Here is a 277093-nt window from a genome sequence, read left to right on the forward strand (position 1 = left end):
CCAAGGGTCTGATTCAGTATAAGGCAGCTTCATGGGTTCATGTGAGACGTGGAGGTATCTGCATGTCTGAACCAACCCCCAGTTCACCTGACGCCTGGAGATCAGATGCCAGAGCTTGTAAAGGCCTCTTTGGCGAGGCGGCTTCGACTCGACCTGCTTCTTCCCACCTCCACCCCACGCAGCCAAGGGATGTGTCTGTGCAGAATTCTTTCACCTGCCGCGCCTCGTTCATATTCATGAGCTGGAATCTCGCCGTCTGTCGCCATCCCTGCCGTTGCCCTGGCAACAGACTGCCTGTGAACTGGGGGAAAGAGAGAGAAGGCAGACCCAGCACGGGGGTGAGGGGTGTCGCAGGTTGGGAAGAGGAGGCAGATTGAGGTTGTCAAAACAGACGCCTGGGGGAAACTCGGGAGGGGGGGAGGCAGGAGTGGGGCGCAGAAGCACGGCCTGTTTACAAACAGGACCAGCAGCTTCAGCACGTGACTTGCAAAAGCCAAGGGGTTTGGTTGCCAACCTCCAGGTACTAAAACAAGAAAAAGAGAGCACCTCCGTGCTAATACCGTTAGGTTTGGAAACTGGCACGGGAAGAAATCAGTACAATGATACAAAATATGTGTATTGTGTTTCAAAACATTTCAACAAGTACAATGGACTACAACTAGTGACAATAAACAATATTTACAAAATATACAAAACGTGTTTGATGCAGTCTATAAATAGTACAGTCTATAAATAGTACAATCGTCTTAGTATATAGAAAAGTAGTTTAAAAAGTCCATCAGGTACATGTATAAATGATCACAAAGTCTCCATTAAGCATGATGGGTGGGGGACAGCCGTTTCAAAAATATTTCTTCAGCCCCATTTCCAATCAAGTATCCAAGCTTAATTACATTCTATATATTATCATGAAGTCAATTCACCAGTTCCCGTAGGATACTCCCAAGTGTAGGCAGCAGCTTAGCTGACTTTCTCTATAGGGTTGCCAACCTCTAGGCATTAGCTGAAGATCTTCTCCTATTACCACTGAGCTCCAGCTGATAGAGATCAGTTCCCTTGGAGAAAATGGCCGCTTTGGCAATTGGGCTCTATGGCATTGGAAGTCCCTCCCTTCCCCAAACCCCACCCTCCTCAGGCTCCACCCCAAAAATATCCTGCCGGTGGCGAAGAGGAACCGAGCAACCCTACTAATTATACTCCAGTGAGGTCCCTCCCCTCCCCAAACCCTGCCCTCCCTCGTTTCACCTTCCCCAGATCTCCAGGAATTTCCAAACCCAGAATTGGCAACCCAAACTTGACTTTGAACCTAGAGGAATCAGGCAGGCCAAGAATAGAACTGAGGGAAGGAATTAAAAAAGAAAAGATCAGACCTGCCTTGAAGTTCTGAAATAAGCAGGCGATGATTTCCACGGTGTGGAGAGCCACACTTTGACTCAAGTCGCCGGCCTCTTTGCGATCTGAGCACTGGGTGGCTAAATTTGCAGGCCTGATTGCCCATCTGCATAGCAGGCTTCTCTTAACAGCTGCAGAGGCCATCCGAAAGGTTGGCAACCCTACGATCAGGCAGCCCCCGGTCAGGACAACCTGAGCGTTGTTTACTAGTATTTAACTCAAGGAGTGGTAGGTTGACAAGCCGGCATCGGGAGGTAAACATGGAGAATTGCTCTGTGAAATCCCACCTTTCCCTCCTCAGCTGATCTATGATTTGGGTTGCCAACCTCCAGGTAGTGGAAGAGATCCAAACAGCACTCACAAATATATAGAGACATTAATTTATAAAGTGCATAAGGTGCAACAAGTGAACATATATATATATACAAAATACAATCCTATACTATAAGATACACATACAAAATTCTCAATATCAGTCCAGCATAATACAATAAGGTTTATAAATATCCTGTAAGTCAGGTAAGTCAATGTGTATTGTCCGTAATGGACTTTTTAATGCTTATTAGCAGCTGGAGAAAAGGAGTCTGAGGCAAAAGCCACGACGAGAGAATATCAATCAGGACGTGTCATCTAGATCTGGATCACGTTTCGCGTTGGCTTCATCAGCTACATGTATCCAAGAAGTTCATGAAATAAACATAATTTCAAACGGGACCAAAAAGGGTTTCTGCTTAGGTCTCCAGGTAAGGTAGTGGCTGGAGATCTCCCGCTATTACAACTGATCTCCAGCCGACAGAGATCAGTTCACTTGGAGAAAATGGCCGCTTTGGCCATTGGACTCTATGGCATTGAAGCCCCTCCCCTCTCCAAACCCCGCCCTCCTCAGGCTCCACCTCCCAAATCCCCAGGTATTTCCCAACCTGGAGCTTGCAAATCTAGTTCCCCTTGAAAAAAATGATGCTTTTGAGAAGAAGACGAGTTGGTTTTTATAACCCACTTTTCTCTACCTTTAATCAGACTCAAAGCAGCTTACAATCACCTTCCTCTCCCCACAGCAGACACCTTGTGAGTTAGGTGGGGCTGAGAGAGTTCAGAGAGAACTGTGACTAGCCCAAGGTCACCCAGCAGGCTTCATGTAGAGGGGCGGGGAAACGAAATGGTTCTCCAGATTAGAGTCCACTGCTCTTAACCACTACACCACACTGGGGAGGGGCTGTGGCTCAATGGTAGAGCATCTGCTTGGCATGCCAAAGGTCCCAGGTTCAATCCCCGGGATCTCCACTTAGGGACTAGGCAAGTAGGTGATGGGAAAGGCCTCTGCCTGAGTCCCTGGAGAGCCATGGAGAGGGGCTGGGGCTCAGTGGCAGAGCATCTGCTTGGCATGCCGAAGGTCCCAGATTCAATCCCCAGCATCTCCAGTTAAAGGGACTAGGCAAGTAGGTGATGTGAAAGACCTCAGCCTGAGACCCTGGAGAGCTGCTGCCAGTCTGAGCAGACAATACTGACTTGGATGGACCAAGGGTCTGATTCAGCAGAAGGCAGCTTCATGTGTTCATGTGAGATATGCATTAGCGGGCACAGCAGAGCGGGGTGGGGTGGGGAGAATAAAATATCTCTCTCCCCTGGTGGCTCCAGCCCTTGAGAGTCTCAGCTGCCCAGGTCTGCAGAGACTCATATGCACTTCTGTCTCTGCTCAGCCTGCAACAGGCCACAGGTTCAAACACCAGCATCTCCAGTTAAAAGGACCAGGGAGGAAGTGATGGGAAAGAACTCCACCTCAGACTGAGGAGAGAGGCTGTCATTCTGAGTAGGCAGTACTGACCTTGATGGTCAGTGGTCTTATTCAGAATGAGGCAGCTCTCCCTCTCTCTCTTTCTGTGTGTTCAAGACCAAGCTTTTTGAGAGCCAGCATGGTGTAGTGGTTAAGAGCGGTGGTTTGGAGCGGTGGACTCTGATCTGGAGAACTGGGTTTGATTCCCCATTCCTCCACACGAAGCCAGCTGGGTGACCTTGGGCCAGTCACACTCTCTCAGCCCCACTTACCTCACAGGGTGTCGTCGTCGTCCTCCTCCTCATCCTCCTCCTCCTCCTCCTCCTCCTCCTCATCATCATCATCACATTGACAGAAATGTGAGTCTTTCAGATGCCACTAGAGTTTGGTTTGATTCTGGAGAGAGAGAGGCGCTGAGGAATCATCGCAGGTGATCTGAAGATGGGTGGGGGGGGGGGAAGGAGCCTCACTATTCTGTCCCTCGAGGGCCCTCCTGCTGAACATTCAGAGCACAGAGGGGTTGTGGGGAGCAGGCAGGGGAAGGGGGCTGCCCCACCCTAGCCCAATTTCTGAGGTGCCAAAGCAGGGTCTGACCTGGATGCCCCCAGGCTAGCCTGACCTCGCCAGACTTCAGAAGCTAAGCAGGGTCAGCCCTGGTTAGTACTTGGATGGGAGACCACCCAGGAAGTCCAGGGTGGCTAGGCAGAGGCAGGCAAGGGCAAAACACCTCTGAATGCCTCTTGCCTTGAAAACCCTACGGGGTCATCATCGCTTGGTGGGGTCTTGACACCATTTCCCACTAACAAATAGCCCAGACTAGCCCATGCCTATCAGAGTTTGGAAGCTAAGCAGGGTCGGCCCTGGTTAGTGAACACATGAAGCTGCCCTATAACTGAATCAGACCCTTGGTCCATCAGAGTCAGTATTGTCTACGCAGACCAGCAGCGGCTCTCCAGGGTCTCAGGCAGGGGTCTTTCACATCACCTACTTGCCTAGTCCCTTTAACTGGAGAAGTCGGGGATTGAACCTGGGACCAACTGCATGCCAAGCAGATGGATCTACCACTGAGCCACAGCCCCTCCCCACGGCTTGGAGGGGAGGCCACCGAGGAAGTCCAAAGGTCGCCACACAGAATCAGGCAACGGGAAACCACCTCTGTTCATCTCTCGTCTCGAAACCCCTGCAGGGTCCCCATAAGAGAGCTGTGAATTGACCGCATTTTCCACAACTGCCAAGGAAGCAGATCCGCCTGAATAAGTGACTTGCTCTCCGTCAGCTGGTCAACCACCTCAGTGGCTGCCGCCTCCCAGGAGGTGACGCCTTGACTCATCCCGATGCCTTTATATCTATTTCCTCCCACCACCACCACCATCCCTCCCCCCCTTCCCCTCCAGGCCTTCCCAACTGCATCCTCCCCTCCCCCTTTGCAAAACCAAAACAAAACGGTTGGCGCTTGGGAGATGCTCAACACCCAGGGATGCGGTCGCCTAGGCAACGGAGGTGCTAAAGCAGGAAGATAAAAGCAGCAGCGCCCGGGATGGAGAGTGTGAGGTTGCCATGGCAACCCAGAGACCGAGCATCCTTGCTCGAGGCAGAGTTTTTTTTTTAACTCTTTGGTGGCCGGGGAGGAGAAGCCCGTCACGTGCTGCGGCGCCAGAACAGAGAGGAGCAATATTAAGGGGAGCTTGGGGCTGCAAACTGGCCTGTGGTTAGGCAAAGGGGGAACTCAGGAATGAGATCCAAAGCATATGGGAAGCCTGGCTTGCTCCTACCTGCTCTGCCTTCCACCGAGAGAGCCCCCAGTGATGTCTTCGTGAAGCCGGGAATTGTGGGTTCCCCCCAAATCAACACCACCTAAGATCCGAGGACATCTCAGATCTGGGGGGGAAAGGGGAGGTGTCGTGGCTCAGAAGTACAGCATCTACTTGGCATGCAGAAGGTCCCAGGTTCAATCCCCAGCATCTCCTGTTAAAAGGATTAGGTAGCAGGTGCTGTGAAACAGGGGAGGGGCTGTGGCTCAGTGGTAGAGCATCTGCTTGGTTTGCAGAAGGTCTCAAGTTCAAATCCCGGCACCTCCAGTCTAAAGGATCAGGTAGCAGGTGATGTGAAAGAACCTCTGTGCGAGACCCTGGAGAGCTGCTGCCAGTCTGACTAGGCATTAGTGACCTTGATGGACCAAGGGTCAGATTCCGTTGACGGCAGCTGTATGAGGTCAGAAAAAATGGAACCGGGGAGGGAAAAGTTACATCCTCCTCCTCCCCTCTCCAAACTGGATGCCAACGGTGCAATTAGATAAGACAGGGAGCCAGCGTGGTGTAGTGGTTAAGAGCGGTGATTTGGAGTGGTGGAGTCTAATCTGGAGAACCGGATTCCCCACTCCTCCACATGAGCGGCGGAGGCTAATCTGGTGAACCGGGTTGGTTTCCCCACTCCTACACACAAAGCCAACGGGGTGACCTTGGGCTAGTCACAGTTCTATTAAGAGTTCTCTCAGCCCCACCTATCTCACAGGGTGTCTGTTGTGGGGAGGGGAAGGGAAGGTGATTGTGAGCTGGTTTGATTCTGCCTTAAGTGGTTGAGAAAGTCGGGATATAAAAACTTCTTCTTCTACTCTAGAACCAGTCTTATGGGATGGGCTTTAGATGGTACTTCAAATGTTCAAATATTAAGCTACAGCCTGTTTGCCTCCCTCCTCTACTAAGCCTGTAATTCAGGGCCCTGGGCTTCTGATCCAAAGCATCCCCTCCCCAGTTTATGCCTAGTCAAGACCCCCCCACCCCAGTCAAGTGACAACCAACGGTGACCCTCAAGGGAAGAGAAGTCCAGAACCGGTTCACCATTGCCTGCCTCCATGTCAAGACCCTGGTATTCCTGGCTGATCTCCCATCCAAATACTTGCCAGGGTCGGCCCTGCTTAGCTTCTGAGATCTGACGAGATCAGGCTAGCCTGGGCCATCCAGGTCAGGATATATATCGCTTGGGAGAGCCGTGCTCAGATCTCAATTATAATCGGGCTGTCTTGAACTAGGTGTGCGTACCAAACTTCAGGACTCTGCCTCATCAGGAAGTCCCTGACAAGAGTGACTCAGTTAGCAAATGAGTCAGTGAAGGCTGGCATGAACGCACACACAACATGAGTACAAAAATCGAGAGCAGCCATATTGATGCTGGGGGGTGGTGGCAAAATATCCCCAAACAACAGTGCTTGATCCTGCCAGCGTGATACAGTGTTTAAGAGCGGTGGCTTGGAGCAGTGGACTCTGATCGGGAGAGCCGCATTTGATTCCCCACTCCTCCACATGAGCGGAGGTCGCTAATCTGGTGAACTGGATTTGTTTCCCCACTCCTACACATGAAGCCAGCTGGGTGACCTTGGGCTAGTCGCAGCTCTCTTAGAGCTCTCTCAGCCCCACCTACATCACAGGGTGTCTGTTGTGGGGAGGGGAAGGGAAGGTGATTGTAAGCCGGTTTGATTCTTCCTTAAGTGGTAGAGAAAGTCGACATATAAAAACCAACTCTTCTTCTTCAATTGACCCAGCAAAATATCCCAAATTAAAGGAACCACAGCCCGGCTTACTGTTTTGTGATTTCCCCCCCCCCTTAATTTTTTAACAGGACAGCATGAGGAGAGGTTCATCCCGGCCAACAGTCTGCCAGGACTGCTACAAGCAGCTGAAAGGATTTTCCTCTTGTTTTCATTTCGCAGCAATTGATAGGAGGAAAGGTCTACAGGCATCCAACCACCTCTGCCCTGCCGGTGGCGAGCCGAGCCAGTCCTCTTGCGCTGCCTGATGGAGGCAGGCGGGATCGGCTCGGAAGTCGACCCTCCGCCGGCGCTCTCGATGCCATGCAAATGTTAAATTGGTCCCCATGAGGACGCACGCAAAGCCAGGCCAAGGTCGGAGCCCCCCCCCCCATGGAGAAGCAATAATCTCCTATTATTATGGATACTGTGGACTGCCAAAAAAACAAATCAGTGAGTTGTAGATCAAATCAAGCCTGGACTGACCCTAGAAGCTAAAATGACTGAACAGAGGCTATTGTATTTTGGTCGTATTATGAGAAGAGTCACTGGAAAAGACAGCCATGCTAGGAAAAGTTGAGGGCAGCAGGAAGACCCAACAAGAGATGGATTGACACTATCAAGGAAGCCACGGCCCTCAATTTGCAAGATCTGAACAAGGCTGTCAATCAGTCATCAATCATCACCTTTATTGGCATAAAAAGGAATAATCAGAATAGTCTAAATACATCCAGCACCAAGTTTAAAATTTTTACAGTTAAGATACAAGCTCCCTAATGCTTATTGAATATTGAATAGCGAAAGTGCCAAAGCAGGATGTGGCAAGAAATTTCCTCTCCCCTTTCCCTTAGTTCTTAGTGTAAATGGAATTCTCTGTCCGCCTACTCACCAAAGCTTAGCCCAGAGAAAATGGGGTAAGAAGGACAGACCTTTCACTTTCTTAGCACATCATTCTCCCACAGCACACTGGACATATATTGGTCAAACATGCAGGTTTATTAAGCTTACAAGCAAATATATAGAACAATTAAGGAAGAAAAGTAATAACTTGGTAAATGCACAAGACAGAAGGTAACAGGACAACATAAAACGGACACACTAACAAGAGTTATCAGAGCGCTCTGAGGTCATTCCACGGGAAGATAGAGGTAATCTCTCTTTCCTAGGAAGGACAAGGAACAGGGCTTTTGGGTCAGCCTTTTATAGGTTGGATCATGAGAAAGGGTCTCGAAAAGGGCCCCCTCCCTCCAAATTCTTCAGGATATGAGTCTCCACAAATCATGGCTATAAGTTGTTTAGAAGATCTCGTGTTCCATAATTCTTTCAGAGTCCGGGTCTGATAACTGATTGTCCTGTCCATCAGTCAATGTACCAAAACCATTGCCTCCCTTAAGTGGACAGATAATTTGTTGTTTGTTTTAATAACCTTGGTGTTATAAACATAAATTTGGGGCATCGGGTGAGCTGTGGGTGATTAACTGTTGGCCATGCAATTTCGTATGACCTTATAGGTTAGAGTCCTGGCTGTAGCTGGGGTCAACTAAAAGTCAGGTCTTCATATATGGTTTTTTAAGCTATAGGTTAGTATCAGCTACAGATTAATAAAATTGGTTTTTCTTAACCCAAACCTAATTTAATATAAACTGATATATTTAATATGAAGTAATATTCAATATATATTAAAAAAACCTCGCGACACAGGACTACAGCTGAACATCAGAAAACAAAAGTAATGACTACAGGAGAATTACACAACTTTAAGGTTGACAACGAGGAAATTGAAATTGTTCAAGACTTTCTATTCCTTGGTTCCACCATCAACCAAAAGGGAGACTGCAGCCAAGAAATCAGAAGGAGACTGAGACTGGGAAGAGCAGCCATGAAGGAGCTAGAAAATATTTTGAAGTGTAAGGATGTGTCACTGGCCACCAAGACTAGATTAATTCATGCCATCATATTCCCTATTACTGTGTATGGGTGGGAAAGCTGGACAGTGAAGAAAGCTGATAGGAAGAAAATAGATTCCTTTGAAATGTGGGGGTGGTATGAGTGTTACAGATACCGTGGACTGCCAAAAAAACAAATCAGTGGGTTACAGATCAAATCAAGCCTGAACTGACCCTAGAAGCTAAAATGACTAAACTGAGGCTGTCGTATTCTGGTCACATCATGAGACGACAAGAATCACTGGAAAAGACAGTCATGCTAGGAAAAGTTGAGGGCAGCAGGAAAAGAGGAAGACCCAACAAGAGATGGATTGACTCAATAAAGGAAGCCACAGCCTTCAATTTGCAAGATCTGAGCAAGGCTGTCAAAGATAGGACATTTTGGAGGACTTTCATTCATAGGGTCGCCATGAGTCGGAAGCGACTTGATGGCACTTATCACACACACACACACACAATGCTTATTGCACATTGTAGGAATTCTGCTACCCGATTGGTTAAGTCTGGGTTCTGGTTATTCAATAAAAACAATAATTTATATTTATCAGACGACTCCTTCTTTTTACTTAGCAAGAGTAATAAGAATTTGACCCGGTTCTTGTAGGTTATCCAGGCTGTGTGACCGTGGTCTTGGTATTTTCTTTCCTGACGTTTCGCCAGCAGCTGTGGCAGGCATCTTCAGAGGAGTAACACTGAAGGACAGTGTGTCTCAGTGTCAAGTGTGTAGGAAGAGTAATATATAGTCAGAAAGGGGGGGGGTTGAGCTGAATCATTGTCCTGCAAAAAGTATCAAAGGTAATGTGCTAATCAATGTCCTGTAAGTATCAAGATAATGTGCTAATGAGGGTGTGGTATGTTAATATGGAACCATTGTATCCTGAAGTGATCTGTTAATGTGTGAAATCCAAAGCTAATCTGCATGGTTATTGTGGACTGTAGTCTTTGTTAGTCAACACACACACACGTTATTTTAAAAAATAAGTCTGACAAAGATTTCATGTGTGCCATAAAGGTGGCCGGTTTTATTCTGCATATACGTTGCAAAAGGCACATGAAGATCTGCACGAAAATTGCACGTGAATCGTTCAGTGGCAGACGTCAACCTGCAGTTGGGTACCTATTTGCTCAAGACGTCGCCTCCAGTTTGACCGCCCGTTGAACCAGGAGCGCCTCGCTTTGTGTTATCGCTCAAACTTTCAGAACTCGGACGGACCTAACCTCCCACCACCTCCATGCTCCTGAGGGCAAACGCGCACAGTTGTGTGCTCGCAACCTGATACTGCATGCAAGGATGTGCGTAATCCCACCTTGACGTTAGAAAAGGATCTCCTTGCCCCCTCCTCTAAAGCAAAGAGCAGGGGAACTGCAGAAAAACAGCTTCTCTCCCAAAATCGCATCAGAGGGATAGCAGAGGGAGGGGTAAGTCATTCCCCCCCAAGCTAACATTGACTTCACAAAGGTCCTACCTGCAAAGAGAAGGCAGCCCCCCCCCAAATTCCCATCCTCCCCTGGCACTTCTCCCCCGTCCCCCCATTTTCAGTCTGTCTCTTGCAGAATATGCCCCCTTCCTCTCTAGTCCATCTTAAGCAGGTGCTTTGGAAAGAAAATCTCAACTTTTGCAAAGGGGAATCTTTTAGGCAAATTGCCTCACCTGGTTTTATCGGCGTGATACATTTCAGTCGTACTGGGGGGTGGTTAATACACACAACACATATCCGAGTGGACAAGGACTGCTGAGTCAGTGCTGCATTGGCTGGGGATTTTTTTCTCAGCACCAGCGGAGGCGGCAAGCTCACACCCTCCGGTCAGGTGAATCACAGATGCATGAAACGAAGGTCCATCCCTCCCCCACACATGCACATACAGTGTGAGCTTCAGCAGAAGCAATTCTCTATGATGGTGCTGGATCAACACCCCCCCCCCCCAACAGCCGATTTCTGAACCGCTGTCTTCAAGGGCCTGGATCAGGCCCACAGGTGAGTTCAGGTCCGAGGACGCTTCTTGCCAGGGAGATTTAAAAGGAAGGCCCTGGTGCAGAGGCTACCAAAGGGCTGCGGGTGGCAAGGGGAAATCCTCGGTGCTCCATAACACCAAGAGCTATTGTCAACTGGGAGGCGGGCCAGATGTCTCATTCCTCCAGGAAACCAAGGGGTAAGCAGCCCCTGAAATCGCAGCTGGGGATGACCAGGAACAGCAACCGAACTGGCATTTCCATGCCCTGTTTGGATGCTATCTGGCACAGGCAGGGTGCGGACTGTGCCTACCATCGGGCTTTCTCCCCTGCCACCGTGGCTCTCCCTCTGCCAGCCTAGTGCTGATGGTGGATCTCTTGGCCCCATTCCTCCTAGCCCGGCCACATGAAACCAGCCAATTCCTCCCATTCATGGGATGGTGGGGGGGGGGGAGTATCACCATAGGAGCAACCCCAGAGGAGAAAACTACCATCCTGCACCCCCAAGTAAACAGGACATAGAGCTTAGAGAACCATGTGCCCAGGAAGGGGAGGTTGATCTATTGTCAGCAGCATATACCTGATCAAGAGGGGCTCTTTGCCTGCAGGGGGCGCCCTGCAGCTCAGAGTCTCCAGGCGGGTGACTGTACTTCAGCTGCAGTGTTCAGCGCCTCTAACTGAAGTTTCATGGTGAGAATCGGGATTTGCCCGGCACAGGAGGAGCGCAGCGTAAAAGCCGAGAGATCTTTCCAGGGGCAATGTTTGACACCTCCTCTCTCCGAAAGCAACCTCCTGGCTGACGATATGGAGCCCCCCTCTTGATTCTCCCACGCATTCTTCCTTCCTTTCCACATCCATTATTGTGGGCGCTTCTGTTAAAGAGACAGACGGGCTCTGACAGGTTTATCCATTTATCGATAACGCCACATTTCCCGAGCGCATCTCGGTGGCGTGTTACGGAGTGCCCAGCTCATCCCAGAAGTAGGACACACGCAAAAAACAACAACAACAACACATGCCAATCCAACCTACCAGGAGGGTGAAGCTAAGAAAAATCAAGGAACTCTCTTTCCTGCCCAGGCAGAGCTCAATGACGCCAATAATTTCTAGGGCAGAAGGTGAAACGGGAGACCATTACTCGGCAGCAAATCAGAAGCCGACCATCCCGTACAACCCCTGGGTCTGTTCGCCCAAGACTTCATTGATTGTCTGTCTTGAAAGGAAAGGAAAAGTGTCCGAGATCGGCTGGGAACTGCTGGTGTACCTGCCAGAATGACTTAGAATTAAACATAGCGGACGGTTTAGTGACAGTCTGGCTCAAATAGAAAGTGATTGCCCTGAGCTCGCTTCGAGAGCAGAGGGTGTCAGACAGTGCCCACGAGAGGTTCAAGCTGGTGATGGGGGGTGGGGGGAATTGGCACACGTTGCCTAGAGCTGTCCGCGAGAGCGCACTGGCTTTCTGCGGATCCCCCATTGTCCTGGTCTCAAGCTGGCTGCTCCGGAAGGCTGATTTCAACTCCCCGGCCTCTGTCGAGGTGGCGAAAAGCAGCTTCCCACGGCAGGGGCTGCGCTTAAGGCCTCTGACCCTGTCGCCCGAGAAGCCCCCTAGCTGGAGCCTGCAGCGGTCTCGTTGCAGCTAAAAAAAGAGGTGTTACAAAAATAAAACTCGAATGTCTGGGACAACAGGAGTACAAAGTACCCCCCGCTGCTAGGAAGAAAGTTAAGGAGTGGGAGTTGTCAGCCCGGCTCCAGGAGATCAGCTCAGAACAGAACTTTGTCCTGAGTCCATGAGGTCACATGGCAAGGAAGTTAGAGTATGGCATAAAGATCTTCATCTCCCATCATCTTTAAGGTCACTCTGATTGCCGCAGAGTTCTGTTTTCTAAGTCCGCATGTGGATTCGAGCAGCTCTGGGGCTCTCTTGGCCCCCTCCCAGCAAAAAGCGCAACAGACATTAAAGCCCCCCTTGATCTTGCAGCTCTACCAGCTTCGAGGTCGCGCTGGGAATGGGCAGGAGCTTTATTGCAACAGCAGCTCTGGAAACACCGCCCAAGGACGAGAAAGGGGCGAGGCGGCATAGACCCTGGTCCGCAGGCTTATCCCTGTGGCGTGGAGAGGGTGCTCGGACCCTGGCCCGTCAGGCCTGATAGAGAGGGACCACGCGGTCGATGGGGCTCCGGCACATGGGGCAGGTGCGGCGGGGCAAGGCCTGGAAGCAGCGGAAGCAGCAACAGACGTGGCCGCAGGGCAGGAGGACGCACTGCCGGGGGTTGGCGAGGCAGATGACGCAGGTGCTGGCAGGTAGCTCTTCGTCGGCCTCCCGGGCCAGGCCCTTGTGGAGCTGGAGGTCTTCGAATGCCCGCCGCTCTTCTTCCTTCTCCTGCTTGAGCCGGTGGCGCTGGTAGGCTCGGCAGAGGGCGCGCAGGAGGGTGGCGGCGGCCGCCAAGCCACAGAGCAGGGTGGCCCACTTCCAGAAACTGCTGGCGGACTCCAACTCGGCCAGCAGCGTCTGCCAGTCACCCAGGCGCAGGAAGTAGCCGGCACCGTCAGCCGGGGGTTGGAGGTGGAGGGAGCCATCCGGGTGCAGGACAAGCTCCCCGATGCCGGTGAGGCTGCTGCCTACCAAGAGCATCTCTTCTGTCTCCAGGAAACCCTTGGGCTTCTCGCCACTCAGATAGTGGCCAAGCAGGTCCTTGAAGCCATGGGAGGTCTGCTGGAAGCGCTCGTACACTGTCTCCAAGGGCAGCTGGATGGCACGGAGGGGGGACTCCACTTTCACCTGTCCCACCGCCTTGCCACCGGGTGACGCCAGGACAAAGGGGGCTGTGTGCACCTGCTCCAGCACCACCCGCTCGCTGTCCGTCCTGCAAAGCAAGGAGAGCGGAATGCCGAGAACAGAAAGTCACAGCAGGGCAGCTGCCGAAGCAGTGGGAGAGTCACAAACCCAGCCTGAGGGGATTCGCTCCCGACCATAGATGGTCTGCACAGTCTTACCTTACAAACCCTACTTCTTAGATTGCCCCAAAGCTCAGAGTGGGTGACTGCCTACAGAAGGGCTATGGCTCAGCGGCAGAGCATCTGCTCGTCATGCGGAAGGTCCCAGGTTCAATTCCGGCCATCTCCAGTTGAAAAGACTGGGCAACGGGTGAAGTGAAAGACCTCTCCAGGATCAGAGGAGCATGCCTAATACATTAGGTGCTGTGGAACACAGGCAGGATAATGCTGTTGCAGTGGTCTTGTTTGTGGGCTGGCTGGGCACTGCACAAACAGACTGCAGGACAAGATGGGCCTCAGTCTGAATACAGCAGGGCTTTTCTTATGTTCTCTGCCTGAGACCCTGGAGAGCCACTGCCAGTAGCGTAAGGGTCACAAATCCAACCTGAGGGATTCGTGCATTCGTTTTGCTTTTGTCTTTAAGTGCCAGTATACACGTCCTGCCCTGTCCTGGATAGCCCAGGGCCATCCCAACCTCATCACATCTCAGAAGCTAAGCAGAATCAACCCTGGTGAGTACTTAGATGGGAGACCACCAAGGAAGTCCAGGGTTGCTACACAGAGGCAGACAATGGCAAACTACCTCTGTTCATCTTACACATGAAGCTGCCTCCTACCGAATCAGACCCTTGGTCCATCAAGGTCAGGATTGTCACTCAGACTGGCAGCTGCCCTCCAGAGTCTCAGGCTGACGTTTTTCACACCAATACTGCCTGGTCCTTAACTGGAGATGCCGACGATCAAACCTGGGATCTTCTGCAAACCAAGCAGATGTTCTGCCACGGACCCACAGCCCCTCCACCTCTTGTCTTGAAAAATCTACAGGATCGTCATAAGTCAGCTGTGACTTAAAGGCACTTTGTGCTATATATGTGGGCTGGTTTACAAGGGAAGCAGAACCCCTAGAACTGAGCGCGTTCGCCACTGCAAACCGATACAGACAGTAAAGGGTCGGCAAAAGGAGCTCCTGGCACCAGCTGTAGCAACCCATACCTGTCAGCTCCTCAGAACCATTTCCTAGAGCAGCCGCACCAAAGGGCCCCTGATGGAACCAATGGCAAGTTAAATAGTGAAACTCCCTGCCCCAGGATGTGGTGAAGGCTGCCAACTTGGGAGGCTTTAAGAGGGGAGTGGACATGTTCATGGAGGAGAGGGGTATTCATGGCTACTAATAAAGATGGATACTTTATTAGCACCTAAGATAATAGGCATGCCTATTCTCTCCAGGATCAGAGGAGCATGCCGAATACATTAGGTGCTGTGGAACACAGGCAGGATGGTGCTGCTGCAGTCATCTTGTTTGTGGGCTTCCTGGAGGCACCTGATTGGCCACTGTGTGAACAGACTGCTGGACTTGATGGACCTTGGTCTGATCCAGCATGGCTTTTCTTATATCCTTATGTTCTTATGGAGGGTGCTGGGAAAGTGGCCTGTCCCCAGAATCCCCAGTGCCCCCCTCCCGCCAAGCCAAAGTCCTGCTCACCAGCTCCGAGCCAAGCTGTTCCACACCAGCCGATGCTCCTTCAGCACCAATCTCTCAATCACCCCCTGCAATTCCTTGTGGTAGGGGCTGGTCAGCGCCGCCTCAGCCGGTTGGACTATACCTAAATGGTGCAAGGAGGAGGAAATGAAAGCACGGGCGCTGCCATGGATCCCTTCCTCTTCCCAGGGATCACCATCCAGTGGGAATCCAAAACCTAGCAAGCTGGGGACCTGACCTGGATGGGCCAGGCGAGCCCAATCTCATCAGATCTCAGAGGCTAAGCAGGATTGAGCCTGGTTCGTGCTTGGCTGGGAGACCACCGAGGAAGTCCGGGGCCGCTACGCAGAGACAGGCAATGGCAAACCACTCTCTTGCCCTGAAAACCCTACAGCAGGGGTGTCAAACCCAATTGTCATGAGGGCTGGACTTAACATTAATATCACTTGGTAGGGCTGGGCCATGCCTCGCCAGCCCAGATCGAAGCTAGGGGGGTTGTGGCTGCCTCGGCTGCCTCGCAGGCTGTATGTTTGAAACCCCTGCCCTACAGGGTCAGCCCTGGTTAGTGCTTGGGTGGGAGACCACCAAGGAAATCTAGGGTTGTCAAGCAGAGGCAGGCAGTGGCAAACCACCTCTGAAAGTCTCTTGCCTTGAACACCCTACAGGGTCAGCCCTGGTTAGTATTTAGCTGAGAGACCACCAAGGAAGTCCAGTGTTGCTACGCGGAGGCAGGCAATGGCAAACCACCTCTGAGCATCTCTTGCCCTGAAAACCCTACAGGGTCAGCCCTGGTTAGTGCTTGGGTGAGGGACCACCAAGGAAGACTGTTAAGCAGAGGCAAACCACCTCTGAACATCTCTTGCCTTGAAAACCCTATGGGGTGGCCAATAGGTTGGCTGCGACCTGATGGCCCTTTTCTCCACCACCAGCCACCTGTGGAGAGTTTTGTATGACAAACTGCATTCCTCGCATCACAGCACCCTGAAACGGCACTTTCGGCCACATCTGGGACACTGAGCAGCATGAGCTAGTGGCGTAGTGGTTAGCGTCAGACCAGGACCTGGAAAGACCCAGGTTCAAAACCCCACTCTGCCATGGAAGCTCGCTGGGTGACCTTGGGCCAGTCACAGACTCTCAGCCTACCCTACCTCAGAGGGGTGTTGTGAGGATAAAGTAGAGGAGAGGAGAATGATGGAAGAAAGGTGGGGTATAAATGAAACCAATCAATAAATATGGGGCGCAGAAGTCGTACCCTGCTTTGGATGAGTCCTATAGCAGAGAAGAGATCTCAAGAAAACATCCTGTAACAATCTGCAGGGAAGGTTATGAGAAGGGATGAAGAGTCAGGGATCGGGCTGAGTTGTTTTCTGTTGCCCCGGAAGGTTCGACCAGAACCAACGGTTTGAAATTAAATCAAAAGTCATTTTCGTCTAGACATTAGGAAGAATTTACTAACAGTTAGAGCGGTTCCTCAGTGGAACAGGCTTCCTCAGGAGGTGGTGAGCTCTCCTTCCCTGGAGGTTTTTAAGCAGAGGCTAGATGGCTGTCTGTCAGCAAGGCTGATTCTATGACCTTAGACAGATCATGAGAGGGAGGACATCTTGGCCATCTTCTGGGCATGGAGTAGGGGGTTGCTGGGGGTGGGGAGGTAGTTGTGAGTTTCCTGCATTGTGCAGGAGGTTGGACTAGATGACCCTGGTGGTCCCTTCCAACTCTATGATTCCCATTCCCTCTTACGACAGGCGTGCAAGCCTTTTACCTTCAATGGCAGCATAGCGCAGGCAGCCGCTACCCGTGGCGGAGAGGATGCTGGAGAGATCGTCGCCAACCTGCAGCTTTGGAGCTTCCTGCAAGAAAGAGTGCAAACAGAAGGGTTAGGGTGGAAGCTGGTGGGAACTGTGAAGTCCCCAGGCCAAGTCTGCCCAGAACCACAAATCCACTAGGCAGCCACAAGAAGAAGAGGTGGTTTTCATATGCCGACTTTCTCTACCTCTGAACATCTCTTGCCCTGAAAACCCTACAGGGTCAACCCAAGGTAGTGCTTGGATGGGAGATTGCCAAGGAAGTCCAGGGTGGCTCCCCAGAGGCAGGAACAGGCAAAATATCTCTGTTAGTCTTTTGCCTTGAAAACCCTATGGGGTTGCCATAAGAACATAAGAAAGGCCATGCTGGATCAGACCCAGGCCCATCAATTTCAGCAGGCTGTTCCCACAGCGGCCCAACCAGGTGCCTCCAGGAAGCCCACAAGCAAGACGACTGCCGCTTTGGGTCCCCACTGATGAGAGGTGGGGTATAAATGTAACACATAAATAAACAATTTCATAAGGCAAATCCTCTATGGCGTGAAGCCATGCTTCCTTTGGGCTGCCCTGAATTCACTGCCAATGAAAGCTCAAAGTAGGATAAAAACTAAAGATGTAGGTAATGACAAGCTGGGACTACTGAAGAATTTTAGGAAGAATTTTCTAACAGTTCGAGTGGTTCCTCAGTGGAAGAGGCTTCCTCGGGAGGTGGTGAGCTCTCCTTTCCTGGAGGTTTTTAAGCAGAGGCTAGATGGCCATCTGTCAGCCATGCTGATTCTATGACTTTAGGCAGTTCATGGCCATCTTCTGGGCATGGAGTAGGGGTCGCTGGGTGTGTTTGGAGGAGGTAGTTGTGAAATTCCTGCATTGTGCAGGGGGTTGGACTAGATGACCCTGGTGGTCCCTTGATTCTATGGGTCCTACTAGCGGATGATTCTGATGACTGTTTTATGTGTAAGAAAGAGTTTATAGTTAACTACCATCCTGTAATCTGTTTTATCTGATAAGTTTTTATATTTTATATGATATTTTGTTGTGTGTTGGCTATTACATACAATATGTAATTATTGGTCTTTGACCGCAAATAAATGTATTCATTCATTCAGTGCCAATCAATTTCATTGGCTGCGTCATGACAGGAGAGGAAATTGTGTCCTCTGTTCACTTACTCAGCTTCAGGACCTGCTCCCAAAATAAAGAAGTACAACTGGACTACCTTGCAGGATTATTGTAAGGACTTAGTACTTTGAACACTTCAGACCGGCTATATAAATGTTCGTTCTCCACAAGGGGGAAACAGAGGCCATTTTTGCATGGTAATTAGCAGTGTGTTCCAGGCTGAAGTGCCCCGCATCACATTACAAAAAAGCCCATTTAACGCGACCTTTGGTGTTTGCCACGAAGAATCCCCTCAAGGAACAATGCAAAACAACAGAGGCACGTTAGCTATGTATATGCTAATGACTATGCAAACAGGAATGAAGGAACAGGAGAGTGGGGGGAGTAGAACTTCTCCTTTTGCGTGGGGACTGTGAAAAGGCATGTTTAAAGTTGAATTTTTAAAAAGATCTTTGAGGGAGCATCAAAATTGACCATGCAAAAATGGCCAGAGAGAGTGAGAGAGAAGCTTCCTGAGGGCGTACCTGGATCTTGGCGGCCACCTTGGCTTTCCTTCTGTGCAGGTAGAAGAACAGGCCGGAGAAGGCCAGGCTGGAGCCCAAACACAGCAGCTCTCCTGGTGTGATGGGCAAAGCATCCATGGGCACCGCTTCCCTGCCACTGCAAGAGAAAGCACAAACAGCCGCCAGGCAGACATGCACCTGTCCACTCTCATGCAGAAAGGAACAGCAGAGGGTCGCACCGAACAAGACACAGCCTGAACAACCGGCTTGAGAAACAGGGTATTTTTCTCCTTCATGTTCTTTCATGTGCGCTCTGTTAAAACACCTTCAAGCTGGTCATCTAAAGGCCAAAGTAATAGAATCAAAGAGTTGGAAGGGACCACCAGGGTCATCTAGTCCAACCCCCTGCACAAAGCAGGAATTTCACAACTACCACCCCCACACACACCTAGCGACCCCTACTCCATGCCCAGAAGATGGCCAAGATGCCCTCCCTCTCACAATCTGTCTAAGGTCATAGAATCAGCATTGCTGACAGATGGCCATCTAGCCTCTGCTTAAAAACCTCCAGGGAAGTCCACTGGGAAGATGGGCCAGGCATTTTGAAGAGCCTGGGGCTCATGGGAGAGGGACACAAAACCCATCTCATAGAGTTGTCATGAAGATAAAACGGGGAAGGGAGAACGGAGGTTGCTGTTCTGAACTCCTTGGAGGAAACAAGGCAGGAAAATATACTATATAGATTGCGCCCTAGAAGACAGAAGAGAAATGCTAATTTAAAAAAGTAACTGCCACTCAGAAGATGGTTCACATTTGGTCTCTGTGTGGAAGAGGAGGCCTCTAGGCCCATCCGGAAGGGAACCAAGCATGCTTAAACCTCTAGGAAAGCCAGAACACCCCAAGGTTTGGTTAATTCCCAGCCAAGGGAAAGGCCTAGCAAGCGTGGATCACCAACTAGAGGCAGCTAGGCTGAATGCAACCCCTAGGACTCCCTGCACTCCTTTGGCAAATATGTGTTCACTTTACAAGTGAAACCAGGGACCAGTACTTGGATAAAAGCACAGTTTGAATCTAGGTTGCCAACCTCCAGGTGGGGGTCGGAATTATAACTGATCTCTGACTACAGAAGTAGAAAAGGGCAAGAGTCCAGTAGCACCTTACAGACTAACAAAAATATTTTTGGTAGGGTATGAGCTTTGAATTATCTGACTACAGAGATTGCTTATTTAGCTCGTAGAGAAAAAGGATGCTTTGGAAGGTGGACTATATGGCATTATAACATACCAAGTTCCTCCGTCCCTAAACCCCACCCTCATATCTCCAAGTATTACCAAACCCAGAGTTGGCAAGCCAAATTTAAATCACACATTCAGCTGTATGTGTGTTGAACGTAACACAAGAACCACATATAACTAAAAACCAAGCCCACACTGTACATAGGATAGCCAGCCTCCAGATGGTGGCTGGAGATCTGGGATGACAACTGATCTCCGGTTGACAGAGATCAGTTCACCTGGAGAAAATGGTTACTTTGGAAGGTGGGCTCTATGGCATTATACCCAGTTGAAGTCCCTCCCCAAACCCCGCCCTCAAAATACCCAGGTATTTCCCAACCTGGATCTGGCAATCCTAACTGTACATGGATTTTACCCTGTACATGAACATAAGAAAGGCCCTGCTGGATCAGACCAAGGCCCATCAAGTCCAGCAGTCTGTTCACACAGTGGCCAACCAGGTGCCTCTAGGAAGCCCACAAAATGGATTGAGGAGGGGCTGTGGCTCAGTGGTAGAGAATCTGCTTGGCATGCAAAAGGTCCCAGGTTCAATCCCCGGCATCTCCAGTTAAAGGGACTAGGCAAGTAGGTAGGGTTGCCAGGTCCCTCTTCACCACTGGCAGGAGGTTTTGGGGGTAGAGCCTGAGGAGGGCAGGGTTTGGGGAGGGACTTCAATGCCATAGAGTCTAATGGCCAAAGCAGCCATGTTCTCCAGGTGAATTGATCTCTATCAGCTGGAGATCAGTTGTAACAGCAGGAGATCTCCAGCTAGTATCTGGAAGTTGGCAATCCTACAAGTAGATGATGTGAAAGACCTCAGCCTGAGACCCTGGAGAGCAGCTGCTGGTCTGAGTAGACAACACTGACTTTGATGGACCTTGATGGTCTGATTCAGTGTAAGGCAGCTTCATGTGTTCATGTGTACCCGTGTTCAACATAACTTGTGAACAGGGCTTGCGCAATATGAGGCAGCTTCAAGTGGTGAATCGCCTGTCACTTGGCCCTTCAGCCCTTTTTTTAAAATATTTTTTTTATTTTTATAACATAAACACATAAAACAAAACAAACAAATACAATAATAAAGAGAAAATACAAAAGAATATCAATTATATAATCTACTTAATATGATCAAAACTACAGAATTCATAATATCCTTTTGATCCGCCACCCACCAAATATGTGACCCATCACCAGACTTCCGGAGAAGTGTCTAAACAAAATATTGTCGAAGGCTTTCACGGTCAGAGTTCATTGGTTCTCGTAGGTTATCCGGGCGGGATGACCGTGGTCTTGGTATTTTCTTTCCTGACGTTTCGCCAGCAGCTGTGGCCGGCATCTTCAGAGGAGTAACACTGAAGGACAGTGTCTCTCAGTGTCAAGTGTGTAGGAAGAGTAATATATAGTCAGAAAGGGGTTGGGTTTGAGCTGAATCATTGTCCTGCAAAAAGTAACAAAGGTAATGTGCTAACCATTGTCCTGTAAGTATCAAATATAATAAGGACAATGGTTAGCACATTACCTTTGTTACTTTTTGCAGGACAATGATTTCAGTTTGAAAATTACATTATTAACAGTAAAATAAAAAAAAAGTTAAACTTATTTCTATAACTCATGAACTAATATAGAGAAATCCATTTTTGCCAGTTTATCCCAATATGTGACGGCCTTCATCCATGTTTTTTTAAATTCTTCCATATCTTTTCCATGTAGGAATTCTGTTAATTTGGCCATCCTCATATAAATCCATAATTTCTCTCTCCAGTCACTGATTGAAGGTTTATTTACTTGCTTCCAAACTTTGGCTATTGTAATTCTTGCAGCAGCAAAACTATATTGGCAAACGACCCTATCCTTTTTATCCATTTTTTCCTTGAGGAATCCCCAATAAACAGAACGCAGGATTTCTTTTTTACTTTCATATTAATCAAATTATTTGTTTCTTTTATTACTTTTTTCCAAAAAATTTAAAATCTTTTTGCATATCCTTCAGCCCTTTTTTTTTTAACCCTCTGCCCCATTTCCACCACTTCACAAAGCTCCCCCCCCCCATGCCTCCCTTGGGGAAGCACAGAAGGGACACAGACAGAGCTGGCACCTTTAACAGCCCCATAGCTGTTACCTCTACAGCCCAGTCCCTGCGATACAAAGCGGCAGCACTCTGCACATGCCCAGAGTCCCCGCCACTCCATCCCTCAGATTCCAGGCCTTTCCGTTAAACTCACCTCCCTGGCAGGAACTGCAGCGTCGTCTCCCCGGACACCCTTCGGACCTTTAATGACAGAGCGCCCCTTGCCCTAGTCTGGCGGTCACATTCGCCTTTACCGGACGACGCGAGGGCTTGTGGGAAACAGAGTCCCAAGAACTTCCGCCTAACAGCGGGCCCCAACGGTGGTTGTTGACTTTTGGGACTACGTCTCCCGTCATGCCCCGCTCCCTTCCGCCCAGCGCGGGCCCCGTTTGCGCCTTGCTGAGCTCTTCCCAAGGCCGTGACGCGCCGCCGCTGAAAGTGGGGTACAAACTACAAGTCCCATGAGCCTCAGCGGCGAACCTGGCTATGATGATAAGAGCTGTGGCTCACGAAAGCTCATACCCTACCAGAAAATGTTTTTGTTAGTCTTTAAGGTGCTACTGGACTCTTGCTCTTTTCTACTACTGCAGATCTGAAGAAGAGAGCTGCGGCTCATGAAAGCTCATACCCTACCAGAAAATATTTTTGTTAGTCTTTAAGGTGCTACTGGACTCTTGCCCTTTTCTACTACTGCAGATCTGAAGAAGTGAGATTGCTCACGAAAGCTCATACCCTACCAGAAAATATTTTTGTTAGTCTTTAAGGTGCTACTGGACTCTGGCCCTTTTTGACTACTGCAAACAGACTAACACGGCGACCCACTGTGAAAGAGCTTTTTAGCAGCGTTGGATTTAAAAGCCCCTAACCCAAACAGGAAGCGTTTTGGGGGGCGTAGAAATGCTAATTTGTGCAACACTTAACTAGGGGGCAAGACCCGTGGAACACAAAGTCACTTACTACCGGTTTTGAATAAGTAACCTACTGTTGAATAAGCAGTGTGATGTGTGTTAAGTGCTGACAGATGAAGAAAATAGTGAAGAAAGCTGGAAGAAAATAGATTCCTTTGAAATGTGGTGTTGGAGGAAAGTGTTACGGATTCCGTGGACTGCCAAAAAAACAAATCAGTGGGTTCTAGATCAAATCAAGCCTGAACTGACCCTAGAAGCGAAAATGACTAAACTGAGGCTGTCACACTTTGGTCACATTATGGGAAGCCCGGAGTCACTGAAAAAGACAATCATGCTAGGAAAAGCTGAGGGCAGCAGGAAAAGAGGAAGACCCAACAAGAGATGGATTGACTCAATAAAGGAAGCCACGGCCCTCAACTTGCAAGATCTGAGCAAGCCTGTCAAAGACAGGACATTTTGGAGGACATTGATTCATAGGGTCACCATGAGTCGGAAGTGACTTGATGGCACTTAACACACACACAAGTTTAGTTTGTATGTAATTTAGATATTGTAGAGTGTGTTACCTTGTAGGAATGTTGCAGGAACTTTATAGCAATTTTTAGTGATGATGAATAAGAAATAATCGGCATAAGCAAATATCAGGTTGTTTAATTTAATTGTAAGCTCCTTAACAACCGAGGTTCCTATTTTTGTAGTGACCCCCCTGGAGGTTGGCAACCCTACTGGGAAAGGAGAAGCCTGGGGAGGGCAGGGAAAACAGCTTGGATGCAATGCCATAGAGGGGGGGGGTCCCCAACCTTTTGGAGCTTGCGGGCACCTCTGGAGTTCTGACCCAGCGTGGTGGGCACAGACACGAAATGGCTGCCACAGCTTACCTTCAGTCACGCAGTGAAGATCCTTGTGCTATGGTAGAAGCTGATGCCAAAGCAACTCTTTAAAAATCTGTATAGCCCTTGGCCCCAACCCATTTAAGACAACATTCAGTGGGCACCAGGAAAGGTGTCAGCCGGTGCCATGGAGCCCACGGGCACTGCATTGGAGACCCCTGCCATAGAGTCTGTACCCCGAAGCTTCCATTTGGTCTGGAGACCAAGATCCTATGAGGAAAGGTTGAAGGAGCTGGGTATGTTTAGCCTGGAGAGGAGACGACTGAGAGGGGATACGATAACCATCTTTAAGTACTTAAAGGGCTGTCATATAGAGGAGGGGGCTGAGTTGTTTTCTGTTGTCCCAGAAGGTCAGACCAGAAACAACGGGTTGAAATTAAATCAAAAGAGTTTCTGTCTAGACATCAGGAGGAATTTTCTAACAGTTAGAGCGGTTCCTCAGTGGAACAGGCTTCCTCGGGAGGTGGAAAGCTCTCCTTCCCTGGAGGTTATAAAGACTAGGTTAGATGGCCATCTGTCAGCAACGTTGATCCTATGACCTTAGGGAATCTTGGCCATCTTCTGGGCATGGAGTAGGGGGTCGCTGGGTGTGTGTGTGGGGAGGTAGTTGTGAATTTCCTGCATGGTGCAGGGGGTTGGACTAGATGGCCCTGGTGGTCCCTTCCAACCCTATGATTCTATATGGATATTCCCCCCCCCACATTTAGTCGATTTTATTTTCGCCGTGCACATTTGAAGACCACTCTGAAACAATCAGGCGGAAACAGCTTTTAATAATTCAGTACACAGACAGTGTCCCTCCCCCTCCCAAAACACACACACGCACACACACGCACACACACTAAATCCAAGGCACTAATCCCCACCAAGCTCAAGGGGACGGGAGCGCGTTTGGGATTTTTAAGCCAAGCTAGTCGGAAAGTGATCGTGAGCCCAGAAACGAAGGCTCGAGAGGGGTTTCTCTGAAGCTGAGCCAGGCCCTCCTCCCTCTTGGGGTCAGAGACTGCCATGAACAGCCAGCGGCCATGGGGTTCGTGTGCTTTTGGCAGGGCGCTCCGCACCTGCCCTGGGAACATCTGACGGCAAAGGTGGGGGGGGGGTTCTTGGTGAAGAAGGGCATGGAGTGGGATGCTTGGTGGGTGCAAGCCTAGCCGGAAGGAGGTTCCTCTCTCCACAGTGACTGGACGGGATTGTGTTTTACGCAGCACGACTCCCTTGGCTAGAGCTAAAACTATAAAAAGCGACACGCAGCGAGTGGGTTCTGTATCCCAGGGAAGCAGGCGGCGAAGAGTCCTGCTTCTCCTGGACCAAGAGTGGTGTTGCTTCTTTGGATACTTGTAACGTAGGGTGCAGGTACGGCATCCTAAATTTCCCTTGGTCAGGGGGGCGCTCTGGTATAAGCCAGCCCTATCTCCGCTACACTCCATCCACTGGGCTGCACAGGGAATCATGAGCGCCAGCAGGTTAGGTGGCTTTCCAAAAGGTCATGATGAATAAACGGAGGACAGGTCCATCGGTGGCTATTAGCGAAAGGGAACCTCTGAAAACCAGATGTGTGGTTGGGGAAACAGGCAAGGGTGATTGCCTTCAAGCTAAGGCTCCCTCCCCACAATTTATCTGTAGGGTTGCCAGGTCCCTTTTTGCCACTGGTGGTAGGTTTTTGGGGCAGAGCCTGAGGAAGGCAGGGTTTGGGGAGGGACTTCAATGCCATAGAGTCCAATGGCCGAAGCGGCCATTTTCTCCAGGCAATCTGATCTCTATCGGCTGGAGAGCAGTTGTAATAGCAGGAGATCTCCAGCTACTACCTGGAGGTGGCAACTCTACACCGGTGGGATGTGTTTCGGGTGGAGCCTGAGGAGGGCAGGGTTTGAGGAGGGGAGGGACTTCAATGCCACAGAGTCCAATTTCCGAAACGGCCATTTTGTCCAGGTGAACTGATCTCTATCGGTTGGGGAGCAGTTGTAATAGCGGGAGATCTCCAGCTATTTCCTGGAGGTTGGCAACCCTGCTTATCTAGCTGGCCCCCAGGTGCATCCAGGATGCAGGCCTAGAGAGATCTGGTCCAGCTCTAGCAGGGGTCTTCTGCATTCTTATACTCCCCAGGATGTGCCAGGTGTCAAAGGTTGTATTTTGCCACGCTGTGTCTTCCAAAGCTCTAGCCCCCCACACACATACACCAATAGCTTAAAGTTCCCCAAGTGATTCAGCTCTGCAGGCCTCCAAAACGCTGATAAATAGCGACGGGTGTTCTAGCTGACCTTGAGAACTGGGATGAACACAGTGAGAGAGTCCAAAGAGCCGGGCCTCCACAGGGGATCGGGGAGACGGGTCCCGGAGGAGAGAAAGGCAGGGAACTAAAGCCGAGGAAGCCGGACGTGAGATTTGTGGCAAGGCCCATGGAGGCAGCGAGCGATGCGCTTAGGCGACGAGAGAAGCTGTGCTTTTGGGGCTTCCCCCCAGGGAAAGGGACTTGGCGGAGGGTGCCGGAGAAGCCCACCTTTCTTCCGATGCCCAAAGGGAAAGAGCCCGAGGCCCGCGTTGTGCCAACCGAAGCTGCCATGGCAAGGTGGTTAACTGCTCCCCAAAGAGCGGGCACCGGGGCTCAGCTTAGCTCCCGTGTGCCGGGGTTGTGCAGGGGGCAACTGTAGGTATGTACAGACTCCTGCCGGGGGGCAGCCCCTCTTTCCAGCTCTACCACACTTCGCAGGGCTTGCCGGGGTTCATGAGGGAGCCCGCGGGGCACCCAAAGTGCTCGACAAAGTCCCGGGAGTTGCTGAGGGTGCCGATGACCCGGAACTTGTCTGGGCTGTGCGGGTCGGTCACCAGGCCCTCGTGGGAGCTCTCGGGGGTACGGACGGAGCACCACACCTGCGCCGGGGGAGAAGAATGAGGGGGTTAGGGCCCGGGGAGGCAGCTGGTCCTTCCAAAGAGAACGAAGAGTCTGTATACTACAGTGGTTAGTGTGTCGGACTAGGATCTGGGAGACCCAGGTTCGAATCTCCACTCTGCCATGGGAGCTTGCCGGGTGACCTTGGGCCAGTCACACACTCTCAGCCTTACCTACCTCACAGGGTTGTTGTGAGGATAGAGTGGAGGAGGGGACAGCTGTGTACCCTGAGCTCCTTGGAGGAAGGGTGGGGTAAAATACGCTAAATAGATAACAGATTTGAACCCAGGTCTCCTAGATCCTAGTCTCTCTAACCATTAAAGTACACTGCCCCGCTGCTGATCTGTTTATTCATTTAGTCCTTAAATAGAAGAAAAAGAACAAGAGCTGGGTTTTATATGCTGACTTTCTCCACCACTTAAGGAAGAATCAAACCGGCTTACAATTACTTTCCCTTCCCCTCCCCACAACAGACACCCTGTGAGGTAGGTGAGGCTGAGAGAGCTCAAAGAGAGCTGTGACTAGCCCAAGGTCACCCAGCTGGCTTCACGCGGAGAAGAGGGGAAACAAATCCAGTTCACCAGATTAGCCTCCGCTGCTCATGTGGAGGAGTGGGGAATCAAACTCGGTTCTCCAGATTAGAGTCCACCGCTCTAAACCACCACACCACGCTGGCTACCCTTTCTCAGCTAGACTCAAGGTGGATTACAAAATATAGAAAATATAGCATAAGATATTCAACAAACGATGCAATAGGACTAGAATTACAGACATTAGGAAATGATGCAAACAGACAGCTATCTAAGACATGGCATACTACACGCTGAGCATCCTTTATCCAGACTGCTTGGGACCAGAAGTGGTCCATATTTTGGATCTTTCCACACATGCGCAGAGCAAGAGATACATGGAAAGGGCTTACCTGCGCAAATCCGAGGAAGAAGAGCTGGTGGCTGGTGAGGTCCACGGAGGGCAGGCGCTTCTCCTCCCCGTTCTTCTTCAGCCAGGCTTTGTAAGCCTGCAAGGGATCAGGAGAGGAGTCTGGGCTTCCAAGCTTAACAGCCCCCCCCACCAGCCCCTCAAGGCAGCCGAGACAGGGAGGCAACCCAAAGGCCACCGCCCCTCCTCCCCGTAGGGTTGCCAACCTCCAGGTGGTGGCTGGAGATCTCCCGCTATTACAACTGATCTCCAGCCGATAGAGATCGGTTCCCCTGGAGAAAATGGCCGCTTGGGCCATTGGACTCTATGGCATTGAAGTTAGGCTCTGGGGTGGGGAATACCTGGAGATTCTGGGGGTGGAGCCTGAGGGCAGGGACTTCAATGCCATAGAGTCCAATGGCCAAAGCGGCCATTTTCTCCAGGGGAACCGATCTCTGTTGGCTGGAGATCAGTTGCAACAGCAGGAAATCTCCAGCCGCCACCACTTGTGAACGTATTTTGTATGTTGGAATTTTGTGCAATGTTAAAGTGTGTAGATTGATAGCTGATTAAAATACTGTTCTTTTAGAAATATCTACCTTAGATTAGAGCCATAATTGCTGTTTGCTTTTAACAGTCAACCACCCGGAGGCTGGCAACCCTAACTGAAGTCCCTCCCCAAACCCCACCCTCCTCAGGCTCAGCCCCCCAAACCCTCCTGCCGGTGGCGAAGAGGGACCTGGCAACCCTATCTCCCCGGCGTGCCTTACCCTGGGGATACCCAATGTCCCCGGGCCGCTGGCTTACGTTATAGGCTGCCTTCAGTCCCCCGTTGTCCGCAATGTTCTCGCCCAAGGTCTGCTTGCCGTTCACGTGTTCCCCGTTGACCAGGAACCTGCTGTACTGTTCCGTCATGCACTCGGTACGGTTCTTGAAGGCCTCCAGAGACGAGTTCTGCCACCAGGGGCGCAGGTTCCCTTCCTTGTCGTACTCCCGGCCTGGGACAAAGGGGCAAACGTTTTGTCCGGGGACTGCGGTGCAGGTTTGGCTGCCCCTGAACATGGAGGTTCTACACAGCAAGGGCATATGATCACTGGGGCATCAAGCAAAGGTTTTCCTGCGTTCCTCGGGATGCTTATAGCTTGAGAGGCCAAGGACCGAACAGGGGATCTTCTGCATATAGGGTTGCCAACCTCCAGGTACTCGCTGGAGATCTCCTGCTATTACAACTGATCTCCAGCCGATAGAGATCAGTTCACCTGGAGAAAATGGCCGCTTTGGCAATTGGACTCCATGGCATCGAAGTCCCTCCCGCTCCAAACCCCACCCTTCTCAGGCTCTGCCCCAGAAACCTCCCGCCGGTGACGAAGAGGGACCTGGCAACCCTATGTGCAGGTTTGGCTGCCCCTGAACATGGAGGTTCTACACAGCAAGGGGTTTGGTTAGTGCATGGATGGCTACGCCCAGCTGGTGCAACAGACCATCCTGTGCCACGAGGTGGGCGAGTGCGCCACTGGTTGGATGCCTGCCTGCTTGCCCGCACAGGGGGAGGGGGTCATCTGGGCGGCTGCCTGCTTGGGGCTTGGTCGGTACCCCCTCTCCCTTCTGGTTCTTTCCCCTCTGTCCTGCAAAAGACGCGTAGGGAGGGAAAGTGCCAGATCGGGGCGTTACTGGACTGGGCTCCTTCGCCTACAAGCCCCGAGCAGTTTGTCGCTCCCCCCGTCTTGTGTTTGCTGCCCTGCCTGAATCTCGTGGGCCCAGCTGGGAACGGCAGAACTCAAAAGCGATTTGCTCTGCGTGGCAGACACTAGGAGCCGTCTCTGGTCAGGCCTCTTGGCTAAATGTTTGACCAAATAAAGCCGGCTAATTTTTAAGTTGATAATTTTGTATGGCCCACGAATGATGTTATAAATATCCAAATGGCCCTTGGCGGAAAAAAGGTTCCCCACCCCTGGTCTAAAGCAACCCACAACTGTTCTTTAGGTTCCACACCGCCTACAGATGTTGGACACGGCCCTTCTTAAAGTGATGGGTTGCAGTGTGTAAAACAAGGAGGTGCCCAGCTCCGAAAGTATATAGGGGGTTGGGTAGGGTTGCCAGGTCCCTCTTTGCCACTGGCAAGAGGTTTTTGGGGTGGAGCCTGAGGAGGGTGGGGTTTGGGGAGGGGAGGGACTTCAATGCCATAGAGTCCAATTGCTAAAGTGGCCATTTTCTCCAGGGGAACTGATCTCTATGGGCTGGAGATCAGTTGTAATAGCAGGAGATCTCCAGCTATTACCTGGAGGTTGGCAACCCTAGAGTTGGGGGTTGATTCCAGGGGCCCTTAAGGAGCAAAGAGAGGAAGGGGGGGCAACTTCCCATCTGTGGCCCACTCATGCAGAGATCATGAATTCTCACCAAGCAGATGGAGCAGGAGCGAAAGCGGCACAAAGAAGCCGGGTGGGATGGCGGGAGGTGGCACCTGGGGAGACAGGAGGGTACAGATGTGGGGAAGCAGCGCCCACCCGAAAGGAGGGGGGATCTCAGTGGCTGGGGGCGTGGGGCGTGGATGAGGAAGTGTGCACGGGTAAGGCAAGAAGGTGCATGGGATGCCGTGGGAATGAGCGAGGGAACGGACGGTGCGTGCAGCTGCCAATGAACCCGAGGAGACCAGAACCAACGGGTTGAAATTAAATCAAATGTGTTTCTATCTAGAAATTAGGAAGAATTTTCTAACAGCGGTTTCTCAGCAAAACAGGCTTCCTCGGGAGGGGGTGAGCTCTCCTTCCTTGGAGGTTTTTAAGTAGAGGCTAGATGGCCATCTGTCAGCAATGCTGATTCTATGACCTTAGGCAGATCGTGAGAGGGAGGGCATCTTGGCCATCTTCTGGCCATGGAGTAGGGGGTCACTGGGAGTGTGTGGGAGGGAGGTAGTTGTGAATTTCCTGCATTGTGCAGGGGGTTTGACTAGATGACCCTGGTGGTCCCTTCCCACTCTATGATTCTATGAGAGAGAGGTGGGGCGTGTTTTGGACGGGGCCGGTTCAGCCAGGCAGGCAGTTTAGGAGCTATCGACGATGGCAGAATTCACCGTGGCACCTGGTGCACCAGCTCAGTTTGTGCACCGTCGGCAGAAATCTGATTCTGCATCTCCGAATCCTCTGCCACTTCAGGCCTGTTTCGCCTAGAGCAGCAGAGGCCTCAGGCTGGCTGGGCTTTCGGAAATGCCGGCTAAGGAAAGGGGTGTCGGGGACCTCTGTGGGAGAGAGTCCAAATGCAAAGGTCAGCCTGAAATCTGTGCGAGGGAGAGTGGAATGTGGCCCCCTGGCTTTGTGGCCGTGGGTTACAGCCCCCCTCTGATCCTCAGGCCCACAAAAGTCCACGTCACCGTAAGGGTTCCTCTCTGAGAAGGAACATAAGAAAGGCCATGCTGGGTCAGACCGAGGCCCATCAAGTCCAGCAGTCTGTTCACACAATGGCCCAACCAGGTGCCTCTAGGAAGCCCACAAACAAGATGGCTGCAGCAGCACCATCCTGCCTGCGTTCCACAGCATCTAATATAACAGGCCTGCTCCTCTGATCCTGGAGAGAATAGGTATGCATCATGACTAGCATCCATTTTGACTAGTAGTGATGGATAGCCCTCTCCTTCATGAACACATCCACTCCCCTCTTCAAGCCTTCCAAGTCGGCAGCCATCACCACATCCTGGGGCAGGGAGTTCCACCATTCAACTAAGGACACAGCAGGCAAGCGAGAGGGGAGAAGCCACGAGCACGAGTTGGAAGGGAGCCCGGGGGAGGGGGATTGCACCTACCTTGGTCGTCGAACGCATGGGTGAGCTCATGCCCCATCACCACTCCGATGCCTCCGAAGTTGAGGGCCCTCCGAGGGAAGACAAAGGAAAATACGAGATGTTACGATGTCGGTAAGCTGCCACGGGGACAGTGTGAAAAGGCAGAGAAACAACTGTTTTAAATAACACATGTACGGAGGTCGTGGCACTGAAACGGAGACAAATGGCCTGTGCTATAATTATTCCAAACATTTCTCTGGCTGCTTAAGAGCAGGCCGTGGAATATGGTCCTGGGATAGGATTGCCAGCCTTCAGGTGGGGCCCGGAGATCTTCCAGATTTACGACTGACTACAGAGATCAGTTCCCCTGGAGGAAATGGCTGCTTCAGACAGGGGACTATATGGCATTATGCTAGGGTTGCCAATAGAGTTGTCATCCTCCAGGTACTAGCTGGAGATCTGCTATTACAACTGATCTCCAGCCGATAGAGATCACTTCAGCTGGAGAAAACGGCCGCTTTGGCAATTGGGCTCTATGGCATTGAAGTCCCTCCCCTCCTCCAAACCCCGCCCTCCAAAACTCCAGGTATTTCCCAACCCGGAGCTGGCAACCCTAGTTGCCAACCTCCAGGTACTAGCTGGAGATCTCCTGCTATTACATCTGATCTCCAGCCGACAGAGATCAGTTCACCCGGAGAAAACGGTGACTTTGGCAATTGGACTCTATGGCATTGAAGTCCCTCCCCTCCTCAAACCCCGCCTTCCTCAGGCTCCACCCCAAAAACCTCCCGCTGATGGCGAAGAGGGACCTGGCCACCCTATATTATGCCCTGCTGAGGTCCCTCCCCAAGCCCCACCATCTCCACTCCCAAATCTCCAGGCATTTCCCAACCTGGAGTTGGCAACCCTATCTTGGGGTTCGCAGGCTGGACAGAACCACCCCTGTTAAGCTTGCAGGATCTGGTTTCGTTTTCTGAATAGTGATCCTGAAATGATCTTGGAGTCCCTGAATATCGAGCCTGGGCTAGGTCAGACCTAGGGGCCCATCCACAGCTCCTGCCTTGACTCTTCGAGGCTCCCTGGAGGGAATCCAAAATGTCCACCTCTGCAGCCTTTCCCTGCCTCTTTGTGGGAATCAAAGGCCTGTCCAAGCCCATCAGAAGGGGCCATGAGACCACCCGCCTGCTTCACTGTGTCTGAACTGCTTTCTGTCCCCCTAGATTCAAAGGTGGTGCATGTTTTCATAGAATCAGAGTTGGAAGGGACCCTCAGGGTCACCTAGTGCAGCCCCCTGCACAATGCAGGAAATGCACAGCTGCCTCACCCCCACACATACCCAGTGACCCTTACTCCATGCCCAAAAGATGGCCAAAAAAAATCCTTTAGGATTCCTGGCCGATTTGGCCTGGAGGAAAATTGCTTCCTGACCCCAAAGTGGCGATCGGCATTACACATCAGAAAGGACCACGAAAGCCAAACACTGATGCAAACCTTCCTGCCCTCCCTCTCATGAGCTGCCTAAGGTCATAGAATCAGCATTGCTGACAGATGGCCATCTAGCCTCTGCTTAAAAACCTCCAGGGAAGGAGAGCTCACCACCTCCCGAGGAAGCCTGTTCCACTGGGGAACCGCTCTAACTGTCAGGAAGTTCTTCCTAATGTTTAAACAAAAACTCTTTTGACCCCTTACCATCTTCATTGCCCTTCTCTGGACACGTTCCATCTTGTCTACATCCTTTTTAAATTGTGGTGCTTGGTCCGAGACTTCTCTGGTGCATGAACTGCTAGGAGAGGGAAAGCCTTGTGGATTTTTACCACCAAAACTATCGAGGATGAAAATATTGTCGAAGGCTTTCACGGTCAGAGTTCATTGGTTCTTGTAGGTTATCCGGGCTGTGTAACCGTGGTCTTGGAATTTTCTTTCCTGACGTTTCTTTCCTGACGTTCAGTTGAAGTCCTGTCCTTCAGTGTTACTACTCTGAAGATGCCTGCCACAGTTGCTGGCGAAACGTCAGGAAAGAAAATTCCAAGACCACGGTTATCGAGGATGAATCGAGAGTGTCTTTCTCCCAGAAGTCCGCATATCCCCTTTCTCTGGCCTCCTTCTGGCAACAGCCGAAGACACATCTACTCTCCTTTGAGTGTTTCTGCCTCTCCTCGAGGTTTTTTACTGTAATGACTGTTTCCTGCTGATGGATATAGTTTTTACGGATGCAGTTTTATTGTCTGGCTTTACTGCAAGCTGCCTCAAGCAAGTTGTTGGAGAGTCAGGATATAAATATTGCAAATAAGTTAATACAGATAACAGGAACGGAAACAGAGGCAGGGGGAAAGAACAGAGAGAGAAAAGGGAAGGGGGGAAGCCTTTAGGGAACTCCCTCCCCTCAAAAGAGAAAGTGCCAAAGCAGGACTTCAACTGAACATCAAGAAGACAAAAGTAATGACTACAGGAGAATTACACAACTTTAAGGTTGACAATGAGGAAATTGAAATTTTAGAAGACTTTCTCTTCCTTGGCTCCATCATCAACCAGAAGGGAGACTGCAGCCAAGAGATCAGAACGAGGTTGAGAGTGGGAAGGGCAGCCATGAAGGAGCTAGAAAAGATTCTGAAGTGTAAGGATGTGTCACTGGCCACCACGATCAAGATAATTCATGCCATTGTATTTCCTATTACTATTTATGGGTGTGAAAGCTGGACAATGAAGAAAGCTGATAGGAACTAATTTAAACTAAGATAGGAACTAATTCCACCTAAACATTAGGAAGAACTTTCTGACGGTGAGGGCTGTTCGATGGTGGAATGCGCTGCCTCGGAGGGTGGTGGAGTCCCCGTCTTTGGAGGTCTTTAAGCAGAGGCTGGATGGCCATATGTCAGGAGTGCTTTGATTGTGGGATCCTGCATGGCAGGGGGTTGGACTGGATGGCCCTTGTGGTCTCTTCCAACCTTGTGAACTTGTGGAAGAAAGTAGATTCCTTTGAAATGTGGTGTTGGAGGAGAGTGTCACGGATACCGCGGACTGCCAAAAAAAACAAATCAGTGGGTTATAGATCAAATCAAGCCTGAACTGACCCTAGAAGCTAAAATGACTAAACTGAGGCTATCGTATTTTGGTCACATTACGAGAAGACAAGAGTCACTGGAAAAGACAGTCATGCTAGGAAAAGTTGAAGGCAGCAGGAAAAAAGGAAGACCCGACAAGAGATGGATTGAGTCTATAAAGGAAGCCATGGCTTTCAGTTTGCAAGATCTGAGCAACCTCAATAGTGAGAACAGGGAGAATCAAAGCTGAGTGTGCAGGGATGGCAGGATCTGGGCCAGGAGCTCTCTGCCCGGGGATCCAGAGCCACTGGGGATTGCCACACAGAAGAAGGGCAGCGCTATTCTTCCCGGTCCCGGCATGGCTCCACTCATAGGCCAACCACTAACTAGGGTTGCCAGCTCTGTGTTGGGAAATACCTGGAGGTTCTTGGGGCACCCTGACACCTGGGTCGTTTGAGACCGGCTCTGAGCATGCCTGGTCCAGCAAGATCCATCCCCTACACCCTTCTGCTCCAAGCCTCTTCCTACCAAACTGCCAAAGGACCCTGACGCACTTGGGGTGGTTGCGAGCGTAGAAGGGAGCTTGCAGGATCCCCGCGGGGAAGACGATGCCATTCTTGGTCGGCAAGTAATACGCGTTGACAGTCTGCGGGGTCATACTCCACCTGGGGAAGGATACAAGAATGTCAGACAGGTGGGGGAAGTCGGTGGGTTTCATGCAGCATCATGGCTGGCAGAATTATTATGATTATTATTCTATTTGATCTATAACCCACTCTCTTCCTGGCCAAGCCCAGGCTCAGAGTGGCTAACAATCACAGGTCAAGTCAACATCCTTACATAAGATTTCAGTAAAAACATAACACAGTTAAAAATCAGTAAAACTTAACAATAACCCAATAAAACCTGTTTTCCCAACTAGCACATGTTAGAACATAAGATCAACCATACTAGATCAGACCAAGGCCCATCGAGTCCAGCAGTCTGTTCACACAGCAGCCAACCAGGCACCTCTAGGAAGCCCACAAACAAGACAAATGCAGCAGCATTTATCCTGCCTGTGTTCCACAGCACCTAATACAATAGGCCTGCTCCTCTGATCCTGGAGAGAATAGATATGCATCATGACTAGTATCCATTCTGACTAACACACTGGGTCATAGTGAGCCAAAGGCGGGTGGGGGGGAGCCAGCAATCATCCCCACCAGAATTTGATGGAATAAAGTAATCAGAAAAGAGGTGGGCAGGGAGGCCAGCTATGATGATAAACACTGTTGATGTCCTCAATAGGCCTGGTGGAACATCTCTGTCTTACAGGCCCTGTGGAACTGGATTAGGTCCCACAGGGTCCTGGTCTCATTTGACATAGAGTTCCACCGGGCCGGGGCCAGGACTGAAATGGCCCCGAGCCTAGTTGAGGGACAGTCAGACAAGTCTCCAGTCAGAAGGACCACATGCTGGAAAAGCCCATTGAACTAGACAGGTGCTGACTGAAAATGGGAGAAACAGGGCAAATTACTCTCTGAAGTTGCACAGTCTAGGAAGAGCCGGGCGGGAATGTGTTTCTGTACATTTGAACTGGCCCTCAACATAAATGTCCTGGCACCCCACCAAGTTATCGTCTGGTATTCAAAGCCAATATATAGGAAAAAAATAGATTCCTTTGAAATGTGGTGTTGGAGGAGAGGGTTACGGATTCCGTGGACTGCCAAAAAAACAAATCAGTGGGTTGGAGATTAAATTAAGCCTGAACTGACCCTAGAAGCTAAAATGACTAAACTGAGGCTATCGTATTTTGGTCACGTCATGAGACGACAAGAGTCACTGGAAAAGACAGTCATGCTAGGAAAAGTTGAGAGAAGCAGGAAAAGAGGAAGACCCAACAAGAGATGGATTGACTCAATAAAAGAAGCCACAGCCTTCAATTTGCAAGATCTGAGCACGGCTGTCAAAGATAGGACATTTTGGAGGACTTTCATTCATAGGGTCGCCATGAGTCGGAAGCGACTTGAGGGCACTTAACACACACACACACACACACACACACACACATCCTTCAATTAAAACCAAAGTAAAGTCAGCTAGGTTTGAGTCCAGTAGCACCTTAGAGACCAACAAGATTTTGGGGGTATAAACTTGCGAGATCAGGGCTGCCAGTTCTCTCTTTGCCACCAGCGGGAGGTTTTTGGAGCGGAGCCTCAGGAGGATAGGGTTTGGAGAGGGGGGGGACTTCAACGCCATAGAGTCCAATTGCCAAAGCGGCCATTTTCTCCAGGCGAACTGATCTCAGTCGGCTGGAGATCAGTTGTAATAGCAGGAGATCTCCAGCCACCACCTGGAGGTTGGCAACCCTATTCAAGAGCCAAAGCTCCCTTCATTGGACACAAGTTGCAATGGAGATCTCTGAGTCTTTATATCCCAGTCAGAAGGTGGGTGGGGTGTTTCAAAGAGGGGACTCAGGATGCAAAGGTACAAGGCACATTGTTATCAGCTTGATCAGAACAGAGGAGGAATGCTTGGGGGCAGAAAATTAGCACCTGTATGTAGTGAGATAACAAGCCATAATCAAGCCAGGTGGTGTTCTTATTCGCTTTCAATCCAGATCCCTCAGGTAGTTTCATGTTGCTTTTGTTTTGAGAGCCAGCATGGTGTAGCGTTTAGAGTGTTTGCCTATGTTATCAGGAAGTCCGGATAAGATTTATTTTAACACTGATCAAAAATTTCCCTGGCCGATCGGATTTATCCCTGGCCGAGCTGTTATTAAAAGACAAAAAAACCTCCAGACTGCTAAATTCTGCACCACAGCTATCAAAATACGGCGTACCCGGATAGGAAAATAAGTGGCTCAATGTACTATATAAAGGGGTCGTCGTTAAGCCTATGACGTTTTGTATTTTGAATGTTATCTTTTAGACCTGTAATTTGAAAACAGGTACAGGTTACTATGCTCTGAATGTGTATTTTCTGGTCACTGACTGTATTTATTAAAGATTTGCAATTTGCACTTAGAGTGTTGGACTAGAACCTGGGTTTTGGGGTTAATGTGTTGGACTACGGTCTGGGGAACTCGGGTTCGAATCCCCACTCTGCCATGGAAGCTCGCTGGGTGACCTGGGGCCACTCATACACTCAGCCTAACCTGCCTTGCAAGGTTGTTGTAAGGATGAAAGTGGGGGAGAGGAGAATGATGTAAGTCCCTTTAGGGAGAAAGGCAGGGTATAAAAGAAGTAAATAAGGAAATTAAAGGTCCAGATGCCAAGTTGGTTCTCTCCTTGGAGCAGTATGCATTTTCTAAAGTGGTGCCTCTGACAGAGAATCCATCCCCAGGTCATCTGAGCAGAGGTTTCCCTCTCTGAGACCCTCCCCCACTGCTCCGCCCAACTGATGACAGACACGCCCCACTCCCAATGATGAGGAAGATGGCAAATCCTTACTGGTCCCGGTTGGGTGGCTTCCGCAGCTGGTCGGCCATAAACCTGCCCGAGAAATTGTAGAAGTTCAGCATGTTCTGGAAGAAGGAGTCCTCCGAGACCTCATACTGGAGAAGAAGAACAAGAAGGAAATTTCACGGAGTGGGAAAACTGACCCTTGCCAGGGGCGAGCGGCCAGAACTCAGCAGCAGAACAGGAGTTCCCAGGTTCGGTCCCGAGTTTCCAGTTGGAAGGCTCTCCCATAGCAGGAGAGAACATAAGAACATAAGAAAAGCCATGCTGGATCAGACCATGGCCCATCAAGTCCAGCAATCTGTTCACACAGTGGCTAACCAGGTGCCTTTGGGAAGCCCACAAACTACACGACTGCAGCAACATTGTCCTGCCTGTGTTCCACAGCACCTAATATAATGGGCATGCTCCTCTGATCCTGGAGAGAATGGGTATGCATCATGACTAGTATCCATTTTTACTAGTAGCCATGAATAGCCGTCTCCTCCATGAACATGTCCATTCCCCTCTTAAAGCCTTAAGAACATAAGAAAAGCCATGTTCGGTCAGGCCACGGCCTATCAAGTCCAGCAGTCTGTCCATACAGTGGCCAACCAGGTGCCTCTAGGAAGCCCACAAACAAGACAACTGCAGCAGCATTTATCCTGCCTGTGTTCCACAGCACCTAATATAATAGGCATGCTCCTCTGATCCTGGAGAGAATAGGGATGCATCATGACTAGTAGCCATTTTGACTAGTAGCCACGAATATCCCTCTCTTTCATGAACATGTCCACTCCCCTCTTCAAGCCTTCCAAGTTGGCAGCCATCACCGCATCCTGGGGCAGGGAGTTCCACAATTTAACTATGCGTTGTGTGAAGAGTGGAAAAGACCTTCACCGCCCAGGTCATGCCAAGCACAGAAGGGGGCCTCTCTCCGGGCAGCCTATTCTGTGCTCCTGCCTCCCCCCTCCCCACACCTCATACCCCATCGTAGACATCATCCAGCTCTTTGTCCTCCAGGATGAACTCCGGGAACCCGATCATGTCGTAAATTGAGTCAGCCTGTGGGGAAGGAAGAGAGTGGAATCGGAGACTCACAGGTTGCAAAGTAGCACGAAAGAACAGAAGATGGTGGCAAGTTGTTTTCTGCTGCCCCTGAAGGTCGGACCAGAACCAACGGGTTAAAATTAAACCAGAAGAGTTTCCGTCTAGACATTAGGAAGAATTTTCGAACAGTTCGAGTGGTTCCTCAGCGGAACAGGCTTCCTCGGGAGGGGGTGAGCTCTCCTTCCCTGGAGGTTTTTAAGCAGAGGTTAGATGGCCATCTGTCAGCAATGCTGATTCTATGACCTTAGACAGATCATGACAGGGAGGGCATCTTGGTCATCTTCTGGGCATGGAGCAGGGGTCACTGGGTGTGTGTGGGGGGGAGGCAGTTGTGAATTTCCTGCATTGTGCAGGGGGTTGGACTAGATGGCCCTGGTGGTCCCTTTTAACTCTATAATTCTATAATTCTAAGACAAAAGTAGAGTCTGGAGTTAACATTTATAGTTGAATGATTGAATAGACTGATAATTTGCTTAAGATAATTAATATGAAAATGCTAATATTAAGAATTATGAAACATATAGAGGTGAAACAAGGAAATATAATACTATAATATGAATATCATATTATGAAAAGGAGAATTTATGAAGTGGTAAAGGGGGTACATGATGTAAGCAAAGCTATATAATTGAATCGAAATAATGTATGAGACATATCTAACAGTAGCTTCTTGTTATAGTAAATTTAAACACAGCTGCTGAAAGGTAGAACTGTTTAAAAAATATAATAGCAACATTATATTGTATTTTAAGTTTAAACTAATACAGTAACTGGTATAAAATGGTAGATTTATATTTTATTACTAAACAAAATTATAAATCTACCATTTTAGACCAGTTACTTTATCAGTAAAATTATTACTAATTTTTAACAATGATAGAAAATATCCAAGTAGTAAATATGGCAGGGATTCTTATAATACTGCTTCAGGTGGTTGTTTTACCTTGCTTATGTTTATGATTTTCTCTCTTCCTCCCAATAACCCTTTTTTAATTTTTGTATCCCACATTTAAAAAAATCAATATATATTTTTTAAGTAGAGTCCGATAAAAGCAGTTGGGAAACCCCTGGGGCTTGTATCCTTAAGCAGCTGTTGGTGATCGGTGGCTAGAAACTCCAAACCACTGCTCTTAACCACTACACCACGCTGGCTCTCCTTTTAAAGGCCTTTTATGCATGGCTGTTTCCTCGCGGTCACCCCACCGACTACTTTGGGGCTTATCTTTGATTATGCAGGCGTTTTCCAACATCAGAGGTCGCCTCACTCTCCCCCATGCATTACCGCGCATTTTGCCTGCATTTTCTGGATGCTGGCTAAACACGAATCCAGAAAATGTGGTGGGAAAAGCACATAAACCTGTGGGGAGAGTGAGGCGACCTCTGATGGTTGGAAAATGTGTGCATAATCAAAGAGAAGCCCCAAAGTAGTTGGCAGGGTGGCCGCAAGGAAACAGCCATGCATAAAAGGCCTTTAAAAGGAGAGCCAGCGTGGTATAGTGGTTATTAGCGGTGGTTTGGAGTGGTGGACTCTGATCTGGAGAACCGGGTTTGAGTCCCCACTCCTCCCCATGAGCTGCGGACTATCTGGTGAACTGGATTGGTTTCTCCACTCCTACACATGAAGCCAGCTGGGTGACCTTGGGCTAGTCACCTTTCTCAGCCCCACCTACCTCACAGGGTGTCTGTTGTGGGGAGGAGAAGGGAAGGTGATTGTAAGCCGGTTTGATTCTGCCTTAAGTGGTAGAGAAAGTCTGCATATAGAAACCAACTCCTCCTCCTCCTCTTCTTAAAAAAACCACAGAAGCCCAGATCCTCAGGAACCCAAATTCTCTAGCAAACACACACCTTGGGGGAAGGAGGGAATCTACCTTCTCTTTGGCCGCTTGCCTCGTCTTCGCATCCATCCAGTCGAGCTGGTCCAGAGATTCCTCGAAGGCTGTGCGTATCACAGCAATCATGTCCTCAGCCTGCGGGCAAGGGAAGCAGGGCAGGGTTGCCAGCTCTGGGTAGGGAAATACCTGGAGATTTGGGGGGTGGAGCCTGGGGAGGGTGGGGTTTGGGGAGGGGCCTCAGCAAGGTCCAAAGCCAAAGAGTCCACCCTCCAAAGCAGCCATTTTCTCCAAGCGACCTGATCTCTATTGTCTGGAGAGCAATTGTAACCGGGAGATCTCCAGGCCCCACTTGGAGTAGGGTTGCCAGGTCCCTCTTTGCCATCAGCAGGAGGTTTTTGGGGCTGAGCCTGAGGAGGGCAGAGTTTGGGGAGGGGAGGGACTTCAGTGCCATAGAACCCAATTACCAAATTGGTCATTTTCTCCAGGGGAACCGATCTCTATCGGCTGGAGGTCAGTTGCAATAGCAGGAGCTCTCCAGCTAGCCCCTGGAGGTTGGCAACCCTAACTTAGAGGATGGCAAGCCTAACATAGGGAGATGCAGGGAAGGACATCCATGCCTTCCTCCTGCTTCCGCACCCCATTCCCAATGCCATTACAGTGTGTTTTGCACCAACAAGTGTTTCAACTCTGCAAAACCCGTCTGAGTTTCGCCATCCCGGGTATTCCTCAGAATAGAACAGCGGGACAGAATTCTGCTCCATCTATGCAGCTCTTAAATAGGCACTGCGCTGGTTTTGCATTATTGATGCCAATTCTGCTCTCCCTGAAGAGCAGCGCCACGTGTTGTGCCAAGCGCCGGAGCGCCATCCTTACAACCACTGCTCAGCCTCCACCTGAGGACAGAACCGTGGTTAAGGGCAGTTCCTTGATGAATTTCTCCCACTGGCTTTCTTCCCTCCTTTCAAGTAGCTGCCAGGGGCTTCAAGGTAAACAGAGGACAAGGAGGGAGTCATGAGCTGGGACTGTTTAACCCTTCCCTTTCTTCTTTTTCATTCATATGGGGACCAGAGTGGACAGGTAGCTGGGAAGGAAAGGGTTAAATCCCCCCCCCCCGTTTCCAAGCCCCCACACCCCAGCTGGTGTCCAAGGCACAGCCCTAGTCCCAGCATCTGTGGAGTACTGCGTGGTTTAGTGTTTAGTGTTTCAGAGTAGGATACAGGAAGATCAGGGGACTGGAGCAACTGCCCTATGAGAAGCAGTTAAAATGCTTAGGGCTGTTTAGCTTGGAAAGAAGGCAGTCAAGGGGAGACATGAAAGAGGTCTGTAAAATTATGCATGTATGGAGAGAGTGGACAGGGAGAAGCTTTTCTCCCTCTCTCATAATACTAGAACCCAGGGTCATCTGCTGAAGCTGGAAGGTGGGAGATTCAAAACAGATAAAAGGAAGTATTTCTTCACACGACGCAGTGTTAAACTGTGGGACTCCCTGCCCCAGGATGTGGTGATGGCTGCCAACTTGGACGGCTTTAAGAAGGGAGTGGACATGTTCATGGAGGAGAGGGCTATCCATGGCTACTAGTCAAAATGGATACTAGTCATGAGGCATACCTATGCTCTCCAGGATCAGAGGAGCAGGCCTATTGTATTAGGTGCTGTGGAGCACAGGCAGGACAATGCTGCCGCAGTCATCTTGCTTGTGGCCTTCCTAGGGGCCCCTGGTTGGGCACTGTGTGAACAGACTGCTGGACTTGATGGGCCTTGGTCTAATCCAACATGGCCTTTCTTATGTTCTTAAAATCCAGGTTCAAATCCCTTCTCTGCCACGGAAGCTTGGTGGGTGATTTCGAGACAGTCGCTCTCTATCTCTCAGCCCAACCTACCTCACAGGGGTATTGTGAGAATAAAAGGGAAGAGCTGAGAACTATATTGCATGTCACTTTGGGCCCCCACTGGGGAGGAAAGTGGGGTATAAATCAGTAAATCAATCACTAAACCATGGATGTTTCAAAGCCTTGTCCGCCGGGCTTGGCGATTTTGAGCTGTGGGTGCCTGGCTGCGGATGAAGGCAGGCGCAGTGGTTGTCCGTTCCACTGTTGGTTCATATACGGGGTACCCAACTTTGCCTTAACCACAAAGGCACCTTTCCCATACCAGGATTCAAGCCAGCTTAACATACAACCATAAGAAAAACCATGCTGGGTCAGACCAAGGTCCATCAAGTCCAGCAGTCTGTTCACACAGTGGCCAACCAGGTGCCTCCAGGAAGCCCATAAGCAAGACGACTGCAGCAACATTGTCCTGCCTATGTTACAAAGCACCTAATACAATAGGCATGCTCCTCTGATCCTGGAGAGAATAGGTACGCATCATGACTAGTAGCCATTTTTACTAGTAGCCACGAATACCCCCCTCCTCCATGAACATGTCCTCTCCCCTCTTAAAGCCGTCCAAGTTGGCAGCCATCACCACATCCTGGGGCAGGGAGTTCCACAATTTAACTATGTGTTGTGTGAAAAAATACTTCATTTTATCTGGAGGGCTTGCAAGCAGGAAAAGAATGGATGGGCGGGAGGGGGCATGCAGGGGTGGGGGGTGGAAAGGGGGCATGTCCTGGTGGTGGGCAGATGGGCCTCCTGGGCATGGTTTGCCCAGCCCTCCCCCCCCCCCAAACTTGGAACCAGCCCTGCATGCTGGAGATACTCACAATCGCTTTGCTGTACCGATCGAAGGTGGCTTTCACGAACAAAGCGCCCAGGGCAAACCCCAAGGTGTCGTCGGTGTTGGAGATGCAGGTTTGCCAGCGAGGGGTGCAGGACTCCAGGGAAAGGGGGGGGGAGAGAGAGAGAGAGAGAGAGAGAGAGGAGACCTAAGGGGGAGGCACAGCCCTGAGCCCAATCTCGCAATCTGAGGGGGCATCCCTTCTCTCATGGTGTAGTGGTGAAGAGCAGTCGTTTGGAGCGGTGGACTCTGATCTGGAGAACCGGGTTTGATTCCCCGCTCCTCCACATGAGCGGCGGAGGCTAATCTGGTGAATTGAGTTGGTTTCCCCGCTCCTACACATGCAATCTGCTGGGTGACCTTGGGCTAGTCCCTGTTCTCTCTGAACTAACTCAGCCCCACCAACCTCACAAGGTGTCTGTTGTGGGGAGGGGAAGGTGATTGTAAGCTGGTTTGACTCTTCCTTAAGTGGTTGAGAAAGTTGGCCTATAAAAACCAGCTCCTCCTCCTCGTTCTTCTCTCGAGCCAGTGGTTTGCTAAGGAACAACACCAGCCAAAGCAGGCAGAGAACCCCAGCCAATATGGACCATGGCTTGTTTTTCAGGGCTTTACCAAAGAGGAGGGAGGGGGAGGGGCCATGGCTCAGTGGAAGAACCTTTGCTTTGCATGCAGAAGGTCCCAGGTTCAATCCCTGGCATCTCCGGTTAAAAAGGACCAGGCAGAAGGTGATGTGAAAGACCTCTGCCTGAGACCCTGGAGAGTTGCTGCCAGTCTGAGTAGAGAACACTGACTGTGACGGACCAGTGGTTCCAGGTTCAATCCCCGGCATCTCCAGTTAAAGGGACTAGGCAGGTAGGTGATGGGAAAGACCTCTGCCTGAGACCCTGGAGAGCCGCTGCTGGTCTGAGTAGACAACACTGACTTTGATGGACCGAGGGTCTGATTCAGTATAAGGCACCTTCATGTGGGGGAGGAAATCTTTAAGCCTTTCTTCCCTTCTATTTCTGGTGGGGGGACACACCACTTTGCTTATATACATTTTATTCTACTGGTCTATGCCCATAATAAATGATTGATTGATTGATTGATTGATTGATTGATTGATTGGGGGAGGAAACAGCCCTGAGCTATTTCTCTGGGGAAATGCATAGCTGTCCATGTTTTTTCCCCCCCTGGAGGGGGTAAAACCAATTTGGGAATGGCTTTTTTCAGCAGTCAGAAGGCAGAGAAGGAAGAAAAAGAAGAAGAGCTGGTTTTTATATGCCGACTTTCTCTACCACTTAAGGGAGACTCAAACTGGCTTACAATCATCATCACTTCCCCCTCCCCACAAGTGAGGTAGGTGAGGCTGAGAGAGCTGTGACTAGCCCAAGGTCACCCAGCTGGCTTCATGTGTAGGAGTGGGGAATCAAATCCAGTTCTCCAGATCAGACTCCAACGCTCCAAGCCACCGCTCTTAACCACTACACCACGCTGGCTCTCCAAAGGGTTAAACCCCCTCCCCCAGCCACTTTCCTGTTTGACAAAGCAACCCCAGCAGCTCGATTTGCAAAAGGAAAAAAAATCGTGTAAAATAAGCAGAGGAATAAAATCATCATAACGTGCGCTCGAGCCCCTAGATGACCCAACCAAGGAGCTTCAGGAGTAGCAGACCCCAAAGGCCCGCAGACTAAGGGCTGAATCCAAGGGGGTGATCCCACGGAGCCAGCTGCACATGCCCTCCCCCAAGGATTTGCCCGCCCTTAGCTGACCTCCCCCGTCCCAACCAGATGCTCACCTTCTTGGTCCCATAAAGGGTCTCCAACAGCTTCTCCTGGGCAGTTTCGAAGCGCCGGTCCAAACTCGAGGCGGTTTTCTGAACCAGATTCCAAATTAAATAATTGTTTAAGACGCTGCAAGAGAAAGGGCGGAACCACATTAAGAGTGAGATCCGGGAGAACACCATGTTCCCCACTTTTGATGGGGTAGATTAGAAGAAGAGGAGTTGGTTTTTTTATGCCGACTTTCTCTACCACTTAAGGAAGAATCAAACCGGCTTACGATCTCATAAGAACATAAGAAAGGCCCTGCTGGATCAGACCCAGGCCCATCAAGTCCAGCAGTCTGTTCATACAGTGGCCAACCTTCCCTTCCCCTCCCCACAACAGGCACCCTGTGAGGTAGGTGGGGCAGAGAGAGCTCTAAGATTGCTGTGACTAGCCCAAGGTCACCCAGCTCGCTTCACATGGAGGAGTAGGGAAACAAACCCGGTTCACCAGATTAGCCTCGCCACTCAGGTGGAGGAGCGGGGACTCAAACCCAGTTCTCCAGATTAGAGTCCACCGCTCCAAACCACTGCTCTTAACCACTACACCATGCTGAGTAAACTTATCTTTAGCTGACCTTTCAGAGTTCAGTGGTTTTCTTGGACCTGGCTTTATGGATGGAAGAAGAAGAGTTGGTTTTTATATGCCAAATTTTTTCTACCACTTAAGGCAGAATCAAACCGGCTTACAATCACCATCCTTTCCCCTCCCCGCAACAGACACCCTGAGAGGTAGGTGGGGCTGAGAAAGTGTGACTAGCCCAAGGTCACCAAGCTGGCTTCATGTGGAGGAGTGAGGAAACAAATCCAGTTCACCAGATCAGCCTCCGCTGCTCATGTGGAGGAGTGGGGAATCAAGGCTGGATTCTGCCTTGTCCAAGTACCACCGTGGCTCAAACCAATGTGCCCAGCCCTGTGCCGCAGTCTGATGGGGCTGGATCCCACGAATCTGTTCCACTAGCAGAGTAAAAGGTTTCCGGTAGTGGAATGGATCTGCAGGATCTTTCAAAAAGTTCTTTATATCGTTTGAAACTTCCATGGCAAAGCCACAAGAGCATTCCTGTCTGCCTAGGCCGGGCCAAGGGGGAACACAGAGAAAGAGCAAAAGCACAGTGCTTCCTTTTTTATTCATTGGAATAATGATTGGAAAGGAACTTTGTGTACGGGAGATGAATAAGCATAAAGTGCAGAATCCACCTGTATCTCCTCCCACACAGTAATAATAATAGTGTTGTCAAGTTCAACTGAGTCATGGCGACCCCAGAACCATGGAGTTTTCAAGGCAAGGGATGCACAGGGGTGGTTTGCCATTGCCTGCATCTATGTAGCAACCCTGGACTTCCTTGGTGGCCTCCAATCCAAGTTCTACCCATGGCTGATCTTGCTTAGCTTCCAAGCTCTGACAAGATCAGGCTGGCCGGGGCTACTCACAAAATCCACTTTTCAATTTGGCAGCCGCTGTGTGAAGACAGGAAGCAAAAATCGCATACAGTGAGGGAAAAAAGTATTTGATCCCCTGCTAAATTTGCCCGTTTGCCCTATGACGAAGAAATGATCAGTCCATAATTTTTATGGTAGGTTTATTGTAGCTGTGAGAGACAGAATAACAACAGTAAAAACCCCAGAAACCCAGAAGACAAAAGTCAGAGATTGATGTGCATTTTAATGAGTGAAATAAGTATCTGATCTCCTATCAACCAACCAGATTAGGGTTAGGGTTCTGCTGTCGACAGAAGCAATCAATCCATCAGATTCCAAACAAGCCACCATGACCAAGACCAAAGAGCTGTCCAAGGATGTCAGGGACAAGATTGTAGACCTGCACAAGGCTGGACTGGGCTACAAGACTATTGCCAAGCAGCTTGGTGAGAAGGTGACAACCCTAACCCTAACTGTCAACCTCCCTCGGTCTGGGGCTCCACGCAAGATCTTATCTCGTGGAGTTGCAATGATCATGAGAACGGTGATGAAGCAGCCCAGAACTACACGGGGGGGAACTTGTCAATGATCTCAGGGCAGCTGGGACCATAGTCACCATGAAAACAGTTGGTAACACACTACACCGTGAAGGACTGAGATCTTGCAGAGCCCGCAAGATCCCCTTGCTCAAGACAGCACATGTACAGGCCCGTCTGCAGTTTGCCAATGCACATCTGAATGACCCAGAGGAGAACTGGGTGAAAGTGTTGGGGTCAGATGAGACCAAAATCGAGCTCTTTGGCATCAACTCAACTCGCCGTGTTTGGAGGAGGAGGAATACTGCCTACGACCCCAAGAACACCATCCCCACCGTCAAACATGGAGGGGGACATATTATGCTTTGGGGGTGTTTTTTTGCTAAGGAGACAGGACACCTTCACCGCATCGAAGGGACGATGGACGGGACCCATGTATCGTCAAATCTTGGGTGAGCACCTCCTTCTCTCAGCCAGGGCATTGAAAATGAGTCGAGGATGGGTATTCCAACATGACAATGACCCAAAACACACGGCCAAGGCAACAAAGGAGTGGCTCAAGAAGAAGCACATTAAGGTCCTGGAGTGGCCTAGCCAGTCTCCAGACCTTAATCCCATCGAAAATCTGTGGAGGGAGATGAAGGTTCGAGTAGCTACACATCAGCCTCGAAATCTTACTGACTTGGAGAGGATCTGCAAAGAGGAGTGGGACAAAATACTTCCTGAAATGTGTGCAAACCTGGTGGCCACCTACAAGAAACGTCTGACCTCTGTAATTGCCAACAAAGGTTTTGCCACCAAGTACTAAGTCATCTTTTGCAAAGGGATCAAATATTTATTTCACTCATTATAATGCACATCAGTCTCTGACTTTTGTCTTCTGGGTTTCTGGGGGTTTTCCTGTTGTTATTCTGTCTCTCACAGCTACAATAAACCTACCATTAAAATTATGGACTGGTCATTTCTTCATCAGAGGGCAAACGGGCAAATTCAGCAGGGGATCAAATACTTTTTTCCCTCACTGTATGCTTCCTGTATAGGGTTGCCAACCTCTGGGTACTAGCTGGAAATCTCCTGCTATTACAAGTGATCTTCAGCAAATAGAGATCAGTTCACCTGGGGGAAATGGACACTTTGGCAACTGAACTCTGTGGCACTAAAGTCCCTCCCCTCACCAAACCCCTCCCTCCTCAGGCTCATCCCCAAAATCTCCTGCCAGTGGCGAAGAGGGACCTGGCAACCATATTTCTGTCCATCCTCCGCCCCACAAACAGGTATCATGCACTCAGTGAAACAGAACAGGGAATGGGTAGTCACTGGGAACTACAGCCGCAGGATATGAACTGACACCTATGCAGGGCACTAAAGCCAGTGTGGTGTAGTGATTAAGAGCAGTGGTTAGGAGCAGTGGAGTCTGATCTGGAGAACCGGGTTCGATTCCCCACTCCTCCACATGAGAGGCGCAGGCTAATCAGGGTGAACTGGATTTGTTTCCCCACTCCTCCACATGAAGCCAGCTGGGTGACCTTGGGCTAGTCACAGCGCTGTTAGAGCTCTCTCAGCCCCACCTACCTCACAGGGTGTCTGTTGTGGGGAGGGGAAGGGAAGGTGATTGTAAGCCGATTTGATTCTCCCTTAAGTAGTAGAGAAAATCGGCCTATAAAAACCAGCTCTTCTTCTTCTGACTTGTGGGCACATGGCGATCAGGTAAGCTTGACTAAAGGCAATCCACTAGACATCTTCTCCAGACCACCTTTAGTTTCTGAACCTTCAATAGGAACTGCTCGGCCTTCTCCATTCCCCCCCTCCCGCTGCAAACATCAGGATTAGACATTTTTCTACATTTAAATGGGACCTCTGGGGATGGGTTGCCAGCCTCCAGGTGGGCCTGGAGATCTCCCGCTATGACAACTGAACTCCAGACAATAGAGATCAGTTCCCCGGGAGAAAATGGGTACTTTGAAAGGTGGACTCTACAACATTGTACCTGCTGAGGTCCCTCCCCACCCCAAACCCTGCCCTCCCCAGGCTCCACCCCCAAAATCTCTAGGCATTTCCCAACCCAGAGCTGGCAACCCTATTTGGGGAACAGATCCTGTCGTCATAAGTTAATTGTGGCATAATGTTGCTGTTAGTTCTCTAGTACCTTATCTGCAAATCTAGAGATGAAACCCGCTTATCCGAGGGCCAAGGTAGACGTGCAGGTTTTTAAAGAGTTCCCTGCAGCCATTTAGCAGCTGCAGGGAATGGCTGTTAAACACAAAGGAGAGCCCGCTTGACCTTAGGATGCCACCACGCAGGGAGAAAACACCTGGGGGGTGGGTGGAGCCAGGCGCCCTTCCTCCCGTTGCGGCAGCATTCCAAGCCCAAACGGGTTCTCCTTTATTTTCAAAAGCCATTCCCTGAAGCTGCTGTGTGCGGCTGTGGAAAACTCAAGGTGGGACCGGGGAACCCGCAGGGAACCCGCGGCCAACTGTTTAAAAACTTGCACGTCTAGCTGGGAGCTGAAGGACCCTCTCTCCCTGTTTGAATCAATGTTCCAGCCACAGTGATCCAGGCCTTAGTTGTATCTAGTCTGACCTGTTGCCATGCGTTCTACTTAGGGCAACCCTTGAAGACTGCTCAGAAGCTGCAGCCAGTGCGGAATGCTGTGGCTAGACTGCATGGAACACGCACACACACGCACACGCACAGAATGCTAGGAGGCCACAGCAGGCAAGGCCCTGCTTGGTGTTTGTCCAATACCTTTTGTCAGTGGCACTGATGAGCTGGGACACCTGCTGCAAGTATTCCCGGCCATAAACCACTACGGGCTCAGCCTTCGTCAGCTCTAGCGGCGAGAGGAAGTAGGACATGAAGTCCAGCCAGTCAATGGCGGGAGCCAGGTCCTGTGGGAGAAAAGCGCAAGGCTAAAACCTGAACGTCTTCCAAAGAGAACAGCACTGGAGCTGGCTCCCGCAAGCTGCTTGCAAAGAAAGCCTTACACTCCCTTTACTCTTTGCCCTGGCGAAGAGCCGACAGCCTAATGCAAAAACCCCATTTGGGGGGGCATACGGTTGCCAACCTCCAGGTGGGGCCTGGAGCCCTCTGACAAGAGACCAGATCCACTGGAGAAAATGGCAGCTTTAGAGGGTGGACTGTATGGCATTATACCCCATTGAGCTCCCTCCCTTACTAGGGTTGTCAGGTCCCTCTTTGCCACCAGTGGGAGGTTTGGGGGGCAGAGCCTGAGGAGGGTGGGGTTTGGGGAGGGGAGGGACTTCAACGCCATAGAGTCCAATGGCCAAAGCGGCCATTTTCTCCAGAAGAACTGGTTCCTATTGGCTGGAGATCAGTTGTAACAGCAGGAGATCTCCAGCTACTACCTGGAGGTTGGCAACCCTATCCCTTACCCTGTTGTGCCGGAGTAATCACATTCAGACAAACAAGCTACACGCATAAGCCACTGACTCGCAAAAGCCATTAGCCATTATCATTCAGTTATTCTACTTATATTGATATTCTATTGTATGAGAGTCTGTAGTTAACTGAATGACATTTTGTATCAATCTTTTTTTTTTGCATAGAAAATGTTTTACAATATACAACTGAGCTTATTTTTCAATATGAATTGTTTTTATACTTATAACGTTGTATCCCTCCCTTTTTTTCTTCCTGTACCCCTTCAATTATATAAATAAAATTTACCAAAAAAAAAAGGAAAAAAAAAAGAAAATGTATCATTGTTGTATTGGAATGTCAAATGTCTATAAAACCTCTTGCATTTGCCCTCCCTCGGTGTGACAGGATCGCAGAGCTGTTTGTCTGGATCCTGACTCACCCGGTTTATGACTTCTTGGCCAATAAAGCAAGCCGTAAACTCACACCAGCCTCCTTGCCCTCATTGAACGGCTACCTGACATCTAGGTTTTTAAGGAACAGCGGGGTATCCTCGGGCTAGGGTTGCCAGGTAACTCTTCGCTACCGGCGGGAGGTTTTGGGGGCGGAGCCTGAGGAGGGCGGGGTTTGGGGAGGGGAGGGACTCCAATGCCATAGAGCCCAATGGCCAAAGTGGCCATTTTTCTCCAGGGGAACTGATCTGTATCAGCTGGAGATCAGTTGCAATATAGCTGGAGCTCAGTTGCAATATAGCGGGAGGTCTCCATCTACTACCTGGAAGTTGGCAACCCTATTTGAGAGGCCCTTCCAAACGGCACCCTCCCCAGGCCCCACCCCACCCCACCCCCCAGATCGCTAGGAATTTTGCAACCCAGAGCTGGCAACCCCCGGGTATCCTCCTCATTGGCATCCTAAAGACTGAGTCTAGCGCCCAGTCTGAGCCAGTCTGAAGTGTCCTTCCCTCAATGGGTTCCTTTGTCTCCTCGTTGCCACGGCGACCAGTTGCTCGGCAACCCGATGAGCGATGAAGGAAACTGGCTTTCCCTGTATGGCCAGGAGGCCGAGGATCAGGGATGAGGGCCGTGGGGAGGGAGGAAGAGGGAGAACAAGGGGGAGACAGAGAACCAGAAAGCAAAGCGGGGGGGAAGGGGGGTTAAAGAGGCCAGGAGTGGGGGAATTGCACGGGGAGAAGAGCTATGCTTGGGGGAAACGGGCGGCGGATGGAGGAGGCCAGCGGACTAAGGGTGGGTCGGCACAAAAACCAAGAGCTGACCTTCCGGGGGGATTTTTCACCAGCTGAACCGGTTCTGCAGCCGGTTCGATACGCATTCCCACATGCATGCAAGCAAGGAACGCCCGGCATCATTAACAGGGTTGCCAACCTCCGGGTGGCGGCTGGAGACCCCCTGCTATTACAACGGATCTCCAGCCGATAGAGATCAGTTCCCCTGGAGAAAATGGCCGCAGTTCAGACACAGTGAAACGGGTGGTGGTCTCACGGCCCCTTCTGATGGGCTTGGACAGGCCTTCGTTTCCGCACAAGTTCCTCCAGGCCAGATTGGTCTTCCTCTGGGCATACCACAGGGGTCCCTGGAAGAGTAGTTGTGAATCTCCTGCGTTGTGCAGAGGGCTGATGGCTAGATGACCCTTGAGGTCCCTTCCAGCTCTGTTTCTTACACTCTCTGGCTGGAGAGCCAGTGTGCTGTAGTGGTTAAGAGCGGTGGTTTGGAGCGGTGGACTCTTGATCTGGAGAACAGGGTTTCATTCCCACTCCTCCACGTGAGGCTAATCTGGTGAACCGGGTTGGTTTCCCCACTCCTACACACGAGGCCAGCTGGGTGACCTTGGACTAGTCACAGCTCTCTTCGAGCTCTCTCAGCCCCACCTACCTCCCAGGGTGTCTGTTGTGGGGAGGGGAAGGGAAGGGGATTGTAAGCCGGTTTGATTCTCCCTTAAGTGGTAGAGAAAGTTGGCATATAAAAACCCACTCCTCTTCCTCTTCTTCTTCTTCGAGTTTGTGGCCGAGGTGGGTTTACCAGATCAACCTCTCAGCTGCTGTTTGTACCCTCCAACCTCAAAAAGTGGGCAGACGCTTTGTGGGGTGCATGGCCAAGTGAAACTCACAAGCCATTCATGAGACTTGTTCCCTTCATGCCTCAGATCTGGTACACACATGAACACATGAAGCTGCCTTATACTGAATCATACCCTTAGTCCATTGAAGTCAGTATTGTCTAAGACCGGCAGCGGCTCTCCAGGATCTCAGGGTGAGGTCTTTCACGTCACCTACTTGCCTGGTCCCTTTAATTGGAGATGCTGGGGATTGAACCTGGGACTTTCTGCGTGCCAAGCAGATGCTCTACCACTGAGCCATGCCCCCTCCCCATAAGGGTAAGGGAAGTCTCCCCATGACGCTGGTCAGCATCCCATACTCGGACCTGCTATGCTGTTGGCGCAGCAGCCCACAGGAGAAGGGGAGTGGATTCAAGTACCCAACCCCCCTCTGCAAACTGATCTGCGTCTGAGGACTGGAGGGCTGGGCTTGCCTTGGCATTCTTGCTGCCGCTCTCACTCTCGTTGGGAAGCCATTCTGCCAGGTTCCTATGTTGCTGGCATTCGCCACAGCTGAGCGGCGATGCCTACTGCATCCTAATGATGGGGCGGGGGGGGGGGGGCTTTGTATCTCGGGTGATGCCGGGAAAGCAAAGAGAGTCCCAGCGACTGGATGGGGAGAAGCTGAAAGGTGCAAGAAGAAAACCGTGGATAACATAGAGAGGGAATGTTTAGTCTGGAGAAGAGGAGGTTGGTGGGGCATAATTGTTCTCTTGAAGTATTTGAAGGGCTGTCACTTAGAGGAGGGCAGGGAGCTGGTCCTGTTGGCAGCAGAAGACAGGAAAAAGAATAAGAAGAGCTGGTTTTTATATACCGACTTTCTCTACCACTTTAGGAAGAATCAAACCGGCTTACAATCACCTTCCCTTCCCCTTCTCGCAACAGACACCCTGTGTGGTAGTTGGGGCTGAGAGAGCTGTGACTAGCCCAAGGCCACCCAGCTGGCTTCATGTGGAGGAGTGGGGAAACCCACCCAGTTCACTGAGTCAACCTTGAGGCGGCTACCTTGAAACCGACTTCTGTCGGGATCAAACTCAAGTTGTGAGCAGAGCTTTGAGTGCAGTACTGTGGCTTACCACTCTGTGCCACAGGGCTTGCTTCTAGCACAGTAGGAGACCAATAAAGGAATAACAGGTTGAAAACCTGGGGAATACCTTATGGAGAGCTCTGGAGCATCCATGTAGTGTGGCACACAGGGAAGAGATTAAGAGCAATATTCCAGGGATCTTGAGGCAAGATCTCTCCCAACTCTCCTCTCTGGGACCTTTCCACGAGAGATCACACATACACATGAAGCTGCCTCATACCAGATCAGATCCTTAGTCCATTAGGCGGAGGCTAATCTGGTGAACGGGATTTGTTTCCCCACTCCTACACATGAAGCCAGCTGGGTGACCTTGGGCTAGTCACAGCTCTCTTAGAGCTCTCTCCACCCCACCTACCTCACAGGGTGTCTGTTGTAGGGAGGGGAAGGGAAGGTTGATTGTAAGCTGGTTTGATTCTCCCTTAAGTGGTAGAGAAAGTTGGCATATAAAAACCAACTCTTCTTCTTCTTTTCTTCTTCTTCTCCTCCTCCTCCCCATAATAATATCCAGGTAGGCTGAGCCGGTCCTAAATGCTACTCCTGGTTGTGAGCAATATATCATCCATTAGGATCATAGAGTTGGAAGGGGCCACCCAGGCCATCTAGTCCAACCCCCTGCTCAATGCAGGACCAGCCTAGAGCATCCCTGACCAGTGTTCTTCCAGTCACTGCTTAAAGACTGCCAGTGAGGGGGATTGCCACAATGCATCTTCCAGATCCTCTTCACGCACACTCCCCCATTCCCCACCCCGCCGTCCCCCCTTTCCCCATGGTCTCCCGCCCTTGCCCAGGCAGCCCCCACCTGCAGCTCGCCGATGCTCAGCTTGTGGTAAATTTTCTCGTCGTCCCGCCGCTCGTCCTGGGGGACTGTGAGGTTGGCCAGCTGAATCTCCAGCTCCAGCACCTGCCGCATCTGCTCTTCCGTCGAGGCTTTGGCCCCACCCAGCAGCGTCCCCAGCTCCACCATGTACTCCAGGTAGGCAGCCAGCACCTGCCGCGAGAGAGCAAAATGTCCAGGGGAACTCTGGGGCATTTGAGCCACTGCAGAGAGGTTTTTTAAAAAAAACATTCCTTTCTCTGCCCCTCGCCGGCAATCCAACCATTCTGCAAAGGGCAGGACAAACTGCTGACCCTTTTCTTTTCCCCCCTCCACCTGGAAGAAACAAGGACGGCTGCAGGTGGTAGGTGCTGGATTCGACACATAGTTAAACTGTGGAACTCCCTGCCCCAGGAGGTGTGATGGCTGCCAACTTGGAAGGCTTTAAGAGGGGAGTGGACATGTTCATGGAGGAGAAGGGTATCTATGGCTACTAGCCAAAATGAATACTAGTCATGATGCATACCTGTTCCTTCCAGGATGAGAGGAGCAGGCCTATTGTATTAGGTGCTTTGGAACACAGGCAGGATGGTGCTGCTGCAGTCGTCTTGTTTGTGGGCTTCCTGGAGGCACCTGGTTGGCCACTGTGCGAACAGACTGCTGGACTTGATGGGCCTTGGTCTGATCCAGCAGGGCCTTTCTTATTTTCTTATGACACCCCTTTTATGGTTTGCAGGTTCTGCTTGGCTCCCAGATGAAAGACCTGCAGGATTCCACCGAGGCTGCCATAGCCGGTAAGGGCATTTGGAATTCCCAGGCCATTCCTTGACATACTCTAGAGCAGGATTCCCCAACCTTTCTCAGCTTTGGAATTCTGACCCAGGGCTGTGGGCACCACCACAAAAATGGTGGCCATGCCACACATAAAGCCCCAAGGGCAGGCAAAAAGAGGGGCAATTTTAAAAATAGATTGGGGAAGAGGAGCGAGAATCAAACCAACACTGTGGTCTTACTCTGCCCAGCCAATCAGACACCCAGTGGCCAACCAGAGGCTCTGCTGGGCAAGAGCCCCACCCACTTGATAAAAACACTTGGCGGGCACCATACCTCCTGTGGGCAGCATGTAGGGGACCCCTGCTCTAGAGTACCTAGTGGTCTGCATGGGGAGAACATGAAGAAGAAGTGCCCACACATACGCTCCCTTCCAGTGATTGGCACTCTTTGGAAAACAGCACCACTCATTACAGGGAGGGGGCACAGAATTTTCTTTCACATCACCTGCCAGATCACATGAAGTTGCCTTCTACTGAATCAGACCCTTGGTATTGTCTACTCAGACCAGCAGCAGCTCTCCAGGGTCTCAGGCAGGGGTCTTTCACATCACCTAGTTGCCTAGTCCCTTTAACTGGAAATGCCGGGGATTGAACCTAGGACCTTCTGCATGCCAAGCAGAGGCTCGACCACTGAGCCAGAGCCCCTCTTCTTCTTCTTTAAAGAACTAACAACATTAGGGGGGAGTCACTTAGCAACTCCAAATCCAAAGCAGATCCCTGCATAGCTATGTGTGTGTGTGTAAAGTGCCGTCAAGTCGCAGCCGACTTATGGCGACCCCTTTTTTGGGGTTTCCATGGCAAGAGACTAACAGAGGTGGTTAGCCAGTGCCTTTCTCTGCATAGCAACCCTGGTATTTCTTGGTGGTCTCCCATCCAAATACTAACCAGGGCTGACCCTGCTTAGCTTCTGAGATCTGACGAGATCAGGCTAGCCTGGGCCATCCAGGTCAGGGCTGCATAGCTATAGTTCAGCTTAAAATGATGCATCTAGATCAATGGGGAGGGGGTTATTGCACCCTGGTTGCCTCTATTGTGCCTCCTCACCTTCTCATTGGCGGTCCTGTTTAGGTAGTAGTCACGGGAGGGCAAGAAAAGGCCTGACTGATCCACCTGCACAAACACAAAAATCCAGGAAACTCAACGAGTCCAGCTGCCACCATGTCCAGCCCTGATCCACCCCAACAGCTCCTTCTAGACTCCTACAGTGCGGGACAGGGGAACTATCACAACCTTCCACCTCCATTCTGCTGTTTGAAACTGGTCCTCCCCCCAACTCTGCTACATAAAGGATTCCTATTAAAACACACACTTCCCCCTCCTTAAGATACTGACAACAAAGGCTGGAGCTCTGTTTCGAATTACAAAAATGAGCTGAGGGTGAAGGGTTAAACCCCCTGTTCCCCCTTCACTCCACGGCCCTAAGGCAAATCGAGGCTGCATGAGCCTGAAATGTGCATTTTAAGGACCAAACGACACCTTGTCTCACGTGCATGAGTCCTCACCGTGGCTATGAGCTGGGCTATACCACTTCTGACCGCAAACGGGGCCTATCACGTGACTGAATACTCTGTTCTCCCCCCAAATCCTTCCACACTGAAAGCGAGAATGTCAGGGACACGGGTTCTAGCCTAGCCTTCTCCCCAACATGCTATTTCTATGTGCGAGAACGTTGTGCATGAACTTGCAGCCAACCACGGAAGATCCGACTTTGCTCAAGCAAGTCCCACTTTGTTCCACGCTACTTCCTCCAAGGTAAAGTGCTCAGGATTGCAGCCCGACTCCTTCTAATGTCTGAAGGCCAAAAGCAAAGATTCCATATAAGGAAAGGAAGATGACCTGGACGGTTAACCTTGTCACATCTCAGAAGCTAAGCAGGGTTGGCCCTGGTTAGTACTTGGATGGGATACAACCAAAGAAGTCCCGGGTTGCTATGCAGAGGCAGGCAATGGCAAATCACCTTTGAAAGTCTCTTGCCTTGAAAGCCTTGTGGGGTCGCCTTAAGTTAACTGTGATGGCCCTTTCCACCACCACCAAGATGCCCCTCACCCCTTCTACCTGTTTGCAATGTCATCTTGTTTGTGGGCTTCCTAGAGGCACCTGGTTGGCCACTGTGTGAACAGACTGCTGGACTTGATGGACCTTGGTCTGATCCAGTATGGCCTTTTCTTATGTTCTTAATGTGCCTTGATAGGTTTGGGCTGTCTCGTTGTGCCTTCTTTCCCTGGCTGAACCCTTTTCACTCCAACCACCCTCTTCCCATATCCTTCTCCTACTAGATGTCCCTCTTTGGTCCAGCAACCCTTTTGCCATTTGTTGGCCCCTCTCCAACTTCTTTTTAAAACCTTTGCCTGCAGCATAACCCATGGTGCTTCCTGACCCCCAGTCCCACTCTATAGCTCGCTATTACAGCCGCATGCTTCAAGGTGGGGGTGGAGGAAAGTGCCGTCAAGTCACAGCCAACTTATGGCGACCCCATAGGGTGTTCGAGGCAAGAGATGAGCAGAAGTGGTTTGCCATTGCCTGCCTCTGTGTAGCAACCCTAGACTTCCTTGGTGGTCTCCCAACCAAGAGCTAACCAGGGCTGACCCTGTAGAGTTTTCAAGGCAAGAGATATCCAGAAGTGGTTTGCTATTGCTTGCCTCTGCATAGCAACCCTGGGATTTCTCAGTGGTCTACCTTCCAAGTACTAACCAGGGCTGACCCTGCTTAGCTTCCAAGATCTGACAAGATCGGGCCAGCCTGGGCTATCCAGGTCAGGGCAGGTGGCGGACAGTGCCTTCAAGTGACAGCTGACTTATGGTGACGCCGCAGGGTTTTCAAGGCAAGAGACAAACAGAGGTAGTTTTGCCATTGCCTGCCTCTGCGTAGCTACCCTGGACTTCCATGGTGGTCTCCCATCCAAATACTAATCAAGGTAGACCCTGCTTAGCTTTTGAGATCTGATGAGATCAGGCTAGCCTGGGCCGTGCATGTCAGGGCTGCTTCAAGGTAGTTAGGGGGATTGTCTTTCTTCCCCAATAGGATATAGCCTGTCCGAAGAAAGCAATTTCTTTCTGGCAGCGGAAACCATCCTCCTTCAGATCCACATACGGAAATGCTGGCAAGGGGATTACCTGGATGACATTGCTGTTCGAGCTTTTGGAATCGGCCCCCACGAACATGGTAAAGAACGGAGACGCCCGGTAGGTCCCAGACACCAATTTCAGGGTGTCCATGAAGGTGGTCTGATTCCAGGAGCCAGTGATGTTCCAGCCTCCAATCTGGAGGGGGGGATCGTGGAAGCAAGAGGTTAGGAATCCCAAAACAGTAATGGCATTTCCTCAGCCGTTGTAATAAGGAACAAAGACTTATACCAGGCATGGTAGCCGGGACCTCCAGCTGCTGGAAATCCTGCTCACCCTCCCTGCTGGCTTTTGAAATTTCACTTGGGCTTTTGCAGATTCTGTTTTGGAGCCTTAAGGGCTAGATACTTTAAAAAAAATTAAAAAACGGGAACAGAAATTCTCATGACAATGAATCTTATAGCTCTCAAACTCTTTACTGGCAGATTACATACTATACAAAGTGAGGGTTTTACTACATTTCCATTTATGTCTAGGGTTGCCCACTCTGGGTTGGGAAATACCTGGAGATTTTAGGGGTGGAGCCTGAGGAGGGCGGGGTTTGTGGAGGGGAGGGATGTCAGCAGGGTATAATGCCATAGAGTCCACCCTCCAAAGCAGCCATTTTCTCCAGATGAACTAGGTCCCTCTTCGCCACCGGCATGAGGTTTTTGGGATGGAGCCTGAGGAGGGCGGGGTTTGGGGAGGGACTTCAATGCCATAGAGTCCAATTGCCAAAGGGTCCATTTTCTCCAGGTGAACTGATCTCTATCGGCTGGAGATCAGAATTCCAAAGGTGCCCACAGGCTCAAAAAGGTTGGAGACCGTTGGGTTAGCATGCTGGAGACCTGGAGATCTGCGAGACCCGGGTTCAAACCCTCACAGTGACGCGAAGTTCACAGGTGACCCTCAGACAATTTACTCTCCCTCAGACTAACCTACCTCACAAGATTGGAGATGGGAGAACTACATACGCTGTCCTGAGCTATTTAGCAGAAAGGCAGGATAAAAATGTACCAGATAGATCCCAAATTAATATCATAAATACAACATTAGCTCAATAAAAAGGTAACTGCAGTATTGCGGTTTGGCCATGATGTATTAAGGGCTATTTGCTTAGTTGTGTTTATTGGGGAAGGGGGGGGGAACGATGCGCACAAATACACAGAGGACACATCTACTCTTAGCTCTTAGCCACAATAGGTAAATGAAAACCCCATGTAGTCAGGCAGTATACCCCTAAATACCAATCAACAATATGGGATGATCATGCCCAGTCTGAGAGCTCCCAAAGGCATCTGGCTGGCTCCTGTGGGAAACGGAAGAGTTGGATCTTGGTCTGATCCAGCAAAGCTATTCCTACGTTGGAAAGAACTTTACTTTAATGATACTGTTCATATGGCCAATTCGGCCTTGAACAATGTCACACTGAGGCCAAAAAAAAAAAGGGGGGGAAGGATCTATCTAAATAGCCCATAAGGAAATTAGTTTTTTTTTAATCTTAATTGACCAGGAAAGAAATTTGGTGACTGCCAATGTAGTATTAAAATCCACCCCTGCTAAAAGAACCCTCAGATTATCCAGTTTAGAGGCAGATTCCTGAATAAAAGGCTTTATCCATCTGTCTCTAGCCTCGTTGAGCAAGTTGCAGCTAAACAAGGAATGCTGAAGAGTGTCTATTTAGCCAGAACCACCGTTGGAAAGAACTGTGATTCTCCTGAAACTGAGGAATAACATGTCTATTGGACTCACATCCGACACAGCTGGGAATCTCTAGGATGAAGGAGTTGGGAATTTCTATGCTAGAGAAGAGACACTTGTGAGATGATCTGATTGCCACCTTCCAATACCTAAAGGGATGTCATGAGGAGGATGGGGCAGATAGGTTTTTGGTAATGTTGGCTAACAGATCTCAGACTAATGGATATAAGAAGAAGAGTTGGTTTTTATATGCCAACTTTCTTTACCTTTTAAGGAGTCTCAAACCGGCTTACAATCGCCTTCCCTTCTCCTCCCAGCAACAGACAGCTTTGTGAGGAAGGTGGGGCTGAGAGAGTTCAGAGAGAACTGTGACTGGCCCAAGGTCACCCAGCTGGCTTCATGTCTAGGAGTGGGGAATCAAACCCGGCTCTCCAGATTAGAGTCCGCCGCTCTTAACCACTACACCACGCTGGCTCTACGGCAAAGGAGGTTTCCTCTAAATTTGAAGAACTTCCTGACGGTGAGGTGTATTAGACACTGGAACAGTCTCCCCTGTGAGGTGGGGGATTCTTCACCAGTGAAGGTTTTTAAGTATCGACTGGATACCAACTTGTCAAGGATATTATATTTGTAGTTCCTCTGTTGACAGGGGCTTGGACTAGATGACCCCGGTGGTACCTTCCAGCTCTGAGATACAATAAAATAAATGAACAGCTGTCTGAATAGCCTGACTCCCTGGACAGAGACCCTCCTGCCTCCTTCCAACTCTGAGAGAAAATAAAATAACTGCACAGCAGTCCGAATAGCCTGACTCTCTGGACAGAGACCCTTGTGCCCCCTCCCCACAGCCAGGCCCACCTTCTCAATGAGATCCATCAGCGGCTGGGACCCCAGCTCCTCAATCTTCTGTTCCTTCAGGCAAGACAGGTAATAGCGTTGGGTCTTCCTCTCCGCCTCGCTGGTGGAGTTGAAACTGGCGTTCTCTGGCAAGAGAAGCGCCCCAGCCCGTGAGCCCGCGGCAGAGGCTGAACAGCCCCAAGGATCCCAGCGTGGCAATTTAGCAGCCTGGCTCCCCGAGGCAATTATTTCCCATCCTATTTCCCATCGAAGAGGAAGCCAAGTCTGCCCTCCCTGGAAGAAACGGCAGCTTACCGAGCAGATGTTTCATGATGGCCTGGTTCTGGTCCCAAATGCTGTTGAAAGTGCTCCACTTGGAGCGGCCGTCGGGGAGCGGGTTCCGCTTGATCCACCCTCCGCAGGCGTACTGGTAGAAATCGTCACAGGGGTTGGTCTCTCGGTCCAGAGCCTCCAGGATCTTGCTGGCAACGATGACGCAGGCTTCGGTCAGGCAAGTGGTTTGGGCCGGATCTGGCAGGGAACACACATGAACACATGGAGCTGCCTTCTACTGAATCAGACCCTCGGTCCATCTAAAGTCAGTATGGTCTACTCAGACCAGCAGCAGCTCTCCAGGGTCACAGGCAAAGGTCTTTCACATCACCTGCTTGCCTAGTCCGTTTAACTGGAGATGGCAGGGATTGAACCTGGGACCTTCTGCATGACAATACCACTGAGCCACGGCCCCTCTCCATGGCTCTCCAGGGTCTCAGGCAGAGGTCCTTTCACATCACCTACCTGCCTAGTCCCTTTTAACTGGAGATGCCGGAGATTGAATCTGGGACCTTCTGCATGCCAAGCAGATGCTCTACCACTGAGCCATGGTCCCTCTCCATGGCTCTCCAGGGTCTCAGGCAGGGGTCTTTCACATCACCTACTTGCCCGGTCCCTTTAACTGGAGATGCCGGGGATTGAACCTGGGACCTTCTGCATGCCAAGCAGATGCTCTATTACTGAGCCACAGCCCCTCCCCAGGGAGATAGGCAAACACACACCATCAGGTTAGCCAGCGTGGTGTGGTGGCGAGCGTGTGAGCCTAGGACAGGAGTCTGTGGGCATCTTTGGAATTCTATGGGGTGGGGTGAGTGGTATCCCAAAATGGCCTCCACAGGATTGGAGTCAAAGTCAAAATGGCCACCGCAAGAGGAGTCAAAGCCAAAATGGCCACCACAGGAGAGGAGCCAAAGCCAAACTGGCCGTCACAGGAGAGGATCCAAACCCAAAATGGTTGCCACAGGAGTGGCTGACTGAATGGAATATCTCCCTCCTCACACCTCCTTGAGGGCCAGCGTGGTGTCGTGGTCAAGAGTGGTGGACTCTAATTTGGAGAACTGGGTTTGATTCCCCACTCCTCCACTTGAAGCCTGCTGGTGAGGCACAAATCCAAATTTCCTTGATGTGATGACCTACTTAAAACACCAGATGCACTGATCGACAGGGAGAGTCTTGGAGTCACTCCGCAAGGGAGAGTCTTGGAGAGCCAGCGTGTTGTCGTGGTTAAGAGCGGTGATTTGGAGCGGTGGACTCTGATCTGGAGAACCGGGTTGGATTCCCCACTCCTCCACATGAGCGGCGGAGGCTAATCTGGTGAACCGGGTTGGTTTCACCACTCCTCCACATGAAGCCAGCGGGGTGAGCTTGGGCTAGCCACAGCTCTCCTAGAACTCTCTCAGCCTCACCTCCCTCACAGGGGAGGGGAAGGGAAGGTGACTGTAAGCCGGTTTGATTCTCCCTTAAGTAGTAGAGAAAGTCAGCATATACAAACCAACCCTTCTCCTTTTCCTTCTCCCCCCGTTCTTTGTCCTTATGGATAAGGCTGACTTCTCTTTCAGAGACAGGTGGTCTCGACTCTTATGGAGCACAAAGGCTGGGTGGGTAGGGAGGGGAACCCTCTTCCCCCGGCTCTGCTCACTTACCTCTGTTGTACTGGATGCCCATGGCGATGACTGAACCCAGCAGCAGCAGGACCACGAAGAGGGAGACGGCGCAAAGTGCTAGCTTGAGCTGGGTTCGGGAGCCCAGGTGACTGAGCAGGGGCCCGTTGCCCTTCCTGAAGCCCACCTTGAAAGCAAAAGTGGAGAAAAAAAAACAGAAGGGAAGAGGTGAGGTGCTGGATTTGACCCCTGGGCTGCCCTGACCTGGTTGGCCCAGGCTAGCCTGAACTCATCAGACCTCGGAAGCTGAGCGGGGTGGGCCCTGTTTAATACTTGGATGGGAGACCACCGAGGAAGTCCAGGGTTGCTCCGCAGAGGCAGGCAATGGCAACACACCTCTGTTCCTCTCTTGCATTGATCTTGATGGCACAGGCTGGCCTGATCTCGTCAGATCTCGGAAGCTAAGCAGGGTTGGCCTTGGTTAGTGCTTGGATGGGAGACCACCGAGGAAGTCCAGGGTTGCTCCGCAGAGGCAGGCAATGGCAAACCACCTCTGTTCCTCTCTTGCCTTGAAAACCTGACAGAGCCGCCATAACTGCGACTCAGTGGCATTTTCCACCTTCCAAAGAGCCCCAGCAACCTTGTCTTTTGTGATGAGAAAAGGGCAAAGGAAGAAGGGTGAAGATAGAAACACTAATGGGGGATGGAAGAGGTAGTGGTGGTAGGCAGTGATTTCGGGTCTGGGAGAACCAGGTTCGAATCCCCAGTCTTCAGGCCATGGAAGCTCATAGGGGGGCCTCAGGCTCACCACTCTCTCTCATCCTCACCCACCTCACAGGGTTATTGTGAGGGTAAACATGGAGGAGGTGAGAAGGATGGAGTAAGCCCTTTCAGATCCCCTTTGGGGAGGAAAGCAGGGCGCCAATCCCTAGTTAAAAGAAGTATCTAGATAAACAATTACGAACAACACGGTACTCTGTATTCATATTGATCTTCTAAGTGTTCAAAGTGCTGCATGTGCAGGATTTTGTCATTCTTACCACAGCCCTGCAAGGTAGGCCTCTACGTTATCTCTGTATTTCGGATGGGAGGGGAACTGAGGCAGAGAGAGAGAGAGACGGAAAGAGACGGGGCTTGTCTCAGACTACCTACTGAGTTAGGGTTGCCAGGTCCCTCTTCGCCACTGGTGAGGAGGAGCCTGAGGAGGGTGAGGTTTGGGGAGGGACGTCAAAGCCATAGAGTCCGAAGTGGCCATTTTCTCCAGGGGAACTGATCTCTATCGGCTGGAGATCAATTGTAATAGCAGGAGACGCCTATCATCCAGCAGAAGCCACAAAGAAGATCATCCCGACTGAAGAAACCTCAGTGGTGAAATGGGTTTATTACCGGAAGCCCGTCTCGTGGAACCTTGTGGCATTTCTTTGCATAATTTTGCGGTTGATATTGCTCCAACAGGAGTATGGACAATTGTTCTACATATTAGGACTTAGCAAATTGGTTCATCTTGGTATTTATTCCAGTTATCGACCTGATATGATTTGTGCATTGTTTGTTAATAACTATACTTGGAGACAAGAGTTCACTGTGAAATAGTGCCTGGAGGTTGTTGTACACATTTGTAATAATTTATACATACAATTTTTATTAGTTATTTACCTGTTGTGTTTAGCCATCAGTGCTGTTTTTGCTTTATCACCTGGAGGCTGGCAACCCTACCTGTGAGGCTGGTGGGGCTGAGAGAGTTCAGAGAGAGCTGTGACTAGCCCAAGGTCACCCAGCTGGCTTCACGTGTAGGAGTGGGGAAACAAATCCAGTTCACCAGATTAACCTCCACCACTCGTGTGGAGGAGTGGGGAATCAAACCCGGTTCTCCAGATGAGAGTCCACCGCTCCAAACCACCGTTCTTAACCACTACACCACGCTGCCTCTCAAAAGCTCAGAGAGATTCCTGCCCACAGCAGGAGAGGGTCAGGCCGTCCCTCGTATTAATCCCTCTTCCTGTGCGGTGTTTGCTCATCCATCTTGTCTCCCCTGGCAATGGGCTCCCCCCGCCCTGCTGTTCGGCAGATTTATCAGCTGACAACGTCTGCTGGGAGACGTTCGGAACAGCTCTGCTCGCCCTTGAGGGGAAACGTGCCATCCCTGCGCCATGGTGACTTCCCAGCAGCCTCCAGTTGCGGCTGTTCGGGATGGAAGTCTACAGAGCGCAAGCTCCTTCCTATGTTCCTGGCTCAGAGTTTTAGTGCCCAACTAGAAATGATGGAAGCAGGACTAAAAATCAAAACACTGGCCCAGTTTACATAAATGATAGATCAATGGGCCAATAGGGGAAGGGCTGTGGCTCAGTGGTAGAGCACCTGCTTGGCATGCAGAAGGTCCCAGGATCAATCCCCGACATCTCCAGTTAAAGGGACTAGGCAAGGAGGTGATGTGAAAGACCCCTGCCTGAGACCCTGGAGAGCTGCTGCCGGTCTAAGTAGACAATACTGACATTGATGGACCAAGGGTCTGATTCAGTATAAGGCAGCTTCATGTGTTCCTGGACTGTACCACTTCATATTTAGGATTGCCAACTTGCAGGTGGTGGCTGGAGATCTGCTATTACAACGGATCTCCAGCCGCTTGAGATCAGTTCCCCTGGAGAACATGGCTGCTTTGGCCATTGGACTCTATGGCATTGAAGTCCCTCTCCTCCCCCAAACCCCACCCTCCTCACCCCCAAAATCTCCTATGGGAAGACCACATCACCCATTCATACAGCAGTTTGAGGATCAGGTGCACTTAAACAGACACACATGAAGCCTGCAGGAAAAATAAGAGTGCTTCAGTTCCAGAGTTCAGATCTAGATAGGGTTGCCAACCTCCAGGTGGTGGCAGGAGATCTCCTGCTATTACAACTGATCTCCAGCTGACAGATCAGTTCACCTGATGGCTGCTTTGGCAATTGGACTCTATGGCACTGAAGTCCCTCCCCTCTTCAAACTCCGCTTCAAAAACCTCCCGCTGGTGGTGAAGAGGGACCTGGCAACCCTAGATTTAGAACATGTGAAGAAAGGAGGGCATGCAAGGAGGTATCGATTCCCTTGCTGGAGCCTTCCAAAGATCTGCCTCACCCAAGACTCTGGCTTCAGCATCAACTGGACCCATGACCCTAAATCAAGTCTGACAGAAGCAGCTGTCTTTGGACCCAGAGATATACTACCCTGGAATATAGAGGTTCTCTTTAGCTACCCTTTCCACAGATTTATCCTCAGCGCATTTGTCTAATCTGTAACTTTTCAGCCACAGAACAAATTACCCTTGTTCCTTGAACACCCTGACATTTCAAGAAGGGTAATTTGGCGGACAAAAACAAATCAGTGGGTTATAGATCAAATCAAGCCTGAACTGGTCCTAGAAGCTAAAATGACTAAACTGAGGCTATCGTACTTTGGTCACATTATGAGAAGACAATAGTCACTGGGAAAGATAATTGTGCTAGGAAAAGTGGAGGACAGCAGGAAAAGAGGAAGACCCAACAAAAGATGGATTGACTCTATCAAGAAAGCCATGGGCCTCAGTTTGCAAGACCTGAGCAAGGCTGTTAAGGATAGGATGTTTTGGAGGAAATTGATTCATAGGATCACCATGAGCCGGGAGCAACTTGAGGGCACTTAACACACACAATTTGGCAGATATTTCCCTACAAATTGCTTCCCTAAACATGGCTCGCATTTAAGCTCAGGTGCTAGAGTGTCAAGAGGGGTCTTCTGTATCATCTTCCCCGGGTGTCTCTTTAAAAGTTTGCCTTTTCAGGGGCTCCTCTATTCTTTTGTCAGATGCCTAATCTGAACAGAGGTCTTCCTGTTTTCGCTTTGAATGATTTCACAGCGAAGCACTGCATCATCCAAAAATAAGGCCTTTGTGCCTGAGACTAGTCAATTGGTCCCCATAAACAAATCTCCCTGGCTTCCCCTGAGGATTAAAGTAAGAATCATCATCAATCACGGGTGCTAGGGGGGCCCTTGGAGGGCAGCGAGGGAGCCTGGCGGAGCATTTTTCCCTGTCCTCTTATGCAGGCTCTTTAGAACCCCCTTCCCGTCCTGCCGGATCCAGCTTGTTTGTTCATCCCTCTCTCTCCATTCAGCCTCTGCAACCAGCATCGGCAAAGCAATTATGCGAGCGCCGGAGCCAGCGCCTTTATGATTAATTTAATATCATAATCCAGTTGCCAGGCAGCCGCCGGGAAGACTCCTGGGGGAAGCGGCGCGGATTCTCAGAGCATCCCATCCACGAACGCTGCGCAAACCGACGGCACCGTGCGCCATCCCTGGGAGGACCGATCCTTCCTACCTCCACACCGTCTGGAGAGGTGCTCCCGTCCGCGGCAGCGTCCGGCGCCTCTTCGTCCTGGAACATCGCCCGCTTATACTCCGCCATCTGAAGGGAGGGGAAAAAAGGCAGAGAAAAGGCTAGTCAAGGATCTCAGCCTCTGTCTTAAGCCCCATCTTCCTCTAACCCTATTAGGCGACTTCAACATCAGTGGAATAGCCAAGAGTCTTTTCCCTGAAGGCACCCTGGGAATTGTAGTTTGTAAAGGGGCTCCGGGGAAAGGAACCCCGAGGTACATGTCACAGAGCGATTTCAGTCTCGTTTGCTTTTCGATTCAGAGCTGGACCCTGACAATCGGGGTTTTTTTTTCTCGCCTGGCACATGAACCATCCTTTTTTCAGACCGCGGCCATATTGCCCGTGAGAAAAAGCTGGCGCTGTTCAAAATGCACAGGCCCATCAGTATCGCGGGCTAAAACACATCTGCTTTTGCATTCAGTTATTCCCCGTTTGAGGGGTTTGGCTCATTTGCAGAAATGGTAAAAAAATGATCCGAGCACCTGAAACGGAGGGTACGGGGAGGGAAGAATCGGGATCGCGGAAGGAAAGGACTGTCGGTGCTAGAAAACATAGGGCTGATGGGTTTTCACTGGGGCTGCCAACCTCCAGGTGGGGCCTGGAGATCTCCTGGAATTACAACTGGTCTCCACGTTTCAGAGATCTGTTTCCCGGGAGAAAATGGCTGCTTTAGAAAGCTGAGTCTACGGCATTATGCCCCATACAGGTGTCTCCCCCACCCACCCTCCACCCCCCAAGTCTCCAGGAATTTCCCAGCCCAGAGCTAGCAACCCTAGTTTTCATCTGACAGAGGTTTTGGGTTTTAAAACAAAACAAATCTGTTTTTCATTTTTGGGGGCCTGGGCAACACTTGTTATTTGTATCACTGTAAAGGCGAAGTAGAAAGATCTTACAATTAAATGTTTGACACCACACTAACCTGTCGTTGTTTTTTAATCAAACAGGATATTTTCTATCATAAACATGTTCCTTTCTGTTTTTTAAAGCACAGATTTGAATTCTAGAGGTTCTCTATAAGCTTTTGCTGAAACTACAAATAGTTAAAACGGAAGCCATTTTTCTAAAAGACCTTATTTACTTGAAAGGAAGACGGCACTGAATGCAATGCAGCCCCCCTCTTAAAAATGTGATACACAGAAAAATGTTTATTATGGGGCTAGAGCTGCCAACCACCAGGTGGTAAGCAAATCAAAAACAAAGGGCACGTCCGTGCCTTTACCAACAAGGTTTGGAAATTAGCACGGGAATTTGGTACAAAAATGCACATAAACAGGTTGCAAAATATCAAGTGTATAATAAGTGATAAAGCTAGAAAAGACAAGTGTACAACATGAAAACTTAACAACTAAGTAGCTAAATATATACAATATATATGGCCATACTTGTATCCCATTGGGAACCTGTTGACATCACTGCTGCAGAATGTTGAACTGAAAAAGACTATTTTTCTATGTAATTGATTTACTACAAAATGGATGATATACTATGGGGCTAAAGAAACTCATGTGAAACGGCCGTCCCCCATTTTCTTGGATTTATACCTATGCTGGATATCCTGTGGAACTGACTATCATTGAAATTCAGAAGAGGACTTTTACCTCCAGATATATACCACAAGACTTTTCCATACTTACCTGTAAATTTGTATATATTTAGCTACTTAGTTGTTAAGTTTTCATGTTGTACACTTGTCTTGTCTTTTCTAGCTTTATCACTTATTATACACTTGCTATTTTGCAACCTGCTTATGTGCATTTTTGTACCAAATTCCCGTGCTAATTTCCAAACCACCAGGTGGTAGCTGGAGATCTCCTGGGATTACGACTGATCTTCAGGCCACGGAGATCACCTAGAGGGGAAAAAGCTGTTTTGGAGAGTGGACTTATGACATTATCCCCCATTGAAGTCCCTCCCCTCCCCAAACCCCGCCCTCCTCAGGCTCCGTCCTCAAAATCTCCCGGTATTTCCCAACTCGGAGCTGGCAACCCTATATGGGACACAACTGTAACTTGTATGTGACTGTAAGATGACCCTTTCTTTTTTTTGATGGCATATATGGGGGGCGGGGAAACTAGCCTTGAGTCAATGCAGTACAGGTTTAAGATTATCCATTCCTTTACTGGTTGCCATGATTTTATCATAACAGATGGAGATGTGGGTAAACTCCCCACTCCCAATTTTCATGTTATTTCAAACACAGCTGCTGCCTGCAACAAGATAAGGAGTTCCTTTCTGATCAGGGGAAGAGTTTTATTATTTAAGGACTCCAAATGCACTGCTCCCACTTGGAAAGGTATGGAATAACCCCATAACCTTTTAAAATGCAGATACCGGTTAGTGTCCAATAACGTTCGGTTTTGATGCCCAACCCCCTCCTATGAGACTGTGTGCTGTTCACAGCCACGCAGCAGGCAGAAGTTCAACAGATCATGCCTTTCCTAGCATGAAGAGGCAGCACTGGAGGAAGGGGCAGCTCTGAATGGCTTGTATCGCACAGCTCTTACGGGCATACAGCTGCTGTCCAAACAAGGGTTGCCAACACCAGGTTCAGGAATTCCTGGTGGTTTGGGGGTGGAGCTAGAGAGGGCAGAGTTTGAGAAGGGGAAGGATTTCAGTGGGATATAATGGCAGACTCCACCCTCCTAAGCACCCATTTGTCCAGGGTAAGTGATCCCTGTAATCTAGAGATCCGTTGTAATTATGAGAGATCTCCAGGCCTCACCTGGAGGGTGGCAAGACCCTTTTCCTGGTTCCCTCCCCTATCCCAAATCCCCTGGGAATGGTTTACACGCTGCTTTAAGAATGGATTAGCTCACAAAATGTTCTCTCTGTCTCTCTGGGTGAACTTTCAAAGGTAATTCTGTCCTATTTTCAGATGGTGCTTTCCTTCCCAACCTCTGACCATATTCCTTGTTAAGGCAGCCTATAGCAAACTGAATTAAAAAGCTCCCCCCAAAAGACAGTTGGTATTTACATGCCGACTTTCTCTACCACTTAAGGAAGAATCAAACCGGCTTATATATGAACACATGAAGCTGCCTAATACTGAATCAGACCCTTGGTCCATCAAAGTCAGTACTGTCTACTCAGACTGGCAGCAACTCTCCAGGGGAGACTCTATGGCATTGAAGCCCCTACCCTCCCCAAACCCTGCCCCCTCCAAAACCTCCCACCAGTGGCGAAGAGGGACCTGGCCCCCTACCCCCCCAATCATAGCCCAACAAGCAGTGAGCAGGCACACCGGATATTGGAGAGCTGAGGAAGAGGAACCAAGGTGGCAGACGAAATTGGTCAGCTTATATTACTTATTATCATCCAGCGTATATTACTGTGTGGTGTTGTGGTTAAGACTGGTGGTTTGGAGCAGTGGACTCTGATCTGGAGAACCAGGTTTGATTCCCCACTCTTCCACTTGAGCGGCGGAGGCTAATACGGTGAACTGGATTTGCTTCTCCACTCCAGCGCACAAAGCCAGCTGGGTGACCTTGGGCTAGACACAGCTCTCTTAGAGCACTCTCAGCCCCGCCTACCTCACAGGGTGTCTGTTGTGGGGAAGGGAAGGGGATTGTAAGTCGGTTTGATTCTCCCTTAAGTGGTAGAGAAAGTCAGGAAATAAAAACCAACTCTTTTTCTTCTTGTTGTTATCCTGCAACAAGAGACTAGAGTCGGAGAATGTAAGGATACATTCCCCAACTCAAATGTATGTCTTTATTTTATTTACTTCATTTATACCTTGCCTTTCTCCCCAACAGGAACCCAATGAATTTTACACCATTCTCTGCTCTTCCTCCATTTTATCCCCACAACAACCCTTTGAGGTAGGACACCCAGAGCTTATTCCCCACACTCTAACCACTACAACATGCTCTCCCATACAGAACAGGGAAGGAGAGGCAAAAAAGCCTCTTCGAGTATTTGAAGAGCCGTCATATAGAGGATGGAGCGGAATTGTTTTCTGCTGCCCAAGAAGGTCAGACCAGACCCAAAGGATTAAAATTAAATCAAAAGAGTTTCTGGCTAAACATTAGGAAGAATATCCTGAAAAAATAGTGGAACAGGCTTCCTCGGGAGGTGGTGGGCTCTCCTTCTTTGGAGCTTTTGAAGCAGAGGCTAGATGGCCATCTGTCAGCAAGGCTAGTTCTGTGAACTTAGGCAGATCATGAGAGGGAGGGGAGGAAGGGCTGCGTCAGTGTTTGGCTCTCATGGCCCTTCCTTACATGCCCAGGGTAATCCTGATCACCACTTTGGGGTCAGGAAGCAATTTTCCTCCAGGCCAGATTGGCCAGGGAACCTGGAGGTGTTTTGCCTCCCTATGGACATAGAGCAGGGGTCCCTGGGGGAGTGGAGGAGTGGGGATGTAGTTGTGAATTTTCTGCGTTGTACAGGGGGTTGGACTAGATGACCCTTGAGGCCCCTTCCCAGCTCTATGTTTCTGCACTGTGCTGCTCAGGGCCAGGGCTAGATGAGCAGCATCTTGCCCACCTACTGCTGTGTCGTACTTGTCAAGGAAACCAGGCTGCAGCACTTGGTGCCTGTGAGTCAGGGCGAGGTGGGCAGGAATCTATTAACCTAGCCTTAGAGCTCCGCAACTTTGCACTCTTGCGCTGTGGGGGAAGGAATTTCCTAATCATATATTACTTATCATAAGAACATAAGAAAGGCCACGCTGGATCAGACCCAGGCCCATCAGGTCCAACAGTCTGTTCACACAGTGGCCAGCCAGGAAGCCCACAAACAAGACCACTGCAGCAGCATCCTGCCTGGGTTCCACAGCACCTAATATAATGGGACATGTTCCTCTGATCCTGGAGAGAATAGGTCTGCATCATGACTAGCATCCGTTTGGACTAGTAGCCATGAATACCCCTCTCCTCCATGAACATGTCCACTCCCCTCTTCAAGCCTTCCAAGTTGGCAGCCATCACCACATCCTGGGGCAGGGAGTTCCACAATTTAACTATGCGTGGTGTGAAGAAATACTTCCTTTTATCTGTTTTGAATCTCTCCCCCTCCCGCTTCAGCAGATGACCCCCCGTTCTGGTATTGTGAGAGAGGGTGAAAAGCTTCTCCCTGCCCACTCTCTCCATACCATGCATACTTTTATAGACCTTTATCATGTCTCCCCTTAACTGTCTTCTTTCCAAGCTAACCACAGTTCCTGACAAGCCCCCTCCACCCCCCCCCCGGTTAAGGCCCTAATAATAGCAACCTGGGTGGCCCCATGCCGATGAGAACGATAGCAAAATCAACGTAAGAAGAGCCCTGCTGGATCAGACCAGTGGTCCATCTAGTTCAGCATCCTGTTGCACACAATGGCCAACCAGCGGCCTTGGAGGTCCAAATACACAGGGCACAGAGGCCGACGCCCTCCCCCTCTGCTTCCTCCCAGCACAAGAATTCAGAAATTCGCTGCCTCTGTAGATGCCAGGAGGTTGCCAACCTCCAGGTGGGGCCTGAAGATCTCCCAGAATGACAACAGATCCTCAGATGACAGAGCTCAGTTCTCTATGACATAATACCCTGCCAAGGTCTTGCCCCCCCAGGGTTGCCAGGTCCCTCTTCGCAACCAGAGGGAGGTTTTTGGGGCAGAGCCTGAGGAGGGTGGGGGTTGGGGAGGGGAGGGACTTCAGTGCCATAGAGTTGCCAAAGTGGCCATTTTCTCCGGGTGAACTGATCTCTATTGGCGGGAGATGTTCTTATGTTCTTATGAGATCACTTGTAATAGCAGGAGATCTCCAGCTAGTACCTGGAGGTTGGCAACCCTACGCCCCTTCCTCCCCAAACTCTGCTCTCCCCAGGTTCCACCCCCAAATCTCCAGGAATTTTCGAGTCTGGAGTTGGCAACCCTAGTAGATGAAGGTTTCCTTCAGTCATCATGGCTAGTATTCATTGATGGAACCATCCTCCATCAATCTGTCCAACCCTTTTCTAAAGCCACCAATGCCCGTGGCCATACTACGTCCACTTGCAGTGAATTCCACAGCCTCATTACTGGTTCAGGAAAGAAGTATTACCTTTGGTCTGTCCTGTAGCTATTGCCCAACAGCTTCATTTGGGGACTCCCAAGTTCTAGTATTTCCTTTTTATTAAAAAATACGGCTAACAGCCCAACATATACAGAAGCTTATACAAAAAACGATTTCCAACAGCCCAAACAAATAAAAATGCAATAAAACAAGAGTGATCCTACAACAATGCTAAAAACCAAGCTTTTTTATTAAAAGGACCACTCGCAAAAAAGGGAGGGCATTTCTACAAAGCCAGGGGAAATCACAGGCATGCAAAAAATATGGGTTCCATTTATCCGTTCCCTAAAAGCGGTCGGGGGGGGGGGGGATAGGAGAGTTGGATTAGGGCTGTGGCACTGGGCAAGAGGGTTTTTCTCCTCACATATGCCATTTCTGTTGACTGGAAACACACACATCTTTAAACCCCAGTATAGACTGTACCTGCCTTTTCCCTAGGGTTGCCAATCCCCAGGTGGTGGCTGGAGATCTCCTGGGATTACAACTGATCTCCAGGCGACAGAGATGAACCCATGAAGCTGCTTATACTGAATCAGACCCTTGGTCCATCACAGTCAGTATCGTCTACTCAGACCAGCAGCGGCTCTCCAGGGTCTCAGGCAGGGGTCTTTCACATCACCTACTTGCCTAGTCCCTTTAACTGGAGATGCCGGGGATTGAACCTGGGACCTTCTGCATGCCAAGCAGATGCTCTACCACTGAGCCACAGCCCCTCCCCTATTCAGTTCACCTGGAGAAAATGGCCAATTTGGAAGGTGGACTCTATGGCATTATGCCCCATTGAAGTCCCTCCCCTCCCCAAACTCCGCCCTCCTTTGGGTCCACCCCCAAAATATCCAGGTATTTCCCATCCTGGAGATGGCAACCCTACTTTTTCCCTGTTGGGACTTAAAGCAGCTTGGGTGGAGTTCTGATTAGGGAAACGGCAAGTGGGGGGGGATGACAGCCCCCTCCTCAGTATTACAACCCCAACTCAAATCCCACCACCACCACCATTACCATTTGACGGTTTCTTCAGACCAAATTATCAGATTGGGGTGATAGAAGACCACCATCACAAACAGCTGGGCCTTAATCTGATACTGGCCTCCAGATTTCCCGTTCTTTCTCCATAAACATGAGGGCTGGGAAACTGGCAGCAAGAAAAACAGGCACGCTCGGGAGATCAAATTACAGATCAACGCAGTCTCAAAGGGAGGACTGCAGATCCGAGAATCTAGTATTCACAATTACCCTCGGACTGAACCGTCGGGGTGGGGGGGGGGTCTGCCTTCCTGAGCAGAAGGTCAAAAGATCACAGGGACGGGGCAGTGGGAGGGGAAGGGAGATAAAACTTCTCCGGCTTCCTTTCCAGGATTGCCACCCTCCGGGTGACACCTGGAGATAGGGTTGCCAACCTCCAGGTGCTAGCTGGAGATCTCCTGCTATTTCAACTGATCTCCAGCCGATAGAGATCTGTTTGGCTGGAGAAAATGGCCGCTTTGGCAATTGAACCCCCTCCCCTGCCCAAACCCTGCCAGGCATATGGTTGAGGACAGCGACGGGTTTCCATCCCGCTGGCCTCCCCTTCCTTTCCCGCCTCTGCCATTCCCGCAAATGGAAAAAGTGTTAATGTGCTTGGGTTATTGTTATATGTTATTGTTTTACGGATGTACTGTTTGCTGCTATAGCTAAGGGCGCCCGGTTTTAATGCTGTTCCATGCTGTTTATAGTTGTATTTCACTGCTGTTATCTATGGGTTGCTTTAAATTGTTTTAATAAGGTGGCCAGGAAAGGGCAGCCTATAAATCCAATAAACCGAATCAATCAATCAAATCCCCATCCTCGGGCGAATCTGGCTTGGGTTAGCTGTGGGTCAATCTCTCTCTCTCTCTCTCTCTCTCTCTCTCTCTCTCTCTCTCTCTCTCTCTCTCTCTCTCAGGGTGAGCTACATCACAGGGGCATGGTGAGCATCCGTGGGAGGATTGGAAAACTTTGGAAGAAGAGCGGGACAAAAAGATGCCAATCGGCTAGAAAACGATAGGCAATTCAGTCCCGTATCTACAACTCTTAACACACCATTTGGCCCTGCGGATTAGTGAGAACAGAGACCATGGAAAGACTGGTCCATTCTGGAGAGTAAAAAGGATCCTGCCTACGGGAGGGGAACTAAACCTTTTCAGGGGTTAGAGGTGCTTGGCACAAAAGGCTTGGAGACCCTTTTGTTAAGGTATAGTTTAGATGCCCTGACCTGGATGGCCCAGACTAACCCGATCTCATCAGATCTCAGAAGTAAGCAGGGCCGGTCCTGGCTGGGACTTGGATGGGAGACCACAGAGGAAGTCCAGGGTTGCTACGCAGAGGCAGGCAATGGCAAACCCTCCTCTGTTCCTCTCTTGCATTGATCTTGACGGCACAAGCTGGCCTGATCTCATCAGATCTCGGAAGCTAAGCAGGGTCGGCCTTGGTTAGTGCTTGGATGGGAGACCACAGAGGAAGTCCAGGGTTGCTACGCAGAGGCAGGCAATGACGAACCCCCTCTGTTCTTCTCTTGCCTTGAAAACCCTAAAGGGTCACCATAAATCGGCCGTGACTTGATGGCACTTCCCACCACCAGACTATGGCCAAGAGCACTGAGGGCCATAAAAGGGCATGGGTGTGCAGAGTTTGGAAGTAACGCTGCAATAATCTGCCAAGTGCCGTTTCCGACACAAATATTGTTGTTCCATTAGCGTGGGCAATTATCCCAAAGCTTCTTTGCGGTCAAGTCTCTCCAGTTTACTTTCAGGGTGGGGGGAGAATCAGGGGCTAAATGTGCAAGGCCTTGAAGAAGAAGAGTTGGTTTTTATATGCCGACTTTCTTTACCACTTAAGGGAGACTCAAACTGACTTACAATCACCTTCCCTCCCCCTCCCAACAGACACCCTGTGAGGTAGGTGGGGCTGAGAGAGCTCTAAGAGAGCTGTGACTAGCCCAAGGTCACCCAGCTGGTTTCGTGTGTAGGAGTGGGGAAACAAATCCACCAGATTAGCCGCCGCAGCTCATGTGGAGGAGCGGGGAATCAAACCTCAGGGAAACCAAGATCGTTTATGCATGGGTACTTTCACTCACGTTCGCCCTCCGTCTGTCTCGGTTGTTCCTTGGAGTTATGCATGAGTTTTCCCTCCATTAGAGGTGACCTCGCTGCCAGCCCTCACAAATCCCGGGACTTCCGGTTCCTCTGTTAACCCAATTCTTCCCTCTCCCCTGAGCTCAGCCCAGGTAAAATCCCCATGCATAAGGCAAAGTGTGGGACATGCAAGCTTGGTTTCTCTCACAGCCAATCATAAAGCATTACGTAAAGAGGCGAGGATTCAAATGCTTCCTGCTTCCTGGGCGCTTTCTGGGTAGAAGAAAAGTTTTTAAAACCGAGGCTTGGATTTCTTCCCCCCCCCCCCCGCCCGCCCGCCCCTTTCCTTTAGCTTTATCCCTTAGAACAGGGGTGGGGAACGTCAGGCCCGGGGGCCATTTAAGGCCCGTGAAATCATTTGTTCTGGCCCTCCATGGGTCCTGGCAGATCTCTAGCTCAGAAGGATCTAAGACTGGCGATCCGCCCCCTCCCGCGGACAGGAATAGCCTCTGTTCAAGGCGGATGTGAGTTTGTTTTGCCGAGAAAAGGAACCTTTCCCCCCCCCCTTGAAGAAGAGTCGTTAGCTATGGAGCTTCTAGGACTGCCCAAGAATATAGCAGGCTAATTTTTAAGTTGATTATTTTGTATGGCCCGTGAATGATATTATAAATATCCAAATGGCCTTTGGCAGAAAAAAGGTTCCCCGCCCCTGCCTTAGAAGCTCCTTGATCCATTGATCTTGAGCAGCATATATCTAATGTATGAGGGATATAAGGACTGAAACAAATCTTGCCACTGACAATGCAGCCTTGAGATCCCTGACACTTAGTAAAAAAGGCATTATGTCAGACACAGAGGCATTAGATTTATATGTTAAAAGGGGAGAGATATGTAATTGCAGTTCCTTGTAAAAGCGGCATTCATCCCCCCCTTTCAGATTGCTCCTTTTTTGTTTTTTTGTTCTTAAAATGCTTTTTTATGCAGCAATTGGGGGGGGATTTTCTCTCACAATAAACTCTACAAAGCAAGCCAGTTACACAGCAGCATTTAAAGGGGTGGGGACTTGATTTGAGCTTGGAAACTGTTGGTGCAGAGATGCCCGACAGGAAAGTGAGGGTCCAGCGAGCAACGAACCTCAGGTAAAACTCCCATGAATAAATGTCCCAGGGCTGCTTTTTTTCCCTTAGCACTATACTCTTCAAAGTCAAGATTTTTTAAAAAGAGAGAGATGCAGCTTCTTGCCCTTGCTCCCGTGGCGAGAAGGAAGTCAAGGTGGCCGAGAGACAAGGCCTGCCAAACGTGTCACCTTCGCCTCCTGCCCCCAATTTGCAAATCAACAAAACACCTTTGCTGAATCAGGGGACACGCTGGGTTTTGTGATGAGCAAACGTTTGGCAGGGAAAGGGAAACCAAGTTGCTGAAGATGGTACTGAGAACCCGCTGGCATCTGTGAATATGCCTCACCAACATGCAGGGAAAACTGGGGTGCCCCGGCCGCCCACCCACTCATACAACCAGTTTGAGAGATGCCCAGAAGCTAAAATTATCCACTCCCGGCTTCGGTACACACGGTGCTTTCTGTCTCCCTACCCACACCTTCCTCTCCCTCTCTTACAGTTCCTTCCCACCCAGACAATAAAGGGTCAATGAAACGGAAAGCTAAGCATTGTGGTTCGAGTGTTGTGCTAGGGTCTGGGAGACTGCGTGTTCAAATCTCCCCTCTGCCACAGAAGCTCGCTGGGTGACCTTGGTCCAGTCGCTCTCTCTTTCTCTCTCAGCCTACCCTACCCTACCATGCAGGGTTGTCGTCAGGGAAGGGACAACCATACTGAACCCATGAACACATGAAGCTGCCTTATACCGAATCAGACCCTTGGTCCCTCAACGTCAGTATTGTCTACGCAGACCGGCAGCGGCTCTCCAGGGTCTCAGGCAGGGGTCTTTTCCATCACCTATTTGCCTGGTCCCTTTAACTGGAGATGCCGGGGATTGAACCTGGGACCTTCTGCATGCCAAGCAGAGGCTCTACAGACTGAGCCACAGCCCCTCCCTTTTCAGACACAAGTATTCATGACCCTGAGCTCCATGAAGGAAGGAGGACCACTGATATTTGGAACAATATCACAGAAGGGTCTGGGCTGAAGGGACATGCCATTGTTGGAGAGAAGGGAAAGGGCTCAGTCTCCAAAGGAGTTCCCCACCTGTTACTCCTCCAGAGCAAGGAAGTCCTACTACCAACCAGGTCATTCTAGCCCCTGCCAGAGCAGCAGGTGGGCAAACTCCCCTTCTGGTTTGTTGATTCAGAGTTCAGTGCTCTGGGGCGGAGGCGTAGCTTAGTGGCAGAGCATCTGCTTTGCATGCAGAAGGTCCCGGGTTCAATCCCCAGGACCTCCAGTTAAGGATCAGGCAGTACGTGATGTGAAGACCTCTGCCTGAGACCCTGGAGAGCTGCTGCCGGTCTCAGCAGACGAGACTGACTTTGACTTTGATGGACCAATGCTCTGATTCAGTATAAGGTAGCTTCATATGGTAGACTGCAGGAAAGACAAATAAGTGGGTTCTAGATCAAGTCAAGCCTGAACTCTCCCCTACAAGCTAAAACCACTAAATTGAAGCTATCATACTTTGGTCACACTTTGAGAAGACAAGAGTTGCTGGAAAAGACAATCATGCTAGGAAAAGTTGCAGGCAGCAGGAAAAGAGGAAGACCCAACATGAGATGGACTGACTCTATAAAGGAAGCCACGGCCCTCTGTTTGCAAGACCTGAGCAAGACAGTTAACGAGAGGACATTTCGGAGGACACTGATTCATAGGGTCACCGTGAGTCAGAAACAACTTGATCACACTTAAAGCACAAACAGCATTCTTTGGTTCAGCCGCAGGCAAAGCAGGTAAACCTAACTTACAGCAAGAGAGTTTCTCATGCAAAGCACAAAAATGTGCAACGCCACCATTAGATTCCAGAGAGTTCATCGCTCATTTAAGACTTCCCTTGACACTCTTGTAGTTTATCAATAGTGCACAGGAGTGAATGTTTTAAAAAACCCAAAAATACATGGTCATATGAGCACTGATGTGAGCACTCGTGTGCACGTTGTTGTTGTTGTTTTAACAGCAAGAGTGTGTGCATGGGGCAAATCTCAGTGGGCCTCTGTCAATTATGGCAGCCAGCAGCCCTAATCAGAGATGATGATGAAGAATGAGGAGTTGGTTTTTATATGCCGACTTCCTCCACCACTTAAGGAAGACTCAAACCGACTTACAATCACCTTCCCTTCCCCTCCCCACAACAGACACCCTGTGAGGTGGGTGGGGCTGAAAGAGTGTGACTTCCTGTGTAGGAGTAGGGGAAACAAATCCACCAGATTAGCCTCCGCTGTTCATGTGGAGGAGTGGGGAAACCAACCCGGTTCACCAGATTAGCATCTGCCACTCGTGGAGGAGCGGAGAATCAAATCTGGTTCTCCAGATCATACTCCACCGCTCGTAACCACTACACCATGAGGGGGGGGAGCCAGACAAGGGGGTGGGCTGGGGGAGGTAGCCCTGTGGAAGGGAAGGGCTTCCAAGTGCTCCCTTCCACGGCAGATTTCCCTCCTGTTGCTCCAGGAGCTCCAGCATAGCCCTGGACGGAAACCCAACGTTTCCAAAGCTGCGGCTTCTCTAGGCACTATGCTGTGCTTCAGACTGTAGCCAACCTGTGATAACACGTTTCCTTGGAAGCAATTCCCATTGAATTCAATGGACTCCCTGATAAGAGCCCATAAACCCCCCGAACTGCTCAACGCGAGCAGAGGAGAGAAGGAGCAATCTGTTTTCCTGGTGACGGAGCTGGATTCAGAAGCGGCAGTCAGTCGCTACCCTCCTCCTCCTCCTCCCATACTCCTCTTCACTTAATGGCTGCAGACTTATGGTGACCCCGTAGGGTTTTCAAGGCAAGAGGTGCTTGGAGGTGGTTCGCCATTGCCTGCCTCCGTGTCAGGACCCTGGACTTCCTTGAGAGCCAGCGTGGTGTGGTAGTTAAGAGCGGTGGTCTGGAGCGGTGGCGTCTGAACTGGAGAACCGGGTCTGATTCCCCACTCCTGCGCATGAGCGGCGGAGGCTGATCTGGTGAGCTGGATTTGTTTCCCCACTCCTACACACGAAGCCAGCTGGGTGACCTTGGGCTAGTCACACTCTCTCAGCCCCACCTACCTCACAGGGTGTCTGTTGTGGGGAGGGGAAGGGAAGGTGATTGTAAGCCGGTTTGAGTCTTCCTTAAGTGGTAGAGAAAGTCGGCATATAAAAACCCACTCCTCTTCCTCTTCTTCTTGGTGGTGGTCTCCCTTCCAAATACTAGCCAGGGCCGACCCTGCTTAGCTTCCGAGATCTGGACGTTGCAGTGGCCCGCCTGGGCTATCCAGGTCAGGGCGACTAACTGGTGCTAAATGGGTTTCAGGAAGGTCCTCCCAATGCCCTCCAAGCCCTACAGCCTCCTGGTCCAGCCTCAACACCAGTCCCTTCCCATGGTCCTTCTGCCACCTTAGGGCACAAGGCTGCCAGCACAGAGTTGCCAACTGCGGACTGGAAAATTCCTGGAGATTTGGGGGTGGAGCCTAGGGAAGGCAGGGTTTGGGGAGGGACCTCAGCAGGGTATAACGCCATAGAGTCTACCTTCCAAAGCTGCCTTTTTCTACAGAGGAACTGATCTCTGTCGCCTGGAGCTCAGTTCCCGTGCTGGGAGGTTGGGAACCCTGGAATGCCTTCAAGGAATCGACAGTTAATAATAAGGGTTGGTTTTTATATGCCGACTTTCTCGACCACTTAAGGAAGAATCAAAGTGGCTTACAATCACCTTCCCTTCCCCACAACAGGCACCCTGGGAGGTAGGTGGGGCTGAGAGAGACCTTTTCCTCCTAAGGTTAGGGTTTCAAGCCTACATCCCCAGCGACCTGGGAGAAAATCCCACGGGCAGGGACTTACTTCCCAGTAAAGGTGCATAGATGGGAGGGACGGTTTAAAAAGTTACCCCCCCCCAAAAAAAAAACACACACACCCTCCTTCTCCCCCCTCCCCTGAAAGGGTGTGTGTGAGTCCTTGGATCTTAAGGGAGGTTTTTTTTTCCTTGGGGGGCAGGAGTCAAAGAGCTGCTTCCCAAGAAGTTGAGGGTGTTCCCTCTCCCTTCCCCGTCCCTCCCCCTCCGCGCTCCGCGCTTACTTGCATCTTTGGACTGGGGGGGGGGGCGCAGGTGGAGGGCAGCGCCCCCTCCCTCCCCCCCCCCGCTACTGAAAGGGGGCGTGCGAGTCCCTGGATCTTAAGGGAGGCTTTTTTCTCTTGGGGGTAGGAGGTGACACCCCCCCGGAGAAGTTGAGGGTGTTTCCTCTCCATCGCCTCCCCGTCCACCCCCGCTTACTTGCATCTTTGGACTGGGGGGGGCGCAGGTGGAGGGGGGCGCAGGTGGAGGGCAGCGCCCCCTCCCGCCCCCCCTACTGAGGCTTTTTTCTCTTGGGGGTAAGAGGTGACACCACCCCCCGGAGAAGTTGAGGGTGTTTCCTCTCCATCGCCCCCCTCGTACCCCCCCCCCGCTTACTTGCATCTTTGGACTGGGGGGGGCGCAGGTGGAGGGGGGCGCAGGTGGAGGGCAGCGCCCCCTCCCGCCCCCCCTACTGAGGCTTTTTTCTCTTGGGGGTAGGAGGTGACCCCCCCCCCGGAGAAGTTGAGGGTGTTTCCTCTCCATCGCCCCCCTCGTACCCCCCCCCCGCTTACTTGCATCTTTGGGCGGGGGAGCAGGTGGAGGGGCGGGGGGGCAGGTGGAGGGGCAGCGCCCCCTCCCTCCCCCCTACTGAAAGGGGGCGTGTGAGTCCCTGGATCTTAAGGGAGGCTTTCTTCTCTTGGGGGTAGGAGGTGACCCCCCCCCCGGAGAAGTTGAGGGTGTTTCCTCTCCATCGCCTCCCCGTCCCCCCCGCTTACTTGCATCTTTGGACTGGGGGGGGGGCGCCGGTGGAGGGCAGCGCCCCCTCCCTCCCCCCTACTGGAAGGGGGTGTGTGAGTCCCTGGATCTTAAGGGAGGCTTTCTTCTCTTGGGGGTAGGAGGTGACACCCCCCCCGGAGAAGTTGAGGGTGTTTCCTCTCCATCGGCCCCCCCCGTCCCCCCTCCCGCTTACTTGCATCTTTGGGCGGGGGGGCAGGTGGAGGCAGGTGGAGGGGCAGCGTCCCCCCCCCGACCACGCGTGGGATCTGGGGCCGGACGCCCCCGCTCCAACCCCGATCGCCCCCCCCGGCTCCTTTCCCCGAAAGCAGCCCCCCCCCCCCAACAAGACGGCCGGACTCACGTTGCTGCCCAGATCCTGGAGCGCCACGTTCATGCTGGCGAGCTGGAGCGGGGCGGGGGGCTAGCGGCCGGGGGCGCGCCGGGCGGCCGGGGCCATGCCGCGCCGCCCCGCCTCGCCCTGCCCTCCGCGCGCCCGGGGGTGGGGTGGGGTGGGGATGGGGGGCGATGGCCGAGCGGCGAGAGGCGCGCACCGAGCCGGCCGCCGAGGTCGCGGGGCCCGGGCGGCGCCTCCGCAACGCCGAGCCGGTCGCGCCGGTCCCGCCAGCGCAGCCGGGCGGCGGATTCGCCCATTGCGCAACGCTGCCCGCCGCTCTGCGCCTGCCGGGGACCTGGATCGCCCGGCTTGGGGTGGCTTTTGGAATCACAAGTCCTCGTGAGAGCAGAGATTGTTATGATTATTTGGATTATTATTCACGATGGGTCAACCTAATTCACAGTGGGTGGCCGTGTTAGTCGGTCTGCAGGAGTAGAAAAGGGCCAGAGTCCGGTAGCACCTTAAAGACTAACAAGAATATTTTCCGGCAGGGTGTGAGCTTTCGTGAGCCACAGCTCGCTTCTTCAGATACAGCTAGGATGTGAATCCATCTGTCTTTAAGTAGAGGAGAGTGAATTCAGACAAGCATTAGTATGTCAATGTGAACGGTATGTCAATGTGAATAGCAGGCGTGATGGGATGAGGTGTGGGATGCAGAAGAGTCTGTGATGTCCAGGGGAGAGATGGGTGTGGAGAAATCAGCATTGGTTATGAGCCATGAATGCAAGGTCTTTTCTTCAGATGCAGCTAGAATCTGATTCCTCCTCCTCCTCCTCCTCCTCCTCCTCCTTTATTTCTCAGCGTATTCTTTCTATTCTTTTTCCTGGATCAGCTCAGTTGCCAGTGGTTTGTAGTCCTACTCTCTATGTGTATTTTTATTCCTCCACATTTTATCTCTATTCTTACTGGATCAGTTAAGAACATAAGAAAGGGCATGCTGGATCAGATCGAGGTCCATCAAGTCCAGCAATCTGTTCACACAGTGGCCAACCAGGTGCCTCCAGGAAGCCCACAAGCAAGACGACTGCAGCAGCACCATCCTGCCTGTGTTCCACATCACCTAATATAATAGGCACACTCCTCTTATCCTGGAGAGAACAGGCATGCATCATTACCAGTATCCATTTTTACCAGTAGCCATGAATAGCCCTCTCCTCCGTGAACATGTCCACTCCCCTCTTAAAGCCTTAACATAAGAAACATAAGAAAGGCCCTGCTGGGTCAGACCAAGGCCCATCAAGTCCAGCGGTCTGTTCACCCAGTGGCCAACCAGGTACCTCTAGGAAGCCCCACAAACAAGACGACTGCAGCAGCATTCTCCTGCCGTTGTTCCCAATATAATAGGCCTGCTCCTCTGATCCTGGAGAAAATAGGTATGCATCATAACTAGTATCCATTTGGCTAGTAGCCATGGACAGCCCTATCCTCCATGAACATGTCCACTCCCCTCTTAAAGCCTTCCAAGTTGGCAGCCATCACCACCTCCTGAGGCAGGGAGTTCCACAATTTAACAACACGTTGTGTGAAGAAATACTTCCTTTTGTTTGTTTCGAATCTCTCACCCTCCAGCGTCAGCAGATGACCCTGCATTCTGGTATTATGAGAGAGGGAGAAAAGCTTCTCCCTGTCCACTCTCTCCATAACATGCATAATTTTATAAACCTCTACCATGTCTCCCCTTCAATTCCCAGTGGTTTGTAGTTCTATTGTCTTTATGTATTATATTTCTCAACATTTTATTTCTATCCTTCCTGGATCAGTTCAATTGCCAGCGGTTTGTAGTCCTGCTATCTATGTGTATTTCTGTAATGCATTTGGATGCTGCCCCTTCAGAGAGAAATGGTGGAGGCAGCTCATGACAAACCTCAGATAGAAGCGAGACAAGGAAAAAAGAAAAAGAAAGACTCAACCAATAATTAAGACAGCTAAACGGGTAAGGAATCCACCCATGTCAGTGATAAAAATGACCCAGCCAAGCAGGAATATAATAGCAAAATATCCATGCCAGCACTACAGTAAAATAAATAACTGCAGAAGACAGAAAAAGAAGAGCATAAACATCAGAAGAGCAGGCTAGGGGATAGATAACATATAAAATGGAGGATAAAATCTTAGGATGGCCAAACACAATGACTGAAGGTGGGGGGGGGGTCTCAGATGAAAGGGTGGGTGAATAAAAATGCCTTAATACAGTGCACAAAAGTCATAAGGGGTCGGTACCAGATGGACTTCCAGGGAGAAGGTGTTTACATCTGGCCTAGGAAAACTATGCCTTTGCCATTCCTCACATTCATTACAAAGAAATATTGGAAGTATGATATTGATGGCACTACTGCTTTTAATTAGGGGGAAAAAATCCACTTGCAACTTGTTTGGCTTCCTTTAAAAACTAGTGCCCTGAGAGCCAGCATGGTGTAGTGGTTAAGAGTGGTGGTTTGGAGCAGTGGACTCTAATCTGGAGGACCAGGTTTGATTCCCCGCTCTTCCATGTGGCAAACTGGATTTGTTCCCCCACATGAAGCCAGCTGGGTGACCTTGGGCTAATCACAGCTCTCTTGGGGCTCTCTCAGCCCCACCTACCTCACAGGGTGTCTGTTGTGGGGAGGGGAAGGTGATTGTAAGCCAGTTTGATTCTTCCTTAAGTGGTAGAGAAAGTAGGCATATAAAAACCAACCCTTCTTCTAGAGCCCGAGGCCACTGCCCTGTGCACCTATGTAGTTAGCCTGGCTCTGAGGCTGTTCCGCAGATAGAGGGCCACCACTGAAAAAGCCCTGTCTCTGGTTAACATTTTGTCATGTTCTCCTGGGGTCAGGTTTGAGTCCAGGGCTGTCTCACCCTCCAAGCCTAGGATGGCTTTTAGTCAGGCAAGCGCCCCAGGACAGAGCCGCAGAATACAGCAAGAAAAGGGGCCTTTCTTCACCCAATTTGCCCATTGTGCCCTGCCAGTTACCTCTTCCCACCTGCCAGGGCATGAGCCTATCATTTCTTCCCTGGTTGTTCCTGGGCACACCTTTTAAATGCTTCCCCGCGGGCAGGCCAACCCTGGGCTCAGCCAATCCCCCTCCCCAATCCAGTGACAGGCCCCTGGGCAAATTATACTTGCCTTGGAGTGGTGAGCTTACCGGCCCCTGGACTTCTTTAAATACCTGGGTGCCCCACCAAACCTCCTCTAAGAAGGTCAGTGCTGCCTGTTCTCCCTGCCCCTTTGACAAAGCTTCCCTGGGTCTTACTACCAGGGTCATATATGGCAGGAACTGGGATGGGTTGGTCTGTGCTGCTGAGCATGCCTCTGAGAGCCGGCTGACTCCTGAGTAGGCTCTTCCAAGGCCCTGCTGCAACCCGACAGGTAACCTCCCTAGCTTCGGGGCTTGTGCCTTTGGTAGGGCTGGCAGCTGCCTGGGGTATGTGAGGGGCGGAGGAGCCAGCATGCTGTTATTTTGTATAGCAACCTCCAGGTACTAGCTGGAGATCTCCTGCTATTACAACTGATCTCCAGCTGATAGAGATCAGTTCCCCTGGAAAATATGGCCGCTTTGGCAACTGGACTCTATGGCATTGAAGCCCTCCCCAAACCCCACCTTCCTCAGGCTCCACCCCAACAACCTCCTGCAGGTGGCGAAGAGGGACCTTGCAAACCCTAAGTACAGGGGGTAAATTAGGGGTCATGCTGGGTCTGGGATGGATGGGTACTTGGGCAATTGGGGCAAATGGCAGCTGCCCCATCTTTTTCGGTGCTTGCTGTGTGGTGCGGTAAAATAAAAAATCTGGAAATGCATTCTGGTCGAGCACCTTGGGGGACTGCTTAAATTGGGGGAGTGCATCAGGCAACTTTCTTGCTGCAGTGGGGTTCAACCTCCCCCCTCACGGCATGTGTAGGTCCTTTGAAGGAGATACCAGCAGCCACGCTCACTGACTTGGCTATCACCAGTAAGAAGTGGCTTTAAGATTCAGGGCAAGGTTTGAATGCAGAGCCTTGGGAACCAGCATAGAGACATTTATGCGTGCGCACTTGGACTCACGTTCGGCCCTGGTCTGACTCAGTTGTTCCTTGGAGCTCTGCATGAGTTCTCCGCCCATTTGAAATGACCTCGCTGCCAGCCCTCACAATGTACAGGTCTTCCCACTCCTCTGTTAACCTGACTTTTCCCTCTAACCTGAGCTCAGCCCGGCTGAAATCTCTGTGCAGATGGCAAAGCTGGGCCACAAAAAGGTTGGCTTCTCTCACAGCCATTCACAAAGCAGCGTATAAAGAGGCGGGGATTCAAATAGTCCCTGCTTCCTCGGAGCTCTTTCTGGGCAAAAGAAAGGCATTTTAAAATGGAGGTTTGGATTTCTCCTCCCTCCCCTTTCTTTCAGATTGCTCCGTTTGTTTGTTTATTGTTCTTAAAATGCTTTTTAGTGTGGCAATTAGGTTTTTTTGGGGGGTGATCTTCTCTCACAGTGAGCATTGCAATTGCAAAGCAGCTTTTAAAGGGGCGGGGACTTGATTTGAACTTGGAGACTGCTGGTGCAGAGATTCCCAACAAGAAAGTGTGGGTCCAGCTAGCAACAAACCTCAGGCAAAACTCCTATGCATAAATGACCTAAGAGTAACACCCCTGAGTTTCTAGTCTGAGTTGGCAAATCCGTGGATCTCTGCTGGAAGGAGGGGGCCATTTGGGGTGGCACAATGTGACAGATGGGTAGTGTCGACTGTCAGCTTGATAGCACAAAGACACTGTTGTGTGCCCTATTGCCTAAGTGAAGCGATATCTGACAGCAAGGCTGATTCTGTGAACTCAGGGAGATCATGAGAGGGGAGGGCAGGAAGGGTTGTGTCAGTGCTTGCCTCTCATGGCCCAGGGAAATGCCAGTCGATGCTTTGGGGTCAGGAAGCAATTTCCCTCCAGGCCAGATTGTCCAGGGATCCTGAAGGATTTTTTTTTTTTGGCCATCTTCTGGGTATGGAGTAGGGGTCACTGTGGGTGTGGGGCGGGAAGGTAGTTGTGAATTCTCTGCATTGTGCAGGGGGTTGGGCTAGATGACCCTCGATGTCCCTTCCAACTTTACGTTTCTATAATTCTTGTTTCACCGCATACCCAAAGAAAGGGAAATATTCAGACCTGGATTCATCCCAGTTACATTCGCCCCATCTAACCTCCTTCTTTGGAGGTTTTTAAGAAGAGGCCAGATGGCCATCTGTCAGCAATGCTGATTCTATGACCTTAAGCAGATCCTGAGAGGGAGGGCATCTCTACCATCTTCTGGGCATGGAGTAGGGGTCACTGGGTGTGTGTGTGGGGGAGGTAGTTGTGAATTTCCTGCATTGTGCAGGGGGTGGGACTAGATGACCCTGGTGGTCCCTTACAACTCTCTGATTCTATTATTAGGAAAAACTTCCTGACAGAGTTTCCGGCTAAACATCAAAAGAGCTTAGATGACTAGATAACCCTGGACTAGGGGTTGGACTAGATGACCCTGGTGGTCCCTTCCAATTCTATGATTCTATCTTAAAATAGTTGTGTGAATCAAGCAAAGGGGGGTGGGATTGCTGCGAAATTCCCTGGCTTGCGGAGAAGCTCGACAGGCGCCATCTAGTGGAGCAGAAGGGAAATGAAACCTCTTTCCAAAGGGTGAAGGGAGTAAGAATTGTTTGCGTAGCAGCTTTCCAGGATCCAAAAGGCCCTTTTGGACAGGCACCTAGAACAGCTGACCCAGGAACATGAGAAGCTCTTGTGCAGACGGACTCCAAGAACTATGTTGAACAGCTTGCAGTTTAACCGGCGGTTTCAGAGGCAATCTGCAAACCTCGGGGGAGTTCTAGAGGCATTTGGGATTTCAGGATGCTCCTTCTCCCAGTGGGCTTCTGACGGCCAGTGGGGGGTGGGTGGGTAGTTGTTTTCTATCCTTCCCCCTGACCTAAGGATAAAATCCCAAATTCTACATTTCTCTCCCAGGCCCTTAAAACAGAGGCAAACCTGGGGCAGGGAGTTCCACTATTTAACTATGCGTTGTGTGAAAAATCAATCATTGAACTTGAACTTGTGCATACTTGGTACTCTGCTGAGACCTTTGAAAGATTTTTTGCTCCTTTATTGTATATTTTGTACATACTATGTGTTGGTTTATAGCAGTGGTTCCCAACCTTTTTTTGACCAGGGACCACTGGGACTTTTTTGTTCGGTGCAGGGACCCCAAGGTTCAAAATAAAAATTCCGAGAATTTGAAAGGAAACTTTAATCATAACTGTTAGTTAAACATTAAACTTAGAATAATATTTGAATATATATTTTTATAATAGAGAACTTTTAATTGAAAATATTAATTTATTGTGGGTTTATAACTTTGTTTTGCGGACCTTAATTTAGTTCTCGCGGACCCCTGGTTGGGAAGCAGTGGTTTATAGTGTGGTTACTTGTATTTGCGCATTGTATGTTTATAGGACTCTCAGTAGCTTATATAAAAATTGCACCTTGTTTGTAAATGTTTTTCGCTCCTATACTGTTTTCCTAACTTTTGGTATTAGCATAGCGGTGCCTGTTTCTCCCCCACTCTACCCAGCAGTTGGCAACCCTAACGGCTACCCATCGTAATAAGGCATATATTGACACTAGGGACCAAACATGTTCCTTTTGCAACGCAATGCATCCCCACCGTCCTATTGTTCCCACCCACCCACGCTGCTTGTGCATTGACTTTAACGCCGTGACGTTTTGCCCACGTTTTCTTCCGCGAGCCGCCGGCCGCGTGTGAAAAAAGAACGCGCTCAGCCTCCAGCCCACGAGGACGGCGCGGCCACGCCCACCGCCCAGGCAGGGCTGAAGGGCCGCCTCCTCCCTCGCGCATTGGTCCCGCCCCATCCACTGAGCCCCGCCTCCCTTCTTTCTCCGCCCCGCGCGTGTCGCGTCACGCGGCGCGCGCGCGTGCGCACTCTTTCTCTCCGCCGATTGGCCCTCCGAAGCCCCGCCCCGCTGATCCGGGCGCGCAGGCGTAGTGCGTCGGGGAGCCTGTCTGAGGGAAGCGGGTCGCCATGGAGGAAGGCGGCGGCAGCTCTCAACGGCGGGTGCAGTCCGGAGGGGAGAATCCGGGCACCGGGGACGACAAGCTCTCGGGGCCCTGGAGCAAGGACAAGAAGGACCCCAACGCCTCCGCGGGGGACAAGGAGCAGGAGCTGGTGAGAGGCCGGCGGAGGAGGAGGAGGAGGAGCCGCGCTGAGTCACGGCCAGGCCCAGAGCCCGGAATCGGACCAGCAGGAGGGGCTCAGGGACGGGCCCCGCGCCCCTCCTGCTGGTTTTAATGGAGGGGGGGCGGTTGGCCCTTCCAGGTCTCCTTCCTCCCTTCGTCCTCTTTGGGCTGACAGGGGGCTGAACTGGAGGGATGCGAGTGTCTCTGGGCATGGGCAGAGTGCCGTGAAGGTTTTAGTGGAGGCGGACGATGGGACCTTCCAGCTCTCCTTCCTCCCTTCGTCCTCCTTGGGCTGACAGGAGGCTGAACTGGAGGGATACGAGTGCCTCTGGGCATGGGCAGAGTGCCGTGAAGGTTTTAGTGGAGGCGGACGATGGGACCTTCCAGCTCTCCTTCCTCCCTTCGTCCTCCTTGGGCTGACAGGAGGCTGAACTGGAGGGATGCGAGTGCCTCTGGGCATGGGCAGAGTGCCGTGAAGGTTTTAATGGAGGCGGACGATGGGACCTTCCAGCTCTCCTTCCTCCCTTCGTCCTCTTTGGGCTGACAGGAGGCTGAACTGGAGGGATGCGAGTGCCTCTGGGCATGGGCAGAGTGCCGTGAAGGTTTTAATGGAGGCGGACGATGGGACCTTCCAGGTCTCCTTCCTCCCTTCAGCCTCTTTGGGCTGACAGGAGGCTGAACTGGAGGGATGCAAGTGCCTCTGGGCATGGGCAGAGTGCCATGAAGGTTTTAATGGAGGCGGACGATGGGACCTTCCAGGTCTCCTTCCTCCCTTCAGCCTCTTTGGGCTGACAGGAGGCTGAACTGGAGGGATGCGAGTGCCTCTGGGCATGGGCAGAGTGCCGTGAAGGTTTTAATGGAGGCGGACGATTGCAACTTCCAGGTCTCCTTCCTCCCTTCGGCCTCTTTGGGCTGACAGGGGGCTGAACTGGAGGGATGCGAATGCCTCTGGGCATGAGCAGAGTGCCGTGAAGGTTTTAATGGAGGCGGACGATGGGACCTTCCAGGTCTCCTTCCTCCCTTCGTCCTCTTTGGGCTGAACTGGAGGGATGCGAGTGGCTCTGGGCATGAGCAGAGTGCCGTGAAGGTTTTAATGGAGGGGGACGATGGGACCTTCCAGGTCTCCTTCCTCCCTTCGGCCTCTTTGGGCTGAACTGGAGGGATGCGAGTGCCTCTGGGCATGAGCAGAGTGCCGTGAAGGTTTTAATGGAGGCAGACAATGGGACCTTCCACCTCTCCTTCCTCCCTTCGGCCTCTTTGGACTGACGGGGCTGAACTGGAGGGATGCGAGTGCCTCTGGGCATGAGCAGAGTGCCGTGAAGGTTTTAATGGAGACGGACGATGGGACCTTCCAGGTCTCCTTCCTCCCTTCGTCCTCTTTGGGCTGACAGGAGGCTGAACTGGAGGGATGCGAGTGCCTCTGGGCATGAGCAGAGTGCCGTGAAGGTTTTAATGGAGACAGACGATGGGCCCTTCCAGGTCTCCTTCCTCCCTTCGTCCTCTTTGGGCTGACAGGAGGCTGAACTGGAGGGATGCGAGTGCCTCTGGGCATGAGCAGAGTGCCGTGAAGGTTTTAATGGAGGTGGACGATGGGACCTTCCAGGTCTCCTTCCTCCCTTCGTCTTCTTTGGGCTGACAGGAGGCTTCACTGGAGGGATGTGAGTGCCTCTGGACATGAGCAGAGTGCCGTGAAGGGTTGAGGGCCACTGTGCGTGTGCTTCTAGAGAGAGGATTTCCTTTCATGCCACTATGGCTGGCTTCTGCACATTTGGGCTTAGCGGGCAGGGGCGCTCAGGTTGGAGGATGTGCATATGAACACGCGAAGCTGCCTTATACTGAATCAGACCCCCTTGGTCCATCAGAGTCGGTATTGTCTACTCAGACTGGCAGCAGCTCTCCGGGGTATCAGGCAGAAATCTTTCACATCACCTATTTGCCTAGTCCCTTTAACTGGAGATGCTGGGGATTGAACCTGGGACCTTCTGTATGCCAAGCAGATGCTCTACCACTGATCCACAGCCCCTCCTGCCAGGCTGGTGCTTGGACATATGCAAATAATTTGTGTTTTAAGAAATGTGTGTATGTGAGGACCAGTGTGGTGTAATGGTCTGAGAGTATCAAGTTAGGATTTATAGTATCAGGCCATCTAGTCCAACCCCCAGCTTACTCCAGGATCAGCCTAAAGCCTCCCTGACAAGCCTCCCTTGGGAGACCCAAATTCAGATCCTCCTCTCTCAGGCATAAGGCTCACTGGATGATCTTAGAATAATTGCTCTCTCTGCCTAGCCTACATTGCAGGATTGGTGTGAAATTAAAAATGGGGGGTAATGTATGCTGCTGTAGCTGCTTAGAAGGAGGATAGGATAAACATGTTCTAAATCAGGCTTGTCCAACCTGCGGCCCAGCGCGGCTATGAATGTGGCCCAACACAAGATCGTAAACTTACTTAAAACATTATGTTAGTGTATTTTATGTGTGGCCCAAGACAATTCTTCCAGTGTGTTCCGGGGAAGCCAAAAGATTGGACGCCCCGGTTAAATGGGCATCTTATTTTAGTCAGGGACCCATGGGACAGTGGTACCTGTACTGTCATTCTCTTAAGGTGCTTTGACACACGCTGACTTTCAATCCACTTTAGGGATTGTGTGCACATGGATTTTGCTGTATCATACATTAAACCCAGCTGCAAAATGCATTGAAAGAGGATTCAAGGTGCGTTATTTTAGCATGTGTGAAAGCACCCCTTGGTCTGTCAAATGAAGAATGTGGTCACTTAGAGATGTTTAGCAAACTTAAGCGTCAGAGACCGTGAAAAGTGGCCTTGCACTTTTGCCACTGAGAAAACAGGGAGTAGGAATCATGATCTTACTCTTGCTGCGTGGGACCAACCAGGTGGATCTTTACCAGCCTGCAGGAAGGCAATAGGTTGGTTCCTGACACAGACCCTTGTGTTAAAGGAATACTTTTATTTTTATTAATGTACATGTCCTGCTTTTCCTCATGGCTGAAGGGGCTGTCAATGACGATGCTTAAATTCTTGTATAACTCCAGCAAACCTCTCAGTAAGGTGGTGAAGCAGTTGACTTATTCCCATTTTGTGTGTGAAAGGCTGAGAGAGGTGTTTGCTCGTGGCAAGGTTGAAATTCCAACAGGTCTTTCTGACTTGTACTCCAGTCTCTTAGCTACTATGCTGCAGCTGGCAGATCAGCATCAAGACCTACTCCCTGTTTTGTTTTTTTCTTCTCGGTGTAAATTAATAACACCAATATGTTGTAACATCAATAAGTGACAAAATATATTCGCATCCGGAAACATAATTTTTTTTGCAGCAGACACTTGTGTGAGCAAATTACTTTGCTCAAAAACCTATGATTGGTGTTATTAAATAGGTATTATTAATTTACATCTAGCCACACGGGATATAAGGTTTTTTAATTTCTGGTATAATACCTTGTAAAGTGCATTTCTGGATGTGTTTTTAATAATCACGTTTTGTATAATTTGACCACTGAGGAAGGCCCAGGAGGCTGAAACACATATGGTCTATTGGTCATTTATATTTTGTACATCATGAACGGTGTTGATTATTTTTGTAACTGTTTATACTGGTGGTTTTATATGTAGCCTCTATTCCAGGCTCAGTGTTTTGATTCGTTTTACTGTGCGGACCTTAAAAATATATTACTTTATAAGTTTAATTTCCTACTCAACTCTTAGGTTTCCTGTACTTTTCTGGTTGAGTTCTTTGCCCCGTATTTTTGGTTGTCCGCTTGAATTTTCACACCTTTGCCTCTTTACAGTCTGAAGAAGACAAACAACTGCAGGATGAGCTGGAGATGCTCGTGGAGCGCCTGGGGGTAAGTTCCCTGCTTTTGACCATTAACCTGTGGAGACTGAATACTGAAGTGTGGTGCTTACAACCCAGCTGCCGTTGGAACATCCTAACAACAGTGAGAACTCTGGAGTCAAGAATTGCTGTGCATTAATTACTTGGTTGCTTCTTTGGAGGGCTGGTCTGGTACTTATGGCTGTGTGTGTTAAGTAGCGTCAAGTCGCTTCTGACTCATGGCGACCCTATGAATCAATGTCCTCCAAAGCATCCTGTCTTTGACAGCCTTGCTCAGGTCTTGCAAACCGAGGGCTGTGGCTTCCTTTATAGAGTCAATCCATCTCTGGCTGGGTCTTCCTCTTCTCCTGCCGCCTTCCACTTTTCCTAGCATGATTGTCTTTTCCAGTCACTCCTGTCTTCTCAGAATGTGACCAAAGTTCGACAGCCTCAGTTTAGTGTGTACTTATGGCTGTAGCCGTACTGAATTCCAGTTTGCAGTTATTAGTGCTGACGTCAGAACACATTTTTAGCTGATTGGTCTGTGAACGGATTCAAAAGCAGATGGTTGGCCTCCTCAATTAAATAAATGCGCATGTTGTTAAAACTTCAACCAAGTTTCCTTTCTGAGATTTTGGAAGCAACATGGAGGCTTGCAAAAGAAACAGAAACAACCATCGTTTTAGAGGGGTAGCTGTTGTTAATATTTTCTTTTTCATGTCTTATTGCAGGAACATCAAAGCAGAAACATGCTCCAGAGATAAACCCTACCTTTAAATTAAGATTGCTCATTAAGATTGGCTCTCACAGATTTGATGCTTAAGCTTTGCAATCTTAGTCTTAAATCAGTAATTGTCACAAACCTGAGAAAGGCACTGTACTGTTGGGCAGAAGAGGTGATCTCGCAGTTTTATAGGGGTGGGAGGAAGGCTGCTTTTGCCTAATATCAGCCGCTTGTCTTGTGCAGGAGCATGACACGTCCCTCTACCGGCCTGCCCTCGAGGAGCTGCGGAGGCAGATCCGTTCTTCCACAACTTCTATGACTTCTGTGCCTAAGCCCTTGAAGTTCTTGCGACCGCATTATGGCAAGCTGAAGGAAATCTATGAGAGCATGACTCCAGGGGAGAACAAGGTTGTATAAACTGAGGTGTTTGGTGTGGGTTTTGCCAGCACATATGGTAGTTGCTCTCTCATAGTCTTGAGAGCCAGCGTAGTGGTTTGGAGTGGTGGAGTCTGATCTGGAGAACCGGGTTTGATTCCCTACTCCTCCACGTGAGCAGCAGAGGCTAATCTGGTGAACCGGGTTGGTTTCCCCACTCCTCCCCATTAGCGGTGGACTCTAGTCTGCTTATGTGGGTTGGTTTCCTTGCTCCTCCACATGAAGCCACCTGGGTGACCTTGGGCTAGTCACAGCTCTCTCAGCCCCACCTACCTCCCAGGGTGTCTGTTATGTGTGTGGGGGAAGGGAAGATGATTGTAAGCCGGTTTCATTCTTCCTTAAGTGGTAGAAAAAGTCAGCATATAAAGACCAACTGTTGTTGTTCTTCTTTCATCTCTCTTGGCAGTGAGGATTCTAGGTGGGTTGAAGCTGAGGGAGCAGAATCCTCTCGGCACACATCTTTGTAGTGGGAAGGCTAAACAGTTAAGCAGGTTTGGTAGTGTTGCTTGAGAGAGGGTAAGAATCTCAACCAAGACTTATTTTGCAGTTCTGTTCACTTTAAAAAGCTACCAGCCTTTTAAGCTCACAAAGAAACTACTGCATAGGGAAACACAACCATGAAGCAGCTTAACCCAGATGAACATTCGGGTGGGGCGACCTGACCTGGCTATGGCAAACGAACATCTTTCTTCCTGCAGCGGTTCGCAGCTGATATAATATCTGTTCTGGCCATGACGATGAGTGGAGAGCGAGAGTGCCTGAAATATCGGCTGGTCGGGTCCCAGGAGCCTTTGGCTTCATGGGGGCATGAATATGTCAGGTAAGCAGTGAGTGGTGAAGTTGGATCAGTTGGAATCCTGGAACATGTCTCTTACTGTTTAGTGATTTACATTATGAGCACATTCCTGGGGAGGGGGAGCTCCATAGGCGCCAATGTGACCCCATGCTGGCATAAGTGCCCATTTAACCCAGGATAACAGGCCACCCTGGGTGGCACACACACCGATGCCGGAGCGCCACAGAGTGGCTCGGGCCTCTGCTGCCGCCGCATGAGGACCTAAATCCCGGAAGTGGCACAATGGGATGGCGTTGGAGGGGGGAGCGTTCCAAGGGGCGGAGCTGACATTAGTCAGCTTCCTAACCCCTTTCGCCCCGGGAATGCCCCCTTGAGCTGCAGCATGGCTGTACCACCTGGAGAGCCAGCTTGGTATCGTAGTTAAGAGTGGTGGTTTGGAGCTGTGGACTCTAATCTGGAGAACCGGCTTTGATTCCCCACACCTCCACATGAGCGGCAGAGTCTAATCTGGTGAACCGGGTTGGTTTCCCTACTCCTCCACATGAAGCCAGCTGGGTGACCTTAGGCTTGTCACACTCTCTCAGCCCCACCTCCCTCACAGTGTGTCTGTTATGGGGAGGAGAAGGAAAGGTGATTGTAAGCTGGTTTGATCCTTAAGAAAGTCGGCATATAAAAACCAACTTTTCTTCTTGGATAGCATCCCCTTCCCTTTTGGATACCTTGGATAGCATCTGCCCCAATTCCCATTCTGTATTTTTTTTCTCCTCTCCCCCAATGATACTTTGAAACCTTGGTTTTTGGAAGTGGAATATAGAACAAATACATACATGCTTTTATGATAAAAATCCATCTCCTTTGCTGTTGCTTCCCACCCTGCTTAATTTGTCGTATAGTTGTGGGCTTAACAAGATTCTCCTGTGATGGTCCGTACTTCCACAGACACCTTGCCGGTGAGGTGGCGAAGGAGTGGCAGGAGATTGATGAGGCAGACAAGACCCAGAAAGACACTCTTCTGACCTTGGTGAAGGAGATTGTGCCATACAACATGGCCCACAATGCGGAGCACGAGGCCTGTGACCTGCTCATGGAGATCGAGCAGATGGACATGCTGGAGAAATATATTGATGACAATGCCTACGCCAAAGTCTGTCTGTACCTGACCAGGTGAGAGAGCCGTGCTGAGATTGGGGTGTGTACATGGGAGATGGGAACTGCTGCTTGGTGCGTGGCTGGAGACTGGAGCTGAAGGAGCTGGGCTATTCAGCGTGAGAGCCAGTGTGGTGCAGTGGTTAAGAGCAGCGGATTCTAATCTGGAGAACCGGGTTTGATTCCCCGCTCTTCCACATGAGCTGTGCATCTAATCTGGAGAGCTGGGTTTGATTCCCCGCTTTTTCACATGAAGTCTGCTGGGTGACCTTGGGCCAGGCACAGTTCCCTCCGAACTCTCTCAGTCCCATCTACCTCACATGGTGCCTGTTGTGTGTGGGGGACGGGGGAAGGGAAAGCAATTGTAAGTCACTTTGAGACTCCTTACAGTAGAGAAAAGTGGGGTATAAAAAGCAACTCTTGTTCTCCTTCTCCTGTTGTTCCTGCTTCCTGGCTTGAAGAATGCTAATTCCTGAGTATAGTACAATGAAGTGTGTTTAAGTACCTTTAGTTGGCAAACTGGACCACAGTGTGGTGTAATCAGAGAAATTCTAAGCGGACCCTTTTGTACGTTCGAAGCATATTGAAGAGCTTCATATGGCTACAGCAGTCTGGTTGTGGCTGGGCAAAAGGGATTTATATTTTGCTGTAAGGTGAATGACTAGGGCAGAGAATGTGGCATCCTGATGAGAGGGGGAGATTGGGCATGGGAATGATGTGGCAGAATGTAAAGAGACAGAGGGCTGATAGGGGATGTAGAAACTAGAGGGAGTAAGGCAGGTAAGTGATGGAGAGCTTCAGCATTTGGCTTTGAAACCAACTTTTGCTTTCCAGTGTTCATGCTTCTGGCTCTCTTTCTGCAATAATTGGGTTGCTGCAGGCAGAGTGTTTTCAGTCAACTTGAGATTCCAAATGCCTAGCTGCTGCTTCTCTGCTACAGTGTGACACTGGAGGGGGGGTGACATGCAGAGGAAAAGTTGTGGGAGGGAGGGATGCTCAGCCTTTTCTCTGCCTGACTGCCCATCTCTTTTTTGGCAATTTTCTGTTCCTTAGTTGGAGTTCCCAGTCTGTTAGAAGAAGAAGAGTTGGTTTTTATATGCCAACGTTCTCTACCACTTAAGGGAGAATCAAACTGGCTTACAATCACCTTCCCTTCCCCTCCCCACAACAGACACCCTGTGAGGTAGGTGGGGCTGAGAGAGCTCTAAGAGAGCTGTGACTAGCCCAAGTTCACCCAGAGGCTTCATGTGTAGAAGTGGGGGAACAAATCCAATTCATCAGATTAGCCTCCGTGGCTCATGTGGAGGAGTGGGGAATCAAACCTTTTTCTCCAGATCAGAGTCCACCGCTCCAAACCACTGCTCTTACCCACTATACCACACTGTTAGCACAGGGGTGTGTGTGTATGTGGGTGGATGGAGTTCAGATACAAGGAGGGTTAGGGACCCCTCTTCCCACTCTGGATCACTTCTGTAATATTCCCCACCCCGAACACTGTTGCACAGTGGAGAATTGACAGGCATTTGGAAACGGCAGTGGCCCAGCGGCGTCTCAGTGGATGGAAGCCAGCAAATTGCTAGTGCTGAACTCTTGGATCTGGGCTGCAGAGCTGGAATGCTGAGCCGTGCCAGCAGAATCCACCTGACCTCTTCCTGTGGTGTGGTGTGAGAGTTTCTTGCTGTTGTCTGGAAGCAGCTGCCCCTCGTGTCATTGGGGCGGATCTGTTGGCTGCAGACAGATAGCTTGGATGGGATTGTTCTGCCTCCTTTGAATGCTGATGTCAAATGTTGGGCCTTGCATGCGGATTAGTGGCGCCTGAGCGCGTGGACTTGTTTGACTGCAGTTTGGGTCCTAACCAGACTTCATCCCTTTTTGTCTCTCTCGCCTGAAGCTGTGTCAGCTACGTCCCAGAGCCTGAAAACTCTGCCCTCCTCCGTTGCGCCCTCAGTATCTTCCGCAAGTTCAATCGCTACCCAGAAGCCCTGCGCCTGGCCCTCATGCTGAACGACATGGAGCTGGCAGAGAACATCTTCATCTCCTGCAAAGATGTGTACGTGGGGCCTTTATCTGGATGGGGGTGCTTCCGCTGAGGTCCAGGGGCTTCAGGGTGGTAGCAAACGGAAAGGGAAGTAAGCAGAAGAAAGTGTGAAGGCAGGGGCGGTCACCATGAGCCTGAATTCATGCAAGGACACAAATGATAGTCCGTAGATTGGGGGTCCCCAGCCTTTTTCAGCCTGCAGGTGCATTTTGGAATTCTGAGATGGCACGGTGGACCCAGCAACAAAATGGCTGCCACGAAATGGCTGCCCCAGGAGGCGGAGCCAGCCACAAAATGGTTGCCACAGCTTACCTTCAGTAACACAGAGTAGAACCTTGTGCCATGGTGGCAGCTGCTGCCAAAGCAACATTAAAAAAAAAATCTGCACAGCCAATTAGAACCCTTGCTGGGCAAAAGCCCTGCCTAGTCCCCCACTTCCAAAAACACTTGGTGGGTACCAAGTTGGGGACCCCTGCCATGGATTTTAATTTGATTTGCAAGTCAGAAAGGAAAACGAACTCATAATTACTAGAGTACAATCCTTACGCAGCCTACTCAGAAGTCTACTTGGGTCTTTTCAATGGGGCTTACTTCCAGAAAAGTGTTCTTAAGATTGGAGTGTGGGCCTTTCTATGCTTAGTTTAGTTTATTGTTGTTACGGTCATAGACCAGCACAACCCTTTCTATTCAGTCAACCTCTGTTGGCTCCTGGTTGACCTCTTAAGAAAGGTGTGTGTGTGGGGGGGGCACTAGAGACATGGGAAGTTGTTTTGGCATGTCAGTATCATAGTAGAACAGAGAGAGTTCTAATAGATAATAAATTATCTAATAGATAATGAGCGCACTTCTTGTTCTCATACCTCTTCCTTTTCCTGCCCAATTCAAGTATAGTAGACCAACAAGACTTTGGGGGTCTGAGCTTTTGAGAGTCAAAGCTCGAAAGTTCAGACCCCCCCAAATCTTTTTGGTCTCCAAGGGGCTACTGCACTCGAATCCAGTTCATGGAATCATAGAGCTGGAAGGGGCCACACAGGCCATCTAGCCCAACCCCCTGCTCAATGCAGGATCAGCCTAGAGCATCCCTGACAAGTGTTTGTCTAGCCTCTGCTTAAAGACTGACAGTGAGGGGGAGCTCACCACCTCCCCAGGTAGCCGTTTCCACTATCAAACAACTCTTACTGTAAAAAAAGATTATTCCTAATATCCAGCCAGTACCTTTCCGCCCGCAATTTAAACCCATTATTGCGAGCCCTATCCTCTGCTGCCAACAGAAACAGCTCCCTGCCAGTTCTTTGGCTGTAGACCAACACGGCTGTCCTCTGAAACTGTTCTGCTCCGTTTCACAGGGTTGTTCAAAAGCAAATGGCCTTCATGCTGGGGCGCCACGGAGTCTTCCTGGAGCTCAGCGAGGATGTGGAAGAATACGAGGATCTCACCGAAATCATGTCCAACGTCCAACTCAACAGTAACTTTCTGGCCCTGGCCAGGGAGGTAAGTCCCCCTTGGGCTGTTACGGTTGGTGAATGCTGCAGTTGGATTATGAATGGGCTCAGTAATATGTGCTGATTTCCAGAGGGCACATTTAGAGTGGGGGCATGGTTGAATGCTGATCAAAAAGCCAGGTTAGTTGTAGACACCTGAGAATGCTCTCTGAAGCCGTGTGATGGAACTCTGCTTGATATGAACACTCTAGAGCAAGGAAGCAACTGAAATTAAATGCTCTTTCATAGCAGCCAAGTGTCCCCATCTTAATGACAGGTGGGATATGTGTGTAGGCAGATGCCGTATTCGCTTACTGGATCTCTGTTGCTGCAAGCAGGGCCAGTTAGAATAAAGGGGAAGGGCAGGTTTTGCTCTTCCTGCAGATCCCAAAAAGTAATCCAGAGACTGACGTGTTCTGCGGAAGACAAAACCATTCAGCTGCCTCTGCAGACTTGCAAGCGTCTGGCTGGCCTGCAGCTTTAGCAGACGCCAGGTGTGAGTATTTCAACATGCATCAGGCAAAGCATCATTCATGTTATGGAACTCTGTAATAACTCCGAGAGATGTGATCATCATTTATTTACTGCTCAAAGACCAACAGGTCACAAGCAAAAAGAAAAATAGTGTAGAAATTAACAACTAAATAACTAAAATCATATGTAACGTTTCATTTCAAATTTCTCATTTTAACTATATGAGAATACAAGTTAAAAAAATTTTTTTTTAAAGGTAATACCATTTAATTCCATAGACAGGAATTTTGCAACCACCAAGGGCACATTTGGATCAACATCTGCCAGTAACTTACCTACAATCTCTTGCTTTGTATCGGGGCTCCATTTTTGAATATACCTATAGATCCATTTCTCGCAGGCCACTTTATATTTCTTACAAACAATGAAAAAGTGCCAAATGGTATCTGGGTCCCCTGAGTTACAATCACAGAATTGCCCTGAGAAGGGGATCCCTTGAAGTCTACCTGTTAGTTCCCCTAATGACAAAGCATTTAATCTTGCCCTGGAGAATAAAATTCTGTATTTGGGAACCGCTAGACACTTACAATAGGCAGGTAAAAACTTCGGGGTGGGGGGGGAGGGAGATGTGATGAAGCTCCCCTGGGAAAACATTTTGGGGGTTGGCATCACGTTTCCAGGTCTCTGAGATACAGCACTGTCAAGTCACGACAACCCCGGGACTGAGGGTTTTTCTTTTCCTTCTAGCTGGACATTATGGAGCCCAAGGTGCCAGACGATATTTATAAAACTCATCTAGAAAACAACCGTAAGTCCAAGCAGTGGGTGCGGCAAGTTCAGCTCTAGTGGGAGAACATCTGGGCTTGTTATGACCGGTTTGGCTTGCAAATCACATTTGCAGTGGAAACTGGCTCTGATTCTAGGCGCCCCGAATTCATATTCCTTGTGAACAGTGGCCATAGTCCCTTGAAGCGTCTTTTACAAATGCATGAGTTAAGCAGGCCTTTTCTTTCCCTTTGTTGGTGGTAGGGAATTCATTCTCTTCCAGAAATTACTTCCAAGTCGGTGGTCTTTGCATCAGGCTTCTGAAGCAGTTTGCAAGTGTGGTGAGGGAGAACAATTTAAATAAATCCGGGCATACTAGCGTGCTTCTGTTGCGTGAGACCAGAATGTTCAACATCTTTACTGGGTCTATAGCTGAAGTGCCTTTCAGCCACTTGCCTGGACGGGCAGGTATACGGCACTACAGTCAACAAAGCAACTTTGTCCACGGCTGTGCCTTTAAATTCTTCATGCTGTCACTGGCCGGCTGGTCACCAAATGGATTTTGCCGTATACCAGTTGTGGCCAATTGGTGCCCGTTTGCCAAATCAGCACCCTGGGCCAGTTTATCTGTCCCCGAGGGCCATACAAACTAAAGGGATTCACTCCTAAGGAAAAGTGATGCATCCTTAAGTTCGAAGAAACAGATTAGCGCGGAGAGTGGACATAACATTCAAAAGTGATATTCTAGTACTGCGATCTCCAATGTTTTTGATCCTGCAGGTACCTTTGAAATTCTGCCCCAGGGTGGTAGGGACAACCAAAAAATGCCTGCCGTAGGAAGTGAAGCCAAACACACAGAGGAAGCCTACGTGCAAGGGACAGGAGGAGTAATTTTTAAAAATAAACTAGGAAAGAGCATCAGAGAGAATATAACCAAAACTGGTGGCCGCTGCAGCGGAATCAATATTTTAATCTGCCCAGCCAATCAGAAGCCCTGCTTGACAGAATCCCTCCCTGGCCCCACCTACTTTCGGTCATTGCCCTGCAAAAAGGCTCTTCCTCCCTTGGCTGCTTCCGGGAGCTCTAGATCGAGAGAAGGGCGACTGCAGCTCTGAGGCAGGAAGTCTTGAATCGCTTGAGGCTGGGAGAAGATCGCCGGGGACACGTGCCAGCAGTGACCAGTCCCCCCTTGCGTTTTTCTGCCCCATCCAGGGTTTGGCGGCAGTGGCTCCCAGGTGGACTCGGCTCGCATGAACCTGGCCTCATCTTTCGTGAACGGTTTTGTGAATGCCGCTTTTGGGCAGGATAAGCTCCTGACGGATGACGGCAACAAATGGCTGTACAAGAACAAGGACCACGGTAAGGCGGGAGAGGGGGAGCTGACGCACTCCAAGGGGGTCTGGCAGGGAAAGTCAGTAGGGCTGGGATTCGTTTGGTGGGTGGCACTGTGGCTGGCAACCAGTGGTGGGTAAGACCAATACCCCTAAAAAAAGGTCATGTTAACCACAATGCTCATCTGTTGGGTTAGTCGTGGAGGTAACAATTGAACTGGGCTTTTTTGCTGGGCTTTAAATTATGGGCAGAAAGGTTCTGGCTGGACATTAGCACATTTCTTTTACAATTCAGCAGTGGAATCAGCTACCTAGGGAGGTGGCGAGCTCCCCCTCTCTGTCCGTCTTCAAGCAGCGACTGGACGAACACTTGTCAGGGATGCTTTAGGCTGGTCCTGCATTGAGCAGGGTTGAGAGCATAGAGTCAAAGTCAAATTTATGGTATAAGGACATTACAATCTAAAACAATATAACAGCAGATCTAAAACAATTTAACAGCAAATTAATGTATACAATATCGTTAAAAGGAATACAAAAGGTAAAAAATTGAAGTACGCCCATTCAGCTCTATCTAGTTTTTCCACCTTTTGTGATTTGCTTTGCCCTGATTTTCTTGGCTGCTAGACCATACAGAGCCATTTTTGAGAGATATAAGGATCTATATCTGATAACAAATAGATTAGCCTGTCAGCATCAGATGATAATTGTAATACAGAAAGAATATTTGCCAAAAACTTGTTCCGGGGGAGAGCATATAGCATAAGCCCCCACTGCGGCGACCCCGGGAACCAGCTACAACGGCAGGCACAGTGCAAGAAATATAACCTTTTAACTACAAATCTGTTTCAGACCATGTCTCTGGTAGTAAAGTAATATCAAACCTGTTCAAAAAGTTGAGAAAATCCTTGTCGGCTTTCCTTTTCCAACCAGCTATATTCCAAGAGACCGTGTTTAAAGCAGCGGCCTCATTAGTTTTGATTAGTCAGTTAGTGGCAGTTGGCTTTTCCAAGGACCCTCCCGTGCAGGAGTGTGTGTGTGGGGGTAACATTAGATCGCAAGAAAAACTCAATCTGAGATTAAAACCAATGGTTTCTGAATTAAAACAAGTAAGGCGCTTATTATCAGTAGCACAGGCAGCCCGGGGAGAGCAATCAGGGAAGATCTGATGGAAGAGACCACCATCTTGGGGCTGGTCAGATCCTCTGCCCAGCTGCAGATGGCTGTTTTTTTTAATTTATTTTATCGCCATTGAGGACATTATTGTCCTATTTATCAGATTTTATATGTTTTATTGCTTTTATTATATTGGATCGTGTCAGCTGCTCTGGGCCCGACCTTCGGGTTGGGGAGGGTGGGGCAAAAATGCAATTAAATAAATAAATAAGAGAGAGGCCAGCTATGATGGAAACTGTTTCTCCCCTCAACCATATCTCATAATGGCTTCAGAGTTTTTGGCAGTCCCTTTTGTACTGGATTGTCTTTGACTTATCCGATACCAGGGCACTACTTGGAGATTCTCCTCTTTCGATTTTTATTAATTTCTCCTCGTATCTTCTGTTCGAAAAAGAAAGGGGAAAGAGAGGCTTTTTCGGGCTTTTAATCTGCCACAGATGGCTAACGGGCATTTGTGGCTCTACGACCAGTTTCAAAATAAACCGGGCTGGTCGGCCTGGGCCATTTCTGAGGCTGGGCACAGCTCTGGTCCGCATCCTGGCTAAGGAACCTTTGCCTGTGTGCCGTAGGGATGCTGAGTGCTGCGGCTTCGCTAGGGATGATCCTGTTGTGGGACGTTGACGGGGGGCTCACACAGATTGACAAGTACTTGTATTCTTCAGAAGACTACATCAAGGTGAGTGGCCCTGATCTTAAGGTTCTGTACAACTGCATAAGATGCAGCTATTGTAGCTGTAGGATTGCTGTTGCCATGAGGATTGCTAGGGTCAGTTTGCACCCGCTAAGAACTGTGAGTGACTCAACTGTGCTAGAATTATTCGGGAGGGGCTGTGGCTCAGTGGCAGAGCATGTGCTTGGCATGCAGAAGGTCCCAAGTTCAATCCCCGGCATCTCCAGTTAAAGGGACTAGGCAAGTAGGTGATGTGAAAGACCCCTGCCTGAGACCCTAGAGAGCCGTTGCCAGTCTGAGTAGACAATACTGACCTTGATGGACCAAGGGTCTGATTCAGTATAAGGCAGCTTCGTGTGTTCATGTGATTATTAATGGGCATCTTCTGACCCCAGGGCAGTGTTGTTTAATAATAACACTGAAAACTCTGAACTCTTTGATAATGTGTCATCATAAAACATATTATAGCATGTTAATGGTTGCCAGAAGTATTTATATTTAAGCAAAAAAAAACCCATATTTTTTAAAAACATGTTGTAGCTGTAAACAGTTTTCATTATCCGATGCTATAGGCACGGTGTTGTACATAAAACGGCTTCTTCCTGAGGGATAGCCGTGTTATGTCTGTTTTAGCAAAATAAAGCAGAAGTTGATTGGCTCCTTTAAAAATAACATTTATTCCAGCATGACCTTTCGTGAGTCAGAGCGCACTTCTTCAGGAAAAAACACATTTTTCACCTGTTTTATGAGGGAAATTATGATGGGGGGAAGGGAGCAGTTGGGAGCAGAGAGAGGCTCGGTGTGAATCCTGTCGTAAATCTTTCAGGTGTGCTTCTTTGGGTGAGAGACTGGAACAGATTAGGTTGCCCCAGACAGTGGATGCTTGAGCTCCAGCCGTGTGGGGTGCAGATAAACAACACCTAAACGAGGAAGAAGCAGTTTGCAGCATAAGAAAACTGGCATCAGTAAGGGATTATGGCAGGGGTCCCCAACATGTTGCCCGTGGGTGCTGTGACCCCCGCTGACTCCTTTTCTGGTGCCTGCCCAGTGTTTTTTAGGAAGTGGGTGGGGCCAGGTAGGGCTTTTGCCCAGAAGGTTTTTGTTTGCACAGGCAATCAGATCTCCAATAGTCAGATCTAAAAAAAAATGTTGCATTGGCAGCAGCTGCCACCATTGCCCAAGGATCTACACTCTGTTACTGAAGTTAAGCTGTGGCGATCATTTTGTGGCTGGCTTCACCTCCTGAGAGAGCCAGCTTGGTGCAGTGGTTAACAGCGATGGGTTGGAGCAGTGGACTCTGATCTGGAGATTGGGTTTGATTTCCCACTCCTCCACGTGAGCGTTGGACGCTAATCTGGTGAACCGTATTTGCTTCCCTACTCCTACATATGAAGCCAGCTGGGTGACCTTGGGCTAGTCACACTCTCTCAGCCCCACATATCTCACAGGGTGTCTGTTATGTGTGTGGGGGAAGGGAAGGTGATTGTAAGCCGGTTTCATTCTTCCTTAAGTGGTAGAGAAAGTTGGCATATAAAAACCAACTCTTCTTCCTCTGTGGCAGCCATTTTGTGGCAGCCAGTTTGTTGCTGCGCCCACCATGCCATGTCAGAATTCCAAATGCGCCCACAGGGTGAAAAGGGTTGAGGACCCCTGGATATAGTATGTTGAGATCAGCCCTTTATAGTATCTTTGAAGTGGGTCCTGATGAGTTATTAGAAACTGTCATTCAGCCTCTTAGTTTGAAGCTCAGATCCTAGAGCTGGCGAGGTTCTCCTTTCCCCTCTTAATACAGAGGGGAGCTTTTGGTGTAGATAACTTCTTTGTCCCCCTTTTTGGTGAGAACACCTCAGTTTAGGACCCTTGCCAGTCCAGGATCCAGGGTCCAGGATCACAACCAGTTCTAAGATTGATACTGTTTTGTTTTTCGGTCCTTCAGTCAGGGGCACTCTTGGCTTGCGGCATCGTGAACTCCGGGGTACGGAATGAGTGTGACCCTGCTCTTGCGTTGCTCTCCGACTATGTCCTCCACAACAGCAACATCATGAGGATCGGAGCCATCTTTGGGTAAGGGCCCGCTAGGACTTCCTTTTCCTTCTGCCCGGGGATGCCGTACGTACTGCTCAAACTCCCTGGTGTTCTCTTGCAGGCTCGGGCTGGCCTACGCTGGCTCCAACCGAGAAGACGTCCTGACCTTGCTTCTGCCTGTAATGGGGGATTCCAAGTCCAGCATGGAGGTGAGGGATTCTTGCTCTCGGCTTAACTGCTTTGTGAGTGGCACTCTTGCATGGAATGTGGGAGAAGAAGCAAAAGCAGAGCCAGCGTGGTGTAGTGGTTAAGAGCGGTGGACTCTCACCTGGAGAACCGGGTTTGATGCCCCGCTCCTCCACATGAGTGGTGGAAGCTAATCTGGAGAACGGGGTTGGTTTCCCCACTCCTACACTTGAAGCCAGCTGGGTGACCTCGGGGTCGCCTAAGGGAAGGAGTTTCGCACATATAGCATCACTGAAATAATTTTATGTTTGGCAAGGGCTTCAACCTTGAACCTGGGACCTTGTGCATGCCAGGCAGATGCTCTACCACTGAGCCACGGCCCCTCTGTGCCATCTCTCCGCTCCTAGACTGGTGCCTGTTTCTGGAGAGGGCTTGTAAGAGTGTTGACAGAAAACACCCCCCCCCCCCCAGTATGGTGCGGTGGTTAAGAGCAGTGGTTTGGAGCGGTGGACTCTTATCTGGAGAACTGGGTTTGGTTCCCCACTCCTCCACATGAGCGGCGGAGGCTAATCTGGTGAACTGGATTTGTTTCCCCTCTCCTCAACATGAAGCCAGCTGGGTGACCTTGGGCTAGTCACAGCTCTGTTGTGTCTGTTGTGGGGAGGGGAAGGGAAGGTGATTGTAAGCTGGTTTGAGTCTTCCTTAAGTGGTGGAGAAAGTTGGCATACAAAAACCAACTCTTCTTCTTCCCTCCCCAGGTGGCAGGTGTGACAGCCCTGGCCTGCGGAATGATTGCTGTGGGCTCCTGCAATGGAGACGTCACCTCCACCATCCTCCAAACCATCATGGAGAAGTCGGAGACGGAGCTGAAGGATACGTACGCCAGGTGGCTGCCTCTCGGCCTAGGCCTTAACCATCTAGGTAAGCCCCAGGACTGGTTGGGAGCTGCCGAGTAGGCACTCCCATGGTGGTGGGGTGATATCCGGTTCCCAGCTGGATGCGTGTGCTCGGTTGGATCCTGCGCTTTGGGTGAGATGTATTGAGCAGGAGTGGCGTGGGCCTTTGGGGGGTCCTGCTTTGCATCACACTTGTGACTTTGGTGCCCCCTTTTTCCTATAGGGAAAGGTGAGGCCATCGAGGCGATCCTGGCAGCGCTGCAGGTTGTGTCCGAGCCCTTCCGTAGCTTTGCCAACACGCTCGTGGATGTCTGTGCCTATGCAGGTGGGTCTGGGCTCAAAACCGGCTTGGTGCACTTGAGGCAGGGTGGGGGGTGGAGTGTTGTAGGTAGGGTTGCCAGGTCCTTCCTTGTCAACGGCGGGAGCTTTCTGGGTCTGGGGCGATGCGACCCAGAAGTGACGCGGATGCTCTAGCAATCTCCTCCGAAAACTGTATAGTTTCCATAGTGTTTGGGGGGAGGGGTGCTAGAGTGTCTGCATAACTTGGGTAAACCTGGAAGTGATGGAGACACTCTAGCATTCTCCTCCAAACACTGTATAATTTCCATAGAGTTTGGGGGTAGGGGTGCTAGAGCATCTGCGTAATTTATGGGTATACCCGGAAGTGATGGAAACACTCGAGCAATCTCCTCCAAAAACTGTATAATTTCCACAAGAGTTTTGCGGGAGGGGTGCTAGAGCATCTGCATAACTTATGGGTAAACCCGGAAGTGATGGGGATGCCCTAGCAATCTCCTCTGAAACCCAGAAGTGATGATTGCTCCCCCCCTTCAGCTGGCCGTCTTTTGACCGCCAACCAGCTGAGGGTTAGAGGGAAGCCTGGTTAATTGGCCAGTACCAGGCGACTGGCAAGCTTAGTTGTAGGTGCCTCCCTTTTGACTTGTGGGTCTTCCTCCAGGCTCCGGCAATGTGTTGAAGGTCCAGCAGCTGCTCCACATCTGCAGCGAGCACTTTGATTCCAAGGAGAAAGAGGAGGAGAAAGAGAAGAAGGAGAAAAAGGACAAGGAGAAGAAGGAGAGCCCTGCCGACATGGGGGCCCATCAGGTAGGCTGAGAAACACTGATGAAGCTGCCTTATGCTGAATCAGACCATCAGGGTCAGTGGTGTCTACTCGGACTGGCAAAGGTTCTCCAACAGAGGTCTGTCATACCGCTTAGTATCTGATCCTTTTAAGTGGAAATGCCAGGGATTGAACCTGGGACCTTCTGCATGCCAAGCAGATGCTCTACCATTGAGCCACAATCCCTCCCCAACACAGTTGCAGCTGCCATACACTGAATCAGATCATTGGTCCATCAAGGTCAGTATTGTCTACGCCAGTGATGACGAACCTTTTAGAGACCGAGTGCCCAAACTGCAACCCCAAACCCACTTATTTATCGCCGAGTGCCAGTGCGGCAATTTAACCTGAATACTGAGGTTTTAGTTTAGAACAGGGGTGGGGAACCTTTTTTCTGCCAAGGGCCATTTGCATATTTATAACATCGTTCGGGGGCCATACCGGGCGTAGGTCTCCTGGTGTGTGTGTGCGGGGGAAGCTAGGGTTGCCAGGTCCTCTTCATCACTGGCGGGAGGTTTTTGGGGTGGAGCCTGAGGAGGGCGGGGTTTGGGGAGGAAGACTGCACAGCCATAGAGCCCAATGGCCAAAGTGGCCATTTTCTCCAGGGGAACTGATCTCTATTGGCTGGAGATCAGTTGTAAACAGGAGATCTCCAGCCACCACCTGGAGGTTGGCAACCCTAGGGGAGGCTATGCAGAGAAGGCTTGGAGGGTGTCTTCTCCCCCAGGTCTTCCTTCCCCCTCCTCACAGGTGGGAGGGCAGCCAGCGGTGGGCCCAGGCAACCGAGGTGCCAGGGGGATGCAGCTTGCAGCCTGCGGTTGATCTGCAGGGAAGTAAGGAAGGAAAGGAAGGAAGGAAGGAAGGAAAGAATGAAGGACAGAAAGAAGGAAGGAAGCAGGGAAAGAAGGAAAGAAAGAAGCAAGGAAAGAAGGAAGGAAGGACAGAAAGAAGGAAAGGGAAGAAGGAAGGAAAGAAAGAAGGAAGGAAGGAAACAGGGAAAGAAGGAAGGAAGCAGGAAAAGAAGCAAGGAAAGAAGGAAGGAAGGAATGAAGGACAGAAAGAAGGAAAGGGGGAAGGAAGGGAAGAAAGGATAGAAAGAAGGAAGGAAGGAAGGACAGAAAGAAGTAAGGAAAGAAGTAAGAAAGGAAGCAGGGAAAGAAGGAAAGAAAGAGAGAAAGAAAGAAAAAGAAAAGGAGAGAGAAAAAATAGAGAAAGAGGGGGGGAAGAGACAGAAAAAGAGGAGAGAAAGAATAGGAGAGAGAGTGACAGAAAAAGGAAGAAAAGAGAGAAAAGCCTTCACACACACACACAGCCGGCTCCCTGCGACCAGGCTTCAGCCTTCCCACCTCCCCCCCACCCCCAAGTCCACAAAAGTCCTCCACCTGATCGGCTCCCACGCGCATGCTCCGCCCCCAGGAGGGAGCGACTGGCTTTTTCCTCTTCTTCCCCCCTCCCTCCCTCCCTCCTCGCGGCGGGCGAGAGAGGTTTCAACTGCTGTGCCGCGTGGCGTTCAGGGACGCTTCGCCTTCCTGGCTTGGGGGAAGTGTCTCCCTCCCTCCCGCCTCCTCTTGCCGATGGTGAGAGGGGGTTTAAAGGGGCGCCTCGACCCCTTGCCTCCAGCCCTGGAAGGGAAGGGAAAGGAAGGCAAACAAACTTTCACAACATACAAACAGCCTAGAGAATAAAGGTGGTACAAGCCAATTTGGTAGGGTCCCTTTGAAGATAGGGCGATAGTTACCTGATCCTGAAGACCGCGTCCTGGGTTCCGTACGGCAGAGATGAGGGAGAGGGGATAGTTGGTTCCTGTAACTTGACCAGCAAGGCGGGCGCGATCTGCCGCTATTATCTCGGAGGTTTCCGATGAGCCATCTATCATGCAGATGGAGGGTGGGGCGGGCTGCCTGCGTGTCCGGTTGTTCCCTGCGAAATGGCTGCTGCTGGAGCCTCAACCTGGGCACAGAGAAAATGGATTCCCTCTGGTTCTCCATGATGGGCTTCTCTGCCCAAGCTTCCTTCTTGTCAGTTTCGCTCAATAGTGCGGGAGCATCTGGGCTTGGCACAGGTCTGGGATGGCTGTGACAAGTGTCCATTTGGTTACCATGCAACATAGTCCGGGAGATGGCAGCCATTTGGCTACAACTGCGTACAGTTCTGGTCACCACACCTCAAAAAGGATACTACAGAGCTTGAGAAGGTGCAGAAAAGAGCAACCAAAATGATCTGGGGACTAGAGAAACTGCCCCATGAGGAGCGGTTGAAACACTTGGGGCTGTTTAGCTTGGAAGGAAGGTGGTTAAGGGGAGACATGAGGTATATAAAATTATGCATGGTATGGAGAGAGTGGACAGGGAGAACCTTTTCTCCCTCTCTCATAATACCAGAAAGCAGGGTCATCTGCTGCAGCTGAAGGGTGACAGCCTCAAAACAGATAAAAGGAAGTATTTCTTCACACAAGGCATAGTTAATTTGTGGAACTCCCTGCCCCAGGATGTGGTGATGGCTGTCAACTTGGAAGGCTTGAAGAGGGGAGTGGACATGTTCATGGAGGAGAGGGCTATCCATGGCTACTCGTCAAAATGGATTCTAGTAATGATGCATTCCTATTCTGAACACACATGAAGCTGTCTTATACTGAACCAGACCCTTGGTCCATCAAAGTCAGTATTGTCTAAGACCGGCAGCGGCTCTCTAGGGTCTCAGGCAGGGGTCTTTCAAAGCACCCTACCTGCCTAGTCCCTTTAACTGGAGATGCTGGGGATTGAACCTGGGACCTTCTGCATGCCAAGGAGATGCTCTGCCACTGAGCCACAACCCCATTCCAGGATCAGAGGAACATGCCTATGATACTAGGTGCTGTGGAACACAGGCAGGATAATGCTGCTGCCGTCGTCTTGTTTGGAAGCTTCCTAGTGGCACCTGGTTGGCCATTGTGTGGACAGACTGCTGGGCTTGATGGGCCTTGGTCTGATCCAGCAGGGCCTTCCTTCTGTTCTTATGTGAGGGGCGTGTGCCAAATCTAGACCAGTCCTTTGCCTCCGCGTCGCAAGGTGCCTCGTAGTTTCAGATGTGCTTCTTTTCCCCCTTGCAGGGCGTGGCAGTGCTGGGGATTGCGCTCATTGCCATGGGGGAAGAGATCGGGGCTGAGATGGCTCTGCGCACCTTTGGTCACCTGGTGAGTTTGGCGCTTTCTCCATGGTGGTGGGGAAAGGATATTAGAGCAGATCTGCGTGGCTGTGTCAGCTGGCCATGGGCAGAGGGTTAAAACGCTGGTTCAGAATCTTTGCTTGGCAAAAGCCCTACCTGCCCCCACCCACTTCCTAAAAACAGTTGGTGGATGCCATAAAAGGGGTCAGCAGGCACCCACAGACACCACATTGGGGGATGCCAGCCAAGAGGGTATAACATCAGGTGTGAGGGTGACTCAAAGGAGGAAACATTGCTGTTGTTTCTTTGCTCCTTCACTGCTCTGCCAGCCAGATGCAAGTGTGTGCTGGGACCATAACCTGAAATTGCGGAGATGTTGGGAAGGAGGGGTACGGTATGAATATGAAGCGTTGGAGTTCAAAGCAGCTGTTTTGATTTGCTTCAATTTTAGCCTTTGATTCCCCCCCCTCCAATGAGCTGGGGGTTGCTTTCTGGATGAACAAGCCATCTGGATGAACTTTGTAATAAAAACATTCCAAGCTGCCTCCTAGAAGCCTGAATATTCTTTCCTGTTGCTTTGGCCATCCGAGGGGCTTACGGAATCTCTTTTTAAGCCTTTCCTTTGAGCTCTCCTAAAACCTGTAGAAGCTCTTGTTGAAAAGACAGCGATTACACTGGGAGCCAGTGTGGTGCAGTGGTTAAGAGCAGTGGTTTGGAGCTGCGGACTCTGATCTGGAGAACTGGCTTTGGTTCCTCACCCCTCCACACGAACGGCGGACACAAATCTGGTGAACTGGATTTGTTTCCCCACTCCCTCACATGAAGCCAGCTGGGTGACCTTGGGCTAGTCACAGCTCTCCTAGAGCTGTCTCAGCCCCACCTACCTCAGCGGGTGTCTGTTGTGGGGAGGGGAAAGGAAGTTGATGGTAAGCCGGTTTGATTCTTCCTTAAGTGGTAGAGAAAGTCGGCATATAAAAACCAACTCTCCTCCCCCCCCGGGGTGCAATAGTGGCGGGCGAGTTGAGTGGACGGGAGCACACCACGCCGCGTTCTGCAGCCTACCTGCAGTCAAAAGCAGTGTTGGCGGACTGCCAGGGAGTCTTAGCTTTTCCCTTCTCTCTCCCACAGCTGCGATACGGGGAGCCGACCCTTCGCCGAGCGGTGCCTCTGGCCTTGGCCCTCATCTCGGTCTCCAACCCCCGCCTTAACATCCTGGACACCCTCAGCAAGTTCTCCCACGATGCTGACCCCGAGGTGTCCTACAACTCCATCTTTGCCATGGGCATGGTGGGCAGCGGTAAGCTCTTCCAAAATCTTGGGTGCCCGTGGAGGCGAGCGTGGCATGGGTGAATAAGGGATGCCTGCTGGTGAACATAAGAGAGGCCAGGCTGGATCAGGCCCATAAAGTCCAGCAGTCTGTTCACGCAGTGGCCAGCCAGGTGCCTCTAGAAATCCCACAAACAAGGTGACTGTGGCAGCATTCTCCTGCCTGTGTTCCACAGTACCTAATATAATGGGCATGCTCCTCTGATCCTGTAGAGAATAGGCATGCATCATGACTAGTATTAAAAACATAAGAAAGGCCATGCTGGATCAGACCAAGGCCCGTCGAGTCCAGCAGTCTGTTCACACAGTGACCAACCAGGTGCCTTCAGGAAGCCCACAAGCACGACGACTGCAGCAGCATCGTCCTGCCTGTGTTCCACAGCACCTAAGATAATAGGCATGCTCCTCTGATCCTGGAGAGAATAGGTATGCAGCATCATGACTAGTATCCATTTTTACTAGTAGCCATGAATACCCCTCTCCTCTGTGAACATGTCCACTCGTTTCTTAAAGCCTTCCAAGTTGGCAGCCATCACCACATCCTGGGGCAGGGAGTTCCACCATTTGACTATGATGTGCCCTACAGTGCACTGCAGAACAATTGGAAACCAGACATGGACGCTGGGCATGATTGGCATTGACTGTCGGTGTGTGAGTGTGCAGGCAGTGGAGAGAATGCATATAAAATGAAGGCCAGAGTGTCTTCCGAGCGATGGGTTGCATTCTGCCACTCTGCTTCACTAATGGTGGTGTGCGCCACCAGCTCTGTAGGACAATGCACCGCTCTCAGCAGAGCAGGGTGTGTTAGAAAGCAACTGTCTCGTGTCAAACAGAACTGGAATTTGCACATTTAGAGCAGGACTAGGTGAGAGAAGGTGGGGGTCAAAGGTTGGGTTAGGTTAAAATCTGGGTCTTTTTGCATTGGAGATCGGCCATGGGCAGCACTTCAAAGCAGACGAGAGCAGATTCCAAAACGGATGGGAAGATCGATGCAGAAGGACTTCCCCTCACCTCTTAGGTAGGGTAGGGCCAGTATGGAGTAGTGGTTAAGAGCAGTGGACTCTGATCTGGAGAACCGGGTTTGATTCCCCACTCCTCCACATGAGTGGCGGACTCTAATCTGGAGAACCGAGTTGGTTTTCCCACTGCTCCACATGAAGCCGCCTGGCTGACCTTGGGCTAGTCACAGTTCTCTGCAAACTCTCTCTTACCTCACAAGGTGTCTGTTATGGGGAGAGGGGGGGAAGATTTTAAGCTGGTTTGATTCTCCTTAAAAGGGTAGAGAAAGTTAGCATATAAAAACCAACTTCTTTTCCTCCTCCTCCTCTTTAGAGAAAAGAGCTTCAGTGTTCATACAGCAGACTCACAGGATTTTAAGTGGACAAAAGTACTTGTGGAATAACAATCTCAAGTGGAATGTTTTATTATGCTCCCAGTTAAGAATGGATCCAAAGCCCATGGCTTTGAATGTACAGGATAGCATTGCATTTAGCTTCCCTTCTCCCTTAGCTCAGTCTGAAACACTGAAGTGACTGAACTGAGGGCGTCCGAAACTTCGTGCATTTTGAGATTCAAGGCTTCAATCTCAGCAGGCCCCCCCGTTTACCCGTACCCCAAGGGGTTACAGATGAGGAATGGGGGTTCCTCTTTTCATTGCTTAAAACAGCAGCCTGCTGCACTCTGCTTTTTGAAATATCCTTGAGGTTTAAGAGCAGTGCGCTTTGTCGTACAGGACCATTTCTTTGAGGGTGAAAAGCCCCACTGATGTCTGAATCTACCGCCAGCATTTCCAGGATACCAGCATGGAGCTGATTGGCTGGGACCTCACAGCAGAGAGGATGGGGACTGGGTGGAAGGAGAGCGTCAGTGGCTTGAAGTGGCTTTTTCCAGAAGCTGATGTGAGAGGCTAAGCATCTGGCCTTCTTGCTCCGCTTAGAATCATAGAATAATAGAATCCTAGAGTTGGAAGGGACCACCAGGATCATCTAGTCCAATCCCCTGCACAATGTAGGAAATTCACAACTACCTCCCCCCCACACCCCCAGTGACCCCTACTCCATGCCCAGAAGATGGCCAAGATGCCCCCCCTCATGATCTGCCTAAGGTCATAGAATCAGCATTGCTGGCAGATGGCCATCTAGCCTCTGCTTCAAAACCTCCAGGGAAGGAGCGCTCACCACCTCCTGAGGAAGCCTGTTCCACAGAGGAACCACTCTACCTGTTAGAAAATCCTTCCTAATGTCTAGATGGAAACTCTTCTGATTTAATTTTAACCCGTTGGTTCTGCTTGCCTGTTGACGCCCACTCTCTTGACTCCACAGGCACCAACAACGCCCGTCTGGCCGCGATGCTAAGGCAGTTGGCACAGTATCACGCCAAGGATCCCAATAACCTCTTCATGGTGCGGCTGGCTCAGGTAACGGCTTAGCTCAGACTCCGACTTCCAGCAAATGGGAGGCAGAGTTCGGATGGAGGGTGACGATGCTGCTTGAAAGCAGAGCGAGACCAACTGGGAGATAAAGTGATGCTGGACCAGAAAAACTGTATGGGGCAGGGGTGGGGAACCTTTTTTCTGCCAAGGGCCATTTGAATATTTATAACATCATTCGCAGGCCATACAAAATTATCAACTTAAAAATTAGCTGACCAAGCCCCAAGCAGGTAGCTGCCCCAGATGACACCCCCCCCCCCCGGGCACAGGCAAGCAGGCAGGCATCCAACCGGTGGCACTCTCTTGTAGTATGGAGGGAATACATTTCTCCACAGCCCAGGCGGGAAAGGGTTAATACAGTTTTTTGGGCGGTCCTAGCAGCTCCATAGCTAACGACTATGATATAAGAGCTGAATAATAGATGTTGTCAGAGTAGAGAGGTAAATATAATAACTTCATTAATGAATAGCTTTTTAAATAGAATATTAACGAATCAGTATTGGGGGGGAGGAAAAAAGCAAGCATAAAATTAGACGATAGCAACAGTTATATAGGGTTACTAGGATTGTAGCAAACCTTCTGTATAGTTTTTGTAATCAGGGTTGTATCAGTAATTGGACTGTGTTGTATGCTATGAAAGGTATAGGCACTTTTCAGAAGAGGGGAAAATTGCAGTATGGGTATTGTGTGCATATAAAGTTTGTGGCATTTAACAAATAAAATAAAATTGTAAAAACTGTGGGGCTGCCACTGAGGAGGCCATGAACACATGAAACTGCCCTATACTGAACCAGACCCTTGGTCCATCAAAGTCAGTATTGTCTACTCAGACTGGCAGCGGCTCTCCAGGGTCTCAGGCAGAGGTCTTTCACATCACCTACTTGCCTAGTCCCTTTAACTGGAGATGCCGGGGATTGAACCTGGGACCGTCTGCATGCCAAGCAGAAGGCCCTTTCTTAAATACCCACCAGATGAGCTTCTTTGGTTGATGGGACAGTCAAGAGGGCCTCTCCCTGGGAAGCTCCGTTCTTCCTTCTGCCAAGGGGGCACAGCGCTCTGCAGCGTGCGTGGCTCATGCCACGGGCTGCGTCTCGGCCAGATGCAGTGGCCCTGAAGACAGTGACAAGTTAGCATTTGCCTCCCGTCACCCTTACTTCACTGACTTGCTCTCCTTTTTCCTTGCAGGGCCTGACGCACCTCGGCAAAGGGACCCTCACCCTCTGTCCCTACCACAGTGACCGGCAGCTTATGAGCCAGGTGGCGGTGGCGGGCCTCCTGACCGTGCTGGTGTCCTTCTTGGACGTGCGCAATAGTAAGTACTGCCTGTACAGTTGGAGCTCCCTTAATGGACCCTGCTGTACCTCTGGGAAGTTGCTGCTTTTTCGGGAGATTCCTGAGTGCCGGCGTCCACATTTGAGGAAGGGAGCTTTGACTCTCGAAAACTTATTGGCTGCATTTTTGAGGGCGGTAATTAAATGTAAAAAGGATTAATTTGAGGGGGGGTTATATTAGTGTGATGCTGCTTGTGGCCTTTTGGCTGTTTAAGCAATATCATTTAAGTAAGTAAGGTACTTGGTGATCCCCATTCAGGGAGAATGAGGGGTGATCAAAGAGTTGCGTATATCTGTGTTGTTGCGTTTAAAAATGGCGGTTAACCTGTTTGAGCCAACACAGATAACGGTGATAAAAACCCTTTTCCGGTCATGTTGGCCACTCCTCTTCCTCTAAACAGCTTCACCATAGGTGATTTGACAGTACAACTCAGGCAGCATCAATTCAGTGTTGTGTCATGGTGAAGAGTGCTGGTTTGGAGCTGTGGACTCTGATCTGGAGAACCGGGTTCGATTCCCTGCTCCTCCACATAAGCGGCGGAGGCTAATCTGGTGGACTGGATTTGTTTCCCCACTCTTACACATGAAGCCAGCTGGGTGACCTTGGGCTAGTCACAGCTCTCTTAGAGCTCTCAGCCCCACCTACCTCACAGGGTGTCTGTTGTGGGGAGGGGAAGGGAAGGTGATTGTAAGCCAGTTTGATTCTCCCTTAAGTGGTAGAGAAAGTCAGCATATAGAAACCAACTCATCTTCTTCATCAGGCTTTGAAATGTTGACTTTTACTGGTCCAGTCTCCAGACCCTGAATCTTGTTTTCTGTTCTCTCTTAGTAATCCTGGGAAAGTCCCACTATGTGTTGTACGGCCTAGTAGCTGCCATGCAGCCACGCATGCTCGTGACCTTTGACGAGGAGCTGCGCCCCCTGCCGGTGTCTGTGAGAGTGGGGCAGGTAAGCAGGCTGGTAAAGGGGAACCAGATCAGGGGGGAAAATGGCCTGTTGTGCTTGGAGGTCCCACTGTACATTGGGCTGCTGCTTTTCAGAGGTCTGCAAGCCTGCTTTGGGTGGCCCTGATTTGTGAACGGGTATCTTTGCTTCTTTGAATCATAGAGTTGGAAGGGACCACCAGGGTCATCTAGTCCAATCCCCTGCTTAATGCAGGAAATTCACAACTACCTCCCCCCCACACCCCCAGTGACCCCTACTCAATGCCCAGAAGATGGCCAAGATGCCCTCCCTCTCATCATCTGCCTAAGGTCATAGAATCAGCATTGCTGACAGACGGCCATCCAGCCTCTGCTTAAAAACTTCCAGGGAAGGAGCTTACCACATCATTTTAAGCCCCGTTGATTCCACAGTCCCTCTTTTAATTGTCATAACCCAAACAATACAAAACACCTCCCCACCACAGTGACTTCTACTCCATGCCCAGAAAATGGCCAAAAAAGCAACAAACCCCCGCCAGGATCCCTGGCCAATATGGCCTGGAGCAAAATTTCTTTCTGACCCCGAAGTGGTGATGAACATTACCCTGGGCATGTAAGAAGGGGCCACGAGAGCCAAACATTGATGCAAACCTTCCTGCCCTCCCTTTCATAAGAACATCAGAAAGGCCATGCTGGATCAGACCAAGGACCATCAAGTCCAGCAGTCTGTTTCCACAGTGGCCAACCAGGTGCCTCTAGGGAGCCCACAAACAAGACGACTGCAGCAGCATTGTTCTGCCTGTGTTCCACAGCACCTGATATAATAGGCCTGCTCCTCTGATCCTGGAGAGATCATGATCTGCCTAAGTTCACAGAATCAGCACTGCTGACAGATGGCCATCTAACATCTGCTTCAAAACCTCCAAGGAAGGCAGCGAAGCCCAGGTCTTCAGCTGGGTAGGGACTACTGTGAATCACTCGGCCGGTCTGCTTACTCTAATTTATGACCTCCATTTCAGGCGGTAGATGTGGTGGGCCAGGCTGGCAAGCCAAAGACCATCACAGGCTTTCAGACTCACACGACGCCCGTTCTGTTGGCCCACGGCGAGCGGGCGGAGCTGGCCACGGAGGAGCACCTGCCCGTCACCCCCATCTTGGAGGGCTTTGTTATCCTGCGGAAGAATCCCAACTACGATGTCTGAGGTGGGGGTGGGGGCGGGGAGAGGGTGGGAGTGGGTTGTGAGGCCAGGAGGAGGGGGGAAGCTCTCCTCTGTCTCGTTTTGTTACAGAAGGCGTTCCTCTTAGGAAAATAAATTGACTTTGGAATGAGGCCTGGCTCCTGGTTTTCTTGCACTGAAAAGGGCTCGGATTACACATTCTTTTGCCTCGGCTCACAAGTGGGAGGATGCAGGTTGGAAGCTGGTTGTGCCTCAGAGCCTTGCAGGGGGTGTCGGTAGTCTCCGGATGTATGCAAAGTCTGGACAAAGTGGCTAAGAGGCTTAGAATCATAGAGTTGGAAGGGTCCATCAGGGTCACCAAGTCCAACCTGCTGCACAATGCAGGAAATTCACAACTACCTCCCCCCACACACCCCCAGTGACCCCTACTCCATGCCCAAAAGATGGTGGAAAAAACCCTCCAGGATACCCCTGGCCAATCTGGCTTAGAGGGGAATTCCTTCTTGACCCCAAAGTGGCAGTCAGCATTACCCTGGGCTTGTAAGAAAAGGGCCTTGAGCCAAGCACTGACGCGACCCTTCCTGCCCTCCCTCTCATGATCTGCCTAAGTTCACAGAATCAGCCTTGCTGACAGATGGCCATCTAGCCTCTGCTTAAAAACCTCCAGGCAAGGAGAGCCCACCACCTCCTGAGGAAGCCTGTTGCACTGAGGAACCGCTCTAACTGTTAGGAAGTTCTTCCTAATGTTTAACCAAAAACTTTTTTGATTAATTTCAACCCTTTAGTCAGGTCCGACCTTCTGGGGCAACAGAAAGCTGGTGCAAGTACCTCTTTTTCATTCCAATCTTTGGGTATCTTTACAGTTTTAAGAATATTGTTGGCAAAAGCTGGGGGAAGGCCTTTTTCGAGGACCTAGACTGAAAGGCTGTAGAATACTGAAAAGCCAGACAGGGAACAAAAGTCATGACTGCTGGAAGATGGTAGCCTGAAACTCCCCCTTGTTTCCATCTTCAGTTCCCACGGCATTCTTACTTTGTGGCATGGATTGATACGAGAGGGAACTGCTCTGTGATGGCTTCCAGGCTGCCTATGCATATTAAATGGAGTCCTCACTTTTGTAATCAGATTTGCTGGGTTCCTTCAGGTCAGAAAAGCAAGGCAGCTATTTTGGCGAAAGGTGCAGCAGCAGTACGGATTCCCCCCCTCCCCAGTCGCTTTCTGATGTGGATAATAGCATGAAAGAAGCAAGTCATGAAAAGAACATCTGGACTTCATTTCCATCTGCAGAGGAGTTAGAAGAATTGAAGAAGAGTTGGTTTTTATATGCCCCCTTTCTCTACCACTTAAGGAAGAATCAAACCGTTGCACCTGCAACCCTTTGGTAATACCCTGGGTTACCAGTGTGGTGTCGTTAAGAGAGGCGAACTCTAATCTGGAGAACCGGGTTCGATTCCCCACTCCTCCACATGAGTGGCGGAGGCAAATCTGGTGAACCGGGTTGGCTTCCCCACTTCTCCACAGGAAGCCTGCTGGGTGACCTTGGGCTAGTCCCAGTTCTCTTCGAACTCTCTCAGTTCCACCTACCTCACACGGTGTCTGTTGTGGGGAGGGGAAGGGAAGGCCATTGTAAGCCGCTCTGAGACTCTTTAAAGGCAGAGAAAAGCGGGGTATAAAACCAACTCTTTCAGGCATCTGCTCCCTAGCACGCACCAAGGTCCACTTTTCCACAGTTTATTTTTGTTTTATCTTGAGATACTGCTGCTAAATATTGGATCAGTGGAAAGTGAGCTGTTCTGTATATGGACTTCTCCCTCTTCCCTAGTGTGTGAAAATGTGTGCTTTCAAACAAAACTAGCGGTGGAGTCTGATCTGGAGAACTGGGTTTGATTCCCCACTCCTCCACATGAGCAGCGGAGGCTTATCTAGTGAACCGGGTTAGTTTCCCCACTCCCACACATGAAGCTAGCTGGGTGACTTTGGGCTAGTCACAGCTCTCTTAGAGCTCTCTCAGCCCCACCTACCTCACAGGGTGTTTGTTGTGGGGAAGGAAAGGGAAGGTGATTGTAAGCTGGTTTGATTCTTCCTTAAGTGGTAGAGAAAGTCGGCATATTTCAAAGGAATATCTATCAAGACGGCTAGCCTGCATAGTAGGACAGAGCATAAAATACTATCCTAAACTTTTACTTCTGAATAAAGCACCAGAAGCTATGAATGAGGACCAACAGGTTGTATTAAAATATTTGGCAACGGCGGCAAGAGTAGTTCTGGCATCACTCTGGAAAACAAACAAGATCCCAACATACCAAGCATGGTTAGATAAATCTCTAGAATATATTACCATGGCACAGCTAACATAATACATGAAAGACAATACACAAGAGCAGAATCATGAGAGATGGAGATCCTTTTATGAATTTATTAAAAATATCAGATAAAAGATCTAATTTAATAATTCAACTACTAGGAAAAAATATGTATATATATATATGGAAGACAGTATTATAAAGAGGGGTAGAGATTGTTAAATATCAACAAAGTGATATGTGTATGATATTATTTTCCCTTTCCCCACTTTTTTTTTACTTCTACTTATAAATAAAAAAAATAATTAAAAAAAAAAAAAAGACGGCTAGCCTGCAACTCTTCTTTGTGACGTGCTGGTTTTCTGCGCAAAACTTTTCGTTTGGCCCATGCTTTTTAACCCATGCTGTTCTTCCTGCAGTCTGAAGAGGCATCGTCCCAGAACAATTCCACCTTCGTAATTTAGTGTTTGTATGAACATCTGAGCCCGCTTACAGTATGGTGTAAATAGAGCTTTTAAAGAAGAAGAGTTGGTTTTTATACACCGACTTTCTCTACCACTTAAGGCAGAATTAAACCCGCTCACAATCACTTTCCCTTCGCCTCCCCACAACAGACACCCTGTGAGATAGGTGGGGCTGAAAGAGCTCTAAGAGAGCTGTGACTAGCCCAAGGTCATCCAGCTGGCTTCATGAGTAGGAGTGGGGAATTAAACCCAGTTCTTTAGATTAGCGTCCGCCGCTCATGTAGAGGAGTGGGGAATCAAACCCAGTTCTCCAGATCAGAGTCCACCGCTCTTAACCACCACACCACGCTGGCTCTCAGAATATCAAAATTTGGTCTCTTATCGAAGGTGATAGATACTGTAGCATTAACTGCAATGCTGGTCAAAGGTGTATGAAAAACGTAGCAAATTAATACCTGTTTTGGGTTCAGTGAGTCACTAGGGAAATATTGCTGTCCAGTGTAGCTGTGAGAAAAGTATTCAGCTTGCCATCACAAAGAATGCTACTTTGTGTAAACTATATCGACTAATGTGTGTGTTTGTAAAGTGCCGTCGAGTCGCAGCCGACTTATGGCAACCCCTTTTTGGGGTTTTCATGGCAAGAGACTAACAGAGGTGGTTTACCAGTGCCTTCCTCTGCACAGCATCCTTCCTTGGTGGTCTCCCATCCAAATACTAACCAGGGCTGACCCTGCTTAGCTTCTGAGATCTGACGAGATCAGGCTAGCCTGGGTCATCCAGGTCAGGGCATATTGACTAATAGTCCCCTTTAAAAAAGTGTATAGGCAGCCACATGTTCGCAGGGTGGAAACGCTTGGCATTCAGTAAAGATTTTTATTTCTAGTGTAAATTTTGTCAATGGCTGATGCCCTCATCCTCTTTTGTGGCTTTCTGACAGTCCTATTGTAACTTCTACACCAGTTGTTTATGTGTATTTAGTACTTTAAAAAAATCCCAGTGACAGGTGGAGGTCACAAGATGAGCAGCCAAAGTTAACCACACAGCCCCAAAGTGGTTTCTATACTTTCACCAAAGTTCTGAAGGAGTGATGTATGCCCATTTGCTTAGAATTACCTTGGGGTGTCTGAACCTCCTTCTCCAACATAAACCTAATGAGCTAAGCTTTCTTTTCTGCTAAACTTGACATATCTGCAAATGGCAGTTTGCTTGACGTGAAAAGAAAGCAACTGAGATATATTTTGAAAATGACCAACATACACAATCCATAACTGACTTCTAGGAACTTCCGACTCATGTCAACCCTATCAATGTCCTCCAAAACGTCCTATCGTTAACAGCCTTGCTCAGGTCTTGCAAACTGAGGGCCAAGCCTTCCTTTATAGTCTGTCCATCTCATGTTGAGTCTTCCTCTTTTCCTGCTGCTTCATCTTTTCCTATCATTATTATCTTTTCCAGGGACTCTTGTCTTCTCATGTGACCAAGGTATGATAGCCTTCGTTCAGTTGTTTTGGCTTCTAGGGACTGTTCAGGCTTGATTTGATCTAGCATCCACTTGTATCCGTAAATCTCTCCAAAACCACATTTCAAAGGAATCTACTTTCTTCCTGTCAGCTTTCTTCAAAGTCCAACTTTCACACCCACACATAGGAACAGGAAATACTATGGCGTGAATTAACTTGATCTTGGTTGCCAATGACACATCCATACACTTAATATTTTCTATCTCCTTCTGATTTCTTGGTTGCAGTTTCCCTTTTGGTTGATGATAGAGCCAAGGAACAGAAAATCTTGAACAATTTCAATTTCCTGAATAGGGTGGAGCATCATTTGCCTCTCAACCCTGCCCATGGGAAGTTTTGCCACTGCCCTATATGTGTTATCTAAAATATGGGCTGAGGCCAGTTGGCCTCTCAAAGGCATTTATTTACCTTCACAGTGACTAGGTTAGATATTTAACTAACTGGAGCATCAGCACTTGGGATCCTGCCCTAATTTTTCTCTTTGGTGTGCAAGCGTACAATTTGCCATAACTTCCCTGTGCCCACCTGAGGGCAGGACCAGAGACAGGGCCAAGCTTGAAGAATGTGTCAATGACACGTTAGAAGCAGGAGCTCTGTTGGGAAGAGTGGGAACAAGAACTGCAGTAGCCACTCCATAATAACCTGCAGCTGGACTGAATCATGTCTGCAGGAAATGACAAAAGGGTTTAGGGACCGGGAACAACTACAGGACCCAGCGGAAGAGGAGAAAAAGGAAAGGGCTTGGCTCTGTCCTTCCATGCGCCTGGAAGAATATTTACTAGATTTTGTTCCGGCAGGGTCAGGTAGCCCCACCTGCCCTGTGTTCAAACTGTGCCTACTAGGATTTAAGAGATGATGTTCAGTATTAGTATGTCTTCACGTTATTTATTGATGGGTGGGTTTTCATAATGGGATCCACCCATTATGGGAGGGGCTGTGGCTCAGTGGGAGAGCAACTGCTTGGCATGAAGAAGGTCCCAGGTTCAATCCCCGGCATCTTCAGTTAAAGGGGCTAGGCAAGTAGGTAATGGGAAAGACTGGCCAAAGAGCCGCTGCCGGTCTGAGCAGACTACTGACTGATGGACCAAGGGTCTGATTCAGTATAAGGCAGCTTCATGTGGTCTGAGCCTGGAGGTTCATGTAATCACAGAAACATAGAGCTGGAAGGGCCCCCACGGGTCATCTGATCCAATCCCCTGCATAATGCAGGGAATTCACAGCTACCTCCACTCCTCACTCCCTCAGTTACCCCTGCCCTGTGCCCTACATTGAAAAGCATATTACTGGCCCTCAGTTTTTTTTTAGAAGATTAAGGCCCAGGCTGGAGAAATGCACAAAGCATCAGGTAAGGGATTACAAGTCACGTACAGCCAAGCTGGGAAAACAGGATGGATGCCTTGCCTAAAGTCACCTGCTGAGCTATATGCCAAAGGTGTGGAGATGAAGTCATGCCTCCCCAGGCCTACTTCGGCACTCTCAACTACTGCAACCCACTGGTTTGCTTATAAATTTGAGGAAATTTATGTAGTGGCAAGAAAGGGTTGAGTATAAATAGTGACTGAGTACTGACTTAAGTTATTATAAGTAGTGAGTAAAGTACTTTTGGGCATGCTGCATTAAGCATTTGCTCTTCCCTATGAGCCTGGCTGCATCTCACTTTTTCAATCTTCTGCTTCTTACAGGCCACGTTCTGAGAGGGGTCATTCTTCATGTTACCTGCTTCACAGGGTTCAATTCCTGAGGGAATTGGGGTGGGGCATCCTGAGCTCTTTAGATGCAGAATAGGCTTAATACCTTCCTATCTGGATTCTCTGGTTAGTCCAAAGTTATGTAGAATTGTTATGCATTCAAGATTTAATAGCCTTTTTTTAATGGTTTTGCTGGGCTGTATGCTAAGGTTCCCTTTTTCAGGCGGGCTGTGTCCCTGCCCTCTTCAGTCAGTGGACTCCTTGGTACATATCCTTTTGCACTGTCCTTATGTGAACCTAGGCTAAAATGGATTATATACTATGTTTTAACAAATGGCCCGCATCTTCTCCAGCAACTTTGGAGCAAAAGGTTCAGTTCGTCTTCGAGGACTCTGACCCTCAGTATACTTATTTTGTTGCTCGTTTTTTTGGAGGCTGCAGAGAAGAGTCAAAGGGAGGTGTTTTTAGATATGGGTCTTAAAGTTGTATGGTTTTATTGTTAAAGAGCTCGGTCTAAGTGAATATGGATATTGTTTATGGCATTGAATTGGGGGGGGAGAAACTCAAGCTGAGGCAGGGAAGGATAGCTGAAGAGACTACAAAGGAGTAGCTATGTCAGTGTGCAGTAGGAAAATAAATCTGTGGCATTTATATGGGCTTTTGTGAGGCACAGCAGATTTTGTCCACTCATCTTGAAATAAACGTTGCTAGTCTTTAACAAGCCACTGGATTTCTGTTTTATTTTGCAATCTAGGGTTGAAATTTCTGGAGGTTTTGGGGGGTGAAGTCTGTGGAGGGAGCTCAGTGGGTAGAATGCCATAAGCTCCCATTTTCTCCAGGGGAACTGGTCCCTGTAATCTGAAGATCAATTGTCATCCTGGGAGATCGCCAGGCCCCACCTACAAGCCTTCCCCATGACAGATGTGATATTATTCACTGGCATTGGAGTCAAAACATTGTTTTGTCATGCCATCCCAAGCCTGATGGATAAAGCAACAGCGAAATAGGAACATACTGGAATCCTATCTTGGGTCATTATAAAACATTCAAAAGGAAATTTTCCTAAAGAAAGGGCAATTTAGCCCCATTTTTTGTTGTATTCTACTTTAGACCAAGTCTCAGCTTGGAATTCTTCGGCTACACACAGCCTGCATCGATTTGCAACTACTTTGCCTGCGGAACCTATCTCATCTGCGGCTCTTCACGCCGCTAGTGCCGCCTCAGTTGAACGGATCGGGAGAAGTTACCCAGCAGAATTTACATTCATTATGGGACTTTTTTTGCTTTCTGTTCTACTGTAGATTGTTTGGTTTATATGACTGAATTATTAGGATAAAAGTATTATTGGTGTTTCCAGTAGCCATCAGTGCTTGCTGTTTTTCTCCCACCTGCAGGTTGGCAACCCTAACAGCAACCCTGAGACGAAAACACCCAAAGGAAGCCAGCCCAAGACTTGCCACCTTTCTGCGGTAGTTCTACACACACCCCCTCCATGGCCTGCATTAATAAGAAAGGCCCTGCTGGATCAGAACAAGGCCCATCATTTCCAGCGTCTGTTTACACAGCAGCCAACCAGGTGTCTCTAGGAAGCCCACAAACAAGAAGGCTGCAGCAGCACTTATCCTGCCTGTGTTCCACGGCACCTAATATAATAGGCCTGCTCCTCTGATCCTGGAGAGAATAGGTCTGCATCATGGCTAGTATCCATTTTGACTAGGAGCCATGAATAGCCCTCTCCTCCATGAACACGTCCACTGCCCTCTTAATTCAGAGTGGGCAGCCGTTTTAGTCTGTCTGCAGTAGTAGAAAAGGGCAAGAGTCGAGTAGCACCTTAAAGACTAACAAAAATATTTTCTGGCAGGGGATGAGCTTTCGTGAGCCTGTGGCTCACGAAAGCTCATACCCTGCCAGAAAATATTTTTGTTAGTCTTTAAGGTGCTACTCGACTCTTGCCCTTTTCTACTCCTGCAGATCTGAAGAAGGGAGCTGTGGCTCACGGAAGCTCATACCCTGCCAGAAAATATTTCTGTTAGTCTTTAAGGTGCTACCGGACTCTGGCCCTTTTCTACTCCGGCCCTCTTAAATCCCTCCACGTTGGCAATCATCGCCACCTCCTGAGGCAGGGAGTTCCACAATCTAACTACTCAACGCTAGGCCGGCAGCGGCCTGAAAGGCAACCCGGCCGGCTCCGCTCCCACCACGTGTCGCCCCAGAGTTCCGCCGGCGGAGCGAGGGAAAAGGGAAGCGGAAGCGCCCTCCGCCCACGTGACCGGCCGCCTCGTGGAGGTTCCCACGGGCGGAGAGGAGCGAGCCCGGGCGGGAGGGGGGGGTGGAGGGTCAGTCACGTGACGCTCCTCCCGAAACCCCATTGCCCGGACGGGAGGTCACGTGAGGCGGGCCTGCCTCCTCTCCCCCCCCGCCCCCGCGCGGCCTCACGCCGGCCCCGCCCCTCCCTCTCCCCGTGACCGGCCCTGCCTCCCCCCCTCCCCTCGGCCCCGCCCCTCCCCTCGGAGCGGCTCCGGAAATGGTCGTGCTGCGCTGCGCTGCGGCTGCGTCGGGCCCCGCTCCCCGCACTGAAGGAGACTGAAGGTAACCGCGACGGGGGGGCCCGCCGGGGGGGGGGTCGGGGCCCGCGGGCGGGGCCGGGCCGCCGCCGCCTCCCCCCGGGGCCGCCTCCCCCCGCCCTCGCCCCTCGCCTCAGCGCGCCCTGCCCGGGCATCGGCCGCCATTGCGCTCCTCCCCCTCCCCCCCCCGCTCCCTCTGCCCGGGCCTCGCCTCGGCACCACGTGGGAGGGCGGCGGGCTAGGCCGCGTGGAGGGGTGGCGGGTGGGGGGTAGCGGAGCAGGCCCCAGGCCTACGCGCCCTCCCGGCCCCGCCCGACTCTGTCCTCGCCTGCCCTTCCGCGCACGTGCCGCGCCTCTGGGCATGTGCAGAAGGCGGCGCGCCTCCCCCCCCCCACCACCACCCGAAGGGCGAGCCGGCTCTTTTGTGCCTCCTCGGGCCGGCGTGGGGCTGGGGCGGCGGGACTAGGCCGCGGGGCCTGGCGCTCAGCGCCGCCCCCCCCCCCGGTCCCCCTTCGGGAAGATCCGCGCCGGCCGCCTCCGCCACGTTTTCCCCCCTGCCCTGCTCGGAGCCGCTGGATACGCCCTGGGCTTGATAGTAGGGAAAAGTTTTCTTTTGCAAATCTGTTATCCTTGCAAGGTTTCTCCTCCGGTTCCAGCGCAGCCTGGGCCCTAAAATCAGCATTTCCCCCCCCCCCTCTCCTTGAGATCATCTCCATAAGATCTTGGTCCAGTTGTTTCGCCTTTCAAGCATATTAAAGGGCAAAAGTCCAGTAGCACCTTAAAGACTAACAGAAATATTTTCTGGCGGGGTATGAGCTTTCGTGAGCCACAGCTCCCTTCTTCCGATCTGCAGGAGTAGAAAAGGGCAAGAGTCCGGTAGCACCTTAAAGACTAACAAAAATATTTTCTGGCAGGGTATGAGCTTTCGTGAGCCACAGCTCGCTTCTTCAGATCTGCAGGAGTAGAAAAGGGCAAGAGTCCGGTAGCACCTTAAAGACTAGCAAAAATATTTTCTGGCAGGGTATGAGCTTTCGTGAGCCACAGCTCCCTTCTTCAGATCTGCAGGAGTAGAAAAGGGCAAGAGTCCGGTAGCACCTTAAAGACTAGCAAAAATATTTTCTGGCGGGGTATGAGCTTTCGTGAGCCTGTGGCTCACGAAAGCTCATACCCTACCAGAAAATATTTTTCTTAGTCTTTAAGGTGCTACTGGACTCTTGCCCTTTTCTACTCCTGCAGACAGGCTAACACGGCTACCATATTAAACTTTTAAATAAATTCAATTCTGGGGTCGAATAGCCCTAGTGTTGCTTTCGGGAGGGGGGGGGTAAATGCCATAAACAGCTGCCCGAGCTGTAATCACACGATAATACTTTTTGCCACCAAGGTCTTTTCTGTACAAATTTCTGCATCGTGCTTAGGAGTGCAGAGTAGCCATCCCCTTTCCAAATAAAGGAAGAGAGAATTGGAAATCATGCTTACCCCAAAAGCGCCAGAAATATAATGAGTCAACCTACATATGGTACAGTACTACGCTACAGTTAGTCCCTCCCATACCAGTTGGGTCAAAATCCCCCTTCTCCCCCTGCATTGTGGCATTTCTAAAGCAGGAGGTCCAATTATCTGTACGCCAAAGTCTTGGTTTTTAGAGCCCCAGATACTATGCATCAAATGGAAGTTTTGTGTTTGAATTAATTTTGTTAGCCTTTAAGGTACCACCAGACTCCCATTTTGTTATGATAGTCCAGCTTTTGAAGTAGATCTTGTGATGAAGCGGCAGGTTCAACCCCCTCACCCTTGCCTCCAGTTAAAAAGATGAGATTGTAGATAGGGTTGCCAACTCTGAGATGGCAGGGTACTAGAGACTGGGCCGGTGGAACATGTAGAGGGTGGAGTTTGGGGAGGGACCTCAGCATGGTATAATGTCATAGTCCACTTCTAAAGCAGCCATTTTCTCCAGGGGAACTGATCTCTGTGGTGATCCAGAGATCAGTTGTAATTCTGGGAGATCTCCAGGCCCCACCTGGAAAATGCAGCAACTTGTAGGTGATGCAGAAGACCTGGCAAGGCTGTTGCCAGTTCAAGTAGATAATATGGATCTAATGGTCATAAAGTAGCATAGGGATGTGCATACATAGCCCTTTTCTTTGTGCCATAGTCTCCAATTCCTATATTGCTCCTTTACTACTTGTGGTCTTGTGCCTCTGAATAGCACTGGGGAGACCAAGCCAAATATCCAAAGTGCTTAAGGTTCAGCTGATAACCTTATCCCCAATCCAGCTTGTGTGGAGCGACAGCCCACCCCTGTTCCTACCTGCTGACATCAGAATTCTTAGATGCATTACTTCTCTGGCTCCTGTTTCCTCCCTTGTTATCTGTCAAGTTCAGAAGCGGCCATGGTATGAGGCCTCACCCCATTCTGGTGTGAAATGTACAAGATCTGTTAAAATGTTTGCATTGGGCCCAGACCTTATATCCTATGTAAGTAAGTAGAAAAGGTCCTGCAGCACCTACTTCCAGGTTAATTCCTCAGTCAGAGTGGATGGCGCCCAGAATCCCATATCTAAAGCCCATATTTTAAAAGGTTCTCACCTTTACTGCTATTTTTGTGACATTAAGAGCATTCTGAGAGCTGTGTATTACAGTTTATCACACATTACTTTTATGAAATGTGAGGCCAAGCCTCAAAGTTTCCCTTGTGGTTACTTTCTTTGCTTCCAGTGTACAAATCACATTGCTTGTGTTCCTTTACATTTGAGTCTTTTCGACCTGGAATCTTGAGCCCAGGTCCCCATCCTAGTATTATCCTTGAGGGTCAGGACCCAACCTGGACCCACTTCTCTTAGGGCCCAGTTTTGTGGGTTGGCACCTATGCTGTCCGGACTTTGGATCTACTGCCACCCACCTACTCTCATTTCTCCTCTACCCCCACTCTGTGAGATCATTAGGAGAAGGGGCTGGCCAACACAGAAACCTGGCATAAATGCCCCCTTTTCATTGCTGACTGCCTTGATATTTACTTCTCTGCTGCAAATACTAACCCCACAATAGCTGCAAATTGCGCACTTAAACCTCTACCCTCCTGGTTTTAGCAGTTTTAAGCTGGAATAACCACTAGCCCCTCCCTGTATTGCTTAAAACTAATTTAGGCCTACTGTGCACTCATGAATGAGTGGTTAAAAGCACACTTAAGATAACAGTGCTATATTACCTGATCCTGAGCAAGCATGCTAAGATCTGTTTGCAGGTCTCTTGTTTTCTCTAGTGTGGAGCTACAGGAAATCTATGCTGCTTGCTAGCTATATTGGTAGAGAGCCTCAGCTGCCTCTTATGTATCTTATAGGATTGAACCCTTGGAGCGCGCTTTCGTGCAACAGCAAATCCCCTTCTCTGCTCTGTGCCTGCCCCACATAAGGCCCAGATGTGTTCACAGCTGCATAAACAACATGTGTAGCAATTTCGTGCTCGCACATCCCATAGAACTCTGACTGACTTGGCGCAAATAAGCTTAGGGTTGTGTTGTAATTCTTGTAAGGACTGGATGTTCTACCCTGTGGCTTTACCTGGAATCTTTTAAGTCAGGACCTCCCTTTTAGAAAATGGAAGTGTGCTTTCTCAGATGTGGGGAAGATCGCAGGCTTAACCCTCTAGTACTGCAGCACATACCCGGCATTTTAATAGCCGCCGAGGCCCCAATTTGTAACACTTGCATACCTAATGAAGGGTGTAGGCATTTCTCCCCCCCCCCCAAGCCGATCCGGAGTGCTGTGCAAGCAGGGTTTCCCCCTCCCCGGTTTGCAATATAATTGGATCTTTGTATCTTCCGGCGCAGGGCTTTTCTTAGCCCGCATGCTCAGAGCGCACGTGTGAAACGGGGAAAGCATTGAAGCCCTCTCCGCGCGTATATATTGGGGGGGGGCTGCCGTGCCGCCCTAAATATGCAGCGTTTACAAGATCCCTGGCGTGGTTTATCCCTCCCCCCGAGAGGGGGGGGCTGCTCGCCCCACAAGGGCGCAACGGATGGGGGAAATATTTTCACGCAGCTGCCGGGTCCTTTTCTCGGGGCGGATCGGGGCCGGCGGCTTGCTGAAAGCCCGGCGAGCCTGCGGATCTTTGTGCTTGCCGGTCCGGCCTTCTCTTAGGCCCGAAGCGCGCCGCCGGGACTCCGCAGCCCCCACGTGTTCCCTCCCTCCTTCCTTCCTTCCTTCCTTCCTTCCTGCTCTGCTCTGCCTTGCCTCTGGCCCTAGGCCGGCTCCGCCGCGGCTCCTCCTCCTCCGGTGCCGCCGGCCCCGGCCTCCGCCTTTCCGGGAGGGCTGGCGGCGTCCGGGCTCCCCACGTGCCCTCGCCAAGGCCGGCCGCGATCTGCCGCATCGGGCGGCACCCCGCCTTCGGAGAGGGAGGGCTGCGCCGGTGGCGCAACCGGCCGCATGGGCCGCCCCTTCCCCCCGCCTCCCGCGGGCCGCCCCACTGGGACACGTGTCCTTGGAGCTGGCGGGCCGGGGCCTGCCTGACCGCTCGCTCGCTCCGCGCCCAGGCCGGCCGGGCTGGCTGGCTGGCTGCTGGTGGGAGAGAAGAGGCGGGGGGGGGACCCCCTTGGGCACGGCTGCTTGGTCCATGCGCTGCCCATGGAGGTGGGTTGGTTGGGGGAGCGGGGTGGGGGGGAAGGTAGGCTGGGGGCAGGGCCCCGCTTGCCCCAAAGGGGGTGTGGAAGGGGGGGGGAGTCCGGCTTCACTGTCGGAAAGGGGGGGCTGTTATCCCCTTTTTGTTCTTTTGTAATATTCAAGACCCCCCCCCACGTTGCTCTTTTTTGCTTTGTTTCTCACCCGTTGCTCCCTCCCTGGGCAACATCTGTTTGTTCCCTGTTACCCCCATAGGAAGATGGTTGTTTTTTTTTTTTTAAATTGGTGTTGCCAAAAAAATCCTAATTGCCCAACTTCTTCCTTTTTTAAACAGTAACCCAATTTCCACCGGGGCTTTGCCCTGCCCGACTGAACTTTGAGATCCTTTCCGCTTTTTATTTGCCCATTTAATGCTTGTTTATTGACTCAAGAAAGGAAGCCACAGCCTTCAGTTTGCAAGATCTGAGCAAGGCTGTCAAAGATAGGACATTTTGGAGGACTTTCATTCATAGGGTCGCCATGAGTCGGAAGCGACTTGAGGGCACTTAACACACGCACACACACAATGCTTGTTTAAATAGCGACCGGGGGTTGCCCGCCTAATGCCTGCTTTTCCTTTGCGCGTGGCCGCCAGTGGTCAAGGTGGGTTGGGCGGAGGCGTTAGGAAGGGGGCTTTGGCGGGGTGGAGCAACCCCCAGCTGTCTGGAGGATGCCGGAGGCGGTGGAGGAGGAGGACATTTTGAATCGGGTGGCATCCTGGCTGGGGTTTGCTCAGACGGGGGAGGGGAGGTTATAGGCATGTTGCTGGCAGCTGAGACTCTGGGGCCTTTCTCTCAGGTGGGCAGGGGAGCGTGGAGCTAGTTTTTCTGCCCTTTTGACCACGAGGGCTAGTACCAAGAGACGGGGGAAGTCGGGGTGCTTGTCTCCAAAGTCTTGCTGGTTTTTCCTGGAGGAATTGAGCGACGGAGAAAGGGGAGGGAGGGAAGATGGTAATATCGCTGCCTCTCTTTCATTCCACGGCAGGTAGGTATGTTTCCGTCTAGACATTAGGAAGAATTTTCTAACAGAGCCATTCCCCAGTAGAAAAGGCTTCCTCAGGAGGTGGTGAGCTCTCCTTCCCTGGAGGTTTTCAAGCAGAGGCTAGATGGCCATCTGTCAGCAATGCTGATTCTATGATCTTAGGCAATTCATGAGAGGGAGGGCATCTTGGCCATCTTCTGGGCATGGAGTAGGGGTCACTGTGTGTGTGTGGGGGGAGTTAGTTGTGAAATTCCTGCATTGTGCATGGGGTTGGACTAGATGACCCTGGTGGTCCCTTCCAACGCTATGATTCTCACAAGAGGGGCTGGGGTATTAAATGTTCAGTTTTGGGGCTTCAGCGGGGAAACCTTAAGAGCCAGGACAGAAAGTATGAAAGGCTGTAGGTCCCAGCTCGACGTATTTGGTCACCACTGATCTGTAGAAGCCTTGGAAGTATCTTCTGTCTCTCTCCACCTGAGTGTTGTAGCTTGGGAGAGTTAAGATCAGACTGTTGGGGTAGTTCCCCAAGCCTGCTCCTTGGCAAGCGCTTCCCCCTGTGTGCAAATTAGTAGGGACGCGCGTTGGGCTTTAAACGGCCTTTGCGATTTACAGCCTGCTTGTTTTTCCAGTGAATCCAGTGGCTGCCCTGGGCAAGTGCCCTGGTTAGTTGTTTTGCTCTTTTAAAAAGAGTTGGGAAACTTCCTGGTTTAAAAACTCACCGAAGGGTCTTAGGCAAGCCGCTGTCAGCCTTAGCCTCTCCTCTGAAATAGGGGAATGATACTGTACTTCATGACATGGCTGTTGTAGAGATGACTGAGAATAGCATATGGAACGTTTTGAGCAGCGTGAGAGCCAGCATGGTGCAGTGGTTAAGAGCGGTGGACTCTAATTTGGTGAACCGGGCTTGATTCCCCACTCCTCCACATGAAGCCAGCTGGGTGACCTTGGGCTAGTCACAATTCTCTCTGAACTCTCAGCCCCACCTACCTCACAAGGTGTGGTGGGGAGGGGAAGGTAAGGTGATTGTAAGCCGTTTTAATTCTTCCTTAAGGGGTAGAGAAAGTCGGCATGTAAAAACTCTTCTTCTTATTCAGTACATTTTTTATCTTGTCTTTCTTCCACGGATCTCAGGGCAGCGAACGTTGTTCTCCTGTTCTCCATTTTGTCCTCACGACAGCCTTATGAGGTAGGAAAGGCGAAGATTGTGACTGGCCTGAGGTCATTCAGTGCGCTTCATAGCAGAGTAGGGATTTGACACAACTTATTTTTATTTTATTGCATTTCTACCCTGCTCCCCCCAACCCGAAGGTCGGGCTCAGAGCGGCTTACCCAGTCTAAAATGTAATAAAAACAATTACACATTAAAATATAATTTAAAATACAATGTGAAATAGCCCAGTAATGCACTTCTATGGCGCTAAAAAACCCCAAATAGCAATCTGCAGGCGGCAGATGAATCTAACCACCCTCCAAGGTGGTATAGCAGGGGTGGTGCTCAGCAGCGGTGAAGGGGAGGGGGGAAGGACTAGGGAGGCCAGTAATTCTAACGTGAACCATCACTAGCCTCAACCATAAGCCCGGCGGAATAGCTTCGTCTTGCACTGAGTTCACGTCTCTTGAATTCCAAGCATATTCCCTCAGACTGCACGAGTTCTCCTTCACCCAAGATATAATTCATTACTGAGATCACCTTGGTGTAGGAAATTGTATATACCCCAGGCACCGGTGCCATGCAATTTGTACGCCCATCTTTGTATTTTATTGGGTAGGCAAGCCACCAAAAAACCCTGCGATGGTGGAGGTGGGCATGTGACAAAATACATGGGCGCTCCTGAAGCGTATGTACTTCCTTTCCAACATTAGTTGTCAAGCATCCCTACGAATGCAGAATGGCGGGTTTTGACCATAAGTTGTGAAGAAAACACATTCTGTGGCTTTTTAACACAGCTCTCTTTCCGACTTGCATGTGCCTTCACGTTTGTGGGTGTTCAGGCAAGCATGTTGTAACGTCCCGGCTGCCCAGTAAGGCCTCCTCTACCAGTTGCCATCCTTCAAGCTGGCACCTGTTGCAATCTGCTCCTGGTCGGTTCTGGATGTTGGGTGACAGGAAGCAAAGTCCCGCTTTCAAGGGCAGCAGGAGGAAGAGGTTAATGACAGGGTGGAGGAGAAAAAAATCCTTCCTCTTCTCTTTAGCAGCAGGAGAAAATCCTGCCTGTCTGGGGTTTTCCCTATCCGGATGCCTTCTGGGTACTGGACTGCTGGTCTCTGTCTAGTGGGGGTGCTCCAGGGAACTGCCACAGCAGATGGGGATAGGGTCTCTCCTTTGAAACTGTGGAGAGAGGGGGCCACGGTGTGGCTGGAGGTATGAGCTGGGAAAAGGGTCTGAGTTCAAAACTTCATGAACTCGGTGTATGGTCGTTGGCAACCCAGTTACGTTCTTAACCCGCTCTCAGGCTTCGCCTCCACAGTGTGGTGAAAAGTGCTGCCCGAGTCACAGAGGCTAGATGGCCATCTGTCAGCAATGCCGATTCTATGACCTTAAGCAGATGATGAGAGGGAGGGCACCTTGGCCATCTTCTGGGCATGAGGTAGGGGTCACTGGGTGTGTGTGTGGGGGGAGGTAGTTGTGAATTTCCTGCATTGTGCAGGGGGTTGGACTAGATGACCCTGGTGGTCCCTTCCAACTCCACGATTCTATGACTTAACGGAGACCCCATAGGGTTTTCAAGACAAGATGTTCAGAGGTGGTTGGCCATTGCCTGCCTCTGCGTAGCAACTCTGGACTTCCTTGGCGGTCTCCCATCCAAGTCCTAACCATGGCTGACCCTGCTTAGCTTCTGAGATCTGATGAGATCGGGCTAGCCTGGGCCATCCAGGTCAAGGCAATGTAGGAGGCAGTATTAGTGACCTATTTGTTGTTCACTATAGTGGTGACGTGACGCTCCTTGGAATGTGCTTTGATGCTCTTCAGATGCTGTTATTACTGCCAACTTCAGGTGCCAGAGCTTTCAATGGCTGGGAAGCTTAGAATCCTCCATTTGCCTGTAAGCATTCAATGAAAGGGAAGGAGGATATTTACTTCAGTTGGGAATGTGAGGAAGGCAATTGGTTACTCCTGAACATCTTCTGCTCCTCCTGCAGTGATCTGGAGCGCATGTTCCTGAATGGGGCAGGTCATCTCTCTTCTCCCTGGCAGTCTTTAAGCAGAGGCTGGACAAACACTTGTCAGGGATGCTCTAGGCCAGCGGTTCCCAAACCTTTTGAGTCATGGAGCCCTTTTCAGGGGAGAAATTCGGCATAGAGCACTAATTTTCACCTAGCGCCTATATACTAAACCAATGGTTCCTAAACATTTTGGGCCGCCCCCCCCCCTTGGTTCCACAAACTCAACCCCAGCGCCCCCTACCCTATTCAACAACACAGTTGAAGGGGCCCTCCTCTAGCACCCTCCTGCTGCCCCCTTGCCTCTTAGAGCCCCCCTAGGTAATCCCACCGCCCCCCAGGGGGTGTTACTGCTCACTTTGGGAGCCACTGTAAGTAAACCGAATGATAGTATTTTTTCTCTCCAATCTCTTCACAGAGCACTAGGAGATGTTTCGCAGAGCAGCAAGTGCTCCTTGGAGCACAGTTTGGGAACTTCTGCTCTAGGCTGATCCTGCATTAAGCAGGGGGTAGGACTAGATGGCCTATATGGCCTCTTCCAACTCTATGATTCTACCTTGGGACCCCCTCCCCCCCCTGTACCCTCTTTCCTGTTTGAAATAAGGCTGAGCCACATTGGGGCTGAAGACGCTTCGTTTTTCCCTTTGTTTTATTTTGAAGGTTTTGAGGCCGTGCTGGGAGCACGCAAGTCATGTTCGACTGAGTCAGGGGGAGGAGGGCCAGAAAATAGCCTCGCCTTACCTGGCAGGCCAAACTGGGGCCCTATGTGTACTTAACATGGCCTCTACTCGTGAGCTAAGGCCCTTTGGTTATCGTTTTGGTGGTGGAAGAGAGAGAGAGAGAGAGATTCTGATAATTCCAAGGACTTTTGATCGAGGTTGCTGGGCGAAGATCATTTTCTCTCTTTTCCCCCCCTGTGTCCATTTACATAGTATATATAATTTGCCAGCTGTGGCTGCTGTTTTATTCATCTGTTGAAGTGAGGCAGGAAAGTTTGTGCGATATTAAGTTTTTAAGCCGTTGCGGCTCCCTAGATCCTCTCGCCCGACTTGTACTTAAGCTGATTAAAGAGTGGCAAAGGGATCTCCCCCTTCACTGCAAGCTGGAGTAGAGCTAGGTTCCTAATTGCCATCAGTTCCTGTACGTACAGAGCCAGAGGTAGCAATTATTCCAGATTTACAGGTGTGCATAAAGGAGCTGTGGTTCTGCAAGACAAGGGCGGCGGGGACGTGGTTCAGTGGTAGAGCCTCCGCTTGGCACACAGAAGGTCCCATGTTCAGTCTCCAGCACCTGCAGTTAAAAGGGCCAGGTAATGTGTGATGTGGAAGACCTCTGCCTGACACCCTGGAGAGCCACCGCCAATCTGAGTAGACAATCCTGACTTCGATGGACCAAGGGTCTGAGTCGGTATTACGGCAGCTTCATCAGTTCACGTGTGTTCTATTGGAAGAAGAGATGGGTTCATGGCAGCGGTCACTGGGGGAGCTGGGTGGGGGAGGTGGTTGTGAGTTTCCTGCGTTGGGGGGGGGGTTGGACGAGGTGACCCTCGAGGAGCCTTCCAACTAATGTTTCTATGAGTCTGCATCACATGAACATATGAAGCTGCCTTATACTGAATCAGACCGGGTTTGATTCCCCACTCCTCCACATGAGCGGCAGTGGCTAATCTGGTGAACTGGATTTGTTTCCCCACTCCTACACATGAAGCCAGCTGGGTGACCTTAGGCTAGTCACAGTTCTCTTAGAGCTCTCTCAGCCCTACCTACCTCACAAGATGTCTGTTGTGGGGAGGGGAAGGGAAGGCGATTGTAAGCCAGTTTGATTCTCCCTTAAATGATAGAGAAAGTTGGCATATAAAAACCAGCTCTTCTTCTACTCAAAGTCAGTATTGTCTACTCATACCAGCAGTGGCTCTCCAGGGTCTCAGGCAGAGGTCTTTCACATCACCTACTTGCCTAGTCCCTTTAACTGGAGATGCCGGGGATTGAACCTGGGACCTTCTGCATGCCAAGCAGATGCTCTACCACTGAGCCACAGCCCCTCCCCTACCTCATTTTATTTATTACATTTTTATCCCATTCTTTCTCGTGGTTCTCCCGGCTCCCATTTTATCTGAATAATGCTGGATGATCATTTTGGCCGCGGGAGAATTGACTGGTTCAAGGTCACCCATTGAGTTTTATGTGGCCCATTTGGGACATGAAGTTAGGGTGGCCTAATCTCAGTTCAAGAAGAAGAAGAGTTGGTTTTTATATGCCACCTTTCTCTACCACTTAAAGAAGACTCAAACTGGCTTACAATCACCTTCCCTTCCCCTCCCCACAACAGATACCCTGTGAGGTAGGTGGGGCTGAGAGAGCTCTGACAGAGCTATAACTTGCCCAAGGTCATCCAGCTGGCTTCGTGTGGAGGAGTGGGGAAACCAATCCAGTTCACCAGATTAGCCTTTGCCACTCATGTGGAAGAGGGGGGGGGGAATCAAACCCGGTTCTCCAGATCAGAGTCCACCGTTCCAAACCACTGCTCTTATCCACTACACCATGCTGGTATACCTGTTGTTACTGATATTTCTATAGCGCTATCTCCGGCTGTTTACTGGTTAACTTAAGCAAAAAAAAAGAAAACCCAGTCCCTGCCCTGAGGAGCATACAATATAAATTTTGCTGGAGGGGGGAGACTATGAAAGGGAAGACGCAATAAACGGGGAACTGTTGGGTTTCTGAGGTCTGGGCAGATGCAGGAGAGAGGCTGGAACCAAATACCAAGTGGCAATAACTGCCTTGTCAGAGTTTATGATCTGGGACGTCTTGCCTTCTCTATTAACCATTCAGTATAATGCAAATGTCAGCATATCCGGATTGTGCTTGGGCAGATTGACCCACAAGCTTTCATCTCACAGTTACATTAAATTACACACCCAAGTTTCACTGAGTGAGGCGGGAGCTTAGTCACCTTTTCCCATTCTGTGAAATGGGCATCACAGTGAACTGTGCAATTAAGGCACAACAACCCCCCAAATCCCATTCAAACTAATGCACACGTGCTGTGAGCCGGGCAGGGCTGAATCTGGCACGTGGTGAGTTTTTAGCAGAGTCCAGGTGGGCTGGATGTGGGTCTCGCTGGCAAAAGCCAATGTGGTGTAGTGGTTAAGAGCGGTGGTTTGGAGCGGGTTTGATTCCCCAGTCCTCCACATGAGTGGCAGGCTCTAATCTGGTGAACTGGATTTGTTTCCCCACTCCTCCACATGAAGCCAGCTGGGTGACCTTGGGCCAGTCACACTCTCTTAGCCCCACCTACCTCACAGGGAGTCTGTTGTGCGGAGGGGGAGGGAAGGTGATTGTAAGCCGGTTTGATTTTTCCTTAAGTGGGAGAGAAAGTTGGCATATAAAAAACAACTCTTCTCCTTCGAAACTGGAGAGTCGGGTTTGATTCCCCACTCCTCCACAGGAGCAGCGGACACAAATCTGGAGAAACGGGTTGGTTTCCTCATACCTTCACATGAAGCCAGCTGGGTGACCTTGGGCTAGTCACAGCTCTCTTAGACCTCACTCAGCCCCACCTACCTCACAGCATGTCTGTTGTGGGGAAGGGAAGGGAAAGCAATGGTAAGCTGGTTTGATTCTTCCTTAAGTGGTAGAGAAAGTCGGCAAATAAAAACCAACTCCTCTTCTTCTTCAGTTCTGGCAAGAAGTCCTCCTTGCAATGCTGATGATCAGACAGATCCCGGGCGTGTAGCATCTGGATATTTTGCTTCCAAAAAAAATGTAGGCAGAAATACTGGAGGCGTTGTTTTTTTTTTCAGGGAAGAAGGAAAGTTGGGGGCTCTGTGGAAAAAATTAGAGTGAAGAAGAACATTGTGTCAGAACACAATGGGGAGAGTCACCTCTGGGACTGAAACTCCCCCTCTAGATCTGCCGATTGCTTGCTTGGGTTCTCAGTCATTGGTAAAACACTGTAGGGGTGAGAGTTAGTTCGCAGAGGATGTTCTGTGATTCACGCAGGTACTTCCTGTTCACCGCCACCCAAGCTCAGCCCACATATTCTTGTTTATTTTAGAAAATTTCTCTTCCATCTCTCTAGGAAACCTCCCCTCCCCTGTTGTGCTGCTTAATTGAAGTGTAGAAACATAAAGCTGTAAGGGACCTCAAGAGTCATCTAGTCCAACCCTCTGCACAACACAGGAGATTCACAGCTACTCCCCAAGGGACCCCTGTTTTATGCCCAGAGGAAGGCCAATCTGGCCTGGCGGAAAATTCCTTCCTGATGCCAAAGTGGCGATCGGCATTACCCTGGGCATGTAAGAAAGGGCTGGGAGAGCCAAGCACTGACTTGAGAGCCAGTGTGGTGTCGTGGTTCAGAGCGGTGGTTTGGAGTGGTGGACTCTAATCTGGAGAACTGGGTTTGATTCCCCACCCCTCTACATGAGCGACGGAGTCTAATGTGGTGAACTGGATTTGTTTCCTCGCCCCTACACAAAGCCAGCTGGGTGACCTTGGGCTAGTCACAGCTCTCTTGGAGCGCTCTCAGCCCCACCTACCTTACCAGGGGTCTGTTGTGGGGTGGGGAAGGTGATTGTAAGCCAGTTTGATTCTCCCTTAAATGGTAGAGAAAGTCGCCATATAAAAACCAACTCCTCGTCTTTGTCATCTTCTTCTTTCCTGCCCTCCCTCTCATGATCTGCCTAAGTCCACAGAACCAGCATTGCCGTCAGGTGGCCACCTAGCCATATGGCAGTCCTTTAACCTGTCGCAGACCGTGCCTCCTGACCATGCACAAACTGCACCCTCTGTTCAGTGACCAGAGGGGGGGTCACCATGCTCCTCCCCCAGGCAAGGGTTTGCTCATGTTTTTGAGGGGGCCGTTCGGGGTTGGTTGGATGTGTGAGTTTTTTCGCTGACTAGGGTCCTCCATATGTGTGTGTGTGGTGTGGAAGCAGAGGAATCTAGGCCTGCACAGTGCAAGAATAAGACGTGCCCTTTGGCACAGCCCCGCAGAAGCATTTCGCTCCGACTACGTCGTTTACGTGAGCAAGGAATGTGCATGTGTGTGGATGAGACAAGCACAGGTATTTAGGAACCTCTGTGCTGGCCAGAAAGGAATTTAATGCGCTGGTTGCTCGCAATCCCCATCTTGTACTCCTCGACGGCCGGAAGGAAAGTCCTCCGGCAGTTGCTGGGACTATGTGAGCTCAGCTGTAGAACGGGGTCTGTGTAAGAAGTCTCCAAATTCAAGTTAGGCAAGGGCGGAAGCGCCTGACCCCCCTCAAGCCAGGGTGGGTGTTGGCGTTGTTTACCTGTGAAGAAGCCGTCGCATTCCCTGCCCGGAGTGGCTTGCGTCGTAATGAAATCCTGACACTGACAAAGAGGCCAGCGCCCCGAGGTGGGGGAGCGCCTCTCCCCCTAAGTGTGGGTGTTGGGTCCTCCTGCCACTTCCCTGGGGATGGCCACCAGATCTTGGGTTGCTCCGGGAAGTCGCCCGCAAAGGGAGACCAGAGCCGCAGCGGCACCGTGGTTAGAGGGTCGGAATGGGCTTTGGAAGACCTGCCGTGAAGCTTGCTGGGTGGCCCCGTTTCAACCTGTCTTACCTCACAGGGTGGTTGGTGAAGGTACAGTGGAGGGCAGGCAAACCGCGTGCCCTGCTCTGTGCTTCTCGGAAGAAGGGCAGGAACAAACTGTGATAGAGTTGGGGAGTTGGTGTCTAATAATAGTGTTTATTAACTTTCTTATGTACTTCATTTGTACTCTGCCTTCCTGCCCAGCGAACACACGAAGCTGCCTTATACTGAATCAGACCCTTGGTCCATCAAAGTCAGTATTGTCTGCTCAGACTGCCAGCAGCTCTCCAGGGTCTCAGGCAGAGGTCCTTCAAACCACCTACTCGCCTGGTCCCTTTAACTGGGGATGCCAGGGATTGAACTTGGAACCTTCTGCATGCCAAGCAGAGGCTCTACCACTGGGCCACGGCCCCTCTCCGTGGCTCTCCAGGGTGTCAGGCAGAGGTCCTTCAAACCACCTATTCGCCTGGTCCCTTTAACTGGTGATGCCAAGGATTGAACTAGAGACTTTCTGCATGCCAAGCAGAGGCTCTACCACTGGGCCACGGCCCCTCTCCATGGCTTTCCAGGGTCTCAGGCAGAGGTCTTTCACATCACCTACTTGCCTAGTCCCTGAACTGAAGATGCTGGGCATTGAACCTGGGACCTTCTGCATGCCAAGCAGATGCTCTACCACTGAGCCATGGCCCCTCCAAAGACCCAAAGTGGCATACATCATTCTCCTCTCCTCCATTTCATCCTCCCAACAGCCTTGCAAGGTAGGTTAGGCTGAGAGTGTGACTGGCATGGGTGAACCTGGGTCTCCCAGGTGCCACAATCCTCGTAACCACTAAACCACAGGGTCTCCCAGTAACTGGGAGTTTCGCATTATTTCAGTAATCCTTACAGCAAATCATCTAAGATAGGGTAGCAGTTTGCCCTGAGTTTCAGATGGGGAGAGCCAGCGTTGTGTAGGGGTTAAGAGCAGTGGTTTAGAGTGATGGACTCTGATCTGGAGAACCGGGTTTGATTCCCCACTCCTACACACGAAGCCAGCTGGGTGACCTTGGACAAGTTACAGCTCTGTTAGAGCTCTCTCAGCCCCACCTACCTCACACAGTGTGTGTTCTGGGGAGGGGAAGGGGATTGTAAGCCGGTCAGCATATCAAAACCAACTCTTCTTCATCATCACCATAATTCACTGCTCAGTCTGTTGGCACAAGCTCTGGAAGGATTAGGGTTTTGGTGTATGAAAATGAAAGGGGGGGATCTGCTGGGTGGGACAAGTATAATAAATAATAATAATAAACTGGGTGAGGAGTTGCAGAGCGGTGAAGGCCCTTGGCATCTGGGCTGGATAATGAAACTTAAAAACGTAGAGCTAGAAGGGACATCAAAGGTCATCTAGGCCAACCTCCTGCACAACTACCCCCATGCCAGAGACCTGTGCTCAATGCCCAGAGGAAGGCAAAAGACCTGCAGGATCCCTAGTTAATCTGACCAGGAGGAAAATTCCTTCCTGACCCCAAAGTGGCAATTGCCACTACCCTGGGCATATAAAAAAGGGCTGTGAGAGCCAAGCACTGACTCATCCCTTCCTGCCCTCCCTCTCATGATCTGCCTAAGTTCACAGAATCAGCATTGCTGTCAGGTGGCCATCTCACTTCTGCTTCAAACCCTCCAAAGGAGAGCCCACCACCTCCCGAAGCCTGTTCCACTGCTCTGTCAGGAAGTTCTTCCTAATAATAGAGTCATAGAGTTGGAAGGGACCACCAGGGTCATCTAGTCTAACCCCCTGCACAATGCAGGAAATTTCCAACTACCTCCCCAACACGCACACCCAGTGACCCCTATTCCATGCCCAGAAGATGGCCAAGGTGCCCTCCCTCTCATCTGCTTAAGGTAATAGAATTAGCATTGCTGACAGATGGCCATCTAATCTCTTCCTAAAAACCTCCAGGGAAGGAGAGCTTACCACCTCCCGAGGGAGCCTGTTTCACTGAGGAACCGCTCTAACTGTTAGAAATTTTTTCCTGATGTTTAGCCGGAAACTCTTTTGATTTAATTTCAACCCATTGGTTCTGGTCCGGCCTTCTGGGGCAACGGAAAACAACTCCGCTTCAGATGGCTATCATATCACCTTTCTGTTTGCTATAAATCAGGTGTCCGAGCTGAGGAGCAGAGAGTGTTGTGTAGTGGTTAAGGTGTCGGACTAGGACCTGGGAAACCCAGGTTCAAATCCCCATTCGCGCCACAGATGCTTGCTGGCTAACCTCGGGCCAGTCACACACACTCAGCCCTGACCCTGGCTAGTGTTTGGATGGGAGACCTCCAAGGAATACCAGGATTGTGATGTGGAGGCAAGCAATGGCAAACCACCTCTGAACATCTCTGGCCTTGAAAACCCTGCGGGGTCGCCATAAGTCATCTGTGACTCGAAGGCCAAACAAAAGTGCTGAGGCATGACCAACCGAGATGGGTCAAGGGGCAGGATTGGTTGTGTAGCCTTCACTCTTGATGCCTCAGAACCAAACCTATGGACAGAGGCTCAAATATAAGTCTTCCCTGCAAACGTTACAAATTTAGGAACTGGCCCTGAACATTTCAGAGGGAAGGGATGTGTCCATGTTCTAGTGTCCCCCTCCCTTCCCCACTCTGACATATCCCAGGAAGAGACCTTCTGAGGTGGAAAAAGTTTATTGAATATTGACAGGGAAGAGGAAACCAAAGGGGATGAGCTAAACACTATTATAACAAAAAATCATTTAATTATATATTGTGCACAATTGTATTTAAAAACACAGTGCCTAAAATAAGGCTTCCTAAACAGCACAGAAATGTTTACAAATATTACCAACACATATACAGTTGATGTTAGTTGGAGTGGTGGACTCTGACCTGGAGAACCGGGTTTGATTCCCCACTCCTCCTCGTGAGCGGCGGAGGCTAATCTGGTGAACCGGGTTTGCTTCCCCACTCTTCCACATGAAGCCAGCTGGGCGACCTTGAATTAGTCACAGTTCCCTCAGCCCCACCTACCTCACAGGGTGACTGTTCTGGGGAGGGAAAGGGAAGGTGATTGTAAGCTGGTTTGATTATCCCTTAAGTGGTGGACAAAGTCGACATATAAAAACCAACTACTCTTCTTCCTCTTTGTCTTCTTGATTCCCCACTCTTCTTCTTCCTCTGTATTCTTAAATGCAGTTGTGCACATTATATAGTAAAATGTATTTTTTGTTATAATAGATAATGTTTAGCTCAGTGGTTCCCAAACTTTTCACGCTACCGCCCCCTTGGATCTGCAAACTCAACCGCAGCGCTCCCTACCCTATCAAAAGCAATATTCAAAATAGGGGTTTGCATGATGCACTAAAGAAGATAATAACAATAAAGTTTCACAACCGTAACAATTAATTGTACATCTATTCAAAATCAAATTAAAACTTTTTAGTTGAAATTTATTCAACAACACTGATCCAGTGGTATCAGCTCTTCAAAGTCTGGAAAAGAAATTCTGAAAGTTTTCACCAAATTTGCCAGTATGATGCCATCGCTTGATCTGTTGTACATTAGTGAACAACAGAGTAGAAGGGGCCCACCTCTAGCGCCCCCTGCTGCCCTCTTGCCTCTTAGTGCCCCCCTAGGTAATCCCACTGCCCCCCCCAGGGGGTGGTACTGCCCACTTTGGGCACCACTGGTTTAGCTCAACCCCTTTGGTTTCCTTTAACTTTTAGGTTGAGCTTCTCCCCTCCCCTTTTTTCTTCATATTGACAGGGCTGACAGAGGTGTGTTGCCTCCCTTGTTGGCCTTGTGCAAGGTCCCGTGCCGGTTTTGTCATTTCCTGGGCGATGCACGCGAGTTGAAGAGCCGGCATACAGCTCCGTCTGCAGGTTCAAATCTCTCCGCCTACCTGCTCTCACAGTCTTTACCCTTCCAGATGTTTGCTTAATGGGGCTGGCCTGGCTAATCAATACTGCGCCCGTAGACCTTGAATGGCTGAAGTCTTGGGTGTGTGTGTGTGTGTGATTTGGCCAGCAGCTGGTTTGGCCAGCTGTCCGGCAGCTGTTTGGGGTCCGGCGCCTTCTTCCTCCCTAGACAGCGGACTCCTTTTGGGAGACAGTATCGGGCTATGCTAGAAGAAGAAGAAGAGCTGGTTTTTATATGCCGACTTTCTCCACCACTCAAGGGAGAATCAAACTGGCTTTCAATCTCCTTCCCCTCCCCGCAATAGACACCCTGTGAGGTAGGTGGAGCTGAGAGAACTGTGACTGGCCCAGGGTCTCCCAGCAGGCTTCATGTGGAGGATTGGGGAATCATAGAATCATAGAGTTGGAAGGGACCACCAAGGTCATCTAGTCCAACCCCAACTCGGGATTGTGATCCCTACTTTGGAATACTCTGAACCAGTCGGACTAGGATCGAGGAGCCCCAGGTTCAAATGCCCACTCTGCCTTGGAAGCTCACTGGGTGTCCGTGAGCCAGTTGCATAGTTTCAGCCTCGCCTACCTCATAGGGTTGTTGTGAGGATAAAATGGAGGAGAGAAGAAGGATTTAAGCCCCTTTGGGTCCCTGTGAGGTAGAAAGTAAATAAATAACTATTTCCACCAGTTCATTTTTTTCTGTTTCTCTCTCCCCCCCCCCCAAGTCCAACAAAACTTGGCCTAACCAACAGGGAGAGAACTGCTCCTTGCTGTGATTGGCAAACCCTTATGTAGCAAGCATGGTGTAGTGGTTAAGACTCTGATCTGGAGAATGGGGTTTGATTCCCCGCTCCTCCACGTGAGCGGCAGACTCTGATCGGGTGAACCAGGTTTGTTTCTTCACTCCTACACATGAAGCCTGCTGGGCGACCTTGGGCCAGTCACAGTTCTCTCAGAGTTCTCTTAGCCCAACCTACCTCCCAAGGTGTCTGTTGTGGGGAGGGGAAGGGAAGGCGATTGTAAGCCGCTTAGAATCTCCTTAAAGGTAGAGAAAAGCAGGGTATAAAATCCAAGTCCTTTTTCAAAATCGGCTGGCTGTCTTGGGCCTTGCTTTATGGATGAGGATTTGGCCTTGTGCATGGAGCCAGGAGAGTCTGGCCCGTGAGCTTGCCGCCTTTTCTGCTAGAAAAAGCGCTCTCTCTGCAAAGCGCATTCGCCTCAAGTGGACGGTGGGCTGAGATGGCTGCACTACGAACGTGCCCCATTCTTGGAAATTGCGAGGAGGGGACCTTCTGTCAAAAGTGTTTGGACTTGGGCTAGCAGATGTGGTGACGCTCTTTAGCCGTGGGCAACTTTTCGGCAGCACTTTTTAAAGAAGGCGCTTGCATGGGCTCTCCTTGCTAGCCAGTGGGAGTGCTCTATATGGGGCAGTGAAGTTGCATCGCCCTCGTTGGCCTTCCTGCTTCGGGCAACCATTTCCTGGAGCCCTCACGAACTGCTTGCTAAGTTCCCATTGTCTCTGCGAATCTGCTTGTCTCAATTGCTGCCCTCTGGTGCTTCTGGCCCATTTATGCCACTTATTTCCCCTGAGGCCAGGAATGCTCAGAAGTGTGACTGCGTGCTGTTTTTTCTCCTCTTCGGAAAATTCCCTGGTGAAATTGGCATATTCTTGTGAGATTTGGAGGTGGTGGAAAGCGTCGTCAAGTCGCAGAAGACCAGTGGCGACCCTGTAGGGTTTTCAAGACAAAAGATCTTCAGAGGTGCTTTGCCTGCCTCTGCGTAGCTACTCCAGGCTTCCTGGGTGGTCTCCCATCCAAGCACTAACCGGGACCGACCTTGCTTAACTCCAAGAACTGATCACATCGGGGCTAGCCTGGGCCATACAGGTCAGGGCAAAATAAATAACGGCAGAATACTGAATTCCTTCTGCCCCTGCATCCTGTCCTCATAGTAGGCCTGAACTCCGCAGATTTTACTTGGGTATGGACCCCCACCGTTTTCCTACACTGGTAAATATCCTCGCCTCTTGCCTCGAAAACCCCAAGGCCCTGGGGTTGCTGTGAGTCAGTTGCGCCTCGACTCACGCAATGATTATTTAAATGTCCTCGTAGGGAAGTGTGGCAGGAGACCCCTAAGGAAAGGGATTTGCCCCACACGGTAAATGTCCTCTTAGGGAAGTGTGGCAGGAGATCCCTAAGGAAAGGGGTCTGTCCCACATGTGCTCAGTCCTTCAGGCCTGTTGAGCAGTGTTGTTGAGAGAAAGTTGAGAAATCGCAGTGGCTATTACTGGTGTCGCATTTATGGGGAGCGTGATAGCGATTGCGATTTTCTGCCTGGATCGCCCCTGTTCCCACTTTCCAGATAAGGGACTGCGGGTCAGCAGGTGCTGTGTGGTGTGTCTACAGCTGGGAAAGGGTTTGATACCAAGACTCACTGAATCCCCCACCCCTCATCCGGGGGGAGGGCCAGGATCCTGAATAATGTTTGTTATGCACGTTTGAACCTTCCCTCTCCTCCCTGCGTGGCGTAGTGGTTAAGAGTGGTGGTTTGGAGCTGTGGACTCTGATCTGGAAAACCGGGTTTGATTCCCCCCCTCCTTCCACATGAGTGGCGAAGGCTAATCTGGTGAACTGGATTGGTTTCCCCACTCCTCCACACGAAGCCAGCTGGATGACCTTGGGCAAGTTACAGCTCTGTCAGAGCTCTCTCAGCCCCACCTACCTCACAGGGTGTCTGTTGTGGGGAGGGGAAGGGAAGGTGATTGTAAGCCGGTTTGAGTCTCCCTTAAGTGGTAGAGAAAATCGGCATATAAAAACCAACTCTTCTTCTTCTGCTTGCCCTCCCCCTCCAAAAAGAAAGCGCCTTTGGACTTCGTTTTTCAAGTTGCCTCAGCTGCATTTTTCTCCCTTGAGAAATGCTGAAGCCTTAGCTGATTCCCCCCCTCCTCCCACAAACCTCCCTCCCCAGTTATTTTTTGCTCTTGTGGATTGTAGACAGCGCAGTTTGGGGTGGGGCAGGAGCCCCTTTGCTCAATTCCCCTCTTCTGCCTTTCGGGGCAGGGACGAGGCAGGGGCGGGCCGCCGGGCCGAGAAAGCCCCCCCCCCCGCCTCGGGGTCCGCGCTGCAAAACGGTGCCGCGACGGGGCTCCTGCCGACCTGTGCCTACCGGGTACTCGGGCTGCTGGGATTCTGGTTGCTGGGCCCCGCCTAGAGGGGAGAGGCCGGGAGCATGCCCGCCTGCCTGCCTCCTCCCTGCCTGGGCGACGTGAGTGACTCAGGCGCGTCGGCGTGGGGTTTTCTCCGACCGGTTTGGGCAGTACTTCGGGGCCGAACGGCTGCGAACGTGGGTGGGGTTTTGGGTGCTCCCTGGTTCTCTCTCCCGTCTCTCTCTGTCTCGGTGTCTCTGCAGTGCAGCAGATTCTGCGATCTGACACCACCGGCGGCTCCCGGCACTCATGTTCCTGGCCTTCTCCGGGTGGGGGTGGGGGGCCATCCCCTGCCTTGCCCATGTTTGGCAAGCCCGACCCTCCCTGCCTCGCGCCAGCAGGTTCGCTGGCTGATCTTCCGCGTCCCCCCCTTCCCCAAATCATTTTCTCAAAGTCCGTTGGATGAAAAGTCCCAGCTGCTTGCGAGGCAGGGCCTGGCCTTTTCCGACTTAGGGGTGAGTATCTTTCCTTTCTGTCTGTGTGCTCGGGAGGGCGGGCCGTGTCTCGGGGGGCGGGCGGGGATTGCAGCAAGGGGGTGCTCTTCCCCTTAAAGACCTGGGCTTGTCCTAATTGCGGTTGGGGGATTAGGGGGTGAATTCCAAAGTCCCCTTTCCTCCCCCTCCTTAGTTCTGTGCCAGGCAGATGGGGGTTGGCATTTGGCCTGCGGGGAAAAGACTGGGTCGGGGGGGGGCAGAGGGTTTGCCCAGCAGCGGGCCTGGAGGAAGAGCGAGCAGAGGCTTATTTTGGGCAGGAAGAACCGGACCCACCTCCCTGGGCCGCTGGTCGAGCTCCTTCATGCCCGCCGTCGGGAAGCGAAAGCAGAATCCCCGTAACGCCTTTCACGGAGGCCGACCCAAACGGGAAGCTGTTGGGTTAGTTCAGATGTTCATGGACCCCCACCCCTGCCGATCTTCCCCTTCACCTGGGCCTCCCGGCTCTATTTTTCTGAGGTGACCCCCCTGTAGTCCCCCCGCTAATAACTATCTTGCAGGTTTACATGAGTGTTCTCAGTTTTCGTGTCTGGCATTTCCAGGGCGGTTTTTTTTTTTTGGGGGGGGGGAGGCTTTCAGCAGCCTCGACCCCACAACACCCCGGGCCCTAAATGCTCTTTGTATTCCGTGGAGATGTTGTCCTGCGAAACGTGTGGCCTCATTGAGCTTCTCTGCGCGACGATTCCCTAAACCAGGGGTGTCGAACTCAATTGTTACGAGGGCCGGACATGATATAAATGCCACTCGGTTGGGCCGGGCCAGGCCTCGCCAGCCCAGATCAAGAGTGGGGTGGTGGTGGCTGGCTCGTGGGCCGGATAAGAGCTCTCAAGGGACTGGATCCAGCCCGTGGGTCCTATGTTTGACACCCCTGCCCTAAACCGTGGTCTGGGGGTTGTGGTATCGTGGTCGTGACAGTTTGCGGCCTGTCGAAAGGGGGCGGTATGGTGCCGGGATGGTGGTGGTGGTACGGTCTTGGAAGAACAGGGCTAACCGGGAAAGAGGAGAGCTTTTTTTGTGGACTTTCCCCCCATTTAACGGCATGGGGGTATCCTCTGCGGCTGGCCCCCTTCAGCCAGGGCCCCCTGCCCTGCGGTCTTGTGTGTTGAATCGGCCTTCTGCAGAAACTCCCTCACTTTTTGCACTACGCACTCTTCCTTCTCTCCCTAGTCTCCCTCGCCCGAAATGCTGACTGCAGCAGCCCTGGGGTCGGGTTACAGCAGGGCTCCAGGTCTCTTTGGGTACCGGGGCGAGGGGGGCTGCTTTCCCACCCACCCCTTGCCCTGCCGTGTGCCCCCCACCTCCTGTTCTGTTTTGCTTTGGGCTCCAGAGGGCCCAAAGGGTTCTTTTCCCTGAAGATCCCCCCCCCCCCGCCCGGTGGCTTGCATTGCTGTTTACTGCCCGGGCGGTGTCTTGGCAGCCATTCCCTGGCTCTGGCAGTCTGGCCTTTGCTCTGTATGGAGGGTGGGGGGTGGACTTCAGACGGCCGGCCCTTGCTAGACGGAGGCCTGCAAACTTTTAGGAGGTGCTCGCATTTCTTTCCTGCTGTCCAGAACCTGGGCTGTTATTATTTGCTATGATACTGTTATACATGTTGTATTATATATTGGTGTGCATTATAAGAAGAAGAGTTGGTTTTTATGTGCCGGCTTTCTCTACCACTCAAGGGAGAATCAAACCGGCTTACAATCGCCTTCCATTCCCCTCCCCACAACAGACACCCTGTGAGTAGGTGGGGCTGAGAGGGCTGTGACTAGCCCAAGGTTGCCCAGCTGGCTTCATGTGGAGGAGTGGGGAAACCAACCCAGTTCACCAGATTAGCCTCCACCGCTCATGTGGAGGAGTGGGGAATCGAACCCAGTTCTCCAGATCAGACTCCACCACTTCAAACCCGCTTTTAACTGCTAATGAAGGCCAGGGTTCAGATTGTGGTTTTAGTTTATCAACCTGTATTTGTTGCCGTTGTGCTTTCTTTTAATATAATTTTTATTGATTTTAATATAGATACCAGCGCCTTAAAATACATATATTTCTATGTATAATTCAGTCTTTCCCCACCCATTTCTTTCCTGCTCTCCAGAACAATCTGAAGATGCCAGTCTTGGGTGGGGGGAGACAGAGAGAGCAAAACCTCCCGGGAGGGGGGGAGCCGTTTCATCTGCCAGATTGTGCCGCTCAGACAAGCGGTTCTTTTGTTCCCTCCTGACTCTCGCTTAGGTGAGTTCGGCTCCCTTTCCTTAAGAGTAGGGCCTGGCGACGCCAAGGCCGGAGCCGGCTGTCTGGGATCCTGCCCGCTTTATGCCAGGAAGCCGAGCCGATATGCTTCCTGCCTGCAGACATGGGAGGAGTTCCTCATTCGTTTACTCGCCAGCCTCCTGCAGTGCTGGAGGGGACGGGGCCGACGTGTCCGCGAGAGCGTAAGCGGGCCGGTTTCGGCGCAGTGGATTGAAAAGGGTGTTGGGGCTCGGAGGGTGGCGGACTAGGCTGGAGTCCTCGCATGGGGGAAGCCATCTGTTACCATCTGTGATACTTGCATGCCTTCTCGTTGATGCTGCATGCTCTGAAATGTGCTGTGTGGGAAAGAGGATGGGGGTACTCGGCCCACCTGCTTTACGAGCATACTGGCTAACGGCTCGTCGAAGGGGGAATCGATTCGGGGCTCCGCTTAGAAACTTCTGCTGCAACATTGGATGGGGCCACAGAGTTTTCTCAGCTACATGTGAACACGTGTGAAGCTGCCTTATATGGGGAGGGGCTGTGGCTCAGTGATAAGAGCCTCTGCTAGACACACAGAAGTTCCCAGGTTCAATCCCTGGCATCTCCAATTAAAGGGACTGGGCAAGTAGGTGATGTGAAAGACCCCTGCCTGAGACCCTAGAGAGCCGCTGCCGGTCAGAGTAGACAATACTGACTTTGATGGACCAAGGGTCTGATTCAGTAGAAGGCAGCTTCATGTGTTCATGTGCCTTATTCTGAATCCAACCCTTGGTCCATCAATGTGGTGGTGGCTGCCAACTTGGAAGGCTTTAAGAGGGGAGCGGACATGTTCATGGAGGAGAGGGCTATCTAGTCAAAATGGATACTAGTCATGATGCATACCTATTCTCTCCAGGATCAGAGGAGCATGCCTATTATATTAGGTGCCGTGGAACACAGGCAGGATAAATGCTGCTGCAGTTGTCTTGCTTGTGGCCTTCCTAGAGGCACCTGGTTGGCCACTGTGTGAACTGACTGCTGGACTTGGTGGGCCTTGGTCTGATCTAGCATGGCTTTTCTTATGTCCTTATGTCAAAGTCTGTATTGTCTGCTTAGACTGGCGGCGGCTCTCGCATGAACACATGGAGCTCCCTTATGCTAAATCAGACCCTTGGTCCTCTCCAAGGTCACTGGTGGAGGTCTTTCACATCCCCTGATCCTTCTTACCTGGAGAGAGTGGGTTTTGAACTTGGGACCTTCTGCATGCATTGCAGACGCTTGATCACAGAGCCACTGCACAGTGGCTGTGGATGCCACCCCAGGGCAATCACATCTCGGCTGATGTCTCCCAAGTCCCTGGTGTCCTCATTCATGCCACGCTGGCCCAGGTGAGGCAAATGGCGTTTCTGGGAAATAATAGACATTTGGGGAAATACCAGTGATGCGCGTTTTCCAGGGAAATGTTCCAGTTCAGCCGTAAATTAAATAATGTTAGGAAAATGTAAGCAGTGCTAGCAAAAGAAGGTAAATCCACCATGTCGAAGCACGGGGGAAGGGGGGTTGTAGGTGCGCCGTATGCCACACTAACACAATTGAATTGCAGCACCACAGCCCTGACAGCTGTTGAAACCCAGGCTGTGTTTGCTTGTGCGGGGCGGAACGTTTTGCGCAGAAATTTTACGCGGAAAAATTTCCTCCCCGCGTCACTGTGAAAAGTACTGAAATATACTCAGCACTTTCATTAACAAGCCTGAACTTATTTTACTGCTCTGACTCCATACAGTGCATTATTTATGATTGTAATTTTTTCCTTACTTTGTTTATAGCCTCCTTTCTCTCCGAGATTACAAAATATATAACACAGTTCGTTCAGAGCACAGATATCCAGTAGACAGTTCTGTAGGACGAGGGTTACATAAGGGGAAAGCAATCCTTAACATATAATTTATGGCACAATATAGCCTTTATAATATACCTTAGCATGTTAATATTGTACTCTTCTTCACCTTTTGAAGTGTTAGAAGTATAAGGGCCTCAGTTTTCTGCAAGCATTGCTTGTATAGTCAATACGAGAGATATAAAAGGAACTTCAAGCTGCTTCACCCAGCTTTTGCCACCTGAGAATTAAGGCAAAATGAAAAATCCATATGTTGTAATAACCGAAAGAAAGTTTTATTTTGACAGATGTAGTCACAATAAGATTAGCAGCCTCTTTGGACATCGAATAAAGATTTAACACTGCAAACACGGAACGCTTCACTAACATACTGTAAGCGTGGTAGTATATTAATCGCAAACAAAACCAGTCACATTTAAGCAATAAACATAACCTTGAAAATGTTGTGTGTTTACATTATCCACAGGATTTACCGTTCTCTGTTATGTAGATTGTCTTCAATAAAAATACATTCCGCATTTTGAGCAAGCAAAATATTTTCTTAACAGCATTCCGCTCTTGCCGAGAGCAGGGATATTTCATTGGAGGTTTTTTTTTAAATTTCAGTTTCCCCTCAAATTTCCAGTTTTTCTACTGAGAATTGTTTTTTGCAGTGGGAGGAGCCCTCGGGGAACAGCTGTGTTTTGGTTTGGGGAAAAACAGGGTCATTTTTTCCCTCTGCGAATTTCCACTTTTTTCCAATGGAAACATTGGAAGTTTGGAGGAATGTTGGGGGGAAACAACCACTTCTGTGGTGTATCTTCCTCTTTGGAAAATGTTTAAGGGAGGATTGCTCTCAAAATGTTTTCTAAAAGCTGGGTTTTGACGGAAGACATTCTGCGGCATGTGATGACGACTCTTGCATGCGTTCAGCAACATTTTCAAGGACTTGTGTATTGTTTGGATGTGACTAATTTTGCCCACCGTCGTTGAGACATACAGTGCGTATGATGCTGATACACTGTCAAAGAGGTCAGGGTCTTCTGCATTGAATTTAACTCAGTATCCAGATCCACTGACGGTCCTTAATAGTGTGACTTTATGAAACCTATTTCTATGTCCAGATTAAGTGGCTTTTTTAGCCACAGAATTTATAATTTCGATTTTCGACAATTATTTTTTTCCCTACTGCACAGACGGCAAAACCTAAGAGATATATCCGTAGCTGCGAAATTTGTAATTTCTATTTTCAATGATCATTTTTCCTACTACACAGATAGGGTCGCCAGGTCCCTCTTCGCCACCGGCGGGAGGTTTTTGGGGTGAAGTCTGAGGTGGGCGGGGTTTGGGGAGGGGAGGGACTTCCATGCCATAGAGTCCAATTGCCAAAAGCGGCCATTTTCTTCAGGGGAACTGATCTCTGTCGGGTGACGATCTGTTGTAAAAGCGGGAGATCTCCAGCTAGTACCTGGAGGTTGGCAACCCTATACACAGATGGCAAAGCCTAAGAGATATATCCTTAGGTAACAATGCACAGTGATTTGCAGCTTGCTTTTTCAATGTGCACTGATTCGCAGCTTGGCCCAGGCCAGCCCACCCTCATCAGAATTCAGAAATAAGCAGGGTCAGCACTGGTTGGTACTTGTTGGGAAACCACCAAAGAAGTCCAGGGTTGCTCTGTAGAGGCAGGCAATGGAAAAACACCTCTCTTCGCACCCTACCTTGAAAGCCCTTTGAGGGTCGCCCTAAGTTTGCTACGAAAGGATGGTGCTTTACGCTCACATGCTTTTTATTTCATATTCAGTACTTTGGCGATTTTGTTCAGACAAAACTTTGAAATTGGAATCTTGGAAGGCTTTTAAGAGGGGAGTGGGCATGTTCATGAAGGAGAGAGCTATTCATGGCTACTAGTCAAAATGGATACTAGTCATGATGCATACTTATTCTCTCCAGGATCAGAGGAGTGTGCCTATCATAGTAGGTGCTTTGGAGCACAGGCAGGACAATGTTGTTGCAGTGGTCTTGTTTGTGGGCTTCCCAGAAGCACCTTGTTGGCCACTGTGTGGACAGACTGCTGGATTTGATGGGCCTGGGTCTGATCCAGCAGGGCCTTTCTTATGTTCTTAAGGCTTTAAGAGGGGAGTGGACATGTTCATGAAGGAGAAGGCTATTCATGGCTTCTAGTCAAAATGGATACTAGTCATGATGCATACCTATTCTCTCCAGGTTCAGAGGAGCATGCCTATTACATTAGATGCTGTGGAACACAGGCAGGACAATGCTGCTGCTATTGTCTTGTTTGTGAGCTTCCTATAGGGTTGCCAACCTCCAGGTAGTAGCTGGAGATCTCCTGCTATTACAAGTGATATCCAGCTGATAGAGATCAGTTCACCTGGAAAAAATGGGCACTTTGGCAATTGCACTTTGTGGCATTGAAGTCCCTCCCCTCCCCAAACCCCACCCTCCTCAGACTCCACCCCCAAAATCTCCAGGTATTTTCTAACCTGGATCTGGCAATTCTAGCTTCCTAACGGCACCTGGTTGGCCACTGTGTGAACAAATTGCTGGACTTGATGGGCCTTTGTCTGATCCAGCATGGCCTTATGTTCTTAATACTAGTTCATGATGCCTACCTATTCTCTCCAGGATCAGAGGAGCAGGCCGAATATATTAGGTGCTGTGGAACACAGGCAGGATGGTGCTGCTGCAGTCGTCTTGTTTGTGGGCTTCCTAGAGGCACCCCGCTGGCCACTGTGTGAACAGACTGCTGGACTCGATGGACCTTGGTCTGATCCAGCGTGGCCTTTCTTATGTTCATGTGTTCTTATGTCAATACCATAAATATTCCCGATTGTACTGTTCTGTTTTCCCAACAAATTTTGGAGGATCCCTTTTACATTAATAAGGTAGTACAATAAAGTTAGGCTTGATAAGGAAGTAAATATTACACGCCTTAACTCTTCCCCCCCAGTTTTCTCCACCCGGTGGTTTTCCCATGGCTTCACAACGTCTGGGAATTTCACCTCTCTAGTGCTATGTGTGTACAGGTGTACGGTGCCGGAACATTCAAGGGAGACGTGTAGTGGACTTGCTGACTGGGAATGATGAGCAAGTCAGCCTGGAAGCGGGGTGGGGCTTTGCCATCTTTGTACTGGAGATGTGGTTTCCTGGGAGACTGATTTTTTTAACTCTGACACGCATCACCCACACAACCTGCCTCGGTTGCACCTTCAAGCCTTACCGTTCGGTCCCCCCTGCTCGATTTGATCGCGGTGGTTTTTCCGTTCCCTTTGTGCCCAGGATACCTCATGCCACTTGGCACAAAGGCCGAATGACTTCCCAAACGCATTTCAGAGGGTAGCTGTGTTGGTCTGCGGTAGAGCAGCTAGATTTGAGTCCAGTAGCACCTTGGGGATCAACCGGATTTTTTTGGGGGGGGGGCATTTTTGAGTACCAAAGCTCCCTTTGTCAGATAGAAGTCAGATGTAATGTGGTTCCCCCTCCCGATCTGCTGACAGGCCTAGTTGGGGGCTGAGCCATCTTCTAGGGAGATCTGCCCTCCACAATTGTTACCTTATGTCCGCTTCCTTCTTCACATCCAGTCTGACAATGCCTCTCTCCCTCTTCCTCCCCAACAGATAGCAAGGGGATCCTTATGCAGCACTACGTGAGATGAACAAAACTCCACAGCCCTCAGGAGGAACCCCATCAGCCCCACACCCCTCCCCTTCTCCTGGACTTCCACAGGTAAGGACTCTGCGCACCCCACCCGGGTCCGTCTCGCCTCCTTGCCCGAGGCTATCAACGAGCAAGCTGGAGGGGGAGAGATCCAAAACAGATAACAGGAAGTATTTCTTCACACAACACATAGTTAAATTGTGGAACTCGCTGCCCCAGGAAGTGGTGATGGCTGCCAACCTGGAATGCTTTAAAAGGGGAGTGGACATGTTCATGGAGGAGAGGGCTATTCATGGATACTACTAAAAATGGATACTAGTCATGATGCATCCCTTTTCTCTCCAGGATCAGAACAACATGCCTATTATATTAGGTGTTGTGGGACACAGGGAGGACAATGCTGCTGCAGTCGTCTTGTTTGTGGGCTTCCCAGAGGCACTGTGTGAACAGACTGTTGGACTTGATGGACCTTGGTCCGATCCAGCATGGCCTTTCTTCTGTTCTTAAGTTCTTAATCCTTTGTCACCCCTAACCAGTTGCCAGGATCGCGGTCAGATGGTTCGGGGCCTCTGGTGAAACTAACCTGTTCCTTTCTCTTGCCCCTCTTGCCCCTCCCCCCAGCAATCAGCATTTCCTCCTGGCCAACCGGCACCTGTGGTTTTTAACCCAGCGCAAGCTACCCAAATGAATACGCCTTCCCAGCCTCGACAGGTAAGAGGGGGGTTAGGGGGCGGCCGCCTGCCTGCCTGCTCTCGGGCCGTGAGAGTGTCTGAGCGGCAGCCGGGGCCTCCTCTGACGTGCCGCCAAACCGGTTCCTCTGTGTCGTCCGGGGCTCGCGGGGCCGGAGAAGCCCTGCAGGGCTGGCTGGGTCTGCTGGCGCCGCTGACTCAGGAATGCCCCCGCGGGGCGCGCCGGGGCAGGGACACCGGTTTGAGCGAGCCTGGCAGAGCCCGGCACGGCGGACATTACCCCGTCCTCTGCTTCGGCCCGGTTTAAGTGAGGGCAGGGCTAGCGGGGAAAGTCTGCTTAGGGGCTGTGGCCAGGGATAGGGTTGGGGGTGTCGGTCGAAGGGGCCCACCACCGTCAGTGATGCTGTGCTCTTCTCTCCCCTCACTCTTTTCTGTCTTAGTTTCCAGCAGGGCCTCGCGCTATACATCAGCAGGTACTAACTCCTTCTTCCCTTCCCCTTCCTGCATGCAATCCTGGGGGGAAGCGGGGTGGGGGAGGTCTTAGAGGGGTTTTGCTCGGACGCTGCAGGGAAACTGGCTAAAGGATTTTTTTGCAGAGGCGCAGTGGGTCTTTTGTCCTGACATGGGGGGCTGGGGGGGAATATGAGGGTGCGCCTGGCAGAGCGGCAGAGAGAGGAAGGATAGAAGAAAAAAGAGGGGAATGAAACCCAACCTAGAAAACAGAAGCTGGGTACCCAAGGTTGGGTGGGATAAATTGATTAAAAACACACACGTTAAAAAAGCACAATGGCATTTCCTAAGGTTGATATCTATAACCACATGCCAGACGCATTATACAAGGTTGATAATTACACACATTTTTATATGGGAGACATATACAGCCCAGTATAACAACTTGAGACAATCTTACCAGATGTTTGTATAATTGGTAATATATTATACAACCTATATGCATACCTGGTCTGATATATATTGTCTGTTTATGTATATATATCTGTAAATATGTGTATGTTTTACATGGGTGTCATTTGACCACTGAGGAAGGCCAAACTGGCCGAAATGCGTCTGATATGTGGTTATAGTATATCAACCATAGGAAATGCCATTGTGCTGTTTTAATGTTTTTTAACTAATTTTTATCTTGACATAGCGCTTTAATTAAATTATATTTTCATTATCTATATGTTTTATTTATCCTACCCAACCGTGGGTACCCCGAGCAGCAGAGAGGCTAGGCTGCACCGCCATTCCCTCGTTCGAAGGCGGCTGCTTGGGCGGTTCGCCTTCTCTCAGCCTTGTTCCTGTCTGCAGTATGGGAACGGTGACAGCGGGCCTACCTCGCAGGAGCTTCGTAAAGATTCCTGAAACAGCATCGGCCTTAGGTGCTTTGGACACTCCGAAGCGGCCTGTAAAAGCTGAGAAATATCCAGGGACCTTGCCGGTGATTCCCCCTCTAACCTTTTGAGGAAGGGGATGGATCCTATTAGTAAAGTAAAACACGGAAGAGAGGCTGGAGGGTGTAGGATCAACGGATCTACTGAGACTGGGGGGGGGGGCGGATCCAGGTTAGGGGCAGTTTGACTGCAGTGTCCTTAGCACTGTCCCCCTCCCCATCCCATGTGACTCGCATGCTTGACTCACGATGGCTGCTTCTCTGTCTCTCTCTCACCCCTGGGCGTTGCTACTTCTGCCTGTGTTCCCTTCCCTGTCATAACCTGGCTGCCTCGCCTTCCCTGCCACGTCTCCCTCGCCCACGAAACGGACCCCCGGCACCCCGCGGCCGGTCTCGGTGCTGTTCCAGCCTGTCGGCCGACCTCTCACCGCCATCGACGAGGCAACCCTGCTGCGTGTTGACCCTTGGGGAGGGCACGCTGCTGTTCTTGGTGTCTGTTATCACGAGGACTTCCCTGCTCTTCTGCCCCCATGTTTTCCTGGCACCTTCTTTGCTGGGGCAGCATCTATGGCTCTGCGGTGCCAGGCTGTTCATGACAGGCGATCAGGATGTTGGCGTGGCCAGAGGGGGAAGGAGGGAGGGGGTTCCACAGCCGAGTCCCTGAAGTATCGCTGAGGTTCAGTTCGAAGAGATCCAGCCAGAGTAGTTCGGGGTTCTTCCTGGCTCTTCTATTGCGAGCTCCGCAATTCCAGACAAAGGAATTAACAGGCTGAACTGATGAACCGGCTTTCTAAGGCCAGCGTGGTGTAGTGGTTATGAGCAGTGGTTAGGTGCGGTGGACTCTGATCTGGAGAATCAGGTTTGGTTCCCCACCCCTCCACATGAGCGGTGGACGCTAATCTGGTGAGCTGGATTTGTTTCCCCACTCCTACACACAAAGCCAGCTGGGTGACCTTGGGCTAGTCACAGCTCTCTCAGCCCCACCTACCTCACAGGGTGTTTGTTGTGGGGAGAAGAAGGGAAGGTGATTGTAAGCCGGTTTGATTCTTCTTTAAGTGGTAGAGTCGGCATATAAAAATCAAGTCTTTATCCTTTAATCTTTCTTCCTTTAATGGTACAGTGCCTAGCCCATAGGCTGTGAGCTAACCGCACTGAACTGCTAGGCAGAATTTTTTAAAAATTGTTTTATTTTATATACATTTATTTAATTGTGAACATGCTTTTCAAATTCTTGTGTCTCTTAAATCAAAATGAACCCAAAATAAAATTCACTACCGGGACTGTGATAGCTGGATTGCAGTCACCCAGCAGAAATTGTAGCTCATTTGCTCCAGGCATGTCTATATCAGGAATTAATGGATTATTCAGTTCAAGGTTCTGGTAACTACACAGTGCAGGTAGACGCTTCTGTTTAGGAGATGTTGAAGAAGAACAGTTGGTTTTTATATGCCAACTTTCTCTAGATGGCCATACAGGCCATCTAGTCCAACCCCTTGCTTAATGCAGGATCAGCCCACAGCATCCCTTACAAGTGTTTGTCCAGCCTCTGCTTAAAGACTGCCAGCGAGTGGGAGCTCACCACCTCCCTAGGCAGCTGATTTCACTGTCTTAGACCATAATAGCTCGGTATCTCTGGAGGTACAGTTAAGGAAGAGAAGGGTCAGCCTTCCTCAGCAGTAGGGTTCATAGAATCATAGAGTTGGAAGGGGCCACACAGGCCATCTAGTCCAACCCCCTGCTCAATGCGGGATCAGCCTGAAGCATCCCTGACAAGAAGAAGAAAAAGGAGGAGGAGGAGGAGGAGAAGAGTTGGTTTTTACATGCTGACTTTCTCTACCACTTAAGGGAGACTCAAACTAGCCGGACCAGTGCTTGTCCAGCCTCTGTTTAAAGACTACCACCTCCCTGGGTAGCTAATTTAACTGTTGAACAACTCTTACTGTAAATTCCCCCCCCCCTCTTCAATATCTAGCCTGTATCTTTCTGCCCACAAGTTAAACCCATTATTGCGAGTCATCTCCTCTGCTGCCAACAGGAACAGCTCCCTGCCCTCCTCTAAGTGACAGCCCTTCAAATACTGAAAGAGCAGTCATGTCCCCCCTCAACCTCCTCCAGACTAAACATTCCCCACTCCCTCAGCCTTTCCTCGTAGGGCTTGGTCTCCACACCTCTGATCATCTTCGTCGCTCTCCTCTGCACCCGCCCGATTCTGTCCACATCCTGTTGGAAGGGAGGCCTCCAGAACTGCACACAGTCCTCCAGGTGCGACCAATGAGGTGTACAGGAGCGGGGAATCCAACCCAGTTCTCCAGATCAGAGTTTGCCGCTTTTCACCGCTATTTCATGCTGGTACTACACCATGCAGGTACACCTTGCCATGACCCTCTGGTGTAGAGGGAGAAACGTCACGGCCCTTTGGGTGCCAGCCGCCTTAGAGGCATGCTTCCAGCTGTGGCCGTGAGATCCTGACAGATTAATAGTGGCCTCTGACCACCCTGGTTGCCTTGGAAAGCAGCCACCAGGAGCAGTTGGACTCGTGATCGCTTCGGTCACCTTCCCGGCTCTTGCTGGCTTGGGCTGAACTTAGAAGGGAAGGAGCCACATGAACACATGAAGCTGCTTTATGCTGAATCAGAACCCCTTGGCCCATCAAAGTCAGAATTGTCTACTCAAACCAGCAGCGGCTCTCCAGGGTCTCAGGCAGAGGTCTTTCACATCACCTACTTGCCTGGTCCCTTTAACTGGAGATGCCGGGGACTGAACCTGGGACCTTCTGCATGCCTAGCAGATGCTCTGCCACTGAGCCACATCCACAAACTTTCTGTTGTGGTGTTGGGGACCCTGAGGGTGGCTGACCACTGTCTCTCCTTACCTTTGAGGGGCTGCTTAAGAATTTGGGCTTGCAAGTGTGTTGAACAGGATATTTGCCCCTTTATGTTGGGGTGGGAACAGCTGGCAGTGGCTTGTTCCCTGCGAGAACCGTTGTGTAGGTTGCAGCCTTGAGGACTCTTAATTTCCCAAGGACCTGGGGGCACTGAGAGCCAGTGTGGTGTAGTGGTTAAGAGCAGTGGCTTGGAGCGGTGGACTCTGATCTGGAGAACCAGGTTTGATTCCCTACTCTTCCCCATGAGCGGCGGAGGTGGATCTGGTGAACTGGACTTGTTTCCCCACTTCTACACATGAAGCCTGCTGGGTGACCTTGGGCTAGTCACAGCTCTCTTAGAGCTCTCAGCCCCACCTACCTCACAGGGTGTCTGTTGTGGGGAGGGGAAGGGAAGGCGATTGTAAACTGGTTTCATTCCTCCTTAAGTGGTAGAGAAACTTGGCCTATAAAAACCAACTCTTCTTCTTCAGCTGAAAACAAGGAGGAAGGCCTTTTCTGCTTTTATTTATTTGAAGAACGAAAATAAGCATACCTAAAAAATATTAATCGCACCCAGAGAAAAAGCAGTCTCTATCACGGTGTATTTTCAGTGCATGTTTCTGTCTGCCCTCTCCTGGATGGCCCAGGCTAGCCTGATCTCATCGGTAACTAAGCAGGGTTGACCCTGGTTAATACTTGGATGGCAGACCGCCGAGGAAGTCCAGGGTTGCAATGCAGAGACAGGCAATGGCAAACCACCTCTTTTTGTCTCTTGTCCTGGAAACCCTGTGGTGTTACCGTAAGCTGAATGTGACTCGACGGTACTTTCCACTCCCATTTCTGCCTGTGGATGATGTGCAGTTATTCTGCACTTGTATCAGTGATGTTACAAGTTGATAAGTTGTAACCCTAATGAGAAAAAATATCCCATACTTTCCGTAATGGTCCAGTTTTTCTTGTGCAGAAAATGTTTTCCCATGTTTTGCAAATAGGATTTTTGCTGCAACCAGGGCATGCATTATAAGCACGCCAAGGGGAAACCACTTTCATATAATTCAGCAAAACAGAATATTTTCAGTTACTCTTCCTGCTACCCTGTTAATGTGGATGAAATCAGTTCTTGGGGTTTGCATAAAACCGACACGTTAAAGGCCTATTTTTACATATCTCTAAAGAAAGTTTTGCGCTGTTTGCCCCACTGTGTGACCATCATGGGATCATTCTAATACCCAAACCAATCGCATACAGCAGATCTTTGAAGAGTACAAAACGTCAGATATCTAACTTTTTATCTGTAGATCTTTTTCCCATTTTGTCATGTTTAATTCTTCGACAAAAGAACCTCCAAGGATATGGTAAATTTTAGTTACCATTTTTTTAAAAAATCCCACATTACTAATTTTTTTAAAAAACTGCAAAGCAGTGAATAGGTTATATTTGAGTGAGCAGAAGGCATTTGGGAAAAGGCAGTCTTATACCTACCTTAACTACTTAGTCATTGGATAAAACTGTATCACCGTTGAGATCTTTATAGAGATTCTGTTTGGAAGCCAGAGTGGGGTGGAGATGAGGGCGTTTGACTAGGGCGGACATGATCTGGGACCAGATTCCTATCCAGCCATGGCGCTTGATTGTAGTCACTCTCTCTTACCCTAACCTACCTCGCAGGGTTATGTGGAAGAGAGACCCATGTACACTGCACTAACCTCTTTGGAGGAATGGTAGAATAACAGCATGAGAGAGACCGTCTGCATTTTACTTTTGTATCAAAAGTCCCCAAAGGGTTGATCTAAATTAAATTAGCACATCGTTCAGCCCTGATGTCAGAGTTGACACATTTGGGGGTACACCAGCCCAAGTTCTCCTTCTCTTGGCACCTCTGCCTTGTTGGAGGCTTTCCCCATTTGTGAATTTTGTTGCAACTGGTGGTTGCTTTTTCTGTGGGAGGTGCCTGAGATAAAACTCTTGCTTCCGCATGGTTCTGTCGAGGCAAAGTCTACGTAGAACAAACAGGCGACTTTGTCCCTTGTCCGAAAGGTGGAGCGGAAGACCCCAGAAGGACAGAGGACAGACAGTGTGCAGTGGAGTGGGGAGACAGTAGGAATGTAGTTGGAAGGGAGAGTGGGAGAAGGAAAGTGGCTTTGAGGACTAGAAACTTGAAATTGCTGCTGGACATGAGGATCCGCGTAAGGCTGTTGCGCTGAACGCAGCCCATGAGCTCTGCTTTGTAGCCTTTGCCAGCTGTTTTAATAAAACAAGAGCCCTGCTGGACAAGATCGGTGCTCCACCTAGTCCAGCATCCTGCCTCACATAGTAGACAGTTCCTCTGGAGAGCCAACAACAGGGCACAGAGACCGAGGCCTTCATAACACCAGAAGAGCCCTCCTGGATGAGACAAGTGGTCCATCTAGTCCAGCATCCTGTTTCACGCAGTGGCCAACCAGTTCCTCGGGAGGGCCAACAGACAGGGCATAGCGGCCGAGGCCTTTCTAAGAACATCAGAAGAGCCCTGCTGGATCAGACCAGTGAGGGTCCATCCAGTCCAGCATCCTGTCTCAAGCAGTGGCCAACCAGTTCCTCTGGAGGGCCAGCAGACAGGGCCGAGAGACCAAGGCCTTCCCCCGACGTTGCCTCCTGGCACTGGTCTTCAGAGGACGAAGGCCTTTGGACGTGGAGATTTTCTTTATCTACCATGGCTAGTCACCACTGACAGCAGCCACCGCTTGGCATCTCTACCCCCCCATCCCCCTTTTTATTGTTTTTGCAGTCGGGCTTGCCAGATCCGGAGTCTTGTTTATCCCTGGTGGGCTGCCGTCCATGACTTGGGGCCGTGTTCATGCACAGGTGGCACGAGCCCGGCAGGAAGGCTTTTGCAAGGGCGACACGCTTCCCGACAAAGCTCTCCCGGGCTGCACTGCGGAGACCCCCTCTGACGCCATCCGGGCGGAACGGACATGTAGTTTTGGTTTTTTACAGGGCATCCGCTTGCTGCAGGCCCCCGTCTCCACCCCCCCCCCAGTCCCTCCTTCTTGTGCTGCTGCTTCCCTGCTTGGCGCCAGCCCTTCCCAAGGGCCTGGTCACTTGTCCGGCTGTGGGTAACTCCTGTCTCTTTCTCTGTCTCTCTTTCTCTTCCCTCTCCTTGTGCGTGTGCGTGCGTGTGTGTGCGTGTTCGCTAACAGGGAGGATTCAGGTCTCTTCAGGTAAAAGCCTTTTCTATAACCCTACTCAGGTTGGGAACGGGAGGGTCCTTCTTGTCAGTGCCGCTTGCTGTGTGGTGTTAGCTGCGCTCCAGTCTGCGGCTCGCTGAAACGTTTGCTGCGTAGGCCCCGGAGATCCCCAGGGGGCCCTGGCCAGAGCATCTTGCTTTTCCAGCCTCTGTTAGAAAAGGGAGTAGTTGTGAACGCTGTGCCCCTTAACACGCGCTTCCTCTTTGCATCCTGGGAAGAGGGCAGGAGAAGAGGCTGTCAGGCTGGAACTTGTGTCCAGAGGAAAGCAACGGAGATGGTGAGGGGGTCTGGAGACCAAGTCCTATGAGGAAAGGTTGAAGGAGCTGGGGATGTTTAGCCTGAAGAGAGGAGAAGACTGAGAGGGGATATGATAACTATCTTCAAGTACTTGAAGGGCTGTCATATAGAGGAGAGTGCTGAGTTGTTTTCTGTTGCCCCAGAAGGTCGGACCAGAACCAAAGGGTTGAAATTAAATCAAAAGAGTTTCTGCCTAGACATTAGGAAGAACTTCCTGACAGTTAGAGCGGTTCCTCAGTGGAACAGGCTTTCTCGGGAGGTGGTGAGCTCTCCGTCCATGAAGGTTTTTAAGCAGGCTAGATGGCCATCTGTCAGCAGTGCTGATTCTGTGACCTTAGGCAGATGATGAGAGGGAGGGCATCTTGGCCATTTTCTGGGCATGGAGTAGGGGTCCTGGGTGTGTGTGGCGGAGGGGAGGTAGTTGTGAATTTCCTGCATTGTGCAGGGGGTTGGGCTAGATGACCCTGGTGGTCCCTTCCAATTCTATAATTCTGTGAACGTCAGCTAGCTCCGCCTCTTCCTGGTCCAGCCTTCCCTTTTAAGCCTTACCCAACAGTGTGTGTTCTGTCAAGGCCCAGAATTCCTTTCTCCGTTCCCCTTGTTCTTTTCTCCCTCCCTCCTACCCAATACATGGTTCTGCATTGCATCCTGGGACTCAGGCTGGTCACAGGTCTTTTTCACTGGTTGGTGATGGGACGTTTGGGCCAGGCGTGATACCGTCTGGTGTTGCAGGCCCCTGCAGAATGCAGCTGACGGTTTGCATGCAGAAGGAAGGGGCGGCCAAGACCAACTTGCCGTCCACTTGACTTCAATGTGTTGCACCCTCTGCGTCTTGCTTTGTCCAATTTACTTGGGGGAGGGGGAAGGAAGATGTGGGCTCAGCATCATTGGGCAGGGGTCAAAAAGCGGAGGCCCCCTAGACAGGCTGCCCATCTCCTTCTCTCACCTCCTGGCCAGTCCATGGCAATAGGGCTTAGGAGTAGAAAAGCGCAAGAGTCCAGTCGCACCTTAAAGATGGAACAAATTTTCTGGCAGAGCTTTCGGGAGTCACAGCTCAATTCTTCAGAAGTGAATAGGGCTTAGGGGCAGGCAGCTGTGTTCTGGAGGCTGTAGTTGAAGGCGTCCGACAAGTCGCTGAGCAGGGCTAGAGGGGCCCTTTCCGACTCCTATGGGGTTTTTCTCTGCAGTCTTGCAAGCTCGAAAGGTCCTTTTAAAAACCAAAGTTCGGTTTGCTTGCGGGTCCAGCGGCACTGTCGTGTGCTTTTCGGCCCTCACAGATTGCGGTGCGACCCGGCCGCGGTCGGCTCCTGGGGGCGTGGCGAGCGGGGCCGGCAGAGGGGGAAACCGCCACGTCTCAGGGACTCCTCCGGCCAGGCCTCTGCTAACCAAACCTGCCCCTCTCTCCTTTCTCTCTTGAAGCATTTCTACCAGAGCAGGGCCCAGCCTCCGACCAGTGCTTCCCGAGTGCAGAGTAACGCGTCGGCTCGGCCTGGCCCACCCACCCATGTTTATCCAGCTGCTTCCCAGGTGATGATGATCCCCTCACAGATCTCCTACCCTGCTTCGCAAGGCGCCTACTACATCCCCAGACAGGTGAGGGCTGGGACTGGGGCGGGGCGCGTGTCTCCTCCGCAGAGGGCAAGCGGGGGAGAGCGGCCGGCGCCTTCCCGAGCAAGCCGCGTGGCCCGGAAGCCGGCCCCCGGCGTGCTTTCCTGTGGGGGCAGGCTTTGGGTTCACCCCGTTTCCTGGTGCCGTCACTGCGGCCTCGCACCCGTTGACGGTGACAGCGTGGTCCTGGCTGCCACGCTTTCTGTGGTTATCTGTGGGCAACACTGTTTGACCAGGTTGATACTTGCATACACGTTCTGAAGGGGAGACCAATACAGCCCAGTGTAGAAGAAATTGCAGGCACTCCCAACTAGAGGGTTTTATAATTGGAAATTTATGATCCACCCAACATGCCTGGGCTAGTATATAGTTCTCTGTATATGCTGATCACTTGGTGTCACTGGCCACCAAGATCAAGTTAATTCACGCCATCGTATTCCCTATTACTATGTATGGGTGTGAAAGCTGGACTTTGAAGAAAGCTGATAGGAAGAAAGTAGATTCCTTTGAAATGTGGTATTGGAGGAGATACTGTGGACTGCCAAAAAAACAAATCTGTGGGTTATAGATCAAATCAAGCCTGAACTGACCCTAGAAGCTGAAATGACTAAACTGAGGCTATCGTATTTTGGTCACATCATGAGACGACAAGAGTCACTGGAAAAGACAGTCATGCTAGGAAAAGTTGAGGGCAGCAGGAAAAGAGGAAGACTCAACAGGAGATGGATGGACTCCATAAAGGAAGCCACGGTCCTCAATTTGCAAGATCTAAGCAAGGCTGTCAAAGAGAGGACATTTTGGAGGACTTTGATTCATAGGGTCGCCATGAGTCGGAAGCGACTTGACGGCACTTAACACGCACATATGCTGATATATTTGTAAATATATCTGTGGGCGCTGCCATCTTTGTTGGCACAGGGTAGTTGCACTAGCTTTGTTTCAGAGCGTCTTTTCTGTTACCTCAGAGAAAATTTCTCTTCAGGATTTTATTTCTTTTTTGCCAATATAATCATATTTAACAACTGTGCCAAATGTAGAAATAGTGTGGCACAAAATAACGACTGTTGTTACTGTTGAGAGACTTGTGCTTTTTCTTATACTTCAGAAAAGTTTTTCTCTTCAGGATTTGATTTCCTTTTTCCAATATGTTTTTTTTTGGTAACAATTGTGCCAAATATGAAAGGATTATAGCACAAAATAACGATGATTGTTGTTCTGTTTAAGAGACTTAGGTCTTTTCTTTCACTTAGAAAGGTCTTCTCTTCAGGATTTGATTTCTTTTGCCAATGTGGCTTTATTTAACAAATGTGCCAAATGTACAATAGTATGGTACAAAATAATAATGCTTGTTCTATTTGAGAGACTTGTGGGCATGCAAATGTTCCTGGTGAATTGTCTTGGAGCAGCCGAGAAAAGGTGCCAGGTGCTGGCGAGGGGCAAAAACAGAAGTCGAGAAGGTCCAGCGTGGTCCACTAGGACCAGAAACTTAGCCCGTTGCTTCTGGGGGTTGGGAAGCCTCAGAACTTTGTTTTGACTCCCTAGTTTCGTGGAACGCGTGCTTGGTTTTATGGAACTTTTGTAGCCCACATCATTCCCAAGTGCTGAGGGTGGGTAAGACGCAAGTGGATTGTTCTGCCGTCCCTCTTCTCGTCCATCTGATACTGCTTTTTGGAAGGTGTCAAGGCTTGGGGGAAGACTGGAATGCTGCATACAGTTCTGGCCACCACACCTGAAAAAAGATATTGCAGAGCTTGAGAAGGTGCAGAAAAGAGCAACCAAAATGATCAGGGGGCCAGATCAGCTGCCCTATGATGAGTGGTTGAAACGCTTAAGGCAGTTTAACTTGGAAAGGAGGTGGTTACGGGGAGACACGATAGATAGATATCAAATTATGCATGGTGTGGAGAGAGTGGACAGGGAGAGGCTTTTCTCCCTCTCACACAATACTAGAACACAGGGTCATCTGCCGGAGGGTGAAAGATTCAAAACAGATGAAAGGAAGTATTTCTTCACACAACGCAGAGTTAAATTGTGGAACTCCCTGCCCCAGGATGTGGTGATGGCTGCCAACTTGGAAGGCTTTAAGAAGGGAGTGGGCATGTTCGTGGAGAGGGCTAACCATGGCTACTATTCAAAAGGGATACTAGTCAGGATGAACAGCTATTCTCTCCAAGATCAGAGGAGCAGGCCTATTATGATGGATGCTGTGGGACACAGGCAGGAGAATGCTGCTGCAGTCTTTGTTTGTGGGCTTCCGAGAGGCTCCTGGTTGGCTGCTGGACTTGATGGACCTTGGTCTGTTCCAGCACGGGCTTTCTTATGTTCTTAAGACTTCTGCAACTGAGGGGCAGTCATTGTGAACTCAGGGTTTGGACCCTATTCTGGACTCTATTTGGTCCATGGCTGGTGTAGTGGTGAGCACGTTCCCAGTTGATCATAAAGGCCGGGGTGGAGCGTAGGGTGTCTGTGTGACATGCTGGGCCCAAGCCGTTTAACGATGAGTCAGCTCCATGCTTTCAGACTGCTCTCTGGCGCCTGCTCCCCTATTCACCTCTTCCCGAAGTAATTACTGGAGTCCTGCAGCTGAGTTCCTCTCCCTCTGTGGCTCCTGCAGCTGGTCAAAATGCAGAACTTGGCCACCCTGCCGGCATACTTTCCAGCCCTGTCTAGCTAGCCCGTGAATTAGTGGGGCATATGAGCAGACTTCCCTAAAAACTCTCAAGCAACGGTGTCCCCTCCCTGGCCTTTGTTGCCGGAGCTTGTCGCTCATTCATCTCACTGCCAGCCAGCATCTGTTGTAATATTGGGAAGGAATCCCACCAAGTGCCTTGTCTGATACCAAAAGGGGGGGAGCCTCCCTATAGAACACCTGTGCAAGTTTTCCCTTAAAAGAAGGGAGATCGCACAATGTCTCAAAAGCTGGAATTCCCCCAAGTCAGGGGTGGAGGGTGGGGGGGGGGAGAAATCTTCACACTTTTAAGGCCAGCATGGTGTAGTGCTTAAGAGCAGTGGTTAGGAGCAGTGGACTCTAATCTGGAGAGCTGGATTTGATTCCCCACTCTCCACATGAGCGGCAGACGCTAATCTGAGGAACCGGGTAGGTTTCCCCACTCCTACACACAAAGCCAGCTGGGTGAACCTTGGGCTAGTCACAGCTCTCTTAGAGCTCTCTCAGCCCCACCTATCTCCCAGGGTGTCTGTTGTGGGGAGGGGAAGGGAAGGTGATTGTAAGCCGGTGTGGTTCTTTCTTCAGTGGTAGAGAAAGTGGGCATATATAACCAACTCTTCTTCGAAGGTCACGTGTTTACAAAGCTGACGGAGCTCATTAAGAACAAAAGAGCCCTGCTGGATCAGACCAGTAGTCATAGAAACATAGAGCTGGAAAGGACTCCAAGGGTCATCTAGTCCAACCCACAGCTCCAAACCACCCCCAGCCTATCCATCAAGTCCAGCATCCTAGTTGCCAACCAGTTCCTGTGGTGGGCCAACAACAGAGCATAGAGGCCAAGGCCTTCCTCTGATGTTGCCTGCTGGCGCTGGGATTCAGAGGCTGACTGCCTCTGGATGTGGAGGTTCCATCCCCAGGGAGGGGAATTAAAGGTGCACATAAGCTCCTAACATCCTTCCGTGTGGCTGGGGATAAACCCTCAGGGAAGCAGCAAGCCTGTAAACCGTTAGCAGGAGTGTTCGGTGTCAGCCCCCGTCCTACGACACAGAGGGTGCGGCTCAGAGCTCTTTCTACCAGGCAAATGGGTCAGCGGCCGAGTTGTTTTCTGTTTCCCCAGAAGGTCGGACCAGAACCAACGGGTTGAAATTAAATCAAAAGAGTTTCCATCTAGACATTAGGAAGAATTTTCTAACAATTAGAGCTGTTCCCCAGTGGAACAGGCTTCCTTGGGAGGTGGTAAGCTCTCCTTCCCTGGAGGTTTTTAAGAATAGGCTAGATGGCCATCTGTCATCAATGCTGATTCTGTGACATTAGGCAGATGATGAGAAAGAGGGCATCTTGGCCATTTCCTGGGCATGGAGTAGGGGTCACTGGGGGTCAGCGAGTAGTTGTGAATTTCCTGCATTGTGCAGGGGTGATCCCTTCCAACTCTATGATTCTATGAAGCCTGTGAACCGTTAGCGGGAGTCTTCCGCGTCAGCCCCTGTCCTACGACACAGAGGGTGCGGCTCAGAGCTCTTTGTACCGGGCAAATATGTCAGCAGCCATGTGATGCCTTTTTTTCTGATCTGGCTCAGATTGCTACACCAAAAAAAAAAAAGGAAGAAAGAAGGGGAAGGTCATGGGCAGGAGAAGCCAGAAGTGCGCATCCTCCATGGAGAGGGTGTCTTAACTTTAGGAGCAGCAGCTGAAGGTCTTTTGAGCTCCATGCGCTTAGGGGAGGGGTCTAACCTGAACAGTCTCTGGCATTAAGCATCTTTGTCATGTGCTGGTTCCATACCTGCTTGCTCTCTGCTGCAGCGGTGGAATCGTCCACCGCAGGCACCACCCCGGTCACGACAAACCTGTGCGTCCCCAGGATCTCTTGCGTGCGCTAACCCGCTGCCCTATTGCTTTCTCTTCTGTCCCACCCAGGGCCAGTCCACGTACGTCGTTCCGACTCAGCAGTACCCTGTTCAGCCGGGCGCCCCCAGTTTTTACCCTGGAGCCAGCCCGACAGAATTTGGCACCTACGGTAAGATTGTGCATTCCGTGTCTGGAAAGATATCGCTTGGGTCACTGGAAGCTCCTGGGAACTTTGGCAGTATGTAGCTTTGGGGTGGCCCAGGCGAGCCCCGTCTCATTAGATAGTACTTGGGTGGGACACCATCAAGGAAGTCTAGGGTTGCTGTGCAGAGGCAGGCAATGGCAAACCTCCTCTGTTCGTCTCTTACCTTGGAAGATCTGTGGGGTCGTCGTAAGTAGTAACAGTAGTAGTAGTAAATCAAAAGAGTTTCCGTCTAGACGTTAGGAAGAATTTTCTAACATTGAGAGTGGTCCCTCAGTGGAACAGGCTTCCTCGGGAGATGGCAAGCGCTCCTTCATGGAGGTTTTGAAGCAGAGGCTAGATGCCCATCTGTTAGCAATGCTGATTCTGTGACCTTGGGCAGTTCATGAGAGAGAGGGCATCGTCTGGGTGTGGAGTAGGGATCACTGGGGATATGGGGGGGCAGGTAGTTGTGAATTTCCTGCATTGGTCAGGGGGTTGGACTAGATGACCCTGGTGGTCCCTCTGACTGGCAGTGGCTCTCCAGGGTCTCAGGCCGAGGTCTTTCACATCACCTACTTGCCTAGTCCCTTTAACTGGAGATGCCGGGGATTGAACCTGGGACCTCTCTGCATGTACAGCAGATCCCCTACCACTGAGCCACAGCCCCTCCCCAAGATGAGGCCAATCCAAAGAACACGTGATGCTGCCTTAGTTGAATCAGACCCTGGGTCCATCAAGGTCAGTGTTGTCTACTCAGACTGGCAGCAGCTCTCTGGGGATTCAGGTGGAGGCCTTTTGCATCATCCACTGCCTGGCCCCTTTCAACTGGCGTTGCTGGGGATTGACCTGGGACCTTCTGCGTGCCAAGCAGAGGCTCTACCACTGAGCTACAGCCCCTCCCCTAGTGGGTATCAGGGGAGATGTTTTCACTTGCCATCCCCGTAGCAAGTTGTCTGCATGCAGGAAGAATCAGGCTTCTTTTCGGCATGGCAAAGCGTCCGGTCAGGCGCCCGCAGGCCAAAGTAGCACGACCTGGATCCAGATTCGCCACCTCCGTGAGAATCAGGTGGGAAAGAGGAGCAATGCGTGAAGCCAGGCGGGGTGCGTTGGCAAGGCTCCATGCCTCTACAGCAGGGGTGTCAGACTAAATTGTTACGAGGGCCGGATATGATGTAAATGTCCTTTGGTTGGGCTGGGCCATGCGTACCAGCCCAGATGGAGACTGGGGGTTCGGCTGGCGAGCTCTGCACGTACATCGCCCTCCCCTTCAGCCCCCAGCTAAGGGGACAGCGGGGAAGAGCACTCGACACGCCGGGTTGGAGCCCCGGTCGTCCGATCCCCGCTGCCTGCGGGCTCGGACCTCCACTTGGAGCGCTTGGATCTCCACTTGGACCTCCACTTGGAGCAAACCCTTGCTCCACAGCAACGTGGTTGCTTTTGTTCGTTCAGTTGATAGGGGAAGCAGACGTTACTGGGAAGGATAACGGTTACGGTGCGTGCATCTCAAGGCTTATTTTTATTCTTTAAGATAATTCCAGACTCCCCGAAGCATGCAGGATAAGGGGTGGGTATAAATTCAAATAAAGGAAGCGTGTCGGATTCTGAATGGAAGACTGAGCAGGGGCCATTGGTCAGCGGCAGAGCTTCTGCTTGGCATGCAGTCCCTGGTTCAGCCCCCGGAATCTCCAGTTAAGGGTCAAGGCAGTCAGTCACGTGCAGGACCTTGACCAGAGACCTCCAGAGAGTTGCTGCCAGCATGAGTGGGTATTATAGACCTTGGTCTGATTCGGTGTGAAGCAGCTTTATGTGTTCATATGGAGCAGTTGTCCAGCAGAGCTGTCTTTGGAAGCCACACTTAGTTGGTATTGGTTGAATTTTAACATCAGAACATAAGAAAGGCCCTGCTGGATCAGACCAAGGTCCGTCAAGTCCAGCAGTCTGTTCACACAGTGGCCAACCAGGTGCCTCTAGGAAGCCCACAAGCAAGACGAGTGCAGCATCATCATCCTGCCTGTGTTCCACCGCAGCCAAAATAATAGGCATGCTCCTCTAATACTAGAGAGAATAGGTATGCAGCATGACTAGTATCCATTCTAATAGCCATGGACAGGATGGTGCTGTGACTAGTAGCCATGGACAGGATGGTGCTGCTGCACTCGTCTTGTTAGTGGCTTCCTAGAGGCACCTGGTTGGCCACTGTGTGAACAGACTGCTGGACTTGATGGGCCTTGGTCTGATCCAGCAGGGCCTTTCTTATGTTCTTATGACAGCCCCATCCTCCATGAACATGTCCACTCCCCTCTGAAAGCCTTAAGAACATAAGAAAGGCCTGCTGGATCAGACCGAGGTCCATCAAGTCCAGCAGTCTGTTCACACAGTGGCCAACCAGGTGCTTCCAGGAAGCCCAGAAGCAAGACCACTGCAGCAGCATTGTCCTGCCTTTGTTCCACAGCACCCAATATATTAGGCATGCTCCTCTGATCCTGGAGAGAATAGGTATGCATCATGGCTAGTATCCATTTTTACTAGTAGTCAAGAATAGCCCTTTCCTCCCTGAAGATATCCATTCCCCTCTTAAAGCCTTCCAAGTTGGAAGCCATCGCCACCTCCTGAAGCAGGGATTTCCACAATTTTTCCTTCCCAGTGCCCTAAGGATGGACTGAATCCTGGCTTGTGTCAAAGTTCCTGTGCTGATTCAAGGCCAGGGGCTTCTGTTCTGTGGCCCCGCCTCACGGTTCTTGTGCTCACTGGTTGCGGCAGACTTGTGTCTCTGAGTGCTGGGGTGGGTCGGCCCCACCTTTGAGACAAGGAAGCAGGGCGGATGACCTTTGCCACGGATGTATTTTTGTTTGGAATGAAAGTTTAGGTCAATGGAGCGAAATAATCCATTATTGTTCGAGTGCGTTTGTTCTGTGGATTTGGTAGCTATTAACCCGGGAATGGTCTGGCTTACGCAGGGTTGGCCTTGGGGATAAATTCATATCCCAGTTCTGTGTCCCTTGCCCAGAATCCACGGAAGAAGGCCCTGGGCTAGTTAGAAATGGCAGCTGCCTCGGTTACCCCATCTGTAAAATGGGCATAGTAAGGACCGACCTTTCAGGGTGGAAGTAGAATTTTTAAAGGGATCTCCTGAGTACAAAGTGCAGATGGTACTTTTTCCTCTGTGTTATTGGAAGGATGTGGGGAAACGGCAGGGGGGTTTGCCTAAAAACACTGGAAAGTACTGGAAAGAGAGTGGTGACTACAGGAGGTCCAGGAAGCTCTTTGATGCACGTGTGTTTGAGGCCCCTATCTTTCAGCTTCCATTGTTACCAAGATATTGACGTTTCTGGATACCTTGAAATGGGGCTCTACACAGCATGGTATAGTGGTTAAGAGTGGTAGTTAGGAGCGGTGGACTCTAATCTGGAGAACCAGGTTTGGTTCCCCAAAAAACTAAAAACAACTAAAAATAAAGTCGTGGGGGAGCCTCAAAGTTGCTGATCTGTCTGCCATCTTGCCCCCCGCCTCCACATGAGAGGCGGACTCTAATGTGGAGAACCGGGTTTGATTCCCCACTCCTCCACATGAAGCCAGCTGGGTGACCTTGGGCTAGTCACACTCATAGAATCATAGAGTTGGAAGGGAGCACTAGGGTCATCTAGTCCAACCCCCTGCACAATGCAGAAATGTCACAACTACCTCCCCCCACCCCACCCCCATTAACCCCTATTCCATGCCCAGAAGATGGCCAAGATGCCCTGCCTCTCATGATCTGCCTAAGGTCATAGAATCAGCATTGCTGACAGATGGCCATCTAGCCTCTGCTTCAAAACTCCAGGGAAGGAGAGCTCACCACCTCCGGAGGAAGCCTGTTCCACTGAGGAACTGCTCGAACAGTTAGAAAATTCTTCCACAGCCCCACCTGCCTTACAGGGTGTCTGTTGTGGGGAGAGAAAGGGAAAATGAGTTGTAAGCCTGTAGAGAAAGTCAGCATATAAAAACCAATTCTTTTTCTTCTGGAAATCTGATGGTCACAACGGGCCCCCATGGGGTGAAAGGTAGATGCAGCTGTGTTGCGGGACAGTCTGCATTGGAGCAGTCAGAGGCTGTGCCCTGCATTCGTGCCACATCTGCTGATCTTGATAAAACAGGTTGGGTGGACACCCTTCCCTCCCCCCCCCTTTGTTTCAGGCAGACTGAGCTCTGGCTCTGGTTCTCCAGGCCTCTCTCGTCCCACTGGCTGATTAAAGGTAAAGGTCCCCTGTGCAAGCACTGGGTCATTCCTGACCCATGGGGTGACGTCACATCCCAACATTTCCTAGGCACACTTTTGTTTACGGGGTGGTTTGCGAGTGCCTTCCCCAGTCATCTTCCCTTTACCCCCAGCAAGCTGGGTACTCATTTCACCGACCTCGGAAGGATGGCTGAGTCAGCCTTGAGCCGGCTACCTGAAACCGACTTCCGCTGGCTGATAGAACTGTGTTAAACATTAATCCTCCCCACCAGAGGCCGTACAGACTTTAGCCCCAGCTCGCTGGTGTTGCCGCAGCCGCACGGCAGTCAGCCGTGCCTGCAGACCCCTGAACCCAGTAGCCCCGGCCTTCCTTTCCATGCGTGCTCAACGAAGAAGAAGAGTTGGTTTTTATATGCCAACTTTCTCTACCACTTAAGGAAGACTCAAACCGGCTTACAATCACCTTCCCTTCCCCTCCCTACAACAGACACCCTGTGAGGTGGGTGGGGCTGAGAGAGCTGTGACTAGCCCAAGCTCACCCAGCTGGCTTCATGTGGAGGAGTGGGGAATCGAACCTGGTTCTCCAGATCAGACTCCACCGCTCCAAACCACCACTCTTCACCACTACACCATGCTGGCTCTTGAAGTTGCGCATGTGCACAAAGCGGAGAGGCGATGCACGGCCCTGGTTTTACCCCTACCTAGAATTCCCTCCCTTGGTTCATACTGATGTCTGAGTTCCGATGCTTCCTTGGCGTCTCAAGATGCCTGAGGTTTGGCCGCCCTCCTCCTCACCCCCCCTCCTCCCCACACGATGCTCACATGGTCACTGAGGCCTGTCGCTATATTTAGCCTGGGCCTGTCCCAAGCGGCTCCGAAATGTGAGCTGCAGCCTCCATCCTACCGCAATCTGGCCTGTCACCGGGGCTTAATCACCCAGGCGTCCGCAAAACCCATCTGCCCCCCCCCCCCACGCCTCTTTGGAGTCAGGTAAGTTTGGCTGGCACCTCCCCCTTCCGGCATCTGCCCTCTTTGGCGCCCACAGTGCAGGAGGTGTCCCTGACACAGGGCTGATTATATGCTGATTCTGTGACCTTCGGGAGATCATGAGAGGGATGGCATCTTGGTCATCTTCTGGGCATGGAGTAGGGGTCACTGGGGGTATGGGGGGGGGAGGTAGTTGAGAATTTCCTGCATTGAGCAGGGGATTGGACTAGATGACCCTGGTGGTCCCTTCCAACTCTATGATTCTAAGTACTTGAAGGGCTGTCATATAGAGGATGGTGCCGAGTTATTTTCTGTTGTCCCAGAAGGTTGGCCTAGAACTAATGGGTTGAAATGAAATCAAAAGAGTTTCCGTTGAGACATTAGGAAGAATTTTCTAACTGTTAGAGCGGTTACTCAGTGGAACAGGCTTCTTCGGGTGGTGGCGAGCTCTCCTTCCCTGGAGGTTTTTAAGCAGAGGCTAGATGGCCATCTGTCAGCAATGCTGATTCTGTGACCTTAGGCAGATGATGAGAGGGAGGGCATCTTGGCCATCTTCTGGGCATGGAGTGGGGGTCACTGGGGATATGGGGGGGCAGATAGTTGTGAATTTCCTGCATTGTGCAGGGGGTTGGACTAGATGAGCCTGGTGGTCCCTTCCAAACTCTGTGATTCTGTATCTGTAGTGCGAGCCGCGCATATCGATTTGGGGCCTCCTTCACAGCTGGCTTGCGACTGCGGGACCCGGAAAGGATTCTGGTGCCCAAGCGGCAAGAAGCATCTCGAGCAGGCGCCAGGTTCCCCCTTGGCGGGGAGCCGGCCAATTCCAGAAGGCCGCATGACTTTCCATGACGGCAGCCTGCCTCAGCCTGCGTCACGGACGGCTTGCTGAGTCGGGGTGGGGGAGGGGGGTTGCTGCTCTGCAGGTGCTGCTCCGCTCTGCCTGCCCGTAAGGTTTATTAGGCCGGATGACTCAGCATAGCCGTTGTGCTGCCTCCGTGTGCTCTGAACAGGCTCGACCGGTTGGTGCAGCTGGCATGGTTTTCCAGAGGTCTGAGCGGTCCCCTGTTTGCTGCTGCTGACGATCGGTATCAAATGTTGTGGATAGTGGGGTGTGACAGCGGGCCAGAGATTCCATCCTGTCTCTGCCAGGGAATCTTGACTGTGAAATGTTACGGCCTGGCGAGCCAGTTTAGAAAGGGTAAAGTCTTAGGAGCCTGGAAGAAGAAGAGTTGGTTTTTAAGAAGATGAGCAGCGGAGGCTAATCTGGTAAACAGGGTTGGTTTCCCCACTCTTCCACAAGAAGCCAGCTGGGTGGCCTTGGGCAAGTCATGCTCTCTCAGCCCCACCTACCTCACAGGGTGTCTGTTGTGGGGAGGGGAAGGGAAAGGTGATAGTAAGCCAGTTTGATTCTGCTTTAAATGGCAACTGTGACTGGCCCAAGGCCACCCAGCAGGCTTCATGTGGAGGAGTGGGGAAACCAACACATGAAGCTGCCTTCTACTGAATCAGACCCTTGGTCCATCAAAGTCAGTATTGTCTACTCAGACCGGCAGCGGTGAACCCAGTTCACCAGATTAGAACCTGCCACTCATGTGGAGGAGTGGGGAATCAAACCCGGCTCTCCAGATTAGAGTCCTTCGCTCTTAACCTCTACACCATGCTGGCTCTCAACCACTAAACCACACCTAGTAGCCGAGTTGCCTAAACATTTGATTTAAATGCTCCTGAGGAGTTTGAATTATTGGATGTACGCACGAACACATAAAGCTGCCTTGTACTGAATCAGACCCTCGGTCTATCAAAGTCAGTATTTGTCTTTTCAGACTGGCATCAGCTCTCCAGGGTCTCAGGCAGGGGTCTTTCATATTACCTGCTGCCTGATCCTCTTAGCCAGTTCTGCTGGGGATTGAACCTGGAACCTTCTGCCTGCCAATCTGATGCTCTGCCACTGAGCCGCAGCCCCTCCCAACATAGAAGAAGAGTTGGTTTTTATATGCTGACTTTCTCTTCCACTTAAGGAAGAATCAAACCAGCTTATAATCACCTTCCTTTTCCCTCCCCTGTGAGTTAGGTGGGGCTGAGAGAGCTGTGACTATCCCAAGGTCACCCAGCTGGCTTCATGTGGAGGAGTGGGGAAACCAACCCAGTTCACCTGATTAGCCTCCCTGGCTCATGTGGAGGAGTGGGGAATCAAACCCGGTTCTCCAGATCTGAGTCCATAGCTCTAAACCACCGCTCTTAACCACTGCACCCAAGCTGTCTTCGACAGAGCTGGACCATCTAGCTTGGTACACCACGCAGCAGCTGTTTCCCACGGTCTCAGGCAGAGAAGAGCCTTTTCCAGCATCTGCCACCTGAGATCCTTTTTACCTGGAGATGTCAGGGGCTGATCCCGGGCCCTTTGGCAGCCGCAAAGTACATGCTGTGCCACCAAGCCACGGCGCCTCATGTTCTTCCAGGCCTGCGCCAGCCGGCATTTTCAGGTGCCACAAAGCTCTTGGCTTTTTGTATTGCACACCAGGGAGATCCCTTGTCTGAGATTTGGCTCTGGAGATTGAGTTTCCACACAGTTGTTCATTTCTGGAACTTTCCACTGTGCTCAGCTGTGGCACCCCAGACTTAAAAAAAAAAGTTTTATTGTTCCTCCCATAGGGAGGACTGGGGAGGGAGGGAAGGAAATCAGGCTGCGAGAAACGCAGAGGACGGCTGAGATAAGAAGGTCCTGGAGCCATTTACCTGTCCTGGAGAGCCAGTGTGGTGTAGTGGTTAAGAGCGGTGGACTGTAATCTGGAGAACTGGGTTCGATTCCCCGCTCCTCCACACAAAGCCAGCTGGGTGACCGTGGGCTAGTCACAGTTGTCTACGAACTCTCTCAGCCTCACCTACCTCACAAGGTGTCTGTTGTAGGGAGAGGAAGGGAAGGAGACTGTAAGCCGGTTTGAGCCTCCTTAAAAAGGTAGAGAAAGCTGGCATATAAAAACCAACTCTTCTGTGTTGGCTTCCCGCTTCCCGAGGCAAAGAGTGTTGATGCGTGTCTGCATGGCGGCTCGGTTTGGAAAAGCATTGTGGGAAGATGGTGACAGGCCTGTAGCATTCTGAGAAACCTGGCTTGACTCCCGCCCCTAGTCCTTAGCTCAAAATGGTGCCGCCATTTTAGCCAGCTACCCAGCAGGGCTTGCCCGGACCCAGGTCGGGCCAGGTTGGCATCGCCTCCGAACTGGGGCCAGCCCCCGGCGGGGAAGTGGGGTGGCTTGGGGACGCCGAGCATCACGGCGAAGGAATGCTGAGGTGTTGCCTGCGGAACTTGTCGGTCGGGTTTTGGGCATTCCTGGCCGGGGATCGAGCCAAACGTGCCTGCCGGGAGCTTCCCACTCTGGGAGCCGTGGCTGAGAAATCCCGACGTGGAGGGGGAGCGGCACCTTGCCACGGGGGAAATTTTCCCACGGAAAGAGGTAGTTTCCCCTAAATCGGCAGCGCCGTTTGAGGCGCCGCGCTCCACGGCTCAGTCCTTCAGCTCCCGGGATGCTTTTCCGGGAGACCTCGCCCTGCATGTGGGTCAGATGCGCCCCTTGGAATTCTGGGACTGGCAGTGGCTTAACTTTCCTCCCTTTCCTTCCTCAGCTGGTGCGTATTACCCGGCCCAGGGTGTGCAGCAGTTTCCCGCTGCTCAGGTCATGCTGAACCAGCAGCCGCCAATCCCGCCAAAGCGAGAACGCAAGACGGTAAGTGTCCGTCACGCATAACCTTTGTTTCCCTTGTTTGTTTGTTTGTTTTTAAATCATTTTATTAAATTTATTGTCAACAAAATTACAATAAAATGAAGAAAAAGGGGGAAGTGAAAAAAACAACAGACAGAAATCTTCCATTTTCGTTTGTATCGAATATAAAGCTAAATAAGAAATTTCAACCTGTTCTCTAGTTACATATACAAAATTATTTTTAAAGTGTTCGTACAACTAAAAAAATCAAACTTTTCTCTACCATACCTACATTCTTCTACTCTTCAAACCCACAAATTGTCAATTCATTCTTTTCCGTATTTCGCATAAAGTCCATAAATGGTTTCCAATTTTCCACAAACTTAGATAAGTTATTTTCTCTGATCAAAACAGTCAGTTTGGCCATTTCCGCTAATTCTAACTTCTTGACAAGCCATTCTTCTATCGTAGGTATATATGGATGTTTCCATTTTTGCACATAAAATATTCTTGCTGTTGAAATCATATATAATAGCAAACATCCATTTTTTTCCAACTGATTATCCATAAAACCCAACAGATACATTTCTGGTTTCATTTGTATATTAACCCTCAAAATCTTCTGTATTTATTTCCCTTGTTTGGCTTATGGATGGGGTTGCCAGTTCCGGGTTGGGAAATACCTGGAGGTTTGGGGAGGGGCAGGGCCTGAGGAGGGCGGGGTTTGGGGAGGGGAGGGACTCCAGTGGGGCATAACGCCATAGAGTCCACCTTCCAAAGCGGCCATTTTCTCCAGGGGAACTGATCTCTCTCACCCAGAGATCATTTGTAATAACGGGAGATCTCCAGCCACAACCTGGAGGCTGGCACCCTGTTATGGCCTGTGAAGGCGAAGGCTCAGTGGAATAATTGGCTACTGCCAGTTATGGTTTGGAGTAGGATTTAAATGCTGAGTGTGGGAACAAGCATAGAAATACTAGTATAACACACTCCATGCTTTCCAGATTGATTTGGGAAATCCACTGATCTGTGCCTGATCTGAATGAAGCCAGCTGCAAAAATAATAATGCAATGTGTTGGATGGAGCTAGGGTTGCCAGCTCCGGGTTGGGAAATACCTGGAGATTTTGGGGGCAGAGGGACCTGAGTAGGGCTCATTTTGGGGAGGGACTTCAATGCAATAGAGTCCAATTGCCAGAGTGGCCATTTTCTCCAGGGAACTGGTCCCTGTCGCCTGGAGATGAGTTGTAATAGCGGGTGATCTCCAGCCACAACCTGGCTCGGTATCGTGGTTGCTCAGAAGTCTTAAGAATTCCACGCTGGAACCTCAGTTCCAATAACTTTTCTTCCAGTGTCGTTCGTGTGTTTGTGCTCCGGGAGAAGCGACTCCAAAGCAAAAGGGCGTGTTTTGTAGTGTTTTGTAGTGCAGTGTTCTCAAGCCCCAGTAGGAAGGTGTCAAATGGCTTATCAAAGATAGAGGTTTTTTCCTCCCTTCCTGGCACCTCCTTTCCCCCTTAGCTAGAGGTCCAGCTCTCTCTTTGAATCCACTGTGCCGCATAAGGCCAACTGATCTCCCCTGGGATTGTCTGAAGGTGCCTGCATTGAGCTCCTTGAACATGAGAGCCAGCATGGTGTAGTGGTTAAGAGCGGAGGACTCTAATCTGGTGAACCGGGTTGGTTTCCCCACTCCTACACCTGAAGCCCACTGGGTGACCTTGGGCCAGTCACAGTTCTCTCCAAACTCTCTCAGCCCCACATACATCATAAGGTGTCTGTCGTGGGGAGAGGAAGGGAAGGTGATTTTAAGGAGTCTCAAAGCGGCTTACAAGGCAGAGAAAACCGGGGTCTGAAAAACCAACTCTTCGCATCTTCTTCGTGTTCACCCTTACCCCGGCGTCCGTGCCTGTTGACCTGTTAAAGGAGTCAGGGCTGTGCTCTTCTCCCAGCAGTGAGGCGAGTTTAAAGTACCACTTGCCTGTTCAGCGCCTGCTGTTTGCCTTCTTGCAGGGAATCTCAGCAGTTTGGTTTGGCAAGATGGGGGAAACGGGGGGCCCACCTGTGTTGTTTGTTTGTGCAGTTGCTGGCCAAAGAGAATGTGGCAGGGGGGAGGAGGGGGTCAGAGTTCAGCAAGGGACAAAAGTCCAAAATGCGGCCCTGCCCAGAATCTAGCATTGAGGGTTGTCCATGGGAGACAGCTGGGAGCTCTGCATAGGCAGGAACCCAACGAAAATTCTGTGGCCCGATTTGTATGCCGCGGCAGCGGTATGGCAGTTGCTTCTGCGCCGTCCGGTTCACCACTGCTCTGGTGATGTCGGTAAAACCGCCAGGTGAGAGGCGAACGAGCGATGCATGGCTCCGTTTTGGAAAGAAAAGGTGTTGAGCGCAGGGTACTCCGGGGAGCATCGGCTCTCACCGGAGGCCTCTCCCTGCGCTGAGGTCAGAAGGTTGCACTCTTCCAAGAAAAAAGGGACACGGAACAAGCTGAGGGGTTGCAAGAAGGGGCGTGGAACAAGCTGCAAGAAGGGCAGGGCCACCTGGGTGGTGGCACCATCATGACCAGAGCTCTCAGCCCCACCTACCTCACAGGGTGTCTGTTGTGGGGAGGGGAAGGGAAGGCGATTGTGAGCCGGTTTGATTCTTCCTTAAGCGGTAGAGAAAGTCAGCATATAAATAACCAACTCCTCTTCTGACCTTGGACTAGTCGCAGCTCTCTTAGAGCTCTCTCAGCCCCACCTACCCCACAGGGTGTCTGTTGTAGGGAGGGGAAGGGAAGGTGATTGTAAGCCAGTTTGAGTCTCCCTTAAGTGTTAGAGAAAGTCGGCATATAACAACCAACACTTCTTCTTCAAACTCCGGTCTAGGAGCAACCTGCTGAGGCAGTCTTTTCTATTTCTGAGTGCAATTTTACAAATGAATTTGTTCTTTAAAAAAAAAATGTATAAAGGGATACGGGAAGAGAAAAAAAGAGGTTAGGGGGAAAAGGGTAAAACATTTAATCCTCCGAGCCTCGGCAATTCATCTTAAACATTTAAACAGCTTAATTAAAAAAGAGTGGTGCTAGAACTTCTATCATTTGACCTGAACATTTAAAATCTTCTATCTCGCTAAACAATTTCTTATAATCGATCCTTGATTTCTTGGTTTTTAAATTGTTTACCTATCCTGTAGGTAGTAATCATAAAAAGAGGACAATTTCAACACAGATTCATCTATTGCTTTCATGTTGATCAAGTACGTTAATCTGGCCATCGGTGCAAAATTCCGAAAGTTTATTATTCCACTCCATAATATCAGGAATTGTATTGGACTTCCAATACCTGGCATAGACAATTCTGGTAGCAGAGGTTGCATATTGGTAAAGTTTTTTGTGAGCTGAATCAATTTTTTTGGGGGGGTTATGTGTGTGTATGTAAAGTGCCGTCAAGTCGCAGCCGACTTATGGCGACCCCTTTTAGGGTTTTCATGGCAAGAGACTAACAGAGGTGGTTTGCCAATGCCTTCCTCGGCACAGCAACCCTGGTATTCCTTGGTGGTCTTCCATCCAAATACTAACCAGGGCTGACCCTGCTTAGCTTCTGAGATCTGACGAGATCAGGCTAGCCTGGGCCATCGAGGTCAGGGTGGTGGTGGGGTTATACCCAGCAACAAACAAGTTTGTTCTGTCGGTTATAAGGTTGTCTACTCTGGGTTGGGAAAAGCCTGGAGATTTGGGGGGGTGGAACATGGGGAGGGTGGGGTTTGGGGAGGGGCCTCAGCAGGGTACACTGGCGTCGAGGGCGCCCTCCAAAGGATGGGACCGTTTTCTCCAAGAGAACTGGGTGGTCTGGAGATAAGTCGTAATTCCAGATCTCCAGGCCCCACCTGGAGGTTGGCAACCCTACTGGGGCTCTTGGGAGCACAGTTTGGTTTTTATCAAGATAATTCCAGCCCTTTTTACTAATGTAACATTGCTGTTGGCCGTTCCATAGCCTTGTTGATAGTAATTTTAAAACACATTAGTTTTTATGCTTTGCAAGGTATCGTAATGATCGTTTCAGAGTAGCCATGCTGGTCTGCCGTAGAACAGCTTCTACTGCTAGTAGCAACTGAGAGAAAAACAAGATTTTCAGGGTAGGAGTAGGGTTGTGCACCATCCCCCCCCCCCCGCTAATTTTGGAGTTCGGGTTTAATAAACTTGGAAATAATAATTTTAAAAAAACCAAAAATCCGAATTGCCATATTGGATTTTTGAAACTTTTTGGGTTTATTAAACTCGAACTTGAAAAATACATGTTTCAGAGCTGAAGGTCTCAGTGTTAAGAACAGATATTACGAAAAACTAGATGTTACCAGTGGCATATGAGGCAGTACAGAAGCCGTACCACACGGGAGGGGCTGTGGCTCAGTGGTAGAGCATCTGCTCAGCATGCAGAAGGTCCCATGTTCAATCCCTGGCATCTCCAATTAAAGGCACTAAGCATGTAGGTGCTCTGCCTGAGACCATGGAGAGCCGCTGCCGGTCTGAGTAGACAATACTGACTTTGATGGACCAAGGGTCTGATTCAGTACAAGGCAGCTTCATGTGTTCACATCCGTGACTCCAGCAGGAAAGTAGATTGGCACCTCTGTCCCTCCCTGCACGGTTGTGCTTTATGCGCTTTAGATTTTTCATGATGTGCATTGATGCTCCCCCACCCCCTGTGGGTGTAGATCTTGGGCACCTCTTCCCTGCCCAGACTGGCTCAGAGCACAGGCCTGATCTGGGCAGGCCGTGGAATGAGGTGGGAGAATGGGCCGTACCCTTTCCAGTGGCAGATAGGAATCTCATTTTTGAGGGCTCTCCTGTGCAAAAGTAAAAGGGCACGCGGTGACATTACCGGATTGGGGAGCAGGCTGGATTAAAACCTCTTTTGACGCGGAGGAACAACTCTGACTCGTCGCTTCCAGCCAGAATCGATGCAGTCTGCTTCCTCAGGATTCTACTGCCGGCAGAACCCAGTAATGCCTAATTCAGAAGATACTGCCATTGTGCCTTTAAATGGCATCTCCTGATCCAGGAGCTGTGTTGCCCGTGTGCAGGAAGGGGGAGCTTTGGAAGAAGTATGCTGGCCATAATTAGATGAGGAATAGAGAATAGAACTGCTGCTATCATAATTCCCTTGTACTAATCTATGGTGAGACCACACTTGGAATACTGTGTACAGTTTTGGTCACCACACCTCAAAAAGGATATTGCAGAGCTTGAGAAGGTGCAGAAAAAAGCAACCAAAATGATCATGGGGCTAGAGCAGCTGCCCTATGAGGAACGGTTGAAATGCTTAGGGCTGTTTAGCTTGGACAGAAGGCAGTTAAGGGGAGACAGGATAGAGGTCTGTAAAACTATGCATGGTATGGAGAGAGTGGACAGGGAGAAGCTTTTCTCCCTCATTATACCAGAACTCGGGGTCATCTGCTGAAGGTGGCGGGCGAGAGATTCATATCAGATAAAAGGAAGTATTTCTTCACACAACGCAGAGTTAAATTGTGGACCTCCCTGCCCCAGGAGGTGGTGATGGCTGCCAACTTGGAAGGCTTTAAGAGGGGAGTGGACATGTTCATGGAAGAGAGAGCTATTTGTGGCTACTAGTAAAAATGGATACTAGTCATGATGCATACCTGTTCTCTCCAGGAGCAGATGAGCATGCCTGTTACATTAGGTGCTGTGAAACACAGGCAGGACAATGTTGCTGCAGTTGTCTTGTTTGTGGGCTTCCTAGAAGCACCTGGTTGGCCATTGTCTGAATGGACTGCTGGACTTGATGGACTTTGGTCTGATCCAGCATGGCCTTTATGTTCTTAAGTGTGTGAACCTGAGACCCATTTTGAATCTCACTGCTCTATTGGGGTGGGGGTTGGGGAAGAGGGAGAGGGATCTTTTGGAATGCGTGTTGGCTGTTAAAAACCCGCCTTGCCACCTCTCGCATTTGCTAGCCTCTGAGGCGCTTGCAGGTATTGAGGCGGAGCATTTTTGGCCGCAGATTATGCTGGCCACTTAGAAACAGTCGTGTTTGCGCATGACCCGGTCACAGCTCCGTTTGCATTCCGTGGTTATCTCTTGTGTTTTTCACCTACTGTTGATGCAGCTGCGTAAATACTATCCCCAGCTCTTAATACCGGGTAATGTTTTAGTGAGCTTTGACCCCCATTTGATATATGCAAATAAATATAGTCAAAGACTGAATATTTCCCCCCACAACCAGGTTTTTTTTTTTTTTTTAGCTGATGCTTACATGTGGAGAGCTGGTTGTAATATGTCTTAGCTATCGACAGCTGTAGAACTTGGAAGCGGTATTTATTTCCCACAATAAGAGGCTGATCTGGCCGGCGGGGTGTCTGTGGTCATGCGCCTGCCGTAAGTAATTCTGGCAGGGTTATGTTGCGTTGTTGCTCTGCAGTCGGGGCCGCGTCAGTCTTGGCCCCCTTGTGGGCTGCCGGCGAGAATGTGCTGAGTCACTGTGAAAGGCGATGGTCTTCCGCAGCCCCTGCTGTCTCTCTGCTCAGGCCGATTTGGAGGTTATAAATCCGCTCGGATACATGTGCCGATAGCCGCCGCCCTTGCTCATTGATGTCCTGAGCAATGGGGCATCAGGGAAGCATGTGCGGAGGATACCCTGGGGGTGCCTGGGATGCGCTGTGGATGTGGGAAATCCCTGGTCGCAGGTGTGATTGCTGTAGGTCTGTACTTCCGACACTACACCCTTTGCAAAGTAGATCATTCATGTGTGTGTGTGTGTGTTAAGTGCCATCAAGTCGCTTCCGACTCATGGCGACCCTATGAATCAACGTCCTCCAAAACGTCCTATCCTTTACAGCCTTGCTCATGTCTTGCAAATTGAGGGCCATGGCTTCCTTTATAGAGACAATCCATCTCTTGTTGGGTCTTCCTCTTTTCCTGCTGCCCTCAACTTTTCCTAGCGTAATTGTGGGGATTTGGTGTATGAATGGAATAGTCAGAATGTGCCCTCTCAATCAGTATCGGAGATTGAATTACTGTCTGATGCCTTTATTTGCAGGACGAAGCGGACTTTGAGTGTGTGTGTGTGTGTGTGTGTGTGTGTGTGTGTGTATATATATATTTAATACCACTTTAATGCAGCTTGTTGCCGTCTCGTGGAGAGAAACTGCTGCAAGGCTGCGAGGTTTGTGGGTTGTGGATGCATACCCATGTTGCTCTGGAAAGATAGTTTGGCCTGTGCACTAGATACAGCAATCCCTGCCCTGTTACGGTCCGCTGTATTCCGCAGAGGGGGGATATTTGCTAGGCAACTGAGTCCATCTCTTTAGGTAGCTATGCATTAAGACTACGAATGTTTTCCTTTTGACTCGAGCCCCATCAATGGAGGTGCATCAATGGCTCTTAGGCGTCATGGCTGTTTGCTAAGAGGCAGGATACCTCTGCTGGTTGCCAGGGTAGGAAGTCAACCATGAGGGCCGTAAGGGTTTGCGTCCCTGTTGAGGGTCATATGGGGTGCTGCTGTAAGAAACAAAAATAGTAACGCCAGCACGCTGGACTAGATGACCATCCCTCAGTGGGCTTCCTATATTTTTGTTGTACATCAATTGATCTCTAAGGATTTGAAAGGCTGTTTCTTGGAGGAGGGCAGGGAGCTGTTCCTGTTGGCAACAGAGGATAGGGCACGCAATAATGGATTTAAATTGTGGGCGGAAAGGTACTGGCTGGATATTAGAGGGAACAATTTTTACAGTAAAAGTTGTTGGACAGTGGAATCAGCTCCCTAAGGAGGTGGTGAGCTCCCCCTCGCTGGCAGTCTTTAAGCAGCAGCTGGACAAACACTTGTCAGGGATGCTCTAGGCTGGTCCTGCATTGAGCAGGGGGTTGGACTAGGTGGCCGGTTTGGCCCCTTCCAACTCTGTGATTCTGTGATTCAATTTTATTCTGCCCTTCCTTCCAAGAGCTCGGGACAGTGTCCAAAGGTTCTCTCTATTTTATCCTCACAGTGACCTGGTGGAGGAAGCTAGTGCTATAGCCCCCATCGTCACAGCAGTCTGAACCCACATTTTTCAATTGCTAGCCCAACACTGGCCCTGACCTGGATAGGCCAGGCTAGCTCAATCGCATCAGCTCTGAGAAGCTAAGCAGAGTCAACCCTGGTTTGTTCCTGGATGGGAGACCGCCAAGGAAGTTCAGGGTCGCTACGCAGAGGCAGGCAAGGGCCAAATCGCCTCAGAAACGTCTCCTGCCTACGGGGTCACCATACGTCTGTTGAGATTTGACGGCACTTTCCACCCACTAGTCCAGCACTGTAGCCATGCTTGGCTCTTTACAGAGTTAAATAGGGAACAGGTCCTATCCCCAAGGAGCTTACAGTTTCAATACTGGTAGTAGAGGAGAAGTGAAAGAGGCGTCCGAAAGGAGTTATCTGGGGAACCTCAGCAGTGTGGGGGCTTTGTTTGTGGATGAGGATTGGAAGGGTTAAGCCGAAGGTGTCATGGAAGCAGAAGGTCTTGGAATAAGGGATTAAATGGCGGAACTCCCTGCCCTAGGATGTGGTGATGGCTGCCAGCTTGGAAGGCTTTAAGAGGGGAGTGGATATGTTCGTGGAGGAAAGGGCTATCCATGGCTACTAGTCAAAATGGATACTAGTCATGATACATACCTGTTCTCTCCAGGATCAGAGGAGCATGCCCATTATATGAGGTTCTGTGGAACACAGGCAGGATAATGCAGTTGTCTTGCTTGGGGGCTTCCTAGCGGCGCCTGGTCGGCCACTATGTGAACACACTGTTGGACTTGATGGGCCTGGGTCTGATCCAGCACGGCATGTACTTACGTAAAGAGTGGGGGGGTGGTGGTTGGGGAGACTCGATACCTGTCCCATACCTAGTGGCCTCCCCCCTGGTATGTTAAGGTTGCTCTCCTCTGCCGGTTTGGGTCAGCAAGCGCCAGGGAGCAGCCGTGCCTTGAAGCGATTCTGCTTGTCCTCAAGGTCTGGTCATGTGAAGCTCTCCAGGTGGGCGGACAGTTTGTCTTTACAATGCCATACACATTCCCTTCCCTCTCAAAAAACAACCAGCAGTGGGATTTGGGGGGGGGGGGATCAGCTGATGCACCCGTTGAGCATACCGCTACTTGGGACTTTAGTTGTTCAGTTTCCCGGTTGGCTCGAATCCGAGGTTCAATGGGTTGGGTCCCATCTTTTTTTAATCTAAGAACGGTGCAAGCAGCCTTCTGCATTGGAGGATGGCTCCTTAGATCAAAAGAAGAGCCCTGCTTGATCAGACCGGTGGTCCATCCAGTCCACTAACTGGTTTCCTAGAGCGGCCAAGCAGTAACCCTGGAGGGCCAACAGACAGGCCCTAGGAAAGAGCCGCTGTCGGTGGAATTAATCCATAGGATCGAAGCGGCTGTTGGCAGTGTTGCTCTCCCGGTGGCCCCCAGTAGCTCACAAGCAGGGCACGAAGGTGGCAGGCGTCTCTGTCAGCTTGTTCCCAGCCTCCTGTGCTTGGTAGTGAATTTCCCCTGGACATGGAGGCTCTGAAATTTGAATGCTTGGACTCCCGTCGTGTACATGCTAAATATTAGGCTGCCGCGGTAAACAAAAATTGGTGAGCTGCATGTTTTGTCCGATTCTTTCAAAATCCACCTGTGCCCGCAGGAGTCTTTTTCTGTTGGAGGAGTGAATTGCAAAAGTTTAATGTAAATATGTTTCTGGCTGCTTGGATTTTGAGCTTGGGCTTAGCTTCCCTAGCTGGGAGCTCTGAGGAGCAGTTAAAACACTTAGGGCTGTTCAGCTTGGAAAGAAGGCAGTTAAGGGGAGAGATGATAGAGGTCTATAAACTTATGCATGGTATGGAGAGAGTGGACTCCCTGTCTCATATTACCAGAACACAGGGATCATCTGCTGAAGCTTTAGGGGGAGAGATTCCAAACGCATCAAAAGAAGTATGTCTTCACACAACGCAGAGTTAAGCTGTGGAACTCCCTGCCTCAGGATGTGGTGATGGCTGCCAACTTGAAAGGCTTGAAGAGGGGAGTGGACATTTTCATGGAGGAGGGCTATTCATGGCTGGATACTAGTCAGGATGCATTCCTATTATATCCAGGATCAGAGGAGCATGCTTGTTACATTAGGTGCTGTGGAACACAGGCAGGAAAATGCTGCTGCAGTCGTCTTGTTTGTGGGCTTCCTAGAGGCACCTGGTTGGCCACTGCGTGAACAGACTACTGGACTTGAAGGATCTTGGTCTGACCCAGCAGGGCCTCTCTTACGTTCTTAAGTTGCCTAATGTGCATTTGGGCGGGTGGGGGGGCTCTCTCTTACTTCAGATAGCCTGTTGTACCCTACGAGCATTTAGTAACCACTCCGCCTGAGAGCAGAGCTGGCCAATGAGTGTGGGCATTTCCCAGGGCATTGTGACATGTGCCAGCCCACATCAGAATGCATGCGGCATCCCCTTGGGAAAGGGGAGCGGGGGCTGTGCCGTTGGAGGGGAGGGCGCAGGGGGAGCAGTAAAAACACCCTGCTCTCCTTGGGGGCCCTGGCCTGCTTCGCCAGGGTGCCAAGACCTCCTCCCTTGGCTGCGGCGCTGGGCCAAGACCGGAGAAGGGGCTGTGTGCAGGCTTTGGCAAGCCTGACCGTGTTGGCTCATGCGCCACATCCCAGAGCTGCCAAACAGAGCTTGCTTGTGACCTCATGGGCTGCTGCTAAGGGATCTGCCTCTCCCTCGCTCCCTCCCCCCCCCCCCAGCGGCCAGCCACCCACCCTGGGCGCTCAGGGCCAGGAGGAAGAGCCCTCTGCTTCCTCCTGGCCTCGGCCCCGCGGTAGGGCGGGAGGCGGGAGCAGGCGGAGACGGGGAGCTTACCAAGCCGGGGGCAGAATGGAGGCGAGTGTCGGCTTGGTCCGCTCCTCGTCATGGGCGGTGTGAGGCCCCTGCCGAGCACGAGCTGTCGTCAGGCGTGCGTAGGCCCCTGCGCGGACAAGCGTCGGAAGCCGGACGGACCCTTTCCCTGCTCTCTGCATCCCCCGGGTTCCAATCGCCTGTAAGATTTCGGGGGGCTTGGAAATGGATGGGTGGTTCCACATATGTGAAGAGGACTTCACAAGGGGCTGGACAAATGCGTGGAGGATAGGCCTATTAAGGGCCCCCCCGACCGCCCTGACCTGGATGGCCCAGGCTAGGTCGCTCTCCTCAGATCTTGGCTGCAATCAGGGCCAACCCTGTTTGGGACTTGGATGGGAGACCACCAAGAAAGTCAAGGGTTGCTACGCAGAGGCAGGAACGGGCATACTACCTCTGTTCGACCCTGGTAATACTTGGAGGGGAGATGACCAAGGAAGTCCCAGGGTTGCTATGCAAAGAAAGGCAATAGCAAACCACCTCTGTTCTGATTCTGTAAACTTAGCAGATCATGAGAGGGAGGTCAGGAAGGGTTGCGTCAGTACTTGGCTCTCGTGGCCCTTTTCTTACATGCCCAGGGTTGTGCCGATCACCACTTTGGGGTCAGGAAGCAATTTCCCTCCAGGCCAGATTGGCCAGGGATCCTGGAGGGTGTTTGTTGCCGCCTTCTGGGCATGAAATGGGGGTCAGTGGGGGTGTGGCGGGGGGGAGGTAGTTGTGAATTTCCTGCATTGTGCAGGGTACTGGACAAGATGACCCTGGTGGTACCTTCCAACTCTGATTCTGTTCTATCGCCTTGAAAAAGCTAGGGGGTCACCATAAGTGGGCTGCAGATTGAAGTCACTTTCTGCCACCGGCCTCGTGACGGGTAAATGAAACTTCCATGTTCAGAGGCAGTGTTCCATGGAATACAATATGCTGAGGATTGGTTGAGGGGCCTTTCCTTAATTTCTTGTAAGCTGCAAATTGTCCCTTTGTACTTCTTTCAAGGGGGAGTCTGGGGGGGCCCCTGACACTTCTGCCTAGGCTGCAACTGCACATGGGATCCCTTTGTTCATCCTGCTAACAGGGATCTCTCTCTCTCTCTCCCATGGGCTGGCAGATCCGGATACGAGATCCAAATCAGGGTGGCAAGGATATCACAGAGGAAATAATGTCTGGCGCCAGAACTTCCTCCACCCCTACTCCTCCACAGGTAACGGATGTTCCTTCCTTCATCTTCGATCTTCTTTCTCTATGGTTTAAGCCTGCACTCATATTTTGGTCATGCAAGCCCTGTGGGTCTTTTTTTCTAGAATGTTGGGGGCCAGGGGCTCTTAGGGCCAGTTCACACAGCCAGTTTACTCCTATATGCAAGGCCCCATTGCCCATCCTTAGGGCAAAGTTGACACAGGGTGGTAATGTGGCATGCAGCCTTTTCAATCCCTGCAGTCTCAGTAGCTGGAAATAAGATTCCATGGGAATGGTGTCTCCTGGTCCACATGAACATTTCCCCACCTAACCACAAGCCAAGGAGAACCCTCAACTCTCATAATGCGGGGAAGTGTTTGTTTCCACGCCTTTCAGCACTTAATTTTGAAGGATCGTGGAAACACCCCCATCTTCATTCTTCACCTTTCACTCAGCTGGAATCTCCTCTAGTCCCTTCCCGTGTTATATGAACACACATGAAGCTGCCTTATACTGAATCAGACCCTTAATCCATCAGCATTGTCTACTCGGACCGGCAGCAGCTCTCTCAGGCAGAGGTCTTTCACATCACCTACTTGCCTAATTCCTTTAACCGGAGATGCCGGGGATTGAACCTGGGACCTTCTGCATGCCAAGCAGGTGCTCTACCGCTGAGCCACGGCCCCTCCCCAATCTGGCATTGAAGACCACGAGGAAAGGGGGGTATAAATGATTTAATAAATAAATAACAATTTCTTCATCCTCTGCTTCCGGGCTGCGTTTGAATCTAAAGCCTGACCCTTTTTCCCCAAGGGCCCCGCTCCTTGGAAATTGTTTCAAACCACAGTGGTTTGATCTCTGACCCCTGCAACTATACAGGCGGTTTCATAGTTATTCATTAGATTCTCACAGATGTATCCCGGGATTCTTTGTGCGGGGGGTGGGGGGATACGCTAAGCCTTTGCCCGCTGGAGATCCTTTTGCGGAAAAGTCTGGGGCTTCTTGCAGCTTGGAGTCGGGTTAGAAAGCTGCTTTTTGGGTCGAGAGCGGTAGATGCGGCCAGTGGGCATTTGGCACGGGCGTTTGTTTTCCTTGGTTTGCATCTGTTTAGAATTCTAGGTAGAACACAGACCGAACGTAGCAGACAAATGCAGTGAGGCAAAATGCAGAGAGAGACCCGCTCTGAGCCCAGCTTGCTGGGAACAAGGGCGGGCGATGAATGTAAGCAATAAAAAAAAACAACAAGTAAAGCTGCAGAACAATACAAAGGATCTAAAATCAAAAGGAAGTGTCAAAATAGGCTCTTTAAAAAATTGAGGAAGGGGGTTTGGTGGGAATGCTGTTGGCAGTAAAGGCTCCATTTCAGGAGTATCAAACATAAGGCCCTCTGGCTGGATCCAGCCCCTTCAGAGCTCTTTTCTGGCCAGCCAAGGCAGCCCCCCCCCCTCGATCTGGGCTGGCGAGGCATGGCCCGGCCCAACCAAGTGACATTGATGTGATATCCGGCCCTTGTAACAGTTGAGTTTGATAACCCTGCCCTAGTTGCCAGTGAAAGCTAAGGAGAAATATAACCTGGTGCGCCTCCTTGGATGGGAGGACAACTCAGCAAGTTTAGAAAGGAGGTAAGGGGAGGGGCCATGGCTCAGCTGTAGAGCATCTGCTTGGCATGCAGAAGGACCCAGTTTCAATCTCCAGCATCTCCAGCTAAAGGGATGCGGCAAGTAGGTGATGTGAAAGACCTCTGCCTGAGACCCTGGAGAGCCATGGAGAGGGCCTGTGGCTCAGTGGTAGAGCCTCTGCTTGGCATGCAGAAGGTGCCAGGTTCAATCCCTGGCATCTCCAGCTAAAGGGATGCGGAAGTAGGTGATGTGAAAGACCTCTGCCTGAGAGAGCCGCTGCTTGTCAGAGTAGACAATACTGACTTTGATGAACCAAGGATCTGATTCAGTATAAGGCAGCCTCATGTGTTCATCCCAACATTTACTAGGCAGACTACTTGGGGAGGGGCCGTAGCTCAGTGGTAGAGCATCTGCTTGGCATGCAGAAGGTCCCAGGTTCAATCCCCGACATCTCCAGTTAAAGGGACTAGGCGGGTTGGTGATCTGAAAGACCTCTGCCTGAGACCCTGGAGAGCTGCTGCTGGTCTGAGTAGACAAGACTGACTTTGATGGACCAAGGGCCTGATTCAGTATAAGACAGCTTTGTGTGTTCAAGGGGTTTGACAGTGCATATTTTCTGTTGATGGCAAATGTGTTCACTCACCCCAGCAGACAATGCAGAAATGGGTGTCCATGCTTTTTGGCTGGCCTTGGTAGCTAGCAGCAGTTCATGCATGTTTCTCCCCTTTGTGGGGGGAGCAGGGGTCTTTCTGTGAAGTTGAGCTGAGCTACAAAGGCTCTGGCACAAGCACAGGAGAGAGCCCTTCTCTCCCCCCCCCCCAAATTCTGGCACTTTTTTAATGAGCCTCTAAAATCAGTGTGATTCCTGGAAGATTCCCTCTCAAACATATGCACCTATCTCTAGGCCATGGAGAGAAAGGCTGCCGTTCTTGGCAAGACCTTAAAATGCTTTTGCCCGTGGTGAGCACATTTCCGTAACGGAACCAGCAGCAAGGAAAGGATTGTGGGGCGGGTGTGTGTGTACTTGTTGGCCTGCTTGTACCTAACCCTTCCCCCACCTCCATTTTTACAGGCTGGAAGCGGTCCAGAGCCCCAGGCCAACGGAGAGACACCCCATGTAGCAGTTATAGTCCGGCCAGGTATGATGTCAAATGTTTGGCTGCCAGCACGGGACGAAGCTGGGTCTGGGATTCCTTGTTTGGCTGATGCCGGGCAGGAAGACGTTGCAAGAGGTACCATTGCCGAGGGGTGGGAATGCTGTTTCTGGTTGTCCCTTAGCTGAACACCGCCGACAGCAGACGAGGGTGGTTTTGGTTTCAAACCACTGCGCTTGGTTTCACTAGAGCAACTGCCCTATGAGGAGCAGTTAAAACACTTAGGGCTGTTTAGCTTGAAAAGAAGGCTGTTCAGGGGAGACATGATAGAGGTCTATAAAATTACGCATGGTATGGAGAGATTGGACAGGGAGAAGCTTTTCTCCCTCATAATACCAGAACGCGGGGTCATCTGCTGAAGCTGGAGGGTGAGAGATTCAAAACTGATAAAAGGAAGTATTTCTTCACACAACGCATAGTTGAGTTGTGGAACTCCCTGCCCCAGGATGTGGTGATGGCTGCAAACTTGGAAAGCTTTGAGAGGGGAGTGGACATGTTCATGGAGGAAAGGGATATTCATGGCTACTAGTCAAAATGGATGCTAGTCATGATGCATACCTATTCTCTCCAGGATCAGAGGAGCATGGCTATTCTATTAGGTGTTTTGGAACACGGACAGTATGCTGGTGCAGTCTTCTTGTTTGTGGGCTTCCTAGAGGCACCTGGTTGGCCACTCACTGTGTGAACAGTGGCCAACCAGCATTGTGTAGGGGTTAAGAGCAGTGGTTTGGAGTGGTGGACTCTGATCTGGAGAACGGAGTTTGATTTCCCCACTCCCCCACATGAGTGGCGGACACTAATCTGATGAACTGGATTTGTTTCCCCCTGTCCGACACATGAAGCCAGCTGGGTGACCTTGGGCTAGTCACAGCTTTCTCAGCCCCACCTACCTCACAGGGTGTCTGTTGTGGGGAGGGGAAGGGAAGGCGATTGTGAGCTGGATTGATTCTCCTTTAAGTGGTAGAGAAAGTCGGCATATAAAAACCAACTCTTCTTGTCAGGGATTCTCTAGGCTGATCCTGCATTGAGCAGGGGGTTGGGCTAGATGGCCCGTATGGCCCCTTCCAACTCTGTGATTCTGTGACTCAGTGTTCCCTGTCCTTCCTCTTTCCAGACGATCGTCCCAAGACTGGCCCAGTCATAAGCAAATCCATTTGTTCGGAGACTAGCATATCGGAGTCCCCGTCTCCCCCGCCACCCCTCATCACTGAGGCCGAGGCCGAGACCGCGCTGCCGGCTGCCGTGTCGCTGGTGCACGCGGAGAGCCCCCTCACCGTGGACACTACAGAGGAGCTGCCGGAGGTCCCCGCGGACATCCTCGAACCCGTCAGCGCCACCACTACAGTGCCAGGGGGCCCCGTGCTGCCCCCAGAGGCCCCCGACTCCGACCCGGAGCCTCAGGAGGAGCCAGCTGCTAACCCCCTTTCCGAGCTTCCTCCCCAGCCGGCCCCGACAGAGGTGCTGATGGACGAAGGAGAAGAAGAAGAAGCCGCCGCGGCGGAGATAGTGACTCCCCAGCCGGAGGCTCCTCCACCCGAGGAGCTTCCGGAGACTCTGCCGAGCGACCCCCCAACGCCCCCGCCTTTGCTCGAGGAGCCCCCAGAGGGGTCGGCAGAGGCGAACGGGGTGCCAGAAGAGGAACCGCCGGAGCCCATGCTGGAGCCTCACTTGTGCCAGCCGGAGCCCACTGCAGAGCCCCCCGTTGTTCAGCCCGAGGAGCTGCCGATCCCCAACGGGGTGGAGGTCCCCGGGAACCAGCCAGAAGGAGGCGACGAGCCCAAGGAGCCGCCGGAGTCGGACGTCAGTCCCATCTCCGAGCCGGAGGAAGTGAAAGCGGAGGAGCCGGCGGAGGTGCCCCCCCCAGCCACTCCGCCTCCCGAGGAGGAGGAGGAGGAGGAGGAGCCCGAGCCGGAAGAGGCCGAGAGCGAAGAGCCAGCTGAGACGCAAGAGCAGAGTGCCCTGCCGGCGGCTGCACCCTCCGAGAGCACAGAGGCGACTGTGCAAGGTGAGCGTAGTGCGGCACCCTGGGTATGGAGTAGGGGGTCCCTGGGGTGTGTGTTGGGGGGGGAGGCAGTTGTGAGTTTCCTGCATTGATGCAGGGGGTTGGACTAGATGACCCTGGAGTTCCCTTCCAGCTCTATGATTGTAATTCTGGATAGGGTTGCCAACCTCCAGGCGGGGCCTGGGGTTCTCCTGGAATTACAACCGATCTCCACGCAACAGAGATCACTTCTCCTGGAGGAAATGGCTGCTGTAGGGGGAATTATACCCTTATGAGGGCCCTCCTTCCAAATCTCCAGAAATTCCCCAGCCTAGAGCTGGCAGCCCCTCTCTCTGGAGCTGCAGCAATCCTGCACTGCACATTGGAACGCTTTTGTGCGTTTTTTCCAGAGGGATTCATGGGAGCAAATTGATTATTTTCCCCCCAGATGAGAGATCTGAGTTAAATTTCAGCTCCCCCGAGCAATCCTTCCCCCCCCCTTGCATTCTTTTCTGCAGGGTTGCAGTGCTGTTTGATTCAGTCAGCCCCCAGCGATGAGAACTGCAGCATGTTGATTTGACATGCTAAGGATTTTGTACCCATTCAGACAATATTAAAAGACTTGATACCAAGAGAAAGCCAGTGGGGGATCAATATTGTTCCTGTGCTTCTCCTGTGAAAACATAATCCAGTTCCTTTCAGAAACCTTGAAGGGTGACCACAGCCGGGTCGGGCTTACGTTCCCCTTTCCCTCTCCCCCCAATTGGCTGCCATGCAATGGTGGAGAAGAGCAAAGGTTGAGGGGCTTCCAAGTCCCCCGGGCTCTTGAAGGATCCAGAAGGAGTCCCCTGTTAATCCCGCCCCCAACGTACTCCAGGGCGAATCAGGGAATGGGCTGCATAAAATCAGTTTACTCTGGTGTGACTAACGGATCACCTTTCTGACCTCTTTTTTTTTGTGGGGGGGCTGTCCAGTAGCGCTATCCGTGCCAAAGAAAAAGCGGAAGTTGAAGGACCTGAACAAGAAAGATAACCTGGGAGACCTGCTGGATGCATTCAAAGAGGTTGGTGCCCCCCCCTCCCCAATCTGCTGCTGGGGACCAGAGCCCTGGCTCCTTCAGCGGGCTGTGCGGAAGGACATTCATTCATTCACTTATGCCCGCTTTTCTCCTCGATGGGGACCCAAAGCGGCGTATGTTGTTCTCCTCCATTTTATCCTCGCAACAACCCTTTGAGGTACGCGAGGTTGAGTGTGTATGACTAGCCCCCAGTCACCCAGTGAGGTTCCATGGCAGATGGGATTTGACCCTGGCCCTCGCATATTCTAGCTTGGAGAGGAGCTGTGGCTCAGTGGTAGAGCCTCCGCTTGTGACGCAGAAGGTCCCAGGTTCAATCCCTGGCATCTCCAGTTAAAGGGACCAGGCAAAGTAGGTGATGTGAAAGACCCCTGTCTGAAACCCTGGAGAGCCGCTGCCAGTGTTCAGTAGGCCGTACAGGCTTTGACGGGACCAAGGGTCCGATTCAATACAAGACATAAGAACATAAGAGAGGCCATGCTGGATCAGACCAAGTGTCACACAGTAGCCAACCATGTGTCTGTAGGAAGCCCACAAACAAGACTGCTGCAGCAGCACTGTCCTGCCTGTGTTCCACAGCACCTAATAGAATAGGCATGCTCCTCTGATCCTGGAGAGAATAAACATGCATCATGCCTAGTATCCATTTTTACTAGTAGCCATGGGTAGCCCTCTCCTCCATGAACATGTCCACTCCCCTCTTAAAGCCTTCCAAGTTGGCAGCCATCATCACATCCTGGGGCAGGGAGTTCCACGATTTAACGATGCAGCTTCATGTGTTCATGTGACGCTCTAACCGCTCCCCCACCCTGCCTGTGATCACCGTTTTGTGTGTCACTGCCTCCCGTGATTCCATGCCTGCTCTGCATGCTTTAAACAACTTCAGTTTCCGTGATCCCCTCCACCTGGATTTTCAGGATGATTTGTAATTCTGCAAGGGGCAGAATGTATTTTTTTTTTTAAATTATAACCCACCCTTCCCCCTTAAAACTTGACGCTTACAGAATCATAAATAATAAAGCAATAAGCATAGCTGTGACAATAAATCATGAGCAACCCCCCGTGCGATTATAACTCAGCCCTTCACAGTAGCAGCAGAAGGTGACGTGAAATACCTGAGTCAGAGTAAACAGCGCTGACCTTGATAGACCGATAGTCTGAGTCAATATAAGCAACTTTAAGCGTTCAGCCCTTCTTTTTTTTCTGGAGGAAAAGGCCCCCAGTATTAGTCTCTGCTGATGAACAATCTCATATGGCAGAAGGCTAGTGACCTTTAAAAGAGAAAATTCACTTAGACTTCTGGCCGGGGCCTGAGGCAGATGGACACCTTTGCAGATGGCTAGGGGGTGTTTGTGGACTCTTCTTAGAAAGTGGCGTCGGCCTCCGAATCCTAGAATCTGTTTTCATGAAAGACGTTTGTAAAGTATTTGGGCCCTGACCTGGGTGGCCCAAGCTAGCCTGATCTTAAGAACATAAGAAAGGCCATGCTGGGTCAGGCCCATCAGGTCCAGCAGTCTGTTCACATAGTGGCCGGCCAGGTGCCTCTAGGAAGCCCACAAGCAAGACGGCTGCAGCAGCATTGTCCTGCCTGTGTTCCTCAGCACCTAATATCATAGGCATGCTCCTGTGATCCTGGAGAGAATAGGTATGCATCATGACTGGTATCCATTTTGACTAGTAGACACGGATAGCTCTTTCCTGCATGAACATGTCCACTCCCCTCTTAAAGCCGTCCAAGCTGGCAGCTGTCACCACATCCTGGGGCAGGGAGTTCCACCATTAAACTATGCGTTGTGTGAAGAAATACTTCCTTTTCTCAGTTTGGAATCTCTCACCCTCCAGCTTCAGCATTAGTATTATGAGAGAGGAAGAAAAGCTTCTCCCTGTCCACTCTCCATATTATGCATAATTTTATAGACCTCTGTCATGTCTCCCCTTAACCTCCTTCTTTCCAAGCTAAACAGCCCTAAACGTTTATCCATTCCTCATAGGGCAGTTGCCCTACGAGGAACGGTTCTTTTCAGATCTCAGAAAACACGTGGGATCTTGTCAGATCTCAGAAGCCAAGTAGCTGTCAGACTTGGTTAGTACTCCGGATGGGAGACCACCCAGGAATTCCAGGTCTGCTAGCAGAGAAAGGCAATGGCAAACTGCCTCTGTTTATCCCTTGCCTTGAAAACCCTACGGGGGTTGCCATAACTCGGCTTTGACTTGACTGTGCATTTGGCAACGGTGCTTGCAAGTGCTTGGGCAAATGGGGAGCCCCGGGGGGGGGGGCCTGCAAGGGTTCCGGGGTTCCGGAACTCAGCCTCCATCTTTGCCTTTCGCCCGCAACTAGCAGAATAGATTTCTTGGGCTGTGATGGGAATCATTTTGCGGCTTCAGACAGCACAACACAAAAATAAGGTTAAAATGCCACTGTAACCTTAAGGACTGACAGTAACAGTCGGTTGAATACCATTGTCTGAGCTAAAATCATTGCAGTCAATTACAGAGAGGTCTCAGCTCTCATCCCCGGCCACCAATTAATAGCTTGATTAAATAAAAAGGGCATGGTTGATTTGAAGACGTCGGCCTCTAAATTATCCGGACTGGGGAGCGTCTGCTGCTGAAGTCTGAACGCCCTCACCGATCAAACTTAGTGCTTGCAGGGGCACCAGCACATGTGCACCATGTTTGCTAAACTATATGAACACATGAAGCAGCCTTATACTGGATCAGACCCTTGGTCCATCAAAGGCAGTATTGTCTACTTAGACCGGCAGCAGCTCTCCAGGGTCTCAGGCAGAGATCTTTCACATGACCTACTTGCCTAGTACCTTTAACTGGAGATGCTGGGGATTGAACCTGGGACCTTCTGCATGCAAAGCAGAGGCTCTACCACTGAGCCACGGCCCCTCCCCATCCAGAACATCAGAAGAGTCCTGCTGGATCAGACCAGTGGTCCATCCAGTCCGGCATCCTGCCTCACACAGTGGTCGACCAGTTCCTCTGGAGGGCAAGCAATGGCACAGAAGCCAAGGCCTTCATAAGAACATTGGGTGAGCCCTGCTGGATCAGACCAGCTGCCCCTCTAGCCCAGCCGTCCTGTCTCACCCAGTGGCCAGCCAGTTCCTTCAGATGGCCAACGAACAGGGCGTAGAGGCTGAGGCCTTCCCTTGATATTGCCTCTCGGCACTGGTATTCACAGGCTTACAGGTTCTGATTGTGGAGGTTCCCTTTAGTCACCATGGCTGGTAGCCACTGATAGACCTCTCCTCCATGAATCTGGCTAATCCCCTTTTACGGCCATCTATGCCTGTGGCCATCTCTACATCCCCTGGCAGCACAGTCCACATTTCAGTCATGGTATAAAGAAGTACTAAAAGTCCCATGATCCCTTGGGGGGAAGCCATAGCCATTGGGATTCTGTTGGCATTCAGAGGTACAAACGCACCTCTGGCTTGAGGGCCGCCAGACAGGTGGCATCTTATGGCCGACAGGAGTGAAGGGAGCCAGCGTGGTGTAGTGGTTTGGAGCGGTGGAGTCTGATCTGGAGAACCAGGTTTGATTCCCCACTCCTACACATGAAGCCAGCTGGGTGACCTTGAGCTAGTCACAGCTCTCTTAGAGCTCTCTTAGCCCCACCTACCTCCCAGGGTGCCTGTTGTGGGGAGGGGAAGGGAAGGTGATTGTAAGCTGGACTGATTCTTCCTTAAGTGGTAGAGAAAGTCGATATAAAAAAACAACTCTTCTTCTTTGTAAAAAGAAGAACTAAAAGACCTATGATCCCTTGGGGGGAAACCATAGCAATTGGGATTCTGTCGGCGTTCAGAGGTGCAGATGCACCTCCTGCTTGAGGGTCGCCGGACGGCTGGCATCTTGTGGCCATCAGGAGGGAAGAATGTTTTGCGCTTCTAATCCGGGAGCGCGTCCTCAGAGCTCAGGCATGACCAGCCTCGCTGTTGAAGGGCACCCTGGGTGCTTTCTTGATGTGTTCTTTGCATGGGCTTTCTTGGGCCTGGCCCCGGCCTGGTGGAATAGTCTACCAAGTAACATCAGGGCCCTGCGGGACCAAAATGAGTCCCGCAGGGCCTGAAAAACAGAACCATTCCGCCTGAGGGCAGCCGCAAGTCTTTCCAATTTCATCATTTGCTGGCCTCCCTGTCCCCCTCCTCAACCTGGCCTGAGGGATCCATTGCTGACCAAGCCTGTCTACTGGCTGTGGTTTGGAATGAAATGCCCTCTTGTTTTAATTGTAATATGAAGTATAGAATTTAAAAGTATGTTTTTCTTTATTTCATAAAGATAGGAAGGAATACAGAAATAAACGGGGGGAAATTGGCAATACAAATATTAAAAACAGGAAAAATCTATTACAGTATCAGTCATATTTTGCATGGTTGTGAGATCAAGATTGCTTTCCTAGCTTATGAGTATAGAGTATAGATATATATTCCGTTACCGGATTAATTTTATCATCAACTACCATTAACTTTTCTACCAGTTGTTGTTATTATTAATAAACCTTAACATATTGATAAAATAGTTTCCATTTTCGGTGAAATAACTCATAGCTCTGATCACTGTTTGCCAAATTGGTCATTCTAGCCATAGTGGCGTATTCAAAAAGTTTTTCTTTCCATTCTTCTATATCTGGAAGTAACACATGCTTATGTTTCAATGTATGTTTTAATTGAAGTTTTCTATTCGTGTCGTGAGCCCGCTCTGAGCCCAGCTTGCCGGGAATGAGGGCGGGATATACATGCAATAAATAAATAAGCAAATTACCCTCCTAGGCCAATGAAAGCAGCTCCGAGGTGGAAAACACTCCCCCTGTGCCAGCCCCGGAGCCTGAGGAAGCCGCCCCGCCCCGCCCCCAGGAGGAGGCGGAAGAGACATGGGAAGAGAAGGAGGACAAGCTAGACCCCGAGAAGGCCAAGCTGGCAGATCAGAAGTACCGCTACAAGGAAGGTGAGCCCGACCCGGGGGAGGAGTGGCTGCTGCGGCGGGCCGCGGATTCCCTGCAGAGCTTTTGGTGACGACATCCCGTTCGAGACATCGTGTCTGGGCCGCGGACCCGCTGCGATGGAGCTGAGAATCTGAGCAGGCTGGTTCATCCTCTGCGCTGTTGTCGCGAGGCTTCCCCTGGACTGTTGCGGCGGCTTCGCGGGGATTCTCTAGCGCCAGCGGTCTCATCTCTTAAATAAAGCTAGTTGTCCTAAGAAAAAGCTAATTGACACATTCGCCTCTTGATGAGGATCATTTATACAGAAGCCTCTTTGTGCCTGTATTGGCTTTTGGCTCCATTAGCCAGTACACTCATAGAATCTTAGAATTGCAAGGGGCCACCAGGGTCATCTAGTCTAGCCCCTGTGCAATGTGGGAAATTCACAGCCCCCTCCCCTCCCCACACAAACGCCTACATGGCCAGAATTATGGAATCCTAGAGTTGGAAGGGACCACCAGGGTCATCTAGTCCAACCCCCTGCACAATACATGAAATTCACACACACACCCAACACACACTTCCAGTGTACCCCCCTACTTCATGACCGGAATCATAGAATCAAAGAGTTGGAAGGGACCACCAGGGTCATCTAGTCCACAATGCAGGAAATTCACAATTAACTCCCCCCTTATACCCCCAGTAACCCCTACTCCATGCCCAGAAGATGGCCAAGATGCCCTCCCTATCATGATCTGCCTAAGGTCATAGAATCAGCATTGCTGACAGATGGCCATCTAGCCTCTGTTTCCAAAACTCCAGGGTAGGAGAGCTCACCACCTCCCAAGGAAGCCTGTTCTACTGAGGAACTGCTCTGACTGTTAGGAAATTCTTCCTAATGTCTAGGCGGAAACTCTTGATTTAATTTCAACCCATTGTTTCTGGTCTGACCTTTTGGGGTAACAGAAAACAACTCTGCACCATACCTCTATATGACAGCCCCTCAAGTACTTGAAGATGATTATCATATCACCTCTCAGAAGATGGCAAAAAACCCTCCAGGATCCCTGGCCAATCTGGCCTGGAGGAAAATTGCTTCCTGACTCCAAAGTGGCGATTGGCACTATCCTGGGCACGCAAGAAAGGGCTACGAGAGCCAAGCCCTGACACAGCTCTTCCTGCCCTCCCTGTCATGATCTGCCTAAGTTCACAGAATCAGCCTTGCTGACAGGTGGCCATCTAACCTCTGCATCAAAGCCTCCAAGGAAGGAGAGCTCACCACCTCCCGAGAAAGCTTATTCCACCGAGGAACCGCTTGCACTGTCAGAAAGTTCTTCCTAATGGTTCGCCAGAAACTCTTTTGAGTTTAGCCTGTTCTTACCCTAGAAGGAGGTTCTTCCAGCCAGCAAGCCAAGGGTCCCTATCGCCGCTACCACTCCCTGCCGTTTTTCCTTGCTAGTGAGAAAAAGGAGATTGCTACGTGGGCTGTGTTCATTTCATCCCCTCTCTCCTGGCAACGTTTGCTCGTCCCCAAAGTCAGGTATCACTAGAATAGTTGTAGGGATTGCCTTGTTTTCTCTGGAAAGGAAAAGCTGGGATTGATTTCGGGGGGTAACCTCACGGAGTGGAATCGAAGCTTTCTGGACAGTGTTGGGTGCAGCAGGCCTAGAAGGGGCATGGTAATCCCAGGTGCTTGTATTGGCTTTTAGAATCAGTGGCCACTGCAGGCATAAAGAGCCGATTTTTGTCAGCGCGTCTCATTGAAGGGCCCTGAATCAACATAATTAGTTTGTAGTGTAATGAATGAATTTTATTTGCGGCCAAAGACCAATAAATACACACTGTATGTAACAATCTTACAGCATTTCAAATAAAATAGGATATAAAAATTTATCAAAATTAAAATCAAATTAAAAAAGGTAAAGGTCCCCTGTGTAAGCACCGGGTCATTACTGACCCATGGGGTGATGTCACAATTACCGCATAGTAATTTAACTATTCTCTCTTTCCTATAAACAGAACAGCCGTCAGGTTTCTCCACTTTTTAAATCCAGCAGCTTAAGCTCAAACTTTATCTGCATCTTTGCTTTTTAATTTACCATGTACTTTAATCTCTGCAATGCAAAATTTTGGCAACCTGTCTTATGGTCGAAGGGTTTTTGTCCACCAGTATTTTTCCAAGTTTGTTTGTTAGAATGACCAGATAGATTTTTCCAGTAGTGGGGATACTATGGCGAGTCGAAGCTGATGTATAAATAGGGCATTTGAAGAAAATATGCTCCCTAGTCTCAACTTCTCCGGGTTTGGGTCACTCTTGTGTAACAAGGACAGCTCCCATAAAACTTTTGTGTGGTTATTGCAGGGTGTCAAACAGAGCAGGTGTCTAGCAGTGTGAATCGAGTGCAGAAGGCAGGGATGGAGGAAGAGGTCATAGAACCATAGAGTTGGAAGGGACCACCAGGGTCATCTAGTCCAACCCCCTGTACAAGGCAGAAAATTCACAACTACCTCCCCCCCACACCCCCAGTGACCCCTACTCCATGCCCAGAAGATGGCCAAGATGCCCTCCCGCTCACGATCTGTTTAAGGTCATAGAATCAGCATTGCTGACAGGTGGCCATCTAGCATTTCAACAGAGATAAATGTAAAGTTCTGCAGTTAGGTAGGAAAAATCAGGTGCATAATTATAGGATGGGGGAGACTTGTCTTAGCAGTAGTGTGTGCGAAAAGGATCTTGGGGTCTTAGTAGACCAAACACTGAACATGAGTCAGCAATGTGATGTGGTAGCTAAAAAGGCAAATGCGATCTTGGTGTGCATCAACAGAAGTATAGTGTCCAGATCACTCAAAGTGATGATATCGCTTTACTCTGCTCTGGTTACACCTCACCTAGAGTATTGTGTTCAGTTTTGGGCAACCACAATTTTAAGAAGGATGTAGACAAGCTGGAACGTGTCCAGAGGAGGGCAACAAAGATGGTGAGGAGTCTGGAGACCAACTACTATGAGGAAAGCTTGAGGGAGCTGGATATGTTTAGGCTGAAGAGGAGAAGACTGAGAGGGGACATGATAACCATCTTCAAGTACTTGAACAGCTGTCATATGGAGGATGGTGCCGAGTTGTTTTCTGTTGCCCCGGAAGGTCGGACCAGAACCAATGGGTTGAAATTAAATCAAAAGAGTTTCCGTCTAGACATTAGGAGGAATTTTCGAACAGTTTGAGTGGTTCCTCAGTGGAACAGACTTCCTTGAGAGGTGGTAAGTGCTCCTTCCTGGAGGTTTTTAAGTAGAGGCTAGATGACCACCTGTCAGCAATGCTGATTCTATGACCTTAGGCAGTTCATGAGAGGGAGGACATCTTGACCATCTTCTGGGCATGGAGTAGGGGTCACTGGGGGTGTATGGGTGAGGTAGTTGTTAATTTTCTGCATTGTGCAGGGGGCAGGACTAGATGACCCTGGTGGTCCCTTCCAACTCTATGATTCTAACCTCTGCTTCAAAACCTCCAGGGAAGGAGAGCTTACCACCTCCTTAGGAAGCCTGTTCCACTGAGAAACCGCTCTGACTGTTAGAAAATTCTTCCTAATGTCTAGACGGAAACTCTTTTGATTTAATTACAGATTTAGGGAATTTGAGGTGGTTGCTAAAGATGCTATTAAGGTAAGGATCATCCTGGTATCCAGGAGGAGACAGTGCTTACGGGCAGGGACACCCTGCTTGCCTGTTCAGTTAGCAAAGCTGTTTTCTGCCCCGCTCCTGGATCTGTCCTATCCGTCTCCTCTTACGTGAACTGTGATGATACGGGCCGTTATCTTCCGTTTGGTGATCTCCATCTCCCCCCCCCCACTTCCACAGAGCAATGGAAGCCCCTGAACCCAGAAGAGAAGAAAAGGTACGACCGGGAGTTCCTGCTGGGCTTCCAGTTCATCGTTGCCAGCATGCAGAAACCCGAGGGCTTGCCCCAGATCACCGACGTGGTGCTGGAGAAGGTCGGTGTTCCTTTAAAAAATAAATTTCCTTCTTGGAGTGTTGTGGCCCAGGTGAGAGCCATAGCCACGAACAGATAGGGTTCTTGCGTGTGCATGCAAGCGTCCTAGCCCTGTTTGCGTGTTACAGTGAACGCTTGCACGGTCTCCATAGATGTGCGCACGCCTGGTTGCAAGAAAGAGCCAGTGTGCATCCACGTTACAAATAAGAACATAAGAAAGGCCATGCTGGATCAGACCAAGGCCCGTCAAGTCCAGCAGCCTGTTCCCAACCAGGTGCCTCTAGGAAGCCCACAAACCAAGCTGCAGCATTGTCCTGCCTGTGTTCCATGGCATCTAATAGAATAGGCCTTCTCCTCTGATCCTGGAGAGAATAGGTATGCTTTGAGGAATCTCCCATGGGAAGGGTCAGCCCAGAGGACAAAACAAGTAGCTAAATTCTGTGCTGCAATATACAAGATCCGCCAGACAAAACAGGGGCCTGACAAACCTGAAATGGAGAATGTTATTTTAATCTGAGGTTTTTAGCTAATTTGTTTTTTTAAGAATTGTATATCCCATAGTTTTAGGTATTGTATCTTTTAATTCTATTTTGTAATTGATATGAATATTTTAATGGCTTCGCCGTATTCATAAATCTGATTGTGTGTGTAAAGTGTCGTCAAGTCGCAGCCGACTCATGGCGACCCCTTATGGGGTTTTCAAGGCACGAGACTAACAGAGGTGGTTTGCCAGTGGCTTCCTTTGTATAGCAATCCTGGACTTCCTTGGTCTCCCATCCAAATACTAACCAGGGCTGACCCTGCTTAGCTTCTGAGATCTGATGAAATCAGGCTAGCCTGGGCCATCCAGATCAGGGCATAAATCTGATCAGCAGTCACATATAAAGTCTGCTGCTTAAAGTTGGGTCATGGCAACTAGATTGTTTTTTTTTTCTTTTTCTTTTAATATTTAATTTTAGTTTCTTAAATATTAGTCAAGAATTTTAGCCAGGTATTGTCTTTTTAAAATCTATGTAGTCTTTTATCTCATGTATAGATGATACAAATGTTTTACTGGCATATGCCGTAAATCTGATTCTGATTCTGAATAGCTATGCATCATTACTAGCATCCATTTTGACTAGTAGCCATGAATAGCCCTCTCCTCCATGAATATGTCCACTCCCCTCCTCAAGCCTTCCGTGCTGGCAGGCTTGGAAACCAGGCACTAATCCCTGGGTAAACGCTGGGTTTTGATTGCTGACCTTCCGCTGCCTGTGTCGAAGAGAACGTGCAAATTGCTTAATGCACGTGTAAAGAAAAGTCAAGTGTGCACAGATTGTACATGCGTTCGATGTAGTGTATGAACAGGGGCTAGTTTAAATCCCAAAGGGCAGAGAAAGGAGCTGTCTGTCTGGTTAGTCTCCACTTCAGAGGCCCTGCTTCATCTACGCCTGCCTTCAGAGAGATGAAGAAGAGTTAGTTTTTATACCCCACTTTTCTCTACTTTCAAAGAGTCTCAAAGTGGCTTACACTCGCCTTCCCATCCCCTCCCCACAACAGACAGCTTGTGAGGTAGGTGGGGCTGAGAGAGTGTGACTAGCCCAAGGTCATCCGGCTGGCTTCGTGTGGAGGAGTGGGGAAACCAAACCCGGCTCTCCAGATTAGAGTCCACTGCTCTTAAGAAGAAAAAGAAGAGTTGGTTTTTATATGCCGACTTTCTCTACCACTTAAGGAAGAATCAAAATGGTTTACAATCCCCTTCCCTTCTCCTCCCCACAACAGACACCCTGTGAGGTAGGTGGGACTGAGAGAGCTCTGAGAGCTGTGACTAGCCCAAGGTCACCCAGCTGGCTTCATGTGGAGAAGTGGGGAAACCAACCTGGTTCTCCAGATTAGAGTCTGCCACTCATGTGGAGGAGTGGGGAATCAAACCCGGTTCTCCAGATCAGAGTCCACTGCTCCAAACTGCCGCTCTTAACCACTACATCAAGCTGGCAGGTAGGCAGGTTGTAGCCCCAGGAAGGCCTCCTGTGTAGCAGTGGTTCCCACATTGTGGAATACCTTCTGCAGTGGCTCTTGCCGAGCGCCTGTCTTATCTTTCAGGGGTCAGCTCAGGAACATCTTCATACTAATGACCTTTTAAATGCTTGAGGTTAGAGGCAGATTTTGATGGGGGGGGGATTTTAGCTGATTTCCCCCTTCCCCTTCAGACCTCTCTCATGCTGTTTCCGAGATTCCCCTTAGATGATGCCAAATCTGTGAAAAGGAAAAGAACGCATTGTGGTAAAGAGAATGTATTCCCCATGTTGTCATAACCCAATGCGGAAAAGAATGGAATAAAGCGCTGGTAGCTTTTTGAGAAAGGAGAGGGGAGAGAGTCCCGTTCTGTTGACAGGAATGGATTCTGTCTGTAGAGATTCCTATCCTTGGTCTCTTTGACCCAGCAGGCCTTTTTCTCCCGCTTCATTGTTGTCGTGACGGATTTTTACCAGTTTTGATTGTAGTTTTATATTCTTCGCTAGTTTAACTTTAAAGTTTCAAGCCCGGTCAAAACGAAACGCTTAAGTCAGGGGTGTCGAACTCAATCGTTCCGAGGGCCGGATAGGACATAAATGTCACTTGCTCAGGCCGGGCCGGGCCTTGCTAGCCCAGATCGAGAGGAGGGAGGGGTGACTGCCCCCAAGCCGGATAAAAGCTCTCGAGGGGCCGGATCCAGCCCGCAGGCCTAATGTTTGACACCCCCGGCTTAAGTAGTAAACGCAAGTGTCGCCTTGTGAAAGAGGCGTGGCTAAGTGACAGACTGCCCCTCTGAGAAGGTATGCCCCGTTCTGGTCACTCAGATCCCACGTGGAGGGGCTGTGGCCCAGTGGTAGAGCCTCTGCTTGGCATGCAGAAGGTCCCTAGTTCAATCCCCGGCATCTCCAGTTAAGGGAACCAGGCAAATAGGTAATGTGAAAGGCCTCTGCCTGAGACCCTGGAGAGCCATGCCTAGGAGCTGTGGCTTAGTGATAGAGCATCTGCTTGGTGTGCAGAAGGTCCCAGGTTCAACCCCCAGCATCTCCAGTTAAAGGAACTAGGCAAGTAGGTGTGAAAGATCTCTGCCTGAGACCCTGGAGAGCTGCTGCCAGTCTGAGTAGACAATGCAGACTTTGATGGACCAAGGGTCTGATTCCGTATAAGGCAGCTTCATGTGTTCACGTGTCTGTTCTTTGTTCCCCATGGCACATTAGGCAAACAAGATGCCCCTGCGGCCCCTGGACACGGTGCGCCTGAGCAACATGAACTGTGGACCTGACTTTACGCCCTCCTTCGCCAATCTGGGCCGGCCAGCCCCACCCATCCGTGGCCCGGTACGTACCTGCGAAGCCCGCAGACAGGGAGTGAGGGTTTCCTGCCCGGCCTGCGTGATGAACTCCTAGTTAGTGCCATCGTGTCTGGGCCACTGATGTTCTGTGATGGAACTGAGGATCTGAGCAGGCGGGGCTGGCTCCTTGTGGGCTTCCTGAACGGTCAGAGCTGGGGGGTGCGGGAGGAGGCAGGCGGCCAGCCCGGGAATTATAGCCCCCTCGTACCAGTGTTCGACGCTCGCACGTGGCAACAGGGGGCCGGGAAACGCCACCAACCGCTTCTCTCATTCCCCCTCGGACCCATGCAGCCCGCAGGGCCGGGGCAGCGCCGTTCCCAGCAGAACCTGCGCATGAAGGAGCCACGGAAGATCATCGCCACGGTGTCCCTGAACGAAGACATCAAGCTCAACAAGGCCGAGAAGGCCTGGAAGCCCACCAGCAAGCAGAAGGTGGTGACAGAAGCCGAGGATCCCGAGAACATAAAAACGCAGGTAGGAAGGGGATTCCCCAGTGGTGCTGCCGCTGGTTTTCTGGTTTGGTCATCCTCAGCTGGGTGGTGGGGCTGGGGGTGTTACTAGGGAACCAGCTTGAGGAAATGTCGCTCCGCCCCATTGCCTCCTCCTTCTCCACCAGTTAAAACGGGCTCCCCAACCTTTTTGAGCCCACCTTTGGAATTCTGGCACACAAAATGGCCGCCACAGTGAAGATCCTTGTGCTGTGGTGGTAACATGTCTGCCTGTGCTGCGGCACCCACGGGTGCCATGTTTTACCCTTGAGGTAAAAGTTCAGACGAATCATAGAAATACAATAGGACTTTTCCTTGATCAGGATTGTCAGTGAAGCTGTCAGTGGTGACGAGGACAAGGCCCACAGATCAGGCAGCCCCTTCCAGCCCCAGGTTTTTGCAATATGGGGTGAGCCAAGGGAAACATCTGAGGTAAAAACCTTGTGAAAGGGTTATGGATCCGTGGTAGACCCAGGCAGAAGGCCCCAGGTTTCAGTCCCTGGTATTTTCAGTGAAAAAGTTCCTGGGTTTGTGGAAAATAACGTTTCTCTCTGGAAGTAGGAGCTCCACTCCCTTCCTCCTCCCTCTTCTAAAACCTCTGGGCCAGAACACATGAAGCTGCCTCATACTGAACCAGACCCTTGGTCCATCAAAGTCAGTCTTGTCTACTCAGACTGGCAGTGGCTCTCCAGGGTCTCAGGCAGGGGTCTTTCCCATCACCTCCTTGCCTAGTCCCTTTAACTGGAGATGCCAGGGATTGAACCTGGGACCTTCTGCATTCCGAGCAGAGGCTCTGTCACTGAGCCACGGCCCCTCCATGGCTCTCCATGGTCTCAGGCAGAGGTCTTTCACATCACCTACTTGCCTGGTCCCTTTTAACTGGAGACTCCGGGGATTGAACCTGGGACCTTCTGCATGCAGAGCAGAGGCTCTACCACTGAGCCACGGCCCTTCCAAGCTCACTGTATCGACTCACCAAGCTCATTGTATCAATCCCAGGTCCTGCCGTGAGCCATCCCGTGCCGCCACTGTTGTTCAGGCTGTTCGGAGGGGCCCGATAGTTGCCAGCGAGAGGCTGGTTTCCGTGCTCTGTTTTCCACGCCGCTGCGTGTTCCTGCGTCGGGAAGAACAGCGCAGACGGGAGTGGTTTGGGGGCCCTGCCGGAGTCCTCTGGCTGACGATGTCTGGGTGTCTCTTTCCCCCCTTCCCAGGAGCTGTTCCGCCGCGTGCGCAGCATCCTGAACAAGCTGACGCCGCAGATGTTCCAGCAGCTGATGAAGCAGGTCACAGAGCTATCCATCGACACGGAGGAACGCCTCAAGGGCGTGATTGACCTCATCTTCGAAAAGGCCATCTCCGAGCCAAACTTCTCCGTTGCCTATGCCAACATGTGCCGTTGCCTTATGGGGGTGAGTGCTCTGGGTCCTGAGCCCCCCAGATCTCCTCCTTGCTGTCTTTGGGGGCGAGGGCGGTGAAGTAGCCAATCACTGTACTTTTGTGACTAGGTTTTTAGATTTTGTGATTCACTAAAAAACACGCTACCTTATAGAACCAGTCACTGCAAGTGATGATACAACAAATTTTGAATTGAAAAAAACAATTCCTTTTTATTGTAAATACTTCAGAAACATTAAAATGAAAAGATATATGCACAATATATTACAAGTTACTACAAAAGAATATAGATCTGAATAGAACACAATTACAGACCAGTTACCAATCCAGTAACAAACCCATCAATGATCATGCCGGGGAGAATTCTCACGACAAACTGTTAGCTACAGGTCTGGTGGAGAATTCCCGATACAGACAGCACGCAAGCTTGCCTGGGGGAGAGTGTCCCAATTTCTCTCAATTTTGGAGCGCTTTTTATACAATTTTGGAGGCTGGTGTTTCGAGAATCAGTGAGATATCCTTACGGGGATATTGTAATTTCCCCATACTTCAAAGGGACTTGTAAGGTATGAGATCAGATTAAATGCCTGTTCTCAAGCATATACTCTAACCTTGATGACATAAATTGATGGATGGCATCAGAACCTTTCATATCAACAACACTGTTCTCATAACATTTTCAAGCTACACACATATGTCTGCTAGTTGTCTGGCTACTAAGACTAAACATTCTAATATTAAAAGTTATATATAACTGCATCTTGATTATACTTAAAAGCGAGGGATATCTTAAAAATTCATCTAGGCACCCTAAGGGGTGATACAGAGGACCTTGAGATGAGGTTATAGAAGCATCTCTGGGCTCGGGCCACAGGACAGTTGTTGAACAGTGCTAAAGCGCAGGCTTATTTACTTCTCCCGCTGGGGAAACGTTCCTGTTAAAACCAACACGGGGAAACTAGGGGTGTCTTTGTTTCAAAGCAGCGCATTCCCCTCCAAACCACAGGACTGTGTTGAGATGATTGTTCTCTCCTATAGCCATCTCTACAGGTTGTCTGACTGAAGAGAAGTCGGAAGGTTGTTTATTCCAATGAAAACCTTTTATCCCAGCCAAAATCCCTCATTATCTTTTTTAATTTAAAATGAATCACTTTTGAAATTATTAAACGTCAACATAAGTCACAGCAATACAAAAATGCGTATGTCAATGGAATCAGAAACGCAAAAATGTATGGATCATCCGTCTAGACATTAGGAAGAATTTTCTAACAGAGCGGTTCCTCAGTGGAACAGGCTTCCTTGGGAGGTGGCGAGCTCTCCTTCCCTGGAGGTTTTGAAGCAGAGGCTAGATGGCCATCTGTCAGCAATGCTGATTCTGTGACCTTAGGCAGATCATGAGAGGGAGGGCATCTTAGCCATCTTCTGGGCATGGAGTATGGGTCACTGTGTGTGTGTGTGTGGGGGGGAGGTAGTTGTGAATTTCCCGCATTGTGCAGGGGGTTGGCCTAACCGACGCTGGTGGTCCCAACTCTATGATTCTATCTCTTATCCTGTCCATTTTAAATTTAAAAGATAAAATACAATTTCTGAGGTTGTCTCCAAAGTGCCTTCAGAAAGAATAGATAGATCTATGGTGCGGCCTCATTTCTGCACAGTTCTGGTCACCGTATCTTTAAAAAAGGACGTTGCAGAGCTGGAAAAAGTACAGGAGAAGGCAACCAAGATGACTAGGGGGGCCAGAGCACCTTCCCTACGAGGAAAAGCTGACAAGTCTGGGACTCGTCAGTTTAGAAACGAGACGGCTAAGGGGGGAGAGGATGGAGGTTCACGAAATTGTGCGTGGGGTGGAGAGAGTGGACAAAGAGAACTTTTTCTCCCTCTCTTAAAGTACTAGAACTTGAGGCCATCCAATGAAGTTGATGGACAGTAGATTAAAATATGGAATTCTCCTGCCAGAGGATGTAGCAGTGGCCACAGGCAAAGACAGCTTGAAAAAGGGATTATACAGATTCATGGAGGAACGGTGTATCATTGGCCCCTAGCCATGGTGACTAAGGGAACCTCCCATCTTCAGAGGCAGTCAGCCTCTGAATCCCAGTGCCAGGAGGGAACATCAGGGGAAGGCCTCAGCCTCTATGCCCTGTTGTTGGTCCTCCAGAGGAACTGGTTGGCCACGGTGTGAGACAGAAAGCTGGACTAGATGGACCCTCACTGGTCTGATCCAGCAGGGTTATTCGTATGTTCTTATGACTCGTACAACCTACGTCGGAGAGATTTAGGGGTGTTTTGGGTGTGGCTGTCTTATATAGGCCCCGTTATGTTAAACTTGCATGCCTCTGTCAAACCCATTTACTTGGTTCCTTCTGTACCCTTGCCCGGGAGGTGGGGATCAAATTTGAAGGCTGCATGTGGAGATAAGCGGAGAAATCTCAGGACAGAAATCTCCCCGACCCCGTTCGTTTTTATCATTTTTATCGCCCCCATTTAGCAGATTGTTTCAAGAAAGTCCATCGTAGGTGTGCAATCTTCAAAGGGGTGATTTTTTTTTTGTTATAACTAATTTATTTATCAGTGGTGTAATAATAGTGGTGGGGAAGGCAACAGCAAACCACCCCACAAACAAAGTCTGCCTAGAAAACGTCGGGATGTGACGTCTCCCCATGGGTCAGGAATGACCCGGTGCTTGCACAGGGGACCTTTACCTTTTAATAATAGTGGACAAATAGGAACACATATAAAGAACATGAATAAAACAGTTACTCGCCAAAAAATATAAAAAAAGATGAACAAGTAACTAACAGTAACAGTTGGCTGTTCCCCAGGCTTAATTCACATACCTATCTGTGGCCTTAAAACTTCGAGAGAGTTATTTAAACCCACGCTATTACTCTGGAACCTTAGCCTTGTATCTCCGTTGAGAGCGGTTTATAATTTTAGCTTTGTTGTTAATCTGTTCGCTATTATATCTTGGCGACTGTAGGGATGTTTTAGCTTGGGGGCGTTGGTTTTGTATTTTATATATAACTTAAAAGCCTGTGAGCTGTATAGATGCACCTGTTAATACATGAGAAAAGCATAATTAGATCACAGAGAATTTGAGTTGCCAGTGTAATGTTTCAGGAGGGGTAGCCGTGTCGATCTGCAGTGGAAGAGCTGGATTAGAGTCCCAGAGCACCTTAGAAGCCAGCAAGATTTTGGGGGTAGAAGCTTTTGAGAGTCAAAGCTCCCAAGATCAGTTAAATGTTTGAGATCCATAAAGTTTGGCTAGCAGAATCAGAATGGTGCTGTATTTCAAAGCTTCATGCACATCAAACACTCCTCAGACCCCATCTTCTCAACAAGATCCTCCTCAGTTAACTAATAGAGCTGGCCTAGCACATTCTATATTAATTAGTTCTATTCTTTGAACGCACTCTATATTCTGTTAAAGCAGATACATAAACATTTATTCTCTACCTTACATTTATTCTGGATTATTTATCTTATTTAAAGTTATATTGACTTAAGGCATTAATACTCCTTACAAAGCCTAATAAACAATGTTTTTTAAACTGCCATTGAGACCGAATATATACTCAACTGCTTCTCTAGTGATAATTGAAATCTATATGAATATTATTTTTTCTGCAAGTATATTAATAATATTTTTCTGTCTACATAGACTTTAGCTATGAGGATTTGAACTCTTTTTTTTTTCCTCTCGAGGAAAAAGGCAGTTGGAGTTTGTCTGTGTGTGCGCGCACATGCACGATTTTGAGTAGACAAATGTCTGAGAAGCAAAGGGCTAAGTAGTCCCTCCCCTGTCAATCCTTTGCTCAATTTTAAGCCACCTTTTTTGCTTGATCACATAAAGCTCTCTGAGAAAAGAATCATGGGACTCCTTGTGCTATTTCACCCTGATAACACACCGGCCGTAGCAATTCTGTCGTGCAATACTAGACTTCGGCATCTCCTTGCAGGAGAGCAGCCATTTCGGATCCTAGGCAGACACACAGATGGGTACTGCTCACTTGGGGAGATATTATTGGTGAGCCAGGCGTGTGGTTTTGGGAGCGGCGGTCAATGGGGAAACCATCTCACACTCCCTCTCTCGTTGTGACCCGTCCCTCTCTGCAGTTGAAAGTCCCCACCACCGACAAACCGACCGTGATGGTCAACTTCCGCAAGGTTCTCCTGAACCGGTGCCAGAAGGAGTTTGAGAAGGACAAGGACGATGACGAGATTTTTGAGAAGAAGCAGAAGGAGATGGACGACACAGCTGGTGTGAGTGGGGTTCGAACCCCGGGCGGGAGGGCTCCTCTGGGGCCCAGGCTCCTTGGTCAAGGAGTTGAGTTTGGGAAGGCTAGGAAGATCCAGGTGTGTTCTGCTCCTTCTCGTAGCTTCCATCCCCCAAATGGACCATTATTTCTGATAAAAGGCACATTCCTCCTCATGTAGATGATTGTAGCTTTTGGGACCATGAAGTGAAACTCGGCAATAGGTCGGGGTGGGGAAGTTCTCTCCTTAATCCTTTGTCCAATTGAAGCAGTAGTCACAATGGGTAAACATGGAACTCCTATGATTTCAGTGAACCAGATGAACCCATGTGTAGATACTCAATAGTGAAGTCCGGACCCTGGGTGTCTGTTTTGGGTGGAATTTGGCTTGTGCCCACTCGAGAGAGCCAGCGTGGTGTAGTGGTTAAGAACAGTGATTTGGAGCAGTGGACTCTGATCTGGAGAGCCGGGTTGGTTTCCCCACTCCTCCACATGAATCCAGCTGGGTTACCTTGGGTTAGTCACATTCTCTCAGCCCCACCTCCCTCAAAGGGTGTCTGTTGTGGGGAGGGGAGGGGAAGGTGATTGTAAGCTGGTTTGATTCTCCCTCAAGTGGTAGAGAAAGTCAGCATATAAAAACCAACTTTTCTTCTCGAAGTGAGCCACCTTGGGCCAAGAGGAAAATCGAGGTGTAAATAGTGTAATAAATAAACTGGTGTTGCCACTGAAACTTCAGTCTTCAGATGCAGGACTTCTCTGGGTTTGAAAAGAAATCTGAGAGGGGTAGTTCTGTTAGGCTGCTACTGCAGCAAGTGTCGGTGCTCTGTGGAAGTGCATCTGGGAGACATGGGTTCAAATTCCTGCACAGCATGAAGCTCACTGGGTGACCTTGGGCCCAATCACAGTCTTCGCTGCTTGACCCGCCCTGCAGGGTGATTGTGAGCATGAAGCAGGGAAGGGAGCGAGTTGAGGTGGGTCATTGATCCTCAGCCCAGCGTGGTTTCCCGACTGTCACTCTCCAAAGCTTTAGCAGAGTTCTAGGTTTCCCAGGTTCCCACTGGGGATGGGGGTTCCCCTGCCCCCAGCAGGCCTTCCTGCCACCACTCAGCTGGGCGGTGGGAGAGAAGGGCAGGGTTATGCCAGCTTCCTGACATATTGACATCACTTCCTGTGGATAAACCATAGAGTTTTGCCTAAATGCTAGAGCATACCTGGCGATGCGCTGACATCACTTCCTGTTGTGTGGGAGGGCCCCAATGCCTGCACAAGTCTCCCGCTGGTTGCCAGAGATCTGGTGGTGTTTTTTAATGGGGGGAGCACGGCCAAACCTACCACTAGTGTGGCCCTTTCTGAATAATCATGGTTTGTGGAGGTTAGCATTTTTTAAAAATAGCATTTTAAAAAAATTGATTCTGACGGCCGACTTGCTGTTCCGTCTGCAGCCGGAAGAGAGAGCTCGCCTGAAGGAGGAGCTGGATGATGCCCGGGACAAGGCCCGGCGGCGTTCTCTGGGCAACATTAAGTTCATCGGGGAGCTCTTCAAGCTGAAGATGCTGACGGAGGCCATCATGCACGACTGCGTGGTGAAGCTGCTCAAGAACCACGACGAGGAGTCGCTCGAGTGCCTCTGCCGGCTCCTCACCACCATCGGCAAGGACCTGGACTTCGAGAAGGCCAAGGTGCGTCAGCACCAACTGAGCTGAGAGAGAGAGCGCGGTCCCCCTGGAGCTCGAGAGGGCAGCCTTGTCTCCTCACAGAAAAGCCAGGAATGGGCTGCCGTTGGAGCTCAGTGTGGCTGTGTGTCGCAGCATGCACTGCTCTGGTTGGAGCAGTGGAGTCTGACCTGAAGAACCGGGTTTGATTCCCCACTCCTCCACATGAACGGCGGAGGCTAGTCTGGTGAACCGGGTTGGTTTCCCCACTCCTCCACATGAAGCCAGCTGGGTGACCTTGGGCTAGTCACAGCTCTCAGAGCTCTCTCAGTCCCACATACCTCACAGGGTGTCTGCTGTGGGGAAGAAAGGGGAAGGTGATTGTAAGCTGGTTTGATTCTTCCTTAAGTGATAGAAAAAGTCAGCATATAAAAGCCAAATCTTCTTAATAATTGGCTGGAAGGGCAGCAGACAGGGCCCATTGGGGCTGGTTTCTTGTCTCCTCAATGGCTGCATCTCCCAGTATGCAATGCTGTCTTTAATGATTGGCTTCGGGGGCAGCAGACAGGGCCCACTCTGCCTGTCTTCTTGCAGTGAAAGTCCAGTGTCATGGAATCATCTGCATTCGCCCGTCCCCATTTCTCAGCTTTCTGCTCCATCCCCCATGCCAGATAGGAGATATAAAACATAGCACTGCTGCGTACGCAGCCAGCTTCCCTTCCGCTTTCTGTGAGAAAGCCAGCAGGGTGTGACGAGTCAGAGTGTTGGACTAGAATCTGGGAGAACCTAAGGGATCGGTGCTTGTGTGCCACCTCTTACTTAGAGGTTCTCCCTTGGTTCTGGGGCAGCTCCTCATTTCCCAGTCGGGGAGGTACCCGGAAGATCCGAAGAATGGCAGGGCTTCTTTTCCCAGCCCTGCTTGTTCCCTTGCGGACGACAGGGTGGCTGTGGCCATTCCCCAAGGAGACTTCCTCCCATGGAAGAGCCTCCTAAGCCAGGCGGAAGGCTCTTTTGGACGGTGGAAGGCTTCACAGACCTCGTTCAATGGAACGAGAAGATAGGGGTCCAACCTTCCTGCTTGAGCTTCGAGGGGTTGAGATAGCCAAGCTATCGGGAGGGGTTGGGGACTGTGGATTGTGCCACCCTCCCACCTCCAGGGGTTCCCGCGCCCTTCGCTGCGCCACTCACCCCTTTCTGCCCCCTCCGCAGCGCCTCTCACTCGCCCCTTTCTGTTTCCTCCTCCAGCCTCGAATGGACCAGTACTTCAACCAGATGGAGAAGATAATCAAGGAGAAGAAAACGTCCTCGCGCATCCGCTTCATGCTGCAGGATGTGATCGATCTCAGACGGGTAAGGTGAAGGCGTGTAGCTTCCTTGTGGCTTCCCCCACCCCAGGCTCGATGAGAGACTCTCAGACCTGCTCACCCTTCCCTTGGGATGCCCCAGCCTGACTTCCGGGTAAGGAGGCAAGGCCTGCCTCTGTCTCCTGGGCTTAGCAGAACCGGATCACTGGCGGCCCAAGCGGACACCCTCGTTCCTCGTCATCCAGCCCCTGAGACACTTGGCGGGCTTGCAGTGCTGGGCTTGGACGACAGGCGGCCATGTTGAATGCAAACAGAGATTTGACCCTTCTGTCCCAATGTCTGCTGTGTGCTCGATCCCAGCCCAGGAGGGAGGGTGGTTGTCAGACTGGAAGCACACACCATGCCCCTGCTCACTGGCCTCTTGAGCGGGTCCTGCTTTGTCCAAAACCTTTTTCCTTGACACTAGCATGTGACGCCTAAACCACAAAGGGAGCCAGCGTAGTGGAGTGGTTAAAAGCAGTGGTTTGGAGCGGTGGACGACGGTGGGGCAGTGTCTCTCGGGCCCTCTGGTGGCTGGGCTCTCCAGCAGCCATAACGTCTCTCCCCGCTTTCCCCTCTGCCCCTTGCAGAATAGCTGGGTGCCCAGGAGAGGAGACCAGGGCCCCAAAACGATAGACCAGATCCACAAGGAAGCCGAGATGGAGGAGCACCGGGAGCACATAAAAGTGCAGCAGCTGATGTCCAAACAGGACAAGAGGAGGGGGCCTCCGGGCCCGTCGTCCGCAGGTAAGCAGGGCTCAACCAGAGACAGAGATCTTTCCCGCGCCACCGATCACCTTGTGCAGCCGACGGCTTTAGGCCCCCAATCCCTGATTGCCTCCTTCCTGTCCGATAATTTAATTGTTGTGTTTAATGTATGTATTTTAGGTCTGATTTTAATTGTTTTTATTTTGGCAAATGCCATTAACGTAAATCCAGTCTACCAATTTGTCACCTGTTTATTTTAAAATGCATGTTCTCCCTTCTAACTAAAAGGTGCTCCAGAGAGTTAACAGCTAAAACAATAAAAACGCTACAAAAAACAATTTTAAAAGCTGAACTGTAATATATATATTCGAACTCCATCTAACACCAACCAATTAGTACATAGTTAGCTAAAAATCAATCACGGCTAAATTAGGAGTTAGTTGTGAGTTACAGCTTACTGAAAGCTCATACCCTACCAAAAATCCCTGATGTAGCTGCGAGACCCCTGTGCAGGGGGGTGGGGGAGTGTAAACCCAGCTCCTCCTTGAATTCACCATGATTTTTTGCTTCGCTAGGCATCCTGGCCGCGTGCCTGCCTGCTCACACACACACACACACACACACACAGGCATCTTTGCCACCCGCCGGCTGTAGCCGCGGAAAGGTGGTCCCTGACTTGGCTGTTTCCGCAGGTGGGCGTGGGAGCCTCGTCTCGGATGACGGCTGGAACACCGTCCCCATCAGCAAGGGCAACCGGCCGATCGACACCAGCAGGCTAACCAAGATCACGAAGGTAAGCCGTCCGGCCCCGGGGGAGGGGGCTCGGGTCCTGGCGCGCGCGGGTGCCCCCGCAGCTTCAAGACCGGCTTTCTTTCAGTCGCGGCGGTGGAAGGAATGTTGAGAACCAGCTTGGCGTGAGGTGGCAGAAAGCTTGGAGGCGCAATCCTTTCTCTTTCGCTGCTCTTGGCTGCTGTCGTATCCGGACGTTAGCTGCTCCTGTGCGCAGGGGGAAAAAATAAATTATACAAATTTGATTCTACAGAGTTCTGCTTCCAAAACTCAGCTTTTGTATTAATCAGGGACGCGCTTTGGCAGGGAGTGAAGGAGAGGGTGGGCTGGGATTAGACGGCTAATGGGTTGTGGGGCGATGGGATTCAAAATGACTAGTGCAAGGTCCCCCAACCTTTCTGAACATGCAGACGCCTTTGGAATTCTGACACAGAGTAGTTGGGCACAGTCACAAAATGGCTGCCGCAATAGGCGGAGCCAGTAACCAAATGGCTGCTTGCAGGAGGCGGAGCCAGCCACAAAACACCAGGGATCAGTGTTATATATAACAAACAGTAACTCTTCAACAATTCAGACAGAAGCTCTGTTTAACAAAATGTCTTTTAATCACAGCCAATCAGAAGCCCTGCTGGGCGAAAGTCCCACCCAGCCCCCACCCATTTCCTAAAAGCACTTGGTGAGCGCCGGGGAAGGTGTTGGGCTCTGTGGCTCCCACAGGCACCATGTTGGGGACCCCTGGACTAGTGGCTTTCGGAAGAGGCATAGGACCATTGGGGAAAAACCCTTTCAGCTTTTTTTGTTTGAGCCTCCAAGCCCTTTCCTGAAACATATTCCGGTGTCCCATGCAAGAGGGGTTCGCTTTCACAGCATCACAAGGCCTCCGATCTAGCTTTCCCGCTTCACCTGCCTCTTACATAATTCTTTTTTTTTATTTTATTTTTTGTTAATTAAAAAAACCAAAACATGACATACTTACATACCCATACATACAGTATATCAAGTCTTCTAAAGGGGGCCATTTTCCAACAGCCTTAACAACAGCTAATCTTTAACATAACGTTCTTAAACGCCTGTGTTATAAAAATTTTGTTTGCTTAAAGTCATTCTTAACCGATGTATATAGAGACTATCATTCTTAACCAATACATATAGGGTTAGGCAATTTATATATTACTAATTAAACCACCCATATGCTCTACTCTTCGTTATTGTTAACAACTCTGTCAATGGCTATTATTCCCATTTGGTTCGATGTACCGCGCAGCATTAGAATTGTAGTTACGTATAATCAAAATACAATTTCCATTTCGTCTGAAACTCCCCCACAGGCCTTTTGTTCAGCAAGTGAGTCTGCTTTGCCATCACTGTATATTCAGCCATTTTCTCTCCATCTCTGCTCGCTTCCACATTGATGCCAGAAACCACTCTGGCTGCCGTTGTCATAAAACGACACTGGTCTCGAGGATTTTTATCGAGTTCTCCGGGTGCCCACCTCTCACATAATTGATCGTCCAGGTCCTCCAGAGCGATCAACTGAGTTCCCGAAGGACCAGTAACTTCCCGCTGCAAGCTCAGTCCTCAGGACATAGTGGTTAAGAGCAGTGGTTTGGAGCTGTGGACTCTGATCCGGAGAGCCGGGTTTGATTCACCACTCCTCTACTTGAGCGGCAGAGGCTAATCTGGTGAACTGGGTTCAATTCCCCACTCCTCCACACATGAAGCCAGCTAGGTGACCTTGGGCTAGTCACAGCTCTCTCAGCCTCACCAACCCACAGGGTGTCTGTTGTGGGGAGGGGAAGGGAAGGTTTGATTCTCCCTTAAGTGGTAGAGAAAGTCGACATAAAAGCCAACTTCTTCTTCCATGAGCAGCAGCTGACCGGCCGCCTCCTTCCTCCAATCAGCGACCAGAATCACCTTTTAATTGTCTTTTCCATCCTTTCCCCTGCAGCCCGGCTCCATCGACTCCAACAATCAGCTCTTTGCGCCCGGCGGGCGGCTGAGCTGGGGGAAGGGCAGCAGCGGCGGATCAGGCGCCAAGCCTGCCGAACCAAGTAAGGCCACAGGCAAGCGCCGGGACCACAAGGGACTCGTTCAGTTGGGTGGGCCTCAGCAGCCCCCCTACCCCCTAACCCCCCCTTCATCTTTTCTTTTGCTCAGCCTCCGACTCCAACAGACCCGCCACAAGTACCTTGAACCGCTTCTCCGCCTTACAACAGTCGGCTCCTGGAGAGAGCCAAGACGTTCGGCGGGTGATACAAAGGTGAGTCTCTTCCCTGCCCTCCGGGGGTTGTCGGTCTTCTTGGTTCTCTGGTCTCCTAGGGGAGGTGTTGGGTGTGCTATTTCACAGCTCTGCTTCTTGTATTAACATAGAATCATAGAGCTGGAAGGGACCACCAGGGTCATCTAATCCTGCCCCCTGCACAATGCAAGAAATTCACAACTACCTCCTCCCCCCACGTTCCTAGTGACCCCCTACTCCATGCCCAGAAGATGGCCAAGATGCCCTCCCTCTCATCATCTGCTTAAGGTCACAGAATCAGCATTGCTGAGATGCCCATCTAGCCTCTTCTTAAAAACCTCCAGGGAAGGAGAGCTCACCACCTTCTGAGGAAGCCTGTTCCTCTGAGGAACCTGTTAGAAACTGTTAGAAAAGTCTTCCTAATGTCTAGACGGAAACTCTTTTGATTTAATTTCAACCCGTTGATTCTGGTCCGACCTTCTGGGGCAACAGAAAACATCTCGGCACCATCCTCAATATGATAGCCCCTCAAGTATTTGAAGATGGTTATCATATCCCCTCTCAGTCTTCTCTTCAGGCTAAACATACCCAGCTCTACTTCAGGCTTTCCTCATAGGACTTGGTCTCCAGACCCCTCACCATCTTTGTTGCCCTCTTCTGGACACATTTCAGCTTGTCTACATCCTCCTTAAACTGGGGTGCCCAAAACTGAACACAATACTCTAGGTGAGGTCTAACCAGAGCCGAGTAAAGCGATACCATCACATCACATGATCTGGACACTATACTTCTGCTGATGCAGCCCAAGATCGCATTTGTCTTTTTAGCTACCGCATCACACTGCTGACTCATGTTCAGTGTTCGGTCTACATACTGTACTGAGTATTCACTCACTGTACTCTTGACTGGCAGCACCTTGCCAGGAAGGCTTTTGCATCACTACTACCTGATCCTTTTAAGCGTAGTGGTTCTCTTACAAAGGGATTTCAGGGAGATTGGGAACTGCTGAATTACAACTAATAATGAAGCTGAAAACAATGCATTCTCCTGGATTGAATAGAGAACTGGGATTCATGTCTCATTACCAATGTTGATTTCTCCACGCCTACCACCCCTCTGCATATCACCCTTAATCCAATCCTGCCTGCTTATGTAATTTACCTGCTATTGACATTTGAATGCTACTGCCATTGGGTGTTTGAATTCACTCTTCTCTACTTAAGGATAGATGGAGTCCCATTCTAGCTGTATCTGAAGAAACGAGCTGTGACTCACGAAAGCTCATACCCTGCCAGACATTTTGCTCCTTTCTACTGCTACGGAAAGACTAACACGGCTACTCATTGTGATCTACCTGATCCTTTTAACTGGAGAGGCTAGATGGCCATCTGTCGGCAATGCTGATTTTATGACCTTAGACAGATCATGAGAGGGAGGGCATCTTGGCCATCTTCTGGGCATGGAGTAGGGGTCACTGGGGGTGTGTGAGGGAGTTAGTTGTGAATTTCCTGCACTGTGCAGGGGGTTGGACTAGATGACCGCTGGTGGTCCTTTCCAACTCTATGATTCTAAATGAAGAAAATGAAAAGGCCTCCAGAGCTGGATGCAGGACTCCAGATGGGGTCAGACGCGCAAAGTTTCCTCCACGGAAGGTAAGCTCAGTTGCCTGTGCTGGCCCTGGCAATCTGTAAGGGCTCTGGCGCTAGCCCAGTTGCGCTCTCTCCCGGCAGAAGCAGCACCAGCCGCGACCGTTCCGAGAAGGGCAGCGACCGGGGAGACCGCTTGGAGCGTGAGCGGCCAGAGCGGGGCGAGCGCCTGGAGCGGTCTGAGCGGCCAGAGCGGTCGGACCGGAACCGGGGCCCTGTCACTAAGCGCAGCTTCAGCAAGGAGATGGACGACCGGAGCCGGGAGCGCGAGCGTGAGCGGCAGGGGGTCCTCGAGAGTGTGCGGAAGGTCGCCAGCATGACGGAGGAGCGAGACCGGAGCAGGGAGCCTGGTGAGCGTCGGGAAGGGGCTGGCTGGGGTTGTCCCCTCCTGGAATCCCGGGCTAGGAATGACACCCCTCACATGAACACATAAAGCTGCTGTTTACTGAATCAGACCCTCGGTCCATCAAAGTCAGCATTGTATACTCAGACTGGCAGCGGCTCTCCAAGGTCTCAGGTAGAGGCCTTTCACATCACCTACTTGCCTAGTCCCTTTAACTGGAGATGCCGGGGACTGAACCTGGGACCTTCTGCGTGCCAAGCAGATGCTCTACCACTGAGCCACGGCCTTTCTGCATGGCTCTCCAGGGTCTCAGGCAGGGGTCTTTCACATCACCTACTCCCCTAGTCCCTTTAACTGGAGATGCTGGGGATTGAACCTGGGAACTTCTGCTTGCCAAGCAGAGGCTCTACCACTGAGCCACAGCCTCTCTCCATGGCTCTCCAGGGTCTCAGGTAGAGGCCTTTCACATTACCTATTTGCCTGGTTCCCTTAACTGGAGATGCCGGGGGATTGAACCTGGGACCTTCTGCATGCCAAGCAGATGCTCTGCCAATGAGCCACAGCCCCTCCCTCTCTCCCTGCAGCGAAACAAGAGCCAGTGGCTCCCGAGGTACCTTCCAAGCCTGCCTTGTCCGAGGAAGAGCTGGAGAAGAAAGCCAAGGCCATCATCGAGGAGTACCTCCACATCAACGACATGAAGGTTGGTGGAGCAAGGAGAGCAGAGCTTCCCGGGAAAGAAAGGGTTTCAGACGGTTTTGGAGGGGAGAGGTTTGCTTTTAACTGTTGGATTAAGGAAGGTTAAAAAAAAAATTATAGCCATGCCACACCATCACTGCAATTAAACCCAAAAAAACAAAAGCATGTTGCTAAGGGGGACAGTACTCATAGATTTAATAATCACCATTATAACTACCTATACTTACTGACTGAAATACATCTAAAGTAACAATACACGATAATTCTACTGGCATAGAATCAAGAGTCCACGTACAGTCCAGGTTTGATTCCCCGCTCCTCCATATGAAGCCAGCCGGGTGACCTTGGGCTAGTCACAGCTCTCTCAGCCTCATCTCCCTCACAGGGTGTCTGTTGTGGGGAGGGGAAGGTGATTGTAAGCTGGTTTGATTCTCCCTTAAGTGGTAGAGAAAGTCGACATATAAAAACCAACTCTTCTTCTTAACGGGCAAACTCGATGAAGGCCTGTCCACCGTCGCCAATCTTGGGCCTTGCAATTTCCTGTTAAGTGGGAGAGCGCTGAACACGTTCTGGGAGACCCATTCCAGCCAGGCTTAGCAGATTGCATTGGGGCCCCTCGGGAACCGAGAATACGCCCGAATCTCCTGCTCCACGTGGAGGTCTTTTCCAGGGCTGTCCTGCTCCAGTTTCCCCTGACGACGGAGAGGGAGGGTGGTGGGAAATCTACACAGTGCCAACTGAGGTTGCCAGCACTGGGTTTGGGTGTCTGTGTACTTGGCCGAGTCTACCTGTGTCAAATCCTAATGTCAAATTTCAAATGTATTAATACGGTCGACTGACCAATCACATGCCAACACATCAAAATTTCTGGACTCGATAGTTTCGCACCGCAGAATCACAGACTTCTTGTACATATAAAGGTGTAAGATCAATAAAAGCAACCCCTGGTTAAAACTATCATCTTAAAATTGATAAAATTGTAAAATGTTCTAACTATCATTTTCTAATAAAGTTCTGCGTATTTTAATAGCAACAGTGCAGAACTTGGCAGTTTGGAGCGTAAGCTGAGGGTCTTCTCCTAATAGGAGCGTCTTTGACAAAACCTCAACTGACTCTTCAGGGAATTTACCGAGTAGGGGGGAAATAAGCTTTGATCTAACTTTGTGGTAGAATGGGCAACATATCTGTGCATGTTCGATGGTTTTAGTGTCCCCTGTTACACATGGACATAACCTCTCTGATCAAGGGATCTTTTTATATGAATTCTAATGTCATTGGATGCCTGCTAGCCGTGGGCCTATTTTGGGGATAGCCATTGAGTTATCAGATCTCGGAAGCTGAGCAAGGTCGGCCTGGGTTAGTCCTTGGATGGACGACCCCCAGGAAAGTCCAGGGTCACCACCCGGAGTCAGGCAGTGGCAAACCCACCTCTGCTCGGTGGTTGCTTTTATTTCGTTCCAAGCGCTTCGCACTGTATCCTCTCATTTCCTTGACGCGGGAGGCGCTGCGGTGCATGCAGGAACTGGGCTGCCCCTCCCAGCTCTACAATCTGCCTTAAATGGTAGAGAAAGTTGGCATATAAAAACCAACTCTTCTTCTTCTAATGTCGTCGGATGCCTGCTAGCCATAAGTGGACTTAGGGCCTGTTTTGAGGAAGGTCATTGGCTGATTATGCATGTTCACTTTACCCTTCTTTATTCCCTGTTTTAGCCAGGATCAAAGCAACCTGGGTTGGGGAAAACTGTATGCATTGGCTTGAATGATCAGGGAATAAACTGTGTGCAAATCGGGGGCATGAATACAGAAAAGCAGTCTCCCAAGTTCAAATCAAGTCCCATCCCTTTAATTGCTGGTCTGTGATTGGCTCACCTCGTGAGAGAACATTTCCTTCCCCTCAGACCCAACTGCTGCATAAAAAAGCATTTTAAGAACAAAAAACAAAAAATGGAGCCATTTGAAAGAAGGGGGGGGGGCGAAATCCAAGCCTTGTTTTAAAAAAGCATTTCTTTCTCCCAGAAAGAGCTCCCAGGAAGCAGGAAGCAATTGAATCCCTGCCTCTTTACACACTGCTTCGTGATTGGCTGTGAGAGAAGCCAATTTTTGCTGCTTCCCCTGTGTGGCTATCAGCAAACAGAACAGAAGAGGGGTTTGGAAAGGGGGGGAAGCTCAATGCGAGGAAAGAGTATGCACGCTCTCTGAATCTGGTATGAGCTAGGAAAGAACGTTTGACTCGTGCAAGAAGAGGAATGGGAAAAGCTGGGTTCGTTTAAGGTTGAAACAGGGTTGAGCCAAAAAGGAATGAGGTAACGTGCATTTTCAAAAATTTGATCCTGGCTGGAACAAGGAATGAAGGAGGCTAAACCGACCATGCATAACCGACCATTGAGTTACCAGATCTCAGGAGCTGAGCAGGGTCGTCACTGGTTAGTACTCGGATGGGCGACCACCAGGAAAGTCCAGGGTTGCTAGGTGGAGACAGGCAATAGCAAACCCACCTCCGCTCGTTTCTTGCCTTGAAAACCCCTTGAGGGTTGTTATTGTTTTGTTCTGAGTGCTTTGCACTGAGTTCTCTCGTTTCCTTGACGCAGGAGGCACTGCAGTGCGTGCAAGAACTGGACTGCCCCTCCCAGCTCTACATCTTCGTGCGGAACGGCATCGAGTCCACGATGGAGCGGAGCACCATCGCCCGCGAGCACATGGGGTTGCTGCTCTACCAGCTGGTCAAGGGGGGCAACCTCTCCAAGGAGGAATACTACAAAGGGTAACGGAGCCCCCTGCTTTGGCTGGGAGAAGGGAGTTGGGGGCAACCATGCTGTCCTATCTGGAGAGCCAGCATGGTATAGTGGTTAAGAGCGGTGGTTTGGAGCGGTGGACTCTGATCTGGAGAACCGGGTTTGATTCCCCACTCCTCCGCATGAGCGGCAGGGGCTAACCTGGTGAACCAGCTTGGTTTCCCCACTGATACGCATGAAGCCAGCTGGGTGACTTTGGGTCAGTCACAACTCTCTTAGAGCTCTCAGTTCCACCTACCTCACATTGTGTCTGTTGTGGGGAGGGGAAGGGAAGGTGATCGTTAGCCGGTTTGATTCTTCCTTAAGTGGTAGAGAAAGTTGGCATATAAAAACCAACTTTTCTTCAATCTCGGCGGGCCACTTTAGAGCAGGGGTGTCGAACACATTTGTTATGAGGGCCGGATATGACATAAATGTCACTTGGTTGGGCCAAGCTGTGCCTCGCCAGCCCAGAACGGGAGCAGGCTAGGTGGGTGGGTGGATGCCTCAGCTGACAAGATCGCAGCAGGCTTGCCAGGCCAGATCATAAGTGGGGGGTGGGGTGGCTGGCTCACAGGCCGGATAAGAGCTCTCAAGGGGCAAGACCCCCCCCCCCGGGCCTTATGTTTGACACCCCTGGTTTAGAGAGACTGATGACCCCCTTTTCTTCCTTTACTCCAGGCTGCATGAGATCCTGGAAATCGGGGAGGACATGGAGATTGATATCCCGCACATATGGCTGTACTTGGCGGAGATCATAACCCCCATCTTGAGGGAAGGGGGCATCCCCATGGAGGAGCTTTTCAGGTACGCCAGGCTGGCACCCCACAAACCCCCCACCCCTGGGAGGGACATACGAAGCTGCCTTAATACTGAACCAGACCCTTGGTCCATCGTGGTCAGTATTGTCTACACAGACCGGCAGCGGCTCTCCAATGTCTCAGGCTGAGGTCTTTCACATCACCTACTGACTGGTCCTTTTAATTGGAGATGCCAGGGATTGAACCTGGAACCTTCTGCGTGCCAAGCATATGCTCTACCACTGAGCCACGGCTCATCTCAAAACATTCATGAACGTGTGAAGCTGCCTTACACTGAACCAGACCCTTGGTCCGTCATGGTCAGGGATTGTCTCCTCAGACTGGCAGCAGCTCTCCAGGGTCTCGGGCAGAGGTCTTTCACAGCACCCACTGGCTGGTCCTTGTAACTGGAGATGCCGGGGGATTGAGCCTGGGACCTTCTGCAGGCCAAGGAGATGCTCTACTACTGAGCCACGGCCCCTTCCCTAAAGGAAGCTGTTTTATCCTGATGGTCCTGTCAAGGTCATTCTCATGGTCTCAGGCAGAGGTCTTTCACATCACCTGATGCCGGTCCTTTTAACTGGAGATAGGAACATAAGAAAGGCCATGCTGGATCAGACCCAGGCCGATCAAGTCCAGCAGTCTGTTCACACAGTGGCCAAGTAGGTGCCTCTAAGAAAGTCTACAAACAAGGACTGCAGCAGCATTGTCCTGCCTGTGTTCCACAGCACCTAATATAACAGGCATGCTCCTCTGATACTGGAGAGAATAGGTATGCATCATGAGTAGTATCCATAGCTGGGCATTGAACCTGGGACCTTCTGCGTGCCAAGCAGAAGCTCTACCACTGAGCCACAGCCCTCCCTAACACAAATGAAGCTGCCTGACCCTTGGTCTATCAATGAGTATTGTCTACTCAGATTGGCAGCGGCTCTCCAGGGTCTCAGGCAGAGGGCTTTCACCTCTACTACTACCTAATCCTTTTAACTGGAGATGCCGAGGATTGAACCTGGGGCCTTCTGCGTGCCAAGCAGAGGCCCTTCCACTGAGCCACAGCCCCTCCCCTGTGTCACATCCACCTTTGTACCTACAGTGAGACCTGCCCCTTTTTGCTTCTGCAGGGAGATTGCCAAGCCCTTGGTACCTATTGGCAAGGCCACTACTCTGTTGCTGGAGATCCTGGGCCTCCTTTGCAAAGGGATGGTGAGTGGCTTTTCCTCCCGCAGTTCTGTCTCATAGGAGAGGGAGGGGGGCATCCGTCTCATCACTTCTTCAGCCCCCCTCTCTAGCTCTGCAGCCTTTCTCCCAAGGGGGTGCGGCTTACATCCTCCTCCTGTCCTCTCTTTGTCCTCACAACAACCCTGTGAAGGGGTTAGGCTGAGAGTATGTGGCTGGCCCTGAGCTGCCATGGTAGAGTGGGGATTCGAACCTGGGTCTCTCAGATCCTAGTTTCACACCCTAACCACTGTACCACTGCTGCCTTGAGTTCTGGTGGAAGGGAGGAAAAGCACATTGCGGGGGTTGGATCAGTCCCCGACTTTAAACATGTCCAGCTGTCCTCAGCTAGGGCCAGGGCATTTCAGCCCTGGCTCTGGCCTGGTGGAACGCTCTTCCTAGTGAGATCAGGGCCAGCGTGGTGTAATGCTTAAGAGTGGTGGACTGTAATCTGGAGAACCGGGTTTGATTCCCCCCTCCTCCACATGAGCGGCAAACTCTAATACGATGAACCGGGTTGGTTTCCTCACTCCTCCACATGAAGCCAACCGGGTGACCTTGGGCTAGTCACAGTTCTCTCCGAACTCTCTCAGCCCCACCTTCCTCACAAGGTGTCTTGTGGGGAGAGGAAGGAAAGGTGATTGTAAGCCAGTTTGATTCTCCTTTTTGAAAAGGTAGAGAAAATCGGCATATAAAGACCATCTCTTCTTCTTAAGGAATTCCACAAGGGCTGCAAAACTGAGTTGTTCATCCAGGCCTGCAGTTGAGGGCAGCTACGGTTTTCTATCAATACTGGCCTCCCTAGCCCCCCCCCCCGATACCAGCTGATTATTTTAACTAAAGGTGGGGGCCCCTGACCGCTTCCAGCCCCATGGCTGCTTACTACTCCCTAATAAATGTGAAAGTGAGCCCCGTGGCGCAGAGTGGTAAGCTGCAGTACTGCAGTCCAAGCTCTGCTCATGACCTGGGTTGGATCCCGATGGAAGTCGGTTTCCAGTAGCCGCTCAGGGTTGACTCAGCCTTCCACCCTTCCAAGGTTGGTAAAATAAGTGCCCAGCTTGCTGGGGATAAAAGTGTAGACGACTGGGGAAGGCAATAGGCAAACCACCCCATAAACAGTCTGCCTAGTAAACACTGGGATGTAATGTCACCCCATGTGTCAGGAATGACCCGGTGCTTGCACAGGGGACTACCTTTACCTTTAATAAATGTGTGCCATCTCCTTATTAATTGGTGTGTTGGGGGAATCTTAATGCCAGAAGTTAATTGTTTTATTTATATTGTTTTATTGGTTTTATGTATTGAGAATTGCTGTTAGCTGCTCTGAGCCTGGCCTCGGCCGGCGATTGAGGATGGGTTAAAAATCTGAATCAGTAAATAAATGCACACCTGCAGGCAAATGGGGAGTGCTCTGTGCATCCTGTGAACAGGCCCTGAGCTTCTCTTCCCTCTCTGTAGAGCCACAAGAAGGCCGGATCGCTGTGGAGGGAAGGCGGTCTTAGCTGGAAGGAATTCCTGCCTGAAGACCAGGATGTCAATAAGTTCATCACTGAGCAGGTGAGTGGGGCAGGTCTTACACCAGCCCCTGAAACCCACTGGGGGTTCTTTTCTGCTCCCGAGCATCCTCTCCCGATGCCACGGCGACCATTGTGAATCTCAGCGGGGAGGGCTCCTTCGGCGGCTGCCGCAACCTGTTGCTCTGACCAGCTTCCTTCTTCTCCCCCACCCCGGCTCGTTCCAGAAAGTGGAGTACACAATGGGCGACAGTTCAGACGCCCCCAGCCGCAAGGAGCTGACCTCCGAAGATCTGTGCAAGCAACTAGAGAAGCTATTGAAAGAGAACTCAGATAACCAAAGAATATTCGACTGGATCGAGGTGAGCGGGGGTTTGGGCCAGGCCCACAGCAGGTGGGGGGGGGAGATATGGAAAGGTGTGTGGGCCAGCGGTATACTGATGCTTGCCAAACACATGTGAATCTGCCTTATACTGAATCAGACCCTTGGTCCATCAAGGTCAGTATTGCCTACTCAGACTGGCAGCGGCTCTCCAGGGTTTCGGGAAGAGCTTTCCCACCTACCACTTGGTCCTTTTAACTGGAGATGCCGGGGGTTGAACCTGGGACCTTCTGCATGCCAAGCAGATGTTCTGCCACTGAGCCACAGCCCCTCCCCAAACATAGATGAATTGACTGGAATACACAAGTTGGCTGTTTTAGATTAGGAATGTAAATTTAATGTTTGTATTACTATTTGTGTTTTCTCTGGTTTAAAGCAGCAAATAACATGTATGTATATATATTCATACATGAACACATGAAGCTGTCTTATACTGAATCAGACCCTTGGTCCATCAATGTCAGACAGGTAGCGGCTCTCCAGGGTCTCAGGCATCTTTCACATCACCTACTGCCTGGCCCTTTTAACTGGAGACGCCAGGGATTGAACCTGAGACCTTCTGCATGCCAGGCAGAGGTCCTTCCACTGAGCCCCCGCCCCTCTCCTCACAGTGCGGAGAGTCCAGGGGGCTGAGTCCTGCAACCTCCCCTCTGGGAAAGAGGGTCAGTAAGATACCGGAAACCCCTTCTCCCCCTTATTTGCCCAGTTCCACCTTTCAAATAACTGCACACGTGAGTAGCCTGACCTTCTCTTTGTTGAAGGATCCCTCAAGCCAATAGGTATGTCCCCTGGTCCAAGAATTGCTTGTCCACAATGTTTCTTACGTACTCAAATACTTTACCCCAATACGCGTGGACCTCTGAGCGATTCCATCGGATGTGTAGAAAGGCGCCGGTCATCTCTCAACATTTGCTGGAAACTGAGCTAAACATTTTCACCCGTCGTTCCTGAGCACTGATTCTGGGCCTCTTGTTTTCCGCCAGGCAAACCTGAGCGAACAGCAGGTCTCGTCCAACATGTTCATCAGGGCCCTGATGACGTCGGTGTGCCATTCTGCGGTTGTCTGTAAGCATCCCTCCTGTGTGCCAAGGAAGAGGGGGGTGGTCTTCAGGGCGTGGTCTCCTCTGGTTATCTCTCTGGGGCTGGAATTTAGTTAGGTCACTTTGAACACATGAAGCTGCTTCATACTGAATCAGACCCTTGATCCACCAATGTCAGACAGGTAGTGGCTCTCCAGGGTCTCAGGCAGAGGTCTTTCACATCACCTACCTGCCTGGTCCCTTTAACTGGAGATGCTGGGGGTGGAACCTGGGACCGGGTCTGAGGCGGAGGTCTTTCACATCACCTACTTACCTAGTCCTTTTAACTGGAGATGCTGGGGACTGAACCTGGGACCTTCTGCATGCCAAGCAGATGTGCTGCCACTGAGACATGTCCCTTCCCCTACATAAAACCAATTAGAACAACAATGAAAACAAAATTCTTAAACAGAAAGGGGGGGCCAGCAAGACGAAACACACAAAGATTGAATGGTCAGAGAAGGTGTGGGAGGCACAGCCTGGGGCGGGGCAGGCAAAGAGAGCACATGTCTAAGAGACCCCGGTGCGAGGAGGGAGCCACACAGCCGCCCACCTGGGAGTCCCTAAGCGTATCTCCCTTTGGATTAGAAGTGTTCTGTTCATGCTGTCATCACAATAGGCTAACAGGCTTCCTCAGGAGGTGTCGGGCTCTCTGGAGGTTTTGAAGCAGAGGCTAGATGGCCATCTGTCAGTGAAGCTGATTCTGTGAACTTAAGCAGATCATGAGAGGGAGGGCAGGAAGGGCTGTGTCAGTGTTAGGCTCTCGTGGCCCTTTCTGACGCTCTCAGGCTAATACTGATCACCACTTTGGGGTCAAGAAGCAACTTTCCTCCAGGCCAGATTGGCCAGGGATTCTGGAGGGGTTGTTGTTGCCATCTTCTGGAGTAGGGGGCTCTGGGTGTGTGGCGGGGGGAGGTAGTTGTAAATTTCCCGCGCTGTGCAGGAGGTTGGACCAGATCTGACCCTGGTGGTCCCTTAAATGATTCTGTGGTCGTCCGCATGACAGGCTTGTTGATAGTAAGAAGCTAAGTTCATCCATTAACCACTAGGTGGCGCGTGTTTCAAGTAGTATAAAATCAGGCCTGCTTAGTTTGGTGCGGAGGCCATGAGCCTCCGTAAGCTTTTCGTCCGCCTGTTTCTCAATCAGCTCTCTTAGAGCTCTCTCAGCCCCACCTGCCTCACAGGGTGTCTGTTGTGGGGAGGGGAAGGAAAGGTGATTGTAAGCTAGTTTGAGCCTTCCTTAAGTGGTAGAAGAAAAAAGAGTTGGTTTTTATATGCCAACTTTTTCTACTTAAGGAAGAATCAAACCAGCTTACAATCGCCTTCCCTTCCCCTCTCCACAACAGACACCCTGTGAGGCAGGTGAGGCCGAGAGAGCTGTGACTAGCCCAAGGTCACCCAGCTGGCTTCATGTGTAGCAGTGGGGAAACCAACCCGGTTCACCAGATTAGCCTCCGCCGCTCATGTGGAGGAGTGGGGAATCAAACCCGGTTCTCCAGATCAGAGTCCACCACTCGAACCACTGCTGTTAACCACTACACCACGCTGGTAGAGAAAGTCAGCATATAAAAACCAACCTTGTGAGGATAAAGTGAAGAAGAGAGGGATGTAAGCCTTTTAGGGGTCTCTGCTGGGGCTCAAAAGGCGGGTTATCAATGAATGAGGGGCGTGCTGGGCACGAGGTATAGCTGAGCAACCCTTTTCCTCCCACTGCCGCAGTCGAGAATCCGTACCGGATGGACAGCGCCGTGATCAAGAGCCGAGCCAAGCTGCTGCAGAAATACGTGAGCGATGAGCACAAAGAGCTGCAGGCCCTCTACGCTTTGCAGGCCCTGGTGGTGAAGCTGGACCAGCCAGCAAGTAAGTGGGGACCCCCAGGCCCTGGGGAGGGGAGCCGCGGGGGAAGCATAGACTTGAGAGACAGGGCCTTTTGTGTTGTGGCACCTGTTTTGTGGAACTCCCTTGCCACTGGCTCAGCGCCTCCCTGGTCTAAGGCATTGGGCGATCATCGTGTTTTGTGGGTGGTGTTCTTTTTTCCCTTTCAAACCTGGTGTACTTTTCGACTTCTTTAAACTGCCGTCGCTTTTATGTGTCACTGGTTTTGTGGGATCGCGTTTGGTTTTTCTGGATGCTGCGATTGTACGGCATCTTGAGCAGTCTCTCCAGAGCCTTCGTGTAGCTACGGAGGTTGGGCAAGGTGCTGCACAAACTGTCCATAAAATCAAAGGCACTCCCATTTAAAATTGGCCAGGGTAACACCCCAAACACTCGAGATGACGCACAGATAATTAGGACGACCCCTTTCTGTCCGGAGGCGAGGGTGAACACATGAAGCTACCTTGTACTGAATCAGACCCTTGGTCCATCAGAGTCAGTATTGTCTACTCATTATTACTATTTGTGTTTTTTCTGGTTTAAAGCTGCAAATAACTATTATGTATGTATATATATTCATACATGAACACATGAAGCTGTCTTATACTGAATCAGACCCTTGGTCCATCAATGTCAGACAGGTAGCTGCTCTCCAGGGTCTCAGGCAGAGGTCTTTCACATCACCTACCTGCCTGGTCCCTTTAACTGGAGATGCTGGGGGTGGAACCTGGTACCGGGTCTGAGGCGGAGGTCTTTCACATCACCTACTTACCTAGTCCTTTTAACTGGAGATGCCGGAGATTGAACCTGGGACCTTCTGCATGCCCAGCAGATGCTTTGCCACTGAGCCACGGCCCCTCCCCAGGTGAGTGGAAGGGCGGGCGGTCCTTCCATGGGCGCGGCTCACCCCTTCTCTCTTTCTCCTGTCCTTCCCGCCTTTCCAGATCTGCTCCGCATGTTCTTCGATGCCTTGTATGACGAGGACGTCATCAAAGAGGAAGCATTCTACAAGTGGGAGTCGAGCAAAGACTCAGCCGAGCAGCAAGGGAAAGGGGTCGCGCTGAAGTCGGTCACCGCTTTCTACACCTGGCTGCGGGAAGCCGAGGACGAATCCGACAACAACTGAGCATCGGCACCGAGTGGGGGGCGGGGGGGCGCCGAGCCCGCCTGGCCAGCCCCGACTCCCCGTGCCCCGGAGCCTTGGACTCCCTCAAGGGGGGGTGGCGTGGGGGGAAGGGCAAGCGGGCCTGACCGCTGTTGTCCTCCCCCCCCTCCTCCCCGTTTAGGACTTCTTTACTCCTTCCTTTAATTTTTTTTTTTGTTGGGTTTTTTTTTCCCTTCCCGTTTTGTTTTAAAGGCCTGTATTGGTTTGTGTCTGACGATAATAAATTGATGCTCAAGGAGGTAGGTGTTGCTGTGGGCGCTCCGCTCAGCCCCCCACCCTCCCCGGGCCAATGCCCCGGGCGCCTGGATGATTTTAACGAGCGGGGGACCCCCCTCAACTTTTGCGGTTGCCTGAAACACACGTCTCCGGAAGAGGGATGGGGGAGGCTGACCCCCCCAGCCCTTCCCAGTTATTGCTGAAATATAGAGAGAGTATATAAATATATATATAAAATATAAATATAGACTTATTAAATCTTTTGAGGTTTCAGAGGATGGGACTCTATTGTCCGCAGACTTTGTCCTCTTTTCTTCACGCACCCCCCCACACACACACTACCCGCACCCCCCGGATCACCGCCTGGAATCACACAGACCTCTCGATGGATTTTTTTTTAAAGGAAAAAAATCATTTCAAAACATCTACTCTGTTTTGTTTGGGAGCTGCTTGAGCGTCGCGGGTGGGGGGGGGGGCGGGTGAAGCGCCACCCGGCCTACCCCCTCCCCGATACGCGCACCCACCCACACCGACGTCTGCTTGGCTCCTTGGGCCAGCCCGTCCGTTCCACACCCCCTTCCCCTCCACAGGCCACGGTGGCGCGATCCGCTTCGTCTACGCTGGACGGTGAAAAGGAGAACCGCGCTTGTGATTAGAACGGAGAAAACAAATGAAAGCGAAGATTCAATTACCGGTCACATGAATTTGTAAATATTTTTTTTTTTTGCTTTTTTTTTTCTTTATGGAGTATTTAATTGAAGATTTAAAGGCATCTTTTCACCGTAAACTGGAAATAAAAAAAAAAGAACATTGCTAAATTGAGGGTGACGTGTGCCTACTGCTGTGCCCGTCTGGCGTCACCTGGGCAGTTCTGTCCCCGGAGCATGTTTTCCCTATGCCCGGTTCCGACCGCCCGAGCTCGCAGAAGTTTCGGTGCACTCTGATCTTCTCTCTTTTTGGGGCAGAACCGCTGGGCCTTTGGAGAGGGCGAGGGTTTCTCCAAACTCTCAAGGGCCTGAAACGTGTTTGAGACCTAAAGGATTCTCCAAAGGATGGGAGGAGGAGGAGGATATTTGGACAACAGAAGGTGTCTGCCGGGGGAGGGGGGCAGGGACTGACGTGGGTCAACTCAGCCAAGTGTCTCCAGCTTGGGTAAAACAAGGATCGTGGTGCGCCTAAATTTTTTGGGGGGGCATGTATGTTTTCAAAACCGCAGGAGAGGTGACTGTTGGATGAGTAGGGAGAAATCCTTTAATCGGGTCTAGTAGTAGTTATCTCAGGAGTGTGAAAAGCTCACCAAGGGAGATTATGACTTTAATTTTGACTGTTCGGGGGCAAATAAATAGGAAGTAGTACCTGTCATGTATGTGTATATAATCATAGATATTATTAATTTTATACAGTCTAAAGATTTCTAATATAAATCCAATTTTTACTAGTATACATTGCTCAAGAATACTGCTGATTGTCATAATTTTAACAATTTTCAATGGTCAGCATAGTTTATAAATGTACATACATAGTATTTCTTAAGTCAGTTATACAACTTTTTTGTTAATTACTCCAAAAGATGTGAATTAAAAAGTTCAATATCACATAGGTTCGACATGAAATGTTTTCTTTACCTATTTGAAATTTCTCTACAAGTTGAAATATTATCAGGTGGTTACTTCATCAGGTAAATATCAGAGGACTTACAGAATAAAGTATTATATCACATAGGTACAACAAGAAATATATTGTATAACTTTGAAATTTATAAATTCAAATCTTCACTAAAGTCATCATGTAGTTAATTCTTCAGGTAAAGTTCAGAAGACAAGTTCCTGGGCTGTTGTTTTGTTGAACTTATGTTAAACTTTGACAGTCAACAGCATTCTTGAACAATGTATACTAGTAAAAATTGATTTATATTAGAAACCCATACACTGTATAAAATTATTGCTATCTATGATTATATACCCATACATTATAGATACTACTTTTTATTTTTATACCTTTAGTATTATTGGTACCTGTACTTCCTATTATTTATACTTGTTATTTTCGGGGGCAAGGCAGAGGTAATGGAAGAAGAATCTACGCCAACCCAGTTGACTCCTAGACTTAGTAGCGGGAAGGGATGGAGACTGCAGTTACAGACCGGAGTTAACACTACAGAGTAATCTGCGCTTGATTCTTGGAGCTCTCCCGGCAGACTCGGTCAGATTTGGAGTCTGGTGTGTTTCCTGTCTCCAGCCTCGGCGACTTCTGCCAACCCTGCTTTCCGTTCTTGCTCCGATAACATCAGATTCTGAACCGAGAATTAATTTGTTTATTGTCTTTTGGAGACGGGGCCGGGAATTTTGCAGAATAATTTTTTTTTTAGTCTGTTAGCAAGCAAAGGGGCTGTGCCTGAACTAAAAAGGAAGGCTAGAAAACAGAGCATCGTGGTTGCTTCCAATGCTTGAGGGCTAGAAGTTTGCATTTAAATATACAGCGAGATTTCCCGGTAAGTAATCGGCCCAATTCAGCTCAGGGAAATTATAAACCACTTGTCTGCTGGGCCCTGTTCTCCTTAGTTCTCCAGGATCTTGCAGGCAAAAAGTTGCCTTATTCCGACTCAGGACAGTTGCTCTGTCAAAATCAGGATTGTCCACTCAGAGTGGCAGCTGCTCTCCAGGGTCTCAGGCAGAGGTCTTTGGCATCACTGCCTGAAGATGTCAGGGATTGAACGCAAGCAGGCGCTCCACTGTTAAGCCGCAGCCCCTTTCCAAACTCACACGAAGCTGCCTTATATTGAATCAGACAGTCCATGAAGGTCAGGATTGTCTGCTCAGACCGGCAGCTGCTCTCCAGGGTCTTAGAGGTCTTTCACATCACTCACAATCTGATCCTTACTGGAGACGCTGGGGTTGAACCTGCGACCTTCTGTGTGCCAAGCAGATGCTCTACCCCTGACCTATGGCCCCTTCCCCAAAGTATGGGGGGAGGTACTCCTAAAAAGGATTTTTGGAAAGGATTGGTGGAAGGCATACAGCTGCCCAAGGTTACACTGCCAAAAGCGGTGTCAGATCCTTTGATTGTTCGGCAAATGCCGAAGCACTGTGTTCTAAAGCCCTTTCTCCGTTTTAGTCTACTTAATCCAGAGGTGGCGAACTCAATTGTTACGAGGGCCGGATACGACATAATTGCCATTCGGTTGGGCTAGGCCATGCCTCGCCAGCCCAGATCGAGAGAGCTGGGGGGAGCGGCTGCCTCCCGGGCTGGATAAGAGCTCTCGAGGGGCCGTATACAGCCCATGGGCCTTATGTTTGACACCCATGATTTAATCTGCTCCTGTTGGGGACAAGTTTGTATCTTTGTATGTATTTTGCAATCCCAGCAGCTATAGGTTGGATCCAAACTTAACAGTTGTGTACCAACTGCTTAATGAATGGAGCGAGAGATTGAGGGGGGGGGGATTCCTGCCAATTTCCCCTTGCTGCAGCATCTTGTATCCTTCACTTTTCATGAGGGTTTTCTGGCCTTTGAAAAGAGTGGCTTTTTCTGGTCATGTCAGGGAGGGGGTGACATGGCAAAAATCCTTTTTTATGAAGCTTGCTTGTGGAAGTTTTGCCCAAACTTTTTACAGGCCTGCCTCAGAGAGATTGCAGGTTCGGGTCCAGACCGCGGCAATTAAGCGACTTACCAGCAGAAAGAAAGCCGCACACATTTTTCAGCAATAAAGCGACTATCGCCAGAAAGAGTCGCACGAATTTTTCGGTTTCTCAGTGCATATAAAAGTTTGGTTTGCGCAATACTGTAGTCTATTAAGTGTGCAATAGCTTTATGTCTAAAAAAAATGTACATACCTTAAATCAAAAAAATACTTTATTGCTAAGGATGTGACCCAGAGGCATGGAGGGAGCATGTGCTGTTGGAAAAACGACACCGCTAGACTTGCTCGATGCAGGGTTGCCACAAACCTTCAGTTTGTAAAAAAAAAAAAAAAAAAAAAAAAACACCACAATATCTGCGAAGCGTGATAAAGTGAGGTACGCCTGTAATTTGTTAATTTCAGCCTATTGGAAATTTGTGGTGTGTTAACTCGCCTTCTAGAACTTATTTAATGCAGGGTTGAGAATCTCGCTCGCTGAAGAATTCAGCTTTGGGCTGAAAAGCAAGTTTCTAGCCCTCAGTGTGGTGGAACTTTAACACGTCCACAAGCAGGGCCTGAAAATCTCAGCTTTTGGTGTGTGTTTCCTCTTGTGCTGTGGGTGGGATTTTGTGCCCCTTCCCTCTTAATCCTGAGCCGGTTTAACACTCGCATGCCCCTTGCTTGTCCCATCATGGAGTTGCGAGGCAAGTATTTAGTACCCTTTGTGTTTTCAAACCCACAGTTGATCCAGACATACTACACATACATGACAGAGTTGGTGGACTGGTGCTAGAATTCTGGATTCTTTCATGGTGTGTCCCGGGGAAGGGAAGATGATGTCCGTCAAAAGCTCTCGGTGCGCGCATGTGTGTAGTAGGCTTGATTCCTTCCTTCCTTCCTTCCTTCCTTCCTTCCTTCCTTCCTTCCTTCCTTCCTTCCTTCCTTCCTTCCTTCCTTCCTTCCTTCCTTCCTTCCCCCCTTTCTTTCCCCCTGTTCTTAGACCGCGGTCTTGAACAACAAAACCATAAAACTGAAATAAGACCCATCTCTAAAAACATCTCCCTTCGTCTCTTCTCTGAAGCCTCCAAAAAACGAGCAACAAAATAAGCACGCTGGGGGTTAGAGTCCTCTGAGGAACTGAACCTTTTGCTCCAAAGTTGCTCGAGAAAATGCGGGCTGTTTGTTAAAACATGGTATAATCCATTTTAGTCTAGATTGGTTCATGTAAGGACAATGCAACAGGATACGTACCAAGGAGTCCACTGACTGAAGAGGGCAGGGACGCAGCAAGTCTGAAAACCTTAGCATACGGCCCAGCAAAACCATTGAAAAGGGGTAATTAAATCTGGAATGCATAAAGATTCTACATAATTTTGGACTAAACAGAGAATCCAGATAGGAAGGAAGATTATCCTTAGATTACAGGCCCAGGGCTCGCGGAGAACATGTCCCCCGAGGGTCAAAATGAGTGTAACTCTTGGTCCATTAAGAAGGTGGCTATGGTTGTGGTGTTCTCCAGGGGTGCCAGGAGTGGGGCAGTGTTGCCCAATGGGGATAGTCCAGCCTTGTTTACAGGGCAGAAGCCTATTGCAGTTTCCCAGGGGAGAGAGTCTTCTCTTTAGCACCTGGATTGACTCTCCCTGGCTACTGCAATCTGGGCACTGCTCTTTTTCTGTGCTGCTACATTTCTGGATGGCCCAGGCTAGCCTGATCTCGTCAGATCTCGGAAGCTAAGCAGGGTCAGCCCTGGTTAGTATTTGGATGGGAGACCACCAAGGAATACGAGGGTTGCTGTGCAGAGGAAGGCACTGGCAAACCACCTCTGTTAGTCTCTTGCCCTGAAAACTCCCCAAAAGGGGTCGCCATAAGTCGGCTGTGACTTGACAGCACTTCTCTCTCTCTCTCTCTCTCTCTCTCTCTCTCTCTCTCTCTCTCTCTCTCTCTCTCTCTCTCTCTCTCTCTCTCTCTCTCTCTCTCTCACACACACACACACACACACACACACACACACACACACACATTTCTATACCGCCATTCTTCCAAGGAGCTTGAGGCAGTATGCATAGCTCTTTCCTGCTTTATCCCCACAACAACCCTGCGAGGAAGAGCGACCTTGGTGGCTGAAGCAGGATTTGAACCCAGGTCTTGCAGAGACTAGTCCCGACTCTTAAACACTACACTGCACCAGCGGGATTGCGTCAAGCACCCACTTCGGGAGTGGGAGAGGTGGCAACTGATTTACTGCTCTGAAGAAGGCAGGGGATACTGGGGGTTGGGGAGTTCCCAGTGAGTGGGCCTTTAGGTGAAGGGATCAGTGAATCCCATATGGGACATTGGAGGCCTACATCCAGCCGTTCAATTGGGGCTCCTTAAGAGAGGGCAGAGATTTTGGCCATTTCCCCCTGCATCCCACCCTTTCCCTGAAATTGTGTTCCTGGGAGCCAGCAGACCCCCTTGAATACTATAGGGGTCAAAGTGGGGCTTTGTGGTGGGAGGGAGAAGACAGTGGGAATGTCCATATCCTCTTAAAGTAACATAAAGGCCCTTCATGCTTTGGAACATGTGGCAGGATACAAGAAGTCAGTCTTCCCATCTTCTGAGGCATTCTGAATCAGCCTTATAAAACTCTCATAAACCCCCTCCCATTCAAAGGTGGACTCTAATGTGAAATTGTTGAACTGAAATTCATTACCAAATTAGGCATGCCCTGACTTGGATGACCCAGGCTAGTAAGATCAATCTAAGCAGGATCGGCCCTGGCTAGTATTTGGATGGGAGACTGCCCGGGAAGCCAAGGGTTGCTACGCAGAGGCAGGCAAGCACAAACCTCTGAAAGTCTCTTGAAAACCCTAGGGGGTTGCCACAAGTTAGTTACAACTTGAAGCACTTTCCACCACCACCCAGTTAGACACTGGAAATTGCTACAGAAAGGTCACACCTCACCTTCGTTACTTAAGCGACTTAGAATCATAGAGTTGGAAAGGACCACCAGGGTCATCTAGTCCAACCCCCTGCACAATGCAGGGAATTCAGAACTACCTCCCCCACTCCATGCCCAGGAGATGGCCAAGATGCCCTCCGTCATCATCTGCCTAAGGTCAAAGAATCAGCAATGCTGACAGGTGGCCATCTAGCCTCTGATTAAAATCCTCCAGGGAAGGAGAGCTCACCACCTCCCGAGGAATCCTGTTCCGCTGAGGAACTGCTCTAACAGAAAGTTCTTCCTAATGTCTAGACGGAAACTCTGGATTTAATTTCAACCTGTTGGTTCTGGTCTGACCTTCCGGGGCAACAGAAAACAACTTGGTACCCTCCTCTACATGACAGCCTGTCAAGTACTTGAAGATGGTTATCCTATACCCTCTCAGTCTTCTCCTCTTCAGGCTAAATATACCCAGCTCCTTCAACCTTTCCTCATAGGACTTGGTTTCCAGACCCCCCCCCCCCACCCTCAACTTGACCCATTCAGTAACACGGGCTTGAAAAGGGGGAGAGCTGTGCCTAGAACTGCGCTATGCAAAGAAGCTGTGCCCAGAACGAGAGCTATGTGAAGAAGCTTGCCAGACTTAGTAGCCCATCGACCCAAAATGGTAGCCTGAAAGGAGAAGAAAAAACTCAGCTGTTTGTAAAGCATTCTTGCAGGATGGTTTCCTGGAGGCAATTTTCACTCCCTGCATGCACCGGAGCAAGTGCCCCGTTACACTCCTGGCCTGGAAAACTTTCCAAAACCAGATTGCTAGTTTTCGAAGAGGGATTTCCTGTGCCTAGCATGAACCAGTTTGTTGGGAACATGGGGACTAGCCCCCCCCCCCATTCAAGAACCATTAAGAGTGGCCGAGTGGGAAAGAAGGACGCACATCTAGGTTACATGGAGCTGTCTTATACTGAATCAGACCTTTTGTCCATCAAGGTCAGCATTGGCTACTCAGACTGGCAGCAGCTCTCCAGGGTCTCAGGCAGAGGCCTTTCCCGTCACATATTGCTTGGTGCTTTTAACTGGAGCTGCCAGAGATTGAACCTGGGACCTTCTGCATGCTAAGCGGATGCTCTGCCACTGAGCCACAGTCTTTCCTAGATCTGCCTGCTTTGGGGGGGCTCTGAGGGGAATGCTGGCTCTTCCTGGTTCCGACGCCCTGCTGAAAAATTGGCCCACCCCAGTTCTAGCAGGTTGAATTACGGAAATCAGCTACACTCATGTGCCCCGGGCAGACAGTCTACTCATGTCTGCCACGATTCACGTGACAATCAGTTTCCTATATTGTGACGGTAACCCCAGACAGATTGCGCTTCTGTCGAATTTTTGGCATTGGTGAACTATGTTTGTGAAAACACAACCCGCCCGGATCCAGCTTGGCCAAATTGCCAAGTTCTGCTCTCGGAAATCCTCTCTTCCCTCTGCAATAAATAAGTGGTTAACTTTCAGATGGCAGTGGTTTGGAGAAGTCACGAGATCTGTTTGCCCAGACACCAAACTCACTAGAACACTGCTTGGCTTTACGTATATGTGCAAGCAGCCGTTACAGCAATGAAATGAAAGACCTGTGACATCTTGAAGCCTTTCAAGATTGCCCCGGGGATCCCAGAGGTTTTTTGCCTTCTTCTGGGCATAGAGAAGAAGAGTTGGTTTTTATATGCCGACTTCCTCTACCACTTAAGGAAGAATCAAACCGGCTTACAATCACCTTCCCTTTCCCTCCCCACAACAGACACCCTGTGAGGTAGGTGAGAGCTGTGACTAGCCCAAGATCACTCAGCTGGTTTCATGTGTAGAAGTAGGGAAACAAATCCAGTTCACCAGATTAGCCTCCGCCGCTCAAGTGGATGAGCGGGGAATCGAACCCGTTCTCCCGATCAGAGCCCACAACTTCAAACCACCACTCTTTACCACTACACCATGCTGGCTGAGCAGGAAGTCACTGGGGGAGTGGGGGGGGGGGAGTTGTAAATTTCTTGCATTGTGCAGGGAGTTGGACTAGATGACCCCTGAGGTCCCTCCCAGCTCTTATGTTTCTAAAAATGCATCTTTCCAAAACAGGAGCAGCCTCAGCTGCACGAAATGATAGCGATGGTGATTAATACAGAAATGTGCATTCTGCTCTTTAAACAATAAATCCCACGCCAAAGGAAGCACAACTCTTTGTGTTGTGTAAACCGTGCAGTCGTTTATGGCGGCTTATTTATGATGGCAGAAGGTTGTAACAGATATGCTGGACAAGGAAGACTGAACCCCCCTCCCAATTACTGGAAATCTGCTTACATTGTCAAGTGTCGCTCAGACGCATTTGATCATGAGGACTAGAAACCTGTTTCCACTGGTTTTGTATGTGCATGTTTAATATATGGCAGCATCAGATTCTTCGAAAGGTGTGTTTTCCAAACTAATACCGCTATCTAGGCTCTCTTTTGCCAGTATGGTGTAGTGCTTAGAGAGTCAGACTAGGATCTGGAAGACCTGGGTTTGAATCCTCCGCTCTGCCGTGGAAGCTCACTGGGTGACCTTGGGCCAGTCACATGTTCTCAGCCAAACCTACCTTACTGTTTTGAGGCTGTTATGAGGATAAAATAGAGGAGAGGATAGAGATGCAAGCCGCAGCTCACTTCTTCAGATACAGCTTCAGATGACAGTCATTCTAGCTGTATCTGAAGAAGTGAGCTGTGGCTCACGAAAGCTCATACCCTGCAAGAAATTTTGTTAGTCTTTAAGGCGCTGCTGGACTCTTGCTCTTTTCTACTGCTAGTGACAGACTAACACGGCTACCCATCGTGCTCTGTTTAGTGTCAGTGTAGCCTTGATCTGCAGATTTAGGTATCCGTAGGTGGGGGGGGGGCACCACATGTTGCTATTAAATACGTAGATTTCTACTGTAGGCTGGAGGAGAGAGGACTAGCCGAAATCAGCTGTGTAGTGTAGGGCCGAATGACTTTTCCATACAGCAATACCCCTGTGAGATGGTGCCTGAATCTTCTGAGAGTATCCCATGCTGAGCAAGATTTGGCTAAGGATGCACTTTGTGTCCATGGCCACCAGAGGGCAGCAAAGGCCAGTTTCTTTGGCACCTTTTGTGCTTCAGCGATTCTGTATTTGATGCCCTTTCTGTTTCTCTTGGCCCGGAGTTTACCAAAAGCAGGACTCCTTTCCCTTCTTACTGCTTGAGTGAGCGTGGATCTACTTTTGCTTTCCTCTAGATTGATGGCTAAAGGATTAGCATGGTGTAGTGGTTAAGAACGGTGGTTAGGAGCAGTGGACTCTAATCTGGAGAACCCGGTTTGATTCCCCCCCCTTCCTCCACATGAGTGGCGGAGGCTAATCTGGTGAACCGGGCTGGTTTTCCCACTCCTACACACGAAGCCAGCTCGGTGACCTTGGGCTGGTCACAGCTCTCTTGGAGCTGTCTCAGCCCCACCTACCTCACAGGGTGTCTGTTGTGGGGAGGGGAAGGGAAGATGATTGTGAGCCAGTTTGACTCTTACTTTAAGAGTCAGAGAAAGTCAGCATACAAAAATCTCCTCCTCTTTTTATTCCTCCTCCTCCTCACTACAGCATTAAAAGCTTAATGGTGAAATAAAAGCTTGTCCGTCCCTAAGGTCCCACAAGGCCGCTGTTAGATTTACAGCGCAGTCCTAAGGAGAGTCACTCCAGTCCAGGCCCGTTCATTTAAATGGGTTTAGACTGAAGTAACTCTGCACAGGATTGTGCTGTTAGTTTCTATTAGGCAAATAGGCACCATTTCTGCTTGTGGGAGCCAATTCGCCTCCTGTTACGCAAAAGCTGTGAGCCACCGGTAACATCTAGCTATGTGCTCTCTTCCCGGCAAAGCTGTGCTCCTGCCACGCACTGAGTCACAAATCCGACCAATTTAGAATTTAAGATCTTTGCGAAGATTTCCAAGCATCCCAGGAACAAATCAAGGTGAAATTAGGGTAATTGGTCACACGCACAATAGTTCTCGGCTGTGCGAATGGATCGGGGAAGGCACCGCAGCGCTCCCGTGAGTCACGATTAATCCCTCCTGAAATGAGAGTGGAGATAAAATTCATTTTCTCATTTAATCCCCCTTTTAACACTTAATGGACTATTAACAGCCTCCACCGAAAGTAACAATTCTCCAGTTAAAAGACGCCTGTTGCCGGCACTTAGCAAAATGAGAATTCGAACAAAGGGATGCGGAAAAACAGAATTTCCCCCATCAGATTAAGAGAGATTCATATTACCATGGTGAGCTGATTCAAGGGTGCCAGGAAGACAGCTGTTTGTTCCATCCCATCCAAGTACAAGAACCTGGCGTTCCAAGATTTACTGTCCTTGAACATGGAGGTTTGCTATTATAGCTGTTGATTAGAACTTGGGAACACCCCATGAAGCGGACAGGCAGTCATTCCAGGATAGATAATTTTTGCACTTAACGTGATTTTAATTGATAAAATCTCTTTGCCAAGACGGTCTCGTCAAAGCGTCTTGTCAAAATGCAGAAATGCAAATTGAAATGTTTTTAAAGCGCGTGCAATTCAGATGACAGAAGCCAGGACAAAGGATAATTGGCGACCCAAAGTAAAATCATGACATCAAAACCCCAGTTGGGTCTCTTTAAGGGGGGATTTGGCAGTGCCGGGGCCACCACTGAGGAAGTCCCGCTGATCGTAGGTCCTTGGTTGCTGATCTTGCCTCCTGCAATTGAGACAGAGTCTCACCAAGGGGCTTGAACGGAGAACCGGGCTTCCTTCTCAAGATATTTCAGACACCTGTGAAAGATACATGTGCCCCACCTCATGCTGTTCTACACGGGAGGCTGCGGTTGAGGGACTGGAGGACTCAGACCAAAGGATGCTCATCGTCTCTATTTCACCAAACACTGTAGGATGAACAAATGAAAATACTTCTGCATTGGTGGGCTGTCAAGTTGCAGCCGACTTACGGTGACCTCATAGGATTGTTGAGGCAGGAAATGAACTGAGGGGGGTTTGCTATTGCCTGCCTCCGCATAGCAATCCTGGACTTCCCTGGTGGTCTCCCTTTCTAGGGCTGAACCTGCTTCACTTCCGAGTGAGAGCCAGCGTGATGTAGTGGTTAAGAGCGGTGGTTTGGAGTGGAGGAGTCTGATCTGGAGAACCGGGTTTGATTCCCCCACTACTCCACAGGATGCAGCGGAGGCTCATCTGGTGAACTGGATTTGTTTCCCCACTCCCCCACGTGAAGCCAGCTGGGTGGCCTTGGGTTAGTCACACTCTCTCGGCCCCACCTACCTCACAGGGTGTCTGTTGTGGGGAGGGGGAAGGAAAGGTGATTGAAAGCCGGTTTGATTCTTCCTTAAGTGGTAGAGAAAGTTGGCATATAAAAACCGGGGCCGTTTATTCATGGTCAGTTTTGATGCTCACTCAAAGCTCTCTTTTTAAATGCGACTTTAAAAATGCCTATTCACGGTCCCAATGCAAAAGGAGAAATTCCACCCCCACCACTCTCCTACTCCTTTGTTCCTGTCAGCATAGTTATTAGCATGTGTATAGCTAACACGCCGCTGTTGTTTTGCATGGTTTTTTGAGGAGGATTTTTTCTGGGCAAACCCCAAAGATCGAGTTAAGTGAGCTCTTTAGTACACATGAACACATGAAGCTGCCTTATACGGAATCAGACCCTCGGTCCATCAGGTCAGTATTGTCTACTCAGACCAGCAGTGGCTCTCCAGGGTCTCAGGTTGAGGTTTTTCACATCACCTACTTGCCTAGTCCCTTTAACTGGAGATGCTGGGGATTGAACCTGGGACCTTCTGCGTGCCAAGCAGATGCTCTACCACTGAGCCACGACCCCTCCGAAGTAATGCGAAGCAGGTATGCCCTGGCTTCGCAGTCACTTCCGGAATGACGGTTCAGCATGTACAATTAAAAAAACACGTGGGGCAATTCATCCTGGAATGCACTGCTAATTACCATGAATAAATGGCCCAACTCTTCATGATCTGTAATGTTTTCAATAGGGTTGCCATCTCCAGGTACGAGCTGGAGATCTCCTGCTATTACAACTGCTCTCCAGCCAATAGAGATCAGTTCCCCTGGAGAAAATGGCTGCTTTGGCAATTGAACTCTATGGCATTGAAGTCCCTCCCCTCTCCAAACCCCGCCCTCCTCAGGCTCCACCCCAAAAACTTCCCGCCGGTGGTGAAGAGGGACCTGGCAACCTAGTTGTCAAGATAACAGACGAACAGAAGGGGTTTGCTATTGCCTGCCTCTATATAGCAAAACCCTGGACTTCCCTGGTGGTCTCCCTTCCAAGCACTATCCAGGGTTGAACCTGCTTAGCTTCTGAGATCTGTAGGTTTTTTAAGGCAAGAGAGGAACAGAGGGGGTTTGCCATTGCCTGCCTCTGCGTAGCAACCCTGGACTTCCTAGTGGTTTCTTATCCAAATACCAGCCAAGACTGAGCCCTGCTTAGCTTCTGAGATCTGACAAGATTGAGCTAGCCTGGGCCATCCACGTCAGGGCACTTGAAAGACAAACAAAATCTTAATCCAGCACAACCAGGGCCCACTTCTTTGGATGCAATGAATGGATGCTCGCCAGGCTGTCGTTTTACGTAGAGGTTAAAAAAACGAAACAAACAGCGGGGTTAAGAGGCCATGCCATGCAGGGAATGCAAGGTGAAATCTAATCGAGGCAAATACAAAGGCAGTTTACGCTAAGGCGGTTAGTGCCCGTAATGAGTGAGAAAACCCAAGTCTTTGTTCGAGCCGGGGGAGCGGGGGAGGTTCTGTTAACCTCACAGAGTTATTGTGAGGATAAAAAGCGGCAAGGGAACCACGTGCTGAGCTCTGTGGAGTAAGGGCAATTCAAAAGTCACAATAATGATCTACCTCTCCATTACAATTGTATTTAGAGGCCTGCCAGAACTCATTAAAAGGCACGTGTTTTCTGAACTACTAATTTTGAGCAGCCCACAGTGCCTGTTATGGGTGCTTTGGCTCTTCTCTCCCCCCCCCCCATCATTTTCTGGCCTGCTCCCATTTTTCACACTTGCACATCTAGGCCTTTCGGAGGTGCCTGCTGTGAAGGTTCAGCGCTATACATAGGGTTGCCAACCCCCAGATGAGAGCTGGCAATCCCCATTACTGACGGTCACACTAGACAGATCAGGAGTACTGATCTGTCCAAGTGTTGCCAGTTCTGGGTTGGGAAATACTTCCCTTCCCCTCCCCACAACAGACACCTTGTGAGGTAGGTGGGGCTGAGGGAACTGTGACTAGCCCAAGGTCACCCAGCTGGCTTCATGTGACGGATTGGGGAAACAAACCCGGTTCACCAGATCAGTAAGGTTGCTATCCTCCAGGTAATTGGTAATCAAACTAGGGCTACAAGTACAAAATAGGAGATTGGAATTCAAAAGTCTGCACTTGTACAAGGCTCAATAAAGCACATATACAACTTTATGCAATCTATTGTATTCTGAGGAGGAGCCTCACATGAACAATATCCCAAGGATATAATTGCAGAGCAAAGAAATGTAATTCACATAACAGAATACAAAAGGTAAGTGTATATATACATGGATAATTCAGGTGTACACAGATTAATAGTCCAGAATGGTAACGTCCAAAAAATGCACGGATCAGCATTCAATCGCAATGGGCTTCCGGTAAAATCCCCATTTCAGAGCTTTCTTCAAGACGCTGATCAAGCTGCTCAAACAGAATGGCAGAATAGACGTCTCTTCCCAATTGTGGTGATACTGGCACGTAGAAACTTTGTGAAGCTTGAAGAAAGCTCTGAAATGGGGATTTTACCGGAAGCCCATTGCGATTGAATGCTGATCCATGCATTTTTTGGACATTACCATTCTGGACTATTAATCTGTGTACACCTGAATTATCCATGTATATATACACTTACCTTTTGTATTCTGTTATGTGAATTACATTTTTTGCTCTGCAATTATATCCTTGGGATATTGTTCATGTGAGGCTCCTCCTCAGAATACAATAGATTGCATAAAGTTGTATATGTGCTTTATTGAGCCTTGTACAAGTGCAGACTTTTGAATTCCAACCTCCAGGTAATAGCAGAAGACCTCCTGCTATTACAACTGATCTCCAGCCGATCGAGATCAGTTTCCCTGGAGAAAATGGCCGCTTTGGCCATTGGACTCTATGGCATTGAAGTCCCTCCCCTCCCAAACCCTGCCCTCCTCAGGCTCCGCCCCCAAAATCTCCCGCCGATAGCAAAGAGGGACCTGGCAACCCTACAGATCAGAGTCTACTGCTCCAAACCACCACTCTTAACCACTACACCAGGCTGGTGGGACCTGGAGATCTCCTGGAATTACAACTGATCTCCAGACTGCAGAGATCTGTCCCTTTGAAGAAAATGGTTGATTTGGAGGATGGAGTCTATGACATTAGACCCTACTGAGGTCCCTCCTCTCCACAAATCTCCAGGAATTTCTCAATGCAGAGCCGACACCCCTAGGCTTGTGAACTAGAAAGCTCCTTTCAGCATGTCGGCAGGTTTGCTCTGCTCATACCTCTTCGTGCCGTTTTGCCTGTTGCGTGAAGCTCCCACAATAGGGTTGACAACCTCCAGGCAGTGACAAGAAAAATTAAGCACTTATACCAAATAGACTGGCTGTGTCAAAGAATAGTACGAGGCTCACTAGAAATTCAACAAAATATATTGTTCACTACAACCGAGTGTGAAGTGCTAAGCAAACATCAGTCACCAAGGACAAGTGAGAATACAATGTGACAAGAAACTTAAGACGAAAAACAACAAGATTGTAGCTGAATGCGATACTACAACAATGTCACAATGAGTTGGTAATCCAATAAATATTTTTCTATTATGGTAGGTATATTTTCTATCTTCAAAAAGGAACTTAAACGTTTCATTTTGAAGATAGAAAATATACCTACCATAATAGAAAAATATTTATTGGATTACCAACTCATTGTGACATTGTTGTAGCGTCGCATTGCTACAATGTTGTTGTTTTTCATCTTGTTTAAGTTTCTTGTCACATTGTATTCTCACTTGTCCTTGGGGATTGATGTTTGCTTAGCACTTAACACTCGGCTGTAGTGAACAATATATTTTGTTGAATTTCTAGTGAGCCTCGTACTATTCTTTGACACAACCTCCAGGTAGTAGCTGGAGATCTCCCGCTATTACAACTGATCTCCAGCCAATAGAGATCAGGTCACCAGGAGAAAATGGCCGCTTTGGCCATTGGACTCTATGGCATTGAAGTCCCTCCCCTCCCCAAACCCCGCCCTCCTCAGGCTCCGCCCCCAAAACCTCCTGCCTGCGGCAAAGAGGGACCTGGCAACCCTATCCCACAAACTTTGGCAGGATTTGTTGGCATGACCCTAAACGCAGGGGCCTTGAATGCTCAGTTGGACGTAGGGCTGCCAGGTCCCTCTTTGCCACCAGTGGGAAGTTTTTGGGGTGGAGCCTGCCGAGGGCGGGGGTTGAGGAGGGGAGGGACTTCAATGCCATAGAGTCCAATTGCCAAGGCAGCCATTTTCTCCAGGAGAACTGATCACTATCGGCTGGAGATCAGTTGTAACAGCAGGAGATGTCCAGCTGCTATCTGGAGGTTGGCAACCCTAGTTGGACGTCATGTGCCTCCTTCCGCACACTGGTTTGGGGGCGAGGGGTTCTCCTGCCTCTCCAAGGCCCCAGAGGCCCTGTCTGCCCAGAACAGCTGAGCAGCCCTAATCGACTCATGGACAAATATCCATCTGTGCCCGTGCGATTCCCAGCGCTCAGTCCCAGCTCTGCCCCTGCTTAGACAACTCAGAGGTGCCAAGTCGCAGAGATAAGGCAGGAAGGCGGCGGTGATGGAAGGGAAACTGCAGGTGGCATGAAGGGGGCGGCTCGACAGGTTTCTGGACACGCTCCTGGGCCCGGTTCGATTCCCGCATTACCGAACAGCAGGGAGGCATCGGTAAAACCCACAGCCACGCACAAAACCTTTTAATAGCATTGTCTGTGTTGCCCCCAACAACAGCACAGAGAAGATGTTGGAACCAGGGGACGCGAACAGACGCTTGACTTTTCCCAACGTGTTCCTGATCAAACGGGTGGAGGGCCCCCCCACAAGGCTACAAGTTAAGCTGAAAGCAGGGGGGGGGGATGAAATCTACCTTGAGCCTTGTGTGTGACTTTAATAGGGGGAATGAATTGGGGTCGGGGTGGGAATAGGGGCCTGCAAACTCCATCGCATAGCAAGGAGTCCAAACGTTTGACATTCGAAGCCCAAAGCGAAGCAAAATTAAAGGGGAGAGAAAAGGACCCCTCCCTTAGTGGAGAAGGTTTGGCCCTTGGAGTCCTTCCAAGCGTGGTGTGGTGGTTAAGAGTGGTGGTTTGGAGCGGTGGACTCTGATCTGGAGAATCGGGTTTGATTCCCCACTCCTCCACATGAGCGGCGGAGGCTAATCTGGTGAACCGGGTTGGTTTGCCCACTCCTACACATGAAGCCAGCTGGGTGACCTTGGGCTAGTCACAGCTCTCTTAGAGCTGTCTCAGCCCCACCTACCTCGTAGGGTATCTGTTGGGAGGGGGAGGGAAGGTGCTTGAAAGCCGATTTGATTCTTCTTTAAGTGGTAACGAAAGTCAGCATATAAAAGCCAAGTCTTCTTCTTCCTCCTCTTCTCTTCTCTTCTCTTCTCTTCTCTTCCTTTCTTTCTGTTTTCAAGGCAAGAGACCTTCAGAGGTGTTTTGCCATTGCCTGCCTCCACGTCACGGCCCTCGTATTCCTTGGAGGTCTCCCATCCAAATACAGGCCGGGGCAAGGCTGAGAGTGTGTGACTGGCCCTAGCATTCCAAGCTGTCTCTGACATCTCCGTCTCACAGATAGGGTTGCCAACCTCCAGGTACTAGCTGGAGATCTCCTGCTATTACAACTGATCTCCAGCCGATAGAGATCAGATCACCTGGAGAAAAATGGCCGCTTTGGCAATTGGACTCTACGGCATTGAAGTCCCTTCCCCAAACCCCACCCTCCTCAGGCTCCGCCCGCAAAACCTCCCGCCGGTGGCGAAGAGGGACCTGGCAATCCTACTCACAGAATAAGCCTTTTAATGGACCGACGGAAGGATATGCGGATCAGGGAGCAGGGGGCAACAAGGCGTTTGAAAGCTTAGCCAAGCAACTCTTTAGAGAAATTATCTTCCGCCGCCAATTTGGGGATGCAGCTGCTCTGCAAACAATACAGCCAAACAAGACAGAACAAAATTCTGCTGATCGCCGTAATGCCTGTTTTGGTTTTAAAAAAACCCCAAAACAAAACAAAAAAACCCCACAGCCTGCTATCAATAACTTGCGGAGAGTTCTCCGCAGAGGTGACCCTCTGCTTCACACGAGTAAGATCTCCAAGAACTAGATCCCAGGTGCGCTCCTTTACACTTGGCCTTTGGTGGGTGGGGGAAGGGTTGCCATCCTCCAGCTGGGGCCTGGAGATCTCCTGGAATTGTGACTGATCTCCAGACTACAGTGATCAGATCCCCTGGAGAAAATGGCTGCTTTGGCAAGTGGATTTTATGGCATTATACCCTGCTGAGTTCCCTCCCCAATAGGATTGCCAACTGCCAGGTCGTAGCTGGAGATCTCCTGCTATTACAACTGATCTTCAGCCGATAGAGAGCAGTTCTCCTGGAGAAAATGGCCGCTTTGGTGATTGGACACTATGGCATTGAAGTCCCTCCCCTCCACAAACCCCACCCTCCTCAGGCTTCGCCCCAAAAACCACCGGCCAGTGGCAAAGAGGGACCTGGCAACCCTACTCCCCAAACCCCTCCCTCCCCAGGCTCCAACCTCAAATCTCCAGGAATGTGGTCGAGCCGATGGAGGGTTTACTTTGGGGAAGAAAGGGAATTCAGTAGGGTATAATGCCATAGACTCCACCTTCCAAAGCAGCCATTTTCTCCAGGGGATAGGATCTCTATCATCTGGACATGAGTTGTAATATGGGAGATCTTGGGAAAAGGCTGTGGCTCAGTGGCCGAGCCTCTGCTTAGCATGCAGAAGGTCCCAGGTTCAATCCCCGGCATCTCCAGTTAAAGGGACTAGGCAAATAGGTGATGTGAAAGACCCCTGCCTGAGACCCTGGAGAGCCACTGCTGGTCTGAGTAGACAATACTGACTTTGATGGACCAAGGGTCGGATTCAGCATAAGGCAACTTCATGCGTTCATGTGTTCCAGGCCCCACCAGGAGGCTGGCAACCCTAATAGGGAAAGAAAAGTGCACAGCACTTTGCAAGAGCCCAGGCATCCAAAGAGGGGCAGCTGGGCTCGCAAGCTGATTACCAGGCAATGGTCTATTTATGAGGTTTAGAAATAGAATTTTTTCCCCCTTCCATGATGACTCACAAGGTTGTACGTCTGAGATGGCACAGGGGCTGCACGACTAGCTTGTGCCAAGCCCAGCAAAATGTCGTTTGGACTTGGTCTTCTCCTTCTGCTCTGCAATGTGCGTCCCCACGGAACCTGGTCCCAGAGGAGGGAAGAGTCCTCCATTCTGCATCCCCACCCAAGAGGCCAGGGAATAGTTGGCTGCTCCCTTTGGGGGATTTTGAATGTTGTTGCTTTTAATATTAGTTGCTGTGGAACACCGGCAAGATAAAAAAACATAAGAAAAGCCCTGCTGGATCAGACCAAGGCCCATCAAGCCCAGCAGTCTGTTCACACAGTGGCCAAACGGGTGCCTCTAGGACAGTGATGGCAAACCTATGGCACGCGTGCCAGAGGGGGCATGCAGAGCCCTCTCTGTGGGCACGCGCGCCGTCACAACAGCACATCTAGAGAGTTGCAAACCCAAGGCAAAACCTCCCGTGCGTTTTGGCCATTTGGTCCCTCCCCTTGCCCGCCGGCCGCACTAAGACCCTGCGGGATCCACCCAGGCCTGCCTCACGCCTTCCTTTCCCCCCTGCTTCCCGGAGCCTCCCGATGGGCCTCCGAGCAGCTCCGGAGCAGCAGCAGCAGCAAGTGGCAGGGCGGGCATGTAGTGGCGAAGCCGGGGCTGCTGCTGCCACTGCCCGCCCTGGCCGGCGTACAGTACAAGAAGTACAGCTTCCGCGCTTCCCAGCGGCTGAGCTGCTGCCGCTGCAGCGGGTCAGTGCCTTTCAAATGACTATGCTCTTAGAATTGACCCCTTCCTGAGAAGTGGTATGTTATCTTATTCAGATAGTCACCTACTAAGCAGGACTCAGCTACTTTAATGTTTACTTCTCAGGAGTGGACTGGGAATTGAAAACGGCCAGGCAAGCCCCCCCCCCCACCAGCTGTTCTACAGGTGGGTGCTGTAGGGCCACTCTGCTCAGTGGGGCCGACAGTGGGCATTCCCACACCCATGGTATAGTCCCCCAAGTGGGGCAGGAAGAGACAGAAGAAGAAGAGTTGGTTTTTACATGCTGACTTTCTCTTCTACTTAAGGGAGACTCAAACCGGCTTACAATCGCCTTCCCTTCCCCTCCCCTCAACAGACACCCTGTGAGGTAGGTGGAGCTGAGAGAGTTCAGAGAGAACTGTGACTAGCCCAAGGTCACCCGGTTGGCTTCATGTGTTGGAGTGGGGAAACCAACCTGGTTCACCAGATTATCATCTGCTGCTCATGTGGAGAAGAAGAGTTGGTTTTCATATGCTGATTTCTCTACCATTTAAGGAAGAATCCAACTGGCTTACAATCACCTTTTCTTCCCCTCCCCACAACAGGCACCCTGTGAGGTAGGTGGGGCTGAGAGAGTATGTCAAGCCCAAGGTCACCCAGCTGGCTTCATTTGTAGGAGTGGGGAATCAAACCAAGTTCTCCAGATTAGAAGAGTTGGTTTTTATATGCCAGCTTTCTCTACCAATTAAGGAAGAATTAAACTGGCTTACAATCACCTTCCCTTCCCCACAACGGACACCCTATGAGGTAGGTGGGGCTGAGAGAGCTGTGACTAGCCCAAGGTCACCCAGCTGGCTTCATGTGGAGGAGTGGGGAAACAAATCCAGTTCACCAGATTAGCCTCCGCCGCTCATGTGGAGGAGTGGGGAATCAAACCCACTTCTCCAGTTCAGAGTCTACCCCTCCAAACCACCTCTCTTTACCCCTACACCACGCTGGCTCATTTGGGGGGGCTGATGCCAACTGCCGTGGCCGATGAGGGGTCCAGGAGAAGCAACCTCTGAGGCTCAGGCAGAATTGCCGCACCGGCTTGGGTTGCCAACGCCCGCTTGGGAAATCTCTGGAGATTTCAGGCTGAATCTAGGGAAGGGCCTAGGTGGGATGCAATGCCATAGCATCCATCCTCCAAAGCCGCCCATTTCTCCAAGGGGATTTCTGTCATCTGGAGATCAGTGGTAATCCCAGGAGATCTCCAGCCCCCCACCTGGAGGTTGGCAGCTGTCTAGGGCAGTGGCCCACTGGGAAATTGCCCTGGAAATTAAATGGCCAGTCAGTCCCTGTTACTTATAATCACTTGCTAGCTGACTGATTTGCTCGCTGCTTATTTCTACCGCTGGTTGCCTAGGAACGTGCCCAGACAACAGGTTTGCAAGCGGGAGAGGACGGGGAAAGTAGGAATGTTGTCGGGTTCTGTGAGGCATGCACGTGGGTGAAACACGGCCGGTTCCTCTGCGCTTCACTGTTTGAATGCTTGTTTATTTACTTACTGCATTTATACCTTGCCTTTCTCCCCAGTAGGGGGCCAAAACGACTTATATCGTTTCCCTTTTATCCTCGCAACAACCTTGTGCGGTAGGTTAGGCTTAGGGTTGCCAGCTCTAGGTTGGGAAATACCTGGAGATTTTGGGGGTGGATCAACCCAAAAAAAAAAAAGGGGGGGGGAGGTAAACTCAACCTGAAAGTAGAATCAAAACCAAAGGGTTGAGCTGAACAACGCTAAAATAACAACACATCTATAAATTTTAATTTGGTCCTAGCTTGGTCCTAATTTGGTCATCATATGGATATACATCAACTGTGTATGTGTTATATGTATTTATCTATTGGGAATTGTTAGCCTACACTATAGACCCTGTGTTTTTAACTATACTGCGCACCATATTAAATTTTATATATTTGTGGTTATTTTAACGTTGTTCAGCTCAACCCTTTTGTTTTGATTTTGTGAAGAGGGTGGGGTTTGGAGAGGGGAAGGACTTCAATGCTATAGAGTCCAATTGGGCCATTTTCTCCAGGAGAACTGATCACTGTCACCTGGAGCTCAGTAGTAATAGCAGGAGATCTCCAGGTACCACCTGGAGGTTGGCAACCCTAGTTAGGCTGAGAGGGTGTGACTGGCCCAAGGTCACCCAGCAAGCTTCCATGGCAGAGCGGGATCCGAACCTGGGGGTCCCAGATCCGAATCTGACACACTAACCACTACACCACGCTGCCTCTTGCTTGAAAAGTAATGTGACGCACAAGCTTGTTCATAAATGGCACACTGGCCGTCACACAAGCGACTCCCTGTTCGCGACTGGTGAACAGACGGCAAGCTGGACCAGTGGGTGTTCGAGCATCCGTAGGAGGGGCAAGTGTGTAATTACGACGTGGCTTGACACCAGTTGCCCACGGCTCATTCCAGACGGTGCAGCAGAATTAGACTCCCCTTGGATGAGGCTGCTCGTTGAAACTCTGCATGAATCACTGTTCTGGACCAGTCTGAAAACATCTGAACTGGGAGAAGAACAGTGCCTCACACAGACATATAGAAAGGGCTCTTCTGATTGTGTAATTCTTACTAATTCTGACTCCGAAATAACTCCAGCGTGGTGTAGTGGTTAAGAGCGGTGGACTCTAATCTGGAGAACTGGGTTGGTTTCCCCACTCCTCCACATGAAGCCTGTGGGGTGATTTTGGGCTAGTCACAGTTCTCTCCAAACTCTCTCAGCCTCACCTACCTCACAAGGTGTCTGTTGCGGGGAGAATAACTTCTTCGTCTTCTTCCTGCCTGATTTCAGTTCAGGAAAAAGCGAGCATCAGCCCAGATATTCTGCTGTTGAAAGTCCCTATAGGCCAAGCTTCTGCAGAAAGCCAGACTGGCGTCGCGGTTAGAGTATCAGGCTAGGATCTGGGAGAACCGGGCTCAGTTCCCCACTCTGCCATGGAAGCTCATTGGGTAACTTTGGGCCAGTCAGGCGCTTCTCAGCTTAACCTACTTCACAGGGCTGTTGTGAGGATAAAATGGAGAGGTGTGGAGAATGATGTAAGCCGCTTTGAGTCCCCACTTGGGAGAAAAGTGGGCTATAAATGTAAGAAATAAATAAGTAAATGTAGCCCGATTCTGAGCCAATGACACATTGTGGCAGCTGTGAGTTTGAATTGTGGCCGCCAGCGCGGATGTAGACAAGCTGGAACGTGTGTCCAGAGGAGGGCAACGGAGATGGTGAGGGGGTCTGGAGACCAAGTCCTATGAGGAAAGCTTGAAGGAGCTGGGGATGTTTAGCCCGAAGAGGAGAAGACTGAGAGGGAATATGAGAACCATCTTCAAGTACTTGAAGGGCTGTCATATAGAGGAGGGTGCCGAGTTGTTGGACCAGAACCAACGGGTTGAAATTAAATCAAAAAAGATTCCATCTAGACATTAGGAAGATTTTTCTAACAGTCAGAGCTGTTCCTCAGTGGAACAGGCTTCCTTGGGAGGTGATGAGCGCTCCTTCCCTGGAGGTTTTTAAGCAAAGGCTAGATGGCAATGCTGATTCTATGACCTTTGGCAGATCGTGAGCGGGAGGGCACCTTGGACATCTTCTGGGCATGGAGTAGGGGTCACTGGGGATGTGGCGGGGAGATAGTTGTGAATTTTCTGCATTGTGCAGGGGGTTGGACTAGACGATCCTGGTGGTCCCTTCCAACTCTATGATTCTATGATTCAATGCCATTTTACAGAAAAATTTGACCATTCAAAAAACGCTGAGAGGGCCTGTGGGGGGTGCTGCCACTCAGTTAGGGTTGCCAGGTCCACCCCCCCTCCAGCCGCTGGCGGGGCTGGAGTGGGTAGGTTTGCCAGATCCAGGTTAGGAAACTCCAGGAGATTTGGGGGTGGAGCCTGAGGAGGTCAGGGACTTGTTTGGGGAACAACACTAGAGAGTTCACCCTTCAAAGGATTCCAAAACTGGGGTGGCGGAGATCACTGACCTCGGCCCATCCATCCTTACCATTCCTTTTTCTCCAGAGGAACTGACCTCTGCAGTCTGCAGATTGGCATCCCAGATCCATGGGGAGGAGCCACCTAGGGTTGTCAGGTCCCTCTTCACCACCAGCAGGAGGTTTTAGGGGCGGAGCCTGAGGAGGGCAGGGGGACTTCAATGCCATAGAGCCCAATGGCCAAAGCAGCCATTTTCTCCAGGTGAACTGATCTCTATCGCCTGGAAAGCAGCTGTAATAACAGGAGATCTCCAGCTACTCCCTGGAGGTTGGCAACCCTAGAGCCGCAGTGGCCACGTTTTCAAGGCCTGGCCCGTACGGTTGGCAGTTATTCATCCCTTGCCCGCCACGGGGCCACCCGCTTCTCACCCCACACAGAAAAACCTGCACGGGAGGCCTTGAGGGTGCCGCGTGGAGAGGTACTGTTTGTTCCCGAGCCTCGGGTACAAGCCTTCTGTTAATACAATCGAAAATAGCAGTGCCCTTTCCCGCAACGGCATCGGTTTGTTGACTCACGTTCTGCCTGCCAGCCAGCCTTAACCCCTCAATCCTTCTCAGCACCGTTGCTGCCGATCCAGCCGGCCCTCTGCCCCTTTGCTGCAGAGGATCCAGAGGGGGGACCGGTCGACTCACAGGTACCTTGAACCCACAGTCCTCTACAGGTGTGTGAAGAAGGGACTCAGGTCCCCCCACCTCGAGGGTTGCCAGCCTCCAGGTACTAGCTGGAGATCTCCTGCTATTACAACTGATCTCCAGCTGTCAGAGATCAGTTCCCCTAGAGAAAATGGCTGCTTTGGCAATTTCTCTCCAGGTGAATTTCCAGTTAGCCAAAAATTCATTGGATGGCTTTAGGTGATCCACAGTCTGTCCACTTTGGCTCCGATATGGGGAATACGAAACTGGCCTACCTTACAGGGTGGTTGTTACTGCAAGGGCTGAGTGTCAGGAAAACCGTCCCCTCGTTAAATGTTCTGGCTGTGACGCGGCTTTGAAAAAAATGGAAGCCAAACCAGTTGGTTTTTTTAAAAAAGGTTGCAATGTTATTGTTTATGATCGTTTATTAATAACATTAATTATTATTTATTAATAATCTAATGTTTTAATTATTTATTTGGTATTTAGGATTTTAATTGTAATTCTATGTTGTTAGCTGCCTTCAGCCCGGCTTTAGTCGGGAAGAGCAGGATAATACTAATGCTAATGCCCCGTGGCGCAGAGTGTTAAGCTGCAGTACTGCAGTCAAGGGCCCTGACCTGGATGGCCCAGGCTAGCCTGATGTCGTCAGATCTCAGAAGCTAAGCAGGGTCAGCCCTGGTTAGTATTTGGATGGGAGACCACCAAGGAAGTCCAGGGTGGCTAGGCAGAGGCAGGCACTGGCAAACCACCTCTGTTAGTCTCTTGCCATGAAAACCCCAAAAGGGGTCGCCATAAGTCGGCTGCGGCTTGACGGCACTTTACACACACACACACACACACTGCAGTCAAAAGCTCTGCTCACGACCTGAGTTTGATCCCGACAGAAGTTGGTTTCAGGTAGCCGGCTCAAGGTTGACTCAGCCTTCCATCCTTCCGAGGTCGGTAAAATGAGTACCCAGCTCGCTGGGGGTAAAGGGAAGATGACTGGGGAAGGCACTGGCAAACCACCCCGCAAACAAAGTCTGCCTTGAAAACGCAGATAGAGGTGATGGGGAAGTCAAAAAATTTTCCATTTCTTTTTTTCTTTTTTCTTTTCTCTTTTTTATTATATGATATGGAATTATAACAATTTTAGGTTAGAATTGAAATTCGATATTGTTATAGATGTTGTTTAATGCAATGGAAAATTTCTATTATAAAACCCAATAAAATTTATATAAAAAAAAAAAGAAAACGTCAGGATGTGACGTCACCCCATGGGTCAGGAATGAGCCAGTGCTTGCACAGGGGACCTTTTACCTTTTTAATGCTAATACTAATAAAAGAAAAAGTCTAGCTAGTACATTTTAAAAAAAAATCCTGCCCGTCCTAGGGTTGCCAACTCTGGCTTGGGAAATTTCTGGAGATTTCAGGTAGAGTTTGGGGAGGGTGGGGTTTGGGGAGGGGAGGGGCTGAGCGGGGAGGTGATTCCAAAGAGCCCACCCTCCAGAGCACCCATTTCCCCCAGGGGACCTGATCTCTGCAGTCTGAATATCAGTTGTAATTGTGGGAGAACTCCAGGTCCCACGTGGAGGATGGTAACTCTACCCAAGATGCAGAAGGTCCCAGGTTCAATCCCTGGCATCTCCAGTTAAAGGGACTAGGCAAGCAGGTGACGTGAAAGACCTCTGCCTGAGACCCTGGAGAGCCGCTGCCAGTCTGAGTAGACAATACTGGCTTTGATGGACCCAGGGTCTGATTCAGTTAGGGTTGCCAGGTCCCTCTTCACCACCAGCGGGAGGTTTTGGGGGCAGAGCCCAAGGAGGGCGGGGTTTGGGGAGGGGAGGGACTTCAATGCCATAGAGTCCAATGGCCAAAGAGGCCATTTTCTCCAATTGAACTGATCTCTATTGGCTGGAGATCCATTGTAATAGCAGGAGATCTCCAGCTAATACCTGGAGGTTGGCAACCCTAGATTCAATATAAGGCGGCTTCATGTGTTCATGTCTACCCAGCATGGTTTATGGAAGGATAGGGGTTTGAACCCTTGTCTACAAGACCCCTATCTGACACTGTAGGCTATGCAGGCTCCCCCTCCTCTAAGCCCCACCCCATCACTCAGATCTCTTTTCCTGCCTGCACCGTTTACAGAAATCTTATTCCTCAGAGGGGTGGAATCGCTGACAAGAGCAGGAAGGGGAAATGGGAGGGAGGCTCGGGGAGATACTGTAGGATAGTCCAAGGTCAGGCATGGTTCCCCCCTCCCCCAAGTTCTGGCCCAACCAGCTGCCCCCATGGAATACTTTGGGGGCAGAAGCGGCACCAATTATGTTTCAAGTTGTTTGACTATTGGATCTAATAAATCCCTCTAATCTGATTTCTGAAATGCAAATTGTCGTCGGCATCAGCAGAAGTTGGGAATTTGCTCAGTTGCTCACGACAGGGTACCCGCACAAGGTCACAGCCAGGAAAGCCGCACGGCTGTGCAAACTTTTGTGATGCAGACGTGCTGCCGAGATCAATGGGCCTCGCCTTCCAGTCGCCGTCCACTGAATCAGGGTGGGGGTGCAAACTGAACTCTAATTTAATGGTGGTGTACCCACTAATTTAATGGTGGAGAGAGTGGACAGGGAGAAGCTTTTCTCCCTCTCTCATAATACTAGAACGCGGGGTCATCTGTTGAAGCTGGAGGACGAGAGATTCAGAACAGATAAAAGGAAATACTTCTTCACACAGCGCATAGTTAAATGGTGGAACTCCCTGCCCCAGGATGTGGTGAGGGCTGCCAACTTGGAAGGCTTTAAGAGGGAAGTGGTAAGTGTTCATGGAGGAGAGGGCTATTCATGGCTACTAGTCAAAATGGATAGTAGTATTGATGCATGCCTATTCTCTCTAGTATCAGAGGAGCATGCCTATTATTTTGGGTGCGGTGGAAACCAGGCAGGATGGTGCTGCTGCAGTCATCTTGTTTGTGGGCTTCCTAGAGGTCCCTGGTTGGCCACTGTGTGAACAGACTGCTGGACTTGATGGACCTTGGTCTGGTCCAGCATGGCCTTTCTTATGTTCTTATGTTCAGTATCCATTTTTTTCTACTGGCCTGGCTTGCGGTGATTGCAAAACTAATAGGGTTTTTTTTTGTTTGTTTAAGATATTTCAGGCAGCAAAAATAGTCTGGTTCCCATATGTAGCCGTGTCCAGGCAACATTATTATCAGTGCTGCCAAAGAAACAACGTTCAATGCTCATACAAGTTTAACAAACGATGGATAGCATTTGCTATGTTTTGAAATGATAAGATACGCAGTAAACTGAGTCTTTGTGTTTGCTTTTTATGAACCGCTGCAGTTTCCCCCTTAGTTTTGTCCTCCCCCCCCCACACTGTTTGCAATGATTTTGTAACAATCATTTGGCCTGCCCCAACGTTGCTTGTATCTCTGGCCCTTCCGAAGGGAAACGAATGGTAAGGATGGATGGGCCAATGTTAGTAATCTCCGCCACCCCAGTTTTGGAATGCCCTACCCCTCTCCCTGGATCAGTGCAGACTTTCTCTTTCCTTCTAGCGTTGGCAACCTCCAGGCAGGGCCTGGAGTCCTCCCAGAATTACAACTGATCTCCAGACTGCAGATCTGTTCCCCTTAAGCAAATGGCAGCTTTGGAGGGAGGATTCTATGGCATCACAATAGGGTTGCCAGCTCCAGGTTGGGAAATAGCTGGAGATTTTGGGGTGGAGCCTGAGGAGGGCAGGGTTTGGGGAGGGGAGGGACTTCAATGGGGTGTAATGCCATAGAGTCCACCTACCACCTACCAAAGCGGCCATTTTCTCCAGGGGAACTGATCTCAATCAGCTGGAGATCAGTTGCAATAGAGGGAGATCTCCAGCTAGGGTTGCCAACCTCCAGGTACTAGCTGAAGATCTCCTGCTATTATAACTGATCTCCAGACGATCGAGATCAGTTCCCCTGGAGAAAATGGCCGCTTTGGCAATTGGCCTCTCTGGCATTGAAGTCCCTCCCCTCCCCAAACCCCGCCCTCCTCGGGCTCCACCCCAAAGACCTCCCGTTAGTGGCAAAGAGGGACCTGGTTACCCTACCTGGAGTCATCTGAGAATTATAACTGATCTCCAGACTGCAGAGATCTGTTCCCCTTGAGTCCAATGGCCAAAGTGGCCATTTTCTCCAGGGTAACTGATCTCGGTCGGCTGGAGATCAGTTGTAATAGCAGGAGATCTCCAGCTAGTACCTGGAGGTTCCACCAAAACAAAATTACTCCTAGTTGTGCTGAAATAGTTCAATACAAATTACAACAATAGGCTCAATATTAAGCAAACAGTATCAAGTGTATTCAAAGTGCAAAGCAACAATACGCAAACAAGGACTGTACACATAAATAATGGAGCTGAACAACAAAAGTGTACTATATACAATATTGACAACAAATAGTCACCACCAGACTCATTCATCAAGCTATTCAGCTTACTGATACTAATAATGTCCGTAGTAAAGCGCCCGGCTTCATCTGTTTCTTGAACTTCCCTTAAGAGAGTAATGCCAAATGTCCGGTGGGGACCACAACTGAATCCAAATTGTTCAGATTTGGATCAGAGAGAGGAACACAGATCCATGGTATTAATTGCGTTTCACCTAAGGCTTCATCAGCCTCAATTAGTTTCTCAAGTCACCTAGTTCACATCAGTCAGTTTTCAAAACATGCTCAGAGGAGGGAAAACTAACTTAGCTCCTCTGAGCATGTTTTGAAAACTGACTGATGTGAACTAGGCGACTTGAGAAACTAATTGAGGCTGATGAAGCCATAGGTGAAACGCAATGAATACCATGGATCTGTGTTCCTCTCTCTGATCCAGTTCTGAACAATTTGGATTCAGTTGTGGTCCCCACCGGACATTCGGCATTACTCTCTTAAGGGAAGTTCAAGAAACAGATGAAGCCGGGCGCTTTACTTTGAGTCTACGGACATTATTAGTATCAGTAAGCTGAATAGCTTGATGAATGAATCTGGTGGTGACTATTTGTTGTCAATACTGTATATAGTACACTTTTGTTGTTCAGCACCATTGTTTATGTGTACAGTCCTTGTTTGTGTATTGTTGCTTTGCACTTTGAATACACTTAGTACCTGGAGGTTGGGAACCCTAGGGTGGGGGAAAAGCTGGTACTTGAGGCTGGCGTGCCTCGCCATCCCCTGCCAAAGGTAAGCCCAAACAGGGGAAATAGTCAGCTTTGCAGCCGAGTTCATTCGGGGCTGGGATTTGCACGCTTGGCCTTCCTCCTATGGAAGGGGATGCCGCCACTCCAGGCCTGTCGCCCACGGGGTGCTCCTCCATTGAAAAGAGCCATCCAATTAAAGGCCCTCTGCCATTAAGTGGGTCCCATTAAGGCCTCTCCTCTCAGGCAAGGCTTCTGAGGCCGGCAAATCCGGGCGAGGGCTTTGGTAAAAGGTGTCTTCCTTGTTCGAATTCATCTCATTAAGGCTGAGTAATGGCCTCCCCAGAGGAAAGCACCTTTGATGGGGCAGCAGTTTATGTGCAGGGCTCAAAAAGCTTCCGCCTGACTCCACAGCCGCTTAGATGCCTTCCCCAGGGGCGAAGGGGGAGCGCACAGCCCAGAATAAGTGGCAGGGGAGAAGCGGCTGCCTGATCAGCTCCCCCCCCCAAGAGCAAGGCCTCTCTTATCAGGGTCTTGGGAAAGCAGGGGGCGTGGGGAGGAACTCCTGGGGTCTGCATGCCCTAGAAATGCAACACATCTTCTCCTGGCATTTCCCTCTGCCCATTTCAGTGGCAGAGACTCTCAATGCCCTCTGGATGTGCAAAAGGGAGGGTGGTTTAATGTTGGCATTTTGTCATCCAAAAAATGTAGCAAAATTAGTGTTACCAACATGTCTGGAGGGGAAAAAATGTCCTGTCCCTTGAATAGAGGCTTAATGGGATGTTACTTACTAGGTGATTTCCTCCACGCCATGAAACGCTTCACTGCCCATTCCATCAAATTAAGCCTCTGTTAAAGGGGCAGGATATTTCCCCCCCTCCAGGTATGTTGGCCATTCTAGTAGCAACAAATATGGCATTAGACCCCAAAGCCTGCCGTCCTCAGGCTCCACTCCCCAAACCTCCTGGTATTTCCCAACCCGGAACAGGCAACCCTAATCATGTTCCTTTCCAGTCGTGAAAAGGTGACTTTGGGCCAGTCCTTGTCTGCCTAATTGACCTTGCAGGTAGGGTTGCCAACCGCCAGGTACTAGGTGATCTCCTGCTATTACAACCGATCTCCAGCCGATAGAAATCAGTTCACCTGGAGAAAATGGCTGCTTTGGCCATTGGACTCTCTGGCATTGAAGTCCCTCCCCTCCCAAACCCCGCCCTCCTCAGGCTCCACCACAAAAACCTCCCACCGGTAGCGAAGAGGGACCTGGCAACCCTAAGCACCAGTATGACAATATCTTTTTAAAACTCATTTATATCCCTCTTTCACAGGGCCATGGTCTCACTAGTTGGAGCTGCAACATTTCCAGGTAGGACTAGATCAGGGGTGTCCAAACTTTTTTCAAAGAGAGCCAGATTTGATGAAGTGAACATGTGTGAGGGCCGACCATTTTGCCTGACATTCTTAATTAATTTAATTAAATGCAAATTAACTATTTTATGCAAAGTTTATTGCAAATGGCATACTTATTATGCCCATAACCACAGACTGCACCACAAAAACCATGGCTACATTCCTTCCTTCCCCCAAAGCCCCTTTCAGCTCACCGGACGCCCCCCAGCTTCTAAATCTCCAACCTTCCTTCTGTAGGGAGGGAGCAGGAACTCTTCCTCCCCCCCACCCCGCTCATGTGCCTCTTTGGGACTGTCAACTCTCTCCCTTCAACCATGCCGGGGGTATTCTGTCCTCCCCTCATCTGAGCCAGGAAATAAACTGGTTTTCATTCTCATGGAGCCCAAGATTCAAACACTCTGACATCTCCCGTGCAGGGAGGAATGTGGAGTTTTTCTCCCCATGAGAGCCAGTGTGGTGTAGTGGTTAAGAGCGGTGGTTTGGAGCGGTGGGGTCTGATCTGGAGAACCGGGTCTGATTCCCCCACTCCTCCACATGAGCGGTGGAGGCTAATCTGGTGAACTGGATTTGTTTCTCCCGCTCCTACACACGAAGCCAGCTGGGTGACCTTGGGCTAGTCACAGCTCTCTTAGCCTTACCTACCTCACAGGGTATCTGTTGTGGGGAGGGGAAGGGGAGGGCAATTGTAAGCCTCCCTTAAGTGGTAGAGAAAGTGGGCATATAAAAACCAACTCTTCCCTTCTTCTTTCCTTCTGACCTCTTTGCTCTCTGCTCGGGGCTTTGACCTCTGGAATGAACATGGGTGTCCTCTGCAGACTCGGCCCTGTCTGAACGCGCCTCATTTCCAAACACGATACATGCCAGGAGTCATTTATTTCCCCCACCCCATCCCTTCTTTCGAAGCAGCCACTTGCCTTGGAGAGAACCTGCTGGGGGGGTCTGACTCCAAACACTCCCTGCCCCCAAATCCAGCCCCCTCTCCCCCCTGCCTTTCCTTGACTCACAATCCCCCCACTCAAGACCCATCCAGTCTCTCCCCTCCTCCCTCCCACCCACCCCGCAAATCAGGATCCCTCGCGAGGCCTCCGCAATGCAGGGAAGGGGCTGCATCTCCCCCCCCCCAGCCTTCTGCAGAGAGGAAGGAGGAGAGCCAGATGGAGCAGCCCCCCCACTCCCAGGCTTTTCGGTGTGTGTGTGTGTGTGTGTGTGTGTGTGTGTGTGTGTGTGGTGTCTTCTTCTCCCGGATTGGGGCCAGCCTCTGACCTCCCTTGCATTTCCCTTCCCCCACCGCCACCTTTCCCACCCTCTAGTCCCGCCCAACTCATCCTCAGGATCCCCCTTGACCCACTCGGGAGGAGCTGCTGCTGCTTTCCCATGCTTCAGAACAACAAAGGCCGTGTCCCCACGCACGGGCTCTGGGTAGGAAGGAAGTGGCCTCTCTAGGGTTTCAGACTCGCTGGCCTTCATTCCGGGGGGTGGGGCTGAGAAAGCCAATCGAGGCGACCCTCCACCCAAGCGTCACCCCCTCGGTCGGGGATGCAAAGCACAGGCGCAGCCCCCACGTGCTCCCTTTTCTCTCTCTGCAAAACAGGCTGGGGGGCCGTATTAAACCGGCCGGGGGGTCGCAATTGGCCCCCGGGCCGGACTTTGGACATGACTGGACTAGATCATCCTCAGCCAATTTCCAGGGGTAAAATATATTGACATCATAGCTGGGGGGATTTGTGGAAAGCAAAGCAGTGACCAAGGTGGTGTAGTGGTTAGAGTCTTGGACCAGAATTTGGGAGACCTAAGTTCGAATCCCCCGCTCTATCATGGAAACTCACTGGTGACCTTGGCTCTGTCACTCTCGCTCAACCTAACCTACCTCTCAGGGTTGTTGTTGAGGATAGAATCCCCTCTGCGACTACTGGCTTAACAAGTTTGGGGATACCTCCGCCCTGTCGCTGAAATCGAGTCTGAATACAAACTGCACGCCAGGCCTCAATATCAGTGTCATAGAAATGCAATAAATAAATAAATATCAAATGCCTAATTTGAACATGATAATGGAGTCCTGTTTTGGTTTCTGTTTCTTCTGCCGGGGCTTTCCTGCTGGCTGAACGTGCCGAGGTCTTGCCCTGCCTCTCCAGGGGTTCATTGCTGGCCTCTCTTGGCGTTCTGTCCCGGACTTTCCACCAGGCATGTTTGTCATTGCCTTTCTTCATAGGACACTTTGTCACAGATGTATCGCCCCTGTCATAAGCACCCAGACGGGAGCTGAAGCTGACGGCCCTCAACGGCGGCTGATTCTAGAAATTGAATCCAAATTCTTCCAAGCCCAGAGATCCCTGTTTATCTGGAGAAGAGAGAAAGTAATGGGAGATGGACAAAAGGCAACCTGAATATTTGCACTTTTGGGGTGTGTGTGTGGGGGCAAGTGAATGAGGAATCTCCCTCCTACCCTCCTTCCCCCTTCCTCCAAGGATCTCAGGACAATAGATAGTCCCCCAGCCAGCATGGCGTAGTGATTAGGAACAGTGGTTTGGAGTGGTGGACTCTGATCTGGAGAATCAGGTTTAATTCCCCACTCCTCCACATGAGCGGTGGACGCTAATCTGTTGAACTGGGTTGGTTTCCCCACTCCTACACATGAGGCCAGCTGGGTGACCTTGGGCTAGTCACAGTTCTCTTAAGAGCTCTCTCACCCACACCTTCCTCACAGGGTGTCTGTTGTTGGGGAAGGGGAAGGGAAAGGGAAGGTGATTGTAAGCCAGTTTGATTCTCCCTTAAGTGGTAGAGAAAGACGGCATATAAAAAACCAACTCTTCTTCAACCCCCCACGCCCCCCACACCCCTGTGACCCCCTACTCCATGCCCAGAAGAAGGTCACCCAGCTGGCTTCATGTGTAGGAGTGGGGAAACCAACCCAGTTCACCAGATCAGAGTCCACCTCTCCAAACCACCGCTCAACCACTACACCACGCTGGCTGGAAGAGCATCAGGAAAATAATTCAGCAAAATATCAGCAACTGCTGGGTCAGGAAAAGGACTTTGTAAATGCTGCTCAAGCATCACAAGTTGCAAGAGGGAACTTGTGCAAAAATGCATTCTAGTGTCCAGGTGGAATCTCTGAACCACCCGGACTCGGATTGACTGCATTTTTTATGGAAATTGCTGGAGCTATGTGTATATTTTAGATTTTTTTTTTTTTTTTTGTAAATCACTCTGACTGCCAGCTTAAGTGCATCTGTGAATTGCACTATAAAATGAAGATTACTAGCGCCAACAGAAATCCCTGGGATTTAAGGAAGTTGTGAATTGCTGGCGGAATAGATCTCACTGTTATGTTTAAGCTGTCTGGTGTAATAGCAGCATTCTTAATGGCTTGCAGAAGGTGTTCTGGTACAGAGGATGGAGCTGGATCGCAGCACCAGAACAAAGAGGTAAACTATTCCTCTGGCCTCTCATCGGCCCCCTTTCCTCTGACTTCATGCGACAGCAACACACAGTAAGGCCTGAATATTATCCTCCAATGATTTCTAGCAATTTTGGCATATTAAACAGGGTCTAAACCTGGTTTTTCTCATATGCTAGCTTGGAATCCACCTGGCAGTGACTCTCCCCCCACCCCACATACAAAGGGAGGAGAGTTAGAATATTTGCCAAACCTCCTTCAACATTTACTAAGACAATTTAGGGAGAAACGGCTGGGATGTAGCCAGGAAGGTGAAGTGGTTAAGAGCGGTGGTTTGGAGCAGTGGACTCTGATCTGGAGTACCAGGTTTGATTCCCCACTCCTCCTCGTGAGCGGCAGAGGCTAATCTGGTGAACTGGATTTGTTTCCCTACTCCCACGAATGAAGCCAACTGGGTAACCTTGGGCTAGTCACAGTTCTCTCCTCCCCACCTACCTTACAGGGTGTCTATTGTGGGGAGGGGAAGGGAAGGTGATAGTAAGCTGATTTGATTCTTCCTTAAGTGGTAGAGAAAGTTGGCATATAAAAACTCCTCCTCCTCCTCCTTCTTCCAATCAGCTTCCCTTCCTCTCCCCGCAACAGACATCTTATGAGGTAGGGGCGGGTGAGAGAGTTTGGAGAAAACTGTGTGCCCAAGGTCACCCAGCAGGCCTCAAGTGGAGGAGTGGGGAATCAAAACCAGTTCTCCAGATTAGAGTCCACCGCTCTTAACCACTACACCACACTGGCTCTCTTTTAGCTGTATTTTAATTGCTTAACTGTTTCAATGTTTTTTATGTTTGCCACCTTGAGGACCCTGATCAGTTGGAAAGGTGGCATAAAAGCATTTTAAATAAATAAATGTTATCATATTTTGTAATCAGCTTACTGACTGACCGAATAGCTCTATCGTACTGGTAACCTGCCTTGACTCCCAGCAAGAAAGGCAGACTGTTAATAAAAACAAAGACCTGCTCAGCCTGTAAACAGACAATCACAAAGGTGCTTTAGGGCTCCAGAGCTCTTTCTAGGAAAAGGGGGAAATCTGGAAAAATCACATTGGGGCCTCCTCGCTTGCAGGGGAAGGAGAATGAGGGGGAAGCCTTTCAGGGTGTTCTCGAGATGCCAGCTCATGGTCAGCACACCGGAGGCATGGTCCAGCTGTACAGAGGTGCCCTTCGCTCATGCCCGGGGGCTAATCCAGACAGGGCATGAAAAGGCTCGGTCACTTCTTATTGATCCTCTTCCAAGCGATTGGGAATTGATGACCTGTGGCAAATAGGGAGGACTTTGTGCTCCTGATGAGACGCTGAACCGCCCAACGGTCGATTCCTTGTGAGGGATGGTCGTGTGTAAATCTTTGAGCTGCCAGCCTCTGCCAAAAGTGGTTGTACCTGGAAAGTGGGCGCCATTCTTTCTCTCCCCCCTGCCAGCCCAGTTTGCTTCCTCATGTGTACACACACACACACACACACACACACACACACCTTAGTGCACAGTCCAGGGGTGTCCAGTTCTGAACCAGAGTTCCCTTGCAAAGATTTCAAGAGCCAGCGTGGTGTAGTGGTTAAGAGCGGTGGTTTGGCGCCATGGACTCTGATCTGGAGAACCGGGTTTGATTCCCCACTCCTCCACATGAGTGGTGGAGGCTAATCTGGTGAACTGGGTTGGTTTCCCCACTCCTCCACATGAAGCCAGCTGGGTGACCTTGGGCTAGTCACTGCTCTCTTAGAGCTCTCTCAGCCCCACCTACCTCACAAGGTCTCTGTTGTGGGGAGAGGAAGGGAAGGTGATTGGAAGCTGGTTTGATTCTTCCTTAAGTGGTAGAGAAAGTCGGCATATAAAAACCAACTCTTCTTCTTCTTCAAATTGATACAGATGACAGTTCTCTGATCTTTCAATTCTGTGTGTGCGTGCTGAAGTCGCAGTTGACTTATGGTAACCCCGCAGGGTTCTCAAGGCAAGAGACGTTCAGAGGCGGTTTGCCATTGCCTGCCTCTGCATCACAACCCTGGTATTCCTCACTCAGTGGTCTCCCATCCAAGTACTAACCAGGGCTGACCCTGCTTAGCTTCCAAGATCTGATGAGATCGGGCCAGCCTGGCTATCCAGATCACAGCAACATGTATACGGTGGTGGAAATTGCCCTGAAGTCACAGCCAACCTATGGTGACCCCATAGGGTTTTCAAGGCAAGCGAGGAACAGAGGTGGTTCGCCATTGCCTGCCTCTGTGTGGGCTGAAAGAGTTCGGAGATAACTGTGACTGGCCCAAGGTCACCCAGAAGGCTGCATGTGGAGGAGCGGGGAATCGAACCCGGTTCGATTAGAGCCACTCTTAGTGGTTAGGAGCAGCAGACTCTAATCTGGAGAACCAGGTTGGTTTCCCCACTCCTCCACACGAGTGGGAGACATTAATCTGGTGAACCGGTGAGCTAGTAAACTGTTTTACAGAATCCCCATATTGAAATTGTACGCGATATCTCTATTGAAATTGTTATTTTTTATATTTGGCTTGTAAATCTTTTAATAAGAACATAAGAGAGGCCCTGCTGGATCAGGCCAAGGCCCATCAAGTCCAGCAGGCTGTTCACACAGTGGCCAACCAGGTGCCTCTAGGAAGCCCACAAACAAGACGACTGCAGCAGCATTATCCTGCCTGTGTTCCACAGCACCTGATATAATAGGCCTGCTCCTCTGATCCTGGAGAGAATAGGTATGCATCATGACTAGTAGCAACAAATAGCCCTCTCCTCCATGAACATTTCCACTCCCCTCCTAAAGCCTTCCAAGTTGGATAATGTTTCTAGTTGTTTCCATTTTGACCTCTGGATATATTATGACATAACCTGCTATTTTTGTGATCCTCATAATAATTTTTTTTTGCATTTTCTATCACATTTTGCAATTTTTGAATTTTACACAGACACACCTTTTGGTATTTGGGTGTTTTCTGCAATCATTTTTCACACTTCTGATTCAGTACAAGGCAGCTTTATGTGTTCATGTGCTCCTGGCCATATAAAAAGTGATGATACAAAACAAAACAAGGCACCAAAATGTGCTCAAAATGAGTTGTGATACTTATCAAATGCCCCCCCCTCCAGAATTGGCACCTGTTGAGGCCTAGGCCAAATGGCCCTCCCCCCTAGAGTAATCGTGATGAAGTCAGCCAGAACCTGTGGTTAATACAAACAAAGACAGGGCTACACTGAGGTGTAAGGTGTACCCAGTAGTATCACAAGAAAAAGAACAGGAAGGAACACCGAGGCCACTTATTCATGGTAGTTAGCAGCGCATTCCAGGCTGAATTGCCCTGCATTTTTTAAAATTTTTGCATGCTGAACTGTCATTCTGGAAGTGACTGTGAAGCCGGGGCATACCTGCTTCGCATTACAAAAGAGCCCATTTAACGTGACCTTTGGTGTTTGCCACGAAGAATCCCCCTGAAGGAACAATGCAAAATAACAGTGACGGGTTAGCTATGCACATGCTAATGGCTATTCAAACAGGAACAAAGGAGCAGGCAAGTGGGGGGAGGGGAATTTCTCCTTTTGTGTGGGGACCGTGAATAGACATTTTAAGTCACATTTTTAAAAAGAGCTTTGAGCGAGCATCAAAATTGACCATGCATAAATGGCCTGACTGTAATGCAAGCTTTTGTCTCAAATTGAGTGGATTCTTTGCCTGAGTTATAGCCATCTAAGTCATGCAGAGAATCCGCCTAATATATGGCAAATACTTTTTTAAACCCATGATTTCCTACAAGCTCTGATATTGAGTTTCCGTCAATCCCTCTAATATCACGGTTTCCATTAATTTCATATGCTAATGGCAGTCAGTTCCATATCTATTAGTACGTGCCCTGTAAGGCTGAAAGGAGATTGCCGTTGCGCTGAAGAATGAATCCCAAATGTTTTATTGATTGAGGCACTACGGCTGCTCCATCAAAGGAAAAGTCCAAGAAAGAGTATTGATCCAGTTTGTTTCCACTTGCCTCGGCAGGGGTTTGATCGTTCAGGGCTGTTTCGTATGCCAACTTATTCATGAGAGTCCGAGAAATCTCACAAAGAACGCAGCAGCGGATGTCAACAAATTCCAGAAGGGCAACCGTGTTAGTCTCCTCTGGCCCACATAAACAAGGCTCGGATCCTGTGGATGAGTTCTGCGTGCACTGAATTGTCTCAGCTGCAGAGCAATCTACCTCTGAGACACCTGTTTGCATAAGAAGAAAGAAGAGTTGGTTTTTATACCTCACTTTTCTCTACCGTAAGGAGTCTCAAAGCGGCTTACAATCGCCTTCCCCTCCCCACAACGGGCTCCTTATACCTCTCACCTGCCCTCTTACCTGGGTGATATCCTTCCTGGAAATTTCCACAACCACAGCTGCCGAGCATCTTATGCATTACATCAGACCAGGAGAGCCAGCGTGGTGTGGTGGTTAACAGTGGTGGACTCTAATCTGGAGAACTGGGTTTGATTCCCCACTCCCCCACATGAAGCCTGCTGGGTGACCTTGGGCCAGTCACAGTTCTCTCAGAACTCTCTCAGCCACACAGAGGCAGGCAAGGACAAACCATTGAGAACCCTATGGGGTCACCATGAGTCAGTTGTGCCTTGCCGGCACACATACACACAGGATCGGGAGAAGAAGAGTTGGTTTTAATACCCCTATTTTCTCTACTTCTAAGGAGTCTCAAAGCGGCTTACAATTGCCTTCTCTTCCTCTCCCCACAACAGACAACTTGTGAGGTAAGTAAGGCTGAGAGAGTTCGGAGAGAACTGTGACTAGCCCAAGGTCACCCAGCAGGCTGCAT

At 50.3% G+C, this 277093-nt stretch overlaps 4 protein-coding genes and 3 non-coding genes across 7 annotated transcripts; 5 read left to right on the top strand and 2 right to left on the bottom strand.

Annotated features, from left to right (window-relative positions):
- Nucleotides 1-12720: 12720 nt before the first annotated feature.
- Nucleotides 12721-18634, bottom strand: LOC130478113 (mitochondrial ubiquitin ligase activator of nfkb 1-A-like). The gene is made up of 4 exons (XM_056850241.1): nt 18503-18634; nt 16817-16904; nt 15061-15181; nt 12721-13447 (listed from the first exon to the last, which is right to left on the bottom strand). Exons 1-4 carry the CDS (start codon nt 18617-18619, stop codon nt 12721-12723), a joined length of 1053 nt encoding a protein of 350 aa, XP_056706219.1. The 5' UTR covers nt 18620-18634.
- Nucleotides 18635-26278: 7644 nt separating this feature from the next.
- Nucleotides 26279-82730, bottom strand: ECE2 (endothelin converting enzyme 2). Its single transcript, XM_056849993.1, has 19 exons — nt 82698-82730; nt 67214-67300; nt 62923-63067; nt 61262-61477; nt 60968-61092; nt 58421-58567; nt 56352-56417; nt 54460-54648; nt 49829-49971; nt 45102-45216; nt 43311-43421; nt 40643-40741; nt 38652-38729; nt 37677-37780; nt 34797-34907; nt 31223-31290; nt 28234-28424; nt 27431-27526; nt 26279-26489 (listed from the first exon to the last, which is right to left on the bottom strand). Exons 1-19 carry the CDS (start codon nt 82728-82730, stop codon nt 26313-26315), a joined length of 2301 nt encoding a protein of 766 aa, XP_056705971.1. The 3' UTR covers nt 26279-26312.
- Nucleotides 78852-237688, top strand: EIF4G1 (eukaryotic translation initiation factor 4 gamma 1). The gene is made up of 32 exons (XM_056850174.1): nt 78852-78861; nt 157505-157615; nt 158168-158257; nt 167435-167608; nt 172206-172305; nt 181145-181245; nt 193201-193293; nt 195960-196026; nt 197156-198046; nt 198997-199085; nt 203876-204050; nt 207879-208012; nt 211224-211343; nt 211649-211831; nt 213057-213254; nt 217357-217503; nt 218939-219175; nt 220394-220498; nt 221082-221238; nt 221892-221992; nt 223937-224039; nt 224146-224248; nt 225958-226223; nt 226801-226916; nt 229501-229673; nt 230365-230490; nt 231605-231686; nt 233157-233255; nt 233440-233574; nt 234578-234659; nt 236393-236533; nt 237493-237688. The coding sequence occupies exons 2-32, from the start codon at nt 157541-157543 to the stop codon at nt 237672-237674; spliced, it is 4845 nt and encodes a 1614-aa protein (XP_056706152.1). The 5' UTR covers nt 78852-78861; nt 157505-157540; the 3' UTR covers nt 237675-237688.
- Nucleotides 89786-119349, top strand: PSMD2 (proteasome 26S subunit ubiquitin receptor, non-ATPase 2). Its single transcript, XM_056850173.1, has 21 exons — nt 89786-89883; nt 93695-93751; nt 94688-94852; nt 95578-95699; nt 96615-96839; nt 98713-98871; nt 100206-100350; nt 101562-101622; nt 102792-102938; nt 104653-104759; nt 106690-106817; nt 106900-106987; nt 107723-107885; nt 108084-108185; nt 108819-108964; nt 112069-112152; nt 113253-113421; nt 115772-115866; nt 117067-117193; nt 118042-118160; nt 119155-119349. The coding sequence occupies exons 2-21, from the start codon at nt 93731-93733 to the stop codon at nt 119335-119337; spliced, it is 2556 nt and encodes an 851-aa protein (XP_056706151.1). The 5' UTR covers nt 89786-89883; nt 93695-93730; the 3' UTR covers nt 119338-119349.
- Nucleotides 199358-199429, top strand: TRNAH-GUG (transfer RNA histidin (anticodon GUG)). The gene has a single exon. It is a non-coding gene; the product is annotated as a tRNA-His (tRNA).
- Nucleotides 204110-204186, top strand: LOC130478495 (small nucleolar RNA SNORD66). The gene has a single exon (XR_008933356.1). It is a non-coding gene; the product is annotated as a small nucleolar RNA SNORD66 (small nucleolar RNA).
- LOC130478494 (small nucleolar RNA SNORD66) lies at nt 211394-211470 on the top strand. The gene has a single exon (XR_008933355.1). It is a non-coding gene; the product is annotated as a small nucleolar RNA SNORD66 (small nucleolar RNA).
- Nucleotides 237689-277093: the final 39405 nt, after the last annotated feature.

This window comes from Euleptes europaea, chromosome 5 (genome assembly GCF_029931775.1).
Source record: "Euleptes europaea isolate rEulEur1 chromosome 5, rEulEur1.hap1, whole genome shotgun sequence".
Classification (NCBI taxonomy): domain Eukaryota; kingdom Metazoa; phylum Chordata; class Lepidosauria; order Squamata; family Sphaerodactylidae; genus Euleptes; species Euleptes europaea.

Bases quoted from the DNA above. Each gene is read 5' to 3' on its own strand.
- LOC130478113 (XM_056850241.1), bottom strand. From the start codon at position 18,619: ATGGATGCTTTGCCCATCACACCAGGAGAGCTGCTGTGTTTGGGCTCC. The intron at 16,905-18,502 runs GTACGCCCTCAG...TCTTTCTTGCAG, and splicing joins AGGTGGCCGCCAAGATCCAG to GAAGCTCCAAAGCTGCAGGT. The intron at 15,182-16,816 runs GTAAAAGGCTTG...TGCACCATTTAG, and splicing joins GCGCTATGCTGCCATTGAAG to GTATAGTCCAACCGGCTGAG.
- ECE2 (XM_056849993.1), bottom strand. From the start codon at position 82,730: ATGAACGTGGCGCTCCAGGATCTGGGCAGCAAC. The intron at 58,568-60,967 runs GTGGGCCTGGCT...CCCCCCCTCCAG, and splicing joins TGATGGATCTCATTGAGAAG to ATTGGAGGCTGGAACATCAC. The intron at 31,291-34,796 runs GTGCGTCAGGGT...CTTCCCTCGGAG, and splicing joins TACGCTCGCAACCACCCCAA to GGCCCTCAACTTCGGAGGCA.
- PSMD2 (XM_056850173.1), top strand. From the start codon at position 93,731: ATGCTCGTGGAGCGCCTGGGG. The intron at 94,853-95,577 runs GTTGTATAAACT...TTCTTCCTGCAG, and splicing joins TGACTCCAGGGGAGAACAAG to CGGTTCGCAGCTGATATAAT. The intron at 100,351-101,561 runs GTAAGTCCCCCT...TTTTCCTTCTAG, and splicing joins TTCTGGCCCTGGCCAGGGAG to CTGGACATTATGGAGCCCAA.
- EIF4G1 (XM_056850174.1), top strand. From the start codon at position 157,541: ATGAACAAAACTCCACAGCCCTCAGGAGGAACCCCATCAGCCCCACAC. The intron at 211,832-213,056 runs GTAGGAAGGGGA...CCCCCTTCCCAG, and splicing joins CCGAGAACATAAAAACGCAG to GAGCTGTTCCGCCGCGTGCG. The intron at 230,491-231,604 runs GTACGCCAGGCT...TTGCTTCTGCAG, and splicing joins CCCATGGAGGAGCTTTTCAG to GGAGATTGCCAAGCCCTTGG.